The 211,578-nt window shown below is 51.4% G+C and overlaps 1 protein-coding gene across 2 annotated transcripts; it reads right to left on the bottom strand.

The window, feature by feature from the left end:
* Nucleotides 1–1,133: 1,133 nt before the first annotated feature.
* On the bottom strand, nt 1,134–192,494 carry CPS1 (carbamoyl-phosphate synthase 1). Of its 2 annotated transcripts, none has more exons than XM_054380999.1 (38): nt 192,372–192,494; nt 178,163–178,272; nt 170,217–170,361; nt 164,902–164,991; nt 162,764–162,820; nt 160,484–160,576; nt 159,429–159,518; nt 156,153–156,281; nt 154,477–154,583; nt 153,944–154,085; nt 148,116–148,193; nt 146,533–146,631; nt 145,221–145,316; nt 141,534–141,723; nt 139,966–140,123; nt 137,455–137,583; nt 126,172–126,316; nt 124,445–124,655; nt 119,946–120,144; nt 115,636–115,812; nt 109,461–109,579; nt 88,207–88,348; nt 84,154–84,219; nt 83,081–83,144; nt 72,215–72,396; nt 58,528–58,722; nt 57,885–57,952; nt 50,808–50,883; nt 46,779–46,856; nt 40,301–40,408; nt 38,124–38,213; nt 35,108–35,278; nt 26,557–26,631; nt 20,440–20,538; nt 9,944–10,003; nt 8,084–8,196; nt 4,890–5,019; nt 1,134–1,232 (listed from the first exon to the last, which is right to left on the bottom strand). In XM_054380999.1, exons 1-38 carry the CDS (start codon nt 192,492–192,494, stop codon nt 1,134–1,136), a joined length of 4,503 nt encoding a protein of 1,500 aa, XP_054236974.1. The 2 variants fall into 2 exon arrangements, with proteins under 2 accessions (XP_054236974.1, XP_054236975.1); XM_054381000.1 differs by lacking the exon at nt 192,372–192,494 and adding an exon at nt 184,448–184,457 and having other exon boundaries at nt 178,163–178,283.
* Between the last annotated feature and the right edge of the window lie 19,084 nt (nt 192,495–211,578).

Raw genomic sequence — 211,578 nt, 5'->3', positions numbered from 1 at the left:
CTCTCCTCAGTGCCCTGCTTTCAGTGCTGGTAGCTTCAGCAAAAGCACTGCTGGGTGGTACTGAGCTCCAGCACCATGGCCCTGGGTGGCAGCAGCATTTCTTTGCAGTGCCTGCAGGCACTGGGGGATACAGAGGAGGTGGATAACAACAAGCTAGCAGCACCCTGGCTCTGGCACCTCAGGCTGGGGGAAAATGCTCTTGCTTTGCTTATTCTAGCAAGTAGCTGAGAAGTCATCCAGCTTGGAATCTTCCTGGCTCTGTGGTGTGCTGTGTGCATACTGAAACATGGGGGCAAAATAAGGCAGACAGAGACTTTCCTGAGGTGGTAAATGTTGAGAGGCAGGCACTGGGAATGCTGCAGGGTGCAGTGCCACTGGCCAGAGAGCTGCTGAAGTCCTTTGGCATAGGGACAGCAAGTGATAATGGGCACCATGTGGCACAGTGGGCACCAGTCTGCTCCAAGGACAGAAGTTGCAGGCACTGCCAGAGCTGAATAATCAGCAGAGGAGGCAGAAGCAAGAGAGGAGGGGGCACTGGATTGGGAGGGGTAAATCACTGCCCCACTTCCAGCTTGTTTTGAAAGGATTCCATTTTAATGCCCACAGTCATGGCAGAAAATGTCAGAGAGCACCAGACAGAAGTCATTGGGAAGTTCTTCACTTTTGAAGCCAGCCAGAGAGCTGAGGGAGAGCCCTCATGGTGCAGGGACAGCCACCTGGGTTCAGAATGCTGAGACAGAATCTATGAAGGACTGAGCCCAACCTGGAAGGAACACCTGGACATATCCATACAGCCATCCTCTCCCATGGCAGGCAACCCCTGTTACCACAGGGTAGATCAATCAGGAGCATGTTTAATTCTCATACAAACTCATAAAATCTTCAGTAATCAGCAATGGAAAGAGAAAGCTGCACAGGGATTTGGGGCCCAGCTCTAGCAGTCCAGCAGGGGAAGAGCTGGGAGGACAGAACCCCATAAGAGATTAAAGCATTGGCTAGGAATCAGTCTGTGTGTGCTGGAAAAACAATCAGTGTAGAGGCTACAAAACACCCAGAGGGAAGGTTAGGAGGAGGTGAGATCCACTCTCTCATGGTCCAAGGAACAGCCTGCTGGCAGGCTGGAGGCAGCTCCTCTACGCAGGTCTTCCGTTGTCAAACTCTCTGTAGTGGAAGAGACTCTTGGAGTCCAATTTCCCACAGTGTCTGACAGCTTCAGCAAACAGCTTTGTCACCTGCCAAGACACAGCAAAGGAGCACTCAGCCCTGCAAAGCCTTCTGCAGCAGGCTGAGTAACAGGGGAGGCTCCACACTTCTCCACTGGCACCTGGGAACCACCTTCTGCAGGTCCAGCCCTTGAGTCCATCCAAATCAATACCAATTTCAAGGTGACGGCAAGGGCTCTGGCTCCAGCCCTCTGCAGCCTGCAGGTCCAGCTGGAGAGACTCAGAGGTGTCCAGCACAGAGCCAGAAAAATGATCAGGGGAGTGGAACATCTCCCTTATGAGGTCCTGCTGGAGAGCAGGGAAGGGAAAAAGGACCTGGGGGTCCTTCCTTCCTTACTCCCAGCCCTCAGCTATTGAAAGACATTGATCAGATCCCCTCTCAGTCTCCATGCAGAACTTGTTGTCCACCAGCACTCCCAGGTGCTCCTGGGGGTCCTGGTGGGTGGGAGGTTGCCCATGAGCCAGCAATGTGCTCCGGTGGCCAAGAAGGCCAAGGGCAGCCTGGGGTGGATTAGAAGGGCTGTGGTCAGTAGGTCCAGAGAGGTTCTCCTCCCCCTCTCCTCTGCCCTGCTGAGGCCACATCTGGAATATTGTGTCCAACTCTGGGCCCCTCAGGTCAGGAAGGACCTCAGGGAACTGCTTGAGAGAGTCCAGCACAGAGCCACAAAGATGCTGAAGGCAGTGGAAGATCTTCCTGATGAGGACAGCCTGAGGGAGCTGAGGGCTCTGGAGCTTGCAGAGGAGGAGCCTGAGAGGTGACCTCATTGCTGGTGCTCAAGATGTGCAGGGGGAGTGCCCTGAGGCTGGAGCCAGGCTCTGCTGGGTGATGCCCAATGCCAGCACAAGGGGCAGTGGTGGAAGCTGAGGCAGAGGAAGTTCCATGGAAACAGGAGGAAGATTTTTTTCCCTGTGAGAGTGACAGAGCCCTGGACCAGGCTGCCCAGGGGGGTTGTGGAGTGTCCCTCTCTGGAGATATTCCAGCCCCAGCTGGATGTGTTCCTGTGTGACCTGCTCTAGGTGCTCCTGCTCTGGCAGGGAGGTTGGATTGGATGAGCTTTGGAGGTCCCTTCCAGCCCCTAGCACTCTGTGATTCTGTGATTTTGTGCCTCTGTGACCCTGTGATTCTGTGCTGGGCTTCTTTGGCAGCACAGCTCTGTCCCACAAGAGCTGCTGTCCCCCCTGCATCCCAATCCTTTAAGAGAACACCTGATTCTCTTCCTCTCTCAAACTCAGAAATTAAAACTCCACAGTCAGAAGGGTTTGATGAAATGCATCACAGAGGTGTAGCTGGGGACTCCTGTTCTGGCTGTCACTGTTTCATCAGCAGACAAAGGGTAGGACCTCAAGGTGCCATTCCTGCTCATCCTGTTTGGTATTATCCTATTGGCTTACAGAATTTTCTCTCCTCTCCACTCTCCAGCTGCAGCAGAAAGTTTCACCCAGCTGGACACTAGTTCAAGTCACTGAGTTCCATGTCAGCACCCACTGAAATCAGTGAGGATTTGGCTGCTGTGCTTAATGAGAGCCAGATCCAGGGAGGTTCTCCTCCCCCTCTCCTCTGCCCTGCTGAGACCTCACCTGGAATACTGCATCCAGGTCTGGGCTCCCCTGTTCAGGAGGGACAGGGATCTGCTGGAGAGAGTCCAAGGGAGGGCTGCAAGGATGCTGAAGGGACTGGAGCACTGCCTGGGGAGGAGAAGCTGAGAGCCCTGGGGGTGTTTAGTGTGGAGAGGAGAAGACCGAGAGGGGATCTGATCAATATCTCATCTATCAATAGCTGAGGGCTGGGGGTCAGGAAGGAAGGAGACAGCCTTTGCTTGAAGGGATGTACCCTGCGATAGGCCAAGGGGCAATGGATGGAAACTCCAGCACAGGAGGTTCCACCTCAACATGAGGAGGAACTTCTTGACTGTGAGGGTGACAGAGTACTGGAACAGGCTACCCAGAGAGGTTGTGGAGTCTCCTTGTCTGGAGCCTTTGCAGCCCTGTCTGGATGTGTTCCTCTCATCTCCAGAGGTCCCTTCCAGACCCTAACATCCTCTGATCCTGTGATCCCAGGCTCTCTTGTGGCAGCTGAAGCACTTGCCAAGTACCTTGTCAAGGTACTGATGGCAGCAAGAGGCTCTGTTTAGACTGCCAAATCTCTCTTCCCCTATCAGTATGTGCAAGGGGCTTGTCAGCAGCTATAAGCAGAGTGGCAGCTGGGGACTAGAGCAGGACGGGCAACAATTCCACATGGATGGTGCTTTACAACTGGATTGCCCAATGACAATTCAAGAAAGCCCAGCTACAATCTGCTGTAAAATTTAAGACCATGCCAGGAAAAAAAAAAACAAACATCCCAGTGAACACTGTTTCCATGCATAATTTAGATGTGTGACAGGCAATCCTGTGCTAGAAGTGTGCTCTGAAGCAAAACAAATGATACAGCAACAATGGCAGCTGCTGTACAGGACTCAAGATTTTCTTCTGCTTTTTTCATTTTCCTTTGAGCAATGTTGTTTTCCCAGAATCACAGAATCACAGCATGCTTCAGGCTGGAAGGGACCTCACAGATCATCTGCTCCAACCCCGCTGCCATGGGCAGGGACACCTCTCAACTAGACTCAGCTGCTCAAGGACTCATCCAGCCTGGCCTTCAGCAACATCAGGGAGGAATCATCCACAACCTCCCTGGGCAGCCTCTTTGAGAGTCTCACCACCCTTGTACTGAAGAACTTCTTCCTCAGGTCCAGTCTAGCCCTGCTCTCCCTCAGCTTCAAACCATTCCCTGGTTTGTCCTTGCTGGACACCCTCATGCCAAGCCCTTCTCCGGCCTTCCTGCAGGACCCCTTACATTCAGACAACTGTGTCCCTGTGATGTTTCAGGCATACCATTACCTGTCAGAGGGCCCAGGAACACTGCAATAGAATCATAGAACCAGTCAGGGTTGGAAGGGACCACAAGGATCAGCCAGTTCCAACCCCCCTGCCATGGGAAGGGACACCTCACACTACATCAGGCTGGCCAGAGCCTCATCCAGCCTGGCTGCAAACACCTCCAGGGATGGGGCCTCAACCACCTCCCAGGACAACCCATTCCAGGCTCTCACCACTCTCATGGGGAAGAACTTCTTCCTAACATCCAGACTGAATCTCCCCACTTCCAGCTTTATTCCATTGCCCCCAGTCCTATCACTACCTGATATCCTAAAAAGTCCCTCACCAGCTTTCCTGTAGCCCCCTTCAGATTCTGGAAGGCCACAAGAAGGTCACCTTGGAGCCTTCTTTTCTCCAGACTGAACAGCCTCAACTCTTTCAGTCTGTCCTCATAGGAGAGGTGCTCCAGCCCTCTGCTCATCCTGGTGGCCCTTCTCTGGACACCTTCCAGCACCTCCAGATCCTTCCTGGAACAGAGGCTCCAGAACTGGACCCAGAGCTCCAGGTGTGGTCTGAGCAGAGTGGAGCAGAGGGGGAGAATCCCCTCCCTGGCCCTGCTGGCCACAATTCTCTTGCTGCAGCCCAGGCTCTGCTTGGCTCTCTGGGCTGCAAGTGCTCACTGCTGGCTCCTGCTGAGCTTCTCCTCCCCCAGCACTCCCAAGTCCCTCTCCTCATGTCTGCTTTACAGCCAGCCTAAGATCAGAAGTGCTGGGAAGCTCTGAGGAGGAAGGAGAAGGTGGGAAGCACCTGGAAGTTGGTGAGCAGAGCAGTGCCACTGTCGACAGCCATCCTGCGGATCAGGTAGTGGTCGTGGGTGAACTCGGTGCCGCCGGCAGGCAGGTTGATCACCAGCTCTATTTTCCCCTCCTTTAGCAACCTGCAGAGACAAAGCAGAGAGGACCACAGGGTGCTGTGCTGACTGAGAGCACAGGCATGCAGGGAAACAACACTGAGCAGTTCCATTGGAGTTTCATCTCCTGTCTCAAGGAAGGAGGGTTTGCAGGATCAGAAGATGTTAGGGGTTGGAAGGGACCTCTGGAGATCTTCCAGTCCAACCCCCCTGCCAGAGCAGGACCAGAGAATCCAGCACAGCTCACACAGGAACACATCCAGACAGGGCTGCAAAGGCTCCAGACAAGGAGACTCCACAACCTCTCTGGGCAGTCTGTTCCAGTGCTCTGTCACCCTCACAGTCAAGAAGTTCCTCCTCCTGTTGAGGTGGAACCTCCTGTGCTGCAGTTTCCATCCATTGCCCCTTGGCCTATCCCAGGGCACAAGTGAGCAGAGCCTGTTCCTGTCCCTTCTTTCCTGCCCCCCAGCCCTCAGCTATTGATAGACATTGATCAGATCCCCTCTCAGTCTTCTCCTCTCCATCTCCAGACTATAGAACCCCAGGGCTCTCAGCCTCTATTTGTCAAGGGTTTAGGCTGCTGCTTTAGCCTAGCCTCTTAATTATAAGCAAGAACAGGAAAGTTCCAGAGACTTTAAGTAGAAAACAGTAAAAGTTAACTAAAGTTAGGCATTGGATACCAAAGGATACCAACTGATTTGTCTACATCATTCCATTGGCTCTCTGACTAGGATAAAGTCAGCTGCTGCACCAACCAATCTGTCTCCATTTCTCTTCTTCTCTCTGTGATTCTGCTTTGCAGTGCTCCAGAACCTCTTTCCTGACCTCCTGCTGGCTCAATATTGTGCTTGTGAGGTAACAGGAAGGGAAAAAAGGCAGGAGGTTGCCAATGGTGCCCCCGGACAATCCAGAGGGGGTGATTCTGAACAAGAGGCTCCTTCCAGTTGTGTTTTCTTTTCCTGAACTGTAAATATATGTAAATATACCTTGTCCACATTCATTGCATTTTATACTTCTAGATTTTAAATATAACTTTCATTTTGCTTTCCCACTTCTGAGTTTGCTGTGGATTTGGATTTTTTGGTAATTTACTCTGAGGGTAAATTCCAATTAGTTTGGGGTAGGGTAACTTCAACCCAGCACAGGGGCTTAGGTGGTAAGCTACAACTCAGGATTTTGGGCTTTGTTTCTGTTCTATTCAGTGATTCAAAGCAATATTCAGCATGATTCTGTTAAAGGCTGTTGCAGGCACTGCTCTGAGGGCAGCTGCTGGATGCCTGCAGAGTGCAGGATTCCTCAGCTGATCAATTCCTTAGCAGGCTACCTACAGGCAAACAATCACATTCCATGGGTGCCAAGAACAACAGCCTCACCTTGGCACCCTGGGATTGGAGCATGCTGCAGGAGCCTCCTCCTTGACATGCTGACACCTCTGATTGGGAAAAGATTTGATCTTAGATATGTGGTTGGGGTTTACTGGTTAAGGGATTGATAACAGAGTGCTGGAGCAGGCTGCTCAGAGAGGTTGTGGAGTCTCCTGTGGAGCCCTTCCAACCCCACCTGGATGCATTGCTGTGCAGACTCCCCTGGGTGCTGCTGCTCTGAGAGGGGGGTTGGACTGGGTGATCTCTGGAGGTCCCTTCCAACCTCTGATGTACTGTGGTGCTGTGATAAACAGCCACTCTGAGCAACAGTTAGGGACTTACGTTAGGAACAGCCTGGGGGGGGGTTAGGGCTGCTAAGGACTTCTGCTTTTGTTAGCTACTTGTTAGGGCTTTGGTTAGGGACTTCTGCTGTTAAGGACATTCAGAGACTTTACTGCTGGGGGTTCTGCAAGGCAGCAATAAAGGACTTCTGGGAGGACTTCTGAGATTCTCTGCTCTCTGCATTTGTGGAACCTCGTTGCTATATGGCAAAGGGATTCCTGCTTTCATTCATCACCCCATGGCACCTCATTACAAGGGGTCTGCAACTACATTCAGCTGCCCCGGGGCAGGGCAGCGATACCTGATGCCCTAACGTGGATGGACGACTGTGGATGGACGACTGTGGATGGAAGTTTTCAAGAGGAAACAGAGGCAGGACTGACTGTCATTGAAGGCTGAGTATTCAGCTCCCATGTACCCTGGTATGGCAGTGGAACAGGGAGCAAGCCACCCAAGCCATACCAAAAAGCGCTGTTCAGAGAGGTGTTCATTAATCATAGAATCATAGAATCATTGATTCATAGAATCATAGAATCATTGAATCACAGAATCACTGAATCACAGAATCACAGAATCTTAGAATCACTGAATCACAGAATCACAGAATCTTAGAATCATAGAATCATTGTATCACAGAATCATTGAATCATTGATTCATAGAATCATAGAATCAAAGAATCATTGAATCATAAAATCACAGAATCATTGAGTAATAGAATCATAGAATCACAGAATCATTGAATCATTGAATCACAGAATGATAGAGTCATTGAATTACTGAATCATAGAATCATAGAGTCACAGAATCACAGAATGGGCTGGGCTGGAAGGGATCTCCAAAGCTCATCCAGTCAGCAGGGACATCCCCAACTAGATCAGGTTGCCCACAGCCCTCTCCAGCCTCACCTTTAATATCTCCAGGCATGGGGCCTCAACCACCTCCCTGGGCAACCTCTTCCAGTGTTCCACCACCCTCATGCTGCACAACTTCTTCCTCACATCCAATCTCAATCTGCTCTGCTTTACTTTGAAGCCATTGTCCCTGGTCCTGTCCCTGCAGGCCTTTGCAAACAGTCTCTCTGCAGCCTTCTTGGAGCCCCCTTCAGGTCCTGGCAGGTTGCTCTTAGGTCTCCCTGGAGCCTTCTCTTCTCCAGGCTGATCACCCCCAGCTCCCTCAGCCTGGCCTCATAGCAGATCTGCTCCAACCCCTCACACCAAGCTGGAATGTCTCTGCTGTGCCAATTCCAGACAGAATCAGCTGAAACAAACATTTTAGACTGACTCCAAGGTCCCATTGAATCACTATCACTGATCTCAACAGGGCCAGTGATTTGTCCCTGGCTGTTCTGGATGTTAAAAGAGATTTGGGAAGGTGTTGCTCTTACTTCCTGACTGAAGGGAGGCTGAAACTCTGGCTTTCCTTCGATGGCCATGCCACAGGAATTGCTGGAATACCATTAGCATTGAGCCACTCTGAAGTTGTTTCTGTGGCATACAGCTGTCAAGAGAAAAAAAAAAAAAGAAAAAAAAAAAAAAAAAAAAGAAGTTCCTTATTGTGTGCTTCCTAATAGCCAAACTTCTCATTTCATTCACATGGCTCTGACCTGACTCACAGCCTGGTTGTTAGAGCTGACTTGGGAGGGCCTTTTTTCCTCCCAGGAGAGTCTCTCCATACAGAGCCCAGCATGAACTGCCTCATTTTCTGCTCTCTGTGATTTTGCTGACTCTGTGCCAGCCAATGAGTAGTAGTAACACAGCCAGAAGCAAGTCAGTGGCTTAGGGAAACCTAAATCCCTTGGACTTTCAACAGTGTTCAAGGTCAGTCACTTATAAAATTTTATTTGCCCTTTTCAATTTGATATTTTTTTTTTTTTGGCCTAGCATTCGGTTTTGGACTGCAAAAACTATAAATCCAGTACTTACACAGATGTCCCTGAAGAAAAACTTAACTTACCTACTACTGACTTAAACACTTACTATGAAGAAGCTCCTGCCAGTCTACTGTGCCTGAGTTGTTAGTTACCTTTCAGTAGGGAGAGGAAGACAAAGTAATGCAGAAGAGCTACCAGAGGGGAGTCAGTGCCACAAATTTCCTGTGCCTGCAGCTGGTGAGTGTCCCTGAAACACTGCAAAGACCTTCTCCACACAAAAGGCTTCCGCTTCCTTCCCTCCTGCCACACCTGGCATCATTCTGTGCTGCCATTTGTTTCTTGGAGACCTCAAAGGGGTTTGTAAAAAGACATCCTGGCTGCAGGCTGAGGTTAGAGCCAGAGCTGTTCTTGTCCTCATTGCAGGCCCAGATGTTCAGTTAAACCATCAAATCTTCATGGATCACTCAGATAGAGATCCCTGTTGGACTTCCAGAATGTCCTTTCTTTTCTCTGTCTCCAAATAAACTCCAAACATCCCTGTTGGACTTCCAGAATGTCCTTTCATCTCCAAATAAACTCCAAAGATCCCTGTTGGACTCCCTGAATGTTCTTTCTTTCTTTTCTTCATCTCCAAATAAAATCCAAACATCCCTGATGGGCTTCCAGAATGTCCTTTCATCTCCAAATAAACTCCAAATATCCCTGATGGGCTTCCAGAATGTCCTTTCTTTCTTTTCTCCATCTCCAACTAAACTCCAAATATCCCTGCTGGACTTCCAGAATGTCCTTTTTTTTCCTTTACCTACAAATAAACTGCAAAGATCCCTCTTGGACTTACAGAATGTCCTTTTTTTCTCCCTCTATCTCCAAATGTATTCCAAAGACCCCTGTTGGACTTCCTGAATATCCTTTTTTCCCCCCTCTATCTCTAAATATACTTCAAAGACCCCTGTTGGACTTCCAGAATGTCCTTTCTTTTCCATATAAACTCCAAAGATGCCTTTTGGACTTCCAGAATGTCCTTTCATCTCCAAATAAACTCCAAAAATCCCTGTTGGACTTCCAGAAAGTCTTTCCCGGCCTCCCCCATCTATCTCCAAATAAACTCCAAAGATCCCTGTTGGACTTCCAGAATGTCCTTTCATCTCCAAATAAACTCCAAAGATCCCTGTTGGACTTCCTGAATGTCTTTTTTTCCCCCTCTACCTCCAAATAAACTCCCAAGATCCCTCTTGGACTTCCAGAATGTCCTTTTTTTTTTTTTTTTTCTCTCTCTATCTCCAAATGATCTCCAGAGTCCTCCCTTCTTGCAGCAGGCTGGGTCCATGTCAGACTCTGAAAGCTCTGTAGCTTTAACCACCTGAAGCCTCCTACCTGGAAGCCTTCCTCGTGCAGGGTCTGTGCCACGCTGAGGAACCTGGGGCGGAAGGACTTCTGGAAAAACACAAAAGAGGAAGGGATCAGGTTCAGCATCCAAGCAGAGTTTGGGCAATGCAAACACAAACACAGGCTGGGGACAGAGTGGCTGGAGAGCAGCCAGGCAGAGAGGGACCTGGGGGTACTGGTGGCCAAGAAGGCCAATGGCATCCTGGCCTGCATCAGCAATAGTGTGGCCAGCAGGACAAGGGAGGTTATTCTTGCCCTGTACTCAGCTCTGGTCACACCTTGAGTGCTGTGTCCAGTTCTGGGCTCTTCAGTTCAAGAGAGATGTTGAGGTACTGGAAGGTGTCCAGAGAAGGGCAACAAAGCTGGGGAGGGGTCTGGAGCAGAAGCCCTGTGAGGAGAGGCTGAGGGAGCTGGGGGTGTTTAGCCTGGAGAAGAGGAGGCTCGGGGGAGACCTTCTTGCTCTCTACAACTCCCTGAAGGGAGCCTGGTGGAGGTTGGTCTCTTCTCCCATGCAACCAGCAGCAGAAGGAGGGGACACAGTCTCAAGTTGTGCCAAGGGAGGTCTAGGCTGGTTGTTGGGAGGAATTTCTTCACAGAGAGAGAGATTGCCCATTGGGATGTGCTGCCCAGGGAGGTGGTGGAGTCACCATCCCTGGAGATGTTCAAGAGAAGCCTGGATGAGGCACTTAGTGCCATGGTCTGGTTGATTGCTTAGGGCTGGGTGATGGGTTGGACTGGATGATCCTGGGGGTCACCTCCAACCTGGTGGATTCTATGATTCTATGAGAGGTACCTGCTGTGCAGAGTGCTCCTGTGCTGGGTGCTCTGTGTGTGTGTGTGCAGGCAGCAGGGTCCCCATCATGCATGTGCAAGGCTGCTCCAGGACAGCTCTCTGCACCCTGAGGCCCAAGGCACCCCCATCTAAGACATGTTGCAGTACAGCCCCAGGGTGACTGCTCACGGTCAGCTTTTGACTCAAAGCCAGGCTTGGCAGGGCTCTCAGCAACCTGAACTAGTTGGGGGTGTCTCTGCTTCCTGCAGGGCTGTTGGACTAGGTGACCTCTAGAGATCCCTTCCAAACCAGTTTCATCTATGATTCTATGAGTCCCATACTAACTTCAGCTGCTACTGCAGAAGATGCACTGCTGCCTATGAAACAAGCAATTGCCTTCTCAGACACACCAGCTAGAGTCTCCTCTGCTCTTCATTACACCCAGCCAGGCACCAGTGGTGTCCCTCAGGGCTCTGTGTTGGGACCACTGCTGTCTAACATCTTGATTGATGACCTTGATGAAGACCCAGAGTGTGTCAGCAGTGAGTTCCCAGATGACACCAAGGGAGGTGGCAGTGCTGACCTGCACCAGGGCAGGGAGGCTCTGCAGAGGGACTTGGATAGATTGCATCCATGGCCAACCTTACCAGGAGGAGCTTCAACAAGGCCAAGTGCCAGGGCCTGACCTTGGGGCACAACAACCCCAAGCAGTGCTCCAGGCTTGGGGCAGTGTGGCTGGAAAGCTGCTGGCAGAAAGGGAGCTGGGGGTGCTGATGGCCAAGCAGCTGAAGAGGAGCCAGCAGTGTGCCCAGGTGGCCAAGAAAGCCAAAGGCATCCTGGCTGGGATCAGAAATGCTGTGTCCAGCAGGAGCAGGCAGGGGATTGTCCCCTGGGACTCAGCTCTGGGGAGGCCACACCTGGAGTGTTGTGTCCAGTTTGGGGCACCTGAATCCAAGAGAGATGTGGAGGTGCTGGAGGGAGTGCAGAGGAGGGCAAGGAAGCTGGGAAGGGCCTGGAGAAGAAATGTGATGAAGAGCAAGTGAAGGAGCTGGGGCTGGTTAGTGTGAAGCAGAGGAGGCTGAGGGGAGACCTCCTGGCTCTCTGCAGCTCCCTGAAAGGAGGTTGTGCAGAGGTTGTGCTGCTCTCTTCTCACAGCTCATTAGCCAGAGAAGAAGAGGGAAGAGCCTCAAGCTGCAGCAGGGCAGGGTCAGACTGGACAGGAGGAAGAATTTTTCCCATCAAGAGTGGTCAGGGGTGGGAATGTGCTGGACAGGGAGGTGGTGGAGTCCCCAAGCCTGGCTGTGTTTGAAGGTGGTTTGGCTGTGGTGCTTGGGGCTGTGGTTTAGGGGTGAGCCTTGCAGAGCAGGGTTGTGGGTTGGACTTGGTGCTCCTGAGGGACTTTTCCAACCTGAATGGTTCTGTGATTCTGTGAAATCTCTTTTCAGTCACTGCTCAAACATTTGGCCTGCCCTTCTGGCAGATCACACACAGCCAGCCTTTGGCCTCCCTTTGGATGCCCTGTTCACAAATTCCCATGAAGAAGATCCTGTGTGTGGGGGGCAGCTCATTTCTGCCCCCCATGAGTATATGGAAATGGCAAACACAGAAGCACTCAGGTGAACAGCACTCCCTGCTCCCATGAGGACCTGGATCCCCAGATCCTTAGGGAACCTTTGAGAGACTCTCATAGTGCATGCCCAGATCCAGCATAACTTAGAAGAATCTTGAACAAAGCCATTTTAGAGCAACAGGTGAGTGAAAATGTGAACCCAGCCTAACTTTCTCAGGATGCTGAAGGTGCAGCAAGCCAAAGATGAGCTGCAGCACATGGCCCTTCTCACTGCCAAGGCAAGGCCAAACCTTGGTTTTTAGACTTAACCTCTCTGTCCATGTCAAGAATGAGCAGAGGGCTGGAGCTGCTCTCCTACGAGGAGAGACTGAGAGAGTTGGGGCTGTTTAGTCTGGAGAAAAGAAGCCTCCAAGGTGACCTTCTTGTGGCTTTCCAGGATCTGAAGGGGGCCTACAAGAAAGCTGGGGAGGGACATTTTAGGGTGTCAGGGAGTGATAGGACTGGGGGGAATGGAACAAAGTTGGAAGTGGGGAGATTCAGACTGGATGTGAGGAAGTTCTTCCCCATGAGAGTGTTGAGAGCCTGGAATGGGTTGTCCTGGGAGGTGGTTGAGGCCCCATCCTTGCAGGTGTTTGCAGCCAGGCTGGATGAGGCTCTGACCAGCCTGATATAGTGTGAGGTGTCCCTGCCCATGGCAGGGGGCTTGGAACTGGCTGATCCTTGTGGTCCCTTCCAACCCTGACTGATTCTATGATTCTAAGTAAGATTATTGCAAGCTCCCTTGCAAGCTCCCTGCTGAAGCTATTGACAGCTTAACCTTTATGGGTGAGAGAGCAACGTTCTGAAGAGTGAATGATTCCCTGTGAAGAAAAGGAGTCAACTGGTTGGTGTTCTTCAAGCACTCTGGAGGGAAGCTCCTTCTGAACCCCATCTCGTGTTGTACACTAGCTGCAAAATACAACTTCTATGATGTGATAGTGCTGGCAGCTTCCCAGGCAGGGAGAAGGGCTCTGCCTTCTGCTCGCGGGGGGGGTTGGCTTTCACAACAGTGTTGTAAACTCCTCTCAAACACGTCCTGGACACTTGTGACACATGAAAGAGCCTCTCCATGAGAAGAAATTACAGCTGTCAGCTCGCATCGGAGCAGCCTCAGAGTTACAGGGCTGGCTGAAAGGACTTGGGCAAGGAACCATTAGTTACTAAAGGTGAAAACTACAGGCAGATTTCTTCAGTGGAAGATATTGATTGTGCCCTTTTTTTTCCTTCCTTTATCAGACAAGTCCTGCTTCTTCCAACCTCTCTCTCATGCTCAACAGCCTGCCTCGCTGTTTGTATCCTCGGCTGCTTCAACACAGCTCCTCCAAGATCCAGCTCAAAACAAAGCCAGCTGCATGTCCTGTGGTCATCTTGAGTCTCTGCATCCAAATCCACCCTGGAGGATGCAGAGATTCCAGTGCAGAAGGAGCAGAAGGCAGAAGGTTACCTTGAACCAACAGGCTTGGAGTGCTGCGGTTTAAAAATAAACAACTCCAGCACTGCTCCCCCCAGCCCCCGGTCACCAGCACAGATGTAAGACAGATGCACTCCATCCAAGAGGCAGAACTGAATAGCCCAATCAGGGAAGAAAATCAAGTCAGCTTTTCAACTCCTCTTGCAGAAGGGATGAATTATTTAATGGCAGACTCAGGGTTTCTGCACCCTAGATGCCTCTGAATTGTGCAAAGGAAAGAAGTCAGACCCTCAGCTTGCAGAGTCTGGCAGAGAGTCGTTTGCCTAACGAGAAAGCCAGGGGAGAGCATGAGGCATTTAAAACCCTGGGGAACCTCAACCTCTGCCATGTCAGAGAGGACTCACAGCTGAAGGACTCTCCAATAGGCTTCTGGTCCCTGCTGCTACTCAAGTTGCCCTGTGCTGTCCCACAGATGTCAAGAAGTGCTCCTCTTGGAAGGTCACTTTGTTGGCAACATTTCTGCACGGCCCTAGTAAGATTAACCCTGGAACTGCAACCTCTAAGCACACCAACATGGAAGCTTCTCATCAAGAGCACTACCTGGGCATGTTGGGACCTGTTTGGAGAAGAAAAGGCTCCAGGGAGACCTAAGAGCAACCTGCCAGGACCTGAAGGGGGCTCCAAGAAGGCTGCAGAGAGACTGTTTGCAAAGGCCTGCAGGGACAGGAGCAGGGACAATGGCTTCAAAGTAGAGCAGAGCAGATTGAGATTGGATGTGAGGAACAAGCTGTGCAGCATGAGGGTGGTGGAACACTGGAAGAGGTTGCCCAGGGAGCTGATTGAGGTATTCAAGGTGAGGCTGGACAGGGCTGTGGGCAACCTGATCTAGTTGGGGATGTCCCTGCTGAGTGCAGAGGGCTTGGACTGGATGAGCTTTGGAGGTCCCTTCCCACCCAGACCATTCAATGATTCTATGCAGAGGGGCAACCTGGTACCTGTCCTTCAGAGCCTGTATTTGCCCTCTGAGGACACACTGCCAGCTCTGACAGGTAGAAGCAGATGAGCTCAGGCTTGTGATCAAAGTTCACTGCTGCTGTTCACAGCCCATACTTGCCTTGTTCCTTGTGCTTTTTGCTTCTGCAGTGAGGGACTTCCCTTTCTGCCAGACTGTAACACTCAAAAGACCTCTCCTAGTCCAAACAGCAGGTCGAGATCAGCCTTTACTTCTTATAGGGCTTTGTTTTCCCCTTGGTTCAGAGCAGACCATGGACTAGCAGCTGGTGAACTGCAGCGTGGTGAGGGAGCAATTATTTGGGCGTCAGCATTAACTTTTCACTTCTTGTTTTGGAATTTAATTATGTAAGAAATATGCTGAGATGAAGGGAGACCTTCCAGCAAATGAGCTGTTATTTTCAAGCTCCCTTTGCAGGAAAATGTGCAGTAAAGCACTCATTAAAGAGGACAGAATCTTGATACATCTTAAAGGTTTGGGAAGCTGAGCTTTGGGGCTTGGTTGAGCTTTTCTTTTTTTTTTTTTCTTTTCATTTTCTCCTTAAGACCTTTGCAGAGAGAACACTTGGCTCAGTTTAACAGATCCTGACACTGAACCTACATAAATCCTTCCCAGAATTAAAATTACGCTTTGCTGCCTGTTTGCTTTTAGCTGATTATCAGGAAAATGCACTTCAATTTTAAACACTGGGCTCTTTCACACAGAAATACTCAGGTTGGAAAAGCCCCTCAGGATCACCAAGTCCACCCCAGAAGCCTACTCTACAAGGCTCACCCCTAAACCACAGCCCCAAGCACCACAGCCAAACCACCTTCAAACACAGCCAGGCTTGGGGACTCCACCACCTCCCTGTCCAGCACATTCCCACCCCTGACCACTCTTGATGGGAAAAATTCTTCCTCCTGTCCAGTCTGACCCTGCCCTGCTGCAGCTTGAGGCTCTTCCCTCTTCTTCTCTGGCTAATGAGCTGTGAGAAGAGAGCAGCACAACCTCTGCACAACCTCCTTTCAGGGAGCTGCAGAGAGCCAGGAGGTCTCCTCTCAGCCTCCTCTGCTTCACACTAACCATCCCCAGCTCCTTCACTTGCTCTTCATCACATTTCTTCTCCAGGCCCTTCCCAGCTTCCTTGCCCTCCTCTGCACTCCCTCCAGCACCTCCACATCTCTCTTGGATTCAGGTGCCCCAAACTGGACACAACACTCCAGGTGTGGCCTTCCCAGAGCTGAGTCCCAGGGGACAATCCCCTGCCTGCTCCTGCTGGACACAGCATTTCTGATCCCAGCCAGGATGCCTTTGGCTTTCTTGGCCACCTGGGCACACTGCTGGCTCCTCTTCAGCTGCTTGGCCATCAGCACCCCCAGCTCCCTTTCTGCCAGCAGCTTTCCAGCCACACTGCCCCAAGCCTGGAGCACTGCTTGGGGTTGTTGTGCCCCAAGGTCAGGCCCTGGCACTTGGCCTTGTTGAAGCTTCTCCTGGTAAGGTTGGCCATGGATCCAATCTATCCAAGTCCCTCTGCAGAGCCTCCCTGCCCTGGTGCAGGTCAGCACTGCCACCTCCCTTGGTGTCATCTGGGAACTCACTGCTGACACACTCTGGGTCTTCATCAAGGTCACCAATCAAGATGTTAGACAGCAGTGGTCCCAACACAGAGCCCTGAGGAACACCACTGGTGCCCTGCCACCAGCTGGGTTTAGCTTCAGTGATCAGATACACAGCAGATCTCCAGTAGCAGCTGCCCAGAGCTTCATCCTGAACTGCAGAACTTTTTCCAGGTAGCAAGCAAAGACTTTTCTGATAATTGGAGGAAACCTGGAGCGACAGCTTCAGTCCCCAGCTGTGTGTACACATCTGTGTAACTGAGGACCAAACAGTAATTGGTGTTAGCAGAAGTCATGTTCCTTCCTGGGCACTCTTCAAACACTTCCTTCACCTCCTCTGCCCGCACAGCTACCACCACACATTTTTCACAGCCCAGTTTTCTGATAGGAAATTGAATCTGTTCTGTTATTTTCTTTTATTTGCTTGGTGAAATCATGCAGGGCATAAGTTTACTGCCAGGACAACAGGGAAATGGCAGGAGGTAGTCAGTTGACTTTATGGAGGCCACAACTGTTCCAGTTGCAGTGGCAATGTCTACATTTTTTTGAGGAACAGAGACCTGTCTCCCAGTTTCCAAATGTATCTGATTTCAGCACCTCCTGGGGCTCATAACTATCCTGTGATAAAGAAAAAGCACTTTGGGATTTTCTGCCTGCCTGCCTTTCCATCCCAAATGCACATCCTCCTTGCTGACACAGAGCTATGAATGGTGGAGGGCTGCTCCCAAGGCAAACCCATGGGGAACTCCCTGACAAAATGCTGGCTGCAAAATCTGTTGCACTTGAGGATATTTCCAGGTGAGGCCACACCTGGAATATTGCATCCAGTTCTGGACTCTCCAGTTCTGGAGGGACAGGGATCTGCTGGAGACAGTCCAAGGGAGGGCTGCAAGAATGCTGAAGGGACTGGAGCACTGCCTGGGGAGGAGAGGCTGAGAGCCCTGGGGCTGTTTAGTGTGGAGAGGAGAAGACTGAGAGGGGATCTGATCAATGTCTATCAATAGCTGAGGGCTGGGGTTCAGGAAGGAAGGGACAGGGACAGGCTCTGCTCACTTGTGCCCTGGGATAGGCCAAGGGGCAATGGATGGAAACTGCAGCACAGGAGGTTCCACCTCAACATGAGGAGGAACTTCTTGACTGTGAGGGTGACAGAGCACTGGAGCAGGCTGCCCAGAGAGGTTGTGGAGTCTCCTTCTCTGGAGCCTTTGCAGCCCTGCCTGGATGTATTCCTGTGTGACCTGTGCTGGATTCTCTGGTCCTGCTCTGGCAGGGGAGTTAGACTGGAAGATCTCCAGGGGTCCCTTCCAACCACTAACTTCCTCTGATCCTGGGACAATGACACTGCTAAAACTTTCTGTCCCATACAGCAACTGTGAGGGACGCTGACTGCTATGGACCACATCACACCTGCAGAGAACGTCCCTAAGGGGAGGGAGCTCTGGCAAGAGTACTACCGAGACATTGCTACACAAATGTTGCATTGATTTTTCCTTCCTGAGCTACTTATTTATCGGCTGGGAAGCCAATAAGAGCTGCATGGTGGGTAAACAACTTTGGCCGTGCACTGTCATCAAACAGGGAAAGGGGTAACAGTAGCTATGCTTCTAGGCAGCCACAACAGCAGGCTGCAGGGTGAAGTTTGCTGTTCTTCAATCTCTTGCCTTGCTGCACCCCCATCATGAGGACCAGAATGTGACAGTGCCAGAGCTGGTAGAGATCTCATTGCCTGGCAGCAATTGCTAGGCCCAAAGCAGCCTAAACCCATCATGAGTTCTGCACTGTCAGAGAACACTGCAGCTCTGCCTGCAGAGCAATACATCTGCCTGGGGGGGGAAGGATTAGCAGCTCCAGGTTTGCAGCCTCGGTTGTGTATCAGTGTTTTGGAGGAGTGGAGTGGAACTGGTTTGAAGAGGGCAGTAGGCAAGAGGCGGTCCACAAATTAAGGGAGTTTACATGTCAGGATTACAAAGCAGCACCCACAGGACTCCCATTTCAGAAGGAGCAAGGAGCAGTCTCTGCATTTTTCCCTGGACTGATCATCTTCAGTGAAATGGTCACAAGTGACCTGGATAAGGCTGAGGTTCTCAATGACTTCTTTACCTCAGTCTTCACTGCAAGGGCCTCCAGCCACACTCCTGGAATAGTCATGGAAGCTAATGGTAAGAACCAGGAGGAAGAACTGCCCATCATAAGTGAAGATCAGGTTGGTGATCACCTGAAGAACCTGAAAGTGTTCAAGTCCATGGGACCTGACGGGGTACAGTCACAGGTACTGAGAGAACTGGCAGAGGAGGTTGCTAAACCCCTCTCTATTATATTCCAAAAGTCCTGGCAGTCTGGGGAAGTCCCCACTGACTGGAAAAGGGCAAACGTTACTCCCATTTTCAAAAAGGGGAAGAAGGAAGAACCAGGGAACTCCAGGCCAGGCAGTCTCACCTCTGTGCCTGGTAAGATCATGGAGCAGATCCTCCTGGAGGCACTACTGAGACAGAAGAATAGTGAAGAGGTGATTGGGTACAGTCAGCATGGGTTTAAACAAGGGCAAATCCTGCCTGGCAAACCTGGTGGCCTTCTATGACAAAGTCACAACATTAATAGATGAGGGGAGAGCAACTGATGTCATTGACCTGGACCTGAGCAAAGCCTTCCACACTGTCCCACACCACATCCTCATCTCCAAACTGGTGACACATGGGTTTGATGGGTAGACCACGAGATGGATAAAGAACTGGTTTGATGGGCACACCCAAAGAGTGGCTGTCAATGGCTCCATGTCCCAGTGGAGGCCAGGGACAAGTGGAGTCCCTCAGGGATCAGTCCTGGGACCAGTCTTGTTCAACATCTTTGTTGGTGCCATGGACAGAGGCATTGAGTGCACCCTCAGCAAGTTTGCTGATGACACCAAGCTGTGTGGTGCAGCAGACAGCTGGAGGGAAGGGATCCATCCAGAGGGACCTGGGCAGGCTGGAGAGGTGGGCACAAGCCAACCTCATGAGGTACAACAAGACCAAGTGCAAGGTCCTGCAGCTGGGTCGAGGCAATCCCAAGCACAAAGACAGGCTGGGCAGGGACTGGCTGGAGAGCAGCCCTGAGGAGAGGGACTTGGGTGTGCTGGGAGATGAGAAGCTCAACAGGAGCTGTCAATGTGCACTTGCAGCCCAGAGAGCCAACCAGATCCTGGGCTGCATCAGGAGAAGTGTGGCCAGCAGGGCCAGGAAAGGGCTTCTCCCCCTCTGCTCCACTCTGCTGAGACCCCACCTGGAGTACTGCATCCAGTTCTGGAGCCTCTGTTACAAGAGGGATATGGACATACTGGAAGGTATCCAGAGAAGGGCCACGAGGGTAATCAGAAGGCTGGAGCTGCTCTGCTATGAGGACAGACTGAGAGAGTTGGGGCTGTTCAGTCTGGAGAAGAGAAGGCTCTGAGGTGACCTTCTTGTGGCCTTCCAGAATCTGAAGGGGGCTCCAAGAAAGCTGGGGAGGGACTTTTTAGGCTATCAAGGAGTGACAGGACTGGGGGGAATGGAATAAAGCTGGAAGTGGGGAGATTCAGGCTGGATGTGAGGAATAAGTTCTTCCCCATGAGAGTGGTGAGAGCCTGGAATGGGTTGTCCTGGGAGGTGGTTGAGGCCCCATCCCTGGAGGTGTTTACAGCCAGGCTGGATGAGGCTCTGGCCAGCCTGATGTAGTGTGAGGTGTCCCTGCCCATGGCAGAGGGTTGGAACTGGATGATCTTTGTGGTCCCTTCCAACCCTGACTGATTCTATGATTCAGGCATTGCTCCCTGCAAGAAGGTGGCTTCCAACTCTGTTCCCAGCACTCTGCTTGTAGGAGTCCTGGGGTTTGCTCCCCAGCAAACTTCTGCAGCCCAGTAGAAACCACCAGAAGCCGGAGAGGAGTAAAAATAGGCCAGCCAGGGGGAACCCAGTAAAGATCTCTCCATGTTCCATGTTCCTCACTGCACTTCAAAATGGTTTGCAGAGGAGCTCATTTAAACCATAAAGACACACAAATGGGAACAAGGCAGCAGTTGCTGAGTTCCCCCCTGTCAGTATTTCTCAGCTTTCACTTTTAGGACTCACCTGGATTCCAATCAAAATCCCTTCCTTAGGGAATGTGAACCCTGTGGCCAGCATAGCCTTCTGGAAGGCAGAGTACACATCCTCCGCGAAGCAGGCCACCTGGGAAAAGGCACAGAGGAGGCAGCATGAGGGAGGGGGGAAACCCAAAACCAACCTCAAACCATTGCTTTAAAAAAGAAACAGGGATGAAATCTAATTGATCCTTTTGCCTTCTTCATGCAGAATCAGCCTGCTTGTGCATGGAGCCTGCAGGCAAGGGAAAGTAAAAAAAAAGACAAAAAAGTCAGAAAATCGTTGCAGACAAATCTCATGATGGTAATGAAGAAATAACCAAACACTTCAAACAGCACACCAAGGACTAACAACAATTGATTCTGCTGAGGTATGGCAATGCTCTGCACAGCCTCTGCCCTGGAAGGTGTCCAGAGAAGGGCCACGAGGATGAGCAGAGGGCTGGAGCTGCTCTGCTCTGGAGACAGCCTGAGAGAGTTGGGGTTGTTCAGTCTGGAGAAGAGAAGGCTCCCAGGAGACCTTCTTGTGGCCTTGCAGTATCTGAAGGGGGCTACAAGAAATCTGGGGAGGGACTTTTGAGGGTGTGAGGGAGTGATAGGACTGGGGGGAATAGAGCAAAACTAGAAGTGGGGAGATTCAGATTGGATGTTAGGAAGAAGTTCTTCCCCATGAGAGTGGTGAGACACTGGCAGAGGTTGCCCAGGGAGGTGGTGGAAGCCTCCTGCCTGGAGGTTTTTGCAGCCAGGCTGGATGTGGCTGTGAGCAAGCTGCTGTAGTGTGAGGTGTCCCTGCCAATGGCAGGGGGGTTGGAACTGGCTGAGCCTTGAGGTCCCTTCCAACCCTGTGATTGTGCTCCAATATTTGTGAGTGCACTCCAAATAGTGTAACCTCATACACTGCTTCAACACCAGTGAGTGCCCTGCACCCAGGCAGGTTTCACTGTGCCATGTTGCAGACCTGGCTTAGAGGGCACAAGTGCTGGCACATACTGCTGGCATGGCTTCTGGGCATGAATTGTTGCACATTAGAAGCCCACAGACATCAGAAATTCAGGTAAAATGTGGGTATGTACTTAGGAAAACAACCAAGCAATCACAGCAATTCATCATCCTTTGTTTTATGTAAACAGAAGTGTTCTAAAGAAATCAATGAAAATCGTTTAGCAGCTCTCTGCTGTTCAGTGCTGTCAGTGTAGCCCAGCAGCTTACAGACTGCCACCAGTAATGATGCACTCAGGTAGCGCTCCCTGCCAGAGCCTGGGAGTTCTGAGGAGAAAAAGAGCAATGCAGAAGCAATGGAGGAGAGGGAGAGGGAGAGGGAGAGGGAGAGGGAGAGGGAGAGGGAGAGGGAGAGGGAGGAGGGGAGAGGGAGAGGGGAGAGGGAGAGGGAGAGGGAGAGGGAGAGGGAGAGGGAGAGGGAGAGGGAGAGGCCACAAAGATGATCTGAGGGCTGGAGCACCTCTCCTGCAAAGAGAGGCTGAAAGAATTGGGAATGTTCAGCCTGGAGAAGAGAAGTCTCTAGGGATTCCTTATAGCTGCATTTCAGTATCTGAAGGGGACCTAAAGGAAGTCTGGGGAGAGACTGATCAGAAGGCCTTGGAGTGATAGGATGAGGGGCAATGGATTGAAACTGGAGCAGGGCAGATTTAGGTTGGACATGAGGAAGAAGGGCAATGAGGCTGGAGAAGGGCCTGGAGCCCCTGGGCTAGAGGAGGGGCTGAGGGAGCTGGGGGTGTTCAGGCTGCAGAAGAGGAGGCTGAGAGTGCTCTCTGCAGCTCCCTGAAGGGAGGTTGGAGCCAGGAGGGGACAGCCTCTGCTCCTTGGTGGCAAGGGAGAGGAGTAGAGGAAATGGTTCCAAGCTGCAGCAGGGGAGGTTCAGGCTGGATGCTAGGAAATACTTCTTGGCAGAGAGGGCTCTCAGCCATTGGAATGGTCTGCCCAGGGCAGTGGTGGAGTCAGCATCCCTGGAGGTGTTCCAGCAGCCTTGGAGCTGTGCTTAGGGACATGGTTTGGTGTTGACTTTGCAGGGCTGGGTGGAAGGCTGGACTGGATGAGCTTGGAGGGCTCTTCCAGCCTGATGTATGCTGTGATTCTGAGAGGTTTGTCATAATGCTGTGGTCAAACCAGGCACAATACTGAAAGGGAGCCCAGCCTTGTGTCTTCTACTGTTGCGGGAACCACCAACTTGCAGTAAAATCACTCTGTTGTGACAAATTCAAGGCCAAATCAAACCGTGGTGTGAAAAATGTCTTTGAGGAATAATTGAGCATGTTACCCAAAGTTATCCTTACCTCACTCATAGGAAAGACTTTCATAGCTGTCACCTTTTATGGCATTTGTGAATATGGCTCTTTCCAACTCATAAAAGTTAACAACCCCTCCTTTACGACCAAGGCAATCTCTAACTTCTTATCAAGCTCAGGAAAGTAGTTCTTGCCCTTAGTTACATTTATACCCCTTTTATTTTATTTTATTCTTAGGGATGGGAGTTGTCTCTGCAGCCAATTTTGTTCTGGAAAGAAGGAAGTCACCTGGCTTTTGTCTGCCCTTTAGCTACACTGACAGCAAATCTGCTGTATTGATTGCCCACACGTTATGAAGAGCAACATGAAGTAATTCTGGAGGGGTGCAGGAGACCTAAGGCTGTTCTTACTTTCTATCTGGGCACAGAAGTGCTTTTGGCTACTGAAATTTGATCTAGGAGTCCTGTACCTGGGAGTGCTGCATGGGACAAGTGCCACATGGGACAGCAATGTGCCCTGGTGGCCAAGAAGGCCAATGGGGTCCTGGGGGGCATTCAGAGGAGTGTGTACAGCAGAGCCAGGGAGGTTCTCCTCCCCCTCTCCTCTGCCCTGCTGAGACCTCACCTGGAATATTGCATCCAGGTCTGGGCTCCCCAGTTCAGGAGGAACAGGGATCTGCTGGAGACAGTCCAAGGGAGGGCTGCAAGAATGCTGAAGGGACTGGAGCACTGCCTGGGGAGGAGAGGCTGAGAGCCCTGGGGCTGTTTAGTGTGGAGAGGAGAAGACTGAGAGGGATCTGATCAATGTCTATCAATAGCTGAGGGCTGGGGGTCAGGAAGGAAGGGAAAGGGACAGGCTCTGATCAGTTGTGCCCTGGGATAGGCCAAGGGGCAATGGATGGAAACTGCAGCACAGGAGGTTCCACCTCAACATGAGGAGGAACTTCTTGACTGTGAGGGTGACAGAGCACTGGAACAGGCTGCCCAGAGAGGTTGTGGAGTCTCCTTCTCTGGAGCCTTCGCAGCCCTGTCTGGATGTGCTCCTGTGTGACCTGTGCTGGATTCTCTGGTCCTGCTCTGGCAGGGGGGTTGGATTCAATGCCTTAGGAGGTTCCTTCCAACCCCTAACATCCTCTGATCCTGTGATCCTGTGAAATGATAAGTATGTCCTAATGAAAACAGCTCTCACAGACCTGCTTAAGCTCCTTATTAAATAAAGCAGCCCCGACTCTGCCACCTGCATAGCTGTGGTAGAGCAGAGCTGAAAACCAATCTAATTACCTCAGTATTTAACCACTTCCCATGTAGGATTTTTAGCCCAGAGTAAGTTTTTTGCTACTATAATACTTTGCTGCAGCTAGCAGAGTAGGAGGTTTTTGCAGCCAGGCTGGATGTGGCTGTGAGCAACCTGCTGTAGTGTGAGGTGTCCCTGCCCATGGCAGGGGGATTGGAACTGGATGAGCCTTGAGGTCCCTTCCAACCCTGACAATTCTGTGATTCCATGAAGTTTGGGGATATCTGCAGAAGCTTTTGACAGCTCATAACCAAACCTCTCTGCTCTAGATGAGTTAATTATCTTCACATAACACAGACGGAAACCTGCACCCCTGGAGGGATAAAAGCTTCCATCAGCACTGAGCCTATGCAGGAAGAGATACAGCTCTGTGCCTTTAGGGTGAGCCATGAAGAGCAGATTGAGATTGGATGTGAGGAAGAAGTTGTGCAGCATGAGGGTGATGGAACACTGGAAGAGGTTGCCCAGGGAGGTGGTTGAGGCTCCATCCCTGGAGATATTGAAGGTGAGGCTGGACAGGGCTGTGGGCAACCTGATCTAGTTGGGGATGTCCCTGCTGACTTCAGAGGGGTTGGACTGGATGAGCTTTGGAGGTCCCTTCCAGCCCAGCCCATTCTGTGATTCTAATTTTAAAAGCACAGGACTCCCAACCGGCCCTTTCTCTCTCTCCACACTAAAAGCTTCTTGAAACCCAAGGAGCTTCAGAGTGCATGCCAGGAGCAGCCTGGGGTTGCTCCTCTCCTCAGTGCCCTGCTTTCAGTGCTGGTAGCTTCAGCAAAAGCACTGCTGGGTGGTACTGAGCTCCAGCACCATGGCCCTGGGTGGCAGCAGCATTTCTTGGCAGTGCCTGCAGGCACTGGGGGATACACAGGAGGTGGATAACAACAAGCTAGCAGCACACTGGCTCTGGCACCTCAGGCAGGCAGAGTGTGGCTGGGGGAAAATGCTCTTGCTTAGCTCGGACTGGATGACCTTTGGAGGTCCCTTCCAACCCAGACCATTCTGTGGTGACTCTATGATTCCATGTGTACACCAGCGAGCCGTTTAGGAAGCCCCTCTTAGCCCTGCTGTAGAAGGAGAGTGTAGTCTGCCCCTTTTCCCACCAACATCAGTGCTGCAGCCATCACCTTTTATTCACTCTTCCTCACTTTCTGCACCCTGGGACATGCCTTGATGGTTACCAGGCAACAGGAAATATACCAGCACACATATTTATTCCCTTTATGCAAGTAGCATGTTCCAAACACAAACAGTCGCGATGTTGCTGTTCAGGCAAGCGTCACTGGGGGGTTTGAAAGCTGCAGGAAGCTGTCCATCCAGAAGCAGCTCATTCATAAAGCAGACTGGTGCCCCAAGAACCTCCCAGAACCTGACAGCCCTAAGGTAAACTCACTTCAAACTGCCACACCAACCAGGTCCAACCCAAAGACCTGACATGCAGGTAACGAGGGACATCCAGTGGCTGAATGCACTGAGTGTTTCAGGACAATGTGGGTTGGACTCTTAAGAAAGGTGTTTCCAGTTTTCTGCAGAAGCTACAGATGCCATCATGAATCACAGAATGTTAGGGGCTGGAAGGGACCTACAAAGCTCATCCAGTCCAACCCCCTGCCAGAGCAGCATCACCTAGAGCAAGTCACACAGGAACACATCCAGCTGGGGTTGGAATATCTCCAGAGAGGGACACTCCACAACCCCCCTGGGCAGCCTCTTCCAGGCCTCTGTCACCCTCACAGGGAAAAAATTCTTCCTCCTATTTCCATGGAACTTCCTCTGCCTCAGCTTCCACCACTGCCCCTTGTGCTGGCATTGGGCATCACCCAGCAGAGCCTGGCTCCAGCCTCTGGGCACTCCCCCTGCACATCTTGAGCACCAGCAATGAGGTCACCTCTCAGGCTCCTCCTCTCCGAGCTACAGAGCCCTCAGCTCCCTCAGCCTCTCCTCGTCAGGAAGATCTTCCACTGCCTTCAGCATCTTTGTGGCTCTGTGCTGGACTCTCTCAAGCAGTTCCCTGAGGTCCTTCTTGAGCTGAGGGGCCCAGAACTGGACACAATATTCCAGATGTGGCCTCAACTGGGCAGAGGAGAGGGGGAGGAGAACCTCTCTTGACCTACTGACCACAGCCCTTCTAATCCACCCCAGGATGCCATTGGCCTTCTTGGCCACCAGAGCACATTGCTGGCTCATGGGCAACCTCCCATCCACCAGGACCCCCAGGTCCTTTTCCCCTTCCCTGCTCTACAGCAGCTCAGTCCCCAACCTCTCCTGCTCCATGAGGTTGTTCTTTCCCAGGTGCAAGACTCTCCCCTTGCCCTTGTTGAACTCCATTCCATTTCTCCCTGCCCAGCTCTCAGCCTGTCCAGGTCAGGCTGAATGGCAGCACAACCCTGCTGTGTCAGCCACTCCTCCCCGTTCGGTGCCATCAGCAAACTTGCCGGAAGTGCCCTCTGTCATCCACAGAGTAATAAGATCAGTTCCAAAGCTTTGTGATGTCTAAAGGCAACATGGTTAATAAATAAATAAACAAACAAACAAACAGACAGACAAACAAATAAATAGCAGACAGCTACCTCCCCAGTCGAGGCCATTTCGCATCGGAGAACAGGGTCAGCGTCTCTCAGCCGTGGCCAAGAAAACATGGGGGCCTGGGGAGAGAAAGAGGGAGAAGGGAGAAAGAGAAGGAAAAATTAATGGATCATTTGAAAAAGCTAACATACAACTACATTAGGAAGTGGCAGAAAGAGACAGATGTGAATTAATCCCCCAAAAAAGCACTGGTCAAAGCTGATAAGCACCGGATTACAGAATCACAGAACTGTCAGGGTTGGAAGGGACCTCAAGGATCATCCAGTTCCAACCCCCCTGCCATGGACAGGGACACCTCACACTACAGCAGGTTGCTCACAGCCACATCCAGCCTGGCTGCAAAAACCTCCAGCCATGAGGCTTCCACCACCTCCCTGGGCAACCTCTTCCAGTCTCTCACCACTCTCATGGGGAAGAACTTCTTCCTAACATCCAATCTCAATCTCCCCATTCCTAGTTTTGCTCAGTTCCCCCCAGTTCTATCACTCCCTGACACCCTCAAAAGTCCCTCCCCAGCTTTCATGGACCCCCCTTCACATCCTGGAAGGCCACAAGAAGGTCTCCTCAGTGCCTTCTCTTCTCCAGACTGCACAACCCCAACTCTCTCAGTCTGTCCTCATAGCAGAGCAGCTCCAGCCCTCTGCTCATCCTCCTGGCCCTTCTCTCGCCACCTTCCAGAGCAGAGGCTGAGCACAGCATTGCCATAACTCAGCAGAATCAATTATTATACTCTCAGCCTGTCCTCATAGGAGATGCTGGAGATGCTGTAGCATCTCAGCTATGGAATAAAAGCAATAATGTATCTCCCCAACAGATCATCCTTCTACCTGTTGCAGCCCTGCTCACCTTCTGATGGCAGCTTTCTCATTTGTGCTAGCCCAATGTTCCTGTCATCTTTAGGGTACTTTCTAAAACAGAAAGGCTGTGAAGCATCTAAGTCAGGAAAGAAGGGGAAGAGGCTATCTGAAGCCAGTCTGTTTGTCTGAGGAAACTGTTCTCCAGAAGGAATATTTCAATCACAGGAATCAAACTGTTCCACAAGAACACATCCTGGTGGCGTGAACCAAATGAAACTTTGCAAATCATAGAATGGTCTGGGTTGGAAGGGACCTCCAAAGCTCATCCGTTCCAAGCCCTTCTGCAGTCAGCAGGGACATCCTCAACTAGATCAGGTTGCCCACAGCCCTGTCCAGCCTCACCTTCAATATCTCCAGGGATGGAGCCTCAACCACCTCCCTGGGCAACCTCTTCCAGTGGTCCACCACCCTCATGCTGCACAACTTCTTCCTCACATCCAATCTCAATCTGCTCTGCTCTACTTTGAAGCCATTGTCCCTGCTCCTGTCCCTGCAGCCCTTTGCAAACAGTCTCTCTGCTTGGATCTCCCTTCAGGTACTGGAATAATTGTCCTGTTTGCCCTCTCCTCATGAAAAAAAAATATAAAATAATAATGCACTCATCATTTTTCTTCCCCTTTTGTATGTAAATATCAGAACCTGCTCTAGGTGACTCTGCTGTGGCAGAGTAGTTGGACTAGGTGAGGGGTCTGCAGCACAAGGCTGGGGAGGGGTCTGGAGCACAAGGCTGGGGAGGGGTCTGGAGCACAGCCCTGTGAGGAGAGGCTGAGGGAGCTGGGGGTGTTTAGCCTGGAGAAGAGGAGGCTCAGGGGAGACCTCATTGCTCTCTACAACTCCCTGAAGGGAGGCTGCAGCCAGGTGGGGGTTGGTCTCTTCTCCCAGGCACCCAGGGACAGAAGGAGAGGACACAGTCTCCAACTGCACCAGGGGAGGTTTGGGCTGGAGGTGAGGAAGAAATTCTTCCCAGAAAGAGAGCTTGGCCATTGGGATGTGCTGCCCAGGGAGGTGGTGAAGTCACCATCCCTGAAGTGTTTAAAAGCAGCCTGGATGAGGCACTCAGTGCCATGGGTGAGTTGATTGGATGGTGTTGGGTGAGAGGTTGGACTGGATGATCTCAAAGGGCTTCCCCAAGCTGAGTAATTCTGGGATTCTGTGATCTATTGAGGTCCCTTCCCAGCCAGACCATTCTGTGATTCTGTGATTATCATTACATGAGGACTTAGGTTGCTGTGGTCACTGAGTTCCCTCTTTTCTGTTTTTTCTTTTTTTCTTTTTATTTTTTTGGGAGGGAGGGAGTGGTGTTTGGGGGTGTTGGTGGTTTGTTTTGTTTGTTTGTTTGTTTTTAGGTCAAATTAGATTAAAACAATAAATAAATAGAAGAGGAAGTGTCACAGTTACAGGTTGATGCCTAGGAAATTTCTAGAGACCTTGACTAGAAAATAGTGGGAAGTACACCAAAATGACCAGGGGATGTACCAGAATAATAATGAGGAGCTCTAAATAATGTCATTGGCTTCCTAATGTGGATAAAAAGCAGTTGCATAAATCATGCTCTCCCCTTTCAATTCTACACTTTAGCTGCTACTAGCTGGTGCCTTCTGCTTGGCTTGGGCTGCCTTCCTTCTTGTGCCTAAGTACTAGCAACCTCCCTTACTTACTAGCAAGTACTTACTCGTGGCTCAGTACTAGCAAGCTGAGATACTTATTAGGAAGCTTAGTTACTAGCATGTAAGTACTTACTCATGGCTAAGTACTAGCAAGCTTAGTTACTTACTAGCAAGCTTACTTACTAGCAAGTAGTTGTGGCTAAGTATTAGCAAGTTTAGTTACTGTTGTAAAGGCATCACATGCCCAGAATTATGCCCCCTGATACCAGCTAACTTGTCCCAACATGTTCTGGGAAGTCCCCCTTCCACCCTCTTTTCAGGAAGGGAAGACAAAAGGTTCAGGTGCCAGCCTGTCTCCTAAGGGAATAAACAACTGCAGGCACCTATCTCAATGGGATGCCTATGCTCTGTCCATCTAAGGGCATAATTCTCGCTTCACCTTTCTATAGGTGGAAGCAGGTTGTTGGCAATGTGCCCATTGGCTAAGTCCAGCCTCGAGTGTCTATAAGTATTGCCCCATTTCGGTGCCACGTTGCTCTCTCCTTTGCTTTCACCCACCATGCAACTCACGATAGAGTAAGCTATAAGCCTTTCACGCAAGCGTACTCGGAAGCCTCTGCGAACATGGAAGCCAGCCCATGGAGCGTGCATCGAGGACCCGCAAAGGATGACCTCGTCGCCAGAAGCGACGTAGACCCAGCTGAAAAGGACTGAGGGAAGCCCCCAAAGAGGGTAAGCTGTAACCCAAAGGGGGAAGGACTAGCCCAAGCCTGGCTGTCCAGAAACGCTGCAAGCTAATTAAGCAGCCGAATAAGCAGAAACGCATCTTGCGTGGCCCCCGCAGACCGCGGGAGTGAAAGGAGCCACCCCCTGTAGCCGCTCCGCAGCCCGTATCAGGGCGAAACACCCGGGATTTTCCCCGAGGGAAGAGAGAGAGCAAAGATTAGCCTCTCCATTGAAGTCAAGGCAATGACTGTACCATTATAATTTAAATGGAAGCAGTCGCCCAGAGAAGCGGCAGTCAGCTCACCTCGAGCCGAGCCGAGGAGGGGAAGCATCGCGTCACCGCATCCCCCACCGGAGACCTGCCTACGGGAAAACCGTCCTCGTTCGTAGGGCCGAGCACCGAAAAGACCTGGCCCTCCTGAGCCATCTCCGCGGTCAGGGAGCCAGTGCCCCCCCCCGCAGACCGCGGGAGGACAAAGAAGTGAACTGCCCTTCCCGCAGACCGCGGGAGGAGAAAGCCAACTTTGCGCCCCCCCGCACACCCCGAGCCGGGAGGGAGAAAGAAAGCGCCGCCCGAACGGGGCCATCCTCGGGCAGAAGCAGATACCCAGCGAGCCCGCGTGATCCGGCAATTTGTCTCGCTGCATGTATCTTCATGTGTATAACATTTAGTAATGTTCTATTCAAAGCGCCCGCGCATAGCCGCGTGATATTTCCAGCTTAACCTGCCTCGTGACAACGTTATAACTATGTCTATACCTATAGCTAGCAACCGCAAGCGCTTTGTCGAGTCTCCATCTAGTGGACAAGCGGCGGAACTGCACCCTTTCGTTCCCTTAATTAGAAATTGACTGTAAATATTATAATTGGGTATAATTGTAAATACTAAATCAGTTATGGTCTATATTATTACAACCGTGCATCCGAATCAATATATATAAAGTAATCGAATATTAATAATAATAAACAATAATTTCATAACTCATATTTTCATAATTCATAATTAATAATCACCATCCTCCATCTCTATTCACCGTCTCCACGACAGTTACTTACTAGTAAGCTTAGTTACTAGCAAACTTACTTTCTAGTAAGTAAGTACTTACTTGTGGCTAGGTACTAGCAAGCTTACTTATTAGCAAGTAAGTACCCATGGCTAAGTCCTAGCAAGTTTAGTTTCTTACTAGCAAGCTTAGTTGCTTACTAGCAAGCTTACTATAAGTAAGTACTTGTGGTTAAGTACTAGGAAGCTTACTTACTAACAAGTAAGTAGTTGTGGCTAAGTACTAGCAAGTTTAGTTACTAGCAAGCTTAGTTACTAGCAAGTAAGTACTTGTGGCTAGGTACTAGCAAGCTTCCTTACTTACTAGCAAGTAACTACTTGTGACTAAGTACTAACAAGCTTAGTTACTTATTAGCAAGCTTAGTTACTAGCAAGTAAGTACTTGTGGCTAAGTACTAGCAAGCTTAGTTACTTACTAGCAAGCTTACTTACTAGCAAGCAAGTACTTTTGGCTAAGTACTAGCAAGTTTAGTTACTAGCAGTCTTAGTTGCTTATACTTGTGGCTAAGTACTAGCAAGCTTACTAGCAAGTAAATACTTGTGGCTAAGTATTACCAAGGTTACTTAATAGCAAGTAAGTATTTGTGGCTAAGTATTAGTAAGATTACTTACTAGCAAGTAAGTACTTACTCATGGCTAAGTACTAGCAAGCTTACTTACTAGAAAGTAAGTACTTACTCATGGCTATGTACTAGCAAGCTTACTAGCAAGTAAATACTTGTGGCTAAGTATTAGCAACCTTACTTACTAGCAAGTAAGTACTTACTGGTGGCCAAGTCCTAGCAAGCTGTACTAACTGCTTTCTCCTTTTCTCCTCTTTCCCTTGTATAGGGGGGGAAGGAGAGGGGGGAGGCTGTTTGGCACCTCCTGCCTTTGTCCAGAGGGGATCTTTGTGTTGTTTACAAGCAGTAAATATATTCTACATGTTCATTGCATTTCATACTTCAGGATATTTTAGTTAGCTTGTAAATAAAGCTTCCTTTGCTCCCAACACCTTCTGAGCTGCTCTGGTGATTTATTTTGGGGGTAATCCTCCAAATTCATAGTGTGTGGGGGAGGGAGGGTTAATTCCTAAACCCAGCACAGGAAGAAACTGTTAAAGATCCAGTGACCACAACATGGAACAAATGTCCTGCTGAGGAATAATTTTCTCTAGGGCTTTTCTACTGATGGCATTTGCTTGAAGACAGCAGCCTTGATGCGAAAAGAAAAAAGAGAAAGAGAAAAAGCTATTTTTAACTCCAAAGACATAATTCTGCTCTGAGGGTAAGACTGCAGAAGGGAGAGCTCCTTTTTGATGACACCTAACAATGACTAAGTGAAATGTGACAGCAGAAACTCATTGCAAAAGGTGTCTCCAAAAAGGTCATGTGTCTTCATGACTTTGAGCTCAGCCTTGCTGCTGCTGGAAGTAAAGAGAACAGCTTTACAGGGGCCAGCTCCCCAGTCTCAAGCTGAGATCTAGCAGTCAAGGTGGATTATTTTTAATGCACATCTTGCCTTGAGAGGTAACAAAGCAACAAAGCCTTCCAGCAGCTCCCTAACTTTTGTCTGCCAGGAGCATGAAAATGCATCAACAGGAGCAGACTGGCACTGCAGGTAAATCCTATTCAGCATTGAGTCAGCTATGCTCTACTCAGGATTTAAGCTTGGTCAGGCCATGATGCTTGTGTCATTCTGCAAGCAAACATGGCAGGGCAATATCTCAGTCACTTAAAGCTAGGGACTCTGAAATCCAAAAAGGAGAAGCTCTGTCCAGGAAGGACACTTTTCCATTCCCAGAGCAATTAAGACCTGCTGAAGAAACAAAATCCCATTTCCATGCAAATATTCCTAGCAATAAAACACCTAAGAGGACAGAAAAGACGCTGCATCAATAAGCAGGGGGAGGCAGATTTCACTGGGATGTCTTTTCAAAGGTTAGCCCTGCCAAAGGTATTAGCAGGGTTTTTCCACCTGACAAATCCACCCACAACACAGGCAGCATAAAAGGCTTTGTGGGGAAGTTTGTCAAGAGTGGAGTTGGGTTTTCTGCTCTGCAGTCAGCACTCCCAGGAGAGCCAGAAAGAACTCTTAGACAGTTTAGCTAACAACAACAGCACTGAAGCCTCAGGTCTAAAAAACAGGCATTGATAAAAATAAATAAAGTTTGCTAACATTAAAGAAATAAAGAAATTAGAATGCCCATCTGTGGCAGCAAAATAAAGGACAAAGCTACTTCTAGACTCCCCAATAACAGGAGCTGGTTTGTGTCACCCATCTGGCTTGAGTTTTAGTAGGTCTGAACATTTTATTAGTAGAAAGATGTTTGGTGCTTTCCATTTCCTCAATTTTCACTTAATATGGAAACCACTAAAGCTTGAAAGTTTCTGTATTTTCATTACCCACTGTGCTTTCTACACTGCTGTTCTAGGTTTTGATGGTTAAGAACTTTAATTTTTTTTTTCTGTGACCAGAAGAGTTCAAAACTATCTGCAGTTTACTTTGGTATCTTGGATGCTGGAGAATTTTAGCCATTATGAAAAGTAAAATCTTCTCCCTGCTGGAACCAAGACATTCACCTCCATTTATAGAATCATAGAATTCTGAGGATTGGAAGGGACCTCAAGGCTCATCCAGTTCCAACCCCCCTGCCATGGGCAGGGACACCTCACACTACAGCAGGTTGCTCACAGCCACATCCAGCCTGGCTGCAAAAACCTCCAGGCATGAGGCTTCCACCACCTCCCTGGGCAACCTCTGCCAGTCTCTCACCACCCTCATGGGGAACAACTTCTTCCTAACATCCAATCTCAATCTCCCCACTTCTAGTTTTCCTCCATCCCCCCAGACCTATTACTCCCTGACACCCTCAAAAGTCCCTCCCCAGCTTTCTTGTAGGCCCCTTCAGATACTGGAAGGCCACAAGAAGGTCTACTCAGAGCCTTCTCTTTTCCAGACCAGTTTGAATTGGTGATGCATATAAAGAGGACTCCATGCATTCCACAGCCCAGGTCCCAGGATAAAACTAGGGGAAGGGGTCACTCAAAACACAAACTTGTACCTGTCCTCATATGTAAGACACTGTATAATGAAATAGCCTGAATTCAGTGCTCAGTTCTGCAAGAGCACATGGAGTGTGTCAGCAGTGAGTTCCCAGATGACACCAAGGGAGGTGGCAGTGCTGACCTGCACCAGGGCAGGGAGGCTCTGCAGAGGGACTTGGATAGATTGCATCCATGGCCAACCTTACCAGGAGGAGCTTCAACAAGGCCAAGTGCCAAGGCCTGACCTTGGGGCACAACAACCCCAAGCAGTGCTCCAAGCTTGGGGCAGTGTGGCTGGAAAGCTGCTGGCAGAAAGCTGGGGGTGCTGATGGCCAAGCAGCTGAAGAGGAGCCAGCAGTGTGCCCAGGTGGCCAAGAAAGCCAAAGGCATCCTGGCTGGGATCAGAAATGCTGTGTCCAGCAGGAGCAGGCAGGGGATTGTCCCCTGGGACTCAGCTCTGGGGAGGCCACACCTGGAGTGTTGTGTCCAGTTTGGGGCACCTGAATCCAAGAGAGATGTGGAGGTGCTGGAGGGAGTGCAGAGGAGGACAAGGAAGCTGGGAAGGGCCTGGAGAAGAAATGTGATGAAGAGCAAGTGAAAGAGCTGGGGCTGGTTAGTGTGAAGCAGAGGAGGCTGAGGGGAGACCTCCTGGCTCTCTGCATCTCCCTGAAAGGAGGTTGTGGAGAGGTTGGTGCTGCTCTCTTCTCACAGCTCATTAGCCAGAGAAGAGGGAAGAGCCTCAAGCTGCAGCAGGGCAGGGTCAGACTGGACAGCAGGAAGAATTTTTTCCCATCCAGAGTGGTCAGGGATTGGAATGTGCTGGGCAGGGAGGTGGTGGAGTCCCCAAGCCTGGCTGTGTTTGAAGGTGGTTTGACTGTGGTGCTTGGGGCTGTGGTTTAGGGGTGAGCCTTGCAGAGTAGGGTTGTGGGTTGGACTTGGTGATCCTGAGGGACTTTTCCAACCAGAATGTTGCTGTGAATCTGTGATTTATTATGCAGTGCAGAAGCATGATTCAGAGGAGGTCAGAAGGAAGAAATAAAGGAAGAATGATTTCCTTACTAATCACTGGATCGTTTTCCTCTGAGTTTTTTCCCAAAAGGTCAGTTTGGCCTCTGGCCAGTGAGTAACTTGCTCACTCTGGGCACTGAAGCACTAATTGGCTGCTAGGGCTCTAGGTGCTGGCTCTGCTGGAGGCGGTGGGGGGGGTTGGAGGGGGGGGGGGGGGGGGGTGTTCAGTGTTCTTCTGGAAACCATACCTTAATCCCAACATATTTGGATGGAATGATGGGATGTTCCAGTGTGGGGAGGGATGAATCATTAAGCTCTTTCCCAATCATCACTTTTGTGGCCAGCTCGATGAAGTCCACACCCAGAGTCTTGGACACAAAGGGGAAGGAGCGTGAGGCACGCAGGTTGCACTCGATTACCTGAGGGGATTGAGAGGAGAAATGTCAGCACCTGATATATCTGAGCAGTGAAGAAACAGAGGGATTCATATTTCTGCCAAGCAGCCCTCACTCCTCTTGGCAGGGAGGCTCTTCAGATTGCCACAAAAGAGGCACAGAACTTGTGCTCAATATTACAAACGAAGTATTGCAGCAAGAAAAGTGTGGCCAGCAGGGCTAGGGAGGTTCTGCTCCCCCTCTGCTCTGCTCTGCTCTGCTCTGCTGAGACCACAGCTGCAATCCTGTGTCCAGTTCCGGGCTCCCCGGGTCAAGAGAGGCAGAGACCTGCTGGAGAGAGTCCAAGGGAGAGGCAGGAGGATGCTTAGGGGACTTGAGCATCTCCACTGGGAAGAGAGACTGAGAGCCCTGGGGCTGTTTAGTGTGGAGAAGAGAAGGCTGAGAGGGATCTGATCAATGTCTATCAATAGCTGAGGGCTGGGGGTCAAGTGGAGGGAACCAAGCTCTTTTGGGTGGTGCATAGTTATAGGACAAGGAACAACAGGATCAAACTTGAACATTGAAGGCTTCAGCTCAACATGAAGAGAAACTTCTTTGGTGTGAGGGTGGCAGAGCCCTGGAGCAGGCTGCCCAGAGAGGTTGTGGAGTCTCCGTCTCTGGAGCCTTTCCAACCCCACCTGGATGCATTCCTGTGCAGACTCCCCTGGGTGATACTGCTCTGGCAGGGTTGGACTGGGTGATCTCTGGAGATCCCTTCCAGCCTCTGATATACTGTGGAACTGTGATCCTGTGCTACTGAGGTACAAACAGCAGAGAGGGATGGGTAGCAGCCAGCCTGAGACACAAGGAGTCTGAATCAGACCAGGGGATTCTATGACTCTATGATGTTCTGCAAGTCTGATTCATCTTGAATGTGCCAGAGGCATGGAAACCTATGCACAGGCATTAGGTACCACCTTTAGAAGCCCATCTTGTTCTTCTTCCATGGGAGTATTGCCTCTTGCATGACTGGGCTACCCTTACCAACTTTCCTCATTCACATGCAGAAGTCACTCAGGGATCCCAGCAAGAAGCAAAGAAGTTTTCCCTCCAGCTGGGAGTTGCACCATGCAGCCCATCAGCAAAAGAGGAACTGTTGTGAGAATGAAGGCAGGGTGAAGGTGGGCAAGGATAGGTAAGTTAAGACCAAATGAAACAGGGGATTTGTGCAGACAAAATGCAAACATCTGCAGGAAGGAAAGGAAAGGAAAACTCCATTCTGTCTCTCTGTGGAGTTTCTGAATGCCTATAGAATCACAGAATTGTCAGGGCTGAAAGAGACCTCAAGGATCATCCAGTTCCAACCCCCCTGCCATGGGCAGGGACACCTCACACTACAGCAGGTTGCTCACAGCCACATCCAGCCTGGCTGCAAAAACCTCCAGAGATGAGGCTTCCACCACCTCCCTGGGCAACCTCTTCCAGAGTCTCACCACCCTCATGGGAAGAATGTCTTCCTAACATCCAATCTGAATCTCCCCATTTCTAGTTTTGCTCCATTCCCCTCAGTCCTGTCACTCCCTGACACCCTCAAAAGTCCCTCCCCAGCTTTTCTGTAGCTTTCTATGAGTGAAACAGAAGAAAGGTGAAGAGCAATAAGTATATTTTTCTCAACCAATATCCCCAAACCAGGATCTTTCAGCAATGATGCATCTCTTCTATACCACCTCAGGTTTTCTCTCCATTCACCACTTCCTCAGTCATACTCTACTGACATTCCTCTGACCTCCTTCCATTAACAACAGAAATCTGATTGTCACCCATAAAGTGTTAGATATCTGCTTTACTTCTGTTAGTGATGCTATTTAGATAACCACCTCTGTGGCTGATAGTAAAGGCTTAAACACTGAAATTGTTTTCCTTTCTTTACAGGATCAGAGGATGTTAGGAGTTGGAGGGAACCTCTGGAGATCTTCCAGTCCAACCCCCCTGCCAGAGCAGGACCAGAGAATCCAGCACAGGTCACACAGGAACACATCCAGACAGGGCTGCAAAGGCTCCACAGAAGGAGACTCCACAACCTCTCTGGGCAGCCTGTTCCAGTGCTCTGTCCCCCTCACAGTCAAGAAGTTCCTCCTCATGTTGAGGTGGAACCTCCTGTGCTGCAGTTTCCATCCATTGCCCCTTGGCCTATCCCAGGGCACAAGTGAGCAGAGCCTGTCCCTGTCCCTTCCTTCCTGACCCCCAGTCCTCAGCTATTGATAGACATTGATCAGATCCCCTCTCAGTCTTCTCCCCTCCAGACTAAACACCCCCAGGGCTCTCAGCCTCTCCTCCAGTCCCTTCAGCATCCTCTTAGCCCTCCCTTGGACTCTCTCCACCAAATCCCTCTCCCTCTTGAATTGGGGAGCCCAGACCTGGATGCAATATTCTAGGTGAGGTCTCATTAGGATAGAGCAGAGGAGGAGCAGAACCTTCCTCAATCTCCAAAGCCCCCAGCAACTCATTTTAATGATCAAAGAGATGGATGAGGCTATCAGAGATCTACAAGCAATGGCATTCAGTTCATAGGATGAGGTGCAGGTCCCACTGCTGCCCATCATGTCCAAAACTGATCCTTTTGGGCAGGACAGCAGCCCATAGTGCAACAAAGCTGGGGCTGACAGGCAGTGCCACCAGCCTCCCTGCCTCCTCAGCATGAAGGCCGGGGAGGATGCTCCCTGCCAGGGAGGGAGGGAGAGCTGAATGGCAGAAGTGAGCTATACATTGTCAGACAAGGCAGGTTAGAGACCCACAGGTGCCACTGCCACTGGCAGGCAGGACAGGAACCATGCACCTGGTGATGCAAACCAAGAGCTTGACTTCCTTCAACAGCCAGCAGAGCTCTTACCAGCACATCATTGCCTCGCACCAAGAACTGGATGTTGAAGGGACCAGAGATGGCAAAGGCTTTTGCAATCTTTTTTGTAGCAGCTTTTACCTGTAAAAAGGAACAGCTGCAGTTAAAATGTGTGCACCTGTGACAAATCAAGGAATCCCACAAGACAATCAGCCTTCTGGCAAGCAGTCCTCTCACAGGTAGGTTCCTTTAAAGGCTGTGTTGCTATGCCCTAGCTTATTTTCCTCCATGCCCTAATTCTGGCAACAGCATTATCCAAACACTGAATTTCCCTGAGAACCTGGGATGCAGTCTAGTTGGTGGCCTGGACCTAGATGGACCTTTATTGTATGTCTCCTTCCCCCCACCAAAGCTCTTCTAGTCAAATCTCAGAACTTTTCAATTTTCCCTCTCTCCTTTGCCTGCTGGATGATGCAAGCAGTAAGTGGTGAGGTGCAAGGAAAGGCAGTTCAGCTGCCATTCAGAGCTGTGGCTGTTGGAATGGAGCTCCATGGTGTCCTGTGAAAGAAGGCACTAGGGGAGAGACCCAAGCAGAAGAGACTTGTTCCCCAGCCAGGGTGGCTGAGTGGTGCCTGGCTCTAACAGTCTGCAGGCTGTACAGGTGGTATCAGATCCAGTCTGGACCCTCCTACAGATTGTGTGCAAAGGACCTCAGAAGAGCTGTGCTTTGCATTTTGCTCTATTTCACAGCAGGGCCCTAGTCCCTGAGCTGTCCACACTACAGACAGGTGAGTTTGCAACTGGGCTCCTGTCCAGCCAGATTTACTACTTCCTTTGGTGAGAAGCAGGGATGAAGCCTGTGGAGTCCCTCAGGGGTCAGCACTGGCACCAGAGCTGTTCAACAGATTCATCAAGGACCTGGAGGAGGGCACAGAGGGCACTAGCAGCAAGTTTGCTGATGGCACCAAACTGGGAGGAGTGGCTGACACAGCAGGGTTGTGCTGCCATTCAGCCTGACCTGGACAGGCTGAGAGCTGGGCAGGGAGAAATGGAATGGAGTTCAACAAGGGCAAGGGGAGAGTCTTGCACCTGGGAAAGAACAACCTCATGGAGCAGAAGAGGTTGGGGACTGAGCTGCTGTAGAGCAGGGAAGGGGAAAAGGACCTGGGGGTCCTGGTGGATGGGAGGTTGCCCATGAGCCAGCAATGGGCTCTGGTGGCCATTTTAGACAAATATTGGACATTTCTCTCCATAGAATCATAGTCCCAGCTTGGAAGGGACTTCTGAAGGTCACCTAGTTCAACCCCTCTGCAGTGAGCAGGGACATCCTCAACTAGATCATCATCAAGTTACTGCTGTAAAATTCATCTGTGGAGTGTGTTGTCCCCATACTCAAGTTCCTTTCACCTTCCATCCTCCAGAAACAAAGCACTGAGGTAGGGAAGACCTCTTAGCAGACAGCCCTTCAGTTACCACTGTGGCTGCAAGGTGCAGTATCTAACAGTCTCCAGCCCTTCCTCAGCACCAAGCTGTTGTGCCATCCACAGACAATTATAAGTGCTTTGACAACATCCAAAGGCAACACAGCATCTCCTCTTAGACAATTTCTGTTCATTAGCTTTAGCATGCTCTTAACTGGTCAAAGCGGAGGTGATGGCTGGGTAGATTCATAGAATCACAGAATGGTCCAGGCTGGAAGTGACCTCCAAAGCTCATCCAGTCCAACCCCTCTGCAGTCAGCAGGAACATCCCCAACCAGATCAGGCTGCCCAGGGCCCTGTCTGCCTCCACCTTGAATATCTCCAGGCATGGGGCCTCAATCACCTCCCTGGGCAACCTGTTCCACCACCCTCATAGAATCAGAATTGTCAGGGTTGGAAGGGACCTCAAGGCTCATCCAGTTCCAAGCCCCCTGCCATGGGCAGGGACACCTCACACTACAGCAGGTTGCACACAGCCACATCCAGCCTGGCTGCAAAAACCTCCAGGGATGAGGCTGCCAACACATCCTTGGGCAACCTGTGCCAGTGTTCCACCATCCTCATGCTGCAGAATTCTTCCTGCTATCCAATCCCAATCTGCCATCACCAAGTTGTCTGCAGCTCAACACATCTCTGGGAAATTCAGTAACAAGGACATGCTGGGGACTCAGTTCTGCCAAGCAAAGGGGAAAAGCAGATTCAAGCTCTTAGTTTTGTTTCCCTTTTCAGTGGCAGTGCAGCACCTACCTTCTCCAAGGCTCCCTGGCTAATAGTCTGGGTGGGTAACAGCAGGGTGGCATCACCGGAGTGGACGCCTGCATCCTCCACGTGCTCAGAAATGGCATGGGAAATAACCTGTGTGCAGCAACAGGAGAGCAGTTAGCCACCTCTTATGCCTGGAGCTGTTAGCTCAGTGTCTTAGTTATAGACAAGAAGAGAAACTTTCTGGACATCTTTGACTGAAGGGTAACATAAATGACCATTGGATACAAAAGAGTAACAACTGATTTGTTGGTATCATTCCATGGGCTCCCTGACAAGGGTATGGGTTAGAATCATAGATTTGTTAGGGTTAGAAGAGACCTCAAAGCTCAGCCAGTTCCAAGCCCCTGCCATGGGCAGGGACACCTCACACTACAGCAGGTTGCTCACAGCCACATCCAGCCTGGCTGCAAAAACCTCCAGGGATGAGGCTTCCACCACCTCCCTGGGCAACCTCTGCCAGTCTCACCACCACCCTCATGGGAAGAATGTCTTCCTAACATCCAATCTGAATCTCCCCATTTCTAGTTTTGCTCCACTCCCCCCAGTCCCATCACTCCCTGACACCCTCAAAAGTCCCTCCCCAGCTTTTCTGAAGCCCGTTTCAGATCCTGGAATGCCACAAGAAGGTCTCCTCAGAGCCTTCTCCTCTCCAGACTGCACAACCCCAACTCTCTCAGGCTGTCTCCAGAGCAGAGCAGCTCCAGCCCTCTGCTCATCCTCATGGCCCTTCTCTGGACACCTTCCAGCACCTCCAGATCCTTCCTGGAACGGAGGCTCTAGAACTGGACACAGAGCTCCAGGTGTGGTCTCAGTAGAGTGGAGCAGAGGGGGAGAATCCCCTCCCTGGCCCTGCACAAACTCCTTTTCACATTTTTCCCTTCTCCTCTCTGCAATTCTGCTTTGCATCGCTCCCTCATGTCTTTCCTGACCTTCTGCTGGCTGAACTGACCTGTGTTGTGCCTCTGAAGGTACCAGGGAAAAGGGGTGGTGGGTGGGAGGCTGCAAGCAGCCCTCTGGGCTGTGCAGGGGGGGTGACTGTGTACCAGGGGATCCTTGTAGCTCTGTTTGTGTTTTTTTTTCCTGAATTGTAAATATGTATCAATATATTTTGTCCATATTCATTGCATTTTATACTTGTAGATTTTAGTTTACCTTCTGTAAATAAAACTTTCATTTTACTTTCTGAGTTCTGACTTTGGGGGTTTTTTTTGTTTGATTTGTTTTTTGGGGGGTTTTTAAACTCTGGGGGTAAATTCCAATTAGTTGGGGGGGGACTTTCAAGCCACCACATCATCTCATCCTCTCCCAGCCACTCCTTCCCCAATCTCCAGCCCAGCAGCACAGCCTTCTGAACAGAGCTCTCTCCAAAGGAGGAGAACAATGGAGAAAAAAGGGAAATTCTCAAGATATTTTAGGAAGAAGATGCCTGAAGCAGACACAACACATAGGAAGAGGCTCCTTTCAGGTATTGGAGGGCAGCACTTAGCTCCCCCTGGAGCCTTCTCCTCTCCAGGCTGAATACCTCCAGCTCCCTCAGCCTGTCCCCACAGCACAGCTGCTCCAACCCTTGGATCATCTTTGTGGCCCTCCTCTGGACTTGCTCCAACAGCTCTGTGTCCTTCTTCTGCTTCGGACACCAGAACTGGCCACCTGATCCCAAGTGGGGTCTCAGCAGAGCAGAGTAAGCAGCAGCACATCTGGCTTCCACAGCCAGCTGTCCTTTCAGAGAGTTCCTGTGGCAGTTTAGGCTGGGTGCCCCCTGCCACTGCCGCATGAGATACACCTCTGGTGTCCTGGGTGCCCACCCACAGGGGTGGACACAGGAAATGACGTATTTCTACCCATAAATCCTGCACCCTATAAGGCCATCTGCAAAGTCATTCTCTTCCTCTTTCTTCCCTCTCTGCTCCCACGGGAGATGTCCTCTCTTATCGGGTAATGCCGGGGGAGTATCCTCAAGGCCTCTTAGGCCTGTCTAGGCCTAATGCCAGGAGGAGAATGGAGGGGGGGGCAGTCTCAGACCTGGCCAGCCTGAGACTTGCCTAGCAGCGGGAGGGGGAAGAAAGAGCCCTGGGGGGTTTGGGTTTACCCTCAGGTGGGAAGAAGGGAAGGATTGGGAAGCTTTGGGAATACTGTGAGGGGTTCTGTATGCTTTGTCACTATGCTTTGTGGTTTGTAGTTCTCTGTAGCTTCACCAATTGCTTTTCCATTTAAACTTTCCATCACTCTCCAATCCGTTTGTGTGAGTCTCATTCTTTTGTCCCTTTCGGGGCAAGAGACGATCTGTCTGGCCCCAAACCAGCACAGATTTTTGGTAGCAGAGGATGGTTCCTGTGCTGAACTCTGCAAATTGGATTGGAGAAGAGCAGGGGTGGAAAAGTTAAAATGGTATCTGGGCGTTGTTGGTTTTTGGTGGCTGGGCTCAAGGTTTTGTGCTGGGGCGACCGTGTGGGCGTTTTATGGGTTCCGAGGGGACACCCTGGTGCGTCGCCGTGGCGTGGAATCCCTCCTGCTGTTCCGAAGCGGCAGCGGCGATTCTATAGCTGCAGGCACTGGGGGAAAGCTTAAAAATGCGGTGCCTGTCCCTTTCCTTTTGTTCCCCGCGGCGCCAGCGGCGAGCAGAGTGGCGCGGAGCCGAGGAAGGGGGAGGGACAGTCGGAAGCAGACCAGGGTCGGCTTGTCCCGCGGCGGTGGGGGCTAGCCGCAGCGGGGCGGTGAGCGGTGGCTCCCGCAACTCAAGAAGGCGGGCGGTGGCTCCAGTTCAAAAGCTGCTTCCGAGGACCCAGGGAGCAAGTATAGCTTTGGCTGGAAAAGCCGCTCTTATGGCCCGAGGGGTGGCGGCGGTTTTGATCTGTACCGCGGCTGCAGAGGTGACGGCGGCTCTCGCTGTTATCTCTCCCCTGATTTTCGGACGCGCTCCGAAAATGGCGCCTAGCACCTGGCTCCGCCTCTCTTCTCGGTGGGTTGCAGTGCAGCCACTCCCTCTCCGGGGGAGGGCTGTGTAGCCGGATGCCTCCACGCCTCAGCATGCGTACGCTCAGGGGGAGCGGTGTGCCTGTGCGTGGTGTGCATCCATGTTAGCCTCGGGCCGCGGCTGGAAGCGGTCAGCACTGGGCTTGGGAAAGATCCGTGCAGCTTTGGAAAGTCTCAGCGTGCTGTTGCCTGCAAGGGGTGGAAGGAGTCGAGTTGAAGAGCCTGATTGCTCAGACTCGATTGCCCCGAGGGGTGGAAACATGCTGCTTGAGTGGATGGAGAAATGTTTGGTTGAGAAGTTATGAGGTTGTTTCCAGGTGGCCAGGATGCCCCATCGGATCCATGAAGAGTTCACCGTGCAGAAGAATGAACTCTGCATCGCTGGGAGGTTCCACAGGATGAGGGAGAATAGCTGGACTGAACTGTTACCTGAGCCCGAGGGAGAGACTCTTTGGAAGGACGCCCAGATGGAGACTTGGACTTTGCCAGACATGTCATCTGAAAGTTGTTTCTGATTTGATGATATGTTTTGGGTGCAGGAATTATGGGTATGAAATAAGGGGTGGAATGTGGCAGTTTGGGCTGGGTGCCCCCTGCCACTGCCGCATGAGATACACCTCTGGTGTCCTGGGTGCCCACCCACAGGGGTGGACACAGGAAATGACGTATTTCTACCCATAAATCCTGCACCCTATAAGGCCATCTGCAAAGTCATTCTCTTCCTCTTTCTTCCCTCTCTGCTCCCACGGGAGATGTCCTCTCTTATCGGGTAATGCCGGGGGAGTATCCTCAAGGCCTCTTAGGCCTGTCTAGGCCTAATGCCAGGAGGAGAATGGAGGGGGGGCAGTCTCAGACCTGGCCAGCCTGAGACTTGCCTAGCAGCGGGAGGGGGAAGAAAGAGCCCTGGGGGGTTTGGGTTTACCCTCAGGTGGGAAGAAGGGAAGGACTGGGAAGCTTTGGAAATACTGTGAGGGGTTCTGTACGCTTTGGGATACTCTTTGTCACTATGCTTTGTGGTTTGTAGTTCTCTGTAGCTTCACCAATTGCTTTTTCCATTTAAACTTTCCATCACTCTCCAATCCGTTTGTGTGAGTCTCATTCTTTTGTCCCTTTCGGGGCAAGAGACGATCTGTGTCTGGCCCCAAACCAGCACAGTTCCTCTTGACTTTTTGTGGCAGTTTAGGCTGGGTGCCCCCTGCCACTGCTGCATGAGATACACCTCTGGTGGCCTGGGTGCCCACCCAGAGGGGTGGACACAGGAAATGGCGTATTTCTACCCATAAATCCTGCACCCTATAAGGCCACCTGCAGAGTCATTCTCTTCCTCTTTCTTCCCTCTGCTCCCATGGGAGATGTCCTCTCTTATCGGGTAATGCTGGGGGAGTATCCTCAAGGCCTCTTAGGCCTGTCTAGGCCTAATGCCAGGAGGAGAATGGAGGGGGGGCAGTCTCAGACCTGGCCAGCCTGAGACTTGCCTAGCAGTAGGAGGGGGGGGAAGGAAGAGCCCTGAGGGGTTGGGTAGACCCTCAGGTGGGAGGAAGGGAGGACTGGGAAGCTTTTGGGAATCCTGTGAGGGGATTCTGTATGCTTTAGGATGTTCTTTTCCACTATGCTTTGTAGTTTGTAGTTTTCTGTAGCTTCACCAATTCGCTTTTCCATTTAAACTTTTCCATTACTCTCCAATCCATTTGCGTGTGTCATTCTTTTGTCCCTTTCGGGGCAAGAGATGTTCTGGCTGGCCTCAAACCAGCACACTTTTTAACTCCCCATGGTTAAGCAAACTGTGAGGGTGATCAAACCTACCACAGCCCGGAGATTCTACACTTCCCATTCTCTCGCTAACACACATCAGCTTTTACCTAAATCTGAGCCAATTAGGCTAATTAGGCTTAAAACCAGCTCTCTGAACTCGGCTTGCCACAAACACAAGATACTTCTCACTCACCACTACAAATAAGAATGGACTAACATCGGTTGTACATTTTTTACCCCCCCTACCCTTTTGGTTTATTTTAATCATTGAGAAAAGCAAAGAGAGGAAATCCAGGCCCAGGGGATTTCAACTGAAGGAATTCCATCAAGGTGCACTCCCTCCACACACACACAAAAAAAAATGATGCTGTCTGCTAGTTAAAAATGAAAACTGAAGCCAGAATGTTTCTATTAAATGAGAACTCTGTCATTTCTATGTGTGGGGTTGAGTTGCTTGGGTTTGGGTTTTTTTTTTGTGTGTGTGAAAACTGCCTTTGATTAATAATGAAAAACAAGGTGAAGCTGTACTAACAAAATAACAGTGGTAAAATCATACCAGCTGCTGATGCAACTCTGCTGAAAGCCATTTGTGAAGGCAGTGATTTGTAAAGCCAGCCAAAAATGTCCTCTAAAAGTTCACATGGCTAAGCAGTCACAGGATCAGAGGATCTTAGGGGTTGGAAGGGACCTCTGGAAATCTCTCAGTCCAACCCCCCTGCCAGAGCAGGATCAGAGAATCCAGCACAGGTCACACAGGAACACATCCAGACAGGGCTGCAAAGGCTCCAGAGAAGGAGACTCCACAACCTCTCTGGGCAGCCTGTTCCAGTGCTCTGTCACCCTCACAGTCAAGAAGTTCCTCCTCATGTTGAGGTGGAACCTCCTGTGCTGTAGTTTCCATCCATTGCCCCTTGGCCTATCCCAGGGCACAAGTGAGCAGAGCCTGTCCCTGTCCCCTCCTTCTTGACACTCAGCCCTCAGATATTTACAAACATTTATTAAATCCCTTCTCAGTATTCTCCTCTCCACACTAAACACCCCCAGGGCTCTCAGCCTCTCCTCCCCAGGCACTGCTCCAGTCCCTTCAGCATCCTTGGAGCCCTCCCTTGGACTCTCTCCAGCAGGTCCCTGTTCCTCTTGAACTGGGGAGCCCAGAACTGGATGCAGTATTCCAGGTGAAGTCTCAGCAGGGCAGAGCAGAGGGGGAGGAGAACCTCCCTGGATCTGCTGGACACACTCCTCTGAATGCACCCCAGGACCCCATTGGCCTTTTGGCCCCCAGGGCACATTGCTGTCCCATGCAGAACTTGTTGTCCACCAGCACTCCCAGCTCCTTCTCCTTGGGGCTGCTCTCCAGCAGATCCCCTCCCAACCTGTCCTGCTGCAGTTTCTTCTTCCTTCCCAGGTGCAGGACTCTGCACTTCTCCTTGTTGAACCTCATTGCCCAGCTCTCAGTCTGTCCAAGTCTCTGAATGGCCTCACATCCTTCAGGGGTCTCAGCCAAGCCTCCCAGTTTGGTACTGTCAAAAGCTGAGGCATTGCCCAAACCAAGAACCCTTTAGGTGTGTACAATAAGGTAGGTTGAACTTCTCAAGCACAATGGTTTTAAAACAAAGATGAACTAATCTTTTCCTGTTTCTCTGCTCTCCTCAGCAAGAATCCATGGCTGTATAGTGAATCATTCAAGCCACACATTTCCCCCAAGTGTAACAGGAAAGCAAAGTGAAGATCTTACTCTTCCTGCCTTGGCCACAGCATCCATTTCCACCTCACGGGCATCTTCAATGAATTTAGTGAGCACCACAGGGTGATCCTGGCAACAAGAGAAGATACAAGAACTAAGGTTTTGTTTGAGAGAGTTGGGGGGGATCATCTAGGCACTCCACTGATCTTCACTGGAAAGCCTGTGGGAGCAGAATCCAACAAGAGCAATCCATATGTGTCCTTATTTCCATAGGTAAGTGAATATTGAAGAGAAATAAAGAGAGGAAACTTGGCATGATTGATTTCCCCAAAGCCACTGATGCATGCATTTGAGTCCTCTCTAAGGTCACCATGACAGGGACATTTGGGCAAAATCACAGAGAGCTATTCAGGGAATTCTGGGACTTGTGCATGGAGCCAAAGACCTCTTACTCTGTCTCCCAAAGGCTTTCATGCTTTGCTGTTTCACCTCCCTCTAAGCCTCCCAGCCACCTCCCTGGACATACTGCTTCCGAGAGGAACTGATTCCTGGAATACTTAATGACTTTGTCCAAAGGCTGTTTGCTGCTTTGAAGAGTGATGTGCCCTGGGCAGCTGATCCATTCCTGTCTCATTTCTCTACCTGCTTTCCTAAGTCTCCCAGGGAAAAGCTGCCAGTAACTATAGCTGGCCAGGAACTACCTGTCCTTGACTCTGAGAATGTTCCCTGCCCCATGCTGCCTTCCGGTTGTTGCCATTGATACAGGCTGGGCAGGGACTGGCTGGAGAGCAGCCCTGAAGAAAAGGTCTTGGGAGTGCTGGGGGAGGAGAAGCTCAGCAGGAGCCAGCAGTGAGCACTTGCAGCCCAGAGAGCCAAGCAGAGCCTGGGCTGCAGCAAGAGAAGTGTGGCCAGCAGCGCCAGGGAGGGGATTCTCCCCCTCTGCTCCACTCTGCTCAGACCACACCTGGAGCCCTGTGTCCAGTTCTGGAGCCTCTGTTCCAGGAAGGATCTGGAGGTGCTGGAAGGTGTCCAGAGAAGGGCCACGAGGATGAGCAGAGGGCTGGAGCTGCTCTGCTCTGGAGACAGCCTGAGAGAGTTGGGGTTGTGCAGGCTGGAGAGGAGAAGGCTCCCAGAAGACCTTCTTGTGGCCTTCCAGGATCTGAAGGGGCTCCAAGAAAGCTGGGGAGGGACGTTTGAAGGTGTCAGGGAGTGATAGGACTGGGGGGAATGGAGCAAAACTAGAGCTGGGTAGATTCAAATTGGATGTTAGGAAGAAGTTGTTCCCCATGACGGTGGTGAGAGACTGGCAGAGGTTGCCCAGGGAGGTGGTGGAAGCCTCATGCCTGGAGGTTTTTGCAGCCAGGCTGGATGTGGCTGTGAGCAACCTGCTGGAGTGTGAGGTGTCCCTGCCCATGGCAGGGGCTTGGAGCTGGATGAGCCTTGAGGTCCCTTCCAATCCTCTCAATTCTATAATTCTATAATTCCTTCCTCTGCTTCCTGCCTCTCTCTGGGATGGTAGCACACACTTCCCACTCTCCTCTGATGCTTTCTCCTTCCAGCCATCTGCTCCCACTGGCAGTTAAAAATCCAATCCTTATTCTTCCTGGCCAGCTTTATGCCCCAACATTTTACCTGTCCCATCTACTATTAACTGTCTGTTATTTATTAGAGAATAAAAAGGGGAAAAAATGACAGCCTGTGCATGCTCAAAAAGGCTCCTCTTGAAAAAATATAAAGCATCTCTGAAAGCTACAAGACACAATTTCTTACATTCATCAGTGCAAGGGTAAAGTCACAGGCAAGGACAATGCCACAGCCTGCACTCTTCAATAAATTTAGTAGCTTCTGTCCTTTAGCTTGCTGTCTGGCAGCAGTTATTCACCAGCAGATTTTGTATGAGCACACAACCTTGTTTACTCCAACCTGTCCCAACCTACCCTAGAAGTCTGGAACATTATTGACAAGAGAAATGCCAAAAGGACACAACACCAGAACATCAAAGCAGATGAAACTACAGAAGAAGACTTTTACCTGGGGATGCTCTGCTGGGTGGAGCAGAAGCTAAGTAAGGCTTTGTAAGGAGAAAAATGAAGCTTGTGTCCCACAGAGGTGTCCATGTGCAGCTGTATCCTCACAACTAAGAGTGCTAGGGGCTGTGGAACCAGCCACAGGCCAAGCAGCACCACACCTGGCTCCCATAGGCAGTGATGCTTTCAAAGAGTTCCTCTTGGACTGGTTTTTACCTACATGATATCTGGGACAGTAGTGTTCATGGTGCTACAGCAATCTTCTGGACAGTGACCACTCCAATTTAGAACAAAAAAAGGGGGTGTTGGGGGATGTGTGTGGGGGGGTGTGTGTGTGTGTAATGCCCTAGAAGAAAACAGACCAAAAGGTGAGGCCAAACTGGTGAAAGGGCAGACTTTGAGTCCTGTCTGTTCTTTGTTCAACCTGGATGGTTTACCTCTCTTGTCCTCCCATCCTCTCATCTCTCCAAACGTCCCTTGTACAATTAACACTGATGGAAGTTACAGAAGAATCACAGGATCAGAGGATCTTAGGGGTTGGAAGGGACCTCTGGAGATCTCCCAGTCCAACCCCCCTGCCAGAGCAGGACCAGAGAATGCAGCACAGGTCACACAGGAACACATCCAGACAGGGCTGCAAAGGCTCCACAGAAGGAAACTCCACAATCTCTCTGGGCAGCCTGTTCCAGTGCTCTGTCACCCTCACAGTCAAGAAGTTCCTCCTCCTGTTGAGGTGGAACCTCCTGTGCTGCAGTTTCCATCCATTGCCCCTTGGCCTATCCCAGGGCACAACTGAGCAGAGCCTGTCCCTGTCCCTTCCTTCCTGCCCCCCAGCCCTCAGCTATTGATAGACATTGATCAGATCCCTCTCAGCCTTCTCCTCTCCACACTAAACACCCCCAGGGCTCTCAGCCTCTCCTCCCCAGGCAGTGCTCCAGTCCCTTCAGCATCCTTGCAGCCCTCCCTTGGACTCTCTCCAGCAGATCCCTGTTGCTCCTGAACTGGGGAGCCCAGAACTGGATGCAATATTCCAGCTGAGGTCTCAGCAGGGCAGAGCAGAGGGGGAGAAGAACCTCCCTGGCTCTGCTGGACACACTCCTCTGAATGCCTCCCAGGATCCCATTGGCCTTCTTGGCCACCAGGGCACATTGCTGTCCCATGTCAGGCTTTGAGCTGTGTGCTGTGTTCTGGAGCATTCCTGTCTTTGGGAAATGGCTCTGATTCTTTTTTTCTAAATTTCAATGTGTTAGACCAAATCTTACCATTTGCTAGAAAGAAAAGGAAATTAAAAAAAAAAAAAAACCACACACACAAAAAAACCCCAACAACCAAAACCACCACAACAACAAAACAACAAAGAAAACTCCCACAAAACCAAACCAAACAAACCCCCAAGCCCCAAGTTAGCTTTAGAAAAACATTTAAAATAGAACCCAGAGCTTTCATCTCCTGCACTCTGCAGATCAATAATCCCACTGGATTAACAGCAAGCAGGCAGCAGTCCTGCTCTTGTTTCAGAGCAAAATGAAACTCAGTGCACAGTTTGGAGAGTTAAAGGTCAGAGCAAAACGTTGCCAATGTTCCTGCACTTAAAAGGGTAGGGGAGAAACAAACCAACCAACCAAAATTCATTGGTGAGAGAGGAGATTCCAGGAGCAGGGCAAAACAGTTCAGAAATCAAGTGAGAGATGTGTCCTGTGCTGGTTGGCACAACCTGCCACTAGCAAGCTTGGGTAGGAAGGGTCCCCAGCCCATTAGCCTATCCCTATTAGTACAATTAAGTGGTCAGAAATGGGTGGCTGGGTACAACCATGCTCCATGCAGCTGTCCCAGTAGTATCATCAAGGGTGCTTGCACAGGCTCCCATGGTCTGCCTGCCAGGAAACAATCTGAGGAATCAAACTCAAATTTCACCCTCTCCTCCCCAAAGAAGGAAGGGAAAGAGCGAAGAAGACACAACTCAGAGACAGGAGAGAGAGAAACCACAAAGGAGGAGAAACAAGTAAAGCAGCACAGCAGGAAAAGGCAGTAGCAGCACAAAGGCTGGTGGTACCTGAGAGACTCTGGTGGCTTCTGCCAGAAACTTCTTCATTTCCTCTGCAGTGAACACCACATTCATTGCAGACCCACTGTGAGGATGGCACAGAAAGGGAGGCAGGTCAGCATCCTTCCCGACTTCAAGGGAGACATCACGGTGCCAGACAGAACAGCCCAGGATCACCAGCAGCCTGTGTGTGCTAGAGGAGCCAGGAAAGCTCCTCACAGGATCACAGGTTGTTAAGGGTTGGAAGGGACCTCTGGAGATCTTCCAGTCCAACCCCCTGCCAGAGCAGGATCAGAGAATCCAGCACAGCTCACACAGGAACACATCCAGACAGGGCTGCAAAGGCTCCAGACAAGGAGACTCCACAACCTCTCTGGGCAGCCTGTTCCAGTGCTCTGGGACCCTCACAGGGAAGAAGTTCCTCCTCATGTTGAGGTGGAAACTCTTGTGCTGGAGTTTCCATCCATTGCCCCTTGGCCTATCCCTGGGCATAACTGAGCAGAGCTTGTCCCTGTCTCCTCCCTCTTGACCCCCAGCCTTCAGCTATTGATAGACATTGATCAGATCCCTCTCAGTCTTCTCCTCTCCACACTAAACAGCCCCAGGGCTCTCAGCCTCTCCTCATAGGGCAGTGCTCCTGACTCAAGCCACTGGCTCCAGTTTTGACTGACAGGCAGGCAGAGCTGGCACCTAGTTACCCTCCATTACACCTCCCAGAGACAACAGGTGACCTCCAGAGCCAGACTGAAGACTCAAACACACACCTGCTTAGCCTTAGCACTGCTGCCAAATCCCCTTTGTGACCCAAGCCTTTCAAGCTCCCTCTGAGCTGGTACAGGTGGTTAGTCAGGCAGATAACCCTGCTCAGGACCCAGACTTTCACCACATCTGCAGGTTAGCTGTGAGCTAGGGTTTGCAGATGCTTTGCTCACTTCAGCATGAAACAAGGAATCTCCATCCCACTGCTGGTGGTTGCAACAGTGTCAACACAGGTGAAAATGAGCTGTTCTTGGCTGGCCATTTCACTGCCCCCCTGCCCTACAGGCTTAGTCCTGAAGGGGGAGGCACAGCAGATAAAAACAGTGAAATGTAGCTGTCAGTGATAACAGAGAGGGGAATCTGGAGGGCATGGACCAAAAACCATTCAGGTCCGTATAAAGACAAGAACCTTTTTGTAAAGGTATTGATGTGGTCATCTCCACCACTGCTGCTCCCCTTCCCCTTTGTGTCAGTGTGGTCATCTCCACCTCTCCTGTTCACCTTCCCCTTTGTGTCAGTGTGGTCATCTCCACCACTGCTGCTCACCTTCCCCTTTGTCTCAGTGTGGTCATCTCCACCTCTCCGGTTCACCTTCCCTTTGTCTCAGTGTGATCATCTCCACCACTGCTGCTCACCTTCCCCTTTGTGTCAGTGTGGTCATCTCCACCACTGCTGCTCACCTTCCCTTTGTCTCAGTGTGGTCATCTCCACCACTGCTGCTCACCTTCCCCTTTGTGTCAGTGTGGTCATCTCCACCACTGCTGCTCCCCTTCCCCTTTGTGTCATTGTGGTCATCTCCACCACTGCTGCTCACCTTCCCTTTGTCTCAGTGTGGTCATCTCCACCACTGCTGCTCCCCTTCCCCTTTGTCTCAGTGTGGTCATCTCCACCTCTCCCGTTCACCTTCCCCTTTGTGTCAGTGTGGTCATCTCCACCACTGCTGCTCACCTTCCCTTTGTCTCAGTGTGGTCATCTCCACCACTGCTGCTCACCTTCCCCTTTGTGTCAGTGTGGTCATCTCCACCACTGCTGCTCCCCTTCCCCTTTGTCTCACTGTGGTCATCTCCACCTCTCCTGTTCACCTTCCCCTTTGTGTCAGTGTAGTCATCTCCACCACTGCTGCTCACCTTCCCTTTGTCTCAGTGTGGTCATCTCCACCTCTCCTGTTCACTTTCTGCTTTGTGTCAGTGTGGTCATCTCCACCACTGCTGCTCCCCTTCCCCTTTGTGTCATTGTGGTCATCTCCACCACTGCTGCTACCCTTCCCCTTTGTGTCAGTGTGGTCATCTCCACCACTGCTGCTCCCCTTCCCCTTTGTGTCATTGTGGTCATCTCCACCACTGCTGCTCCCCTTCCCTTTGTGTCAGTGTGGTCATCTCCACCACTGCTGCTCCCCTTCCCTTTGTGTCAGTGTGGTCATCTCCACCACTGCTGCTCCCCTTCCCCTTTGTGTCAGTGTGGTCATCTCCACCACTGCTGCTCCCCTTCCCCTTTGTGTCAGTGTGATCATCTCCACCACTGCTGCTCCCCTTCCCCTTTGTGTCAGTGTAGTCATCTCCACCACTGCTGCTCACCTTCCCTTTGTCTCAGTGTGGTCATCTCCACCTCTCCTGTTCACTTTCTGCTTTGTGTCAGTGTGGTCATCTCCACCACTGCTGCTCACCTTCCCTTTGTCTCAGTGTGGTCATCTCCACCACTGCTGTTCACCTTCCCTTTGTCTCAGTGTGGTCATCTCCACCACTGCTGTTCACCTTCCCTTTGTCTCAGTGTGGTCATCTCCACCACTGCTGCTCCCCTTCCCCTTTGTGTCAGTGTGGTCATCTCCACCACTGCTGCTCCCCTTCCCCTTTGTGTCAGTGTGGTCATCTCCACCACTGCTGCTCACCTTCCCCTTTGTGTCAGTGTGGTCATCTCCACCACTGCTGCTCCCCTTCCCCTTTGTGTCAGTGTGGTCATCTCCACCACTGCTGCTCCCCTTCCCCTTTGTCTCAGTGTGGTCATCTCCACCACTGCTGCTCCCCTTCCCCTTTGTCTCAGTGTGGTCATCTTCACCACTGCTGCTCACCTTCCCCTTTGTCTCACTGTGGTCATCTCCACCTCTCCTGTTCACCTTCCCCTTTGTGTCAGTGTGGTAATCTCCACCTCTCCTGTTCAACTTCCCCTTTGTCTCAGTGTGGTCATCTCCACCACTGCTGCTCACCTTCCCTTTGTCTCAGTGTGGTCATCTCCACCACTGCTGCTCACCTTCCCCTTTGTCTCAGTGTGGTCATCTCCACCACTGCTGCTCACCTTCCCTTTGTCTCAGTGTGGTCATCTCCACCACTGCTGTTCACCTTCCCTTTGGCTCAGTGTGGTCATCTCCACCACTGCTGCTCACCTTCCCCTTTGTGTCAGTGTGGTCATCGCCACCACTGCTGCTCACCTTCCCCTTTGTGTCAGTGTGGTCATCTCCACCACTGCTGCTCACCTTCCCTTTGTCTCATTGTGGTCATCTCCACCACTGCTGCTCACCTTCCCTTTGTCTCAGTGTGGTCATCTGCACCACTGCTGCTCCCCTTCCCCTTTGTGTCAGTGTGGTCATCTCCACCACTGCTGCTCACCTTCCCTTTGGCTCAATGTGGTCATCTGCACCACTGCTGCTCCCCTTCCCCTTCGTCTCAGTGTGGTCATCTGCACCACTGCTGCTCACCTTCCCTTTGTCTCAGTGTGGTCATCTCCACCACTGCTGCTCCCCTTCCCCTTTGTGTCAGTGTGGTCATCTCCACCACTGCTGCTCACCTTCCCTTTGTGTCAGTGTGGTCATCTCCACCACTGCTGCTCACCTTCCCTTTGTCTCAGTGTGGTCATTTCATACAATCATAGAATCCTGGAATGGTCTGAGTTGGAAGGGACCTCCCAAGATCATCCAGTCCAAGCCCCTCTGCACTCAGCAGGGACATCCCCAACTAGATCAGGTTGCCCAAAGCCCTGTCCAGCCTCACCTTCAATATCTCCAGGGATGGAGCCGCAACCACCTCCCTGGGCAACCTCTTCCAGTGTTCCGCCACGCTCATGGTGCACAACTTGTTCCTCACATCCAATCAAAATCAGCTCTTCTCCAGTTTGAAGCAAGTGCCCCTGGTCCTGTCACCTCAGGCCCTTGTAAACAGTCTCTCCCTATCCTTCCTGTAGGCCCCCTTCAGCTACTGGCAGGCTTCTATTAGGTCTTTCCAGAGCCTCCTCTTCTCCAGGCTGAACACCCCCAGCTCTCTCAGCCTGTCCTCATAGCAGAGCTGCTCCAACCCCCTGAGCATTTTTGTGGCCCTCCTCTGGAACCTCTCCACCTTCCCCTTTGTGTCAATGTGGTCATCTCCACCACTGATGCTCACCTTCCACTTTGCTGTCGTAGACAAACCCACAGACGCTGTGGGGAAAAGTGGAGGCAAAGTCTCTGCCTTGAAATCAGTCACTGTAGCCTAAGATAAATAGGTACAAGTACCTAGGTTATTATACTTAGCAGACTACCCCTACAGCTGATGTAAATCAATAGAGTTCAATTAAATCCCTGGACCTATGCCAGCAGCAGCACTGAGGATGTGAGCTGGTGCCCAAGGTAGGTAAGCAGTGGGGAAATGCATGGTAGTTTTCCAAGGCAACTGGCAAATGTTGAAGGCTGTATCTGTGCAAAGGATGAAGAAGTCCTAGCTGTGGACCTGCTGCTGTTCTGCAAATAGAGGCCAGACAGTGTGCTGGGGCTTTTCATTTTCTGTTTCTTCCAGTCTGACATTCTGGACAACTCATTCCAGGCTCTCACCACTCTCATGGGGAAGAACTTCTTCCTAACATCCAGTCTGAATCTCCCCACTTCCAGCTTTGTTCCATTCCCCCCTGTCCTGTCACTACCTGATAGCCTCAAAAGTCCCTCCCCAGCTTTTTTGTAGCCCCCTTCAGATCCTGGAAGGCCACAAGAAGGTGTCCTCAGAGCCTTCTCTTCTCCAGACTGCACAACCCCAACTCTCTCAGCCTGTCTCCAGAGCAGAGCAGCTCCATCCCTCTGCTCATCCTCATTGCCCTTCTCTGGACACCTTCCAGCACCTCCAGATCCCTCTTGTAATAGAGGCTCCAGAACTGGACACAGAGCTCCAGGTGGGGTCGGAGCAGAGGGGGAGAATCCCCTCCCTGGCCCTGCTGGCCACACTTCTCTTGCTGCAGCCCAGGCTCTGCTTGGCTCTCTGGGCTGCAAGTGCTCACTGCTGGCTCCTCTTGAGCTTCTCCTCCCCCAGCACCGCCAAGTCCCTCTCCTCAGGGCTGCTTTCCAGTCAGTAACTGCATGGCCTGTCTTTGTGCTTGGGATTTCCCTGATCCAGCTGCAGGACCTTGCACTTGGTCTTGTTGAACCTCTTGGTACCGGATGCAGTACTCCAGGTGGGGTCTCACCAGAGCAGAGTAGAGGGGGAGAATCACCTCCCTTGACCTGCTGGCCACACTTCTCCTGATGCAGCTCAGGATATGGTTGGCTTTCTCGGCTGCAAGTGCATGGAAGGGGCCTGTCCTGAAGTTAATGTGGCTGGAAACAACAAGCTGAAAGAAGGGTTCCCCAAAAACCTGGTGAATGACATCAGGAGCAGTTTCTAACTTGTCCTTCTTATCTGAAGCTGGCTTGCAAGCTGCGAAAACCAGGTGGAAAGGGCCACATTTAGCAGTCTCTTCTAAAGGGTATTCCCTTCAGTGTGGAGCACACAAAGGAATCCCTCTTCTTAAATAAAAAAAAAAACAAACTTTTTATTTCTAACCTAAAAATTCCTAGTGTGCCTCTTCACTTTGATATGTGTCTCTCTCTTTTTTTTTTTTTTTTTTTTCCACATGGAAAGGATCCTCTTTCAAATTTATTTTCCCTGGTAAATTGTGCCCAAAGCTGCCTCTCTGTTGTCATCCAGCTGTGAAGAAACTCCTTGCAGGGAGTTTGTTGTGTGCATGCAGTGCTGTAACTGCTCCAGAATGTCTAGCTGTCAGAAATGTCTGCCTCTGTCCCATGGCTCTTTAAAGAGAAGCAGCTGCTGCAGCAGAGGGACAGAAAACCTGCTGAGAAACTTCACAACTAAGGGGCTGAACACAGATGCCAAGCTCACTAAATGGGCTCAGCCTCCTCACTTCTGCTTTTCCTGGTGACGAACAATACTCTGCCTTCATTGCACAGGGAATGTTCCCAACAACCTTAAGGCACATTGCAAGTGATTCATCTCATTAGCCTTGAGAGATGGAAAAGGTAAAAGTAGCCCAGAGGGATAGGATGGCATGCAGAGAGACCTGGACAGGCTGCAGAGGTGGTGCCCAGGGGAACATCATGAGGTTCAACAAGAGCAAGTGCAGGATTCTGCACCTGGGACAGAACAATCCTCACTGTCAAGACAGGCTGGGGGAGGAGGGGAGAGAAAGCAGCCCTGAGGAAAAGGCCTTGGGGGTGCTGGGGGATGAGATGCTGGCCAGGAGCAGGCAGGGTGAGCTTGCAGCACAGAAGGCCAAGGGCAGCCTGGGCTGCATCCAAAGCAGAATGGCCATAGATGGAGAGAGGTGATTCTGCCTCTCTGCTCTGCTGAGACCTCACCTGCAGTACTGTGTGCAGCTCTGGAGCCCTCAGCACAGGAAGGACATGGACCTGATGGAGAGGCTCCAGAGGAGGGCCAGGAAAGTGCTCAGGGGGTTGGAGCAGCTCTGCTAGGAGGACAGGCTGAGGGAGCTGGGGGTGTTCAGCCTGCAGAAGAGAAGGCTGCAGGGAGACCTAAGAGCAACCTGCCAGGACCTGAAGGGGGCTGCAAGAAGGCTGCAGAGAGACTGTTTGCAAAGGCCTGCAGGGACAGCACCAGGGACAATGTCTTCAAAGTAGAGCAGAGCAGATCGAGATTGGATGTGAGGATGTTAGGAACTATGAGGGTGGTGGAACACTGGAAGAGCTTGCCCAGGGAGGTGGTTGAGGTCCTATCCCTGGAGATATTGAAGGTGAGGCTGGACAGGGCTGTGGGCAACCTGATCTAGTTGGGGATGTCCCTGCTGACTGCAGGGATGTTGGACTGGATGAGCTTTGGAGATCTCTTCTTGCCCAGACCATTCTATGATTCTATAATGCAGCTAATTAGCCATTCCTATGATTATTGTTCTACCTCTGATCTCTGCCTGATGGATGTCAGGGATCTGTTGGTTTCCTGTATTGCTTTGAGCAGCTCTCCAATCCATCCAGGTGCTGCCTGCACCTAGCACAGTGCTTTCCACACATCCCCTGACTCCCATGTCTCAGAGGACCTTTGGCAGTTGAGAACCCCAAGCTGATGACCTCTGGCAGCTGAGCCTTACCTCAGAACGTAGGATGGCCTCAGCAAACATGGGTAGCTCACAGAGCTGGCAAATTCAACTGCATCTCTCTGAATGAAAGAAGGAAAACCAGGCTTTGAAGGAGAACATTTCTAAAGCCATTAGCAGACTTTCATTCTGACTCCATGTGCACTTCATGAGACATTAAGTGTGGGGAAGGGGCATAGGGGTGCAAAGGCAGGGACTGCAGCCTGGGCTTGAGCATAATTCATGACTTCTTGGTTTCAGAGTTGTCATCTTCAGACTTTCCCTGTCCAGGCAGCTCCACTAGAGAACAAAAAGCAGTGCAGACACACTCCTGCCGCTGTGCAATCTCTACCTGCTAGAACAGTTTTCAAGACCAGCAGGATAAAACAGCTTGACAGTGGTGCTAACATTGCTGAGCTTCTACCTCATATTGTGTAAAGGTGATTTAAAGACTTCCCTTCCACTTTCCATCCAACTCTCAGTGATGCTGCAGCATCACTTCACAAGGATCAAAGAAAGGTTCTCCAGCAGTGGCCATAAAACAACTGCCAAACTTCTTTGGAACCTCAGAAGGTATCAGTGAGTCAGCCCCACCCTGAGCAGACATCATAACTCATAACAGCTTCCAGCATCTCCATCATTTCCAGCTGCAACTCACCAGTGTGCTGACTGCCTTCCAGGGAGCCTGGGCCACGTGCAGCTGATCCAGAAGAGCGGAGAAGGCGGAGCGATCTTCAGCCCAGTCAATATGCCAAGGATCTGTGCCAAGCACCTTCACTCCACTCTGCTGCAGTGGCACTGCCAAGTTATTGGGAATCTGCCCACCTACAGAAACAATGCAGCCGCTGCATCCCTGTGGGCAGAGAGAGAGGAGCAGGGCCACAGCCCGGTTAGCGTAAGGTCAGGATCTCTTGGAAGGAGGAAGCTCAGATGACAGCTGTGGGGAAAGGCAAATCACCACTTGTGGCCTTCCACTATCTAAAGGGGCTACAAGAAATCTGGGGAGGGACTTTTGAGGGTGTCAGGGAGTGATAGGACTGGGGGGAATGGAGTAAAACTAGAAGTGAGGAGATTCAGTCTGAATGTTAGGAAGAAGTTCTTCCCCATGAGGGTGGTGAGACACTGGCAGAGGTTGCCCAGGGAGGTGGTGGAAGCCTCATCCCTGGAGGTTTTTGCAGCCAGGCTGGATGTGGCTGTGAGCAACCTGCTGTAGTGTGAGGTGTCCCTGCCCATGGCAGGGGGGTTGGAACTGGCTGATCCTTGAAGTCCTTTCCAACCCTGACAATTCTGTGATTCTATGATTTTACTTCTAAAATTCTGAGTGTGGTAAATTTGCTCCTTGGGGTAAATTTCCAAATTGCTGGGGAGGCCTAATCCAACCCACCCCCACCTACATACATAGATATGGGCACCACCACTTCAACCAAGCCCACTCCCAGCCCCCTGCAGCAATCTTTGGCCCTGGAAGCATGAACAAACACAATGGTTTAGGTCCTATTTTTCTCTCATTCCAGCTCTTCTGAGAGAAGAGCCTCTCCTATGCTCACAGTGAGGGACTTCCAGGGTAGCAGACATTCACACAAACTTTCCTACTGCAGAGTTGCAAGGCATTAATTCCCATTAGAGAGACAATGGGAAACAACTGCAATGCCTTTTTTGATGTTGTTTGCTAAGCAAATCTGCTTTTGCAGCCTCAGCTGCCAGCCCTTAAGGAGTGCTCACTGCTGACCCCTCTCTGACCTGTACAAAGCAAAGCAGAGTCTAGTTCAATAGAGCCCCATCAGTTAGAGACTCTGTGGTGATGAATTACTCTGGATAACTTAGCCTTTTCTTTTAGTTCATCCTCATTACTCCTGGCTAGCTCCTTATTTTTGGCAATGCATTAGACACAGAATCAGAGAAAATATCCATTTGGAAGAGCCCTCCAAGCTCATCCAGTCCAACCTTCCACCCAGCACTGCAGGGGCAAAACCAAACCATGTCCCCAAGCACAGCTCCAAGGCTGCTGGAACACCTCCAGGGATGCTGACTCCAGCACTGCCCTGGGCAGACCATTCCAGTGTCTGAGAGCCCTCTCTGCCAAGAAATATTTCCTAGCATCCAGCCTCAACCTGCCCTGCTGCAGCTTGGAACCATTTCCTCTGCTCCTGTCCCTTGCCCCCAAGGAGCAGAGGCTGTCCCCTCCTGGCTCCAACCTCCCTTCAGGGAGCTGTAGAGAGCAATGAGGTCTCCTTCAGCCTCCTCTTCTGCAGCCTGAACACCCCCAGCTCCCTCAGCCCCTCCTCTAGCCCAGGAGCTCCAGGCCCTTCTCCAGCCTCCTTGCCCTTCTCTGGACAGGCTCCAGCCCCTCAATGTCCTTCCTGCAGTGAGGGCCCAGAGCTGAGCACAGCACTGGAGGTGTGGCCTCAGCAGTGCTGAGCACAGGGGGATGGGCACCTCCTGGCCCTGCTGCCCACCCTGCTTCTGATCCCAGCCAGGATGCCTTTGGCTTTCTTGGGCCCCTGGGCACTGCTGGCTCATGGTCAGTGACTGCCAACCAACACCCCCAGCTCCCTCTCTGAGTCACAGCTTCCCAACCACACATCCCCAGGTCTGTAGCTCTCCATGGGGTTGTTGTGACCCAGGTGCAGGACCTGGCCCTTGGCCTTGTTAAATTTCATACAATTAGCCTTGCCCCTTGGGTGTGACCTTTCCAGGTCCTGCTACAAAGCCTCCCTACCCTCCAGCAGATGGACACAGCCACCCAGCTTGGTGCCATCTGCAGACTTACTGAGGGTGCCTCAATCCCCTCATCCAGATCATTGATGAAGACATTAAAGAGGACAGGGCCCAGCACTGAGCCCTGAAGGACACCACTGGTGACTGGACACCAACCAGACTCAACTTTGTTCCCCACCATTCATTGAGCCCAGCCATCAGCCAGCTTTTAGACAGCAATGAGCATTTCAGGCACTCTGTCACATGTGCTCATTTCCAAACAGGTGACATGCAAGTGCTTCAGTCCCAGAAGTGGATGAGGCAGGACAGATGGAACAGCATCCTCCAGCCACAATGACACATTCCATGTTCATCACTGAGTGACCACAAGATTTTCAGGGAGAAAACAATAAGCAGGAAATAGCAAGAGGCAGGTGAACTCCCTTGCAAACACAGAGCCTTCTTCAGGGGCCTGAAGGGGGCTGCAAGAAGGATGCAGAGAGACTGTGTGCGAAGGCCTGGAGGGACAGGACCAGGGGACAATGGCTTGAAAGTAGAGCAGAGCAGATTGAGATTGGATGTGAGGAAGAAGTTGTGCAGCATGAGGGTGGTGGAACACTGGAAGAGGTTGCCCAGGGAGGTGGTTGAGGCTCCATCCTTGGAGATGTTGAAGGTGAGGCTGGACAGGGCTGTGGGCAACCTGATCTAGTTGGGGATGTCTCTACTGACTGCAGAGGGGTTTGGACTGGATGAGTTTTGGAGGTCCCTTCCAACCCAGACCATTTTTTGAGTGATTCTGTGATGATTGAGGGTAATTAAGTACTGGGCACTTTACCTCCAAATTAAAGCTGGTGAAACTTTGCCCAAAAGGAAAGGGCAACCCTTGCCCACAGTGTGGCTGCAGTGTTCTGCAGAATCCAGTCTTCCCTACCTCTACCAAACATGACACCAGTGATCCATGCTTTGGGTTCATTTAATGAACAACTATGTTTTTTCCTGAAGAATGGTTGCCCCACTGGCCTTCTTGGAAGAGGAACCTCCTTAATGAGGGATTTAAAAGGATAAAGAGTGGCAGAGCTGTAATCTGAGAGCAGAAGTGACTGAAGAGAAAAAAAAACCCCAAATGATGAGTGCCAGTACAAACTCTGGTCAGCTTTAATGTTGCTCATTTCCTTCCACAATAAAAAGGCACTAAAAAGTCTGCCCTTTAAGCAGCATTTGTTATCCCAAGGTCTACAAGATTATCATTTGCTGCTACTATACAGTACTAGAGAGAGGGGTTTTTTTTTGCCATGCAGTCATTTATGGGATGGAATGATGCTGCTGGCCAACAACACCTAGCTGGAAGATCTTAGGACAAGGAGTGAAAAGTGCCTCATTAGCAGAGGGTGGAGCAAGCACAGAGGCTGTTTGGTGCTCATCTCTCATCACTTCAGTGCTCACTGTCTCTGACTCAAAAGGAAAATCTGTTCCTTACTGCTTCCAGCACCATTCAAAACAGAATTTATCTCCAGCCCCCCTACAATCCCACAGGGACAACAACCAGAGAGTGAATCAATCAAAGTCCTTCTTGCAGCTTGGCATGGCTCCTGTTTGATCAGGAGTCAGCCTGGCTGTGCTGCCAAGGTCAGCCAACAACTTAATCTATCCTCAGCACATTTGAAATGCCAATGGCCTGGCTAAGGGCTTCTCTGCAGCTGTCACTCATCCTTTCCTCTCAAACAATCCTGGCCACTGAGCCTCAAAAAGCCAAATTCTGCCTGCAGCAAAGCTGGGAGGGTGTTAGGGATTGCAGCCCCAAGGAAAGAGAGGAGATGGCTCACTCAAGCAGACATCAAGGAGTCACAGGCTTTATTTAGACAGAAAGAACCTGAAATTGAGAGCCAGCTGCTGCTTACTGCTGCCTTTGACATTCTGCTCTTATCTCCCCAAAAGCCCTGTGAGGGAAGAGGGACAGAAAGGGACTCCCATGCACATCACTTTGTCCTTAGCCATATTTTAATCATAGAGGAAATGAACAACACCCTTGCCATTAGATGCATTTAAAACAAAAGCTATCCAGAGTCTAGTGAAAGAAGCAATCTCACTCACAGTCTAGTGAAAGAAGCCTGGAGAGAATTGTTTTCCCCTTTATGACAAAAATCAGTCTCTCTATTCCTATCTTGCTTTTATGCTATCAGTAATGGAGTTGGATTTTCTTCCTCCCTGAGAAGGAAAACAAATTAAGACCGTTAAAATGGTACCTAAGAGCCTCCTTTAGATTTATGAATTGTTTCAGAATGATGCTAGAAACTGAAAGAGAAGCAGAAGAGGCCCTCAAGCATACAGGAATTGAAATGGTAAGAGGCCCTCTTCTCTGGAAGCAAAAAGGCAATAAATCTGAGGGAAGGGGTTTATAATTAATTATTGTCCACCTAACTTTGCACAATCCCAGTGAATTAAAATCTCTTCCAAAGCATGAATCTGTTGTGGAGAGCTCAGGCTCTGGTGAGCCACAGGATCACAGGATCTAAGGATGCTATGGGTTGGAAGGGACCTTCGGAGATCTCCCAGTCCAACCCCCCTGCCAGAGCAGGACCAGAGAATCCAGCACAGGTCACACAGGAACACATCCAGACAGGGCTGCAAAGGCTCCACAGAAGGAGACTCCACAATCTCTCTGGGCAGCCTGTTCCAGTGCTCTGTCACCCTCCCAGTCAAGAAGTTCCTCATAAACTCCTGTGCTGGAGTTTATATCCATTGCCCCTCGGCCTATCCCAGGGCACAAGTGAGCAGAGCCTGTCCCTGTCCCCTCCCTTTTGACCCCCAGCCCTCAGCTATTGATAGACATTGATCAGATCCCCTCTCAGTCTTCTCCTCTCCACACTAAACACCCCCAGGGCTCTCAGCCTCTCCTCCTCAGGCAGTGCTCCAGTCCCTTCAGCATCCTTGCAGCCCTCCCTTGGACTCTCTCCAGCAGATCCCTGTCCCTCCTGAACTGGGGAGCCCAGAACTGGATGCAATATTCCAGGTGAGGTCTCACCAGTAGAGAGGAAGGGAAAACCTCCCTGGATCTGCTGGACACACTCCTCTGAATGCATCCCAGTCAGGGCAACTGTGAATGTTGACTGGAGAGGGAGAGGTAAAAGGGGACACAAGGAAGAGAAAGAGGAGGGACTGCTGAGTGCATCCCTAGGACAATACTGTGCAAAGCTGTGAGCAGGTAGGTTCCAGGCCCCTCCATCTCATTGGTATCCTCATTCTTCCATGTAGCGTAACCTGTCTAATCAAGAAACATGGGATAAGTCAGGGAAGCTACTTACTGCAGCTCAAGAGCTGGTTTGCTACTGATCCTGCCAATGTTTTCACAGCTCATTAGCCAGAGAAGAGGAGGGAACAGCCTCAAGCTGCAGCAGGGCAGGGTCAGACTGGACAGGAGGAAGAATTTTTTTCTCATCCAGAGTGGTCAGGGATTGGAATGTGCTGGGCAGGGAGGTGGTGGAGTCCCCAAGCCTGGCTGTGTTTGAAGGTGGTTTGGCTGTGGTGCTTGGGGCTGTGGTTTAGGGGTGAGCCTTGCAGAGTAGGGTTCTGGGTTGGACTTGGGGATCCTGAGGGTCATTCCAACCTGAATGTTTCTGTGATTCTGTTAACCTGTTTAGGGACCTGAGTTATCATCTCTCCCAAGGGCAAAAAGTTTGTGTCCCTTGTTTGCTGATGCTTTTACCAATGGTTTGCCAATGATCCAGGACAGTTCATTGTACACTTGAATATTAGAGGAGGTTATCAAGCAGGAGGAGTTTAAGATTAAAATTGTACCTAAGAGCTAGGGCAAAGGTTTGAAACTGGAGCAGGGGAGATTTAGGTTGGACTTTAGGAGGAAGTTCTTTACAATTAAGGTAGTGTAATACTGAAACAAGTGGTGGATGCTCCATCCCTGGAGACATTCAAGGTCTAACTCGATGTAGTCCTGAGCAGCCTGATCTAGTTCAAGATGTCCCTGCTCCCTGCAGGGGGGTTGGATAAGACGACCTTGGAGGGTTCCTTCCAGCTCAATGCATTCTGTAAGAGAGGGTCTGAAATCCTGGTGCTACTACTCATGTTTTTTTATGCAGCTGGCACATGGAAAGAATTTATGAGGAATCTCAGAAGCAGATCTTCAATTTTTAATCTGAACATATCCTCAGGGACTGAACTCCAACAGCGTTTGCCTGAAGAAGGATTCTGTTAACAGGATATTAGCATTTCGCTCACTCATCTTTAAAGCTAACAACACAGAGCAAATAATATATTCTAGCTGACTCCCTGCTGGCAGGCTGGGGGCTGTCCCCAGGCCTGGCTTATGTCCTCTTGCAGGCCTCTCTGCAATGCCTCTGCTCTTCAGAGGTTCAGTTTCCCTACTTGCAAACTAGGCATAATGATGCCATTTCCTTCTGTCACTATTTCAGTGTTCTAAACCACAGCTGAGGAGCTGTTATCCACCTTAGGCTCTATTAGACAGCACAACCCTAAAACTTTGGATGTTTAGGCTCATGCCCTGATGGCTTTAACACCTCCAGACCAGACATCAAGTTGGTTGTTTACGTAGCCATGGCAGAGCAGCAGAATCTTCTGCAAGATCTCAGCATCTCTCCTCTCCCCCTTTTTCTTCACACAGTCACAGAATTAACCAGGTTGGAAAAGACCTTTGAGATCATCAAGTCCAGGCTATCACCCAGCACCATCCAATCAACTCACCCACGGCACTGAGTGCCTCATCCAGTCTTATTTTAAACACCTCCAGGGATGGTGACTCCACCACCTCCCTGGGCAGCACATCCCAATGGCCAATCTCTCTGTCTGGGAAGAATTTCTTCCTCACCTCCAGCCCAGACCTGCCCTGGTGCAGATGGAGACTGTGTCCTCTCGTTCCCACCACTTCAGCTCCTACTGCATCCTCCCTGGGCTCCCTGCTCCCACAACCACTTTGGGGTTTGCTTCACAGGCTAAAAAGCATGCCCAGAAGCATGGGCACAGTGCAGCTGATGGGCATGGCTAGCTGAGCTGGGCAAGCTGTCAAAAGTGGCCCTCTCCTCCAGCTCCAGGCACTACAGTGTGACAGGCTAAATCTTGTCTCTCTTGATGTGAACCTACAAAGATAAAAATCACCCTTCCTCCTTCCCCAGACAACAGCTGGTGAAGAGACCCTCTGGAATGTCCAACCAAAGATCAGAATGTTGTGAAGGGCCTGCCTGCTGGGTCAGCTCTGCCCACTGAGAGCACACCTGGCAGTCACATATGCAGTAATGTGACTGGGGTATGGGCCAGGGGGAGCTGCCATTGACTGAATAAAAGACACTGAGCCTTAGCAGCTCCAACAGTGAGAGACAAAGACACCACCATGCATCCTGGTGTGGCAGCTTCAGGCTGTGTCTCGAAAATTTTCCAGAGATCTGGTAGAATGTAAATAAATCACCACTGGATGTAAAAAGAAAAATAATGATGATCCCATTGGACAGATAGCAAACATAAAACTTAGATGTGCAAGATGTGCTTCCTTCACTCTAGCAGGTACCAGCTCTGGCTCCTGCTGGCTTTGCTGACCTTGGCTGCATTGCTTTGCTGTGGCTGAGTGTTAACAAACAACTCTCTGCTCTTTCTCTTGTCCCATGTGTACAGGGGAGTAGGGAAGGGAGCAGGGAGAGGGAAGCTATCAGAAGTCTCCCTGGTTTGTCCAGGGGGGTTCTTGTGCTGTTTGTAAGTGGTAAATACCTGTGAATCTTGTGGAGTGTATATTTTGTACATATTCATTGCCTTTCATTTCTAGATTATAGTGTTGCTTATAAATACAGCTTCATTTCCTTCCAGCTGAGCTTCTGGCAATTTTATGTTAAGGGGGAACTTTCAACCCACCACACCTGGAAGCCACAGCCCAGGAACCCTCTCTCCACCATGCTCCACCAGCACCCTTCCTGGGAAGGACCAAGCCATGCCCTATGTTTGCCTGCTGAAAGAAGAAAAGACCTCCTGGAGAAGAGAGAAGAGCTACACCACTGGACAACACAAACTGAAAAGGACTTGGATTGTGGGATCTCTCTCTCCCTTCATCAAGCTGAGGACAACACAAGCCAACAAAGATGACATCTGCAAGCCAAAGCAGCAGCACTCTTAGAATCATAGAATCATAGAATCAGTCAGGGTTGGAAGGGACCACAAAGATCATCCAGTTCCAACCCCCCTGCTATGGGCAGGGACACCTCACACTACACCAGGCTGGCCAGAGCCTCATCCAGCCTGGCTGCAAACACCTCCAGGGATGGGGCCTCAACCACCTCCCTGGACAACCCATTACAGGCTCTCACCACTCTCATGGGGAAGAACTTCTTCCTCACATCCATCCTGAATCTCCCCACTTCCAACTTTATTCCATTCCCCCCAGTCCTGTCACTACCTGATAGCCTATAAAGTCCCTCCCCAGCTTTCTTGTAGCCCCCTTCAGATAGTGGAAGGCCACAAGAAGCTCTCCCAGAGCCTTCTCTTCTCCAGACTGAACAGCCCCAACTCCCTCAGTCTGTCCTCATAGCAGAGCAGCTCCAGCCCTCTGATCATCCTCATGGGCCTTCTCTGGACACCTTCCAGCATGTCCATATCCCTCTTGTAATAGCGGCTCCAGAATTGGACACAGAGCTCCAGGTGGGGTCCCAGCAGAGTGGAGCAGAGGGGGAGAATCACCTACCTTGACCTGCTGGCCACACTTTTCTTGATGCAGCCCAGGCTCTCGTTGGCTCTCTGGGCTGCAAGTGCACACTGACAGCTCCTGTTGAGCTTCTCATCCCCCAGCACCCCCAAGTCCCTCTCTTCAGGGCTGCTCTCCAGTCAGTCCAGGCCCAGCCTCTATTTGTGCTTGGGATTGCCTCGACCCAGCTGCAGGACCTTGCACTTGGTCTTGTTGAACCTCCTGAGCTTGACTTGTGCCCACCTCTGCAGCCTGTCCAGGTCCCTCTGGATGGATCCCTTCCCTCCAGCTGTCTGCTGCACCACACAGCTTGGTGTCATCAGCAGACTTGCTGAGGGTGCACTCAATGCCTTGGACCTAAATCATCTTGGCTGGGGCGATGGTAGTGACAATATAATTCCTTTCCTGCTCTCTCTCTTTCTCCATTCTTCCTCTCTCTCCCTCTCCCCTTCTGTCAATAACTAGCCTTGCTTTTACTACCTGGCCTTGTTTGTGCCTCAATTCCACAGCACAGGAACGTTCAGGAAAGAGCCAAGCCTCTCTCTCACTCCAGACCGAGACATACAGGATGCTGCTGCTAGACCCTGAAGTCTGCAATGCCTCTCATCAACACCCCAAGCCCTGCTGCCAGGAGCAGCGTAAATCACCTTTCCATATGCAGGCATTATTCTTGGCACATATTTTTCACACCCAACTTGCTAATTGCTAGCACTACATCTTCAAATGAGCAGTTGCTCCCTCATCACCTATTTCTCCCTTCCCTTTCATCCTGCAGTAATTAGGTGCTGTGTTTCATCAGTCTGATTTCTCTGACAAACTGGCACACAAGTTTCCTCCTCAGTTTTGCTCAAGCAAACAAAAGTTCAGTGCTTACAGAGCTGAGCCTTGTGCATAACCCTGAGGCATGCAAAAATCAGCCTTTAAGAGTCCAGAGAGCCATCAGAGCCTTTTCACAGGATGAGAGAATCATTCAGGTTGGAAGAGACCCTCAGGATCACCAAGTCCAACCCAGAAACCCACCTACAAACCTCACCCCTAAACCACAGCCCCAAGCACCACAGCCAAACCACCTTCAAACACAGCCAGGCTTGGGGACTCCACCACCTCCCTGCCCAGCACATTCCAACCCCTGACCACTCTGGATGGGAAAAAATTCTTCCTCCTGTCCAGTCTGACCCTGCCCTGCTGCAGCTTGAGGCTCTTCCCTCTTCTCCTCTGGCTAATGAGCTGTGAGAAGAGAGCAGCACAACCTCTGCACAACCTCCTTTCAGGGAGCTGCAGAGAGCCAGTAGGTCTCCCCTCAGCCTCCTCTGCTTCACAGTAACCATCCCCAGCTCCTTCACTTGCTCTTCATCACATTTCTTCTCCAGGCCCTTCCCAGCTTCCTTGCCCTCCTCTGCACTCCCTCCAGCACCTCCACATCTCTCTTGGATTCAGGTGCCCCAAACTGGACACAACACTCCAGGTGTGGCCTCCCCAGAGCTGAGTCCCAAAGGGGACAATCCCCTGCCTGCTCCTGCTGGACACAGCATTTCTGATCCCAGCCAGGATGCCTTTGAGCAGTGAGGTGGATTGAAAACTGGCCCCACAACGGAGTTCAGAGGGTCATCATCAGTGGCACAGAGTCAACTTGCAGGCTTGTAGCCAGTGGTGTCCCCCAGGAATCAGTCCTGGGCCCAGTTTGGTTCAATATATTTACCAACAACCTGGCTGAGGGCATTGAGTGCACCCTCAGCAAGTTCTGATGATCCCAACCTGGGGGGTGGCTGACACCTGTCAGGCTGTGCTGCATCCAACCAGAGCTGCACAGGCTGAGAGCTGGCTGCAGGCAAACCTCCTGGAGTTCAATCAGGACAAGGGCAGGGTCCTGCAGCTGGGGAAGAACAACAGCAGGCACCAGGACCGGTTAGGGAATGCCCTGCTGGAGAGCAGCTCCATGGAGAAAGAGCTTGGAGTGCTGGTGGGCAGCAAGTTCTGCATGGCACAGCAATGTGCCCTGGTGGCCAAGAGAGCCAAGGGGAGCCTGGGGGGCAGCATGAAAAATGTGGCCAGCAGGGCTAGGGAGGTTCTGCTCCCCCTCTGCTCTGCCCTGCTGAGACCACAGCTGCAATCCTGTGTCCAGTTTGGGGCTGCCCAGGTCAAGAGAGACAGAGAGCTGCTGGAGAAAGTCCAAGGGAGAGGCAGGAGGATGCTTAGGGGACTTGAGCATCTGCCCTGGGAAGAGAGACTGAGAGCCCTGGGGCTGTTTAGTGTGGAGAAGAGAAGGCTGAGAGGGGATCTGATCAATGTCTCTCAAAAGCTGAGGGCTGGGGATCAAGTGGAGGGGGCCAAGCTCTTTTGGGTGGTGCACAGCAAGATGCCAAGGAACAACGGAGACAAACTGGAACAGAGAAGGTTTCAGCTCAGCATGAGGAGAAACTTCTTTGGTGTGAGGGTGACAGAGCCCTGGAGCAAGCTGCCCAGAGAGGTTGTGGAGTCTCCTTCTCTGGAGCCTTTCCAACCCCAGCTGGATGCATTCCTGTGCAGACTCCCCTGGGTGGAGCTGCTCTGGCAGGGGGGTTGGACTGGATGATCTCTGGAGGTCCCTTCCAACCTCTAACATTCTGTCATTCTGTGAATCAGCACAAGCAGGTTAACCTATCTGTTCCCCCAACACAGAAGTGAGGGAAAAGTAATACTCACAGACTCGGGGCTGAGACACAGACACACAAAACAGTGAGCTAAGAGTAGAGTTCACTGAGCAGAATCAGCCAATCACAGTACAAAGTGCACAGCTCCCTCAGCCTATTTGCAGTGAAAGCACAGTGCAAAGCAGCTGCTAGCAGAAGTAAGGGAGCCAAAAGTCCAAGCCAGAAAACCACTTCCCTATCCCTCCTTGTCCCACCACCACCCCAGCAGAAAAGCCAACACCCAGAAAACTGCAACCGAGAAGCAGCAACTGGCACAGGAAGCCTCCCATGTTGCAACCTGGAGCCCCATAACACTTTGCTCCAGCCAGCCCTTTCATTTCTGAAGCTGGCATGACTGCAGCATGGTGTGGATGAGAGCAGCAGGTCCAGCTCAACCCAAGACACCTGTGTTCTGCAGAGCTGCTTCAGCAAGTTACAGGGCCAGCTCACACTGAATTTCAAGGTAGAGGAAGCTCCCATAAGCACCTTTGAAAGCCTCAGCCACCAATCCAAGATGTTACCAGATAGAAATCAGCATTTTCCATCTGGGGACCAACTGATTACTTTATTCATCCTCCCACTACCAAACCTGTGTAGGACTCCTCTCTGCCTCTTCATATCAGCACTTCTGAGCCCCTCAAAATTCTTAATAGAGGAGTACAGTGTTTGGATCAGGAGGTGGAACAGGATCAGAGGATGTTAGGGGTTGGAAGGGACCTCTGGAGATCTTCCAGGTCCAAGCCCCCTGCCAGAGCAGGACCAGAGAATCCAGCACAGCTCACACAGGAATACATCCAGACAGGGCAGGAAAGGCTCCAGAGAAGGAGACTCCACAACCTCTCTGGGCAGCTGTTCCAGTGCTCTGTCACTCTCACTGGAAAGAAGTTTCTCCTCATGTTGAGATGGAACCTCCTGTGCTGCAGTTTCCATCCATTGCCCCTTGGCCTATCACAGGGCACAACTGAGCAGAGCCTGTCCCTGTCCCCTCCCTCTTGACTCCCAGTCCTCAGCTATTGATAGACATTGATCAGATCCCCTCTCAGTCTTCTCCTCTCCACACTAAACACCCCCAGGGCTCTCAGCCTCTCCTCCCCAGGCAGTGCTCCAGTCCCTTCAGCATCCTTGGGGCCCTCCCTTGGACTCTCTCCAGCAGATCCCTGTCCCTCTCGAACAGGTTTTGCTTTGATGGCAGTTCCAACAGGCCCTTTCTGCTCTGCCTGCCTGCCTGCTGGACCACAGCCACCACATTGTCACTGTGTCACCAGGCCAAGGCTGCAAGTTCCTGAGCATGTCAGTGCCCTGCACATCATTTGTTCTGCTGCTTTGGGGGAGTGCTTGTGATAAAAGTCAAGGAGACGCTGAAGCGCTAAAGCTCAGCGCTGCCAGGGCAGAAGCATTGGTGCAATAAATGGCTGAGCAGTAAATTAAATCTGCTTGTAAATATGGCAGAATATGGCATCTTGCAAAACAATTTCATATTTATTTGGCATTCATTATTGAGCAGTCTGCTAGGAGCATCAACGATGTGTGAAATGCAACAGTGGGATCCAAACCAAACAGCTTTCGCTAGCAAGCTCCCTCCCTCCCCGCCTCACCCCCAGCTGCTCTGCCAGAGCCAAGCTGGTGACAGGAACCTCCTGTTCTGTAGCTTATATCCATTGCCCCTTGGCCTATCCCAGGGCACAAGTGAGCAGAGCCTGTCCCCAGCCCTCAGCTATTGATAGACATTTATTAAACCTCCTCTCAGTCTTCTCCTCTCCACACTAAACAACCCCAGGGCTCTCAGCCTCTCCTCCCCAGGCAGTGCTCCAGTCCCTTCAGCATTCTTGCAGCCCTCCCTTGGACTCTCTCCAGCAGATTTCTGTCCCTCCTGGACTGGGGAGCCCCAAACTGTATGCAATATTCCAGATGTGGCCTCACCAGAGCAGAGTAGAATGGGAGCAGAACCTCCCTGGACCTGCTGGACACACTCCTCTGAATGCTCCCCAGGATCCCATTGGACTTCTTGGCCACAAGGGCACATATCTGTGAGGGTTCCAGAGCACTGGACCAGGCTCTGCAGAGGGGTTGTGGAGCCTCCTTCTCTGGAGACTTTCAAGACCCATCTGGATGTGTTCCTGTGTGACCTGTGCTGGATTCCATGGTCCTGCTCTGGCAGGGGGGTTGGACTCGATGAACTTCGTAGGTTCTTTCCAACCCCTAACATCCTCTGATCCTGTGTGATCCTATGAATCTTGAAAAGTTTGGGTTGCTTCATGGATTTTTGCTGCGCTTCTGCGTTTCCTTACCTCATGCTGGTAGATGTCCAGGATCCTTTCCAAGGACAGCTCCTCAAAGTACAGTCTGTCACACTCATCAAAGTCCGTGCTCACCGTCTCGGGGTTGCAGTTCACGACGACGGTCCTGCTGCCGAGCTGACGCAGCGTACGGATGCTGGACACAGCACACCAGTCAAACTCCACGCTGCTGCCTGCCAGGAGACAGGAAAGTAGGCAAGGAAAGGAAGGATGAAGGGAGAAAAACACAAACAGAACTTCTCAGCACTCAAGATTAAAAAAAAAAAAAAGCAAATAAAACTCAAACAGCATTGCCAGCTGTCAGCTCACTGCAAGGAACCCAACTGTGCTTCTGTTGCTGCCACTGCTCTGAGGGCAGCTGCTGGACACCTGCAGTGTGCAGGATTCCTCAGCTGATCAATTCCTCAGCACACTGCACTTAGCCAAACAATCACATTCCATGGATGCCAAGAACAACAGCACCCTGTGATTGGAGCATGCTGCAGGAGCCTCCTCCTTGACATGCTGGCACCTCTGATTGGGAAAAGATTTGAGTTTAGAGATGTGGTTGGGGTTTACTGGTTAAGGGATTGATAACAGAGAGTATAAACCACAGCCACTCTGAGCTAGAGTCTCTTGGGTTAGGGCCTTAGATTAGGAACAGCTTGGGAGATTTAAGGCTGCTAAGGACTTCTGCTTCTCTTAGATAGCTTCCTCTGGTCAGGGCATGGGTGCAGGGATGATGCTAGGGATATGCTCAGGACTTCTGTTAGCTGCTTCCTCTGTCAGGGCTTCCAGGACTTCTGCGGTAAGTGGGATTCTGAGACTCTGTACTGCTAGGGATTCTACAAGGCAGCAATAAAGAACTTCTGGGAGGACTTCTGAGATTCTCTGCTCTGCATTTCTGGAATCTCATTGCTATACAGCAATAGGGTTCCTGCCTTCATTTGTCACCCAGTGCCCTCCAAAGTAGGGGAAGAAAACATCCTCCCATAGAAACTAATCAGCCACAAAGGTGATCCTCCAACCACAAATGAGCTTCCAAACATAACAGTTCAGCCTCCAATCACAACAGGTCAGCCTCCAACCACAACAGGTCAGCCTCCAACCACAACAAGTGAGCCTCCAGCCACAACAAGTGAGCCTGCAAACACAACAGGTCAGCCTCTAACCACAAAAAGTGGGCCTCCAAACTTGGCTGGTTAGCCTGCAAACAAACACAACAAGTGAGCCTCCATGCACAGCAGGTGACCCTCCAAACACACACAACAGGTGAGCCTCCAAACACAGCAGGTGAGCCTTGCCTTGCTTTCAGGCCTACTTGGACCTATCTTGTAGAAGCTGCCTCGAGTTGCCCTGCCCTTCCTCAAATGCCTGGTCCAGAGCCTGGGATACAGCAAAGAGCCATACCCAGCAAGCCAGAGAAGCCAGGAGCCTAGAAGCCAGAGTCTTCTTAGCCTGCTTCCCCTTGCCCCCAGCCTGGTGCTGTGCCTCAGTGTCCCCAGGAGCCAAGCCAGCTCCGTCCCCCAGAGCGTCGTTCACTTCCTGCCACCCGCTGCAGCCAGCCCAGCCTGGGCCCAGGCAGTGACCTCTCCTTGCTGGCAATCTGCTGTGCTGTGACCTACCAGAGTGACCCAAAGCTAACACAGCAGCAGCAGCAGCCCCCATGGGGGTGAAACCAGCTGTGAGTAACTCATTCACTGCCCTTTGGGTTTAGAGGTTCTTACCGAGCCTCCCCTGCTGTAATCGAGCTCTATCTGGTCTTGGGGACCTTCTCTTTCCAAGTTATTGCCTCCTAGTTTGCATTAAATTGTTTATATTTTCCCTAAGAGTGTGGCCAGCAGGTCAAGGGAGGTGATTCTCCCCCTCTACTCAGCTCTGCTGAGACCCCACCTAGAGTACTGCATCCAGTTCTGGAGCCTCTGTTACAAGAGGGATCTGGAGGTGCTGAAAGGTGTCCAGAGAAGGGCCACAAGGATGAGCAGAGGGCTGGATCTGCTCTGCTCTGGAGAAAATCTGAAAGAGTTGGGGTTGTTCAGTCTGGAGAAAAGAAGGCTCTGAGGTTACATTCTTGTGGCCTTCCACTATCTGAAGAGGGCTACAAGAAAGCTGGGGAGGGACTTTTTAGGCTCCCAGGTAGTGACAGGACTGGGGGGATGGAATAAAGCTGGAAGTGGGGAGATTCAGACTGGATGTGAGGAAGAAGTTCTTCTCCTTGAGAGTGGTGAGAGCCTGGAATGGGTTGTCCAGGGAGGTGGTTGAGGCCCCATCCCTGGAGGTGTTTGCAGCCAGGCTGGATGAGGCTCTGGCCAGCCTGATGTAGTGTGAGGTGTCCCTGCCCATGGCAGGGGGGTTGGAACTGGATGATCCTTGTGGTCCCTTCCAACCCTGACTGATTCTATGATTCTATGATATTCCCATTGTAAATCGATATTCCAACCATACAAGGATCCCATTGAATGAATTTTGGCAATTTTCATATTACTACAGGGTTACTAATATTTGTGTTAATACCTTTTTGCCATATGGTTTATTATTGTTGTAAGGGTAATTAATAACTACCCCCTTTCCTGACAGTGCCCAAAGTGAGTGCCCACTGTTCTAAGGGAGCTCTGTGTGCTCCAGGAAACACAAAGCATTTGTACAGAGCCAGGAGGATGCTTAGGGAACTTGAGCATCTCCCCTGGGAAGAGAGACTGAGAGCCCTGGGGTTGTTTAGTCTGGACAGGAGAAGGCTGAGAGGGGATCTGATCAATGTCTATCAATAGCTGAGGGATGGGGGTCAAGCAGAGGGGGCCAGGCTCTTTCTGGTGGTTCACAGTGATAAGACAAGAAACAACGGGTTCAAACTGGAACATAGAATATTTCACCTCAACATGAAGAGAAACTTCTTTCCAGTGTGAGTGACAGAGCCCTGGAACAGGCTGCCCAGGGGGTTTGTGGAGTCTCCTTCTCTGGAGCCTTTCAAACCCCACCTGGATGCATTCCTGTGCAGACTCCCCTGGGTGCTCCTGCTCTGGCAGGGGGGTTGGACCTGATGATCTCTGGAGGTCCCTTCTGACTTCTGATATACTGTGATACAGATGTGGTTCAAGAACAGAAGGCTGAAGTGTTCCTTTTTACCTTCCAGAAGAGCAGAGTGTGGCCAACCTAAGAACAGAAACCTTACAGCTCAGTGGCTTTGGCCTTCCTGTGCTCTGACTCCAGATAAAGCAAACCAGCAGGACAACACTTTCAGAGCCTCTCTCTGATCCTTTTATCTTCATTTCAAGGCCACAATGACTATGGCAACATGGTGAGGTGAGCATGTCCTACTGTGCTGAGCCCTGAGTAAGCACTGTGGCCATCTCTAAGGGACAGAGGTGCAGAGGGAGTCACCTGAGCACCAGCATTTGGTGTTTGGTCTTGGACAAGCTGCAGGACTTGGGAATGCTGCAGGCTGGAGCCAGGCAACGCTGGAGTCCAGATTGTGCTAACAGCTACTGCCCTCTAAATCTCTGTGCTCAAACATCTGAGCCAGGTGCTGTAAGGAGCTCAGTTTGTCTCCCTCTAATTGCCTCAGCATTGTTTACCTCCCCAGAATGTTTCACACCATTGTCCCAGGGGACCACAAGCTCTGAGCTGGATCCCACTGTAAGCAGGACTCACATCCTCACTGGTTGCCTTCACACCATTGTCTCAAGAGAGATCTTATCTACAAGGCCACAAACTCCATGCTGATAGCCAGCAGATGCTGGGACTGCCTGGACAAATACCTGCCCATGGACAGGACTCTCAAAAGGTGACTGACACAGCAGTTTCCCAAGGTGTTTGCACACCATTACCACAAGCCCTGTGACAATAGCAGCGGATAACCAGACAAGGCCACAAGTTCTGCTCTCAGGAGTGTTACCATGAGACTGGGACTGGCACAGGCAACCACCCATGGGACAAGGCCTGACACCAGCCAAACGTGCCCAGATGAATGGGGCAGAGTGACTGCCTGTGGAACTGGAGAAGGTACAAAACACCAGAGGCAACAGGGAGAGTTTCACAGAATCACAGAATTGTTGGGGTTGGAAGGGACCTCAAGGCTCATCCAGTTCCAACCCCCCTGCCATGGCCAGGGACACCTCACACTACAGCAGGCTGCTCAGAGCCACATCCAGCCCAGCCTTAAAACCCTCCAGGGATGAGGCTTCCACCACCTACCTGGGCAACTTCTTCCAGTATCTCACCACCCTCATGCTGAGGAATTTCTTCCTAACATGCAATCTGAAGTTTGAATCTTCCACAGCAATCAAGCAGCAAGGCCTCCTCTGGATCCACAGAGAAAACCTCCAACATCTCAGCCTTTCTATTGGATCACCAAAACCATCACCCAGATCCACACTGGTGATTGTCCTTTTTGCTTTGCTACCCCTTGCTTATTTCTTCGTCCTTTTCTATATTTCTAACTTTTCCTCCTCTGCATCTGTAAGCAAAATCAATTCAGATGTTTTTTTCCCAAACCATCTTCCCAGTTCCTTCTTGGTTTCATTTGAGGGATCAATAGGGAACCATCCCTGCTACACAGAACACAGCAGATGGGGACATGTGCCAGAAGCAGAGAACGATGCCTATTAAAAAACATCATTAAATGGTTATGCTTACAGCCTACAGGAAAACCTTGACCTCATCAGGATCTGTTCACAGTCATTACATGATGGTTAACCACAGATATAATTATTTTTATACAGAATTGTGTGGCAAGAAACACTGGAAATTGAGGCTGTGCTTAACTGCTGCCTCCACCACCTACCCACAAACAGACAGCTGGCACAGGTTACTCACTGACAGGCACTGGCTTTACTTCATAGAATCACAGAATTGTCAGGGTTGGGAGGGACCTCAAGGATCAGCCAGTTCCAACCTCCCTGCCATGGGCAGGGACACCTCACACTACAGCAGGTTGCTCACAGCCACATCCAGCCTGGCTGCAAAAACCTCCAGGCATGAGGCTTCCACCACCTCCCTGGGCAACCTCTGCCAGTGTCTCACCACCCTCATGGGGAACAACTTCTTCCTAACATCCAGACTGAATCTCCTCACTTCTAGTTTTATTCCATTCCCCCCAGTCCTATCACTCCCTGACACCCTCAAAAGTCCCTCCCCAGCTTTCTTGTAGCCCCTTTAGATACTGGAAGGCCACAAGAAAGTCTCCTTAGAGCCTACTCTTATCCAGACTGAACAACCCCAACTCTCTCCAGAGCAGAGCAGCTCCAGCCCTCTGCTCATCCTCCTGGCCCTTCTCTGGACACCTTCCAGCACCTCCAGATCCTTCCTGGAACAGAGGCTCCGGAACTGGACCCAGAGCTCCAGGTGTAGTCTCAGCAGAGTGGAGCAGAGGGGGAGAATCCCCTCCCTGGCCCTGCTGGCCACACTTCTCTTGCTGCAGCCCAGGCTCTGCTTGGCTCTCTGGGCTGCAAGTGCTCACTGCTGGCTCCTCTTGAGCTTCTCATCCCCCAGCACCCCCAAGGCCTTTTCTTCAGGGCTGCTCTCCTGTCAGTCCCTGCCCACCCTCTATCTGTGCCTGGGATTGCCCTGCCCCAGCTGCAGGACCTTGCACTTGGTCTGGTTGAACCTCACGAGCTTGGCTATTTCCTTACTTTCATAAAACAGAAGCCTCAAAACATGCCCCAGGCTCAGTTAAAAGCCCACAACAAAGGAAGGGAAAAGGAAGTCTCAAAGTGGATGATTTCCAGAAGGTTCCTTTTTAGTATTACACTTCCATTTTTCAGGTATTCTTATAGAATCACAGAATTCTAGAATCTAGATCTCCAAGGTTATAGAGTCCAACCATCAACCCAACACCACCTTGGCCATTAAACAATGTCCCAAAGTGCCATGGCCACACATTTCTGGAACAGCTCCAGGGATGGGGACTCCACCACCTCCCTGGGAAGCATGTTCCAATCCCTGACCACTCTTACAGCAAATAAAATTTTCCTAATCTCCATCCCAAACTTCCCCTGGCACAATTTCAGGTCATTACCTCCTGTTTCTTGTTACAAGGGAGAAGAGACCAATCCCCACCTCACTGCTGCCTCCTTTGGGAGCGAAGTGGTGCTTGTGGGTTATACACTAACAACATCAGCTGTGGGACATGAAGGTCACCTGGAGGCCCCTTCTGACTGCTTCAGTTAGATACTCACAGAATGACTGAGGCTGGACTAGAGCTCTGAGCTCATCCAGCCCAGCCTAGGACCCAACCACACCACCTCGACCAGACCATGGCACTGAGCATTTTCCTGGCTCTCCCTTGGATTCTCTCCAGCAGGTCTCTGTCTCTTTTGACCTGGAGAGCCCCAAGCTGGACACAGGATTGCAGCTGTGGTCTCACATCCATGGAATCAAGGAATAACAGAATTATTCAGGCTGGAAAAGACCTCTGAGATCATCAAGTCCAGCCTACGTCCTAACAACACATCATCAGCTAAACCCAGCCACCAAGTGCCACATCCAACCTTGCCTTAAACACCTCCAGGGATGGTGACTCCACCACCTCCCTGGGCAGTCCATCCCAGGGTCTGATTGCCCTTTCAAGCAGGAAGTGCTTCCTAACATCCAACCTAACCCTCCCCTGGCACAGCTTCAGGCCATGCCCTCTCCTCTTGTCACAAGTTGCCTGGGAGCAGAGCCTGACCCCCACCTGCCTACAGCTTCCCTTCAGGTGGTTGTAGAGAGTGATAAGGTCCCCCCTGAGTCTCCTCTTCTCCAGGCTGAACACCCCCAGCTCCCTCAGCCTCTCCTCATCAGCCTTGCCCTCCAGTCCCTTCCCCAGTCTGGTTGCTCTCCTCTGGACCTGCTCCAGCACCTCAAGATCTTCTTTCAAGTGAGGGTCCTCAGTGTTCAGCTAAGAGTAAATAATTACTAGCACTAGTAATGACTGGTGTAAGATAACCAGACACTACTCCTCAGAATCCATCAAGACAGAAACCTTTCTGAGCTCACTTTCAGCTTTCAGTTGTGTTCAATCTATGTACACACCATAAAATTCACAAAGCATTTCCTCTGCTCCCATGCAGTTGGTGGAATGACTTATTTATGCTGCTTTCAGGGCTGACTTTCAAGCCAAACAAATCTCCACTCCCAGAACAGGTGATGCTCTCCTGGCAGCAAGTGAAGAGCAAGCATTGCCTTGGATATCTAGAGTCATGTACCTGGGCAAGAACAACCTCATGGAGCAGGAGAGGTTGGGGACTGAGCTGCTGGAGAGCAGGGAAGGTGAAAAGGACCTGGGGGTCCTGGTGGATGGGAGGTTGTCCATGAACCAGCAATGTGCTCTGGTGGCCAAGAAGGCCAAGGGCATCCTGGGGTGGATTAGAAGGGCTGTAATCAGTAGGTCAAGAGAGGTTCTCCTCCCCCTCTCCTCTGCCCTGCTGAGGCCACATCTGGAAGATTGTGTCCAGTTCTGGGCCCCTCAGGTCAAGAAGGACCTTAGGGAACTGCTTGAGAGAGTCCAGCACAGAGCCACAAAGATGCTGAAGGCAGTGGAAGATCTTCCTGACGAGGAGAGCCTGAGGGAGCTGAGGGCTCTGTAGCTTGGAGAGAAGGAGCCTGAGAGGTGACCTCATTGCTGGTGCTCAAGATGTGCAGGGGGAGTGCCCAGAGGCTGGAGCCAGGCTCTGCTGGGTGATGCCCAATGCCAGCACAAGGGGCAGTGGTGGAAGCTGAGGCAGAGGAAGTTCCATGGAAATAGGAGGAAGAATTTTTTTCCCTGTGAGGGTGACAGAGTCCTAGAAGAGGCTTCCCAGGGGGGTTGTGGAGTGTCCCTCTCTGCAGATATTCCAACCCCAGCTGGATGTGTTCCTGTGTGACCTGCTCTAGGTGTTCCTGCTCTGGCAGGGGGGTTGGACTGCATGAGCTTTGGAGGTCCCTTCCAGCCCCTAACACTCTGTGATTCTGGGATCTGAGCAACACTCAAGGTCATACAATGCAGCTTCAGCTCCTGGTGACCGACAGACCCTCAAGTGTGCATGAAAGGTGCGTCAAAGCAATCACTGCAGTTCCAGGCTCTGCACCTGATTCTGTTTGGTGCAATAGTTAACAAGGACAAGAAAACTCCAAAAAGGAGCCTTCAGTTTGGATTCTTTTGTTAACAGAGAACACAGCGTGACTGGGGAAATGATCTCACACCTCCCACAGACATCTTGACTTCATTACAAAGGTAAAAACATGTTCAAGATTCTTCCCGTAACATAGTTCAACATATGTTCAAATACAATTTGTATGTCTGGGGGGTTGTGGCAGTTTGGGCTGGGTGCCCCCTGCCACTGCTGCATGAGATACACCTCTGGTGTCCTGGGTGCTCGCCCAATAGGGGTGGACACAGGAAACGGCGTATTTCTACCCATAAATCCTGTGCCCTATAAATCCATCTGCAGAGTCATTCTCTTCCTCTTTCTTCCCTCTCTGCTCCCCTGGGAGATGTCCTCTCTTATCGGGTAATGCTGGGGGAGTATCTCAGGCCTCTTAGGTCTGTCTAGGCCTAATGCCAGGAGGAGAATGGAGGGGGGGGGGGGGCAGTCTCAGACCTGGCCAGCCTGAGACTTGCCTAGCAGTGGGAGGGGGGGGGAAGGAAGAGCCCTGAGGGATTGGGTAGACCCTCAGGTGGGAGGAGGGAAGGATTGGGAAACCTCTGGGTACTGTGTGGGGGACTCTGTATGCTTTGGGATGTTCTTTGCCACTATGCTTTGTAGTTTGTAGTTTTTCTGTATTTTCACCAATCGCTTTTCCGCTTAAACTTTCCATCACTCTCCAATCCATTTGCGTGTGTCATTCTTTTGTCCCTTTCGGGGCAAGAGATGTTCTGGCTGGCCTCAAACCAGCACAGGGGTTTTAAACCTAAAGCTTGGTTTTCACAAAGGAAATAAGAATCTTGGGGCTTCAAACAATCTGAAAGTAATATCACAGGATCAGAGGAAGTTAGGGGTTGGAAGGGACCTGTGGAGATCTTCCAGTCCAACCCTCCTGCCAGAGCAGGACCAGAGAATGCAGCACAGCTCACACAGGAACACATCCAGACAGGGCTGCAAAGGCTCCAGACAAGGAGACTCCACAACCTCTCTGGGCAGCCTGTTCCAGTGCTCTGTCACTCTCACAGTCAAGAAGTTCCTCCTCATGTTGAGGTGGAACCTCCTGTGCTGGAGTTTATATCCATTGCCCCTTGGCCTATCCCAGGGTGCAACTGAGCAGAGCCTGTCCCTGTCCCCTTCCTTCCTGACCCCCAGCCGTCAGCTATTGATAGACATTGATCAGATCCTCTCTCAGTCTTCTCCTCTCCACACTAAACACCCCCAGGGCTCTCAGCCTCTCCTCCCCAGGCAGTGCTCCAGGTCCCTTCAGCATCCTTGCAGCCCTCCCTTGGACTCTCTCCAGCAGATCCCTGTCCCTCCTGAACTGGGGAGTCCAGAACTGGATGCAATATTCCAGGTGAGGTCTCAGCAGGGCAGGGAGAGTGGGAGAAAAACCTCCCTGGCTCTGCTGGACACACTCCTCTGAATGCCCCCAGGACCCCATTGGCCTTCTTGGCCACCAGGGCACATTGCTGTCTCATGCAGAACTTGTCCACCAGCACTCCCAGGTCCTTCTCCACAGGGCTGCTCTCCAGCAGATCACAGAGTGGAAACTGTTCAAAAGACACATCCTCCTAGCAGCAGCAGCAGGAGTGCAGCACATCGCTTCTCCACCCAAGCAAAACAAATGCATGCAGTTTGAAATTTCAGCTTTCAAATGCCATTACCACTGCTTGTGAGAGGCAGAGCAAAAATATTTCTGAATAACAAGCAATGTTTTTTTGGTTTTTTCCTTGTCAATAATTGCAAGCTCTTTGGAAAGAACCATGAAAAGAAGTGAAAGTCATCACATATTTGTCTACCCTATACTCATAGCCAAGAGGAAGCTTATGCTGCATAATCATCTGAGTGGGCTGGAGAAAAAAACAACATCATGCAGAGAATTGCTTTATAGAAAAGCAGCTGAAGATGTGTCAAAATGTTTTCAGAGTCACCTCTGCTTCCTGTAGTAAAATGCATTGCATGTAACAACACAAGTCAGGAGGTGGGAGTCACAAACAAACAAGGTAGTTGTGGGAGCAATGAAATTCTGTAGAATCACAGAATTGTCAGGGTTGGAAGGGACCTCAAGGATCAGCCAGTTCCAACCTCCCTGCCATGGGCAGGGACACCTAACACTACAGCAGGTTGCTCACAGCCACATCCAGCCTGGCTGCAAAAACCTCCAGGCATGAGGTTTCCACCACCTCCCTGGGCAACCTCTGCCAGTGTCTCACCACCCTCATGGAGAAGAACTTCTTCCTAACATCCAATCTCAGTCTCCCCATTTCTAGTTTTGCTCCATTCCCCCCAGTCCTATCACTCCCTGACACCCTCAAAACTCCCTCCCCAGCTTTCCTGTAGCCCCCTTTAGATCCTGGAAGGCCACAAGAAGGTGTCCTCAAAGCCTTCTCTTCTCCAGACTGAACAACCCCCACCTCTTTCAGTCTGTCCTCATAGGAGAGTTGCTCCAACCCTCTGCTCATCCTCATGCAAGGCATCAGCTTCTTCAGACAAAAACAGGTGCAAAAAGAGACAGTAAAAAAAAAAATCCCCTCAAACTCTGGAATTCACAACTGACTGACAAGTTAAAAGTAATCAAACTCTCCTGATTCAGCCAGGGCATGAAATGAAGTCTCCAAGCAAGTGTAAAAGTCCAACCTGCTGTTAGGAATTGATGTCCTGTGCTCTGTGCTCTGGAGGGTGTTGTCACCATACGAGAAGAGGAATATATGAAGCACAAGACTGTCCCAAGAAGGCTCAAGGGTACAAGAAGAGCAGAGGAGTTGTAAGGAAGATTTACCTATGTGATATGGTCCACAGCCCAACACCATCACTCCAGAGTCATCAAATTTTACATCATGTTCCTGAGAAGGGAGGGAGAAAAGTCATCAGGATCTGCACTCCACAGCTTTCAAGAATAAAGAGCTCCTGGTGCTCAGCCCTTAGCCAAAGGTCTGATCCTTCAGGGCACAAGGCTGATCTCATTGAGTGCAAGGGAAATCAAGAGCAGCTCTGCTGGAATGAGCAGTGCTGCACCCGAGCTAAAGGAGGCAGCAGCTCTGCTTTGGTAGTCTGAGGAGCTGGTAAGTTCCACATCTAAATGAATACTAGGATGAGATGGATCAGAGAACACCTTAGGCTGGAAGAGACCTCAGAGATCATCTAACCCAAGCTCCTGCCATGGGCAGGGACACCTCTCAACCAGCCCAGGTTACTCAAGGCCCCATCCAACCTGCCCTTCAACATCTCCAGGGAGGGGGCAGCCACAACCTTTCTGGACAATCCATGCCACAGCCTTGCCACCCTCCTAGTGGGTGCTAAGATCCAATCTAAACCTCTTCTCCTCCAGTGTCAATCCATTTCCTCTTGTCCTATGGGTGGACATTCTTGTAAAAAGTTCCTCTGCAGCCTTCCTGTAGGATCCCTTCAGGCCCCCTGGAGCCTTCTCCTCTCCAGGCTGAACACCCCCAGCTCCCTCAGCCTGTCCCCACAGCAGAGGTGTTCCAGCCCTTGGATCATCTTTGTGGCCTCCTCTGGACTTGTTCCAACAGATGTATGTCTCTCTCACAGTGGGGACACCACAACTGGAGGCAGGATTGGAGGTGGGGTCTCAGCAGAGCAGAGAATGAACCATGGGCTCTGCATAGCCAGCCCCTGACCTGTGCAGGTGACAGAGGCCAGGGTGAGAGCAGCATAGAGGCCTCACATCCAATGCACTCAGCCAGCATTTGAGCAAGAGGAAGTTCCAGGCCTGCTGTAAGGTGCTTATATGCAGCGCTATCCAAAACAGCTGCTGCAGACAGTGAGCCATCTGCAGGGTGCTGAGCAATCAGGCAGCCTAGGGGAGAGAAAGGGCCCAGCCGTGGGACCTACCTGCCCGCTGTAGGTGGTGTAGAGGTAATTAGTGACCGCAGGGTACTCTGCTGCCAGGGTGTCAATCTGCACAGGGAAGAAGAGGGGGGATTGAGACTGGGGCACTGCAAGATCTTCTTTACATGCAGGCGTTTGGGCTTCTTTTCTTTCCCCTCTTTCCTTTTCTACTTCTATTCCTGTCCTATTATTTTCCCATTATGTCTTTTCTCAAAGGAGGAGATCTGAAGTTACATATCATAGAATCATAGAAGGGTTTGGGTTGGAAGGGACCTCCAAAGCTCATCCAGTCCAAGCCTTCTGCACTCAGCAGGGACATCCCCAACTAGATCAGGTTGCCCACAGCCCTGTCCAGCCTCACCAGGAATGGGGCTTCTATCACCTCCAGGGACAATCTGTTCCAGTGTTCCACCACCCTCATGCTGCACAACTTCTTCCTTACATCCAATCTCAATCTGCTCTGCTCTATTTTGAAGCCATTGTCCCTGCTCCTGTCCCTGCAGTCCTTTGCAAACAGTCTCTCTGCAGCCTTACTGTAGCCCCTTTCAGGTCCTGGCAGGTTGCTCTTAGGTCTCCCTGGAGCCTTCTCTTCTGCAGGCTGAACACCCTCAGCTCCCTCAGCCTGGCCTCACAGCAGAGCTGCTCCAACCTCCTGAGCATTTTCCTGGCCCTCCTCTGGACCCTCTCCATCAGGTCCATGTCCTTCCTGTGCTGAGGGCTCCAGAGCTGCACACAGCACTGCAGGTGAGGTCTCAGCAGAGCAGAGCAAAGTGGCAGAATCACCTCTCTGGCTCTGCTGGCAATGCTGCTTTGGATGCAGCCCAGGCTGCCCTTGGCCTTCTGTGCTGCAAGCTCACTCTGCCTGCTCCTGGCCAGCTTCTCATCCCCCAGCACCCCCAAGGCCTTTTCCTCAGGGCTGCTTTCTCTCCCCTCCTCCCCCAGCCTGGATTGACAGTGAGGATTGTTCCAGCCCAGGTGCAGAACCCTGCACTTGCTCCTGTTGAACCTCATGAGGTTCCCCTGGGCACCACCTCTGCAGCCTGTCCAGGTCCCTCTGGATGCCATCCTGTCTCTCTGGGGTATCCACAGCACCACTCAGCTTGGAGCCATCTGCACACTGCTGATGGTGCCTGGATCCTGATCTCCATAGCACTGATAGAAACACTAACCAGCAAAAGGTCCAGAACAAACCCCTGAGGGACACCACTGTCACTGCTCTCCATCTAGACTTGGAGCCACTGAGCACCACCCTCTGGATGTGACCACTCAGCCAGTTCCTTACCCTCTGAACAGTCCACCTAACAAATCCACAGCTCTCCAGCTTGGCCAGCAGGAGTTTGTGGGGACAGTGTCAAAGGCCTTGCAAAGTGCAGGTAGATCACATCCAGAGTTTGTCCCTTATCTACTGCCAGAGTCACTTTGCCATAGAAATCCACAAGGTTGGCCAGGCAGGACCTGACTCTTGTAAAGCCATGCAGGCTGTCTTGGACCACCTCTCTGGCAATTCAACACACACCCAGCATCCCCCCTTACAGTTCAGACAAGAGGACATTCAGTCCTCTCCCTCTGAGCTGCAGTTTTAGCTCTGCATCTCTTTGGTAAAACATCTTCATAGCCCAGAAATTTTCCTCATGCCTTCCTCACTCTCTAATTAGTTTGGTCAGCTATACACATCTCCAGGTCTGACCTCTTTAGCTCTGCCATCTGGGATCTTCACACCATACTCCTGACCCCATGTTGCTCCCACACTAAATCCCACCTGCATATTATCACTCTGACATCATATCAAGCAGCAGTCAGTAGGGCCACAAAAATGCTCAGGGGATTGGAGCAGCTCTGCTAGGAGGCCAGGCTGAGGGAGCTGCGGGTATTCAGCCTGGAGAAGAGAAGGCTCCAGGGACACCTAAGAGCAACCTGCCAGCACCTGAAGGACTGTTTGCAAAGGCCTGCAGGGACACGACCAGGGACAATGGCTTCAAAATAGAGCAGAACAGATTGAGATTGGATGTGAGGAAGAAGTTGGGCAGCATGAGGGTGGTGGAACACTGGAAGAGGTTGCCCAGGGAGGTGGTTGAGGCTCCGTCCCTGGAGATATTGAAGGTGAGGCTGGACAGGGCTGTGGGCAACCTGATCTAGTTGGGGATGCCCGTGCAGAGGGGTTGGAGTCGATGAGCTGTGGAGGTCCCTTCCAACCCAGAGCATTCTATGATTCTAACCACTGTATACTTCTTTTACGATATTACTTGTGCTTTGATAATTAGCAGAGAATGCAAGAGTGATTTTCAACCACCCCTTACATGCAGTTTTCAACAATTTCTTATGTAATTAGTCACAGAGGGCCTAGAAGAATAACTTGCCCTCTAGGCTGTTCACAAATGATTTGTGTCAAGTCCTTGTTGCATGTTCTACATGGTATCTAGTCCAGCTGGGTCACCAGAGATTGCTGGAGTTCCCTGGTTGAACAGCTCAAACATTCCTTCACAGAATACTGAAGAATACAGAATACAACATTTAAGCAGTCCTGGCAGAAATTTTTAAATCACAGAATCTTCACAGAATCACAGAGTGTTAAGGGCTGGAAGGGACCTCCAACGCTCATCCAGTCCAACCCCCCTGACAGAGCAGGAACACCTAGAGCAGGTCACACAGGAACACATCCAGGTGGAGCTGGAATATCTCCAGAGAGGGAGACTCCACAACCCCCCTGGGCAGCCTGGTCCAGGACTCTGTCACCCTCACAGGGAAAAAATTCTTCCTCCTGTTTCCATGAAACTTCCTCTGCCTCAACTTCCACCACTGCCCCTTGTGCTGGCATTGGGCATCACCCAGCAGAGCCTCTGGGCACTCCCCCTGCACATCTTGAGCACCAGCAATGAGGTCACCTCTCAGGCTCCTTCTCTCCAAGCTACAGAGCCCTCAGCTCCCTCAGGCTCTCCTCATCAGGAAGATCTTCCACTGCCTTCAGCATCCTTGTGGCTCTGCTCTTGACTTTTTCAAGCAGTCGTTCCTGACCTGAGGGGCCCAGAACTGGACACAAAACTCGAGATGAGGCCTCCCCAGGGCTGTATCATTTAAAAACCTGCCCTGTCTTTGGGTGCTTTGAGGAATCCCCACTGCCTGTCCAAATCCTTGTGACTAATGAGGGATGTGACCTTACATCATTAGCACTAAGTGTCTGCTGCTCATTACTGCTGCTAATACTGCAACTTGTACTTCATGACTCAAGAAGCAGCATCTGCTTTGAAGCCACAAATGCAGGCATGAATGGAATGACCTTATTAAGGGTGCATTGGCACACCAATCAATCCAGTGCCAGGTGCAGCTGAAAGAACACAGTGCAAGACCAGGCACATTCCTTTGGGCCAGGTGAGGACTTAGAAGAAAAATAGCAGCTGGGGGACAGAAGGAGGTTTGGCAGCTGGAACTGGGCCTGAGGATACAGATGAGCTCTTTCAGAAATGTGCAGTACTTTGGATTGCTTGAGTTGTCTCTTTAAGAACCCAAAAAAACCCAACCAGACAACAACCCAGCTGGTGGCTCTTTGTTACCCACACACCTTAAATGCAGCAGCAGTTCACCTAGCAAAGCACTCTTGACAGGGCTATGAATGCTGGATGAGCTCATTAGGCTTGTGCCAGCAGGGTGAATAGCAAATGAACCCCCAGCCACAGCACACTTCCCAGAAAGTATTACCCTGAGGGAAGTCACCAGCAAGGGAAAAGACACATTAGGGCTTTTCAGGGACATGCCGTGCTGGGCCAGCTCCTGAGCTTCTTCCTAGGGCTGTGCTCCTCCCTCAGCCACACACAGAACCATCAACACCACGGCTGAGTCGATCTTCGGGGACGCTCCTGCCATGACATCGCTGCCTGCGGTGCGGGAGAGGCGCTGCGTGGCTGACGTTTGTTCTCCTTTCATGTCAGTGTCAAAACTCCCAGGGCTGTCTCCAGAGCCAGGCATGCCACTGTGTTTAGCTCAGCTCTGGGTAAGGCTGTGGAGGTGCTCCTTTCACTCTTGGCAGCCCCCCCAGCAGGGAGAGCCTTGTTTCTTACGTACCTGCTTCACCCAGGGCGTTATGTTCATCTGCACTCTCAGCTGCCGGCACTGGGCTTGAGTTAGCCCCAGGCACTTCCCAAGCTGGCTGTCTGAGAAGCCCAGCTGCTTGGCCCTCCTCAGGGTCTCCTCTGGGATGCTTGCACTGGGAATAAATAAGAGAAACACCTCTGTGTCAGGTTGAGAGGAATCACAGAATCACAGAATGCCAGGGGCTGGAAGGGACCTCCAAAGCTCATCCAGTCCAACCCCCCTGACAGAGCAGGAACACCTAGAGCAGGTCACACAGGAACACATCCAGGTGGGGTTGGAATATCTCCAGAGAGGGACACTCCACAATCCCCCTGGGCAGCCTGGTCCAGGGCTCTGTCACCCTCACAGGGAAAAAATTCTTCCTCCTGTTCCCATGGATCTTCCTCTGCCTCAGCTTCCACCACTGCCCCTTGTGCTGGCATTGGGCATCACCCAGCAGAGCCTGGCTCCAGCCTCAGGGCACTCACCCTGCCAGACTCTCCCCTTGCCCTTGTTGAATTTCATTTTGTTTCTCCCTGCCCAATTCTGAGCCCTTTTCTCTGCTGTTGAGGATGCTCTGTTACCTCTGTCTACATCTGACCAGTCTTTTGAAGAAGCAACCATAGCAGAAACGACCTTCAGAGGCTCACATGCCAGGGAGTTTTTTAATTCTGACAGTCTCAGCTCTACTTTTTCCATATCATTTGTGCTGCTTCTTGCTGCTTCTCCCTTTGGAAGGGTAAAGCAGGGACATCTTTCTTTATTTCCTATTTGTAGCCAGGGTCTCTCAACAGAGTCATACAATCACAGAATGCATTGGGTTAGAAGGGGCCCTCAAAGGTTACCTTGTCAAACACCCCTGCACTCAGCAGGGACATCCCCAACTGGATCAGATTGCCAAGGGCCCCAACAAGTTTGACCTTGAATGTCTCCAGGGATGGGGCCTCAACCTCCTCCCTGGGCAACCTCTTCCAGTGTTCCACCACCCTCATGCTGCACAACTTCTTCCTCACATCCAATCTCAATCTGCTCTGCTCTACTTTGAAACCATTGTCTCTGCTCCTGTCCCTGCAGGCCTTTGCAAACAGTCTCTCTGCAGCCTTCTTGGAGCCCCCTTCAGGTACTGCAGGCTGCTCTTAGGTCTCCCTTCTCCAGGCTGAACACCCTCAGCTCCCTCAGCCTGTCCTCATAGCAGAGCTGCTTCAACCCTCTGAGTATTTTCCTGGCCCTCCTCTGGACCTGCTCCCAGAGCCAAGCAGAGCCTGGGCTGCAGCAAGAGAAGTGTGGCCAGCAGGGCCAGGGAGGGGATTCTCCCCTTCTGCTCCACTCTGCTGAGACCACACTTGGAGCTCTGTGTCCAGGTCTGGAGCCTCTGTTCCAGGAAGGATCTGGAGGTGCTGGAAGGTGTCCAGAGAAGGGCCATGAGGATGAGCAGAGGGCTGGAGCTGCTCTGCTCTGGAGACAGCCTGAGAGAGTTGGGATTGTGCAGTCTGGAGAAGAGAAGCCTCTGAAGAGACCTTCTTGTGGCCTTCCAGGATCTGAAGGGGGCTACAGGAAAGCTGGAGAGGGACTTTTGAGGGTGTCAGGGAGTGATAGGACTGGGGGGGATGGAGCAAAACTATAAATGGGGAGATTGAGATTGGATGTTAGGAAGAAGTTGTTCCCCTTGAGGGTGGTGAGACACTGGCAGAGGTTGCCCAGGGAGGTGGTGGAAGCCTCATGCCTGGAGGTTTTTGCAGCCAGGCTGGATGTGGCTGTGAGCAACCTGCTGTAGTGTGAGGTGTCCCTGCCCATGGCAGGGGGGTTGGAACTGGATGAGCCTTGAGGTCCCTTCCAGCCCTGACAGTTCTGTGATTCTGTGATCTTGGCTGCACTTTGACTCCACTGCTGGGCCTTACAGTTTCTGACTGTATCTGTTTTTCTAAGCTACCATTTCCAAGCTTAGCTTTTGCAGAAGACATAAAACAGCCTGTGTATTTTTATCAGCACTTTTGCTTTTCATCTTCATGGCCAAGAGCATTCTGGCCTGCCCCAATAAATCTATATTTTATGAGCAAGGAAGCTCTGAATCAGGGAAAAAGAAATGATTAACAAACACGCAATTTTCCTAAATCAGAGTTTTTGAATTATGCCCTTTGCTTGATGGTATTTTTAAATAAATAGCATTGTGGTGTTTGAGAGGGAGGAGAGAGCTAAGGCCACTTTATTGGAATGTGTCAGGAAGCTGAAGCATGAAAGAGAGTCATTGGATTGGATTTTCCACTCCCTCTTAGGCACAGAGCAGCTCAGCTGCCCTGGGTCAAGTCAGGTAGCAGAAACCAGGTGAGAATAACAGATGTGTCAAACCAGCTGCTTTGAGAGCAGGGCTGAGGGGCAGAAACTTAAGTTCAGATGCCTGGGTAGATGTGGTTTCCTCTAAGAATTTCCCAGTGTCACCTCCCTTTCCCTTCTTTGTGCCCAGAGGCTGGAGCCAGGCTCTGCTGGTTGATGCCCAATGGCAGCACAAGGGGCAGTGGTGGAAGGTCACAGTGTCACAGTATGTCAGAGTCTGGAAGGGACCTCCAGAGATCACCCAGTCCACCCCCCTGCCAGAGCAGCATCACCCAGGGGAGTCTGCACAGGAATGCATCCAGCTGGGGTTGGAAAGGCTCCAGAGAAGGAGACTCCACAACCTCTCTGGGCAGCCTGCTCCAGGGCTCTGGCACCCTCACACCAAAGAAGTTTCTCCTCCTGTTGAGCTGAAACCTTCTCTGTTCCAGTTTGTCTCTATTGTTCCTTGGCTTCTTGCTGTGCACCACCCAAAAGAGCTTGGCCCCCTCCACTTGATCCCCAGCCCTCAGCTCTTGAGAGACATTGATCAGATTCCTCTCAGCCTTCTCTTCTCCACACTAAACAGCCCCAGGGCTCTCAGTGTCTCTTCCCAGGGGAGATGCTCAAGTCCCCTAAGCATCCTCCTGTCTCTCCCTTGGACTCTCTCCAGCAAGCTGAGGCAGAGGAAGTTCCATGGAAACAGGAGGAAGAAGTTTTTCTGTGAGGGTGACAGAGTCCTGGAATAGGCTGCCCAGGGGGGTTGTGGAATCTCCCTCTCTGGAGATATTCCAACCCCACCTGGATGTGTTCCAGTGTGACCTGCTCTAGGTGTTCCTGCTCTGGCAGGGGGCTTGGACTGGATGAGCTTTGGAGGTCCCTTCCAGCCCCTAATATTCTGTGACTCTTTGACTCTCATACTGCAGTTCCCCACCTGACTAAGACAGCACAGCAGGCAGCTGGTGAGGATGTGCAGGAGGGTAGGGCTAGCTGTAACTGCTGTCCTCTGTGCTGTCTCCCAGCCTGGCACTAGCAACCAGCCTGCTGTGCCCTCAGGCAACTCCAGACACCAGTTCCTCCTAGACTACTGATCTTCTCCTCAACCATCCACCTGTGGTAGTTTCAGGCTGTGCCTAGAGAATTTTCCACAGATCTTGAACAGGAAGTGGCAGAGTGTGAATAAATCACCGCTGGATGGAAAAAAGGAAAATAATGATAAGATCTTAATAATCCCTTTGGACAGGTAACAAACATAACAGTTAGATCTGTAAAATACTCTCTTTTTGACTTCCTGGCTCTGGCAGATACTAACTTCTGGCTTCTGCTGGCTTTGCTGACCTTGAATGCCTTCCTGTTGTGGTTAAGTAACCAACAGCAACTCTCTGCTCTTTCTCTTGTCTGGTGTAAGGGGGGTAGGGAAGGGAGCAGGGAAGGGGAAGCTATTAGCAGCCCCCTGATTTGTCCAGGGTGAGGTTCTTGTGTATAAATTGTACATATATGTAACTCTTGGATATTTTGTCCACATTCATTGCATTCCGTATCTTAGGTTGTAGTTGTGCTTGTCAGTACAGCTTCAGGTGCTTTCACCTGAGCTGGTCTGGCAATTTTATGTTGGGGGGGGGAATTTTCAACCCACCACATCACTCTTCTCACTCCTGCAGATCCATGTGAGAAGGAAACAACCCTGCTAATGCAGCAGGCTGAGCTGCCCAGGCTTTGGATTTACTTCTGGGTGCAGAAAGACTTTCCAAAGTAAGACCCACTTGGCAGCACCACAGTGAGCTGAAGTCTGCACTTCACTGCCTTCATCATGAAGAATTTCCTCCCAGTGTGCACAGCTGGTGTATGGTTTTGTTTTCCTGGGTTTGCTTTTCAGAAGTCAGGACTGCATCCACTTCTGGAGCCCCTAGTACAAGAAGGATCTGGAGGTGCTGGAAGGTGTCCAGAGAAGGGCCATGAGGATGAGCAGAGGGCTGGAGCTGCTCTGCTCTGGAGACAGACTGAGAGAGTTGGGGTTGTGCAGTCTGGAGAAGAGAAGGCTCTGAGGAGACCTTCTTGTGGCTTTCCAGGATCTGAAGGGGGCTACAGGAAAGCTGGAGAGGGACTTCTGAGGGTGTCAGGGAGTGATAGGACTGGGGGGAATGGAGCAAAACTAGAAATGGGGAGATTCAGATTGGATGTCAGGAAGAAGTTGTTCCCTAAGAGGGTGGTGAGACACTGGCAGAGGTTGCCCAGGGAGGTGGTGGAAGCCTCCTGCCTGGAGGTTTTTGCAGCCAGGCTGGATGTGGCTGTGAGCAACCTGCTGTAGTGTGAGGTGTCCCTGCCCATGGCAGGGGGGTTGGAACTGGCTGAGCCTTGAGGTTCCTTCTAACCCTAACAATACCATGATTCTATGATTCTAAATCCTGGTTCTTGCTGTTGCTTTCAAGTGCATTGCCTTCCTCAGCTGGCTACCTCTGCAGCTCAACAGTCTCAGAAGGGAGCAGTCCTGCCTAATCCATCAGGCTGAGGTGCCCAGGCTTTGGACTTAGTTCTGGATGCAGAAAGACTTTCCAGAATAAGCCTCACTTTGCAGCACCAGGGTAAGGTAAAGTCTGCAGGTCCTATGCACTAACACCTCCACCCCAAAACTCCTCTGCTTCTCCTCAGCCCTTTCTACTTGCTGATGCCTACTTTGAGGAAGAACTTCTGGTGTGAGCCTGGAGTGCCAGAGCTGAAGGCATGGATTGGGTGTGTTACAGAAGGACACAAAGCAAACCTTGACAGTTCCCTGCCAAAACAGATGCCAGCCATCACCAGCTGTTAAGAAGGATGCAGCCAGGTTAGATTGCTGTCCTAGATCCAGCATTCCCTAAGTGTGTGTGAGCAGACCTGATGACCCCATGAAAATGAGCCTTTTACAGTGCAGTTTCCTCCTTCCCTTCTGCCCCAGGAACACACAGAGCTGGCTGTCATTTGATTACTGACAGAGAAAGAAGATTGCCTTAATTTGCAAGTTGTTTCATTTCAGTTTTTCCTATCTCATTATAGCAATGTCATTCATTCTCATCCCCCCTCCCCAGCAGGGTGGGTAGAAGAGAGGCAGTGAAGTCTTGGTGACATGATTTGTTTGCCTAGGGCTACCACCTCAAATTAGGTTAGGATACTGACTAATCCATGCAGAGAAAGTAACAGGTTTTGTACAGGACAATCCTTGTGCAAGACAAAAGCTGAGTAGCTCAAGGGGAAAGGAAACTGTGGATTTTTACCTCTGCTACTCTCAATGCATGATGAAGAAAAGAAAGGAGGAGATGTAGCTTTCAATCACAGAAACACAGAAAACATCTGGTTGGAAGAGACCTCCAAGCTCATCCAGTTCAACCTTCCACCAATCACCTGGGCTGGAATAATCCTCACTATCAAGACAGGCTGGGGGAGGAGGGGAGAGAAAGCAGCCCTGAGGAAAAGGACTTGGGGGTGCTGGGGGATGAGAAGCTGGCCAGGAGCAGGCAGGGTGAGCTTGCAGCACAGAAGGCCAAGGGCAGCCTGGGCTGCATCCAAAGCAGCATTGCCAGCAGAGCCAGAGAGGTGATTCTGCCACTTTGCTCTGCTCTGCTGAAACCTCACCTGCAGTGCTGTGTGCAGCTGTGGAGCCCTCAGCACAGGAAGGACATGGACCTGATGGAGAGGCTCCAGAGGGACAGGAAAATGCTCAGGGGGTTGGAGCAGCTCTGCTAGGAGGCCAGGCTGAGGGAGCTGAGGGTGTTCAGCCTGCAGAAGAGAAGGCTGCAGGGAGACCTAAGAGCAACCTGCCAGGACCTGAAGGGGACCACAGGAAGGCTGCAGAGAGACTGTTTGCAAAGGCCTGCAGGGACAGGAGCAGGGAAAATGGCTTACAGTTTTGGGCACAGTGATGTGGAGGTGCTGGAGGGAGTGCAGAGGACAACAAGGAAGCTGTGAAGGTCTTGGAGAAGAAGTCTGATGAAGAGCAACTGAAGGAACTGGGGATGGTTAGTGTGAAGCAGAGGAGCCTGAGGGGAGACCTCCTGGCACTCCCCAGCTCACAGAAAGGAGGTTGTGGAGAGGTTGCTGCTGCTGTCTTCTCACAGCTCATTAGCCAGAGAAGAAGAGGGAACAGCCTCAAGCTGCAGCAGGGCAGAGTCAGACTGGACAGGAGGAAGAATTTTTTCCCATCCAGAGTGGTCAGGGATTGGAATGTGCTGGGCAGGGAGGTGGTGGAGTCCCCAAGCCTGGCTGTGTTTGAAGGTGGTTTGGCTGTGGTGCTTGGGGCTGTGGTTTAGGGGTGAGCCTTGCAGAGCAGGGTTCTGGGGTGGACTTGATGATCTTGAGGGGCTTTTCCAGCCTGAATCTTTCTGTGATTCTGTGAACCAGATGATTAGATTTTTGCACACTGCTGTCATCATTGAGTGCTGTTCCCTTCCTAGGAGAGCTAAAATCCCCTGAACATTTTGCAGTTTATGAACAACGCAAACCTTTGCCAAACTTTGCTTAGGCCTCTGTTCCAACTTCCAGTGCTGATTTATTTTTGCTTTTTGTTTTAGAATCACAGAGTTGTCAGGGTTGGGAGGGACCTCAAGGATCAGCCAGTTCCAAGCCCCCTGCCATGGGCAGGGACACCTCACACTACAGCAGGTTGCTCACAGCCACATCCAGCCTGGCTGCAAAATCCTCCAGGCATGAGGCTTCCACCACCTCCCTGGGCAATCTGTGCCAGAGTCTCACCACCCTCATGGGGAACAACTTCTTCCTAACATCCAGTCTGAATCTACCCATTTTTAGTTTTGCTCTATTTCCCCCAGTCCTATCATTCCCTGACACCCTCAAAACTCCCTCCCCAGCTTTCTTGAAGCCCCTTTCAGATCCTGGAAGGCCACAAGAAGGCCTTCTCAGAGCCTTCTCTTCTCCAGACTGCACAACCCCAACTCTCTCAGTCTGTCTCCAGAGCAGAGACTCTTTGGTTCTGGCACTTCTTCCTTTCAGTTCACTTTGCTTGCCATAGCAAAAATGTAGTCTGGGCTTAAATCTTAAAATCATAGATTCACAGAACAGTCCAGGCTGGAAATGACCTCCAAAACTCATCCAGTCCAAGCCCCTCTGCACTCAACAGGGACTAGATCAGGTTGCCCACAGCCCTGTCCAGCCTCACCTTCAATATCTCCAGGCATGGGGTCTCAACCACCTCCCTGGGCAACCTCTTCCAGTGTTCCACCACCCTCATGCTGCACAACTTCTTCCTCACATCCAATCTCAATCTGCTCTGCTCTACTTTGAAGCCATTGTCCCTGCTCCTGTCCCTGCAGGCCGTTGCAAACAGTCTCTCTGCAGCCTTCTTGGAGCCCCCTTCAGGTCCTGGCAGGTTGCTCTTAGTTCTCCCTGGAGCCTTCTCTTCTGCAGGCTGAACACCCTCAGCTCCCTCAGCCTGGCCTCCTAGCAGAGCTGCTCCAACCCCCTGAGCATTTTCCTGGCCCTCCTCTGGACCCTCTCCATCAGGTCCATGTCCTTCCTGTGCTGAGGGCTCCAGAGCTGCACACAGCACTGCAGGTGAGCAGGAGCTGAATTCCAGACAAGTAGGCTGAGCCTGAGCCTGCTCATCTTTGCAGCTGCTCTGTGTGCATATAGAGAGCACCACAGGAATAGCTGCTGAGGTAAACCAGAGGTGACCTGCAGGGCTGAGCCTGTGGGCTCACAGGGCAGATGTGAAGTGATGCAGTAGCTATGTACCAAATGCTACCAGCTGAGGCTTTCAGCCTCAGCTGACAGACCAGCCCTGCTTCCTTCCATTAAGGCCCATTAGCACTCACCTAAGCAATACAAGGAGAGGCAGAAGCCTGACAACATAACTAAAATGAAGCAAAGCCTGATTTGGAAAGACAAGAGAGAAGAATGCCTCTTCCCACATCAAGCTGCCAGCATCTTTATTTAGCATCCCTCCTGACTGGGTGGATCAGGTGAAAGCTGGTCAAGTGGAAGAGAAGGTCCTGCTGGAGCATGAAGGCTTTCCCCACAGTAGCAGTGCTGCCAGCAGGGCTCCAGTCTGGGAATTGATTTCCCCCAGGTTCTCTGAGCCAGGTCAACATTTCCTCATTGAGGAGAAATTTTTCCTCATCTTATTATCTTGTATTGTTGAAGTAGTGAGTGGATGGAATTCCAAAGATGCTTCAGTGCATCAAGAAAGCTGGGGAGGGTCTTTTGAGGGTGTCAGGGAGTGATAGGATTGGGGGAATGGAGCAAAACTAGAAGTGAGGAGATTCAGATTGAATGTTAGGAAGAAGTTGTTCCCCATGAGGGTGGTGAGACACTGGCACAGATTGCCCAGGGAGGTGGTGGAAGCCTCATGCCTGGAGGTTTTTGCAGCCAGGCTGGATGTGGCTGTGAGCAACCTGCTGGAGTGTGAGGTGTCCCTGCCCATGGCAGGGGGCTTGGAACTGGATGATCCTTGAGGTCCCTTCAAGCCCTGACAGTTCTGTGATGCTGAGGTGATTCCATGGGAATGCCTAATGACCTGAGGGACCTCTGCCTTGAGTAGTAGTCACAGACCCAGAGAGTTTCAAAAGCCTCCTTGCTTTCAGGCTGGATGATGCACCAAGACCTATTCTTCCTCTATCCCTCACTCTTCCCACTCTGCTTCCAGGCTCCTAGTGGCTTCCTTGATTGCATCTGATGTTCCACAAGTATTGAACATGCTACAATTACAGTAATGAGATCAGTGTATGAATTCCCTCCCTGTCTCTCATTTCCAGGAGACAGATTGCTAACCATGTTTCCCCCTCCTGAGAAACTCCTGAGACGACTGACAGAAAGCTGCCAAAGGAGCATTCAGGACAGCAGCAACTGGAAACCAACCAAACTCCCTCACACCACTGCTCTGCAGTAACATTCAAGTCTCTAAGCCAACAAACCTCAGAGTGGACATCTTGATTTAAGTACCATGAACCTCACACCCTGCCCTAAGACCTAAATGACTCTCACCAAGGATTAAGTGATAGAATCACAGAACTCTCAGGTTTAAAGGGACCTCAAGGATCATCCAGTTCCAACCCCCCTGCCATGGGCAGGGACACCTCACACTCCAGCAGGTTGCTCACAGCCACATCCAGCCTGGCTGCAAAAGCCTCCAGGCATGAGGCTTCCACCACCTTCCTGGGCAACCTGTGCCAGTGTCTCACCACCCTCATGGGGAACAACTTCTTCATGACATCCAATCTCAATCTCTCCATTTCTAGTTTTGCTCCATTCCCCCAAACCTATCACTACCTGACATCTTGAACAGTCCCTCCCCAGCTTTCTTGATGCACTGAAGCAAGAAATAGGTCACAGCTGCCTCCCCCAAAGTCCTTTTTCTATCCCCTGGTGGAAGAGAGCTTTGCTGGGATGCTATGGAACAGAATCCTCTGCTTCTGATACTGTACAGACAGAAATTCTCCAATGGCTTTTGAAGGGCAGTGCCTGTACATCCTCTCTAGGAGGCAAAAAATGTGTTCTGCATCCTTAGAAACATGCAGATGTTTTGTTGGAGAGCAGCCCCAAGAAGAAGGAGCTGGGAGTGCTGCTGGACAACAAGTTCTGCATGGACAGCAATGTGCCCTGGTGGCCAAGAAGGCCAATGGGGTCCTGGGGGGCATTCAGAGGAGTGTGTCCAGCAGAGCCAGGGAGGTTCTCCTCCCCTTCTCCTCTATCCTGCTGAGACCTCACCTGTAATATTGCATCCAGTTCTGGGCTCCCCAGTTCAGGAGGGACAGGGATCTGCTGGAGAGAGTCCAAGGGAGGGCTGCAAGGATGCTGAAGGGACCTGGAGCACTGCCTGGGGAGGAGAGGCTGAGAACCCTGGGGGTGTTTAGTGTGGAGAGGAGAAGACTGAGAGGGATCTGATCAATGTCTACCAATAGCTGAGGGCTGGGGGGTCAGGAAGGAAGGGACAGGGACAGCCTCTGCTCAGTTGTGCCCTGGGACAGGCCAAGGGGCAATGGATGGAAACTCCAGCACAGGAGGTTCCACCTCAACATGAGGAGGAACTTCTTCCCTGTGAGGGTCCCAGAGCACTGGAACAGGCTGCCCAGAGAGGTTGTGGAGTCTCCTTCTCTGGAGCCTTTCCAGCCCTGTATGGATGTGTTCCTGTGTGACTTGTGCTGGATTCTCTGGTCCTGCTCTAGCAGGGTGGTTGGACTGGGAAATCTCCAGAGGTCTCTTCCAACCCCTAACATCCTCTGATCCTCTGATGCAATGATAAAAGAAGATACAGTTGTGAAATTGTTATTGATATCTCTGCAAGACAAAGTATTTTATGTCAAATCCAGACAGAGCAGAAGCAGGAGCGGAAGAGCTGAAGAGCTGCTTATATTTCCTGCTCCTAAATTTGTTCCTGAGCATTTCCTCCCCCACAGTTCACAGAGAAGACAAAAGCAAATCTTCCCAGTTGGTTAAAAACAAGGACCATAAATCTGTCAGTGGCAGCTCCTCAAATGGTAGAACTCAGCACAGTCTCATTTTGCATTGCTGGGCCTGCTCTGCTTTATACCCCCACAGGATGTGACTCTGCCCAGTCCCCAAAGCACCCAGGTCAGCAGAAACACTGCTCTGAAGGGCAAGTGTGCAACAACCACTGTGGAAGAGCACAGGTTATTGGTAGCCTGCCTGAACTTCCCTCCCTCCACTGTTCCCCAGCTGGGTTGTGATTTCAACCCCTGTATTTCTGTGGCTACTCCACCACAGCCACGTTTTGAAACCAAGCCATGCTTGCAGCAGGCAGCTCCCAAAGCACACCTTTCACAGACCCAAGGCCAGGAGCTTGGCAAAGGAATTTGCAATAAACAGCTTCTTGCATGGGCCAGGGAGCAGAGCACCTGGCTGCCAGAGCTGGGCTGGAGTGGGTCTGCAGCCTCCTGCTCTTTCTGCTTACCCTCTCTTAACCTGTGTCTCCTCAGGAACAGCAAGAGCACTACTCAGGACTGCGCTTACCCCAGCAAGCACATCACAGGCCAGGAGATGTTCTCAGTCAGTGTCCACAGAGCAAGGACACAATCTTCTCCAAAGCAAAAGCTTCAAAGTATGAAGTTATCAAAGCAGGATTGGTGCCATTATTCCCCACTGCCACCACTTCCCACCAAAAGGAGGGGCTGGGGTCGTTCTTTAAGGTCAGTCTGAAGAGCTGAGGTTTAAGAAGGCAGAGGTAGCTCACTGCTGCCAGCCTGGCTTTGAGACTTTGGGCAAGATCACCATCTATATGTTTTGCTCCTCAGCTGCAGCATGGGCTTTCATCATGCTCCTCTTTCCTCACTGACGAACTTTTGTCAATATTGAAATTACAGCACCACAGTATCACAGTGCATTAGAAGTTGGAAGGGACCTCCAGAGATCACCCAGTCCAACCCCCCTGCCAGAGCACCTCCACCCAGGGGAGTCTGCACAGGAATGCATCCAGCTGGGGTTGGAAAGGCTCCAGAGAAGGAGACTCCACAACCTCTCTGGGCAGCCTGCTCCAGGGCTCTGGCAACCTCACACCAAAGAAGTTTCTCCTTATGAAACCTTCTCTGTTCCAGTTTGTCTCCATTGCTCCTTGGCTTCTTGCTGTGCACCACCCAAAAGAGCTTGGCCCCCTCCACTTGACCCCCAGCCCTCAGCTCTTGAGAGACATTGATCAGATCCCCTCTCAGCCTTCTCTTCTCCACACTAAACAGCCCCAGGGCTCTCAGTCTCTCTTCCCAGGGCAGATGCTCAAGTCCCCTAAGCGCCCTCCTGGCTCTCCCTTGGACTCTCTCCAGCAGGTCTCTGTCTCTCTTGACCTGGGGAGACCAGAACTGGACACAGGATTGCAGCTGTGGTCTCAGCAGGGCAGAGCAGAGCGGGAGCAGAACCTCCCTAACCCTGCTGGAGAAATGTTCCTCTTTGGGCAATATGCTCAGACCTCTGCCTGCTTCAGGATGGTTCAGTCTTCTCTGGGGCTTAATCAGATTTTCTCCAGCAGTGAACTAGATCCCATTATCTCTCCTTTCCCCCCATTCTTCTGAGCTCACAAGTAAGAGCAAATACCATCAATTGCGGGTTCAGTTGCTACAAAGATGCCTAAAGTGACTTAGAAGCACGAGGTGTACTGATTTTGTTCCCATGGTATAACAGAACTATAGGGGCTGGGAGGGACCTTGGGCATCACCTAGTCCAACCTCCCTGCTAAAGCAGTTTCATCCTGAGCAGGTTGCCCAGCAACGTGCTGGGCAGGCTGGTTTTGAAAGTCTCCAGAGAGGGAGACTCCACAACATCTCTGGGCAGCCTGCTCCAGTGTTCTGACACCCTCACAGGAAAGTTTTTACACATGTTGGCTCATGGCAGCCAGCAGGGAGCACTTGCAGCCCAGAGAGCCAAGCAGAGCCTGGGCTGCAGCAAGAGAAGTGTGGCCAGCAGGGCCAGGGAGGGGATTCTCCCCCTCTGCTCCACTCTGCTGAGACCCCACCTGGAGCTCTGGGTCCAGTTCTGGAGCCTCTGTTCCAGGAAGGATCTGGAGGTGCTGGAAGGTGTCCAGAGAAGGGCCACAAGGATGAGCAGAGGTCTGCAGCTGCTCTGCTATGCAGACAGACTGAGAGAGTTGAGGTTGTGCAGTCTGGAGAGGAGAAGACTCTCAGGAGACCTTCTGGTGGTATTCCAGTATTTGAAGGGAGCTACAAGAAACCTGGCGAGGGACTTTTGAGGGCGTCAGGGAATGATAGGACTGAGGGGAATGGAACAAAAGTAGAAGTGAGGAGATTGAGATTGGATGTTAGGAAGAAGTTGTTCCCCATGAGGGTGGTGAGACACTGGCAGAGGTTGCCCAGGGAGGTGGTGGAAGCCTCATGCCTGGAGGTTTTTGCAGCCAGGCTGGATGTGGCTGTGAGCAACCTGCTGTAGTGTGAGGTGTCCCTGCCCATGGCAGGGGGGTTGGAACTGGATGATCCTTGAGGTCCCTTCCAACCCTGACAACTTTATGATGCTGAGGTGGAATATCTTGTCTTCTAGGTTGTGCCCATTGCTCATTGTCCTATCACTTGGGTGCAAGGGATGACTTGTTTGTCACACGTGGGTGTTTGTCACACATGGAGTTTGTCACCTATGGTGTGTTTGTCACACATGGAGTTTGTCACACATAGAGTTTGTCACCTATGGTGTGTTTGTCACCTATGGTGTGTTTGTCACATATGGAGTTTGTCACCCATGGAGTTTGTCACCCATGGTGTGTTTGTCACACATGGAGTTTGTTACACATGGGTGTTTGTCACACATGGAGTTTGTCACACATGGAGCTTGTCACCCATGGAGTGTTTGTCACACAAGGTGTGTGTGTCACTCCATCTTTTATGCATGCAGCCACAGTTGTCAGGCACCACAACACATCAGTAGCAGATGAAAATAACCACAGCCACAGGCAAACAAATGCTCCCCACAGAGAGCCAAAGAGCAGATGGAAATTCCTGGTGTCTTTCCCCTGCCAAGGCCATCAGTGTCTTTACTTGATCACACCGCAGGAGCTTACTTTCAAGGCTGGGCTTCAGCTGTGTTCCTAAGGATGATGCTGTTCCTAGACACTCCTGCAAACCTGCCTTGCTCTGGACTGATTCTATAACCCTGCCCTTAAAGTCCTATCTGCTCACTGTCTCAGACAGCTAGCCATGGTCTCCTCAAATTTCCATCTCCTTCCCCACCTGGCAGTGTGATGAGCAGCCAGGGGAAGCACTCCAGGACCCTTCTCCTCCACTTCCTCTCACAGGATAGTTGAGGCCAAGTCTGGGGAGAGAATTCCCTGATAACAGCACAGGTATGGCACTGCCACTGCTCCACACAGCGCTGCCCAGGCATGGCCTGGCAGCAGGGGCTGCTGTCTGCCCTTCCTGGGTGTGCATGAGGAGGGGTTTTGCTCAGGTGTGTGCAGGGGAGGGTTATAGTGAAGATCACAAGGTATGAAGGTAATCAGTCAAAAAACAGCAGGAACCCCACAGTGTAAGCTGCCACTTGACAGGAAAACTCTGCAGGTCCCAGGAAAAGCAGTAGAGGTCCACATCTGCTGTGTGACACCTGGCTGGGGATCCTTGCAAGTGCCATCAAGTGGTTTGCTTTTCCTAGTCAGCCCAGGCCATTGGCTGTCCTGGACCTAAATCACATCACCTGAAACAACTCTCACTATCAAAGCAGTGCTGTAACTGCTCCAGAATGTCTAGCTGTCAGAAATGTCTGCCTCTGTCCCATGGCTCTTTAAAGAGAAGCAGCTGCTGCAGCAGAGGGACAGAAAACCTGCTGAGAAACTTCACAACTAAGGGGCTGAACACAGATGCCAAGCTCACTAAATGGGCTCAGCCTCCTCACTTCTGCTTTTCCTGGTGACAAACAATACTCTGCCTTCACTGCACAGGGAGTGTTCCCAACAACCTTAAGGCACATTGCAAGTGATTCATCTCATTAGCCTTGAGAGATGGAAAAGGTAAAAGTAGCCCAGAGGGACAGGATGGCATGCAGAGGGACCTGGACAGGCTGCAGAGGTGGTGCCCAGGGGAACCTCATGAGGTTCAACAAGAGCAAGTGCAGGATTCTGCACCTGGGACAGAACAATCCTCACTGTCAAGACAGGCTGGGGGAGGAGGGGAGAGAAAGCAGCCCTGAGGAAAAGGCCTTGGGGGTGCTGGGGGATGAGAAGCTGGCCAGGAGCAGGCAGAGTGAGCTTGCAGCACAGAAGGCCAAGGGCAGCCTGGGCTGCATCCAAAGCAGCATTGCCAGCAGAGCCAGAGAGGTGATTCTGCCACTTTGCTCTGCTCTGCTGAGACCTCACCTGCAGTGCTGTGTGCAGCTCTGGAGCCCTCAGCACAGGAAGGACATGGACCTGATGGAGAGGGTCCAGAGGAGGCCATGGAAATGCTCAGGGGGTTGGAGCAGCTCTGCTGTGAGGCCAGGCTGAGGGAGCTGGGGGTGATCAGCCTGGAGAAGAGAAGGATCCAGGGAGACCTAAGAGCAACCTGCCAGGACCTGAAAGGGGCTCCAGGAAGGCTGCAGAGAGACTGTTTGCAAAGGCCTGCAGGGACAGGAGCAGGGACAATGGCTTCAAAGTAGAGCAGAGCAGATTGAGATTGGATGTGAAGAAGAAGTTCTCTACAATGAGGGTGGTGGAACACTGGAAGAGGTTGCCCAGGGAGGTGGTTGAGGCTCCATCCCTGGAGATATTGAAGGTGAGGCTGGACAGGGCTGTGGGCAACCTGATCTAGTTGGGGATGTCCCTGCTGAGTGCAGAGGGGCTTGGACTGGATGAGCTTTGGAGGTTCCTTCCAACCCAGATCATTCCATGGTTCTTTCCCCATCCTAAAGGGCCCAGAGGTGTAGTCAAATGGGAAAATTGCTGCAGCATGGCAAAAGCTTATCCAGTCTAACCAGCAGCAGATCCAGTTTTCTTTGGAAAGAAACTCACTGGGACAAACATAAATGGGACAGAGGGTGCCCTTGCCTGTATGTCACTGAGAATGGACAATCATTTATAGGTCAGTCAGGTTTCCCTCCCTTCCCCAGTAATATTCATATTCCCCCCTCCCCCCCCCCCCCTGTATTATTCCCCCATGGAAGCAGATTCCTTGCAGAGGCTTTCTGCTGCTCTGACTCCCTCTGCACGCTGAGGAGGCATGGCAGCATGCAGTGTGAATGTTCTTTGGTCAACTGCTCGCAGAGGTCTCCACCTGCCTCTGAGCCCCCTTGCCCATCTGTGTTATAGCCACTTCTTCTAGCTCTACATTTCCTCTTGGAAAACACCAACTCCTTGATACCAGTTCCTACAACAGCTCTGCAGGGCTCAAACTCAGACTCTGGGCAGAGATGCCATCCCAACTGCAGGGAAAGCCTCACTGCAAAGAACCACCAAAACCAATCCAGAGACAGAAAAAGGAAGGGATGTATTTGACCTACAAAGAGCAGGATCAGAAGCAGCCACAGTGCCTGGGAACAGGGAAACTGCTTCGGGTTCTGGTGCCCTGTCTGTCAGCAAAGGAAACTTTTAAAGCAGTGATGGAACCACAGCTCATTCTTGTTACTGTAGTGAGTGCAGAGGAGGGCAAGGAAGCTGGGAAGGGCCTGGAGAAGAAATGTGATGAAGAGCAAGTGAAGGAGCTGGGGATGGTTAGTGTGAAGCAGAGGAGGCTGAGGGGAGACGTTCTGGCTCTCTGCAGCTCCCTGAAAGGAGGTTGTGGAGAGGTTGTGCTGCTCTCTTCTCACAGCTCATTAGCCAGAGAAGAAGAGGGAACAGCCTCAAGCTGCAGCAGGGCAGGGTCAGACTGGACAGGAGGAAGAATTTTTTTCTCATCCAGAGTGGTCAGGGATTGGAATGTGCTGGGCAGGGAGGTGGTGGAGTCCCCAAGCCTGGCTGTGTTTGAAGGTGGTTTGGCTGTGGTGCTTGGGGCTGTGGTTTAGGGGTGAGCCTTGTAGAGTAGCCTTCTGGGGTGGACTTGGTGATCCTGAGGGGCTTTTTCAACCTGACTATTTCTGTATTTCTGGCAATAACCCTGTAGCCCAGGTAAAACTCCTGCCAGGCATGCTGGGGACTGGGAACAGCTGGCTGCAGGAAGAGCACATGTGTGCCAAGCCTCATTTGCATCACTCAATTAGCTTTCCCTGGGCTCTTGCCGAGAGAGGTTTCCTGCTGTGGCTCACTGGAGAATCCTCAGCTGAGGTCAGAAGTGCATTTCCCTGTGTCTTTGCCTTGGTGCCAATGTGCCTTCAACACAACACAGGTGGGCAGTCCATCCCCTCCCTCCAGCTGTGCAGTCTGGGAGATAAGAGAGTTTTCCAGGGAAAGCATGAATACAGAGAGGGGAGAGAAAAACTGCACTGATAAGTGAATGAGACTAAGTTAACTTAAAGCTGCTGCAGTCTGAGTTGAACTGCAGAGGGTTATCGGGAGTAGCCAGCATGGATTTACCAAGGAGAGAATCCTGCCTGACTAATCTGATAGCCTTCTATCAGACCATGACCAAATGGGTAGATGAGGGCAGAGCAGTGGATATCATCTACCTTGACTTCAGTAAGCTTTTGATACTGCCTCCCATAACACCCTCATAGATAAGCTCAAGAAATATGGCACAGACAACTGCTCTGTGAGTGGATTGCATACTGGCTCCACAACAGAGTTCAGAGGGTTGGCATCAGTGGCACAGAGTCACCTTGGAGGCCTGTGGCCAGTGGTGCTCCCCAGGGATCAGTCCTGGGCCCAGTTTGGTTCAATATCTTTATCAACAACCTGGCTGAGGGCATTGAGTGCACCCTCAGCAAGTTCTGATGATCCCAACCTGGGGGGTGGCTGACACCTGTCAGGCTGTGCTGCATCCAACCAGAGCTGCACAGGCTGAGAGCTGGCTGCAGGCAAACCTCCTGGAGTTCAATCAGGACAAGGGCAGGGTCCTGCAGCTGGGGAGGAACAACAGCAGGCACCAGGACAGGTTAGGGAATGCCCTGCTGGAGAGCAGCTCCATGGAGAAAGATCTTGTAGTGCTGGTGGGCAGCAAGTTCTGCATGGGACAGCAATGTGCCCTGGTGGCCAAGAGAGCCAATGGGAGCCTGGGGGGCAGCAAGAAAAGTGTGGCCAGCAGGGCTAGGGAGGTTCTGCTCCCGCTCTGCTCTGCTCTGCTGAGACCACAGCTGCAATCCTGTGTCCAGTTTGGAGCTGCCCAGGTCAAGAGAGACAGAGAGCTGCTGGAGAGAGGCCAAGGGAGAGGCAGGAGGATGCTTAGGGGACTTGAGCATCTGCCCTGGGAAGAGAGACTGAGAGCCCTGGGACTGTTTAGTGTGGAGAAAAGAAGGCTGAGAGGGGATCTGATCAATGTCTCTCAAGAGCTGAGGGCTGGGGGTCAAGTGGAGGGGGCCAAGCTCTTTTGGGTGGTGCACAGCAAGAAGCCAAGGACCTATGGAGACAAACTGGAACAGAGAAGGTTTCAGCTCAAATGGAGGAGAAACTTCTTTGGTATGAGGGTGCCAGAGCCCTGGAGCAAGCTGCCCAGAGAGGTTGTGGAGTCTCCTTCTCTGGAGCCTTTCCAACCCCAGCTGGATGCATTCCTGTGCAGACTCCCCTGGGTGCTGCTGCTCTGGCATGGGGCTTTGACAGGATGATCTCTGGAGGTCCCTTCCAACCTCTACTATACTGTGGTACTGTGAATTCACTTGAAAGGGACACAGCACTGGTTGTGCATGACACAAACACAGGGCTGGATGCTGCAGAAGGACTTGCTGCATCAGGCCACCTATCCAGCCTGCTGCCTAGCCACCAGCAGGATGAAAACTCCAAGGGAAGGTACCAGCTCCTGATGACATGACAGTGGTGTTGTCTGCAGGCAGCAGACAGCTCAGTGGTGAAGCAGCCTCAGTGACAAAAGACAGTTTGGCACAAACAGGACAGTTTGGCCTCTGTGGAGCCATGCTGAATTCATGGCAGCTAAGGCTGTGGCCAGCCTGTGGGCTCCCAAGTGCCTCATTGCACAGCACACCACTGCAACAGAGAGGAACTGCACTGATTCTGCCTGGCTTTGCCTTGCTTCCTTAGGGGCTGCACCCAAGACAAATGCAGCACCACATAGATGTTAAGAGGGCAAAATCCTGTGCAGCCAGACCCCAGCTTTCTGTAAATAAGCAAGCTGCTGCTCCTCCTCTTCCACATCTCCTTGCACGTCTATTTTCGTTCAGCTCCCGATCCGCCGTGCTCCGGGTGGGGCAAGGGAGAGTAAGAGGTGCTCAATGAAAAGCCTGCAGCTGGTCGAAGCAGCAGGAACCACAGCAGAGAAGCAGCCAGCGCTGCGTGGGCTACGGTGAGCCCCCAGCGCCATCCAGCGGTAGAATTGCTGAACACCATGGGGACCCCACCAGCACCGCCGGCAGCTCGGGAAGGAAGGGATTTCCCCCAGCCTCGTCGAACGGGAAGGAAGAGCTCAAGTCACAGCACAGAATCACAGCACGGGTCAGGTTGGAAGGGACCTCAAAGATCATCTGCTTCAACCTCTCTTCCATGGGCAGGGACTCCTCTCAACTAGACTCAGCTGCTCAAGGCTTTGTCCAAGCTGGACTTGAACACCCCCAGGGAGGAGGCAGCCACAAGCTCCCTGGGCAGCCTGTGCCAGAGTCTCACCACCCTGGTACTGAAGAACTTCTTCCTCAGCTCCAGTCTAACCCTGCTCTCCCTCAGCTTCAAACCATTCACCCTTGGCCTGTCTCAGGAAAAGTCCCTCTGCAGCCTTCCTGCAGGATCCTTTCAGGTACTGGCAGGCAGCTCTAAAGTCCTCCCAGCATCTTCTCTTCTCCAGACTGAACACCCCCAGCTCCCTCAGCCAGTCCTCACAGCAGAGCTGCTCCAGCCCTTGGATCATCTTTGTCGCTCCTCTGGCCTCACTCCAGCAGCTCTGTGTCCTTCTCATGCTGGGGACACCAGAACTGGAGGCAGGATTGGTGGTGAGGTCTCAGCAGAGCAGAGCCAAGGGGCAGAATCCCCTCTCTTGCCCTGTTGCCCACACTCCTCTGGCTGCAGTCCAGCACACAGCTGCCTGCTGGGCTGCATGAGGACACTGCTGGCTCCTGGGGAGCTGCTCAGCAACCAACACTCCCAAGTCTCTTTCTTCAGAGCTACTCTCAACTCTCAGCCAGGAGGGCTCAGCAACACTCAGTTTGGGTGCAACACCCTCAGACAGCAAGAGGCCATCCCTGAAATAGAGTCCAGAGCCTTCATTTACTGCTACCCTTCCTGCTTAGTTTTACACAGTCAAAGAAAAGATTTCTGTTTAAATATGTCTGGAATTATAGATGTTTGAAAGTATAGTACAAAAGCAACTCACTGCATGATGACAGCAAGGCAGAAAAGCTTAACAATCAATTGGCCAGGCCAGAAAAAATGCAGCTCAGCTGCAGTCAGTCAAAACAAGTCCTATGTTTGAAGGCTAACTCTGTCCTAGGCACAGCTTGCTGCCACTCAGTGCAGACCATCCACATTCCCATCTCTAACCTCAGATACACACTGAGGATTTTCTGAAATGAAGTGGAACTCCCAGAATCCCTGAGAACAGCCAAGGTACCTGAGCACTCACAGAGTCACAGAATTAATCAGCTTGGAAAAGACCTTTGAGATGATCAAGTGCAACCTCTCACCCAACAGCATCCAATCAACTAACCCACAGCACTGAGTGCCTCATCCAGGATGCTTTGAAACACTTCCAGGGATGGTGACTCCACCACCTCCCCAGGCAGCACATCCCAATGGCCAAGCTCTCTTTCTGGAAAGAATTTCTTCCTCACATCCAGCCCAAACCTCCCCTGGCACAGCTTGAGACTCTGTCCTCTCCTTCAGACCCTGCTTGCCTGGGAGAAGAGACCAACCCCCACCTGGCTACAACCTCCCTTCAGGGAGTTGTAGAGAGCAAGGTCTGCCCTGAACCTCCTCTTCTCCAGGCTAAACACCCCCAGCTCCCTCAGCCTCTCCTCACAGGGCTGTGCTCCAGACCCCTCCCCAGCCTCATTGCCCTTCTCTGGACACCTTCCAGCATCTCAACATCTTTCTTAAACTGAGGAGCCCAGAACTGGACACAGCACTCAAGGTGTGCCCTAACCAGTGCTGAGCACAGGGCAGGATGACTTCCCTGCTCCTGCTGCTATTGCTGATGCAGGCCAGGATGCCATTGGCCTTCTTGGCCACCTGGGCACACTGCTGGCTCATGGTCAGCTGGTGTCCACCAGTACCCCCAGGTCCCTCTCTGCCTGGCTGCTCTCCAGCCACTCTGTCCTCAGCCTGTAGTGAGTTGTCAGAAATGTGCTGCCTGGGTGAGGTGGGGAATTGGGATTCAGAGCAGCAGCACTGAAATAACCTCCTCACAGCAGTGACTGCATCAGTGCTCAGGGCAAATCACAGCTTTCCCAGCAGAGGCATCCCCAGAAGGACTGCTGATTCCTAGCACAAGGCTATTGGTCCTCCTTACCTGTTCACTTCCTTCAGGATCTTCTCCATGGTGACAATGTTGTGCATCTTCCCCAGGAACCATTTGTCGATGGCTGTGAGTTTGTGAATGACATCCACTGGGACTTCGTTATCCAAGGCCTGGCAAAAGCAAGAGAGCATCAAGCAGCCCCTCTCATACATGCTTCACAAACACAGAGTCAGGCTGCAGAGAGGTAGCAGCAGCTCTGTAGCATAAAAACAGCAAAGGTATCACAGTATCACAGTGCATTAGAGGCTGCAAGGGACCTCCAGAAATCACCCAGTCCAACCCCCCTGCCAGAGCAGCTCCACCCAGGGGAATCTGCACAGGAATGCATCCAGCTGGGGTTGGAAAGGCTCCACAGAAAGAGACTCCACAACCTCTCTGGGCAGCCTGCTCCAGGGCCATGGCACCCTCACACCAAAGAAGTTTCTCCTCCTGTTGAGCTGAAACCTTCTCTGGGCAAGCTTGTCTCCATTGGTCCTTGGCTTCTTGCTGTGCACCACCCAAAAGAGCTTGGCCCCCTCCACTTGACCCCCACCCCTCAGCTCTTGAGAGACATTGATCAGATCCCTCTCAGCCTTCTCTTCTCCACACTAAACAGCCCCAGGGCTCTTAGTCTCTCTTCCCAGGGCAGATGCTCAAGTCCCCTAAGCGCCCTCCTGGCTCTCCCTTGGACTCTCTCCAGCAGGTCTCTGTCTCTCTTGACCTGGGGAGCTCCAAACTGGACACAGGATTGCAGCTGTGGTCTCAGCGGGGCAGAGTTAGAGCAGGAGCAGAACCTCCCTAACCCTGCTAACCCGGGATGAAAGGAAAGGCTAGGCCTGGGTGACATACTGCAGCTACAGCATAGTTCAGATTTCTCTCTCTGTACCTCAACATCAAGACCATTTCAATCCCCCTGCACTGACTTGATGGAGTTAGTTTACTTTTTTAATTTTTTTTTTTGTCAAATTAATTGCAACAATGAGGCACAAAGGAACATCCCAGTTAATAACAGAACAACAATGTGTGTCCAGCAGATCCAGGGAGGTTCTCCTCCCCCTCTCCTCTGCCCTAGTGAGGCCACACCTGGAATATTGCATCCAGTTCTGGGCTCCCCAGTTCAGGAGGGACAGGGATCTGCTGGAGAGAGTCCAAGGGAGGGCTGCAAGGATGCTGAAGGGACTGGAGCACTGCCTGGGGAGGAGAGGCTGAGAGCCCTGGGGCTGTTTAGTGTGGAGAAGAGAAGGCTGAGAGGGATCTGATCAATGTCTATTAATAGCTGAGGGCTGGGGGGTCAGGAAGCAAGGGACAGGGACAGCCTCTGCTCATTTGCGCCCTGGGATAGGACAAGGGGCAATGGATATAAACTCAAGCAAAGGAGGAACAACATGAGGAGGAAGTTCTTGACCATGAGGGTGACAGAGCACTGGAGCAGGCTTCCCAGAGAGGTTGTGGAGTCTCCTTGTCTGGAGCCTTTCCAGCCCTGTCTGGATGTGTTCCTGTGTGACCTGTGCTGGATTCTCTGGTCCTGCTCTGGCAGGGGGGTTGGACTGGAAGCTCTCCAGAGGTCCCTTCCCACACCTAACATCATCTGAGTCTGTGGTCCTGTAATGTTTTATAGGGCATTGCAGTGTTATAAAAGTATCTCAGAGGAATGTGATAGAGAATCCCCAAGAGAGTTGTACTGGGGAGCAGCTGTACCTGGAGACATTGCAGTTGGTTCTTCTATCACCAGCATGTTTTGAGTTTCACCAGTGGTGCACAATTACATCTCTCCTGATCAACCAGCTGTCACTAACCATAATGTTAACACCAGCAAGGTGTCTTTGCTGAGCTGAAGTAATCAGCCTCATTAATTTGTTACCAGGCTTATCTGTTTCCTTGCAGGGCAGCATGGCTGGTACCAAGCCAGAGCAGTCTCATTGAAGGAAGCTCCAGCATCCAGCCAGGAGTGAGTCTGACCAGCTGCACCAACTCCAGTCTGGTAACTCCTCAAAGTGAGGACTCAGTGCTCTACCATCCCCTCGGGCTTCAGCACTGTTAGGCTTTATGCCAGCTGACAGAAATGAACAGCTCACACTATTGCTGTGCTCCAAAGAGACATCTCCCACATGGGCGGGGGTGGGTAACAGCTCTCCCTGGGCACTGCAAAACACTCACCCCACCTTCTACCTTCTCTAAAGGACTTCCAGGCACTCTGCCCAGCTCTTCTAACATTTAATTCTCTTGTCCTAAGAGGTAATAAGCTGCTGACTTGAATAGCTGCATGCACACAAGCAGCAGTGAAAATCACTACTGCACATTTTGCTCCTTCTACTCTTTAATCAAAACCCATGGCCTTGGAGCAAGGGAAAGGCCAGGGCTGGGTGACACACTGCAGCCACAGCATAACTCAGGCATCCCCTTCTGTATCTCAAGTTAGTTCCTCTGCATTGTCTTGATGGAGCCATTTTACTTTTAAAAGTTATTTTTATCAAATTGATTGAAACAATGAGGCAAAAAGGAACTTCCCAGTTAATAACAGAACAGCAATGTGTGTCCAGCAGATCCTGGAAGGTTCTCCTCCCCCTCTTCTCTGCCCTACTGAGGCCTCACTTGGAATATTGCATCCAGTTCTGGGCTCCCCAGTTCAAGAGGGACAGGGATCTGTGGCAGAGAGTCCAAGGGAGGGCCCCAAGGATGCTGAAGGGACTGGAGCCTGGGGCCATCACAGTGGTCCCTGAGTGCTGGCAGTACAAGGCTTGGGCTTTTCTCACACATTTCTGGGTCTGATACTGGTATGAGGCAAGTGGTAAGCAGTTCCTCCCATCCTGCTTCCTTAGTGTCTGGAGGATAAGTGACACAAGGAGGGCTTTCTTCTGCCCATCTGTTCCAACAAATCACCGGCAGTCTTGAGGATCTCCTACCTTCAGTCAGGAGTCCCTGAGCCACACATACACACACAGCTGGCACCACCACAGACACTCAGTCTGCTCAGGACACTTTATTTAAAAGCCCTTCCCTTCAAGAGAAGCTGAAAAAACCGCCCACAAACAAACCAAATCAAACCAAACCAAACCCAAACCCAAACCAAACCCAACCCAACCCAACCCAAATGAAAGCAGCAAAACAAAGCAAAACCAAAACAGAACAAAAACAACAAATCAAAAACAAGAAAACAAAATCAAATAAAAATCAAAACAAACAAATCAAAAGAAAACACTAAAACAACAAAAAACAAAATCAAATCAAAACAAAATAAAACCAACAAGAAACAAAAATCAAATCAGAACAAAATCAAAATAAAAGAAAACAAAACCAACAAGAAACAAAAATCAAATCAAAACAAAATCAAAATAAAAGACAACAAAACAAAACCAACAAGAAACAAATATCAAATCAAAACAAAATCAAAATAAAAGAAAACAAAACAAAACCAACAAGAAACAAATATCAAATCAAAACAAAATCAAAACCAACCAAACAAAAACAACAAAACCAAACCAAACCAAATCAAATGAAAGCAACAAAAGAAAGCAAAACAAAACCAAAATAAAAACAACAAAACAAAATAAAAAACAAAATCAAAACAAACAAAACCAAAAGAAAACACTAAAACAACAAAAATCAAAATCAAATCCAAACAAAACAAACAAAATCAACAAAACAAAATCAAAATAAAAGAGAGCAAAACCAACAAGAAACAAAAATCAAATCAAAATAAAATCAAAAGAAAAGAAAAGAAAACAAAACTAACAAGAAACAAAAATCAAATGAAAACAAAATAAAAAACAACAACAGAACAAAGGAAAACCAAACCAAGACCAAACCAAATCAAAGAACTCAAAAAAAACCAAACGCAAACCCAAAACACCAAAAGCAAACCCAAAACCAACAACAAATCCAAACCAAACAAAAAAAAATCCAAACAAACAACAGAAACCAAACCAAACCAAAACCAAACCAACAAAACCCAACTAACCAACCAACTAAAATACCCCGAGATTCCTTCGCCTCCTTAATCAGAGAAGGGGCAGAGAAAACAAATTCTGTTCACTCTTGGCATAAACCTGGAGACTGGGAAAGAAGAATGAGTTTGCAGTTGGTTCCAGCTCCCAAATCACCACACAAAAAAGCTAAATCCACTTTGCAGAGAGATCCCTGCAGGATTTGATCAGGGGCCCTGGGCAGCACTCCAATGGCTTGACTCTGTTTGAAACCCTATGAAGGAGTGCAGCCTAAACACATAGTGGAAAAAGGGTATGGGAGCCACAGCAGAACAGCACAACTTTAGAGCCCTGCTCAGCACCAAGAGTGTCCAATCCAGTAGACACTGGCCCCATGCAGGGAAGCCAAGGGCCTGTGTTCACACCATGAGTCAAGGAGCAAGCCTGATCTCTAGGCCAAACAACAGAGGGCATCTCAGCTGCCTGTGCTGTCTCTAGGGCTAGCACCCTTGTTCCGTCAGGCACAGAGGCACAGAATGTTAGGGGCTGGAAGGGACCTTGAAAGTTCATCCAGTCCAACCCCCCCTGCCAGAGCAGGAGCACCTAGAGCAGGTCACACAGGAACACATCCAGCTGGGGTTGGAATATCTCCAGACAGGGACACTCCACAACCCCCCTGGGCAGCCTCTTCCAGGGCTCTGTCACCCTCACAGGGAAAACATTCTTCCTCCTATTTCCATGGAACTTCCTCTGCCTCAGCTTCCACCACTGCCCCTTGTGCTGGCATTGGGCATCACCCAGCAGAGCCTGGCTCCAGCCTCTGGGCACTCCCCCTGCACATCTTGAGCACCAGCAATGAGGTCACCTCTCAGGCTCCTCCTCTCCAAGTTCCAGAGCCCTCAGCTCCCTCAGGCTCTCCTCATCAGGAAGATCTTCCACTGCCTTCAGCATCTTTGTGCCTCTGTGCTGGACTCTCTCAAGCAGTTCCCTGAGGTCCTTCCTGAACTGAGGGGCCTGGAACTGGACACAATATTCCAGATGTGGCCTCTGCAGGGCAGAGGAGAGGGGGAGGAGAACCTCTCTGGACCTACTCACCACAGCCCTTCTAATCCACCCCAGGATGCCATTGGTCTTCTTGGCCACCAGAGCACATTGCTGGCTCATGGGCAACCTCCCATCCACCAGGATTCCCAGGTCCTTTTCCCCTTCCCTGCTCTCCAACAGTGCTCTTATTGACTGCAGCTTGGCATTCTTCATCATCCTTTTTTTTCAGTTCTCAAAAGGGTTTTAATTTTTTCTTTCCACCCTTCCTACAAATTAATGATAATCTGCACAACTGCCCAGTTGTGACTGACATGCCACTGTAAACCAGGGCTGACCATTACCCAATATCAGGCCAACAACTGTGACAAAGGAAAGGGATCCAGGCTTCCACCAACACTCAGCTACAAACTGAAGTGCACCTGGAACGCACCTGCTGCTGAATGCAATGAGCATTGGCTAGGATTGTACCAAAGGGCAAACACAGATTTGAATACATCAGGAAAAGCTGAAGTCATTATGTCCACCCAGCTGCTACCTTATACAGAGGAATGTGACAGAGAATATCTATACTTTAAGAGCAAGGGTCCTGCACAAGGTGCTCCCAATATGCTTGACTCAGGGAAGCCATGGGGTGAAGAATCTCACTCTGACCCAAGCTGGTAGCTATGACCCAAAGCACACAGCTCACAGGCTTGAAGCTGAGCCAAGCTGGTAGCTATGACCCAAGCTGGTAGCTATGAGCTAAACAGGTAGGTATGACCCAAGCTGTTAGGTATGACCAAAATTGGTAGCTATCACCTAAGGGTTATAGGTCACAGGCCTGAAGCTGAGCCAGGTTGGTAGCTATGAGCCAAACTGGTAGCTGTGACCCAAAGCATACAGCTCACAGGCCTGAAGCTGAGCCAAGCTGGTAGCCATGACCCAAGGCACACAAGTCACAGGTCTGAAGCTGGCCCAAGCTGGTAGCCATGACCCAAGGCACAGAAGTCACAGGTCTGAAGCTGGCCCAAGCTGGTAGCCATGACCCAAGGCACAGAAGTCACAGGTCTGAAGCTGGCCCAAGCTGGTAGCCATGACCCAAAGCACACAAGTCACAGGTCTGAAGCTGCCCCAAGCTGGTAGCTATGACCCAAGGCACACAAGTCACAGACCTGAAGCTGGCCCAGGCTGGTAGCCATGAGCCAAGGCACACAGGTCTCAGGTTTTCTCTCTCTTGTTACCTTGGCTGTTGCATATATTCGTGTGCTGGATGGCTCAGAGAGTTCCTTCTGGAGATCTAGAGCAGCTGGCCAGGCTTTATTCATGGGCAGGTGTGAAGTGAAGCCATCCACAGATGGGTGGCACATCCTCAGGGCCTTTTGGAAGCTCTCTTCGAACGTGCGCCCGATGGCCATGACCTGCAACACAGAGCATTGCCACATCAGCCACCCCCCAGCAACAGAGGGGTGCAAAGGGGGGCAGACACCCACCAAATGACAGCCTTTGGACCTCCTCCCTAGGACAATCCTGCTGGCTTCACCACAGGCACAGCTGACTGAGATTTGAGAAACTCACTTCTACACCTGTCTGTGCTGATGTCACCAACAGGGAGTTTCAGACAAGGGATTGCTTTGGTCTCTGCATTGGGTTTAGCTGAGCTGGAGTTAATTCTACTCAAAGCATCCTTCTAGTGCTGTGTTTTGCACCACTAATTGATATTATTATTATTAGTTGTTTATTATATTATTATTATTATTATTATTATTATTATTATTATTATTATTATTATTATTATTATTATTATTATTATTGTTGTTGTTGTTATTATTGTTATTATTGTTATTATTATGGTAAGTGCTGGGTGAAAGGGCCTAAGGAGAGGTGCTCAGTGGAGTTAAATCCAGCTGGAGTTAAATCCAGTGGTGTTCCTCAGGGCTCACTGTTGGGACCACTTCTGTTTAACATCTTGATTGATGATCTTGATGAAGACACAGAGTGTGTCAGCAGTGAGTTCCCAGATGACACCAAGGGAGGTGGCAGTGCTGACCTGCACCAGGGCAGGGAGGCTCTGCAGAGGGACTTCTTTAGATTGGATCCATGGCCAACCTTACCAGGAGGAGCTTCAACAAGGCCAAGTGCCAGGGCCTGACCTTGGGGCACAACAACCCCAAGCAGTGCTCCAGACTTGGGGTAGTGTGGCTGGAAAGCTGCTGGCAGAAAGGGAGTTGGGGGTGCTGATGGCCAAGCAGCTGAAGAGGAGCCAGCAGTGTGCCCAGGTGGCCAAGAAAGCCAAAGGCATCCTGGCTGGGATTAGAAATGCTGTGTCCAGCAGGAGCAGGCAGGGGATTGTCCCCTGGGACTCAGCTCTGGGGAGGCCACACCTGGAGTGTTGTGTTCAGCTCTGGGCCCTCACTGCAGGAAGGAAATTGAGGGGCTGGATCCTGTCCAGAGAAAGGCAGCAAGGCTGGAGAAGGGCCTGGAGCCCCTGGGCTAGAGGAGGGGCTGAGGGAGCTGGGGGTGTTCAGGCTGCAGAAGAGGAGGTTGAAGGAGACCTCATTGCTCTCTGCAGATCCCTGAAGGGAGGTTGGAGCCAGGAGGGGACAGCCTCTGCTCCTTGGTGGCAAAGGAGAGGAGCAGAGGAAATGGTTCCAAGCTGCAGCAGGGCAGGTTCAGGCTGGATGCTAGGAAATATTTCTTGGCAGAGAGGGCTCTCAGCCATTGGAATGGTCTGCCCAGGGCAGTGCAGGAGTCACTATCCCTGGAGGTGTTCCAGCAGCCTTGGAGACATGGTTTGGTGTTGATGCTGCAGTGCTGGGTGGAGGGTTGGACTGGATGAGCTTGGAGGGCTCTTCCAAATGGATGTCTGCTGTAATTCTGTGATTGTGCCATACCAATAGAGACACAGTGGCAAGAAGCTCTTTGCTTCAAAGACACCTCCTCCTACTCACAGTTCCTGGAGACCTTTTACTGACTACCTCCACTAGTTGCACACTGCTCCATCTCTCAAGCTTCTCCATCCCATTTCAGTTCACCTGCCTGCAGTCACAGACCTGCACAGCTGGAGGCCTGACTCTTCCTCTATCTCCCCTCTCCCTTTACCCAGCATCCTGCCTTGAAGACAAGGGGTTCATGGCAATTCTGTTTTCATTGTGTATGCCCACTGGAAGGATTCAATGCTCCCTCCTGCAAATATCATAGGATCAGAGGATGTTAGGGGTTGGAATGGACCTATGGAGATCATCAAGTCCAACCACCCTGCCAGAGCAGGACCATAGAATCCAGCACATGTCACACAGGAACACATCCAGATGTGTCCTGAAAGCTTCCAGAGAAGAAAACGCCACAACCTCTCTGGGCAGCCTGTTCCAGTGCTCTGAGACCCTCACAGTGAGGGAGTTCCTCCTCATGTTGAAGTGGAACCTCCTGTGCTGGAGTTTCCATTCATTGCCCCTTTTCCTATCACAGGGTGGAACTGAGCAGAGCCTGTCCCCTCCCTCTTGACCTCCAGCCATCAGATGTTGATAGACATTGATCAGATCCCCTCTCAGTCTTCTCTTCCTCAGACTAATCAGCCCCAGGGCTCTCAGAGAGAGAGGTCAAATATGTGAAGCCAGGAAGTGTTTAGAGCTGCTGGAGCACAAGGCAACAGTATAGAGGAACCTCAACTCTACAGAACAGTCCAAAAAAACCCTAAGCAGAGAGGGTTAATACCAGTAAACATCAACTCACTGAGAAAAACCCAAGCTTCATTGTCATTAAAAGCAAAACCTGCCAGTGGAAAATTGAGTTCCAATTAATCCTTCCAGTTGTTATGAACGCTCCTTGTCTGAGCAAGGTAGAATCGATGTTAGGAAGGTCTCACGTGTCAAAATAATTTAATAACATAGCTACTTGAAAAGCATTAGGAGAGAAAGGCAGCTAAAAACAATATACAATTAATTACTTTGCTTTGGTAGCTGATCTGTAATTAGCTAATTAAGTGGGTAATAAACCCATTTTGCTTCATTTCTCTCCTCTTAAAATACAATCTGAAAATGCTGTTCTTGTCCCAGACACCCTAAATCAGGGTTTAAAAGTCACACTGCCACATTCCAGCTGTAAGAAACTTAATCACTGAGAGAAGTAAAAGCTGCAGGGCAAGATTATAGGTTGTGCTTGGACTTCCAGAGCAGAAGTAGGCTGAGACTTGGCAAACAGTTTTAACAGAAAGAACAAAGAACTATTGGAGCAGTGTGAGCCATGGCTTATGGACACCATCAGCAGTGTGCAGCTGACACCAAGCTGAGTGGTGCTGTGGATACCCCAGAGGGACAGGATGGCATCCAGAGGGACCTGGACAGGCTGCAGAGGTGGTGCCCAGGGGAACCTCATGAGGTTCAACAAGAGCAAGTGCAGGGTTCTGCACCTGGGACAAAACAATCCTCACTGTCAAGACAGGCTGGGGGAGGAGGGGAGAGAAAGCAGCCCTGAGGAAAAGGACTTGGGGGTGCTGGGGGATGAGAAGCTGGCAGGGTGAGCTTGCAGCACAGAAGGCCAAGGGCAGCCTGGGCTGCATCCAAAGCAGCATTGCCAGCAGAGCCAGAGAGGTGATTCTGCCACTTTGCTCTGCTCTGCTGAGACCTCACCTGCAGTGCTGTGTGCAGCTCTGGAGCCCTCAGCACAGGAAGGACATGGACCTGATGGAGAGGCTCCAGAGGAGGGACAGGAAAATGCTCAGGAGGTTGGAGCAGCTCTGCTGTGAGGCCAGGCTGAGGGAGCTGGGGGTGTTCAGCCTGCAGAAGAGAAGGCTCCAGGGAGACCTAAGAGCAACCTGCCAGGATCTGAAGGGGGCTGCAAGAAGGCTGCAGAGAGACTGTTTGCAAAGGCCTGCAGGGACAGGACCAGGGACAATGGCTTCAAAGTAGAGTAGGGCAGAATGAGTTTGAATGTGAGGAAGAAGTTGTGCAGCATGAGGGTGGTGGAACACAGGAACATGTTGCCCAGGGAGGTGGTTGAGGCTCCATCCCTGGCGATATTGAAGGTGAAGCTGGACAGGGCTGTGGGCAACCTGCTCTAGTTGGGGATGTCCCTGCTGACTGCAGAGGGGTTGGACTGGATGACCTTGGGAGGTCCTTTCTGACTTGGACCATTCTATGGCTCTATGATTCTATGACTGAAAACCTTAACAGACTACAACTCAAAGGTATGCTTTAATTAACCACCATTACAGAACCCCAAATAAAAAATCATTTTGGGGGTTGAGTTTTGATTTTATCCTCTGGGAGTCCTTTAGTAAGTGCTAAGAATGAAGTGAACCTCAGATGATCCAAGGCAGTCTCCTTCCTTAGGAGTCAAGCTATTCCTGAATCCACACTGTGACACCCGGGATTTACCATCCTAACTCATTTCAATTAATGACAGTGCTGGATAAAGATCATTTGAGCTGAATAAATACCTTCAGAAGCCATTATGTCCCTGAAGGCAGATATTCTGAGGGTTCCCAAGGAAGAGAAATTACTTTCCATGTGGTGGAATGAAAGAGAAGGAGGGATAGAGAGCCTTGCAGACTCACCTCTCCCACACTCTTCATGGAGCTCCCGATGCGGTTGGAGACGTGGGGGAAACGGTCCAGGTCCCAGCGGGGCACCTTGGTAACAACATAATCCAGGCTGGGCTCAAAGCAGGCAGAGGTGTTTCCTGTCATCACATTCTTGATCTCTGGCAAGGGGATGCCCAAGGCAATTTTGGCAGCAATGAATGCCAGGGGATACCTGCCAGAGAAGAGGAACAGAGAACAGTAGAGTGGGAAGCACGTTGCTTTTGCAGATCACGGGAGTGGATCAGATCAAACAGCTCCGAGGTGTTTTTTCCCTCCTCAATACAACAGAGCCTCCTTCTCTGGAGGCTTTCCAGCCCTGTCTGGATGTGTTCCTGTGTGACCTGTGCTGGATTCTATGATCCTGCTCTGGCAGGGAGGTTAGATTTGATGCTCTCTGGAGGTCTCTTCCAACTCCTAACATCCTCTGACCCTGTGCTCAAGTCCAGCAGGGCTCTCCTCCTTCCTACCTGTCCTAGTTTTGAGCCATGAACTGCCCAGGGCAAAAGGACAGAAGAGATATTTTACCCCTTTCCCAATGAGCAAAGATAAAAACTGTTCCACATTGGGTTGGAAGCTTGAATGAAAATTCTATTTACAACTAATATACAAAAGGCGTTCAGGTAGAAATATTACCCCCAGGCTGAGCAGGCCAAAACCTTCCAGAACCTTCTAGAAAACCCCCACCCCACTCAGCCTCAGCCAGCCTAAGAGCAGCCAAACTGCCCCTTCCCTAGACTAACACCTACTGTAGGCTCCGTAGCTGGAAATTCCCTGCCAGCCAAGGCCAGCAGAAAGCCTCTCCCCATACACCATAAGATAACAGAACATGTGCTTCCCAACCAGAGAGGAGAGACATACAATCAAAGAATGGTCTGAGCTGGAAGGGATCTCCAAAGCTCATCCAGTCCAAGACCCCCTGCAGTCAGCAGGGACATCCCCAACTAGATCAGGTTGCCCACAGCCCTGTCCAGCCTCACCTTCAATATCGCCAGGGATGGAGCCTCAACCACCTCCCTGGGCAACATGTTCCTGTGTTCCACCACCTTCATGCTGCACAACTTCTTCCTCACATCCAATCTCAATCTGCTCTGCTCTACTTTGAAGCCATTGTCCCTGGTCCTGTCCCTACAGGCCTTTGCTAACAGTCTCTCTGCAGCCTTCCTGGAGCCCCTTTCAGGTCCTGGCAGGTTGCTCTGAGGTCTCCCTGGAGCCTTCTCTTCTGCAGGCTAAACACCCTCAGCTCCCTCAGCCTGGCCTCACAGCAGAGCTGCTCCAACCCCCTGAGCATTTTCCTGGCCCTCCTCTGGAGCCTCTCCATCAGGTCCATGTCCTTCCTGTGCTGAGGGCTCCAGAGCTGCACACAGCACTGCAGGTGAGGTCTCAGCAGAGCAGAGCAAAGTGGCAGAATCACCTCTCTGGCTCTGCTGGCAATGCTGCTTTGGATGCAGCCCAGGCTGTCCTTGGCCTTCTGTGCTGCAAGCTCACCCTGCCTGCTCCTGGCCAGCTTCTCATCCCCCAGCACCCCCAAGGCCTTTTCCTCAGGGCTGCTTTCTCTCCCCTCCTCCCCCAGCCTGTCTTGACAGTGAGGATTGTTTTGTCCCAGGTGCAGAACCCTGCACTTGCTCTTGTTGAACCTCATGAGGTTCCCCTGGGCACCACCTCTGCAGCCTGTCCAGGTCCCTCTGGATGCCATCCTCTGGGGTATCCACAGCACCACTCAGCTGAGTGTCATCTGCACACTGCTGATGGTGCCTGGATCGTCTTCTCTGTAGCACTGATAGAAATATTAAACAGTACAGATATCTGTCTGTGCACTCCCTTAAACAGAGTGATACAGGGAAATGGAATGCAATAGCAGATTACAATATCCCAGGACCAACTGCCTGTCCCCCTGGGAGTGTCTTGCCTTTGGAAGAGTTCTCTTTGTGATTATACCAATGAACTCTTGATTTCCCCTAACCTACCACACTACTGTAGAGCTACCTACCCAGACCTGAGTCTTGCTTTGTTATCTCCAAAGCTACCATTTTATCTGTCACCCCCATAGTGAGAATCACAGAATGGTCAGGGTTGGAAGGGACCTCAAGGATCAGCCAGTCCCAACCCCCCTGCCATGGGCAGGGACACCTCACACTACAGCAGGTTGCTCACAGCCACATCCAGCCTGGCTGCAAAAACCTCCAGGCATGAGGCTTCCACCACCTCCCTGGGCAATCTGTGCCAGTGTCCCACCACCCTCATGGGGAAGAACTTCTTCCTGACATCCAATCTGAATCTACCCACTTCCAGCTTTGTTCCATTCCCCCTAGTCCTGTCACTGCCTGATATCCTAAAAAGTCCCTCCCCAGCTTTCTTGTAGCCCCCTTCAGATACTGGAAGGCCAGACTGTGGGAGCTGGAGTTGTCCAGCCTGCAGAAGTGAAGGCACCCTGAAAACCTGCACAGATTTGTTTTGCTGTAAGTCTATCCTCCAAAAAGCAAGCAATCAAACACCCACTGCTCAACATCATGGCTTAACTCTGGGCTGCTATGGCACTGCAACAACCATCACAGCTGCTGAGGGCTGCCAATTAGAGATTCATTTGTGCCTCTCAACAATATCTGCAAAGCGCAATTACCACGCCAGTTTCTAAACTGCCTGCTCTGACCACCCTTATCTTGATTAGCTTATGATTAGCCAACAAAACAAAGGCAGCTAGCAAGCCCATTTGCATCCATCTGACAGGCAGCTCATTAATAACTGTGTCCTTCCTGTCCCAGAGATGATTTGTGGCCAGCATATGGACACAGTGTATACACTCTGCAAGGACAGCTATTAGGCTCCTCCACACACACCTCCTTGTGGCAACAGCATTGGCAGGCTGGGATGGACCTGGAGGGCTCACTAACCCCTTCTTCCATCTCCCAGCAGGACCAGAGGTCAGTCCTAGAAGAACTGCTCATAATAGCTTCCCAGGCAGAAATCTACACCTTACTGACCTGACCACTCCAGAGGTCTCCCTACCAGCCAACTGCAGTCTCCCCTGCTGCAACTTAAGCCTGTGCCTCCTTCTCTTAACTGCATGGAGAGCAGCTACAGCAACTCCTCCTTGTAGCTGTCAGGTATTTCAATACTACACAGATTCAAGTCCCTTATGGTAATTCTCCCTTTTCCAGAGAATCATAGAAACATTCAGGTTGAAAAAGACCCTCAGGATCACCAAGTCCAACCCTGACAACTCTATGATTCTAAAACCAAAAGCAACAATAAATCAGCACTGGAAGGTGGAACAGAGGCCCAAGCAAGGGTTGGGAAAGATTTTTGTTGTTCATAAAAAGAAAAATGTGGAGGGGACTTTAGCTCTTCCAGGAAGGGAACAGCACTAAATGATGATGGCAGTGTGCAAAAATCTAATCATCTGGTTCACAGAATCACAGAGACATCCAGGTTGGAAAAGCCCCTCAGGATCACCAAGTCCACCCCAGAAGCCTACTCTACAAGGCTCACTCCTAAACCACAGCCCCAAGCACCACAGCCAAACCACCTTCAAACACAGCCAGGCTTGGGGACTCCACCACCTCCCTGCCCAGCACATTCCAATCCCTGACCACTCTGGAGGGGAAAAAATTCTTCCTCCTGTCCAGTCTGACCCTGCCCTGATGCAGCTTGAGGCTCTTCCCTCTTCTTCTCTGGCTAATGAGCTGTGAGAAGAGAGCAGCACCAACCTCTCCACAACCTCCTTTCAGGGAGATGCAGAGAGCCAGGAGGTCTCCCCTCAGCCTTCTCTGCTTCACACTAACCATCCCCAGCTCCTTCACTTGCTCTTCATCACATTTCTTCTCTAGGCCCTTCCCAGCTTCCTTGCCCTCCTCTGCACTCCCTCCAGCACCTCCACATCTCTCTTGGATTCAGGTGCCCCAAACTGGACACAACACTCCAGGTGTGGCCTTCCCAGAGCTGAGTCCCAGGGGACAATCCCCTGCCTGCTCCTGCTGGACACAGCATTTCTGATCCCAGCCAGGATGCCTTTGGCTTTCTTGGCCACCTGGGCACACTGCTGGCTCCTCTTCAGCTGCTTGGCCATCAGCACCCCCAACTTCTTTCTGCCAGCAGCTTTCCAGCCACACTACCCCAAGCCTGGAGCACTGCTTGGGGTTGTTGTGCCCCAAGGTCAGGCCCTGGCACTTGGCCTTGTTGAAGCTCCTCCTGGTAAGGTTGGCCATGGATCCAATCTATCCAAGTCCCTCTGCAGAGCCTCCCTGCCCTGGTGCAGGTCAGCACTGCCACCTCCCTTGGTGTCATCTGGGAACTCACTGCTGACACATTCTGTCTCTTCATCATGGTCATCAATCAAGATGTTAGACAGCAGTGGTCCCAACACAGAGCCCTGAGGAACACCACTGGTGCCTGGCTGCTCTTGTACACTCACAGTTTATGTTCAGTCATTTGTGTGTTCTGCAATATTTTTTTTATTTTATTTTTAATAATCTTACCCTGTAGCCTTGGAGGCCAAAGCTGAACTTCTGGAGAGCCTGGCATTGACTTCAATGATGTAGTACTCCAGGGAAGTTGGGTGCAGAGCAAACTGGATGTTACACTCTCCCACGATGCCCAAATGCCGGACAACTTTGATGGCACGATCCCTCAGCATCTGAAATTCCTCATTAGTGAGTGTCTGGCTTGGAGCCACTACAACAGAATCTCCTGTTTGTCACAAGGCAGCACAGAAGGAAAATGAGAAGCAGCTGAGCTGCAGCAAATTCTAGCCACACAGGTCACTTTCTCTGCTAATTCATTGCTAGTAACGAAGTGAGCACAGACCTGAGCAAAGCCTTCCACACTGTCCCACACCACATCCTGCTCTCCAAACTGGTCACACATGGGCTTGATGGGGGGACCACGAGATGGATACAGAACTGGCTTGATGGCCACACCCAAAGAGTGGCTGTCAGTGGCTGTCAAATGCTCCATGTGCCAGTGGAGGCTAGGGACAAGTGCAGTCCCTCAGGGGTCAGTCCTGGGACCAGGCTTGTTCAACATCTTTGTTGGTGCCATGGACAGAGGCATTGAGTGCACCCTCAGCAAGTTTGCTGATGACACCAAGCTGTGTGGTGCAGCAGACAGCTGGAGGGAAGGGATCCATCCAGAGGGACCTGGACAGGCTGGAGAGGTGAGCCCATGACAACCTCATGAGGTTCAACAAGACCAAGTGCAAGGTCCTGCAGCTGGGTCAAAGCAATCCCAGGCACAAATCCAGGCTGGGCAGGGACTGGCTGGAGAGCAGCCCTGAAGAGAGGGACTTGGGGGTGCTGGGGGATGAGAAGCTCAACATGAGCTGTCAGTGAGCCCTTGCAGCCCAGAGAGCCAAGCAGAGCCTGGAGAAGTGTGGTCAGCAGGTCAAGGGAGGTGATTCTCCCCCTCTCCTCCACTCTGCTGAGACCCCACCTGGAGTACTGCATCCAGTTCTGGAGCCTCTGTTACAAGAGGGATATGGACATGCTGGAAGGTATCCAGAGGAGGGCCACCAGGATAAGCAGAGGGCTGGAGCTGCTCTGCTCTGGAGACAGCCTGAGAGAGTTGGGGTTGTGCAGTCTGGAGAAGAGAAGGCTCTGAGGAGACCTTCTTGTGGCCTTCCAGTTTCTGAAGGGGGCTACAAGAAAGCTGGGGAGGGACCTTTTAGGCTATCAGGGAGTGATAGGACTGGGGGGAATGGAACAAAGTTGGAAGTGGGGAGATTCAGACTGGACATAAGGAAGAAGTTCTTCCCCATGAGAGTGGTGAGAGCCTGGAATGGGTTGTCCAGGGAGGTGGTTGAGGCCCCAATCCCTGGAGGTGTTTAAGGCCAGGCTGGATGAGGCTCTGGCCAGCCTGGTGTAGTGTGAGGTGTCCCTGCCCATAGCAGGGGGGTTGGAACTGGATGATCCTTGTGGTCCCTTCCAACCCTGACTGATTCTATGATTCTATGATGATCCAAAATGCTGGATGCAAAGAAAGTTAGAAGCCCAGAGCTGGAGAGGCCAGGCACTCTTAGGCGACATGAGATCGTTTCATACCTAGCTGGCTGCATCCAAGAGCTGGAGAGTATTTCTAGAGCTCACTTCATCAATTACAAAACTACGTCCAATGATACAAACCTTTGTCAACAGCAGCAGGCAGAAGGGCACTGCAGGAAAAAAAGTGAATGAGGCATTCCCAGTGAGCAGCCTATGCCCAGGCCTACCTGTGTGCACTCCCATAGCATCGATGTTTTCCATGTTGCAGACAGCAATGCAGTTGTCAGCAGCATCTCTCACCACCTCATACTCTATCTCCTTCCAGCCCACAAGTGACTTTTCCACCAGGACTTGCTTAGTCATTGCAAATGCCTGGGAATGTGGGGGAAATGAAGAGTGAAAGAGAAAAGCTTATTAGAACATGTTCCACGTTGAAGACTTCTGTGGCTTATCACAGAATCATTTAGGTTGGAAAAGAGCATTAAGATCATTGCATGCAACCATAAATTCTCTTCAGGCATCCCAGACCAAGGTGAAAATGGAAAGATGAAGATAACTGGGGAGTGGAGAAGACTGAGAGGGGATCTGATCAATGTCTATCAATAGCTGAGGGCTGGGGGTCAGGAAGGAAGGGACAGGGACAGGCTCTGCTCAGTTGCACCCTGGGATAGGCCAAGGGGCAATGGATATAAACTGCAGCACAGGAGGTTCCACCTCAACAGGAGGAGGAACTTCTTGACTGTGAGGGTGACAGAGTACTGGAAAAGGCTGCCCAGAGAGGTTGTGGAGTCTCCTTCTCTGGAGCCTTTGCAGCCCTGTCTGGATGTGTTCCTGTGTGACCTGTGCTGGATTCTCTGGTCCTGCTCTGGCAGAAGGGTTGGAGTGGGAAAGCTCCAGAGGTCCCTTCCAATCCCTATCATCCTCTGAGTGACAAGTGAAGTTCATAACACCAATGCCAAGCATTTCATATTCCTCTTTAAGAAGGAAAAAAAAAAAAAAGTGCATTGGGTTCTTTTGAAAAGCATAGAAAATATTTGCAAGATTTGATGGGGTAAAAAGAAATTAATAGAAAAAGGCAGGTGTGATGGTTTTAAGACTGTCTTTAATTTTTCTTCTCACAAAGTTTGAGCAGAGAAAGTAAAAGAATGTAAATAAGCCAGGCTCATGAGGATCAACAAGACCAAGTGCAGGGTCCTGCAGCTGGGTCGAGGCAATCCCAAGCACAAATCCGGGCTGGGCAGGGACTGGCTGGAAAGCAGCCCTGAGGAGAGGGACTTGGGGGTGCTGGGGTGTGCTGGGGCACACCCATCCTGGATGGGGCTGAGAAGAACCCAGCCCCAGGTGGACAAAAGAAATTTAATCTTGGCCCCTCCCCTGCTGGGAGAAGGTGGTCCCCTGACTCAGAGGTGGTCTATTCCACTTCCCCTTCCTGTCCAGCAAGCCTATAAAAGGGCAGACATCTTGCTGCTCTTCCCTTTTCCTGCCTCGTCTGCTCGAGAGGACTTCCTGCTGCTGTTGCTGTCACTGTCTCCTGCACCAGACCACGTGGCTGGGGCCCTTTCTCTCAACTGAATCCACCGACATCCAGGGGAACACAAGGCCATCCAAGCTTGGTTTTGTATATTTTTCTTCCCACTTACCCTCATCCCTCAACTCTGTGAACCCCCCCCCCCCCCCCATTACTGATATATATATATGTAAAAATTATTTTTTTTCCTTTCCCTTTTGTGAAAAAAGAAAAAAATTTACTCCTCCTACTTCCAAACCGACTTCAGAATATTTCTTTCACGAGTTTGTTTTTGTTTTTTTTTTCTTCTTCTGTCTCTCTCCACCCTGCCGAGAAAAAAGGGAGAAGGGCTGGGGGAGGAATTTATATCTATTATCATTTGAGCTCCTAAATTCAGAGCTCAAACCACCACAATCTTTCTTTTGGCACTTCCAACATGAGGCTTGGGAAATAATTTTTTTTTTTTGCTTGAAAATAACACCTGATTGGGAAAGAAGGGTTTGGAAGTAGAGATGGTAATTTTACAGACTCTTATGTTTCAAGTTTTTGGATGGGCTGTTGGCTGGATCTTTTGGACGCATGTGTATAAACTACTGACTTACCGTGTGCTTTGGTTAATTATAGAGATGCTGCTTGACTGGATAAAAACTCTGCCAATGCAGTTTTGCATGTACCTTTTGAATTCCATCAATCCTACTGGCGGTGGGCACTTCTCAAACTTTTCTGACATAAAGAATTTCTCTGAAACCTATTATGAAACTAAACGTGTGGATAAAAATATTGCTGAAGGAGAATGGGACTATGTAAAAATATGCTCTGTAGGTTTAAATGTAATCTTGATAATCATACTAGCTCTGGCCATGTGGGGAAGGGGGTGCCCCAACCCATTAAGAGCTATCTGTGGAGGGACAATGGGCTTAGGGAATTCTTTTGTAAGCCTTAATGGCCCAAAGCCGGAGAGCTGTAAGCACTGCAGGCACTGAGATAATGTTTATGAAAACAGGAGGGAGGGGTCTGGCTGCTGTGAATGCTGTCCAGCCCGATGGAGGCTGGCCAAACCTGAGGCCCAGCCCCGCGGGTTTGACCCCCCACCAACAGCTTCACACATAACCCCTGATGCTCCTCCACCTGTAGTTTCCCTAGCACCGGTTACCACACGCAGGAAAAAGATGCAAAAATCAGCTCCAAATACGGATGGTGAAGAAGGCACCTCAGCAGGACCCAGCACATCTCAGAACCCACCAGCAGATGGAGAGGACTCAGATCAGGAGATCATAACCATCACATCTCTGCCCAGAAAAGAATTAAGGCAAACTCGTCGGGACTACGCACGGAGAGAGGGTGAGACAATACTAAACTGGACCCTAAAATGTTGGGATGAGGGTGCAGAAACTGTAGATCTAGATAAGAGGGAGGCAAAACTTCTAGGCTCCCTGTCTCATGATGCAGGCCTGGATAAAGAATTAGCAAAACTCGATGGAACACACACTCTCTGGGCCTGGATTACTAATGCTATAAAGTGCAGGTACCCTACCAGAGAGGATTTGCCTTGGGCCCCAATTAAATGGACGGCTATGGAACAGGGCATTCGGTACCTGAGACAGATGGCTGTGCTGGAGATCATCTATGGAAATGGCCAGCTCCCCTTGGACCCAGATCAGGTGTCCATGAAACGGTCCTTAGTAAAGAAACTCACCCAGGGTGCCCCTCAAAGATATGCACACACACTAGGAGGGATGCTTCTGACTGGACAGGATGGAAGTCCTAAAACTGTGGATGAGTTTGCTAGTGACCTGAGGGAATATGAGGACAGTGTCAGTCACAGGCCCGTAATCTCAGCCATAGAGGCTATGACTAAAGACATCATCAAAGAGATTAAGGCCTCCAAGCCTGAACTGAGGGAAGGGGATGACACCTTTTCTCTCCCTTCACCTTCTCCATCAGAATGGATCCATGTTTCAGCCATCAGGAATAAACGTCATTCTCCTCCCCCTAGGAGATCACCCCAAGCTAATCAGGGCATGTCAAGGGTGGCTCTGTGGAGAGCTCTCTGTGACCATGGGGAAAACATGAGCTGCTGGGATGGCCAACCCACCTCTGCACTCTGGGCCAGAGTATGGGAACTGCAAGATGGCCCCAATGGGAATAACTCGCCCAGGAGAAGGGCAGCCCCAGTTTCCCAGGGTGGTTCCTCCCGTTCAAGAGACCCTTCTCCCAGTAACACAGGGCCCTGTGACAAATGTGGGCATCGCCGCCAGCATTAGACGTGCCCTGCCTCCAGCCAGGCGGAGGTCAGGGACAACAGAGTGTACTGGGATGTGTTTGTGAAATGGCCTGGCACTTCAGAAGCCCTGAAGTACCGAGCTCTGGTGGACACAGGGGCCCAATGCACCCTAATACCATCAAGCTACAGAGGGACCGAGCCCATAACCATTCAAGGGGTCACAGGGGGCTCACAAGATCTGACTGTACTGCAGGCTGAGATAAGCCTGACTGGGAATGAATGGGGAAAACACACCATAGTGACTGGTCCAGATGCACCTTGCATTCTTGGCATTGACTTTCTGCGGGAGGGATGTTTTAAGGACCCTAAGGGGCACAAGTGGGCATTTGGGGTAGCAGCTGTAGGGACTGCAGAAAGGGAACAGCTGTCTGCCATGCCTGAGCTGTCAGATGACTCCTCCATAGTTGGCAGCCATAAGGTGCAGGATTTGAAGTTACCAATTGCTTCTCGCATAGTGCCTCGCAGGCAATACAGGACCAACCGAGACTCTCTGCACCCCATACATCAACTGATTCGACGACTGGAGAGCCAGAAGGTAATCAGCAAAGCTCATTCACCTTTCAACAGCCCAATATGGCCAGTGCAGAAGGCAAACGGGGAATGGAGATTGACTGTGTACTACCGTGGCCTGAATGAAGTGACTTCTCTGATGAGTGCTGCTGTGCCAGACATGTTGGAGCTCCAGTACGAACTGGAATCGAAGACGGCCAAGTGGTATGCCACAATAGACATTGCTTATGCTTTCTTCTCCATTCCCATTGCAGAAGAATGTAGGCCACAGTTTGCTTTCATCTGGAGAGGTGTCCAATATCAATGGAATCGTCTCCCCCAGGGGTGGAAACACAGTTCTACCATCTGCCATGAAGTGATCCAAACTGCACTGGAGAAGGGTGGAGCCCCTGAGCACCTGCAGTTCATTGATGACATCATTGTATGGGGTGAGACAGCAGAGGAGGTCTATGAGAAGGGTAAGAGGATAATCGATATCCTGTTGGAGGCTGGCTTTGCCATAAAGAGAAGCAAGGTAAAAGGGCCTGCCAGAGAGATCCAGTTTCTGGGAGTTCGATGGCAAGATGGCTGTCACCACATCCCTCAGGATGTGGTGAATAAGGTAGCCACTATGGTGCAACCCACTAGTAAGAAAGAGACAGAATCCTTCTTGGGGCTTGTGGGCTTCTGGAAAATGCACATTCCCGGGTATAGTCAAATAGTGAAACCCCTCTTCCATGTAACATGGAAGAAAAATAGTTTTATGTGGGGATCTGAGCAACAGGTAGCATTTGACCAGATAAAACGAGAAGTGGCCCATGCTATGGCTCTGGGACGTGTTCGAACTGGGCCAGAGATCAAGAATGTGCTGTATACTGCGGCTGGTGAGAGTGGTCCTACATGGAGTTTGTGGCAGAAAGCTCCTGGTGAGACAAGGGGCAGGCTCCTAGGTTTCTGGAGTAAGGGGTACAAAGGTTCTGAGGCCAACTACACTGCAACAGAAAAGGAGATCCTAGCTGCCTATGAGGGAGTCCGAGCTGCTTCTGAGGTAATTGGGACCGAGTCACCACTCCTTTTAGCTCCAAGGCTTCCAGTCTTGACTTGGATGTTTAAAGGGAGGAGCTCAACCCCACATCATGCCACAGATGCCACCTGGAGTAAATGGATGGCCCTGATAACTCAGCGAGCTCGAATGGGGAACTTTGAACGCCCTGGCATAGTAGAAGTGATCACCAACTGGCCAGAGGGTGCTGACTTTGGGATGCCACCAGAGAAGACAGTGACCCGTGCTGAGGAAGCTCCCCCATATAATGACCTCCCTGATAATGAAAAGGGCTCTGCTCTATTCACAGATGGATCTTGCCGTCTTGTAGGGAGCAAGCGGAGATGGAAGGCAGCTGTCTGGAGCCCAACAAGGCAAGTGGCAGAAGCAAGGGACGGAGAAGGCAAATGCAGTCAGTATGCAGAGGTAAAAGCTGTCCAGCTGACCCTGGATATAGCAAAATGGGAGAACTGGCCAGTGCTTTACCTATATACTGACTCCTGGATGGTAGCAAATGCCTTATGGGGGTGGCTGAAGGAATGGAAGAAGAACGGATGGCAGAGGAAAGGAAAGGCTATCTGGGCCGCAGACCTGTGGCAAGACATTGCTGCCCGTCTGGACAAGCTGCCAATAAAGGTACGGCACATCGATGCACACATTCCCAAAAGCAGAGCCACTGAGGAACACCAGCACAACCACCAAGCAGATCTGGCTGCTAAAATCTCTCGGATAGACTTGGACCAGGAACACAAGGGTGAGCTATTCCTAGCTCGCTGGGCCCATGACACTTCAGGTCACCAAGGGAGAGATGCCACATACCGGTGGGCTCGCGACAGGTCAGTGGACATATCCATGGAAGCAATCTCCCAGGTTATTCATGAGTGTGGCATCTGTGCTGCCATAAAGCAGGCTAAGCACATGAAGCCTTTATGGTATGGGGGGAGATGGTCAAAGTATAAGTACGGAGAGGCCTGGCAGATCGACTGCATCACCCTTCCTCGATCTCACAGTGGCAAGCAGTACGTACTGACCATGGTGGAGGCAAGTACAGGGTGGCTGGAAACCTACCCAGTACCTCATGCCACTGCCCACAACACCATCCTGGGCCTGGAGAGACACGTCCTGTGGAGACACGGCACCCCAGAGAGGATCGAGTCGGACAATGGAACTCACTTCAAGAACCATCTCACAAGGGACTGGGCAAAGGAACATGGGATTGAATGGATTTACCATATCCCATATCATGCACCAGCTGCAGGGAAGGTTGAATGCTACAATGGCTTGTTGAAGACCACCCTAAAAGCCATGGGGGGTGGAACCTTTAGGAACTGGGAAAGACACCTAGCTCAGGCCACTTGGTTAGTCAATAGCAGAGGATCTGTAAACCGAGCTGGTCCTGCCCAGTCCAACCTGCTGCAAACAGTGGATGGAGATGGAGTTCCTGTGATCAATGAGAAAAACCTACTAGGAAAATCAGTGTGGGTTTTCCCTGCTGTTGGTGGGGGCAAACCAACCCGAGGGGTGGTCTCTGCTGAGGGGCCTGGTCACACATACTGGGTCATACTAGAGACTGGGGATATTCAGCGTGTGCCACAACGAAACGTGACGTTGGCTGAAAAGGTATAGCCTCTGAAGGTAACACCAATTAATGTAATGTAATTACTGTATAATAGTTATAAGTCGTTGTAAGTTTTCTCTCCTAGTTTGATAACAACCTGGTGTCCAGGATCCAGCATGAACCCACCGCACACATGCATCAGCTCAAAAGGACTTCTGCATCATCTCGCCTACACCTGCTCCTGCTTCCCATACAGCAATAGACTGTTCCTGACTCCCCTTCAGAGGTGAAGATGGTTTCCTGTTCTCTCTTATTCTTCTCCACATTCCTGCCCAGCTCAAGCACCACCTGCATCAACTGGCACCAGAGAGAGAGACTGCCCTGAGAGAGACACAGCTGGGATAAAGAGGGACTGCCCTGAGAGAGAGAGAGACACAGCCGGGATAAAGAGGGACTTACAACATGAACTCTAATACCACAACTCATGAGTGGATAAAGAAACTGTGACAGGAAAGTAGAAGTGAAATAGAAGGGGGTGGACTGTGCTGGGGCACACCCATCCTGGATGGGGCTGAGAAGAACCCAGCCCCAGGTGGACAAAAGAAATTTAATCTGGGGAGGGCTTGGCCCCTCCCCTGCTGGGAGAAGGTGGTCCCCTGACTCAGAGGTGGTCTATTCCACTTCCCCTTCCTGTCCAGCAAGCCTATAAAAGGGGCGAATATCTTGCTGCTCTTCCCTTTTTTCCTGCCTCATCTGCTCGAGAGGACTTCCTGCTGCTGTTGCTGTCACTGTCTCCTGCACCAGACCACGTGGCTGGGGCCCTTTCTCTCTCTCAACTGAATCCACCGACATCCAGGGGAACACAAGGCCATCCAAGCTTGGTTTTGTATATTTTTCTTCCCACTTACCCTCATCCCTCAACTCTGTGAACCCCCCCTGTTACTGATATATATATATATGTAAAAAATTATTTTTTTCCTTTCCCTTTTGTGAAAAAAGAAAAAAATTTACTCCTCCTACTTCCAAACCGACTTCAGAATATTTCTTTCACGAGTTTTGTTTTTTTTTTTTTCCTTCTTCTGTCTCTCTCCACCTTGCCGAGAAAAAAGGGAGAAGGGCTGGGGGAGGAATTTATATCTATTATCATTTGAGCTCCTAACGTCAGAGCTCAAATCACCACATGGGGGATGAGAAGCTCCACAGGAGCCAGCAGTGAGCACTTGCAGCCCAGAGAGCCAAGCAGAGCCTGGGCTGCAGCAAGAGAAGTGTGGCCAGCAGCTCAAGGGAGGTGATTCTCCCCCTCTGCTCCACTCTGCTGAGACCCCACCTGGAGCTCTGTGTCCAGTTCCGGAGCCCCTATTACAAGAAAGAATCTGGAGGTGCTGGAAGGTGTTCAGAGAAGGGCCATGAGGATGATCAGAGGGCTGGAGCTGCTCTCCTATGAGGACAGACTGAAAGAGTTGGGGTTGTTCAGTCTGGACAAAAGGCAGCTGTGAGGTGACCTTCTTGTGGCCTTCCAGTATCTGCAGGGGGCTATAAGAAAGCTGGGGAGGGACTTTTTAGGATATCAACTAGTGATAGGACTGGAACAAAGCTGGAAGGGGGGAGATTCAGGCTGGACGTGAGGAAGAAGTTCTTCCCCATGAGGGTGGTGAGACACTGGCACAGGTTGCCCAGGGAGGTGGTGGAAGCCTCATGGCTGGAGGTTTTTGCAGCCAGGCTGGATGTGGCTGTGAGCAACCTGCTGTAGTGTGAGGTGTCCCTGCCCATGGCAGGGGGGTTGGAACTGGATGATCCTTGTGGTCCCTTCCAACCCTGACTGATTCTATGACTCTATGATTCTATGAAATAAATCACTCTTGGGTGTGTGCTGGTTTGGGGCCAGACAGATCGTCTCTTGCCCCGAAAGGGACAAAAGAATGAGACTCACACAAACGGATTGGAGAGTGATGGAAAGTTTAAATGGAAAAGCAATTGGTGAAGCTACAGAGAACTACAAGCTACAAAGCATAGTGACAAAAAGTATCCCAAAGCGTACAGAACCCCTCACAGAATTCCCAAAGCTTCCCAATCCTTCCCTTCTTCCCACCTGAGGGTAAACCCAAACCCCCAGGGCTCTTTCTTCCCCCTCCCGCTGTTAGGCAAGTCTCAGGCTGGCCAGGTCTGAGACTGCCCCCCCCTCCATTCTCCTCCTGGCATTAGGCCTAGACAGCAAAAGGCCTAAGAAAGCAAAGCATTTGTAAATGTTGTGAATAGTGTACATTTGCACATATTCATTGCACTTCATCATAGGTTGTAGTTTTGCCTGTCACATACAGCTTCATTTGCTTCCAGACTGAGCTAGCCTGGTCACTGTTGGTGTGGGAGAGGGATTTCAGCTCTCACACTGTTACAGCAGGGCATGTGAACTTGCAGTGGCATAGAAATCATAGAATCAGTCAGGGTTGGAAGGGACCACAAGGATCATCCAGTTCCAACCCCCCTGCCATGGGCAGGGACACCTCACACTGGATCAGGCTGGCCAGAGCCTCATCCAACCTGGCCTTAAACACCTCCAGGGATGGGGCCCCAGCCACCTCCCTGGACAACCCATTCCAGGCTCTCACCACTCTCATGGGGAAGAACTTCTTCCTCACATCCAGTCTGAATCTCCCCAATTCCAGCTTTATTCCCCCCAGTCCTGTCACTCCCTGATAACCTAAAAAGTCCCTCCCCAGCTTTCTTGGAGCCCCCTTCAGATCCTGGAAGGCCACAAGAAGGTCTCCTGGGAGCCTTCCCTTCTCCAGACTGAACACCCCATCTCTCTCAGTCTGTAATGTAAAAGCAATGTAAAAACATCCAAGGCTTCAATCAGGCAACAAACTCATGCTTTTGTTTCTGTCTGTGGGCAGCCCCACAGACCTCAGCAGCAGAGCTCTGCAGAAAGCTAAATGACTAAGTGCTGTGGAGCGTGGGTACCATCCAGAGCTCTGTCATTAATAGCACTAATAATGCTGCTTATCACTGCCAAGCTCACCAGAAGCAGCAGTCCTGATTTATTCTCCAGCTAATCTTGAAAGCTCTCCTCCGTGCAAGAGACCAACATGATAAAGAGAGCCTGTTGGTAAATGAGCATAATCTAAAGGAATAAATGGCCTTAATATTAGCTGATTAAAAATAACATTAATCAACTTTTCCTTTCAGATCCCAGAAAGTAATGGGCACATTATCACCCATCCTTGGGCAGAGCTTCTCAGCTGAATGCTGCCCAGGGATCAGTCTTCAGCCTGGTCCCCTCAGCAGTTAGCTCGAGCTGTTAGTCAAATGTTGCCCTTAGCTGAGTTGCCAAAGACATACAGTAAATAAATGGATAAATAAATAGATAAATAAATAGTTTGAGGAGTGGCTCAGCCCAAGCAGGCCCTGTCCTCGTGGGCATGTAGTGGGAACGTGGTGGATAAGAAAGTGGCTAGAAGGTCTCACTGCAAGAGTTGTGGTTAACAGCTCAATGTCCATGTGGAGACTAGGATGACAGGATCAGAGGGTATTAGGGGTTGGAAGGGACCTCTGGAGATCTTCCAGTCCAACCCCCCTGCCAGAGCAGGACCAGAGAATCCAGCACAGGTCACAAAGGAACACATCCAGACAGGGCTGGAAAGGCTCCAGAGAAGGAGACTCCATAACCTCTCTGGGCAGCCTGTTCCAGTGCTCTGTCACCCTCACAGTCAAGAAGTTCTTCCTCATGTTTTTCCTCCTGTGCTGCAGTTTATATCTATTGCCCCTTGTCCTATCCCAGGGTGCAACTGAGCAGAGGCTGTCCTTGTCCCCTCTTTCCTGACCCCCAGCCCTCAGCTATTGATAGACATTGATCAGATCCCCTCTCAGTCTTCTCCTCTCCAGACTCACCCTCTCCTCACCAGGCAGTGCTCCAGTCCTTTCAGCATCCTTGGAGCCCTCCCTTGGACTCTCTCCAGCAGATCCCTGTCCCTCCTGAACTGGGGAGCCCAGTTACACAGGAACACATCCAGACTGGGCTGGAAAGGAGACTCCAAAACCTCTCTTGGGCAGCCGGCTCCAGTGCTCTGTCCCATGGCAGGGAGGTTGGAGCAGGTGATGTCTAAGGTCTCTTCCAGCCTAAGCTGTTCTATGATTCTGTGATTTTCATGATCTGGCTCAGCAGGAAATTTAGAAGGAAAAGAATGGATAGGGCACTTAGTGCTGTGGTCTAGGTGATTGGACAGGGCTGGGTGATAGGTTGGACTGGATGATCTTGGAGGTCTCTTCCAACCTGGTTGATTCTATGAGTCTATGAAAAGGGCTAACATTTAGCAGATAATATGAAGGCTGTACAATCCCTGTGACTATTACAAGACAGAATCAACCAGATTGGAAAAGACCTCAGAGATCATCAAGTCCAACCTATTCCCTAATGCCTAACAACTCCTGACAACCAAACCCTGGCTCCAAGTGCCACGTCCAAGCTTTTTCTGAACACCTCCAGGGACAGTGACTCCACCACCTCCCTGGGCAGCACATCCCATGGCCAATTACTCTTTCTGTGAATAAGTTCCTCCTCACCTCCAGCCTAAAAGACCCTGTAAGAAAATCAGATGTTGAGTTCTGTTCCTGCAGTCTGTAATTGCAGACCTACCTTGGTACCCAGGTCCAGCAGACTTTCCTGATCAGGACATATGCCTGAGCCCAGACCACCAAGGGCATAACCAGAACGTATCATGACTGGGTAGTTGATCTTTTCAGCTGCCTTCAGAGCATCTTCAATCTTTAAGGAGAGGGGAATACGTTTCAGAGATAGAATAACAATGAAGATGAATAAAGCCTTCAGCTCTGTTTACACAGTTAACTAGGAAGCCCATCAGGAAGTCACTAAAGCTGTCTGCAGATCAAGTGGAAAGAATAAAAGTCAGCTTTGTGACCTGGCTTTCTCCTGCCAGACAGTAGAGACATGCAACATGGACTCACACAGGTGACTTCTGTCCTTACCTGGTCTGATTTCACAGACTTCAGCAGGGAATAAACCCCTCAGCAGGCACTCTGGTTTAAGAGCTGTGTGGTTTCCTCCAGACTCAAACAGCCCTTCCCCACTGAACCAATCTGTGGTTTTCATTACTTGTGTCATCAAGAAGCCCCTATTGCAGAAAAGATCTGCAGATGCTGGAAGGGGTCCAGGGAAGGGCCATGAGGATGAGCAGGGCGAGGGAGGGGATTCTCCCCCTCTGCTCCACTCTGCTGAGACCACACCTTGAGCTCTGGGTCGAGTTCTGGAGCCTCTATTACAAGAAAGAATCTGGAGGTGCTGGAAGGGGTCCAGAGAAGGGCCATGAGGATGAGCAGAGGGCTGGAGCTGCTCTGCTCTGGAGACAGCCTGAGAGAGTTGGGGTTGTGCAGTGTGGAGAAGAGAAGGCTCCCAGGAGACCTTCTTGTGGCCTTCCAGGATCTGAAGGAGGTTGCAGGAAAGCTGGCAAGGGACTTTTTAGGATCTCAGGTAGTGATAGGACTGGGGGGAATGGAATAAAAATGGAAGTGGGGAGATTCAGGCTGGATGTAAGGAAGAAGTTCTTCCCCATGAGAGTGGTGAGAGCCTGGAATGGGTTGTCCAGGGAGGTGGCTGGGACCCCATCCCTGGAGGTGTTTAAGGCCAGGTTGGATGAGGCTCTGGCCAGCCTGATCTAGTGTAAGGTGTCCCTGCCCATGGCAGGGGGGTTGGAACTGGATGATCCTTGTGGTCCCTTCCAACCCTGACTGATTCTATGATTCTATTCTATGATTCAATCCATGAAGGCCTTAATAAAGAGCCACCAGATCCACAGATCTTGGCCACTTGGAGCACCCTGTGGCTGTGGTCCCTCCTGGTTTGTATTTCAGCTTTGCCAGGCCCCACACTTGTGCAGGAGGGGATTTCATTAAGAGGTATCACAGCATTCCTTCAGAGAGCAGGATCACGGATGACAGGCAAGAGAAGGAAGAGAGCAAGAAAAGATGGAGACAGATTTGCTGATGAGTTTCTGGGCTTTAAAAGATTTGGAGAATGAACCTTTTGGGCTTGGAGAAACTGCCACTTCCAGAATGCAAGCAGAGGTCCCTCCTGGGCACAGAGCTGCCATCACAGGGTCAGAGGATGTTAGAGGCTGGAAGGGACCTCCAGAGATCACCCAGTCCAACCCCCTGCCAGAGCAGCAGCACCCAGGGGAGTCTGCACAGGAATGCATCCAGCTGGGGTTGGAAAGGCTCCACAGAAGGAGACTCCACAACCTCTCTGGGCAGCCTGCTCCAGGGCTCTGGCACCCTCACACCAAAGAAGTTTCTCCTTATGAAACCTTCTCTGTTCTAGTTTGTCTCCATTGGTCCTTGGCTTCTTGCTGTGCAGCACCCAAAAGAGCTTGGCCCCCTCCACCTGACCACCACTGCCACGTTACATATCCTTGTGCTGCAGCACAGAAGTCAGCCCAACCTAATTTGGTTGTCTTGCCAGGGGGTAAATGAGCTTTGGCTTTCTGAGTGCTTCGGAACTCATTCACAGAATCACAGAAACACCAATAAGGTTGGAAAAGACCTCAAGGATCATCAGAGTCCAACCTGTCACTCAGGACCTCATGACCACTAAACCATGGCACCAAGTGCCACCTCCAATCCCCTCCTGAACACCTCCAGGGATGGTGACTGCACTACCTCCCTGGGCAGCACATTCCAACCACTAACAACTCTCTCCATGAAGAACTTTCTCCTCCCCTCCAGCCTAAACCTCCCCTGGTGCAGATGGAGACTGTGTCCTCTTGTTCTGGTGCTGGTTGCCTGGGAGAAGAGACCAAACCTCTCCTGGCTACAACCTACCTTCAGGTAGCTGTTGACAGCAATGAGGTCTCCCCTGAGCCTCCTCTTCTCCAGGCTAAACACCCCCAGCTCCCTCAGCCTCTCCTTGTAGGGTCTGTGTTCGAGGCCTCTCGCCAGCCTCGTTGCCCTTCTCTGGACACCTTCCAGTATCTCAATATCCTTATTTTAAATGATGGGGAACCTACAGCCATGCCTGTGGGGTCCTGAGGAAAGTGTCCAAACTACAGCAGCCACATCTCTATCTGGCTGCCACACCACAAACCCACGAAAGTCAGCAGAGGGATAATGACATCCTCAGACTCCTCTGCCTTACCGATTCCACCGCACAGCTAGGAGCTATCTTTTCATCCAGCTCCCTCAGTTTGCCAGAGAAAAGCTTTCTGTCCTCTGTGGCCATGATGGACTCAACTGAGGTACCCAGCACCTTCACACCATACTTCTGCAGAACTCCTTGCTTGAAGAGTTCCACGCCTGCAGAATAAACAAAAGCACAGTTCTGAATCACAGAATCAATCACAGAAATGTCTGGGTTGGAAGGGACCTCTAAAGCTCATCCAGTCCAACCCCTCTGCAGTCAGCAGGGACATCCCCAACTACATCAGGTTGCCCACAGCCCTGTCCAGCCTCACCTTCAATATCTCAAGGCATGGAGCCTCAACCACCTTCCTGGGCAAGCTCTTCCAGTGTTCCACCACCCTCATGCTGCACAACTTGTTCCTCACATCCAATCTCAATCTGCTCTGCTCTACTTTGAAGCCATTCTCCCTGGTCCTATCCCTGCAGGCCTTTGCAAACAGTCTCTCTGCAACTTTCTTGTAGCCCTTCAGGTCCTGGCAGGTTGCTTTTAGATCTCCCTGGAGCCTTCTCTTCTTCAGAGAAGACTGATGGTAGATGAAGAGGAAAGCACTTCAAAGATATCTGCCTGGCTGACAACTTACCTAGCCTCATCAGCAGTTCATTTCATTATTCCTTGTCAGTATTACAACTCAGAAGAAGGACATGAAAATTTCTGTACTCAAATCTATAAAGCCTGGAATATTATCAGAGTTACTGCCTGGCCATCATCTGCCACACAAACCAAAGCAGTGCAGTTGGAGACTGTTCCATGAAGGTAAATGAAGCTAACTTTCAATCTCTGCCTCAAGGTGTTCTGAATATCCACCAGCCAACTATGCTCACTAAGACTTAAGCTGGAAAGTAGGATATATAGAATTTTCAGGATTGGAAGGAACCTCAAGGAACATCCAGTTCCAACCCCCCTGCCATGGCCAGGGACATCTTACACCACAGCAAGTTGCTCACAGCCACATCCAGCCTGGCTGCAAAAACCTCCAGCCATGAGGCTTCCACCACCTCCCTGAGCAACCTATTCTCACCTCATGGTGAAGAATTTCTTCCTAACATCCAATCTGAATCTCCCCATTCCTAGTTTTGGTCCATTCCCCCCAGTCCTATCACTCAGCTGACACCCTCAAAAGTCCCTCCCCAGCTTTCCTGTAGCCCCCTTCAGATACTGGAAGGCCACAAGAAGGTCTCCTGGGAGCCTTCTCTTCTCCAGATGGCACAACCCCAACTCTCTCAGCCTGTCCTCATAGCAGAGCAGCTCCAGCCCTCTGCTCATCCTCATGGCCCTTCTCTGGACACCTTCCAGCACCTCCATATGAATTCCTGTTCAGTCCCAGAAGCAGCAAGCAGTTGCTATGTTCACCTCTTAACAATAACTCACTCCCTGTCGCTCTCTATCTCTGCCTGTAACCCTTAGTAACCTGTCCAATGCAGCAGGCACATGGGTCTTGACTGTCTGGAGAAATAAAATCTGCTGAACTCGTGGTAAAACCCACAGGGGTGCCTGCAAGGAGTGCCAAGGTGCCAGTGTCATACCACAGTTGAGAGCAGTCTGGCCTCCCATGCCCAGAATTAACCCATCAGGACGCTCTGCCTTGATGACCTCCGTGACAAACTGGGGAGTGATGGGCAGGAAGTAGACAGCATCAGCCTGCTTGAGGCCAGTCTCATTGGTCTGCACTGAAGCAATGTTTGGATTCATCAGGACAGTTTTCACATTTTCCTCCTGGAAAAGGAAAGAAAAAAAAAAAAAAAAAAGATCGGCATTAAAAGTAGGCATGTGTGGAAAATCAGCCACGAGCAGCAGCAACCAGGGCAGATTGGCTTGAACAAGAAATTCAGCACCAGCAAGCCTCCAAGTGCCTGGTTCCATAGGCACTCTCCCATCTCAAGGGATTTCTGGCATCTTAATCATAGAATCAGAGAATCAACCAGGTTAGAAGAGACCTCCAAGCTCATCCAGTCCAACCTATCACCCAGCCCTAAGCAATCAACCAGACCATTGCACTGAGTGCCTCATCCAGGCTTCTCTTGAACATCTCCAGTGATGGTGACTCCACCACCTCCCTGGGCAGCACATCCCAATGGCCAGTCTGGGAAGAACTTCCTCCTAACATGCAGGCTATACCTCCCCTGGCACAGCTTGAGACTGTGTCCCCTCCTTCTGCTGCTGGTTGCCTGGGAGAAGAGCCCAATCCCCACCTGGCTACAACCTCCCTTCAGGGAGTTGCAGAGAGCAATGAGGTCTCCCCTGAGCCTCCTCTTCTGCAGGCTAAACACCCCCAGCTCCCTCAGCCTCTCCTCACAGGGCTGTGCTCCAGACCCCTCCCCAGCTTTGTTGCCCTTCTCTGAACACCTTCCAGTACCTCAATATCTCTCTTGAATTGAGGAGCCCAGAACTGGACACAGCACTCAAGGTGTGGCCTGACCAGTGCTGAGCATAGGGGAGTACATCTTGCACCAGTTCTTTACCTTTCTGCCCCTGCCTGCCTCTGAGTTGAGGGACTGGAGATTCCCACCTGCATTAGAAATTTGGTTGAAATCACTCAACACATTTAGGAGTTACATAGGGGAAGCAGGAATGAACTCCAGCTTAATCATCTCTGTCTTCTCTTTGTCTCAAGTCAGGCTAAAGGTGACAAATCAATTAAAAAAAAACAAACAAACAAGCAAACTAAAATCAAAGAATCTCCAGACAAGGAGACTCCACAACCTCTCTGGGCAGCCTGCTCCAGTGTTCTGACACCCTCACAGGAAAGATTTTCCTCGTGTTGGCTCATGACACTTCAACAGGAGCCAGCAGTGAGCACTTGCAGCCCAGAGAGCCAAGCAGAGCCTGGGCTGCAGCAAGAGAAGTGTGGCCAGCAGGGCCAGGGAGGGGATTCTCCCCCTCTCCTCCACTCTGCTCAGACCACACCTGGAGCTCTGGGTCCAGTTCTGGAGCCTCTGTTCCAGGAAGGATCTGGAGGTGCTGGAAGGTGTCCAGAGAAGGGCCATGAGGATGAGCAGAGGGCTGGAGCTGCTCTGCTCTGGAGACAGGCTGAGAGAGTTGGGGTTGTTCAGTCTGGAGAAGAGAAGGCTCTGAGGAGACCTTCTTGTGGCCTTCCAGGATCTGAAGGGGGCTCCAAGAAAGCTGGGGAGGGACTTTTGAGGGTGTCAAGGAGTGATAGGACTGGGGGGAATGGAGCAAAACTAGAAGTGGGGAGATTCAGATAGGATGTTAGGAAGAAGTTGTTCCCCATGAGGGTGGTGTGACTCTGGCAGAGGTTGCCCAGGGAGGTGATGGAAGCCTCATGGCTGGAGGTTTTTGCAGCCAGGCTGGATGTGGCTGTGAGCAACCTGCTGTAGTGTGAGGTGTCCCTGGCCATGGCATGGGGGTTGGAACTGGATGATCCTTGAGGTCCCTTCCAACCCTGACAATCCTGTGATTCTATGTCTTTGATGGACATTCTTGCAAACACAAATTCACTCACTGGGGTATTCCCAGCTCCCTAAGCCTTCACTCCTGAAAGAGTTGCCAACTTAACTTTCTAGGACTAAATATTAGCAACAGCACTTTTTTTTTTTCCTCCTAATGAATCAACATCCAACAGATGAGGAAGAAGCAGCCCTACATAGCTAAGAAATCCAGCAGTGAGAATCTGCATTGATTACTGATAACAAGACATAAAAAAGGAGGAAGTCTAAGGTGAAAGAAATATCTCTCATCTCCTATTCACTGTCCCTGTTCTCCCCCACCCTTGCTCTGCAGCTTTTCCCTGGCAGCCACTGACCAACCACCTTCTCTCTCTCGCACCACAGTAAACCACTCTGCCAGAGGCAAGGTCAGGCAGTGCTGGAGTGGCTGATTAGATTGCAGATCAGAGCAGCTGGCTGCTGGCCACAGGAAGGGAAAGGGCTCTGTGGGAGGTCAAGCTAGGGAAATTTATCATTTAAAAACCACTTTCTCCCATAAACCAAACCTGAGCTTGAAGGACAAAAGACAAAATGGGTTAGAGATGCTTCCTTTCCACAACACACACCTGGGCACACTGCTGTAAGGTTATGAATCTACTGGGGAAACAAAACTTGGCATCCATCACCTTTAAAAAGTTAATTTCACAGAATCACAGAGTGTTAGGGGCTGGAAGGGACCTCCAAAGCTCATCCAGTCCAACCCCCCTGCCAGAGCAGCAGCACCTAGAGCAGGTCACACAGGAACACATCCAGCTGGGGTTGAATATCTCCAGAGAGGGAGACTCCATAACCCCCCTGGGCAGCCTGGTCCAGGGCTCTGTCACCCTCACAGGGAAAAAATTCTTCCTCCTGTTTCCATGGAACTTTCTCTGCCTCAACTTCCACCACTGCCCCTTGTGCTGGCATTGGGCATCACCCAGCAGAGCCTGGCTCCAGCCTCTGGGCACTCCCCCTGCACATCTTGAGCACCAGCAATGAGGTCACCTCTCAGGCTCCTCCTCTCCAAGCTACAGAGCCCTCAGCTCCCTCAGGCTGTCCTCATCAGGAAGATCTTCCACTGCCTTCAGCATCTTTGTGCCTCTGTGCTGGACTCTCTCAAGCAGTTCCCTCAGGGGCCCAGAACTGGACACAGGATTCCAGATGTGGCCTCAGCAGTGCAGAGAAGAGGGGGAGGAGAACTTCTCTGGACCTTCTGACCACAGCCCTTCTAATCCACCCCAGGATGCCCTTGGCCTTCTTGGCCACCAGAGCTGGCTCATGCTCAATCTCCCATCCACCAGGACCCCCAGGTCCCTTTCCCCTTCCCTGCTCTCCAACAGGTCAGTCCCCATTTAAAGCCTGCCTTGATAGGGTGCTCAAAGTCTTTTGCCTACTAGCCCTGAGAGCAGCCAGCCACTCCTTTGTGCTTGCTTTTGGTGTGCCTTGCAGTGTGTGTCAGTAATTTCAGCTCAGGTGGAGCTGACCATATTCCTTCTCTTCATTTCCATTAAATCTGACATGCCTGGAGTAACCACTCACACATCACAAATACCAAACAGCTTGGAGACTGCAGTGGAAGCCTTGAGAATGCCTCTTTTGGGGAGATAATTCCAAGTGGTTAGCTCACAAAACTCAAACAACAAGTCCACAAACAGAAAGTGGCTGAATTTCCCTCCAGGTGTGTATTCTCAGCAGCTTCCCTGCCCCAGTGATCCCACACTTGGATGATCAGATGTTAAGAAAGGAAGCAAATTAAATGAGATTAGCATTTGCAGAGTACCCTCTCACCTTCATGGCTTTCACAGCCTGGGATCCAGAGTAATCAAATTCCCCTGCCTGACCAATTGAAAGACCCCCAGATCCCAGAATGAGGACTTTGGAGACCTAGAGGTGTCAAAGAGCAGAAAAAGAATCAGTTGTATTGAGGTGGGTAATGAATGAAGAGAGGCTGGGCAGCACCAAACAGCCTCAAATAACAAACCTTAAGCTCTAAAAAGAGAAGAAAATTTACCTCTCAAACCACTTCAGTTCTGCTTCTAAAAGTAATTCTGCTGGGTGTCTGCCATCTCTCCCTGGTTAGAGGAGCCATGGCTTGTGCATAGGGCACAGAATAAATGTCTTTAACTGCATCATGTGCTTAAAGGCAACCATTCCTCACTTTGGCAGCCCACAAACTCCAGCTGCCTTCTGAGATAGCAAAACTCAGCTCACACCAGGAGCTTCAGACTCATTTGCTAAGCAACAGAGCACCAACGTTTTGCTGCTGGCACAAAATCAAGATTATCAGGTCAGGATTATCCCAGGGCACCTGGGGTGCCAGTTTGAAGGAGGAACTTCAGCCTAGTCCCTGACTGCAAAGACTGAAAGGAAAATAAATATTGAAACCATTAACCATATAACCATTGGAAGCAAAAGAAAAACAGTGCTAGGGTCTATAGAATTCATTGCCTTGCTCATGGGGAGACACAGAAGAGCTGCAGAAATTATCCTCTCTCTTTTCTTGTCTCTGCCTCTAGCTGATACTACCTGGTGGCTTCTGCTTTCCTTTTCTGACCTTGGTTGTGGCTGTGCTGTTCTTGGTTGTGGCTAAGTAACTAAGCAGCTACTCTCTGCTTGCTCCCTTCTCTCTTTCCTTTGCCCAAAGGGAAGCTATTGGTAGCCCCCTGGTTTTGTCCAGGGGAGGTCTCTGTGTTGTTTCTGAACTGTGAATATATGTAAATGATGGATATTTTGTACATATTCATTGCATTCCATACTTCTAGCTTGTAGTTCTGCTTGTAAATAGAGCTTCATTTGCTTCCAAAACCTTCTGAGCTGGTCTGGCAACTTATTTTTTGGGGGGTAATTTTTCTCCAAATTAATGTTGGGCTATTTCCTCACCCCCCCACACCTGGTAGCCTGCTGTGGGAGTACCTTTCTTGGGACAGCTGCAAAGAAACCCACATGGCACACCAGATCTCAGAGCCTTCTCAAACGAAAAGGATTTAATAGCACAGGAGAAGCCTCCTTTGGCTTCCACAGGCAGGTTTCTGTGCTGTTTTGCAGGGTGGGTTCAGCAGGAATGAAGAGCTGCTAATAGTAACAAGCATCATACACTGACCTCCACTCTCGATGCTGCCCCTGCAGCCTTGGGCAGGACTGAGGAGATGGTGGTGCCTTTCCCTCTCTTAATAAGTGAAATGAATGAGTCAAACAGGAACTGGGGGAAACAGACACAGGTGATGAGTCACCAAACTGGAACTGAACACACAGAGAGCCAAGAAGGCAAAGCCAAACCATTTGTGGGCTCAGACATCAGATGCAACGCTGCCTTCAGAAGGCAGATTTATGCCATCCACCAGAGGGGATCCTTACCTGAAATGTAAGGCTCTGACCCAGCTCTGACACATCTGACAAAGCTGCATTCAAGCAAGTGAGGTGACAGCAGGAAGAAAACCACATCTCAGTCACATCTGCATGCTCTGCCTGGGTGCAGCTGGCAGGGTAATGACTGAAGGTGCATTCGAAGCTGAAGTGCCACAGGGCACACACTTAGACAGTTCTCAGCAATCATCTGGACTGGGACTGGCTACAGAGCTGGCATCTAAGCAGGGATAGCTAAACACCAGTCATGCTAAATCAGTGCTGCCCTTCCAGACCAGATCCCAGAGGAGCTGTGTGAAGAGTGCTCCCCAGCCAGGCCAGGCAAGGGGAAGCAGCATGACCACAGCTGGTAAGCGGTGGGACAGGCTTTCCACCTCACCTCTCGCTTGCAGAGGCTCTCTGCATCTGGCTGCTGGGAATTCCCTCTGGAGGGAGAACCAGTGGGTCCTGCAAGCCTATCAGGACAGGCATTATGGGATGAAACCCATCATGGACATGGAGAAGACACAGCTGAGGCTTGCTTGGTGCTCTCTGAGACTCAGCAGTCAGTCAGCTGGCCTGGAAACCTCTTGGGATCCAGAGGTTTACTCGCAGGGTTAACCAACACCAGCAAATTAAGACTAAAATGAGCACTTCTCTGTATTTTCCCTCTCCCAAGGAGTCATAACCAGTTTATTTATGTTCAGACAGGCCCTCTGTGCCTCCCCCACCCCTGCTGCTGCTCAGGCAGGCTCTGTGACTGCGCACTCAGTCGTGGAGTTTGTGCCGGGTCACAGCTGGGGGATTAGGATTTCATTTCACTTAGCAGAGCCAGAGTCAGGAACTGTGAATCCATTTGCATAACTCTACAGTAATTAGCAAATTTGAAAGTGGAACTGAAATGTATTAGAAAGTTAATGATTTTATTACAAAGCATCTGGCTTGTTCTTTTTTTTTCCCCTCTTCTGTTTCGATCAAATTTTGTTTCCTTTCTGCGCTCACCCTGGGTACAAGAGATTTGAGCCTGATCCTGCCAAGGCTTAAGCACTTCAGTAACTCTCCACACGGATAATCCCACCAGGCCTCCAAGCATACCCACCACGTGAAGGGGATCAGTGATCCAGAGCACACAGAAGTCAGTAGAAGCCTTGCTGTTGATTGCAATTAGCTGCAGCTCAGGCTAAGCAGACAGAAGCCTGTGCACACCTGGGCCCTCTGTCAAGATCCTGACAGTCCCAAAACCAAGACTGATGACCATCACCAGCTTCTTGTAGCAGCTGATGCACAACTCTGCTCCCTAGGCTGTTTGCAAGCAAGCCCAGAGCAGCCCTCAGACAGTACCTCTGTGTCCCTTGGCCCAGGGTTGGCATCTGGGTAGAACTGTGCTGTGAAAATCGGTCTGGTCTCGTGCATAATGCCCTGCAGGGGAAGAAACAAAGCTCTTAGTCACCTCCTTGCAAGGAAGAAGGAGAAGAGCAAGTCACAGCTTCTCCCTGTAAACTGTGTCCACTTCTGGGTCCCTCAATTTAAGAAGGATATTGAGATGCTGGAGGGTGTCCAGAAAAGGGCAACGAGGCTGGAGAGAGGTCTCGAACACAAACCCTGTGAGGAGAGGCTGAGGGAGCTGGGGGTGTTTAGCCTGGAGAAGAGGAGGCTCAGGGGAGACCTCATTGCTCTCTACAACTCCCTGAAGGGAGGTTGTAGCCAGGAGGGAGTTGGTCTCTTCTCCCAGGCAGCCAGCACCAGAACAAGAGGACACAGTCTCCATCTGCACCAGGGGAGGTTTAGGCTGGAGGGGAGGAGAAAGTTCTTCATGGAGAGAGTTGTTAGTGGTTGGAATGTGCTGCCCAGGGAGGTAGTGGAGTCACCATCCCTAGAATCATAGAATCATAGAATCATAGAATCATAGAATCAAGAAGGCTGGAAGAGACCTCAAAGATCATCGAGTCCAACCTGTCACCCTAAACCTCATGACTATCTAAACCATGGCACCAAGTGCCATGTCCAATCCCCTCTTGAACACCTCCAGGGATGGTGACTCCACCACCTCCCTGGGCAGCACATTCCAATGGCCAACCACTCTCTCCATGAAGAACTTTCTCCTCACCTCCAGACTAAACCTCCCCTGGCGCAGCTTGAGACTGTGTCCTCTTGTTCTGCTGCTGGTTGCCTGGGAGAAGAGCCCAACCCCCACCTGGCTACAACCTCCCTTCAGGGAGTTGTAGACAGCAATGAGGTCTCCCCTGAGCCTCCTCTTCTCCAGGCTAAACAGTCCCAGCTCCCTCAGCCTCTCCTCATAGGGCTTGTGCTCAAGGCCTCTCACCAGCCTCGTTGCCCTTCCCTGGACACGCTCCAGCAATTCAACATCTTTCCTAAACTGAGGGGCCCAGAACTGGACACAGTACTCAATGTGTGGCCTAACCAGTGCTGTGTACAGGGGTACAATGACCTCCCTGCTCCTGCTGGCCACACTATGCCTGATGCAGGCCAGGATGCCATTGGCTCTCTTGGCCACCTGGGCACACTGCTGGCTCATGTTCAGGCGGCTGTCAACCAGTACCCCCAGGTCCCTTTCCACCTGGCTGCTCTCCAGCCACTCTGACCCCAGCCTGTAGCTCTGCATGGGGTTGTTGTGGCCAAAGTGCAGCACCCGGCACTTGGATTTGTTGAATGCCATCCTGTTGGACTCTGCCCATCTGTCCAGCCTGTCAAGGTCCCTCTGCAGAGCCCTTCTACCTTCTAACAGATCCACACCTGCTCCCAGCTTGGTGTCATCTGCAAATTTACTGATGATGGACTCAATCCCCTCATCCAGATCATCAATAAAGATATTGAACAGGATGGGGCCCAGTGCTGATCCCTGGGGGACACCACTAGTGACAGGCTACCAGCTGGATGTGGCACCATTCACCACCACTCTCTGGGCTCGGCCCTCCAGCCAGTTCCTAACCCAGCACAGAGTGCTGCTGTCCAAGCCACAGGCTGACAGCTTGGCCAGGAGTTTGCTGTGGGGGACAGTGTCAAAGGCCTTGCTGAAGTGCAGGTAGACTACATCCACAGCCTTTCCCACGTCCACCAGGCTGGTCACCTGATCATAGAGGTGTTCAAGAGGGGATTGGAGGTGGCACTTGGTGCCATGGTTTAGTGGTCATGAAGTCTTGGGTGACAGGTTGGACTTTGATGATCCTTGAGGTCTTTTCCAACCTTATTGATTCTGTGGTTCTGTGAAACAGTGAGGGCCAAAGGACTGGTGTGGAGACCCCCAGGGGTCAGTGCTGGGTCCAGTCTTGTTCTACATCTTTATCAAGGACATTGATGGCAGGACAGACAGACAGACAAAGAGACAGACAGTGCCTGCTCAGCAAGTTTGCTGACCATACCAAAATGGGAGGCTTGGCTGAGACACCTGAAGAGAGCTGGGCAAAAAGGACATTGAGGGGCTGGAGCCTGTCCAGAAGAGGGCAATGAGGCTTGAGAAGGGTCTGGAACCCCTGGGCTAGAGGAGGGGCTGAGGGAGCTGGGGGTGTTCAGGCTGCAGAAGAGGAGGCTGAGGGAGACCTCATTGCTCTCTGCAGCTCCCTGAAGGGAGGTTGGAGCCAGGAGGGGACAGCCTCTGCTCCTTGGTGGCAAGGGACAGGAGCAGAGGAAATGGTTCCAAGCTGCAGCTGGGGAGGTTGAGGCTGGATGCTAGGAAATATTTCTTGGCAGAGAGGGCTCTCAGCCATTGGAAAGGTCTGCCCAGGGCAGTGCTGGAGTCAGCATCCCTGGAGGTGTTCCAGCAGCCTTGGAGCTGTGCTTAGGGACATGGTTTGGTGCTGACCCTGCAGTGCTGGGTGGAAGGTTGGACTGGATGAGCTTGGAGGGCTCTTCCAACTGGATGTTTGCTGTGATTCTGTGATGTCCATAACTCACTTTAATTACTGACACAGAGCCTGGCACATGATCTCTGCCCTGGGCTGTTTTCAGGGCTGTCATGAAGTGAGGCCACTGCTCTGGACAAACCACAGCTATGAAGGAGCTAAACTGAGCTTGTAGCTTCAGCGGGAGACAGGAAAAACTGACTTCTCATTGGCATGGCCTGATGGCACCAAGCAGCATGATCCACTGGGAGACTAGGCTGTCCCTGGCAGTGCTCATGGCTCCAAATTCCAGGTGCAGGTCAAGAAATGACTCAATAGGAAATCCAGGAAAGTGTTTCTGATACAACTTGCTTCCCTTAGGTATGGACAAAGGAGTCCTAGCAGCTGGTGTGGAGCAACAGTGCCATCCAGAGCTGCAGGGTGGGATGCTAGGATAGGAGAGGGATGAGAGATGAGCTCCTGAGCACAGCAGACACGTTGTGGTGTGAGTTCCTGCCCTCAGACTAAAACAGGCCAGCAGCGTGCCACATGTTCCCTGCAGGCTGATGTCCCCTCCAGTGACACTCAGACCTCTTTTCAAACTTGCTCCATGCCTTGTCAGGGTTTGGAAACCTTTGCTGGCCCTCCCCACTCATGATGGGTCGAGGCCAGTCACAAAAAAATGTTTCTACTTTTTCAAACAGAGGAATGAAAGAGAGTGCAGGGGAGAGCCCATCCAACCCTCTCCTGTTTGTGCATCTCATGCTACAGCAACACTGTTCCTTCTCCCTCCTCTTCCATCTCTGCAGGGTTGGGAGAGTGCTGCTTCTCTGGGGCTCACAGAAATGGGCCTTCAGCTCACACAAACCAATGTCATAATGCTACATCCACAAGATTCATGGCCAGCCTCACCACCTGCTTCATGCAAAAGATTGTCCCCAGTCTCCAGCTAAAGGAAACCTGAGAGACCTGGTGGCAAGAGGGTTGAGTTGCTCAACACTGCTGAAACAAAACCATCTCCAAAACTGAGCCCAAGGAGATCTACATTCCTCACAAGGTGTGTCTCTGTAAGGATACAGAAAGCAGCAACTCACAATCAGCAGTGATTCTAAACCCACCAGCTGCACACCAGGACAGGTTGGGAGGGGATCTGCTGGAAAGCAGCCCCAAGCTGGGGACCTGGGGGTGCTGGTGGACAAGTGCTGCATGGGACAGCAATGTGCCCTGGGGGCCAAGAAGGCCAATGGGGTCCTGGGGGGCATTCAGAGGAGTGTGTCCAGCAGAGCCAGGGAGGTTCTCCTCCCCCTCTCCTCTGCCCTGCTGAGATCTCACCTGGAATATTGCATCCAGGTCTGGGCTCCCCAGTTCAGGAGAGACAGGGATCTGCTGGAGAGAGTCCAAGGGAGGGCTGCAAGGATGCTGAAGGGACTGGAGCACTGCCTGGGGAGGAGAGGCTGAGAGCCCTGGGGGTGTTTAGTGTGGAGAAGAGAAGACTGAGAGGGATCTGATCAATGTCTATCAATAGCTGAGGGCTGGGGGTCAGGAAGGAAGGGGCAGGGACAGGCTTTGCTCAGTTGTGCCCTGGGATAGGACAAGGGGCAAGGGTTGGAATCTCCAGCACAGGAGGTTCCACCTCCACATGAGGAGGAACTTTTTCACTGTGAGGGTGACAGAGCACTGGAGCAGGCTGCCCAGAGAGGTTGTGGAGTCTCCTTGTCTGGAGCCTTTGCAGCCCTGTCTGGATGTGTTCCTGTGTGACCTGTGCTGGATTCTCTGGTCCTGCTCTGGCAGGGGGGTTAGACTTGAAGATCTCCAGAGGTCCCTTCCAGCCCCTAACATCCTCTGAGCCTGTATGATCCTGTGACAAGCCCTGAGAAAACAGCAATGAGTGAGCACTACTGGTGGTAGAAAACCACAGAAGTGAGCAAGGCAACTGCTGAAGGGAAATCAATATGTCAGTGTTGCAATCCCAATCTGGGCTGGGCTGCAGAAGAGTGGTAATGGTTCGCCTCCTTTTGGTCTGGGCCCCAACCAGAGCAGATGGTCAGTTCACCAAGTTTAGTCCTGATAACTAATTGTGATACAAGAGCAATGTTCCAGGAGGTGAGACAAAGCAAGAGAGAGAATCTTTGCTCACTCCAGGCTGCTCTAGGAGGGGGGGGGTGTGTGGGAAGCATGAATCACAGAATCAGTCAGGGTTGGAAGGGACCACAAGGCTCAGCCAGTTCCAACCCCCCTGCCATGGGCAGGGACACCTCACACTAGATCAGGCTGGCCAGAGCCTCATCCAGCCTGGCTGCAAACACCTCCAGGGATGGGACCTCAACCACCTCCCAGGACAACCCATTCCAGGCTCTCACCACTCTCATGGGAAGAACTTCATCCTCACATCCAGTCTGAATCTACCCACTTCCTGCTTTATTCCATTGCCCCCAGTCCTATAGCCCCTGATAGTCTAAAAAGTCCCTCCCCAGCTTTCTTGTAGCCCTCTTCAGAAACTGGAAGGCCACAAGAAGGTCTCCTCAGAGCCTTCTCTTCTCCAGACTGCACAATTCCAACTCTCTCAGGCTGTCTCCAGAGCAGAGCAGCTCCAGCCCTCTGCTTATCCTGGTGGCCCTCCTCTGGATACCTTCCAGCATGTCCATATCCCTCTTGTAAAAGAGGCTCCAGAACTGGATGCAGTACTCCAGGTGGGGTCTCAGCAGAGTGGAGGAGAGGGGGAGAATCACCTCCCTTGACCTGCTGACCACACTTCTCCAGGCTCTGCTTGGCTCTCTGGGCTGCAAGTGCTCACTGACAGCTCATGTTGAGCTTCTCATCCCCCAGCACCCCCAAGTCCCTCTCTTCAGGGCTGCTCTCCAGCCAGTCCCTGCCCAGCCTGGATTTGTGCTTGGGATTGCCCTGACCCAGCTGCAGGACCTTGCACTTGGTCTTGTTGAACCTCATGAGGTTGTCATGGGCTCACCTCTCCAGCCTGCCCAGGTCCCTCTGGATGGATCCCTTTCCTCCAGCTCTCTGCTGCACCACACAGCTTGGTGTCATCAGCAAACTTGCTGAGGGTGCCTCAGTGCCACTGTCCATGGCACCAACAAAGATGTTGAACAAGACTGGTCCCAGGACTGATCCCTGAGGGACTCCACTTGTCACTGGCCTCCACTGGGACATGGAGCCATTGACAGCCACTCTTTGGGTGCAGCCATCAAGCCAGTTCTATATCCATCTCGTGGTCCACCCATCAAACCCATGTGTGACCAGTTTGGGAGCAGGATGTGGTGCAGGACAGTGTGGAAGGCTTTGCTCAGGTCCAGGTCAATGCCATCAGTTGCTCACCTCGTTTGACTGATCATTGGCATTCACAAAGAGAGGTTTCCAGCCTGGTGGGAGGGTAGAGCTGTCAATGGCATAGCCATGGTTCTGAGCAGTGATAGCAGCCTGGCCATTCACTGCATTCAGGACAGGCTGGTTCTGTCCCCTGAAAGAGAACAGAGGACAGCAGTGCCAGATGTGTGCCAGTGCCAGCTAGGCAGAGCTGCTGGCTATGGGGCTGTGCACAGCAGCTCAACAGGAGCTGTTCCATACTGGCAGCCAGTCTCAGGAGGTTACATCCCAGGAGAAACTTTCTGTTTGATGGGGATAGATTACACCAAATACTTTCCAAACCTGCTCAGGAGTAACCTGCTCAGTAATGCATGACACTGAGAGCTTAAATGAAAGGCAGGGAGAATGGCTGCACTGAAGCAGCATGGCTGCTGACCTGCAAGCTCCCAGGAAGGCAGTCCAGGAGCAAAACACTGCTGCTCCATGGCCTCCTGCAGTGATGAGCTGGTGTAACTGGGCCCTGGGAAGTAGAAGAGCTGCCTCACCTGTTGGCCGTCTGCATCTTGTAGGCAGTGGCTCCAGCTGCTATCCCAGTGATCAGATTCCCCATGCTAATTCCAAACAAGGGCTCCGGGCGCTTGCTCTCCAGAACCTGAAACAAAAGAGTTGTCAGGAGCTGCTGGAGAGTCTCTGTTCAGCAGCTGGATCACAAACCATGCCAGTGGGGCAGGTTTAGGCTGAGGCCTAGGAAATTTGCCACAGATCTCGAGGAAAAAGTGGTAGAAAGGTAACCAGGACAGGTTAGGGAATGCCCTGCTGGAGAGCAGCTCCATGGAGAAAGAGCTTGGAGTGCTGGTGGGCAGCAAGTTCTGCATGGCACAGCAATGTGCCCTGGTGGCCAAGAGAGCCAAGGGGAGCCTGGGGGACAGCAAGAAAAGTGTGGCCAGCAGGGCTAGGGAGGTTCTGCTCCCCCTCTGCTCTGCCCTGCTGAGACCACAGCTGCAATCCTGTGTCCAGTTTGGGGCTGCCCAGGTCAAGAGAGACAGAGAGCTGCTGGAGAGAGTCCAAGGGAGAGGCAGGAGGATGCTTAGGGGACTTGAGCATCTGCCCTGGGAAGAGAGACTGAGAGCTCTGGGGCTGTTTAGTGTGGAGAAGGCTGAGAGGGGATCTGACCAATGTCTCTTAAGAGCTGAGGACTGGGGGTCAAGTGGAGGGGGCCAAGCTCTTTTGGGTGGTGCACAGCAAGAAGCCAAGGAACAAAAGGTTCAAGCTTGCCCAGAGAAAGTTTCAGCTCAACAGGAGGAGAAACTTCTTTGGTGTGAGGGTGCCAGAGCCCTGGAGCAAGCTGCCCAGAGAGGTTGTGGAGTCTCTTTCTGTGGAGCCTTTCCAACCCCACCTGGATGCATTCCTGTGCAGACTTCCCCAGGTGCTCCTGCTCTGGCAGGGGGGTTGGACTGGGTGATCTCTGGAGGTCCCTTCCAACCTCTGCTATACTGTGAAACCGTGATAAATAAATCACTATTGGATGTAAAAGGGAAAATAATGATAAGGTCTAAATCATAGAATCATAGATCAAGGGGATTATTTATGAACAGAGGGCTGGAGCTGCTCTGCTATAGAGACAGACTGAGAGAGTTGGGGTTGTTCAGTCTGGAGAAGAGAAGGCTCCCAGAAGACCTTCTTGTAGCCTTTCAGTATCTAAAGGGAGCTACAAGAAAGCTGGGGAGGGACTTTTGAGGGTGTCAGGGAGTGATAGGACTGGGGGGAATGGAACAAAACTAGAAATGGGGAGATTGAGATTGGATGTTAGGAAGACGTTCTACCCCATGAGGGTGGTGAGAGACTGGCAGAGGTTGCCCAGGGAGGTGGTGGAAGCCTCATGCCTGGAGGTTTTTGCAGCCAGGCTGGATGTGGCTGTGAGCAACCTGCTGTAGTGTGAGGTGTCCCTGCCCATGGCAGGGGTGTTGCAACTGGCTGATCCTTGAGGTCCCTTCCAACCCTGACAATTCTATGATTCTATGATTGTTCACCAAGGTCTGCCCACCTTTTTGTAGGGACTAGCCTGGAGACAACTCCCAGCCAGCCAAGTTGAGGAATATCTCAGGCAGCTGAGGGACATTTGGTCTGTCCCATCCTCGTGCAACCGACTGCTTAGGTTTCAGGCACTTGAAGCAAAAGGTAATTAGACAACAGCAAATAGCATATGGCTCTTACACTGTACCTTTCTGACATTCTGGATCGCCTCCTGGGCCTTCATGGGATCCCCCGGCCCTCCAGAAATGACAAGCCCATCATAGTCCATGCTGGTGAAATCATGGTCCCATGGAACCAAGTGCACCTCTGCACCTCGCTAGGGAAAAACAAAACAGACACAAGGGAACAAGAAATGAGGGGAGGAGGGCAACAAATAACTTCGTGTCAGGAGGTTGTTCCCATGCCCTCGTGTCCCAGAAGGTGAATTTGGGTTTCAGTCACCGCTTTGCCAGGGAGGGTTCACTCCACTGCCTGGTTATTTACACAGAACTGGTTGGCTTAGTGTCGTAGAGGCACCTGGGTGTTTGTCAAGCCAGTCTGAAATTCAGCCATGAGACCCAAGCTAGTGGAGTGCAAGAGGAGTGTGCAGGCATGCAGGGAAAGCATGCTCACTTTTACAGAGTGGATCTGGGTTGGGCCATCCCCAGGCACAAACCCAGGCTGGGTGCAGGGTGGGTTGAGAGCAGCTCTGAAGAAAGAGACTTGGGGGTGTTGGTTGCTGAGCAGCTCCCCAGGAGCCAGCAGTGCCCTCCTGCAGCCCAGCAGGCAGCTGTGTGCTGGGCTGCAGCCAGAGGAGTGTGGGCAGCAGGGCAGGAGAGGGGACTGTGCCCCTTGGCTCTGCTATGCTGAGAACTCACCTCCAATCCTGCCTCCAGTTCTGGTGTCCCCAGGAGAAGAGGGACATAGATCTGTTGGAACAACTCTAAAAGAGGCCACAAAGATGATCCAGGGGCTGGAACACCTCTGCTGTGAGGGCAGACTGAGGGAGCTGGGGGTGTTCAGTCTGGAAAAGAGAAGGCTCCAGGGGGACCTTAGAGCTGCCTGCCAATAGCTGAAGGGATCCTACAGGAAGGCTGCAGAGGGACTTTTTACAACAGTGTCCACCCATAGGACAAGAGGAAATGGATTGAAATTGGAGGAGAAGAGGTTTAGATTGGATCTTAGGAAGAAATTCTTCACTAGGAGGGTGGCAAGGCTCTGGTATGGATTGTCCAGAAGGGCTGTGGATAACTCTTACTTGGAGATGTTGAAGGGCAGGTTGGATGGGGCCTTGAGTAACCTGGGCTGGTTGAGAGGTGTCCCTTCCCATTGCAGGAGGTTGGGTTAGATGATCTCTGAGGTCTCTTCCGGCCTGAGCCCTTCTAGGATCCTATGAACCCCTAGCTAGAAGAATTGACCACTTCAAATCTTTGCTTCTCACACTTGAGCCTCTCAAGGTAAAACAATCCACCCTGCTCCTGTGTCTGTTGCCTTCTCTCACTCCAAATGCAGCCCAGGAGGACTGTGTCCAGCAAGCTAAAAGATGTGATTCTTCCCTTTGCTCTGCTCTTGGGAGACCCCATCTCAACTAATGTGTCCAGTTCTGGTGTCCCCAGCAGAAGGACACAGAGCTACTGGAGTGAGGCCAGAGGAGCCACAAAGATGATCCAAGGGCTGGAGCAGCTCTGCTGTGAGGACTGGCTGAGGGAGCTGGGGGTGTTCAGTCTGGAGAAGAGAAGATGCTGGGAGGACTTTAGAGCTGCCTGCCAGTACCTGAAGGGATCCTGCAGGAAGGCTGCAGAGAGACTTTTCCTGAGGGTGTCTAGAGACAGGCCAAGGGGAATGGTTTGAAGCTGAGGCAGAGCAGAGTTAGACTGGAGCTGAGGAAGAAGTTCTTCAGTTCACCAGGGTGGTGAGACTCTGGCACAGGCTGCCCAGGGAACTTGTGGCTGCCTCCTCCCTGGGGCTGTTCAAGGCCAGGCTGGATGAGTCCTTGATCATCTGAGTCTAGTTGAGAGGAGTCCCTGCCCATGGCAAGGGGGTTGGAGCAGCTGAGCTCTGAGGTCCCTTCCAACCTGAGCCATTCCATGACTCAACATGAAGCATTCATCCTAACTGCTGAACGAGGGCTCCACAGCCCCATTCAGTGGCATGCAGCAAGTCCTGCACACCAAAAATGGGACAGAGAGCCACAGAAAATAAAAGGCAAGGAACAAGGGAACCCTGTAACACCTAGAGAATGAGAGGACACCACCAGCACTCCTTTTGTGTGGCTGGAGATGAGAGGGCTGCTACAGCACTGCGCTAACAGCAGGAGAAGATCTTCACAGCCAGGGAACTGCAGAGGAACTCAGAACCACAGGAGGTCAGATGGTCCAATCCCTGCTTTCAGCAGGGAGAATTTCAACTTTAGAGGAGGCTGCTGAGGGCACTGCTCAGGGGAGTTTTCAATCTCTTCAAGGACGGGACACTGCAAAACTTTTCTGGGCCCATCTCACCCTTCCACCACCCTCACTGGGAAATTCTTTCACCAGAAGTCTTTCACCAAGGTGAGCTGACCTCCCTTGGGTGTCCTTGGCTGTGCCTCGAGTTTCACAGCTCATCTTCCAGGAGTTCTTCTCCTGCCTCAGAGGTTGCTGCACAGGTCTGTTGCAGCCACTGCTCTGAGGGCAGCTGCTGGACATGTGCAGAGTGCATGGGACTGCAAAATACTTTCTAGCTGACCAACTGCAGGCTGCCTAGAGCCAAGCAATCACATTCCCTGGGTGCCAAGAGCAACAATCTCACCTTGGCACCCTGTGATTGGAATATGCTGCAGGAGCCTCCTCCTTGACATGCTGGCACCTCGGATTGGGAAAAGATTTGAGCTTAGCTATGTGGTTGGGGTTTACTGATAACAAAGAGTATAAACCACAGCCACTCTGAGCAAGAGTCACTTGGGTTAGGGACTTTGGTTAGGAATAGCTTGGGAGGTTTAAGGCTGCTAGGGACTTCTGTTTCTGTCAGTTAGCTTCTTCTGGCTCAGGCTTGGGTGCAGGGATGCTGCTAGGGATATGCTCAGGACTTCTGTTAGCTGCTTCCTCTGTTAAGGGCTTCCAGGACTTCTGCTGTTAAGGACACTCTGAGACTCTACTGCTAGGGATTCTACAAGGCAGCAATAAAGGACTTCTGGGATGACTTCTGAGATTCTCTGCCCTCTGCATGTCTGGAATCTGGTGGCTATACAACAGCAGGGCTCCTGCCTTCATCTGTCACCCAGCAGCCCCCGGATCAGGAGAACAGCACAGATCCTCTTCCTTACTCTCTCAATACAGATGACCAAGTTCAGAACACACAGAATAAGTCCCACACCATGCAAACCAGCCTAAAAACTGCACCTCAAGTTAGGAGAGCTGCTGCTGGGGTTGGTTGTGCCCAGGTGGAGAAGAGGTGAGGCTCTTCCCAGAGCCAGGCAGGAGCTGAAGGACACAAAGCAGTGACCAACCTTCAGAAGCAGCCGGACGACGTTGTGCTTCAGCCCACAGTCCACAGCTACAACTTTCACTGGATTGCCTCTGCCGTACACCTTGACTTCCTACAGAAAAAGCAGAGACAGACCATGCCATCAATGACACACCACTCCCTGCCCAGGAAACACGGGGAAGGGGGGTAGCACAACAACTGCACCAATAGGCAGCACTGCACAATCAATTCACATGGCAATCTGCAGAAGTATGGCAATCCCAGGCACCAATACAGGCTGGGCAGGGACTGGCTTGAGAGCAACCCTGAAGAAAAGGCCTTGGGGGTGCTGGGGGAGGAGAAGCTCAAGAGGAGCCAGCAGTGAGCACTTGCAGCCCAGAGAGCCAAGCAGAGCCTGGGCTGCAGCAAGAGAATTGTGTCCAGCAGGGCCAGGGAGGGGATTCTCCCCCTCTGCTCCACTCTGCTCAGACCACACCTGGAGCTCTGGGTCCAGTTCTGGAGCCTTTGTTCCAGGAAGGATCTGGATGGAAGGTGTCCAGAGAAGGGCCATGAGGATGAGCAGAGGGCTGGAGCTGCTCGGCTCTGGAGACAGACTGAGAGAGTTGGGGTTGTGCAATGTGGAGAAGAGAAGGCTCCCAGGAGATCTTCTTGTGGTGTTCCAGGATCTGAAGGGGGCTGGGGAGGGACTTTTGAGGGTGTCAGGGAGTGATAGGACTGGGGGGAATGGAACAAAACTAGAAGTGGGGAGATTCAGACAGGATGTCAGGAAGAAGTTCTTCCCCATGAGGGTGGTGAGACACTGGCAGAGGTTGCCCAGGGAGGTGGTGGAAGCCTCATGCCTGGAGGTTTTTGCAGCCAGGCTGGATGTGGCTGTGAGCAACCTGCTGTAGTGTGAGGTGTCCCTGGCCATGGCAGGGGGGTTGGAACTGGCTGAGCCTTGAGGTCCCTTCCTGTCCTAACAATTTTCTGATTCTATTGAGTCCAGTCTGTTGAGAAAGTCTGGACAATCCCCAGAGCAAACAGGGAGCAGCTACTCTCTGGAGTGTACAGCCTTGGGCCTGCAGAAGAACCTCTCACCTTGGTTGAAACTTCTGCAATCAAGTTTTGCTTGTTTGGGTCTGCAAACTCCACAGGCTGACCTTCAAATTCAATCTTCCCAAGGAGGGTGCCCTGTGAAAATACAGCAGTAAACAACAAAGCAGGAGCAGAGCAGAAGCTGTGAACGCTGGGACAAGGTGCTGACAGGCACAGCAGCTGGAGCAGCTGCTTGGAGATGGTTTCCTAGCAGCTGATGACCATTTCCAACCTCTTCAGAAGTTTATGAGCCCTCCTTGGTATCAAAACTCTGTTTAAAAGCCTTCATTCAGGGAGGAATGGAATTGACAGCAGCAAGATTTTTTAGCAGACAGCATGGCTGACTTCTAAGAGGATCACAATCCCTAAGTAACTGTTGTGAAGACTTGAGAATAATCCATAAGGCAGTGTGAAGCTTTTTTTGGATTTGGAAACCCACTGTGAGGTCTTCAGCCACCTCCTGTGGATAGCTGCAAGGCAGCAGAGCTATGTGGGAGGCAGCTCAGCACAGCTGTTAAATGAATAAACTCTTAAAAAAAGAAACCACACTAAAACACCTCCAGCAAGCTGGACTCTATTGCTGCTAGCACCTCACAGAGCATCCTTGCTCTGCCAGCAGCACATCCTTCTCACAGGATGACAGGACCACAGGATGCTAGGGGTTGGAAGGGACCTCTGGAGATCTTCCAGTCCAACCTCCCTGCCACAGCAGGACCAGAGAATCCAGCACAGGTCACACAGGAACACATCCAGACAGGGCTGCAAAGGCACCAGAGAAGGAGACTCCACAACCTCTCTGGGCAGCCTGTTCCAGTGCTCTGGGATCCTCACAGTGAAGAAGTTCCTCCTCATGTGGAGGTGGAACCTCCTGTGCTGCAGTTTCCATCCATTGCCCCTTGTCCTATCCCAGGGTGCAACTGAGCAGAGCCTGTCCCTGTCCCCTCCCTCTTGACCCCCAGCCCTCAGCTAGTGATAGACATTGATCAGATCCCCTCTCAGCCTTCTCCTCTCCAGACTAACAGCCCCAGGGCTTTCCGGCCCTGTCTGGATATGTTCCTGTGTGACCTGTGCTGGATTCTCTGGTCCTGCTGTGGCAGGGGGGTTGGACTGGAAGATCTCCATAGATCCCTTCCAACCCATAACATCCTGTGAGCCTGTGTTACACCTGTACCTCTCAGTCTCAGTGTGATGGACATCACTGCACACACTGCTAAGTTAGAGGATAAATGTGGCAAATGTTCACTCTGGATGCTGATGCACTGAGCAGTGTACCTCAAGAACGCAGAGCAATGATTGCCATTTCTGTGGGGTAGAGCTGCACTTGCCTGCGGTCTGTGAGAGCAGGACACCAGCCCTGGCCTCCCACCAGAATTCATTTCTACAGCTCTCTCCAAGCTGGGTCCTTCACAGTTTGCTCTGTGGAATGAAAAGGGGAGGGGTGGGGGGGGTGGGCTTGGGCTGTGGGCTGCAAAATGACCTCCTGAGGAGAAGAGGAGTTTCAAACAACCCAATAGGAAAGAAGAGCCTCCAAGGTACATTTCCATGCAGAATGGCTTTGATCACTGTTTTGGCCAGAATGAAGAGTGCCTTAATATTAACTTCCAGTTGGTAACACAGTCCTGCTCTTGTCCTTCAGTTGGAGGAGGAGGAGAAGGAGGAGAAGAGGGAGGAGGAGGAGAGGGAGGAGGCGGTGGAGAGGGAGGAGGAGGAGGAGAGGGAGGAGGAGGAGAGGGAGGGGGAGGAGGAGAGGGAGGGGGAGGAGGAGAGGGAGGGGGAGGAGGAGAGGGGGAGGAGGAGAGGGAGAGGGAGGAGGAGAGGGAGGAGGAGGAGAGGGAGGAGGAGGAGGGAACCTGAGGTAGGGATCCAGCTGAGGTTGGTGTAGGCATTCCTTTGTCTCCAAAGAGCAGGAGACTTTCCACTGACCAAAGGTGGTGCTGCCTGTGACCTAGATACCCACAACATCTCACAGAGGTGTTGACTGTTGTCTCTAACACAGCTACCTGAGGCCTCTCATTTGCCTCCTCCCCTTGTGCTGGTTCACTTACACAGAACAGGAAACCCAGAGCAGACCCAGGGGAAGAGGCAGCTCCCTGGGATCAGAGCATTGCCCCCCCCGGACAGAAGACACAAAGCCTTTGGAAGAGCACAGGGATCTGAGCAGCTTCTGAGGTCCAGGCAGCCCAGCAGCAGCAGCATTGCTACCCCCAGGTTTGCTCCACTGCTGGGAAAAGGCCCCAGAAAAAGCAAGGTTAATGCAGCTGGATGAAGAGAAGCAGATCTTACCTTGCCACGAATTAATTTGGACAGCATTCTGGTATCAATCCCATAGAGTGCAGGCACCTGGAGGGGAAAATAAAAACACAAGAGAGGGACAAGTCAGAGAACAAGCAGCTCAGACAGCAGAGAACAGGGCAGAGGAAGACAACAGCCAGATGACTTTGTTGAGAAGAAGATGTCCTTGTTCAAGGAGCTATTAGCAGCAACAATGTCAAGGCTGCCTCACTTCCAGCTCTTCACTCCTCCCTGCTGCCACCCATAAACACCTTCTCCAACCACAGGCTTAGAAGTAGTTTGGGTTGGAAGGGACCTTTAGAGGACACCTAGTCCAAACTCGAGTTTCTTCACTACAAAAGTACAAAATAAAGAATTCCTGGGGCACATATCTGTCTCACTTCCGAGCCCCATTCTGCTTTGCTTGTGAGCACCTCACTTTGCCAGCCAGCAGAAAAGGCACTGGCAGCCTCCTGACACATCCTTGACTCCCACAGCTGAAAGGCACTGGGGTTCTGGCAGCAAACACCTACTGAGGTTGTGATGTGGCACCCACCAGGAGATGCAATACATTTGTTGAGAGAATGGTACAGAATCACACAGAATCACAGACAATCACAGACAACCACACAGAATCACAGACAATCACACACAATCACATACAATCACAGAATCAAGCAGGTTGGAAGAGACCTCCAAGATCATCAAGTCCAACTGATCAGCCATCCCTAACTAATCAACCAGACCATGGCACTGAGTGCCTCATTCAGGCTTTCCTTAAACACCTCCAGGGATGGTGACTGCACCACCTCCCTGGGCAGCACATCCCAATGGCCAATCTCTCTGTCTGGGAAGAATTTCTTCCTGGGAGAAGAGCCCAACCTCCACCTGGCTACAACCTCCCTTCAGGGAGTTGTAGAGAGCAGTGAGATCTCCCCTGAGCCTCCTCTTCTCCAGGCTAAACACCCCCAGCTCCCTCAGCCTCTCCTCACAGGGTTGTGTTCCAGACCCCTCCCCAGCCTTGCTGCCCTTCTCTGGACACCTTCCAGTGTCTCAAATTTTTTCTTAAACTGAGGAGCCCAGACCTGGACACAGCACTCAAGGTGTGACCTACCCAGTGCTGAGCACAGGGCAGGATGACTTCCCTGCTCCTGCTGGCCACACTATTGCTGATGCAGGCCAGGATGCCATTGGCCTTCTTGGCCACCTGGGCACACTGCTGGCTCCTCTTCAGCTGCTCTCCACCAGCACCCCCAGGTCCCTCTCTGATGGAGAACCAACCACTCTCATTTAATTAACATTCCTTCTGGACAGAGCTTGCAAATGCCATTGCACCCTGGAAAAGAGAAATGGATGAAGAGTCATAGAATCAGTCAGGGTTGGAAGGGACCACAAGGATCATCCAGTTCCAACCCCCCTGCCATGGGCAGGGACACCTCACACTAGATCAGGCTGGCCAGAGCCTCATCCAGCCTGACTGCAAACACCTCCAGGGATGGGGCCTCAACCACCTCCCTGGACAACCCATTCCAGGCTCTCACCACTCTCATGGGGAAGAACTTCTTCCTCATGTCCAGTCTGAATCTCCCCACTTCCAGCCTTATTCCATTCCCCCTAATCATAAAAAGTCTAAAAAGTCCCTCCCCAGCTTTCTTGTAGCCACCTTCAGATCCTGGAAAGCCACAAGAAGGTCTCCTGGGAGCCTTCTCTTCTCCAGGCTGAACAGCCCCAACTCTCTGTCTGTCCTCAGAAGAGAGGTGCTCCTGCCCTCTGCTCATCCTGGTGGCCCTCCTCTGGACACCTTCCAGCATGTCCACATCCCTTTTGTAATAGGGGCTCCAGAACTGGATGCAGTACTCCAGGTGGGGTCTCAGCAGAGCTGAGTAGAGGGGGAGAATCACCTCCCTTGACCTGCTGGCCACACTTCTCTTGATGCAGCCCAGGATCTGGTTGGCTTTCTGGGCTGCAAGTGAGTCAGGGAATGAAGGATCAGAGGAATGGCTGAAGAGCCAGAGAATGACAGATCACAGGGTGAGCCCAGTGCAGACTGGTGAAGGCATCTGAGGAGAAAAGTGGTTAGCAGCTCAAAGCCAGCAGGCTTTTCCCCTCTTCCCACACTGCCATGAAGCAGTTCCCCCCAGACTGCTCACCTGCTCTTCCTGCAGCCACTCTCCCAGGCTCCTGACAGCCTGCCAGTGACTGCACTCACTGCTGTAGTCCAGCACCAGCAGACCTGAAACCTGCAAAGAGAAGAGATGTCATTTGCCACTGAAGGAGCACTCTGGGTGTGTGTGGTAAGTTGGAACTCCCCCCAGAACAAAATTGCCAGACCAGCTCAGGTGGAAAGCAAATTAAATTCTATCTACAAGCAACTAAACTCCAGAAATATGGAATGCAATGAATCACAGAATTGTCAGGGCTGGAAGGGACCTCAAGGATCATCCAGTTCCAACCTCCCTGCCATGGGTAGGGACACCTCACACTACAGCAGGTTGCTCACAGCCACATCCAGCCTGGCTGCAAAAACCTCCAGGCATGAGGCTTCCACCACCTCCCTGGGCAACCTCTGCCAGTCTCTCACCACCCTCATGGGGAACTACTTCTTCTCAGTCTCCCCATTTCCAGTTTTGCTCCATCCCCCCCAGTCCCATCACTCCCTGACACCCTCAAAAGTCCCTCCCCAGCTTTCCTGTAGCCCCCTTCAGATCCTGGAAGGCCACAAGAAGATCTCCTTGGAGCCTTCTCTTCTCCAGACTGCACAACCCCAACTCTCTCAGGCTGTCTCCAGAGCAGAGCAGCTCCAGCCCTCTGCTCATCCTCATGGCCCTTCTCTGGACACCTTCCAGCACCTCCAGATCCTTCCTGGAACAGAGGTTCCAGAACTGGACCCAGAGCTCCAGGTGGGCTCTCAGCAGAGTGGAGCAGAGGGGGAGAATCCCCTCCCTGGCCCTGCTGGCCACACTTCTCTTGCTGCAGCCCAGGCTCTGCTTGGCTCTCTGGGCTGCAAGTGCTCACTGCTGGCTCCTGTTGAGCTTCTCCTCCCCCAGCACCCCCAAGGCCTTTTCTTCAGAGCTGCTCTCCAGCCAGTCCCTGCCCAGCCTCTATCAGTGCCTGGGATTGCCCTGCCCCAGCTGCAGGACCTTGCACTTGGTCTTGTTGAACCTTATGAGGTTTGCTTAGGCCCAGCTCTGCAGCCTGGAGACCAGGATGTGGTGTGGGACAGTGTCCAAGGCTTTGCTCAGGTACAAAGTATCCAATATTTACATATAGTTACAGTTTATAAACAGCAGAAGGACCCCCTCTGGACCAAACCAAGGGCTACCAAAAGCTTCGCCCTCCGTGTTCCCCTCCCCCACACTCCACAAGGTACAAGAGAGAAGAGCAGAGAGCTGCTTGTTAGTACTTAGCCACAAGAAAGAAACACAGCCAAGGCCAGCAGCAGCCAAGCAGTGAAGAGGCCAGAAAGAGAGAGAGGTAATGTCCACGAGTAACTTGATGTTAGTTCCAGACTAAAGGGAGTATTTAGACCTCATTTTCCCTTTTACATCCAACGGTAATTTATTTACATTCCTTTCCTATTCACTTTCCTACTCAATCCATGGAATATTTTCCTAGGCACAGCCTCAAACTGCCACACTGGCTCAGGACCTGCTGAGTTCTCACTCTTCCTCCACTGCAAACTGAATCACAGACAGGACAAGAGGCTTGGCAGGTAATGATGTGGCTGCTCTTAGGTAACAAAAGGACAGCCAAGCTGAGTCTTCACAGGTGGGGTGCACAGAACACAGACCCAGCAAGGGGGTAAAGTCCTCATGCTCTCCCAGGAGTGTGCCTGGATCCTTTTAATCACAGGCTGGTGCTGGAAGGGACCTCTGGAGATCATCTAGTGCCACCCTTCTGCTAAAGCAGCTTCACCCACAGCAGGTTGCACAGGATCACATCCAGGGCAGGTTTTGAAAAGCTCCAGAGAAGGAGACTCCACAACCCCTCTGGGCAGCCTGCTCCAGAGCTCTGGCACTCTCACAGTGAAGAAGTTCTTACACATGTTGGGGTGCAACTACTTGTGCCCTACTTTGTGTCCATTGCCCCTTGTCCTATCACAGGGCATCACTGCACAGAGCCTGGCCCCATCCTCTTGACACCTGCCCTTCAGATGTTGATAAGCATTGATCAGATCCCCTCTCAGCCTTCTCCTCTCCAGACTAAACAGCCCCAGGGCTCTCAGTCTCTCTTCCCAGGGGAGATGCTCAACTCCCCTAATCACCCTCCTGCTTCTTCAGTGGAATGTCTCTAGCAGTTCCCTGTCCCTCTTGAACTGGAGAGCCCAGAACTGGACACAGTACTCCAGATGTGGCCTCAGTAAGGCAGAGCAGAAAGGGAAAAGAAGCTCCCCCCTTATAGTGCACCCCAAGCTGACAGAGGACTATGACTTCCAGGTAAGAAAAGCTGCAACCTGCACTGCCCCCTGGAAACACTTCTCATTAGAAAGGGAATGGAGATTCTAAACAAGACAAAATGGGAGGGGGTGTTTGAGTCATTTTTTTTGTGTGAGAAAGCTTTTCACTTGGAAGTGACATTTCATTTCAGAATCCATCTCCATTCTTCAGCACAGATAGATAGCTTCTAAAGGAGTCATTTCCCCTCAAGGCAAGATAAAGCTTTCCACTGGCTCTGCAATTTCCTGGCTTTGTTTCATTTTGCAGTGCGCATGGCCACAGCCCTGCTCCTAGCCAACATCCCCTCTCAGCACAGTGTATACCCAGACTTGCAAAAAGCCTTTGACACCATTGCCCACAGAATCCTCACGGACAAACTGGCTGCTCATGGCCTGGCTGAGCAGTGCTCTGCTGGAGACAGCACTGCCTGGGTGAAAGGGCCCAAGGAGTGGTGCTCAGTGGAGTTAAATCCAGCTGGCAGCCAGGCACCAGTGGTGTTCCTCAGGGCTCAGTGCTGGGACCGCTTCTGTTTAACACCTTGATTGATGACCTTGATGAAGACCCAGAGTGTGTCAGCAGTGAGTTCCCAGATGGCACCAAGGGAGGTGGCAGTGCTGACCTGCACCAGGGCAGGGAGGCTCTGCAGAGGGACTTGGATAGATTGGATCCACGGCCAACCTTACCAGGAGGAGCTTCAACAAGGCCAAGTGCCAAGGCCTGACCTTGGGGCACAACAACCCCAAGCAGTGCTCCAGGCTTGGAGCAGTGTGGATGGAAAGCTGCTGGCAGAAAGGGAGCTGGGGGTGCTGATGGCCAAGCAGCTGAAGAGGAGCCAGCAGTGTGCCCAGGTAGCCAAGAAAGCCAAAGGCATCCTGGCTGGCATTAGAAATGCTGTGTCCAGCAGGAGCAGGCAGGGGATTGTCCCCTGGGACTCAGCTCTGGGGAGGCCACACCTGGAGTGTTGTGTCCAGTTTGGGGCACCTGAATCCAAGAGAGATGTGGAGGTGCTGGAGGGAGTGCAGAGGAGGGCAAGGAAGCTGGGAAGGGCCTGGAGAAGAAATGTGATGAAGAGCAAGTGAAGGAGCTGGGGATGATTAGTGTGAAGCAGAGGAGGCTGAGAGGAGACCTCCTGGCTCTCTGCAGCTCCCTGAAAGGAGGTTGTGGAGAGGTTGTGCTGCTCTCTTCTCACAGCTCATTAGCCAGAGAAGAAGAGGGAAGAGCCTCAAGCTGCATCAGGGCAGGGTCAGACTGGACAGGAGGAAGAATTTTTTCCCATCCAGAGTGTTCAGGGATTGGAATGTGCTGGACAGGGAGGTGGTGGAGTCCCCAAGCCTGGCTGTGTTTGAAGGTGGTTTGGCTGTGGTGCTTGGGGCTGTGGTTTAGGAGTGAGCCTTGTAGAGTAGGGTTGTGGGTTGGACTTGGTGCTCCTGAGGGACTTTTCCAACCTGAATGTTGCTGTGAGTCTGTGACTTCTGCAATACTGGTTCCTGTCCCAGTACGTGTGACCTTCTCCCCTGTCACCTGTCTGTAGTACAGGCATAGGGAGAAAAGCGTCAGCACACAGAAGCTTCTCATTCTCAGTGGCATTTGGCCTTTCCGTGGCAACCAGCCCTGGGCTAATCCAGATGAGTGTGAGGCAGAAGGGAGCATGGGAAAAGAGCCACCCAGGAGAGCAGCTCACAAAACCTGCAGCAGGGTTCTCACTGGTGGGGAGCACACCACTTCCAGACTGGAGATGTCCTGGTACAGAAACCAAGATAGGTTACCTTCTGCCACTTTGCTCTGCTCTGCTGAGACCTCACCTGCAGTGCTGTGTCTTGCTATGGAGCCCCAAGGAAGGACATGGACCTGATGGAGCAGGTCCAAAGGAGGGCCACAAGAATGCACCAGGGGTTGGAGCAGCTTTGCTATGAGGCCAGGCTGAGGGAGCTGGGGGTGTTCAGCCTGCAGAAGAGAAGGCTCCAGGGACACCTAAGAGCAACCTGCCAGGACCTGAAGGGGGCTGCAAGACGGCTGCAGAGAGACTGTTTGCAAAGGCCTGCAGGGACAGGAGCAGGGACAATGGCTTCAAAGTAGAGCAGAGCAGATTGAGATTGGGTGTGAGGAAGTTGTGCAGCATGAGGGTGGTGGAACACTGGAAGAGGCTGCCCGGGGAGGTGGTTGAGGCTCCATGCCTGGAGATATTGAAGGTGAGGCTGGACAGGGCTGTGGGCAACCTGATCTAGTTGGGGATGTCCCTGCTGAGTGCAGGGAGGTCAGACTGTCACAGTGTGAGAGCTGGAATCCCCTTCCCACCCCGACACTGACCAGGCTAGCTCAGTATGGCAGCAAATGCAAGCTGTATTTACAAGCAAATCTACTATCTCTGATGCAATGCACTAAATGTGTACAGACAGACACCATTCACATTTACAAATAGGTACAATCAACAAAAAAAACCCCAACAAAGTCCCCTGCCCCGCCTCGAGGGGCTGTGCCTCCTTTTCCTCCCTCCCCCAGAGCAGGCAAAGGGAAGAAAGCCAAGAAGCAGAGAGAGGTTGGTTAGACTTAGCTTGTCAAGGTCAGTGTGTTACCTTCAGCCAGGAGAGAGAAGAAGCAGGCAGAAACTGAGCAAGCTGAGACTGAGTGACTTTGTTTTGAGTAGTGATTCTTAACCATTTCCCTCTCTCCAGTGGAAGTGTTTAGAACAATCATCATTTTGCTTTCTTACACCCAGGTGTGATCAATTTACATTCTTTCTCTGCTCCAACTTTGTGACGAAAAATTAAAGAGACAGTCTTAAACCCATCACACTGACTTGTGGAGGTCCCTTCCAGCCTGGACCTGTCTATAATTCTATGATTAAATAGTTCTTCTCTGCCACCATTCCTCCAAAGGACAATACCCAGCAGTATTATTGATCCCTAACTGCTGTGAGGGTGCCAGTAAGCTCTTGGGTGCATACACACACACACCAAACCCACACACACACACACACACTCAGGCTGCTAGCACCACCCTTTGACCTGCTCTGCATTTCCCATTGTTACCTTGATCCCATCAGACTCCAGGAACCTCCTGAGGCCCATTTCATCCAAAGCAGCTGTGTCAGGCACTCCACCATTCCCAACTATGGGGTTAGCCAATGTAAGGATCTGTCCTTTGTAGCTGGGATCTGTCAAGGCTTCGATGTACCTAGAAGAAGAAGGGACAGAAGAGTTGAAAGAAAAACAAAAGGAGGCAGTGAAAACAAGAGAGGTCTCAATTCCCCACCTGGCAAAGAGACAGAAATGGTACTCAGGTGAAAGCATTCTTGGTATAAAAGCAAAGCCAACCCCTGCCTCTGCCATCTGTGATGAAACAATTGACACTGAGAACAAAGCAAGGCTTTGGCTTCTTACAAGAGGGATATGGACATGCTGGAAGGTGTCCAGAGAAGGACTATGAGGATGAGCAGAGGACTGGAGCTGCTCTGCTATGAGGACAGCCTGAGAGAGTTGGGGCTGTTCAGTCTGGAGAAGAGAAGGCTCTGAGGAGATCTTCTTGTGGCCTTCCAGGATCTGAAGGGAGTTACAAGAAAGCTGGGGAGGGACTTTTGAGGGTGTCAGGGAGTGATAGGACTGGGGGGAATGGAATAAAGCTGGAAGTGGGGAGATTCAGGCTGGATGTGACGAAGAAGTTCTTCACCATGAGAGTGGTGAGAGCCTGGAATGGGTTGTCCAGGGAGGTGGTTGAGGCCCCATCCCTGGAGGTGTTTGCAGCCAGGCTAGATGAGGCTCTGGCCAGCCTGCTGTAGTGTGAGGTGTCCCTGCCCATGGCAGGGGGGTTGGAACTGGCTGAGCCTTGTGGTCCCTTCCAACCCTGACTGATTCTATGATTCTATGATTCTAAGCACTGCAGACATCAATGCTTCCTTCATCTGCCTGTGCAAGCAGAAGCTGTGGTGCTCTTCTGCATACCCTTGATTACAGCAGCAAGCCCCAAGCTACAGACTTAGGGATGTGTGGTTGGAAAGCTGTGACTCAGAGAGGGACTTGGTTGGCAGTCACTGACCATGAGGCAGCAGTGCCCAGGTGGCCAAGAAAGCCAAATCATCCTGGTTGGGATCAGAAGCAGGGTGGGCAGCAGGGCCAGGAGGTGCCCATCCCCCTGTGCTCAGCACTGCTGAGGCCATGGCAGGGGGTTGGAACTGGATGATCCTTGTGGTTCCTTCCAACCCTGGCTGATTCTCTGATTTTATGATTCTCATGTTTGATTCAAGCTGCTGGCAAACTCAGCCTCCTGGTGGCTGAATATAAGAGAAACAACTCCACGGAGTGCAGAGTGATCAGAGAACTGCAGGAAGCTCACAGAGTGTCACTTGACCTCCAGACAACACAGCCAGGGTTGGTCACTCCCTGGGCACATCACAGGGGCAGTGCTTTGCCACTACTGTATCCTTCCCTTCTGCACTGCAGGAAGGACTTGACCCTCTTAGTGGCTGGAGAAGCTCAAACTGAAAAGCCAAGAGGTACCAGAGCTGTTTACCCAGACTCAGTCCCTCCCTCAGTCTGAAGCTTGCAGGTCTTGAGACAGGGGAAAATGGATATAAACTGCAGCACAGGAGGTTCCACCTCAACATAAGGAGGAACTTCTTCACTGTGAGGATGACAGAGCACTGGAGCAGGCTGCCCAGAGAGGTTGTGGAGTCTCCTTCTCTGGAGCCTTTGCAGCCCTGTCTGGATGTGTTCCTGTGTGACCTGTGCTGGATTCTGTGCTCCTGCTCTGGCAGGAGGGTTGAACCTGATGATCTCCCACAGTCCCTTCCAACCCCTAACATCCTCTGATCCTGTGAGATATTCAGGGCTGTAACTGCTTTTGCTTTCCTGTGGAGGAACAGGGAGACCAATCTATGCCTATCTTTTTGTTTGGGGATGAAGGAAGCAGCTGTGAATCATCCCTGTGATTCCTCACTGCTACTCTGGGTTCTTCTCTCCTACATGTCACAGAATCATAGAATCACAGAAGTGTCAGGGTTGGAAGGGGTCTCAGGATCATCCACTTCTAACTTCCCCCCCCCCCCCCCAGCTGAGTCAGAGCAGAGGAACTGTCTTTGTTCTCCTCCAGACCCTGATCCAACACAGAGGTTTGGAGTGCCTGCTGCTTGTCTTTCCAGTGCCACATGTGTAAATCTCAAGGTCCCCAAGCTGTTCACCTCTATGACCCTCAGGACATTTGTAGTCTCATGCCATGGCTAAGGACTCCTCGAGACTCTGTGCCCATCCCAGCTGAAGGGCACAATCAGATTCCTGACTCACCCAGCATCACTCTGTCCTCTTGAGTGGCAGAAGCCAGCAGCTGGCTTAGGCTGGCAGCCAAATGCTGCCAGTGCCTTGGTTGAACTGCTTGGGCAGAGGGAATCTGCCCAGAGGAAAGAGGATTTTGGTTGAGAGGGACATGTTGCTGGAGAGCTGGGACAGCTCAGGAAATCATGGAATTGTCAGGGCTGGAAGGGACCTCAAGGCTCATCCAGTTCCAACCCCCCTGCCATGGGCAGGGACACCTCACACTACAGCAGGTTGCTCACAGCCACATCCAGCCTGGCTGCAAAAACCTCCAGGCATGAGGCTTCCACCACCTCCCTGGGCAACCTGTGCCAGTGTCTCACCACCCTCATGTGGAACAACTTCTTCCTGACATCCAACCTGGCCCCTGAATCAGGGGGAAAACAGCCATGCTCTACATGTCCATGCTCCTAATCCTTCAGGCACAGTCCTCCATTTCCAGCCCTGCACTGTAGCACACAGCTGCAGCAATCCAGCAAACAATTGCTGTCTTTCAACCCACAGACAGCTGGAAATTGGCTGCAGAGGAACTTAGCCACACAAATATTTAGCCAAACACATCCAGGCACTTCAGGATGAATCTACCCTACCCCAATCACCATTTCTCATTATCATCACTGTTTAAACAATAGGTAATTGGCAACTCCAGTCATTCACCTGCCACAAGAGAGGGTTTTATGGGCATCAGACTGACTGCCAGAAGATTAATTGTCAGGTATTGGGAAACTCTTCAGAACACCCCAGACTGGCTGCAGGCAGATAGGGAGCAGGCAGCTCTGAGAAATGACATGTCCAACCAACAATGGCCATGAAAGATTTGAGGGAAGCCTCCCCTGCTGCTCACATCTCCCCTGCCTGCTGCAGCTGAACAGCCACACAAAGTGCAGTGTGGTCACAGCACTGCAGGGAGCATCTGCACACTTGGCATTGCTCTTTCCAAGGCAGTTGGTTGCTCATGCTTCCAAAAGCATCTGCCCTGCTTTGCCAAGTGGGATTAAATATTAGACACTGAGAACAAGGAAAGGATTTGGCTTGGAATCATAGAAAGGTCCAGGCTGGAAGCTGGAAGATACAAAGCTCATCAAGATCAAGCCCCCCTGCACTCAGCAGGGACATCCCCAACTAGATCAGGTTGCCCACAGCCCTGTCCAGCCTCACCTTCAATATCCCCAGGGATGGGGCCTCAACCTCTTCCAGTCTTCCACCACCCTCATGCTGCAAAACTTGTTCCTAATACCCAATCTCAATCTGCTCTGCTCTACTTTGAAGCCATTGTCCCTGCTCCTGTCCCTGCAGGCCTTTGCAAATAGTCTCTCTGCAGCCTTCTTGCAGCCCCCTTCAGGTCCTGGCAGGTTGCTTTTAGGTCTCCCTGCAGCCTTCTCTTCTGCAGGCTGAACACCCCCAGCTCCCTCAGCCTGGCCTCCTAGCAGAGCTGCTCCAACCCCCTGGAGCATTTTTGTGTCCCTCCTCTGGAGCCTCTCCATCAGGTCCATGTCCTTCCTGTGCTGAGGGCTCCAGAGCTGCACACAGCACTGCAGGTGAGGTCTCAGCAGAGCAGAGCAAAGTGGCAGAATCACCTCTCTGGCTCTGCTGGCAATGCTGCTTTGGATGCAGCCCAGGCTGCCCTTGGCCTTCTGTGCTGCAAGCTCACCCTGCCTGCTCCTGGCCAGCTTCTCATCCCCCAGCACCCCCAAGGCCTTTTCCTCAGGGCTGCTTTCTCTCCCCTCCTCCCCCAGCCTGTCTTGACAGTGAGGATTGTTCCAGCCCACGTGCAGAACCCTGCACTTGCTCTTGTTGAACCTCATGAGGTTCCCCTGGGCACCACCTCTGCAGCCTGTCCAGGTCCCTCTGGATGCCATCCTGTCCCTCTGGGATATCCACAGCACCACTCAGCTTGGTGTCATCTGCACCCTCCTGATGGTGCCTGGATCCTGCTCTCTATAGCACTGATAGAAACATTAAGCAGCACAGGTCCCAGTACAGACCCCTGAGGGACACCACTGTCACTGCTCTCCATCTAGACTTGGAGTCATTGAGCACCACCCTCTGGATGCAACCAGCCAGCCAATTCCTTACCCACTGAACAGTCCTTCTCATGTTTGATTAGGGAAAAGCACAGTGGCTGCTGGCAAACTCAGCCTCCTTGTGACCAGAGATAAAGGAAACATCTCCACAAAGCTCAGAGTGATCCCAGAACTGCAGTGAGCTCATGGAGTTCCACTTGGCCTCCAGACAACAGCCAGGGCTTGGCCACTCTGTTAATTACAGGGCTTGGGCAATTACAAAGCTGCTGTGAGAAACCTTTGCCTGCTATTTGTAACCAGCAAACATGGACAGAGAGCTTTGGCTGGGGGATGAGGCACAGCTCTGCAGGGAGATGCAATGATGCCCTTTAAGCACAATTCCTTGTGGAGCACAGAGGAGCAGCTGGCAACAAAGGTGCTGCAAGGTCTAATCCTGGTTGTGCTTGCCCAGCAGCCTGCCATATTCCAGTCAATTCCTGTCAGTCAGGCCTCTTACCAAGGGAAACACACACACAGAGAGGCTTATTGCAGGCAAATGCTTTTACTGAGCTGTTTCCAACATGGGAATATTTTATGGGTTGTAATCCTTTCTTCTTTCTTAATTGAAAATCCCCTTTTGTCCTTTCTTTCTTTCTTTCTTTTTGTTCACGCACTAAACAGATGGCTGCAACTCTAGGATTATTTCTGTCTGAAGCAAATGGTTCTGAAAAGTTAATCTTCCTGCCTTTCTTTTGAAACATTCAACATTGCACCCACAGAACAGTGCTCTGACTTCCAGTTCTAGGACACTAATCAGAGACTCCCAGAATCATAGACTCATAGAATCACAGAAGCATAGACTCTAGAGTCATAAAATCATAGAACTACAGAAACATAGAATCATAGAATCATAGAGTCATAGAGTCATAGAATCACAGAATCACAGAATCACAGAATCACAGAATCATATAGAATCATAGAATCATAGAATCATAGAATCACAGAATCATAGAACATAGAATCACAGAATCATAGATCATAGAATCACAGAATCACAGAATCACAGAATCACAGAATCACAGAATCATAGAATCACAGAATCATAGAATCATAGAATCATAGAATCATAGAATCACAGAATCATAGAATCATAGAATCACAGAATCATAGAATCACAGAATCATAGAATAACAGAATTATCTGAGTTGGAAGGGACCTCCAAAGCTCATCCAGTCCAAGCCCCTCTGCACTCAGCAGGACATCCCCAACTAGATCAGGTTGCCCACAGCCCTGTCCAGCCTCACTTTCAATATCTCCAGGGATGGAGCCTCAACCACCTCCCTGGGCAACCTCTTCCAGTGTTCCACCACCCTCATGCTGCACAACTTCTTCCTCACACCCAATCTCAATCTGCTCTGCTTTACTTTGAAGCCATTGTCCCTGCTCCTGTCCCTGCAGGCCTTTGCAAACAGTCTCTCTGCAGCCTTCTTGCAGCCCCCTTCAGGTCCTGGCAGGTTGCTCTTAGGTCTCCCTGGAGCCTTCTCTTCTGCAGGCTGAACACCCCCAGTTCCCTCAGCCTGGCCTCATAGCAGAGCTGCTCCAACCCCTGAGCATTCTCATGGCCCTCCTTTGGACCTGCTCCATCAGGTCCATATTCTAATCAGAATGCAAGAGCAGGACTGAAGAGATCAGGTGCAGAGCAGCAGATTAATCCCCCCAGCTGAGAGCCCACTGTCACCCCACTCAGCATCCAGAAACAGCCACTTCACAGCAAACAGTGGACTGAGGCTTCCCAGCAGCTAGGACAGAACCACCACCCCCTCTCAGCCTCTTGCTCCCCATAGTGACAAATTGATTTGTGCCCAGAGAGCCTGCAAAGGGCCCCAGCCCTGGGCACCTCCTTCTCACGGCAGTGCCCATGGAAAGGGGGAGCTGGGATCCTCTGAGCTCCTGATCTCTGTGCTCAGAAGCAGCAGGCAGAGCTTTCAGGATTTCTTTCACTGTCTGGTCCTATAGCAAACGTGTTAATGTTTATGACCTGCAGCAATAGAATTTCTTAAGGCCAGGCTGGATGTGGCTGTGAGCAACCTGCTCCAGTGTGAGGTGTCCCTGCCCAAGCAGGGGGGTTGGAGCTGGATGAGCCTTGAGGTTCCTTTCAACCCTGACAGTTCTGTGATTCTATGAATGCTGCAAACTCTTCCTCTTCCCTGAATCAGTACAGGCCATGCTCTTGGAGAGGGCTCTGAAGATAGAGCCCTAAACATTTGGAGTGTTCCCTTCACATCCATATGCTCCCCAGAACACAACAGAACAGAGCTCTCCTTCACAGCCATCCTCCTCAAATCACCAGGAAATGAGCAAACAGAGTTTCTGCTGCCAGAATGAACCTGTGGAGAGGAAATGAATCCATCAGGTCCTCCTTGACTTCTGTGAGGTGACAAGATTTATTGCCCATGCTCTATCACCCAGAAGAGAACTCTGGTGCCCTCCATCATTCTGATCTACATTAAACAGTTGCTTGCTGGCAGGTGCATTAACACAGCCAGTAATTAGCGCTGTCAAAAGACTTAACTAATTGCCTCCCAACGCAAAACTCTGCAAACACATTGCCCTCTGCAGCAATTTAACATTCTCAGCAAATAGGTAGTTTAAAAACACATCCTGTGAGTTACTCCAAAGGAGAGCAGGATTTGAGGGATGCAAGGCATCTGAGCAAAAACAGCAAAGAATGACTGCAGAGAAAACTCAAGCACCAACAACCTCACAACTGGCTTGAGAGCAGCCCTGAAGAAAAGGCCTTGGGGGTGCTGTGGGAGGAGAAGCTCACCAGGAGCCAGCAGTGAGCACTTGCAGCCCAGAGAGCCAAGCAGAGCCTGGGCTGCAGTAAGAGAAGTGTGGCCAGCAGGGCCAGGGAGGGGATTCTCCCCCTCTCCTCCACTCTGCTCAGACCACACCTGGAGCTCTGGGTCCAGTTCTGGAGCCTCTGTTCCAGGAAGGATCTGGAGGTGCTGGAAGGTGTCCAGAGAAGGGCCATGAGGATGAGCAGAGGGCTGGAGCTGCTCTGCTCTGGAGACAGCCTGAGAGAGTTGGGGTTGTTCGGTCTGGAGAAGGCTCTGAGGAGACCTTCTTGTGACCTTCCAGGATCTGAAGGGGGCTACGGGAAAGCTGGGGAGGGACTTTTGAGGGTGCCAGGGAGCTCCAGAACTGGACACAGAGCTCCAGGTGGGGTCTGAGCAGAGTGGAGCAGAGGGGGAGAATCCCCTCCCTGGCCCTGCTGGCCACACTTCTCTTGCTGCAGCCCAGGCTCTGCTTGGCTCTCTGGGCTGCAAGTGCTCACTGAACAAAAGGACTTGGGGGTGCTGATGGAGGAAAAGCTCCACAGGAGCCAGCACTGCACAGAGTGGAAGTGATCAGATCTCTACATGAGGATCTCAGTCATGATGAGTCACATCAGTTGCTCATCCCTACAAATGCTCTGACAGAAGGAGGATTGTCTGAAGTCTCTTTATTACCTGCTTCTCTCTCTGTATGCCTAGACTGGAGTGTTTTCTCACAGCAAACACCCTGTCCTTGGATCAGGACCCTACAAGCATGGCAAAAGGAGCTTCCACACTTCAACAAGCTCCCAGAGACACTGTGGTGCTCTTATCTCATTTGCTTTTGCCTTACCCACACAGCCCAGTGTTGAACACGACCTCCCCTGCCACAGAGGATGGATGGCCAAAGGAGAAGCCTTGCATCTTCGTCCCATCCTCCAGCACCAAGCTGGCTGTCTGCACCTGGGGAGACACAGAGACTCAGATACAGGAGGAAAAGGCTCGGGCTTTACACAACTCACACCTAGGACACCTGCCTTTCACATCTCATGGAATCATAGAAGCATGGAATCGGTCAGGGTTGGAAGGGACCTCAAGGATCAGCCAGTTCCAACCCCCCTGCCATGGGCAGGGACACCTCACACTACAGCAGGTTGCTCACAGCCACATCCAGCCTGGCTGCAAAAACCTCCAGGCATGAGGCTTCCACCACCTCCCTGGGCAACCTCTGCCAGTGTCTCACCACCCTCATGGGAAAAAACTTCTTCCTGACATCCAATCTGAATCTCCCCACTTCTAGTTTTGCTCCATTGCCCCCAGTCCTATCACTCCCTGACACCCTCAAAAGTCCCTCCCCAGCTTTCCTGTAGCCCCCTTCAGATCCTGGAAGGCCACAAGAAGGTCTCCTGGGAGCCTTCTCTTCTCCAGACTGAATAGTCCCAATGCTCTCAGTAACAGTCTCATGCTCTCTCCCATTCCCAGCTCAGCTACCAAGACAGCTGCTCTCTCTCTGACCACTCTCCTGATGCTCCTTTTCTTTCCAACACTGTGGCAGTTTGGGGCTGATGCCTAAGAAATATCCCTTAGAAAATAGTAGAAAATTAAATAAATTACCATAGGATGTAAAAGAGAAATAATGATAAGGGCTAAATACTGCCTGTGGTCTGCAAACTGGCCTGAAGTTAGTTGAATAAACTGTTCTGCCTCTCTTTCTCAGCTCCAGCTCTAGCTGATACTAGCTGATGGCTTTGCTTGGCTGTGCTCACCTTGGCTGTGTTCTTTGTTGTGGCTAATACTAACAGCTACACTCTGCTTTCTCCTTTTCTCCTCTTTCCCTTGTACAATGGGGGGGCAGAGAAGGAGCACCTATTGGTAGCCCCTTGGTTATATTCACAGGGGACCTCTGTGTTGATTATAAACTGTAAATATATGTCAAAATATATACAGAGAGAGAGAGGGAGAGTGCAGGCAAAGCTCCTGGAGTTCAATCAGGACAAGGGCAGGGTCCTGCAGCTGGGGAGGAACAACAGCAGGCACCAGGACAGGTTGGTGGAGCTGGAGAGCAGCTCCATGGAGAAAGAGCTTGGAGTGCTGGTGGGCAGCAAGTTCTGCATGGGACAGCAATGTGCCCTGGTGGCCAAGAAAGGGGAGCCTGGGGGGCAACAAGAAAAGTGTGGCCAGCAGGGGTAGGGAGGTTCTGCTCCCCCTCTGCTCTGCCCTGCTGAGACCACAGCTGCAATCCTGTGTCCAGTTTGGAGCTCCCCAGGTCAGGAGAGACAGAGACCTGCTGGAGAGAGTCCAAGGGAGAGGCAGGAGGATGCTTAGGGGACTTGAGCATCTGCCTTGGGAAGAGAGACTGAGAGCCCTGGGGCTGATTAGTCTGGAGAAGAGAAGGCTGAGAGGGGATCTGATCAATGTCTGTCAAGAGCTGAGGGCTGGGGGTCAAGTGGAGGGGGCCAAGCTCTTTTGGGTGGTGCACAGCAAGAAGCCAAGGACCAATGGAGACAAACTGGACCAGAGAAGGTTTCAGCTCAACAGGAGGAGAAACTTCTCTGGTGTGAGGGTGCCAGAGCACTGGAGCAGGCTGCCCAGAGAGGTTGTGGAGTCTCCTTCTCTGGAGCCTTTCCAATCCCAGCTGGATGCATTCCTGTGCAGACTCCCCTGGGTGCTGCTGCTCTGTCAGGGGGGTTGGACTGGATGATCTCTGGAGGTCCCTTCCAACCTCTACTGTGATCTGTTTTACATATTCATTGCATTTCCTATTTCTAGATCTCACTAGGTCTCTTGTAAATGAGGCTTCATTTGCTTCCAAAACCTTCTGAGCTGTTCTGGAGATTTATTTTGGGGATAATTCTCCAAATTCATGTTGGGGAGGTGGTGATTACCAAACCCACCACAAACTCTTAGAACACATTGTGCTCCAAACAAGGGCCAGGCAGGTGGCAAAGCTGAGGGCAAGCAGAGCAGTGCTGCTGTTCCTCCGAGATGACCTTTCTCACCCCTCTGTCCATTCCTTCCATCCATTGCATCTTGCAACTAAGCAGTGCCACCAGTGTGGGAAAGGATTTGCCTCTCTCCTCAGTGTTTGCTCAAGGCTTGCTGCTGGCTCTCCTCCAGCTCTGACCTTTGAGAGGTGTTCAGCTTCTGTTGCAACTGCACAGCTAAGCTGCTAACAAGAAGTGTGTGCTCAGCTGTACTGGTGTGAGACAGGAAAATTCAAAATGACAGCTGTAGGACACAAGGAGAGAGGAGCTCAGGGCTCAGACAGACACTCATGGTCTCAGTTACCTCAAGGTTAGGCATACAGAAATCAGACCTTTGGAAAAGGCCTTGGGGGTGCTGGGGGATGAGAAGCTGGCCAGGAGCAGGCAGGGTGAGCTTGCAGCACAGAAGGCCAAGGGCAGCCTGGGCTGCATCCAAAGCAGCATTGCCAGCAGAGCCAGAGAGGTGATTCTGCCACTTTGCTCTGCTCTGCTGAGACCTCACCTGCAGTGCTGTGTGCAGCTCTGGAGCCCTCAGCACAGGAAGGACATGGACCTGATGGAGAGGGTCCAGAGGAGGGCCAGGAAAATGCTCAGGAGGTTGGAGCAGCTCTGCTAGGAGGCCAGGCTGAGGGAGCTGGGGGTGTTCAGCCTGCAGAAGAGAAGGCTCCAGGGAGACCTAAGAGCAACCTGCCAGGACCTGAAGGGGGCTGCAAGAAGGCTGCAGAGAGACTGTTTGTAAAGGCCTGCAGGGACAGGAGCAGGGACAATGGCTTCAAAGTAGAGCAGAGCAGATTGAGATTGGGTGTGAGGAAGAAGTTGTGCAGCATGAGGGTGGTGGAACACTGGAAGAGGTTGCCCAGGGGTGTGGTTGAGGCCCCATCCCTGCAGATATTGAAGGTGAGGCTGGACAGGGCTGTGGGCAACCTGATCAGCAGGGGATGTCCCTGCTGAGTGCAGAGGGGCTTGGACTGGATGACCTTTGGAGGTCCCTTCTAGCCTGGACCATTCTATGATTCTATGATCTCCTAAGAGCAAGGCTGAGTGCAATTGCTTCCCACAGCCAGCAGGAACCCTGTCAGCAGCTTCAGAAAAGGCAAAGCTCCTGTCCAAAGCCAAGCATGTGACACACAGGCAAGCTCTGTGCTCTGCAATGCTAGGTCTGTGTGGCAGCGTTCTGTAATCCAGCCTCAGTGAGATCAGGGAGCTGACCCAGCCCTGACTTTGATTTGAGCCACATTAGGGGATTTGGTGGCCAACCCTCTATTTATTACTGGGGACGGAGGGGAACCACTGACTGTTCCATCCAGTGGTGCAGCCCAGGCTGCCTTTGGCCTTCTGGCCTTAAGTGTGATCAGAACAATAGAATCACAGAGCTGTCAGGGTTGGAAGGGACCTCAAGGCTCATCAAGCTCCAACCCCCCTGCCATGGGCAGGGACACCTCACACTACAGCAGGTTGCTCACAGCCATATCCAGCCTGGCTGCAAAAATCTCCAGGCATGAGGCTTCTACCACCTCCCTGGGCAACCTGTGCCAGTCTCTCACCACCCTCACTTCCTAGTATCCAATCTGAATCTCCCCTTTTCTAGGTTCAGAAAATGATGTCTAAAGCTTTTGAAAATGCTTTTAAAATGTTTGACATGAGTGAGGGAAAGAATGAAAAGGAAATGTTGAAAGCATCCCAGATGCAGAGGATTCAATTCCTGGGCAGCACTGTTTGATCCTCAGTGTATGTTTCAGTCCATTAGCAATTGATCTTTGTGACATTTGGAATTGCAGAGCAGCTCTGGCTGAATGTTTTTTATGATTGGTACAAAATGTTCACTACTGGGAATGAAATTTCTCCTGGCTGTGATTGTCCATCTGTTTTACAGCTCTTTTCCTGCTTTCTGCAACACATACATTTTGATTCTTCTTTAAAAAAAACTAAACCCAGTGAGAGGAATTCTTCTGTAAAAAGAACCCAAACAACCCAACGTGAAATTACATCCTGGTAAGAGCTGCTGCCTGCTGGGCATGCTTGGCACTGCTCCTGTGGTGCAGACCACTGGGGGGTTGGCACTGATGGTCACCCTGATAGGCACAGGTTGGGAGGGGATCTGCTGGAGAGCAGCCCCAAGGAGAAGGAGCTGGGAGTGCTGGTGGACAACAAGTTCTGCATGGGACACCAATGTGCCCTGGTGGCCAAGAAGGCCAATGGGTTCCTGGGGGGCATTCAGAGGAGTGTGTCCAGCAGAGCCAGGGAGGTTCTCCTCCCCCTCTCCTCTGCTCTGCTGAGGCCACACCTGGACTACTGCATCCAGTTCTGGGCTCCCCAGTTCAGGAGGGACAGGGATCTGCTGGAGAGAGTCCAAGGGAGGGCTCCAAGGATGCTGAAGGGACCTGGAGCAGTGCCTGGGGAGGAGAGGCTGAGAGCCCTGGGGGTGTTTAGTGTGGAGAGGAGAAGACTGAGAGGGGATCTGATCAATGTCTATCAATAGCTGAGGGCTGGGGATCAGGAAGGAAGGGAAAGAAGGGACAGGGACAGGCTCTGCTCAGTTGTGCCCTGGGATAGGCCAAGGGGCAATGGATGGAAACTGCAGCACAGGAGGTTCCACCTCAACATGAGGAGGAACTTTTTCACTGTGAGGGTGACAGAGCACTGGGAGAGGCTGCCCAGAGAGGTTGTGGAGTCTCCTTGTCTGGAGCCTTTGCAGCCCTGTCTGGATGTGTTCCTATGTGACCTGTGCTGGATTCTCTGGCCCTGCTCTGGCAGGGGGGTCAGACTCTATGATCTCCAGAGGTCCCTTCCAGCCTCTAACATCCTCTGACCCTGTGATGGCAGCTCTGTGCTCAGGAGGGAGCTCTGCTTGCATTCTGGAAGTGGCAGTTTCTCCAAGCCCAAAAGGTTCATCCTCCAAATCCTTTAAAGCCCAGAAACTCATTGGCAAATCTATCTACATCTTTTCTTGCTCTCTTCCTTCTCTTGCCTGTCATCAGTGATCCTGCTCTTTGAAGGAATCTCCCAACCCTTTTGGACATTCCTGTTGTGTATATACTTGTGGTGCTTTTGGGTAGGAATGGTAGTTCTTGAGTTGTTTCAAATCCAATTCCTGGACAGACCAAGAAAGGTTTAGTTCAGGCCTTTGCAAACAGTCTCTCTACAGCCTTCTTGCAGACCCCTTCAGGTCCTGGCAGGTTGCTCTTAGGTCTCCCTGCAGCCTTCTCTTCTCCAGGCTGAACACCCCCAGCTCCCTCAGCCTGGCCTCACAGCAGAGCTTCTCCAACCCCCTGAGTATTTTTCTGGCCCTCCTCTGGAGCCTCTCCATCAGGTCCATGTCCTTCCTGTGCTGAGGGCTCCAGAGCTGCACACAGCACTGCAGGTGAGATCTCAGCAGAGGAGACGGATCCCTTCCCCCAGGAGGTCACATATCTGAGTCCGATTAAAGCAAGTCCTCCCACTTGTCAGTACCAACTGGGGCTGAACTGCAATCCCAGCTGCAAACGTAGCTTGGGGAGAAACCTTCAGGAAGCAAAGTTCACAGCAATTGAATGACCAGAAAAGTTAAGATACAACTGACACCTGAAGGCCAAAATGCAGAGCAATCACCATGACCTTTGGAGCCTTCCCCTCACTACAGCATCTGCCAGGAATCTGCATGCAGTGCTGGGGGAGGAGAAGCTCAAGAGGAGCCAGCAGTGAGCACTTGCAGCCCAGAGAGCCAAGCAGAGCCTGGGCTGCAGCAAGAGAAGTGTGGCCAGCAGGGCCAGGGAGGGGATTCTTCCCCTCTGCTCCACTCTGCTGAGACCACACCTGGAGCTCTGGGTCCAGTTCTGGAGCCTCTGTTCCAGGAAGGATCTGGAGGTGCTGGAAGGTGTCCAGAGAAGGGCCACGAGGATGACCAGAGGGCTGGAGCTGCTCTGCTCTGGAGACAGCCTGAGAGAGTTGGGGTTGTGCAGTCTGGAGAAGAGAAGGCTCCCAGGAGACCTTCTTGTGGCCTTCCAGGATCTGAAGGGGGCCACAAGAAAGCTGGGGAGGGACTTTTGAGGGTGTCAGGGAGTGATAGGACTGGGGGGGGAATGGAGCAAATGGGGAGATTCAGATTGGATATTAGGAAGAAGTTGTTCCCCATGAGGGTGGTGAGAGACTGGCAGAGGTTGCCCAGGGAGGTGGTGGAAGCCTCATGCCTGGAGGTTTTTGCAGCCAGGCTGGATGTGGCTGTGAGCAACCTGCTGTAGTGTGAGGTGTCCCTGCCCATGGCAGGGGGGTTGGAACTGGCTGATCCTTGAGGTCCCTTCCAACCCTGACAATTCTATGATTCTGTGATTTGCCTTCCATGACAGAACACCTTCCCTTTTCCACACCAGAGCACTGCAGAAATCATTTCTGATGCACAGGAGCCTCTCTTGTGCTATTTGAGCCCACACACAGCATTCAGGTAATGCAGAACAACACCCCTGAGCGACCATGAGCTACCCACGAGCTCAGCAATAGCAAGAGGGAGATGTTCATATGTTTCCCTTCCTTGCTTGATTTATTATTCTTAATTAAGTCCTGGTTTGTTTATGGGGCATTCTAGACGCAATTATTCTTGCTTACATTTCCATATCCCTAGGCTGCCATGCTACCTTGTCTGCTCAGTTTGGGGTTTAATGTGATTTACAGGCTGTAGAGAAGGGCAGTTGGCTCAGTTAGGGAATACCTGGGAGAGGATTTCACTTTCAAAAAGCCAACCAGCAAGAAACAGATAAATCCCCCAGAGCCTCTGAGAGGTCCTTTTGTCACCACCCTTCTGAGAAGCATTCCCATGGAATCTCAGATAAATCCCTGTTGCAGTCTCAACTAAAGTCAAAGGATGATAGAGGTCGGAAGGGACCTCTGGAGATCTTCCAGTCCAAACCCCCTGCCAGAGCAGGACCAGAGAATCCAGCACAGGTCACACAGGAACACATCCAGACAGGGCTGGAAAGGCTCCAGACAGGGAGGGAGACTCCACAACCCCCCTGGGCAGCCTCTTCCAGGCCTCTGTCACCCTCACAGGGAAAAAATTCTTCCTCCTGTTTCCATGGAACTTCCTCTGCCTCAGCTTCCACCACTGCCCCTTGTGCTGGCATTGGGCATCACCCAGCAGAGCCTGGCTCCAGCCTCTGGGCACTCCCCCTGCACATCTTGAGCAACAGCAATGAGGTCACCTCTCAGGCTCCTCCTCTCCAAGCTCCAGAGCCCTCAGCTCCCTCAGGCTCTCCTCATCAGGAAGATCTTCCACTGCCTTCAGCATCTTTGTGGCTCTGTGCTGGACTCTCTCAAGCAGTTCCCTGAGGTCCTTCCTGAACTGAGGGGCCCAGAGCTGGACACAATATTCCAGATGTGGCCTCAGCAGGGCAGAGGAGAGGGGGAGGAGAACCTCTCTGGACCTACTCACCACAGACCTTCTAATCCAGCCCAGGATGCCCTTGGCCTTCTTGGCCACCAGAGCACATTGCTGGCTCATGGGCAACCTCCCATCCACCAGCACCCCCAGGAGTACCCCAGGAGTACCTGGGAGTGCTGGTGGACAACAAGTTCTGCATGGAGACTGAGAGGGGATCTGATCAATGTCTTTCAATAGCTGAGGGCTGGGAGTCAGGAAGGAAGGGACAGGGACAGGCTCTGCTTAGTTGCACCCCAGGACAGGACAAGGGGCAAAGGATGGAAACTCCAGCACAGGAGGTTCCACCTCAACATGAGGAAGAACTTCTTCCCTGTCCACCAGCACTCCCAGCTCCTTCTCCTTGGGGCTGCTCTCCAGCAGATCCCCTCCCAACCTGTCCTGCTGCAGTTTCTTCTTCCTTCCCAGCTGCAGGACTCTGTACTTCTTGTTGACCCTCATTAGGTTCCTCTCTGCCCAGCTCTCAGTCTGTCCAAGCCTCTGAATGGCCTCACAGCCTCCAGGGGTCTCAGCCAAGCCTCCCAGTTTGGTATCATCAGCAAACCTGCTGAGGAGACTCTGTCTGTCTGTCTGTCCCCTCATCAATGTCACTGATGAAGACGTTGAACAGGACAAGACCCATCACTGATCTCTGGGGATTTTCACCCTGCAGTGTGAGATGCACTGTTTGCATTTGGATTTCTCCTTCCTACATGGCAGTAGCTTTACCTTTAGCTTTCCCTCCCTGTGCTCAGGAGAGGATGGAGAGCTCATGGAGAGCTTTGAAGGTGCAGGTGGCTACTGTCACTGTGCATTCAACCAGGTTGTGTGCATTCTGTTGAAAAACTTGGAAGAAGGGAACTGCTTGAGAGAGTCCAGCACAGAGCCACAAAGATGCCGAAGGCAGTGGAAGATCTTCCTGATGAGGAGAGCCTGAGGGAGCTGAGGGCTCTGGAGCTTGGAGAGGAGGAGCCTGAGAGGTGACCTCATTGCTGGTGCTCAAGATGTGCAGGGGGAGTGCCCAGAGGCTGGAGCCAGGCTCTGCTGGGTGATGCCCAATGCCAGCACAAGGGGCAGTGGTGGAAGTTGAGGCATAGGAACTTCCATGGGAATATGAGAACATTTTTTTTCCCTGTGAGGGTGACAGAGCCCTGGACCAGGCTGCCCAGGGGGGTTGTGGAGTCTCCCTCTCTGGAGATATTCAAGACCCACCTGGATGTGCTCCTGCTCTGGCAGGGGGGTTGGACTGGATGAGCTTTCAAGGTCCCTTCAGCCCCTAGCACTCTGTGATTCTGTGATTCCCTCTCCTGCTGCAGGGCCTCTCACCTCTTAGGGCCCAGGCCTGTTTTTCCTCCCCTTCCTTTTCTCCTCTGAAGGCAGAGGAGTGGAGCAGCTTGTGACTTTCAACTCCTTCCCCATCTCTGCTTCTTCCCAAGCTGTCACTTTGGCAGTTCCCTTTCACCTGCCTCACAGAGGCTCTGCAGAGCCTTTTTATAGGAATCTGAAGCAGTTTCTAAAGTCACTGCTCACTCCTCTCTCATTTCTATTATTTTTAGCTCACTTCTGATGATTTTTGTAGCTCTCCCAACCCTCTCCTCACAGAGCCAGCTATACTGTTACCAGCCACTTATTTATTGCTCCTACTACTCTTTACATGCCCATTTAAACTGCATTGGCCCCAGATGAGCACTAAATGCTGAGAGCTTCCAGCTGCAGTCTCTCTGCCCATTCCCGAATTAGAAAGAAGCTTGATTACTCTGAAAGCACTGATGCTAAGCAGCCCCACAGAAAGCCCACTGGGGGCTCTGATCTGCTCTCTGTGCCTTTCTTTCACTTTCATTCTCCTGAAGAACTGAAGGAATGGATGCTGAAGGAAAACACGGACCTGCATGCCCCTGCATCTCAGCCTCACCTACAGCAGTGTTTAACTACACAGAAAAGAGACAGGAGAATTATTTGGCACTCTGTTAAAACTGCCACCTCTCCCTCATGCTCTCAGACACTTCACTTAGCTCACACATAGGGCAGAGACACAATTCCACCAGAATTTATGCTCCACCACACTTTGTTATGCTCTCTGTGCTCTTTTTTCACTCTTTCTCTCCTGAAGAACTGAAGGAATGGATGCTGAAGGAAAACACAGATCTGCAAGCCCCTGCATCTCAGCCTCACCTACAGCAGTGTTTAACTGGACAGAAAAGAGACAACAGAATTATTTCGGTTAGCTCACACTTAGGTCAGAGACAATTCCACCAGAATTTATGTTCTCTGTGCTCTTCTTTCTCTCCTTAGGAACTGAAGGAATGGATGCTGTAGGGAAACACAGACTTGCAAGTTCCTGCATCTCAGCCTCACCTACAGAAGTGTTTAACTGGACAGAAAAGAGACAGGAGAATTATTTGGCAGCCTGTTAAAACTGCCACCTCTCTCTCATGCTCTCAGACACTTCACTTAGCTCACACATAGGGCAGAGACACAATTCCACCAGAATTTGTTATGCTGCCTACAACAGCCCACTGAGAAAAGGCAATAAAAGGCAACTAAATGCTCATTTGAGCCTGCAGTAATGGGAGCAAGGGATCATTGCCTCTGCTGCCATTAGCCCACACACCTTACTGCCTCTGCATTCCACTCCTTCTCCTAACACCTACCAGCCATCCATTACCTCTAATGATGGCTGGAACACCAAGGCCAGGTATAAGTCACTGCTTGGTCACAACCTCACTTAACTTCCACCCTAGGGCACTGACCTATGCAATATGTTGGCTTTTTTGGCACCACTTATCTTTCCCTTTCCCCCCAGGCCTGCTGCTTTCCTGCTTGTACATTGATGTCAGAGAGTCTCTCCTGCTTCTCTGTGTCCCATGGACACTGTCACTGTCTTAAAGCAAAAGGATCAGGTCAGGAAAGGTTCAGGTCTTTGTAGTCCAGGTTCTGAACTCAAACAGAATCACCTGGCCCCTGGCAAAGGCACAGTTCAAAACCTGAGCTGAGACAGGCTCCTAAACTACAATGGGTGTCAGCCTTCTTGCGCACCATGGTGCCATCCAGAGGGACCTGGACAGGCTGCAGAGCTGGGCCCAAGCCAACCTGAGGAGGTTCAACAAGACCAAGTGCAAGGTCCTGCAGCTGGGGCAGGACAATCCCAGGCACCGATAGAGGCTGGGCAGGGAATGCCTGCAGAGCAGCCCTGAAGAAAAGGCCTTGGGGGTGCTGGGGGAGGAGAAGCTCAAGAGGAGCCAGCAGTGAGCACTTGCAGCCCAGAGAGCCAAGCAGAGCCTGGGCTGCAGCAAGAGAAGTGTGGCCAGCAGGGCCAGGGAGGGGATTCTCCCCCTCTGCTCCACTCTGCTGAGACCACACCTGGAGCTCTGGGTCCAGTTCTGGAGCCTCTGTTCCAGGAAGGATCTGGAGGTGCTGGAAGGTGTCCAGAGAAGGGCCATGAGGATGAGCAGAGGTCTGGAGCTGCTCTGCTCTGGAGACAGCCTGAGAGAGTTGGGGTTGTGCAGTTTGGAGAGAAGGCTCTGAGGAGACCTTCTTGTCGTCTTCCAGGATCTGAAGGGGGCCACAGGAAAGCTGGGGAGGGACTTTTGAGGGTGTCAGGGAGTGATAGGACTGGAGGGGGTGGAGCAAAACTAGAAGTGGGGAAACTGAGATTGCATGTTAGGAAGAAGTTGTTCCCCATGAGGGTGATGAGACACTGGCACAGGTTGCCCAGGGAGGTGGTGGAAGCCTCATGCCTGGAGGTTTTTGCAGCCAGGCTGGATGTGGCTGTGAGCAACCTGCTGTAGTGTGAGGTGTCCCTGCCCATGGCAGGGGGGTTGGAACTGGCTGAGCCTTGAGGTCCCTTCCAACCCTGACAGCTCTGTGATTTTAGGAGCCTAAGCATCCCCTGACACCACAAACTCCCAGAGGTACCACAGTCAAATAACCAAGCCCAGGGTGGTAGTTTTGAGCTAGTCCCTAACTCAGATACTAATTGTGAATAGCAATCTCTAGAGACTTCTGAGTGTAAGATAAATAATGAAGGGACTGGATATGGAATAATAACAATAGATAAGTTATTCCAATTCCATTGTGGATTGAAAACCTTCTATCCTGCAGCAGAGCTGTTTTGGGCTCTCTTGGCTGCTGGATCTTGCTGCTTCACTCAGGGGATTCAGGCTGTGCTATCTTCCTTCTGACCTTGAGCCTTTGCTATTTGGTTTCTGTAAGAGGCACAGAGGGAAGGGAGAGGCTGAGCTTTCCTTGGGGCCCTCTGTCCCTAAGGGGAACTTGTGTGAGCTCTTAAACTGTGTCTGTAAATGTAACTACACTCTGTACATGTTTACTGCCTTTTATACTATAACACTGAGGTTCTTTTGTAAATGCAATTCCGTTTTGACTTCCAAATTCTGAATGTGGTGTATTTTCTCTCTTGGGGCAGAGTTACTGAAAGGGAAATGGTTGGGAGGGGATCTAATTCAACCTATAACACCTAGCAAGGAAACAACTTTCCCCAGTGCCAGTGCCAAGGCAGAAGATGTCACACATAATTCATGTGACAAAGAGACAGCTGGGGCTGGCTGGCATCATAGGTTGTGGTGAGCCAGCTGGGCACAGTGCAGGGACAAGGTTCAACAAGGGCAAGGGGAGAGTCTGGCACCTGGGCAAGAACAACCCCATGGAGCAGGAGAGGTTGGGGACTGAGCTGCTGGAGAGCAGGGAAGGGGAAGGGTGGATGGGAGGTTGCCCATGAGCCAGCAATGTGCTCTGGTGGCCAAGAAGGCCAATGGCATCCTGGGGTGGATTAGAAGGGCTGTGGTCAGTAGGTCAGAGAGATTCTCCTCCCCCTCTACTCTGCACTGCTGAGGCCACATCTGGAAGATTGTGTCCAGCTCTGGGCCCCTCAGTTCAGGAAGGACCTCAGGGAACTGCTTGAGAGAGTCCAGCACAGAGCCACAAAGATGCTGAAGGCAGTGGAAGATCTTCCTGATGAGGAGAGCCTGAGGGAGCTGAGGGCTCTGGAGCTTGGAGAGGAGGAGCCTGAGAGGTGACCTCATTGCTGTTGCTCAAGATGTGCAGGGGGAGTGCCCAGAGGCTGGAGCCAGGCTCTGCTGGGTGATGCCCAATGCCAGCACAAGGGGCAGTGGTGGAAGCTGAGGCAGAGGAAGTTCCATGGAAACAGGAGGAAGAATTTTTTCCCTGTGAGGGTGACAGAGGCCTGGAAGAGGCTGCCCAGGGGGGTTGTGGAGTCTCCCTCCCTGTCTGGAGCCTTTCCAGCCCTGTCTGGATGTGTTCCTGCGTGACCTGTGCTGGATTCTCTGGTCCTGCTCTGGCAGGGGGTTTGGACTGAAAGATCTCCAGAGGTCCCTTCCAGCCACTAACACTCTGTGATTCTGTGAAATGCTCTACCAGACTCAGGACTTCAGGCACAGTGCAGGTCTTGGGCAGTGTGCAAGAGATTGTGGCATACACCTTGACTCAGAAAGAGGCCCCAGTTCATTCTGACCTCCCTTGGGTGTATTTGCAGTTGCTGGGACTGAGGGTAAAGGGTTTCACCTGGAAGATGACTTTTACTACTCAGACTTACAGCCACAGGCTAAAGTGTCTGTGCATCACAAGGCTTCAGCCACTGTACTCTGGTGGCAGAAATAACAGAACCAGCTCCAAAAAAGCAAGCAAAACAAAAAGTATCAGCGGCAAGGATGGCATTCCAGGAGAGGGCTTCTGGCCTGCCTAATTGGCTTGGCAATTTCTACAACCCTAGAGCACTTGGGTGTCCCTGCATGGGCTCCACTTCTACACCACATCAGCATTCTGGTGCTACAGCCCATCCCCAGCCACCAACCAAGCAGCCAAGTCTGAATCTTGGGCCCCTGCCCTCTAGACCCATAGACATTTGCCAGCAGCACCTCTTAGAGCATTCCCAGGTTCCATTCCTCCAGCAGGAGTCAGCAAAACTGTCCCCACATTCCCTAATCCCATTGCAATTTGAAGCACAGGGTCAAAAGAGAAGGAATTGTTCAGGCTGTGTGGGAAATTGCTTTATCACTCCAAGAGACACCTCCTAGCTCAGGGGGAGGTTTCAAAGGGGACTGACAGATACTGGCACCTGCTCTGGAAGAAGGGAGAGATGGCAGTGCCACACCTGGGGAATCTGGCACAGTTTAATGGTTGGTCAGTATTAAACCAAGGAGGGAGAGATGGCAGTGCCACACCTGGGGGCTCTGACATAGTTCCAATGGGTGCTCAGTGCCAAACTAAGGAGTGAAGGATGGCAGTGCCACACCTGGGGGCTCTGGCACAGATTAATGGTTGGTCAGTGTTAAACCAAGGAGGGAGAGATGGCAGTGCCACACCTGGGGGCTCTGGCACAGTTTAATGGTTGGTCAATGTTAAACCCAGGCAGCTCCTGTTGGTGTGGGCTGCAAGCTCTGCTGTCAGCCTGCAGGCCTGCAGCAGGAAGAGCTGTTCCCAAAGAAAACTCCTCAGAGTGATTAACACAAACCTTCAACTCCCACCTTTTGAGTGCAATTTACCCAATGGCTCCCATCCCAGACTAGACAAAGTGTTTGCTTAGCTAATAAAGGCCCTGGGCCTGGCTGAGGGTTCAGGCAGGTGTCCTAGGTGCAGTTCCCTGTGTGCAGGTGAGCCCTGCAGCAAGCTCTGCCCCACCTCAGCATGCCAAACACCTCTTACACCAGAGCAGTTACCTTGATGCTCAGCAGCCTGGTCCCAGCCCTTGAGAAACTCCAGCGATCAGCAGGCACACTGCAAACCTCCAGTCTGCCTTTCAAAGCCTTCAGCACTTTGCAAGCTGCCCAAATCCTCGTCATCTCCAGCAGCTGCAGCTGGGGAGCTCCAGTTGAAAGCAAACAAAGCAAAACCCACAGCCTGCCTGTGGGGCTCCCTCCAAGGATTGCTGCAGACAGCTCTCTGGCCGAGCCACAGCCACTGTGTGCTGGACTGTGCAGCACTGCCCTACACCTTCCCAATTTATTCTGCCAGTCAGAGTCTCAGGGGCAGCCCCACCTCCTCCTGCCCCTCCTTGTAGAGCTGCTTGCTGAGACAGCCCTTGTGACACCACTCCTCAGGTGGGTCTCTGAGCACTGGTGTAGGGGTTGCATCACAGGCCAGACACTGGGCTCTGCCTGCTGGAAGAGAGCAAAACCTGCCAGAAAAAAAAAAAAATCACAGAATGTCTGAGGCTGGACTAGAGCTCTGAGCTCATCCAGCCCAGCCTAGGACCCAACCACACCACCTCGACCAGACCATGGCACTGAGCATTTTCCTGGCTCTCCCTTGGACTCTCTCCAGTAGGTCTCTGTCTCTTTTGACCTGGAGAGCCCCAAGCTGGACACAGGATTGCAGCTGTGGTCTCACATCCATGGAATCAAGGAATAACAGAATTATTCAGGCTGGAAAAGACCTCTGAGATCATCAAGTCCAGCCTACGTCCTAACAACACATCATCAGCTAAACCAAGCCACCAAGTGCCACATCCAACCTTGCCTTAAACACCTCCAGGGATGGTGACTCCACCACCTCCCTGGGCAGTCCATCCCAGGGTCTGATTGCCCTTTCAAGCAGGAAGTGCTTCCTAACATCCAACCTAACCCTCCCCTGGCACAGCTTCAGGCCATGCCCTTTCCTCTTGTCACAAGTTGTCTGGGAGCAGAGCCTGACCCCCACCTGCCTACAGCTTCCCTTCAGCTGGTTGTAGAGAGTGATAAGGTCCCCCCTGAGTCTCCTCTTCTCCAGGCTGAACACCCCCAGCTCCCTCAGCCTCTCCTCATCAGCCTTGCCCTCCAGTCCCTTCCCCAGTCTGGTTGCTCTCCTCTGGACCTGCTCCAGCACCTCAGGATCTCTCTTGCAGTGAGGTCCCAGAGCTGCACACAGTGCTGGAGGTGAGGCCTCCCCAGTGCCCAGCACAGGACAGAATTCCATCCCTGCTCCTGCTGCCCACACTGCTCCTGATCCAGGCCAGGATGCCCTTGGGCTTCCATGCCCCTGGGCACACTGCTAGCTCCTGTCCAGCTGCTGTCCCCCAGCACTGCCAGGTCCTTCTCTGCCAGGCTGCTCTCCAGCCACTCACCCCCAGTCTGTAGCCTGCTGGGGATGGTGTGGAGTATGACACAGACTTACAATCAATTACCTCTCAAAGCTTCTTTGCTGTTATAAAAATAGCAGCTAAATGGACGTGGTTGGAGTTCAGGGGCTGAAGTCCTCCAGAGTTACCTGACAGCAGTAATTACTTTGTCAAGTCTCCTTGCTCTCCTGCCCTGGAAATGTTTTTCAGTCAGTTAAGAAGATGTCCCTTCCCCCCTGTCCTAGCTCAATGACATTGCACAGCCAGACAGCAACAATTTGCTGAGGAACTTCATGAGAAACATCCATTCCATAGCCATGGACCTGCCCCAATCTGCACCTGTCTGTATGGTTGTGCTGGTTTGAGGCCAGACAGATCCTCTCTTGCCCCGAAAGGGACAAAAGAATGACACTCACACAAACAGATTGGAGAGTGATGGAAAGTTTAAATGGAAAAGCAATTGGTGAAGCTACAGAGAACTACAAACTACAGCCTAAACTGCCACATTCCACCCCTTATTTCATACCCATAATTCCTGCACCCAAAACATATCATCAAATTAGAAACAATCCTTAGATGACATGTCTGGCAAAGTCCAGGTCCTCATCTGGGCATCCTTCCGCAGAGTCTCTCCCTCAGGCTCAGGTAACAGTTCCATTTCAGTCCAGCTCTTCTCCCTCATCCTGTGGAACCTCCCAGCGACGCAGAGTTCATTCCTCGGCACGGTGAACTCTTCATGGATCCGATGGACATCCTGGCCACCTGGAAACAACCTCACAACTTCTCAATCAAACATCTCTCTATCCACTCAAGCGGCATGTCTCCACCCCTTGGGGCAATCGAGTCAGAACAATCAGGCTCCTCGACTCGACTCCTTCCACCCCTTGCAGGCAACAGCACGCTGAGACTTTCCAAAGCTGCACGGACCTTTCCCAAGCCCAGTGCTGACCGCTTCCAGCCGCGGCCCGAGGCTAATACGGATGCACACCACGCACAGGCACACCGCTCCCCCTGAGCGTACGCATGCCAAGGCATGGAGGCATCCGGCTACACAGCCCTCCCCCGGAGAGGGAGTGGCTGCACTGCAGCCAGCCAAGAAGAGAGGCGGAGCCAGGTGCTTAGGTGCCATTTTCGGAACACGTCCGAAAATCAGGGGAGAGATAACAGCGAGAGCCGCCGTCACCTCTGCAGCCGCGGTACAGATCCAAACCGTCGCCACCCCTCGGGCCACAAGAGCGGCTTTTCCAGCCAAAGCTACACTCGCTCCCTGGGCCCTCAGAAGCAGCTTTTGAACTGGAGCCACCACTCGCCTTCTTGATTACAGGAGCCACCGCTCACCGCCCCGCTGCGGCCAGCCCCCACCGCCGCGGGACAAGCCGACCCTGGTCTGCTTCCGACTGTCCCTCCCCCTTCCTCGGCTCTGCGCCGCTCTGCTCGCTGCTGGCGCCGCGGGGAACAAAAGGGAAAGGGACAGGCACCGCATTCTTAAGCTTTCCCCAGTGCCTGTAGCTATAAAGTTGCCAGTGCCGCCTTAGAACAGCAGACAGGATTCCACGCCATGGCTACACACCAGGGTGTCCCCTCGGAACCCATAAAACGCCCACACGGTCACCCCAGCAAAAAACCTTGAGCCCAACCACCCAATACGAACAATGCCCAGATACCATTTTAACTTTTCCACCCCTGCACTTCTCCAATCCAATTTGCAGAGTTCAGCACAGTAACCATCCTCTGCTTCCAAAAATCCGTGCTGGTTTGAGGCCGGACAGATCCTCTCTTGCCCCGAAAGGGACAAAAGAATGAGACTCACACAAACGGATTGGAGAGTGATGGAAAGTTTAAATGGAAAAGCAATTGGTGAAGCTACAGAGAACTACAAACTACAAAGCATAGTAGAAAAGAACATCCTAAAGCATACAGAACCCCTCACAGAATTCCCAAAAGCTTCCCAATCCTGCCTTCCTCCCACCTGAGGGCCTACTCAAACCCCCAGGGCTCTTTCTTCCCCTTCCCACTGCTAGGCAAGTCTCAGGCTGACCAGGTCTGAGATTGCCCCCCCCGCCCCCTCCATTCTCCTCCTGGCATTAGGCCTAGACAGGCCTAAGAGGCCTGAGATACTCCCCCGGCATTACCCGATAAGATAGGACATCTCCCAGGGGAGCAGAGAGGGAAGAAAGAGGAAGAGAATGACTCTGCAGATGGATTTATAGGGCGCCGTTTCCTGTGTCCACCCCTATTGGGCGGGCACCTGGGACACCAGAGGTGTATCTCATGCAGCAGTGGCAGGGGGCACCCAGCCTAAACTGCCACAATGGTAAAGCAAATGGTGCAGTGCAGAGCCCAGTGTGCAGCAGCCAAATGGCGCAGTGCAGAGCTCAGTGTGTAACAGCCAAACGGTGCAGTGCAGAGCTCGGTGTGCAGCAGTCAAATGGTGCAGTGCAGAGCCCAGTGTGCAGCAGCCAAATGGTGTGGTGCAGAGCTCAGTGTGCAGCAGCCAAATGGTGCAGTGCAGAGCCCAGTGTGTAACAGTCAAATGGTGCAGTGCAGAGCTCACTGTGCAGCACCCAAATGGTGCAGTGCAGAGCTCACTGTGCAGAAGCCAAATGGTGCAGTGCAGAGCCCAGTGTGTAACAGCCAAATGGTGCAGTGCAGAGCCCAGTGTGCAGAAGCCAAATGGTGCAGTGCAGAGCCCAGTGTGTAACAGCCAAATGGTGCAGTGCAGAGCCCAGTGTGCAGCAGCCAAATGGTGCAGTGCAGTGCAGTGCCCAGTGTGTAACAGTCAAATGGTGCAGTGCAGAGCCCAGTGTGCAGCAGCCAAATGGTGCAGTGCAGAGCTCAGTGTGCAGCAGCCAAATGTGCAGTGCAGAGCCCAGTGTGCAGCAGTCAAATGCTGCAGTGCAGAGCTCAGTGTGCAGCAGCCAAATGGTGCAGTGCAGAGCTCACTGTGCACCAGCCAAATGGCGCAGTGCGGAGCCCAGTGTGCAGCAGCCAGATGGTGCAGTGCAGTGCCCAGTGTGTAACAGTCAAATGGTGCAGTGCATTGCCCAGTGTGCAGCAGCCAAATCGTGCAGTGCAGAGCCCAGTGTGCAGCAGCCAAATGGTGCAGAGCCCAGTGTGCAGCAGTCAAATGGTGCAGTGCAGAGCTCAGTGTGCAGCAGCCAAATGGCGCAGTGCGGAGCCCAGTGTGCATCACCAAATGGTGCAGTGCAGTGCCCAGTGTGTAACAGTCAAATGGTGCAGTGCAGAACCCAATGTGCAGCAGCCAAATGGTGCAGTGCAGAGCTCACTGTGCAGCAGCCAAATGGTGCAGTGCAGAGCCCAGTGTGTTAACAGTCAAATGGTGCAGTGCAGAGCCCAGTGTGCAGCAGCCAAAGCTTTTCATCTTTTTTTCTTATCTCCTCCCCAGGGTGACCACTGGAAGTTATAAAAAGAAAAAAGTCAGCCTGAGGAGAAGCAGAAAGGCAAACAAATGTTGCAAGTCTTCCAATGAGGAGCTGCAGGGCAATGAAAATGAAGCCAGCAGGGCAATGTTGCTGGCTTGGGGGTGCTGTGTGTGGGGGGAGAGGCCAAGGCCATGTTAAGTAACTCCTGTGAAATGTTAACTTCCTCTCCTTGCAAAGCCAGCCCCAACCAGCCCTGCACAGACTGCTGCTATGGGCTGAGGAAGGAGGCTGGGGAGATAGGTTGTGTGCTTCCTTTTCAGAGCCAATGTGTTTAGGCCCAAAGGGAGATCAGTTCAGAGAATCACAGAATCACAGAATCACAGAATCACAGAATCAGCCAGGTTGGAAAAGACCTCACAGATCAAGTCCAAGCTATTACCTAATACCTAAAACCTCGTGACATCTAAACCATGGCTCCAAGTGCCACATCCAAGCTTTTTTTGAACACCTTCAGGGCTGGAAGGGACCTCAAGGATCAGTCAGTTCCAACCCCCCTGCCATGGGCAGGAACACCTCACACTACAGCAGGTTGCTCACAGCCACATCCAGCCTGGCTGCAAAAACCTCCAGGGATGAGGCTTCCACCACCTCCCTGGGCAACCACTGCCAGTGTCTCAGCACCCTCAAGGGGAACAACTTCTTCCTAACATCCAATCTGAATCTATCCATTTCCACATTTGCTCCATTCCCTGCTGGGCAGCACATCCCATGGCCAATTACTCTTTCTGTGAAGAATTTTCTCCTCACCTCCAGCCTAAACTTCTCCTGGTGCAGCTGGAGACTGTGTCCTCTTATTCTGGTGCTGCTTGCCTGGGAGAAGAGACCAACCCCCACCTGGCTACAGCCTCCCTTCAGGGAGTTGTAGAGAGCAAGAAGGTCTCCCCTGAGTCTTTTATTAGAGAAGAACTTTGCAGAAGAAGAGTTTCTTTACCTCCTGTTGCAGTTGAGAGGGACCTGCAGTGATCATCCAGTTCAACTGCCTGCCCACTTCAGGGCTGACCAGAAGCTCAAGCATGTTCTTAGCAGTATTGCCCACTGTCAGGATGTAAAAAGTTGCTCTCCAATATCAAGATTGAACTTCCTCTGGTGCAGCTTGGAGCCATCCCCACACATCCTGTCAGTGGGTATGAAATCTGTTGCAGTAAAAGAAATGTTAGAGCATGTTGTAACTTGACTATCCCCTGCTAAGGACAAGCTTAGTGGAATTAGGCTGGGAGTTACTTCATGTAAATACTCTGCAGGACAGCCAAGGGATCAGGTCCAGCCAACATGGATTCAGCAGGGGCAGGTCCTGCCTGACCAACCTCATCGCCTTCTGTGCTCAGGTGACCACCTGGTGGGTGTGGAGCAGGCTGGATGTAGTCTACCTGGCCTTCAGCAAGGCCTTTGACACTGTTCCCCACAGCAAACTCCTGGCCAGGCTGGCAGCCCATGGCCTGGACAGGTTCACTCTGTGCTGGGTTAGGAACTGCCTGATGGCTGTGCCCAGAGAGTGGTGGTGAGTGGTGCCACTGCCAGCTGGCAGCCAGGCACTAGTGGTGTCCCCAGGGATCAGTGCTGGGCCCCATCCTGTTCAATATCTTTATTGATGATCTGGACAAGAGGATTGAGTCCATCATCAGTACGTTTGCAGATGACACCAAGCTGGGAGCAGGAGTTAATCTGCTAGAGGGCAGGAGGGCTCTGCAGAGGGACCTTGCCAGGCTGGATGGGTGGGCAGAGTCCAAGGCCATGAGGTTTAACAAGGCTGAGTGCTGGGTTCTACACTTTGGCCAAAACAACCCCAGGCAGTGCTGCAGGCTGGGGACAGAGTGGCTGGAGAGCAGCCAGGCGGAAAGGGACCTGGGGGTGCTGGTGGAGAGCAGCTGAAGAGGAGCCAGCAGTGTGCCCAGGTGGCCAAGAAGGCCAATGGCATCCTGGCCTGCATCAGCAATAGTGTGGCCAGCAGGAGCAGGGAAGTCATCCTGCCCTGTGCTCAGCACTGGTTAGGTCACACCTTGAGTGCTGTGTCCAGTTCTGGGCTCCTCAGTTGAAGAAAGATGTTGAGATGCTGGAAGGTGTCCAGAGAAGGGCAGCAAGGTTGGGGAGGGGTCTGGAGCACAGCCCTGTGAGGAGAGGCTGAGGGAGCTGGGGGTGTTTAGCCTGCAGAAGAGGAGGCTCAGGGGAGACCTCATTGCTGTCTACAACTCCCTGAAGGGAGGTTGTAGCCAGGAGGGGGTTGGTCTCTTCTCCCAGGCAGCCAGCACCAGAACAAGAGGACACAGTCTCAAGCTGCACCAGGGGAGGTTTAGGCTGGAGGTGAGAAGAAAGTTGTTCACAGAAAAGAGTAATTGGCCATTGGGATGTGCTGCCCAGGGAGGTGGTGGAGTCACCATCCCTGGAGGCATTCAAAAAAGGATTGGATGTGGCACTTGAAGCCATGGGTTCGTTAGTCATGAGGTGCTGGGTGATAGGTTGGACTTGATGATCTTGGAGGTCTCTTCCAACCTGGTTGATTCAATGATTCTTTGATTCTGTGATTCTATGATTGTCTGATTCAAGGTGCTGGTCCAGAAGCCAATCCAAACCTGTCCTGTGTTCCAGTGTTTCAGTGGAGCTGTCTTTTTCCTCAAAATGAGCCTGATTCATTGAGGTGCTGGGAAGAAGCAGCCTGCTTTCCCTGAGGGCTTTTGTGGTCCAGGGAATGGGTAATTGTCCTACCACTGGCATGTGAATTGTGTTTCAGAGTGCCTGGCTGTGGTGACCTGGCGTTGTAGGAAATGTGTCTAATATGTTCTGCTGAGCTGGGGCTTATCTCTTCTTATGGAATCCTTGTCCTCGAGTCCTTGCTCCCATACATTCACAGATTGGATTGGATTGGATTGGACCCCAAAGCTCATCCAGTCAACCCCTCTGCACTCAGCAGACACATCCCCAATTAGATCAGGTTGCCCACAGCCCTGTCCAGCCTCACCTTCAATATCTCCAGGCATGGGGTCTCAACCACCTCCCTGGGCAACCTCTTCCAGTGTTCCACCACCCTCATGCTGCACAACTTCTTCCTCACATCCAATCTCAGTCTGCTCTGCTCTACTTTGAAGCCATTGTCCCTGGTCCTGTCCCTGCAGGCCTTTGCAAACAGTCTCTCTGCAGCCTTCTTGCAGCCCCCTTCAGGTCCTGGCAGGTTGCTCTTAGGTCCCCTGGAGCCTTTTCTTCTCCAGGCTGAACACCCCCAGCTCCCTCAGCCTGGCCTCCTAGCAGAACTGCTCCAACCACCTAATCATTTTTGTGGCCTCCTCTGGACCTGCTCCATCAGGTCCATGTCCTTCCTTGGGGGTGTTGGGGGATGAGAAGCTGGCCAGGAGCAGGCAGGGTGAGCTTGCAGCACAGAAGGCCAAGGGCAGCCTGGGCTGCATCCAAAGCAGCATTGCCAGCAGAGCCAGAGAGGTGATTCTGCCACTTTGCTCTGCTCTGCTGAGACCTCACCTGCAGTGCTGTGTGCAGCTCTGGAGCCCTCAGCACAGGTCCCTGTCTCTCTTGAACAGGAGAGCCCCAAACTGGACACAGTATTGCAGATGTGAAGGGCAGTGTCAGGAAAATGAAGCCAGGCTCTGCTAGGTGATGCTCAATGACAGCACAAGGGGCAGTGGTGGAAGCTGAGGCAGAGGAACTTCCATGGAAACAGGAGGAAGAATTCTTTCCTTGTGAGGGTGACAGAGCCCTGGACCAGGCTGCCCAGGGGGGTTGTGGAGTCTCCCTCTCTGGAGATATCCCAGCCCCCCCTGGATGTGTTCCTGTGTGACCTGCTCTAGGTGATGCTGCTCTGGCAGGGGGGTTGGACTGGATGGTGTCTGGAGGTCCCTTCCAGCCCTTAACACTCTGTGTTTCTGTAAGAGCTGTGCCTGGGCTGTGCTCTCAGTCATCGCCCTGGGAGCAGGCTGTCCTTTGGCTGGGCTTTATTGCCCCTGGGGCTGTGCTGGTTCAGCTGGCTCAGGCCTTTCTGAAGCTGGAGGACTGTCAGCCTGTTTCAGACTCTGCAAGGCTTTTCTCCACTTCTTCTAAGTCAGCTGATCTAAGGGGAGCTGCTGATCCCAGGGGCAATGGAGTTTGCCCCCTTTTCAAACCCTAGAGGCTTTTTGCTGCCTGAAGATAAGCTCCTGATCTTTGTCCCTTTGGAGTGAAGCATTGGCTCCCCAGCCCAGGCAGCAAAATGAGAGGACCCTGGGCTGCTCAAAGCCTTAAAGAAAAGTTTCATCTCCTTGAAAGTGACTTTTCCCTAACCTAACAATCCCTAACAATCTTATGGCCAAAGGCTCTCTTGGTTACTATTGATACACAGAATTTGGAAAGGAAGGGAGCTGCCAATGTAGGATATCAGAATTTACAAGAAATTTGCCATTTCCTTTATTTTTTTTTTCTCTTCAGAGCTGTTTCTCACATGGCCTTGGTTGGAGATTTTCAAGTGTTTTTCTGTGGGTTTTTTTCTTTGGTTTTTTGTTTGTTTTTCTTTTCTTTTTCCAAAATGAAAAGGCTTTGTTAGCTTTTAGAATCAGAGAACTGTCAGGGTTGGAAGGGACCTCAAGGATCAGCCAGTTCCAACCCCCCTGCCATGGACAGGGATACCTCACACTTCAGCCTGGAGAAGAGAAAGCTCCAGGGAGACCTAAGAGCAACCTGCCAGGATCTGAAGGGGGCTCCAAGAAGGCTGCAGAGAGACTGTTTGCAAAGGCCTGCAGGGACAGGAGCAGGGACAATGGCTTCAAAGTAAAGCAGAGCAGATTGAGATTGGATGTGAGGAAGAAGTTGTGCAGCATGAGGGTGGTGGAACACTGGAAGAGGTTGCCCAGGGAGGTGGTTGAGGCTCCATCCCTGGAGATATTGAAAGTGAGGCTGGAGAGGGCTGTGGGCAACCTGATCTAGTTGGGGATGTCCCTGCTGAGTTGGGGGCGGTCAGATTGGATGAGCTTTGGAGGTCCCTTCCAGCCTGGATCATTCTATGATTCTCTGCACTCGAGGCACCTCCAAACTCAGCTTCACTCCAGGAAGCACCCAGCTGCATTCAGACCACACCAGACACTGAAAGCCTTTGCAAAGAGCCATTCTGAGCATCTGAAAAGTGGTGGAAAGAGTTCAGCAGAAGTTCACAGCAGGTCAGCCTCTGAGGTATTCAAGAGAAGACAGAAATCTATAAGGGATTAGGGTGATTGGGTGACATTAGACATTTATAGTGGGCAGGATTTAAAGCACTTTGTGTAGAGGCTGTCTCTGGGGTTTTGGGCTCTACCACAGTTAATTCAGCTATCTAACAACAATGAATATCTTCCTCTCATAGGTGAGAGACTCACTGAGTCTACCTGCAGGAGGAAAGAGTGGGTGTAAGAGGGTCCAAGCTACAGGAAGGCTTCTAGAAGGCTGGTTTCAGGGACATGTTTTGGGCTGAAACTGAGCCACAGATTTTATCACAGCCCATCTCTGAGCAGTAAGACACTGACTGGTGTTTAAGAAAAGCCTGGACGAGGCACTTAGTGCCATGGTCTAGTTGATTAGATAGGGTTGGGTGATCAGTTGGACTTGATGATCTTGGAGGCCTCTTCCAACCTGGTTGGTTCTGTGATGCTGTGACTGTGCACTACCTGCTCTGCCTTGCTTTGCATCAGAAGGGGAATTGCTCCTTCCTCACCAAGCAACTGCCTTCCCTTTTGGAGCTGAAACCCCCAAATGCTGATCACAGCCCTCAGGAAGTGGACTTATTACTCAGCTTCCCTGAAGGAGAGCCGAAGTCCCTCCTCAGAGCCAGCCACCACCTCCCTCTCCAGTGATGGAAGAGCCACAGAAACACAGCAGTCAGCAACAAGCCTCCTAAGGGCAGGGGACAGCAATCAAGGTGAGTGATCCTGATGGGGAATGGAGGAGGAGTGATCTGCAGAGAGTGGCAGGCGCTCTGAGAAACAGCAGATGCCTGAACCTTAGCAGTCCAACAAAGGTGGGAGGTGACAGCACATCTTTACTGACCAGGAGAAAGCCAGGCTAATCTACTACCACAAAAAGGTGGATGGAGACAAAGAGGGTCAGGGGACTGTCACAGATCACAGAATCACAGAACATTAGAGGTTGGAAGGGACCTCCGGAGATCATCCATACCAAGCCCCCTGCCAGAGCATCATCACCCAGGGGAATCTGCACAGGAATGCATCCAGGTGGGGTTGGAAAGGCTTCACAGAAGGAAACTCCACAACCTCTCTGGGCAGCCTGCTCCAGGGCTCTGGCACCCTCATTGCAAAGAAGTTTCTCCTCATGTTGAGCTGAAACTTCTCTGTTCCAGTTTGTCTTCATTGCTCCTTGGCTTCTTGCTGTGCACCACCCAAAAGAGCTTGGCCCCCTCCACTTGACCCCCAGCCCTCAGCTGTTGAGAGACATTGATCAGATCCCCTCTCAGCCTTCTCTTCTCCAGACTAATCAGCCCCAGGGCTCTCAGTCTCAGATGCCAAAGAATTGCTGGATCAGAAAATGTCTGATCCATGTCTCCATTGCAGTGTCCCAGTCCCCAATGGTAGAGACACTGGAGACTGAAGGTTCTGTAAAAACACAGCAGCCAAGAATTCCCAAAAAAAACCCACTTGGGCATTCTATGCAACAGCAAATTCCATTACAAGAAAAGGGTAAGAGATACCAGATGAAACAGCAGAGTCCTTCAGTGTCCCTCAGAGTCCTAAGATCACCTGTAAAGACTAATTTCATTGCTCAGTGTCAAAAACACCCTGATCACTGCCACTCTACACTGTTCACATTGCTAAGCAAACAAGTCAGCTGTGATGCTTGTGCCACTGCTCATCTTGTAGGCATGTCAGGGTGAGAGCAGAGGCAGGGGGATGTCAGGGTGAGCAACCAGCCATACCCACATCATGCTTTTCACTGGCCACCACACCAAACTTTAAAGAAAGCATTAAGGATGCAAGAGTCCTCTGCAGACCCTGCTAGAAAGAGTCCAGAACAGAGCCACAAGGATGCTGAAGGCAGTGGTAGATCTTCCTGATGAGGACAGCCTGAGGGAGCTGAGGGCTCTGGAGCTTGGAGAGGAGGAGCCTGAGAGGTGACCTCATTGCTGTTGATCAAGATGTGCAGGGGGAGTGCCCAGAGGCTGGAGCCAGGCTCTGCTGGGTGATGCCAAATGCCAGCACAAGGGGCAGTGGTGGAAGTTGAGGCAGAGAAAGTTCCATGGAAACAAGAGGAAGAATTTTTTCCGTGTGAGAGTGACAGAGCCCTGGAAGAGGCTTCCCAGGGGGGTTGTGGAGTGTCCCTCTCTGGAGATATTCAACCCCACCTGGATGTGTTCCTGTGTGACCTGCTCTAGGTGATGTTGTTCTGGCAGGGGGGTTGGACTGGATGAGCTTTGTAGGTCCCTTCCAGCCCCTAACATTCTGTGATTCTCTGATTCTGTGAACTGCTTTAATCACTGCAGTAAAGTAAAAGAGTTCTGATTTGGTGTCAGTCCTGTCTGGGGATCAAAGTGTAGCAAAGCCTCAGCAAAACCTACTGTCTTCCAGATGACCTTATCACCAAAACACAGAGTTTCATCCAGCTCTAGCAGTTTCCTACCTGGTTTTCTTTGCCTCTGCCCACACATGGCCCTAAGTCATCTCCTCAAGCAGTTCTTCCCAGCAAGAGAGAATGGCCATTGGGATGTGCTGCCCAGGGAGGTAGTGGGGTCAACGCCCCTGGAGGTGTTTAAGAAAAGCCTGAATGAGGCACTCAGTGCCATGGACTGATTGATTAGTTAGGGTTGGGTGATCAGTTGGACTTGATGATCTTGGAGGTCTCTTCCAACCTGGTTGATTCTGTGTGATTCTGTGTCTGCTCTCCAATCTCTGTAATTTACTATCAAAGGTTGGATTCTCATTGCAAAGCGGGCGAGATCTTACGGTCCACAAAGAGTAGAAAAGCCAAAACGTCACGGAGGCCTGCGACATGCGTTTCTGCCCAGGGCTGTGTCCCGATGCAGCGATCTCTGCTCGGGACTGGCAGCAGAAGGCAGCCGCACAGCCGGACCCAGCCCTGCACCACCGGCTTCTCGCCTGGGCGACAGAGCCCCCTAGTGGCGGAGCTGCGAAAGAGCAGGGGAACCACATCGGGACACCCTGCGGTCACGCTGCCGTTACAATCATAGAATAGTCAGGGTTGGAAGGGACCTCAAGGCTCAGCCAGTTCCAATCCCCTGCCATGGGCAGGGACACCTCACACTACAGCAGGCTGCTCACAGCCACATCCAGCCTGGCTGCAAAAACCTTCAGGCATGAGGCTTCCACCACCTCCCTGGGCAACCTGTGCCAGTGTTTCACCACCCTCATGGAGAAGAACTTCTTCCAAACATTCAATCTCAATCTATCCACTTCTAGTTTTGCTCCATTCCCCCTGGTCCTATCAGTCTAAAAAGTCCCTCCCCAGCTTTCTTGGAGCCCCCTTCAGATACTGGAAGGCCACAAGAAGGTCTCCTCAGAGCCTTCTCCAGACTGCACAACCCCAACTCTCTCAGGCTGTCTCCAGAGCAGAGCAGCTCCAGCCCTCTGCTCATCCTCATGGCCCTTCTCTGGACACCTTCCAGCACCTCCAGATCCTTCCTGGAACAGAGGCTCCAGAACTGGACCCAGAGCTCCAGGTGTGGTCTGAGCAGAGTGGAGCAGAGGGGGAGAATCCCCTCCCTGGCCCTGCTGGCCACACTTCTCTTGCTGCAGCCCAGGCTCTGCTTGGCTCTCTGGGCTGCAAGTGCTCACTGCTGGCTCCTCTTGAGCTTCTCCTCCCCCAGCACCCCTAAGGCCTTTGCTTCAGGGCTGCTCTCCAGCCAGTCCCTGCCCAGCCTCTATCAGTGCTTGCGATTGCCCTGACCCAGCTGCAGGACCTTGCATTAGGGACACACTGGCAGCTCAAGCAGCCAACATGGAGGCTGATCAGTACACAACCATTGGGCTATGAAGGTCTCTACCCAGACTATCATGACCAAAGCACAGCACAAACAGCATCAAGCACAGTGGCTCAGCTGAAAGTCTCCAACAGCACCTTCCACACCTAGTGCCCACGCAGTCCACCAGCAAACACACTCAGCCAGGGCCCCTAAGACAGGCTCAGGACTTCCAGATATCAGTTATTAGGGCACATCCCAAGCCACAAGCACCCTGGTGTCTTCTACATGACAACCTGTCACAGCTTGACTGGATGAATAATCTTCACCTTGCAGTGCTGCTCTGGCCATTTCAGTTGGTGTCTATTAACTTTGAAAGACACTGTTGCCTTCCCCTCTTCTCATCTGAGACACTGGTCAAGACTTTACAGACTTCTACAGCCCCCCGTAGATGTCCTTTCTCCAGCCTGAATAGCCCTACCCCAGCTACTGAGTCCTTGCATGTCTCTTCCCCAGCCTCAACAGTCCCAGCCCAGCTACTCAGTCCTTGCATGTCCCTTCTCCATCCTGAATAGTTCTACCACAGCTACTCATCCCCTTGCATCTAAGCCATGCCAGAGAGCTGAGGAGCTTTTCAACTGATCAGTCCTAGAACTTTTCAAACTTCCTGGTTCTGCTACCCTGTTTGAGAGGACATCAGAACTCAGCACAGCATCTGAGATGAGGAGGAGCCACAGACATACAGAACAGCATTTGGAGTTTTGTGCTCTTTTTCCTTATTAGCAACAACTTCCTTTGGCTGGCCAGTGAGTAGTGGGCTCTCTTTTCACAGAACCTCCTTCTACATCTCTGAGACCTGAATCATTGAATCAAAGAACGGTCCAGGCCAGAAGGGACCTCCAAAGGTCATCCAGTACAAGGCCCTGCAGGGACATCCCCAACTAGATCAGGTTGCCCACAGCCCTCTCCAGCCTCACCTTGAAGATCTCCAGGGATGGGGCCTCAACCACCTCCCTGGGCAACCTCTTCCAGTGTTCCACCACCCTCATGCTGCACAACTTCTTCCTCACATCCAATCTCAATCTGCTCTGCTCTACTTTGAAGCCATTGTCCCTGCTCCTGTCCCTGCAGGCCTTTGCAAACAGTCTCTCTGCAGCCTTCCTGCAGCCCCCTGCAGGTCCTGGCAGGTTGCTCTTAGGTGTCCCTGGAGCCTTCTCTTCTCCAGGCTGAACACCCTCAGCTCCCTCAGCTTGGCCTTGTAGCAGAGCTGCTCCAACCCCCTGAGCATTTTCCTGGCCTCCTCTGGAGCCTCTCCATCAGGTCCATGTCCTTCCTGTGCTGAGGGCTCCAGAGCTGCACACAGCACTGCAGGTGAGGTCTCAGCAGAGCAGAGCAAAGTGGCAGAATCACCTCTCTGGCTCTGCTGGCAATGCTGCTTTGGATGCAGCCCAGGCTGCCCTTGGCCTTCTGTGCTGCAAGCTCACCCTGCCTGCTCCTGGCCAGCTTCTCATCCCCCAGCACCCCCAAGGCCTTTTCCTCAGGGCTGCTTTCTCTCCCCTCCTCCCCCAGCCTGTCTTGACAGTGAGAATTGTTCCAGCCCAGGTGCAGAACCCTGCACTTGCTCTTGTTGAACCTCATGAGGTTCCCCTGGGCACCACCTCTGCAGCCTGTCCAGGTCCCCACAATGGGAGCTGCTGACTCAAAGCTCATCACCACTGTGTCTGAAAATAGACTCAGGATTGCATTTTACTGAACACTTGGCTTCACATCTGGACACAATAAATGTAGGTTTTGCCCCAGATAGGCTATCAGTATTTATATTATATTATATTATATTATATAATATAATATAATATAATATAATATAATATTATATTATATTATATTATATTATATTATATTATATTATATTATATTATATTATATTATATTATATTATATTATATTATATTATATTATATTATATTATATTATATTATATTATATATTATGTTATGTTATATTATAATGCTATGGTATATGTGATATGATATGATATTATATGATATGATATTATATGATATTATATGATATGATATTATTAGATAATTTTCCAATTTTATTATATTCTATTTCAATAATATGTTATGAGGACATAAGCAGGTGGACAGATAATGCTAGAGCAGTGGCTGTGATTTATCTTGATTTCAGTAAAGCATTTGACCCTGTCTCCCACAGCACCCTTGCAGCTAAACTGAGGCAGTGTGGTCTGGATGCTCAGGGAGTGAGGTGGATGGGAAGTGGTTGAAGGGAAGAAGTCAGAGAGTTGTGGTCAATAGGATGGAGTTCAGTTGGAGGCCTGGGTCTAGTGGAGTCCCTCAGGGGTCAGCACTGGCACCAGAGCTGTTCAATAGATTCATCAAGGACCTGGAGGAGGGCACAGAGGGCACTGCCAGCAAGTTTGCTGATGGCACCAAACTGGTCTTGTGCTTTCTCCCTGGAGCTTCTTTCCAACAGGACCCTTCCAAGTCCTAATGTTCTGTGATTCTGTGATATAATCATCTAGCTTAGTCCTGCTTCTGTGATCCGTACTCAGCCTTTGATCTCTTCATAGAGGCAGCTCAAGAACAAACAATCAATGCCATCTGCAGTCATGCTTGCTGTGAAGGGAATCCAATAAAATAAGACATTTTTTCCCAATAAGATTTTTTTTCCTCAATAAATAACATTTCCCCCCCCACTTCTGGATATCCTTCTAAAATGAAAAATATTACAGTTATAATGCCAGGATATAACACCTGCTGTACCTTCCCCAAACAAGTCTGCTTTGCTTCAGGATGGCATTCAGCTCTTCAGTCTTTGAATACAGCTCTGAGTTTTCACTAAGATCAAGCACAGTGAGCTGGGGATTTGATAGTCAAGAATAGCAAAGGTTTTAGAATTCACAAAATCACAGACACATTCAGGTTGGAAAAGTCCCTCAGGATCACCAAGTCTAACCCACAACCCTACTCTACAAGGCTCACCCCTAAACCACAGCCCCAAGCACCACAGCCAAACCACCTTCAAACACAGCCAGGCTTGGGGACTCCACCACCTCCCTGCCCAGCACATTCCAATCCCTGACCACTCTGGAGGGGAAAAAATTCTTCCTGCTGTCCAGTCTGACCCTGCCCTGCTGCAGCTTGAGGCTCTTCCCTCTTCTTCTCTGGCTAATGAGCTGTGAGAAGAGAGCAGCAGCAACCTCTGCACAACCTCCTTTCAGGGAGCTGCAGAGAGCCAGGAGGTCTCCTCTCAGCCTCCTCTGCTTCACACTACCCATCCCCAGCTCCTTCACTTGCTCTTCATCACATTTCTTCTCCAGGCCCTTCCCAGCTTCCTTGCCCTCCTCTGCACTCCCTCCAGCACCTCCACATCTCTCTTGGATTCAGGTGCCCAAACTGGACACAGCACTCCAGGTGTGGCCTTCCCAGAGCTGAGTCCCAGGGGACAATCCCCTCCTGCTCCTGCTGGACACAGCATTTCTAATCCCAGCCAGGATGCCTTTGGCTTTCTTGGCCACCTGGGCACACTGCTGGCTCCTCTTCAGCTGCTTTGCCATCAGCACCCCCAACTCCCTTTCTGCCAGCAGCTTTCCAGCCACACTGCCCCAAGCCTGGAGCACTGCTTGGGGTTGTTGTGCCCCAATGTCAGGCCCTGGCACTTGGCCTTGTTGAAGCTCACTGCTTGGTACAGAGCATCACAGCTGAGGAAACATCCAAAATGCAAACCTATGGTTTTAAAAGAGAAAAGGACATCCTTGACTTTGATCTTTTCTATGTCTTAGGACACTTTGGAATCTCTCCTAGATGTGTAGCATCTTTCATCATGCTGCTGCTGACTGTGGCAGAGGTGGTAACAAAGACAGCTGGGAAGCTTCTCACTTTTACTCTGCACAGTCTGAAGCTTGAACACACCAAAAAAAAAAAAAAAAAAAAAAAAAGAGAAGAAACAAAACAAAGCAGGGATGAGGGGACACACCGGACAGCTCAGATTACATCTCCTAACTGTCCACCACATTTTGTATTGCAGTACTTCTGTCAACACACTGAGACAACCCTGCAGTGATTTTTCAGCAGGTGAAATCTCTCCCACCACCCAAGTGCTTGGCCTTTAGAGCTTTTAGGACACAGACTGAGGATGAGTCTGCTCTGGGGAATGCTGGTACAGCCTTCTAGATGTGTGATGGTTTTAAGACTGTCTTTTTAATTTTTTTCTTCACAAAATTCAAGCAGAGAAAGTGAAAGAATGTAAATAAGTCACTATTGGGTGTAAGAAAGCAAAGTAAGGATTATTCTAAACACCTCCAGTGGAGAGAGAGAAATGTTTAAGAATCTCTACTCAAAACAAGGTTGGGGAGTTGGGCAGTTTTCAGCTTACTTGCTGGGCTTCTGTCTACTGCTTCTTCTTTCCTGGCTGAAGATAACACAGTGACCTTGACAAGCTAAGTCTAACAGCCTCTCTGCTTCTTGACTCTCTGCCTTCTGCCAGGGGAGTCTGGGGGGATTCCTTCTGGTTGGGAGGAGCCCCCTGGGGAACAGCCCCTTGGGGGAAGCAAAGGGAGCTTGTTTGTGCTTTTTCTGTTGATTGTACATAGTTGTAAATGCTGTGACTAGTGTCTGTTTGTACAGATTCATTGCATTGCATCAGAGATTGTGGATTTGCTTGTAAATATAGCTTGCGTTGGCTGCCAGACTGAGCTAGCCTGGTCAGTGCTGGTGTGGGAGGGGGATTCCAGCTCTCACACTGTTACAAGATGCTCTTCTCTGTCTGACAAGGCTCTGAAGGACATCTTACCCTTGCTCACTGCACTCTCCTACAGGCAGCACACGGTTGCAAAGGCAGAACAAGCAATGCTCACATTTATTATTACAGGATTGCCATGCCAAGCCCATCTGGTCCACAGCATGCAGGCCACTGCCTGAGTGTGATGCTTTTAAGCTGTCTTTGTAATTTTTCTTCACAAAGTTCGAGCAGAGTAAGTGAAAGAATGTAAATAAGTCACTACTGGCTGTAAGAAAGCAAAATAAGGATTGTTCTAAACACTTCCAGTGGAGAGAGAGAAATGGTTAAGAATCTCTATTCAAAACAAGGATGGGGAGTCGATCCAACCCTGAGAGGAGGCAATGGAGAAAGGTTGATGCCAAAGCATCATTTCAGAAAGGCCACTCCCCAGTCCACATCTGCACTGCCCAGCTTGGTGTCCTGCTGACTGGAGATCAGTGGCAGGTGAGACTACAGCATTGATGGATGGCCACAGCTGGTGAAGGACAATGACCTCAGGAGGAGGCATCTCCTCCTAGGGAGGAGGCATTTCAGTAAGTACTCAGGAAGGACACCAAGCAGTCTGCAGAAGCTGGAACATCTGGCAGAGATTGGGCAGCACTGGAATGAGGAGGGAGCAGACACACAGGCATCATGAGGTTTTCTTCAGGGAGAACTGGACAAGGGGCAAGGGATATAAACTACAGCACAAGAAGTTCCACCTCAACATGAGC

Source organism: Indicator indicator, chromosome 5 (genome assembly GCF_027791375.1).
Source record: "Indicator indicator isolate 239-I01 chromosome 5, UM_Iind_1.1, whole genome shotgun sequence".
NCBI classification, from domain to species: domain Eukaryota; kingdom Metazoa; phylum Chordata; class Aves; order Piciformes; family Indicatoridae; genus Indicator; species Indicator indicator.
This window is presented reverse-complemented; position numbering and strand designations above follow the sequence as displayed.

Coding starts and splice junctions, on each gene's coding strand:
- CPS1 (XM_054380999.1), bottom strand. CDS start 192,494: ATGACGAGGATTTGGGCAGCTTGCAAAGTGCTGAAGGCTTTGAAAGGC. Junction 170,362..178,162: donor TTCAACACTGGGCTGTGTGG/GTAAGGCAAAAG, acceptor TTCTTCTTCTAG/GTACATCGAAGCCTTGACAG. Junction 164,992..170,216: donor TGGAGTCTGATGGGATCAAG/GTAACAATGGGA, acceptor TTCTCTTTGCAG/GTTTCAGGTCTGCTGGTGCT.